Genomic DNA, 288358 nt, shown 5'->3' with positions numbered 1-288358 from the left:
AGCATTAACTCAAGTGAGATTCACCCTCAGCCTTGCCCTGATGTTGCCTGTGGGTGGTGCCGCCTGCTGTACAGACACAAATTTGCCTCCAGCGATGCCCAGCCTGTCCCTTCCACCCATGGTCCTTGGGAACAAAGGCGAACCAGACCAAGGGGGACTGCTGAGATTTGTGCCATGATTGCACCTCACTGTTCAAGCAGCTGCATGGCTCCTATAATTCCTGTAGGTGCAGTGAGCCAGGATCCCAAGTTTCTGTCCCAGTGCTGTTCCCCTCCCTGTTGGCATGGAGGAGCTGTGTCAAGGTGTCAGACCTATCACAGCACCAGCTGAGCAGCACTTTGCTCAGAACAGTTGCAGGGCATGATGATACTTTGCAATTAATCACACAGGAGTGGTGCTCAGCACTGCACTCCGCACTTTCCTTCTCCTTCTCCCATCACCATTTTTTCTCCTTTTTCTTTTGCAGTAAGTAAAGAGCTTTGTCTCTTGCCAAATCCCCCGTCTGTGTTGGGGGATTGGGGTGAGCCAGGCGTAAAATGAAAATAAATCACTAATTCCTTCTAATAATGCCTGATTTCCTGATTTGATATCCCACATTAATTCTAATTACTCACCCAGAGTCAGGGCATTAATCAACGCGTTAAAACTTCTCCTTGCTTAGCAACACTGATGTGCCAGGCATCTGGCACAGCCCAGGCGCCAGGGATTTGTCTGTCACACCAGCCGGCTCTGCAGCATCTCTGTGAGGGAGGGGAAGGGAGAGGTCCCATCTCCCACCTTGTCCTTGCAAGGTGGCCAGGTGCCCTGGCTCGCACCGGCAGCTGTGCAAAGAGCCTGAGAGGAGAAGGGAAGCTACACTGTTACACCAGCGGCAATTGCTACTGGAGATGCAATTGCTTGAGGGAACAGCTTGTTCAGGGGGGCCTAACTGTCCCTGAAGAGGCTGCTTTTGTGTGCCCTGTGGGAGGCAAAAGTAAGGCCAGAGGCACCTGCACTGTGAAGGGAGGGATGGGGGAGCCTTGGGACTCCCTAGCTTTTCCCTGGGGCAGCATCCCCCCTGTCTCGCATGCTCTGCTGCCCTAGAGCATTGCCCACTTCTCCCCACCGTGGATTATTCCCAAGGCTGGCGATGTCAGCACCGGCCTGTGTGCCCAGGGCTGCCAGCACCTCCTGCCCTGCTGGGGCAATCTCTCCCAGCAGCTGGAGGGCAGGCAGCGCAAACAGGATCTGCCCTGGGAGGAAGCCAGCAACAAAGACGGTAGCAGGAACACGCTAATTATTTCCACCATGGCTGAGGAGTAACCAGACAACAGGTGTTTAAGACTCTTTCCTGGCTAACCACAGACAGGGCCACTCCTCAGTGGCTTTAAGAAATACAGGGGGAAGCACTGCCAGACATGCTGGCCAGCTAGAGAAAATATACAACATCCTGCTTCCTTCCCTGCTGTGGGAACCAGCACACTGTGGGAAGGAGAGCCTTTGCTCATGGTTTGCAAGCCTGCCTCAGCAGAGGCCTGAATGCAAGGGTGTCTACCCCTGCTCCTTCCCACAGTGATACAGTGCCCTGCTGTTTCATGCTTTGCTCTCTCCCTGGGCTCCTTGCTCTCCTTGGCTAGACATGCAGATTGCAAGCAACGAATCCCTTGGCCCTTGCCTTGCTGAGGATGCAAACACAAGAATCACCTGAAGAAATCCTTCATGCCATCTGGCCTACTTGTGGCTCAGGCTTTGCCATTTTGCTTAGGCTCAGGGCTTCTGCAGTTCCCCCCAAAAGGCTGTTAGCTCCTGCTTCCAACTGCCTGAAGAAGAGGGATGGAGTCCTTAACACAGCTGTTACCCTGCAACACCTTCCCAGCCAGCCCCAGGATGCTGGCCCTCAGGGTGCAGGGCACGCACTGATGGGTGCCAGCAGGATATTTGGCAGGGAGTGAGGGGGAGTCCTGTATCACCAGGATGAGAAAAGCAGGGTGCAGCAAGCTAGACTGAATGGTGGCCTGTGACTGAACCACAGACAGCTGTGACCTGCCGAGGACATTTGAGGTAGTAACTCAGTGCCTGAGAAATCCAGGTGGCACTGACCGCAAACTGGCAAGACGTAGCCCCAACTGAGCTCTGCACCAGCTGCACCCCTGCTCACCCCCACGCTGTCACCCAGGCGCTGCCAGCGCTTTGCTTGTGAGGCCCTGGGGACCCACCATGCAGTGCTCACACAATGTGGGCAGCAGAAATGGGAACCGCTGCCCCTTTCAGATTCCAACAGCACAGCTCACTCAGGTGCCAGAAAACGGAGGTCTTGTGGGGGTACTGGGGGGGATGCGGGGCGAGTGGGCTGTGCTGCTCACGGCTTGGCCCCAGGCTACAGCCATGTGGCAGCAGGGGTTGCCCGGAGGCTTTGGTACCAGCCAGTACCAAAGTACTGGGGTGATGTGACTTGGGACAGGCGCTGCCGCACAGCACATCTGCACTACAGACAGGGGCACAATCCCCATCCGACGGCCTGGCTGCCACCATGCTCCTGTGGTGAGTGCTGCTGTGGTCGGCAGGAAGCAAGAAAAAGCAGCGTGAAGGGTGCAGCCTGCAGGCTGCCACTGCAGGAGGATATGAGCCATTGCCTTGGATGCTTGCCTAGATCCTAAGGCCAGAAAAGACCATTACAAAAATCTTGTCCAACTTTCCGCAAGTCACAGAGCATAGCATTTCACCAAGCAATTCCCGCATCAAGCCTATAATGCACGACTGAATTATAGCAGGTTAGGTTATAGAAAATAAAGAGCCAGGCTTGACTCAAAGACTCCAGGGCTGGAGACTCTATCCTACCCCTCAGCTAGCTGTCGAAGTGGGTAATGACTTTACAATTAAACCTTACGTTGTACTTCTGGTTTGCCTGGCTTCTGCTTACAGCCATTGCATGTTCCAGCCATTAGAGCTTTATCTGTTAAATGAAAATGTCCTACTAAATGAATCTCTTCTCCGTAAACATACTAATAGACAATCAAGTCACTTTATAGTCTGGTTTTTTTTAGTATAAACTACATGAAACAGCGTTCTATGAAGAGACAAAAAACAGAATAACTGAGATCATACCTGTCACAACTGCAGGCAAGCCAAATCTCTAATCCGCCGTTGTTTTCCTGAACACACCCCTTCTAGGCAGGAAGGATGAATTGATTTCAAGTAAAGTTGATCTAAATCTGTAAACAGGAAACCTTTAAATAATCCACTCTAATCTTGTTTCACATTTGAGCTACTTCATTATTTTCCTAAAGAAAGCTGACTGTCACTGGTCAGTACAATCTAGTTCTTGTTTTTTTTGCTAACAGCAGTTTCCATTATAGTTAAACCTGCTTATTAGAGCTATTATATAATTAACATTTATTCTGATTTTTCCCCACTTTGTGCTGAAAGGATTAATATTGCACTTATTCACTAGCTGATTAATTTTCTTTAATGCATGAGCTGAATAAGCTTTAATTTGGATCATAATTGACTGAAATATGTACAAACTCAGAAGTCTACAATTGTTTTTATTAGTCTGACTTACCTGTTCTAGATACAGGACAAAAAAAAGGTTTATCAAAATATGTTTATATTTTAAAACCATTTGATTTATTGAAGGGAGGATTAGATGTAGTTAATGAATTAATCTCAGTTTCTGCCACTCGGATCCTTGAGGATTTTTAGAACCACTACATTTCAACCTTTCAGATGTCACTGCTAGAACCATAGTAGAAAATGAGCTTTTCTGCTTTTTCAGCTTCTCAAATTTGGCTGAGCTCATCACTGAGCTGAAGACAGTATTTTCTCTACACTTACAGAGCCCATTTCTGTTGCCAAAATCTGTTTTTATATTTCATCCCAGGTTTCAGGTGCCACCAGAGTTCGCTGGCTTTGCATTAATGTTTGGGCAACAAATGTGAATTTCTTGAGTACTTGCAGTTTAAATTATTTTAATAGCCTATAGAAAATTTATGCCCTGACTTAGAGTTTCATATCAAACGAATTAATTTTTAAGAGGAATAGGGATCTAAAATATTTTCAATTAGCGATAATATTTAAATCTATCCTGCTTCTAGGGCTCAGGCACCTAGCAGCCGTCTGAGCTTGAGGAAAAAGCACAGATCCTCCCACACTCAAACCTAAAACTAGGTTGCTGTTGGATGGTGTCAAACCACGCTCACTCATGTATGCTCGACCTACACGGAGACCCAGTGATTGTGCTTCCAGTAGGGACAGCAGCTCACCTAGAGATCAAGGTGTCCAAAGTTTTCTTTTAAGGAGAAATCAAACATTTATAAGAAGAAGAAAAAATGAAAACCAGTGACATGGACAACATGCACATGCCAAGCCTCATACCATGGGGGCCCCTATTTAGCTGAGACTGCTGCCCCCTCTCCCTCAGAGGCTCCTGGCAGTCCATGAGGACTGAGGGACGACATAGCCCTTGGCCTGACAATATGGGGTTTAAAAGAGGAGGCAGCATTTCTGAAGCTAATAGCCTGACCTAGCATCTTCAGTATGTATAGCTTATCAGGAAAGTCACCGTATTGCCGCCTTCTTTTCTTCCCTCCTCTACAAGCTACAGATCAGTGGTTTACAGCCTGGGGTCAATGGATCCCGAGGGTGCTGTGGACTATTTTGAAAAGTAACCAAGAAAAGTGAGCCTCTTGTCAGCAGCCTTACAGTCACTGTACAGGAATTTGCAGCTCCATGGGAAGATTTTTAGGAGGTATACAACTGGGAAAAGCCCAAAACAAGACAGATGCATTCATACAGGAGAGTCTTACAGCCTCCGTATTCAACCTCCCCTTTATTCTTTGGGTAGCACATAGGGTTAATTACATTTCAGTGGTGCTAACATATTCCCATAGCAGCTGACTTGTCACAGCAGCCACAGTGGCTGGGCAAATCTGTGCCCCAGAGCCTCTCACCATCTGCAGAAGGAGGGACAGCTCTCAGTCCCACCAGGCTGCCCTTGATGCAAGGAGGAATTGGGGAATTTAGCACTGCCTGTTCCCACACAGCCTATGCTCCACAGCCTCTGCCCATGCAACAGCACGCAAGTACTAACAGGGACTTCATTAATGTGCATGGCCTCCCCGTGCCATCTCCAGGTCTCTGCGTGCCACTAAATCATCTGGTTTGGAACAAATTCACTGGGAAGAACTATAGCAAGTCAAGCAGAGGTCTTGGACACAGGGAACAATGGCCCATAAAGCAAACATGCAGCAGTGTGCTCAGCTGCCAGGGATGCTGCTGGCACATGTGGTCAGGAAGATTAATATGCACCAAGCAACCAGGAGTGGGGAGGGAAGCTCACAAGGTTCCTCTCATTAGCTCATCGTTCCAGCTGAATTAATGACTCATAAGTTTCTCGCAGCCCTCACTGTATCTGCTATTAAATGGCACAACGGATTAGTGGAGAGTGGAGAGTGTGTGTGTGTGGGGAGGGGGGGGGGGGACTTAAAAGCCTCTTAAACCTTCTGCGGAGAGGATGAGGGAGAGATCCACTCCCAAGATGCCAGGATCAAATGCAGAGAGGCAGGCAGAGAACCACTGTGCTCTGCTAGGGGTCTATCATCTCTCCCTTCCCCTTCACATGGGGATGGAGCAGGAGGGTCTGACTAACACCAAGGCACAAAAGGAAATCACAAATAAATGTAAAGTGAATTTGCTGCAGGCAGAACAAAGGAAGCTCAGAGGAGAGTATGTATAGGGTAGCAGAGAAAAAGAAATATGGGTAGTATGGGAAATACAGGTAATAGCAAGTGACATGCTCCCTATACATACAGCAAGACTTTTGAGGGACCATTATGGGTGGCCCCAAACCTCCAGCCAGATCCAAGGGAGGGCAAGCTCCCTGCTGAGATCACCCTACCTGATGCCACCAGGACAACAGCAGCCCAGCTGAAGATCCCATGTCCCATAGGGAGTCCCTGTACAGACACAAGGTAAGCCTGGAGGGCTTCAATGGGCTGTTCTCAGAGTGTTTTTAATGAACACTGGGGCAAGATTAAACCAGTGCATACCAGAACTGGGGCAAAGCAGACTTCTGCAGAAAGATATCCAGCAGGACTGCAGCTCTGAGCTAAGCCAAGCAGGGAGGGAAGATCACCTCTGTGAAGGGAACCTTGTGCCAAGGATATTTTTCATACTAATGATCACAGGCCAAACCCAAAGAAGGAGCTCAGTGGGGCTTAGGAATAATACATTGGCCTCACAGCCGAAGGTGGCGTGGAGCCAGATTCTGTTCCAAGCCCAGGTGCTTGGCAGGTGCTATCCGAGGCCAATGCGGATGTTCTTTCAAATAATTTAAAGCATCCCTGTATTTGAACAGTCTGATCCATGCAGCAGTCTCCAGTGGAGAGCGCTCCGGGGCAGGGACTCGGATCCAAGACTGACATTGACAGAGGCGGCTCCAGGGACACAGGCCGTGTCAGGACTGCAGAGCCTGCACGGGGAGGGAGCTAGAGGACAGGCTTTGGCAGGCAGAGCAGAGCGTGGGCCCTGGGTCAGGAGGCTGCAGCCTGGTGGAAAACCCTGCTGTGGGCTCAGCACAACATTACAGTGCAGGAAAGTGCCTCCACAGGGTTGTGAAGAGATAAAAGCTGATACCTTACCTGCAACAGGCAGAAGCAGGAGATTGGTTTGTGCCACAAACAGGGAATGTGCCACAGGGAATCAGTTTGTGATTTACCTGGCTGAAGGGTCACAAAATCTGGTCAGAGGCTCTACAAAGCCAGGAGACTCCTCTGGCCCTGTCCTGCTGAAGTCCCACTCTGCTGTCTGCTGGTGGCAGCCTGTTGTCCTAGCATCCCAGCTCGGACTCCAGCAGCCTTTTCTGAAAAGGCACCAGGTGGGTTCCCCAATGTCTCAGCACTCTGCAGCCTCACTACCTGCTTGCCTGCCCAGTTCATTATTATTCACCTCCAATTATCTGGCTTTTTGGTTCCAGCACCAGTTGCTTTGTCAGGCAAGTGCCCTTTGATCACCTCTTCCCACAGCTCAGAGAAGGCCAGCCCAAAGGAAAAGTTGGGAGCTAATGCTCTCCCTTATCAGTCTCTCAGATATTTCCTTTCTATCTCCTTCCCCCCACCTTTTCCTCCTCTTTTATTCTTCAACTCAAGAGCAGAATTTCTCCAACAACCACCACCAACAGCAGGAGGGAAACCAGGTCCCTTCTACTGATTTGCAAAAAAGGAATACAGAGAAACATCTTGATAGCATTGTATCAAAAAGCTGATGCTGTGCAGTGCTCAGATGTCTCCAGAGACTGGGTCTCATCTCTTCTGACTGTTTGAAGGCTCGCTTAGTCTCCAGGGATCTTGACAGCTCCAAAGCTGCTGCTACAGAGTGAGAAAGTCAGACACATCCACTGTGGGCAAAGGCTTCCCCTGCAGAAATCAAAGGCTGCATAGAAATGGTACCTATTTAGTGTGGCCAAAGAGCAAAAAGATTGTGAGGGGGAGCTAAACTTGCACAGTTTAAGCAAGGGGGGAGCAGGGCTGGGAGGAGACATGATTGCCACCTATCAGTATCATCCAAGTAAAATCAGAAGGGAAGGAGCAGGAGGTGAGGTCAGCTTTGTTGGATCAAAGGACTTGGATAACTATCTGGAAGCAAGAGGGCAAGGTGAACATCAAAAAAACAAGCCTCAGGAGCAAGCAGAGAGAGGTGAGGTGTAAGCCTCAGAGGCAGAAGAGCTAGAAATATGTTGCATTTCTTTCCCCTCCTTTATATTACTCAATAAGGAAAGTACTACTGGGCACAGTATTTCCACCATATATTTTCACCATATTCTCCCAGTGTTTCCCAGCCCTTGAGAAGGCAGCGATTCAGGGACATCATTCTCCTGACAACAGGTTTGCTGCAGCCTCTGGACACCTCACCCAAGTGTGCAAAATCACTCTGTAACAGACCTAGTGCTGTTCATTTCCCCTTTTTCCCAGGGCAACAGGCTTCTACCTTATTTTTGGTGCTTTTTGCATGTTCTTGCTCTGCCCAGACAATAATTGTTCATATTCAAAAGCTGTTGCTGAGATTTTACTGCCAGAGAAGCAAACACTTTCCTATCTACCAGGTGCTTGCACTTCTGACCTCCCTTGGGCTTAGAGTCAAGCATAAAGAGGCATTAGATGTTTGAATGGTCTTGTGTCACACTTGTCTTGCAGTATCCTTGTGTCCCAGCAGCACACCAAGTACTGGTTGGTGCAGTGTTGCACTCTTTGAGAGGAGGAGGGCAGGCAGTGGGAGTACAGATTTTTTTCTGGAAGAATTACACCCCCTGAAATATGGATTTTTTTCTACTCCCTGCAGTGATCTTGAGTTTGGCAGGGAGCGGATGAACTTGGGACCACAGCTGGAGAACATCCTGCCTCCTTTGCTGTTCACATGCTGTCCAACTGCCTGCATTTTGTTCACACATGATCTTAAGGCCACTCATCTCAGGTTCAACAATCGCACCAGAGAAGCACTAAGGTCACCCTAAGGTAGACCAAACTGCTGTGGGCAACACAGGATGTTCATCATGCTCTCCAGTAAGGAACCAGCCAGTTGGATTGGGAGGAAAAGCTTCTGCCATAGCTCTCTAGGTGTTTTCTAGCAGGAGGGCTGGGGCCTGAAATCAGCTCATCAGAGCTCCCCGTCACCTCCCTGGAACAGACTCTGCATTCTGAAACACACGTGGCAGCTGCAGAGAGAGGCACAGAGACTGAACAACTCCTTTCCCATCTGCCTGTGCCACTTTGTCATGCTCCATCACCCAGCTAATTTATATGGCAGACCGATGGACCATACCTTGGCCCTCTAAGCACAGAAGTGCTGAGACTTGAAGCTTCTGTCATTTTTGGAAAGAATTAATGCTAGAGGTTTTCCAAAGCAACATTATTTTCAGCTACCATTGTGCAGGTGCTGTTATTGCATTTATGGGCAAGAGCATCAGGTAATCAGCCATGTTCATTAGAAGCTCATTTGCTTCAAGGAAGCCCCCCACACTGCGGACTCAGTTGTGCCTCCTTACAGACACATACAGCGTTTGCTCTGCAAACAGCTCCAGAAAAGTCAATAAGAACATTCCCATGGCAAGATGCTTTGTGGAACGAGGAAAGGTGTTACTCTCCGGCCATATGGAAGCACAACACAGAGCTCAAAGCTGGCAGAAAAGCACCCCTTTGTATTCAAAAACTGTCACCAACATCCTAAATTACTTCAACGACTAATGTAACTATTGCTACAAGGGCAATAACATTTCACAAATAATACACAGAGGTCTTCACTCTTATCCATTATACCAGCTGGAAGGCTTGCAATGGTGTTTTTTAAGTGATCTCATTACATTTTCTTAAGATTTACTCAAAAGCTGCCATAAGACCTCAATTTTAAAACAAAAACAGTTCTTTATAGTGCTTTGATCCTCCCATCACTCTGCTCTTTCCAAAGGACTCAGCTCAGGATGTTTCCCTCTTTGAAGCCATATGCTTTTAGTTTTCATGGATGTGCTGCAGTGGTTTCCCCGAGACCAGCGTCCTTCTGTTGTCTAAAGGTCTAGGTTGCAGCTCATGTTTCAGAAGCCACAGAAGAGACCTACAGAGCTCCGTAACAACAGAGCTGAGCTGCAAGTGACAATGCTCTCTGTAACTCTGGGAGCCCTGGCTCCCTCTGAAAATGCCACAGGATCACTCGTGCCCCTACTACAAAAAGCTTTTTTGCTCAGAGAAGTTCTAGCATTAAACAAAAGGGAGCTGGGAATAACCTGAATCCTTTGCTTGGCTTTGTACAGAACAAATTTGGTAGAGCACTAGGGGGCTAGACTGACACTGAGAGAGGAGAATATAAGGGTTTATGCTGGGCAAAACCAGAGGCCACGGCTGCCAGAAGAGGTTGGAAGGTTCTCATGGGAACCCTGTTGCACAGATTTGCCCTGTCCAGCAGAAGCAAAGTGAGGGAGGAAGCCACTGCATGGCCTGGAAAGCTGAAATCAAATCCTTTCAATTTTGACATATTTGGGGCAGGGTGAAAAAATGCACATTTTACGTGGGTGGAAAAATTTCCCACCTTTCTACTGGCCCTTGCTGTGGGTGAGCTTGTGTATGCCCTGATCTCCAGCAATAATAGCTATCTCCAGCTCTGCCATGGGGCTCTCCATGTGTACCCACTTGCATGTCCCAGGCACCTCCAGGCAGCCCGAGGGCCTGGGTGCAGGGAGCGGTGAGAGGGGGCAGCTCTGTGAGGGGAGGGAGCCGGAGCAAGGGTGACAGAGCAGGCAGGCAGGGACTGCCTGACTGTCATCACTGGCGAGGGTGCAGGTCCATGGTCCCCAGGCAAGAGAATCAGAGCTGGTCTGGTGACACCAGCCAAGGACAGGTGCAGTCCAGTGACTGCCAGGCAAGTCCACAGTGACAAGGCAAGCCTTCTGCCATCACACTTGTTTCTGTCCCTCACTGTGCTCACGCAGCCTTTTATTCCAGCAGCTCCTGCCCCGACTGCACAGCTGGAGAGGATTTCACCTATATGGGCAGCTGCAGGACTGTGATGGCTTCACCCTCCTGCCAGATGGGCTCTGTCGCTTGGCACTGAATAACCTTCCCCTCTTACTACTTCAGCCTTCTCCTCAGGGCTAACCTCATCCACATCCAGTATCCTTTTTACTATTTAATCTGCTGCTTGGCCCTCAAACTAGCTGGCCCCAGTGACACACTTCCCCTCCACCATACAATGCGGCAAAATGAAGTGGGGGCATATGGGAGCTTGGAAGGACTGGCCATACCAGGCATGGATGCTAAGGAGCCAGCTGCCTGCTAAGCCGCACGAGACACACCTTGTCAACATGCCCAGCCCATATGTTTGCCCAGGATTTGTGAATGTGCTGCCAGACCCAAAGCATCATAATTTTACTAGCAGAAAAAAACACTCAATATTCTCTCTCACGCAGTTCACTCAATGCTACTCTATTAGCATGATAAGCCAAGCTAGGGCTGCCAGCTCTCCAAGATCTGATGCTCTAAGCTCTTGCCCAGAGAAGACACGAGGTGCCCCAAGCTGCGCTCCTCTGCTTTGGCAGGTTAGTGCCACAGGGAAGAGAGCTCCGCAGGGCTGCCCCACGGCAACAGAAGGAAAACCCTTCCCATTTCCCACTGATGGGTCCCTTTCCTTGCTGTCTGGACTAGGTCAGGGAGACACCCCCCACCTCTGTCCCTTGCCTCTCTCCCAGCGCACAGTTGGGACTGGCCTTGAGAGCATGGCTCCCCTCTGGGTCACAGCTCACAGCCCCACAGCACTGCCAGGAGGTGCCACTGTGCCCAAGACCCTCGCAAGGAACCCAGAGCTGTCTTGGCTGCTGCTGTTGTTGTTATTATTTCTACATCTCTCGATTTTTCCAGCACCAACATTGCTTTCCTTGGTGTTACCATAACAACTGGTGTTAAGAGCTTGTTGACACTGCCCTGTTGTACTAATTGCACAATTTCCTGTCACTGTTACATGCCAGTTATTTCCTTCGAAGGGCTGAAATTGCTTTCGGCCACCTTGTTTGTTCCCTTGCTGCTTCCTTGAGCCTAGTTAGGGAGCTTGAGTGAAGGAGCAAATGATCCTGAAATGCCCTAGGGGTGTGTCATTTAACCCTGTCTACAGCAGCCCGAGATAACTATGTGGCTTAAATGCAGGTAGTTTCTGGTATCTTGCCTACACTAGTACTTTTACCATTGCATTTGCTGGGGGAGTAACACCATCAGCAGCAACAGCAGGAAAATTTAGGGATGGCAGCTGCTATGTGCAAGGCCTGGGCCAGTGCTCCTGCCACACATCATGGACACCCCTTCCTCCCCCAGCTTCCCATTCCCAGGCAGGGAAGCCCATCTCGGGCACAGGCGAAGCAGCAAGTCCCATGGGGCAGGCCAAAACAGCAATGCCAGAGCTGCAGAAGGGCCAGGCCTCTACTCACAGGGAGCACTGCAGGTAGGATAGAGGGCCCACCAGGGGCTTAGCCCATCTGCTTTATCTCTGTAGCACCAAACCTCTGCTTTTAGGGAGGAAAAAGGGGTTGTGGGAAAGTGGCAGGGAGGATTAAAAGCAGCAGTCCTGGCTGACATCCATCACTGACGTGGCCTATGCCACTTTTCTTGAGGTCCTTTTAAAGCTGAGCCAGGAGAGCTTGAAAGGGATGGGGTGAAATGCTGGGGAAGGCAGACGGCCAGCATCGCCGCTAAGCGCGCTGGCTACGCTCAGCAGGAAAGGGGGAGAGACTTGGGAGGCAGAGCGGAGGCTCTTGCCTGCAGACAGACAGGCAGCAGGGATGTGCCGCTAATTAATGCCTGGCTCTGATCCCTCCCCAACAGCACCGTGAGGGCCCCAGAAGGACACCTCCCTCTGCAGCTTACCTCCGCTACCACTCTGCCCCAGACGTTGGTGCAGCAGGCTTACTCTCGCTCCCGCAGCTGGGAGGGCAGAAGCAGCCAAGGCTCAGGTCTTTGTGTCCCAGGTTCCCTTGCTCCATGTGGACACAACAGTGGGACACCATCAGCCTCATACCTGTCACACCTGTGCTCCTCCTAGGAGCTGTGCAGGCAGGGAACCCTAAGCCACTGCCTTGATTTGCACCTCACTGACAGTTCAGCTCTCCTGACCCCCTTCCAGGAAAAGGGACATGCTTTGCCCAAAGCAGGGAACAACCACCCTACCCTGTCTTGTGCTCCTTCCCCCTGGGGTGCAAGCCCTAACGTGACAGGAAGGAGATGGAGGAAGTCCTACAGGTCCCCATCCATCAGGAACGGCTTCCATCTCCCAGACGGGGCGATCCCTCGGCTCCCTGCTTTTCCTTGTGACACTCTGGCTCAAGGCCAAGGCACTGACTTGTGAGCTCAGAGGTTCTGCTCTGCGCTTTGACAAAGAGGAAATGATTAGGAGGATCAATTGCATTGATCCAGCCAAGTTTTCAAAGGATGCTCAGGTCACCTTGAAACTCTTCTTTTTCCAGCCCATGGCAACCCAGCTTCCTTGCTCTCCCTCCAGCCACAGCTCATGTTAACACATGAATTTCACCTGGACGCCAGCTTCCCTGGTCCCTGTGGGTGCTGCAGGATGCACAGCAACCCCTTGCAATCCCACTGTGGGGCCTTACACAGCTCACCATGTCTTGCAGCAGTCAGTGAGAGGTCAGCTACTCTCCAGGGGCTGGCAGTGAAGGAGAGGAAGCAGGGAGCCGTACTGGGGATTATAGGTCACGGCCCCTAGCAGTGTTTCCATGCAGGATACTGCTCATTAGTGTTGCCACAGTGTCACACTGCTCAGCAATAGCTCTCAGCAGTGGGACCCCATGCATGGACCCCAAGTTCAGTTTCCAGCTACAGCGATGCCAAAGCCCAGGAGGTAGCTTAGCCGACTGGCAAGAATCTGCAACGAATGGTGCAGTCAGCTGTGAGGAGCCGGGCTATTATGGGTGTTTGATTTGCATACGAGCCACTCAAAAGACATCTTCCCAAGCACCCCAGTGCCAAGGCGAGGGCCAGAATCCAAGACCCACAGCCCAGAGCAGCAGGCTCAGCTGTCTGGGCCATGTACCTGGAGCCAGGGGAAGCTCAGGCAGCCCTTGGGAGACAAGGACAGAGAGCACAGGGGGAGCTGGCCTCCTGGGAGCCCAGAGGGCCAGCAGCCTGCCAGACCACAGGGAGGGCCAGCACCACTGTGCCCCCACCGCAGCCACCCCTTGGCTCCCCTGCCCCTGGGGAGATGGTGCGTGAGAGAAGGGAGCTCCTCCTCAGGGGCCACTGCAAAGGCAGGCTGAGGAGGGGAGCCCAGCGACCCCTGGCACGAGTTCGACAACGTGGCGTGAAGCCTCTGGCAAACCAGAAGGGATGTTTTAGGTCCATCACAGGACAGCCCTGGGGAAAACCAGCTCTCCATTGCCTCAGTATTGTTTCAATTGCTCATTCATGGGCCAAAGGACTTCAAGCATCCCCTTCTTGGTATTTAAGTTACCACTGTTGTACGAAATGCAGTCTTTTCAGGTCTTACTCTGTGGGCTTCCAGTTCACGCCCTCATTTTCAGAGATGCCTCTCTGAGCTATGAAGCACCAGGCCCTGGGAGAGCCCTTCCTTTACACTGCTGCCCCTCACCTAATCTCTTCCCTTGGCACCTTCTCTTTGACTCATTCCTTCAAAACGCATCCTCCAAACCCACTGTCTCCACAGCTTGTTGCAGCCTTGATTTACAGAGCTGTTCTTGGGCTCAGATAATTCTTCCACTTGGCCCTGACCCCCTGCAACTTTTCTCCTTCCATCCCAACACTAAGAAGCCTCTGTCCAAACGCTGGAGTCCTATTTGCCCCACAAACCCAGCTAGCCCCTTGGGATGCTGCTGGTTACTGGACCAAGGAAGCAGGCAGAGGGGATGCAAAGGGAGTTTCCAGCCTCCATCAAGCACTCCTACATGAGCAGCAAGACTACCCTTTTGTGTTCCTTAGTAATTTATCACCAAGACACTCACTTTATAAATATTAAATGAAGGGCTCCATAAATTTTTAAACCAGAAATAAAACTGCATTTGGTGGAGAAAAAAAATATCACACCCCACCAGTTCCTGTTGTCTTTCTTCCTTTCCCTGGCCTTGCCAACAGTGGAGAATGGCATTGTACCCAGTCTCATGGCTGCTAATGGAAGGACTGAATTGATGTCTGTGCAGGGAGCTCACAGGCTGTTTTATCTAAGCAGAGGCACATTGTTAGTACACCAGCCCAGTTTGCCTGGTATCAAGGAGACTGCACTGCAGAGCCACATGCTCTATTACACTGTGAAATGTAACCACAAAAATTCATTCTTCAACACTTCCTTCAAGCCAGCTGGTGCATTTTGAGCCCAAATTCAGCTGTGTGGTGGACCAACCAGTCCCATAAAGGTGGTCATCCTACATACAGAATAAACAGGCTTGACAACAGGTCTCCAAAATTCTTTCACAAGAGCTTAACTAAGGCTGGAAGTGGTCTTTGCACATTTGGGGCAGCTCCAGGTTCTTCTAGGAGGGTTTGGAGAAGGGCTTTGATCACCTACTGCTTCCCTGGGCCACGCACTGTCTCAGACCTGGCAAAACCAACAGCACACTTCTTGGCAGGTTCCACACCACAGCTACAGCCACCACCGCAGGAGGCTGGGCTCTAAGAAGCATGCAGCAAAACCAGAGTGGTGACAGTGTGAGACACCAGTGCCCTGGCTGCCTGCCTGGGCCCTCCCCAAGGTGTTGTCACTACCCCAACAGTGTCAGTAGACAGGCATTTGTGACATTCCTCAGTGTGCCAGGCAGTGTTTTACTGCCCACAATCATTTTTTTAATCACCCACTCAAACTAGGACTTGCTGCTGCTGCTCTCTTCCTGTGTCATGGCTTTCTACTTGGCCTCCCCCTTACTGTTTCTTTGGACACTGTGCAGGAGTCCACTGCTGAGCACTGCCATGGAGGCCAGATGGCATTTATTTCAGACTGGCCACACAGGTTTCTGGACACATCCCTCTTCAGTGGCTGCTAACCAGGGGCACAACACTCAGAATACAGCCTGCATGCTCATGGGAACTGCAGAAATACACTCATCCCTCACTGTCAACCTGCTGTGATGAAGAGCACAGATGAATCATTAGAACAAGTGCTACTATAGCCCAAGTGCAAATCAGGGAAGATTGGACCTTTGGCAAATAATAGCTCTTTACTTAAGTGTGCTGCTCTTCTGAATTCAACTATGGCTGCTTGTGCTAAGCCCAGTGCAGGGGAGGCACTGTGAAAGGGGTCACATTGCCATTTTTGGGGGGTCCTGCATAAATGCCTCTGCAGCCCAGCTGCAATTCAGTCATCCCAGCTGCATGACAAAAGAGCAGCCAGTGGTTTAGTTAGCCCTGGAGATCGTTATGTCTCATCAGTATCTCAGTGTCACTATGCTGCTTATCTAATTGCTTCGCAGAAAATGGAACTTAGCTAGGAAAGCCTGATGCTAGATTGCATTGTTTCTTTCATTCTCCCTGCATCCTCTGCAGGAACCACCTTTTCTCCCCCCAGCAGCTCTTCGTGACATGCAAACACCAGCAAATCATTGCTCCTGTGGTCATTGTCTATAGGGAGGAAAAAAATGGCAGCGGGTTTTTGATCAGAGTGGATCAAGCAGACTTTCCTTGGACTTCCCTCTGCCAGCCAGTGACACACAGGAATCACACAGAGCTTTCTCCTTGCTGATTAATGCCACATTATCAGTGATCTTGGACATTGCACTGCAGAAGGATGCTAGCTTTGCAGACAACTTCAAAAATATCTGAGAGTTCACCACTGCTTTGACAAAGTACATTTTTTTGCAGGATTGTGTTGTTTTTCTGTAAAGTGAGCAATGTCAGAGTCACTGCTTACAATGCCATATTGATAAAAAGGGATTAATTACCCCAGAGCTCTTACTGAGCAAGATAAAACTGTGATGTGTGATTTCCCTTCCACATAGGAAATGCTGCCTGCTGCAGTCAAGGTCTGCGAAAAGCTTCTTAAGTGCAAATGATACTACATTTTTACTGGATGTCTTTCAGGCTGAGACAGACTTCTACACAGTGAACGTTAAAATGATTTTCTAACCTGTTGGTGTTTCCAGCCTCCAAGACAGTGGCTTGCTTGATACAGCAAGTGCTATGTAGTGTATGTTATGAATGTCACCAAGATTACAGGTCTCCCAAGAGCTGAAACCTGCTCCCACTGATGCGAGTGATTTGGATGCAGGATCCTACTGTTTAAGAGCACCCTGGTCAGAGATGCTTGCACTCCTACCACAGCTCTCTGCTCCCAAGTGACCTTGGAGAGTGAAATGACATTTAGAGATAATGGACTCCTGCTCATCGCCTTCACAGAGCTTGTCCATCTCTGCCAGATGCAGCACCCTGGGACAAGTCCCCAGCTGGAATGCAGACTGACTCAAGCGAAGCCTTGGGCTGGCCTTTCAGCACAAGGGCAGCTTAGGTTTAATCAAAGCCCTGTCCAGGCTGCCTGCAAGTGCTGGGCTGTGTTGGAGGGATGCTGTTGCATGAAACCCTTTCACACATTTGCTGTCAAATAATCAGGCTAAGAAACAAAGAGACAGACAGAGGACATGGCAAGTGATCTCACTCTATGTAGTATTAAAGGGAGTCATTACTGGAGCTGTTTCATGTGCTAGCCTGGCACTCTGTTACACACAGCGAGCTCCCGGAGGCGCTTGAGAGGAAGGACTTCTGGAAAGGGAGGTGTGCAGCCACACAGGGAAGGTTGCCAGTGCAGAGGTGCTGAGTGAAGGATGACTGCTTTGACTCCTAAGCTCAGCCTCTGGAAACCCCAGTAGCTCTCCTGGGACTGCACCTGCCTCTGTAGCTAGAGCAAAACAACAGAGAACAGCTACAAAGAAAGGGGGACCAAGACACTAATGCATTAATCCTCTCTCCAAGCCACACCACCAAAACATCTTACTGATCTGCCAGCATCTCTGACAAAGCCTCCTCCAGAGCACCCCAAGCTTCCCTATGCACAGCGCCAAATTTCTTTGTTGCCCAGAGCATCATTCCCATGGCAGGAGTGAGAGGGAGAGTGTGGAGGAAAGGGAAGCCAATGGTGTGTGGTGGGGGTACAAGGCAGAAGGGTAGTTGCATTGGGGAGGGCAGGTAGTGTGATCTGTCAGTGTTGCAGTCCTACAGATAGGGGAGGATTCCTAAGCTCACAGCTGTCAGTCCACACAACAGAGCTAGGCATTAAACAAAAACTAATAAAAGTGATTTTAAAAATAATAAACACAACAAGAGTTATTAAAATCTGCATTCAGCTGGGCGTGGGGCTTATCAAGTATTTTCCTGGCTTCTCGTCAGACTGTGGGATTGCCCCAGACACGGGGGCAGGGTGTATGACAAGAAGAGACAACGATCAATTTTTAATATTGCATATTTAAGCAGGCTTGGGCTCCAATCCATCATATCCCCCAGCTTTCCCTAAAATTAATCTTCAATAGCTTATTGAGAACTTCAGAAAATTAATATCCTAGCATTTCACCTTAGGGGAACAGTGCTTTTTCTGGCTGAATATGAATGCAAGACCAAAAGAAAGAGATAGAGATGAAATGTCTCCCTGCAAAACTTCAGGTTCAAAAGATGCTTTTAACAGTGCCATCAACCACCTCCGTAGGGCTCCAACTCTCTGCCAGTTCTGCAGGCACTGCTGGAGCACCAACGAAAGTCATAGCAAGAAAAACCGTATGGGAAAGAGCATCCTGGGAAGCGCTCAGAGTGAACCCACTGCTTTGTGGCCCCATCCCCTCTACAGCCTTGCATCCACCAAGGAAGAGACATGGTTTGTCATCATTAATGCAGGCAAGACATGACCATTCCCAGGCAATTTTACACACGCCTACAAGACACTTCACCTTTTTACTTCCTATGAAAGGGTCCCAAATAATTGAATCTGCCCTTAATATCAGACTAGGGAAGCATGAAGAGGAACAGGAACAGGTTGTTTCCCTGTTGTCTGACTCCAAGCAGCTGAACATCTGTGCACGCACTCCCAAATTCTGCAGGGAGTAAAGGCTCCTACTGGGAATATGCCTGCAAGGCAGATAGAAGAGAGTTGCAGCTAGTTCAGCTCCATTTGCACTGCAATGGGTGTCATACATAGACAGGAACTTATGATACAGGCACTGAGCTGAAACGTAGACAGGATCCAAGCCCCACTGGCATTGAGTGACCGCAGGTGGAAAGCCAAAAAGGGAGCACAGCCACGGGAGAGCAGACTGTTAGGTACAGCCCATGTCACCAAATGACCATAGCGCTTCACTGCATGCCTCCCAGGAACACCTTGTTCATAAATGAATAGCTTTTACCGCTACAGAGGAGGGGTACGGTCTGTGCAGGCTGGCAGCCATCCAATGAGCCATAGGAACTCACCAGAAGGAGCCAGAGCCACTTCTGGCTAAGCTAACACAGGGCTTTCACAAAGGGATAACCCATCCCATCTGGAGATTTCAAGCTGCAGAGACCTCACTGAATGCCTAGGGAAATTGTTCATGTAACCCTCAATAGTGTTAATGTATATCTTCACTCCCAGGGTGAACATTTCCAGCTCCATTCCTTTGGAGCAAGTAGATTGCAGACATGTTTGGGTAGTTCTGTCCTGTGAAAGAATCATCTCCTAACCTTCTCTTTGATGAATTAGACTGATTCAGAGTTTCTGACTGTAAATGAGGTTCTCCAGATTGTAGAGACTTTTAACAGAAATATTAAGGTTCATGTGAATGAAATAAAAATGCAAATGTGTGGAAGCACTAGAAGAAACAGCAGAACAAAGACTAAAAGAATGGCCTATGTTCATAACCAGGGACAGATTTCCAGTTAATCAGACTGAGGAGCATCAAGTCCAAGCCTGAAAAGCCCCCAGGCCAGATGCCGCATTAGTGGAAGACCCTCCTTGCTAGCAGCAGGGAAGGGCAGCAAGGTTGCAGCATATCACAGCACTGTCCCTTACTATTAGCCCAACAGAAGGAAAAAGGCAAAAGACCACTCCTACAGACAGGAAAGATCCATCTGAAAACAATTTTTATCACTCATCCAGAGGAGCACAGGAATCATAGCAACCACTCAGTGACTGCATCCCCTATCCTCCCTGCCACACACAGGTGACCCTGGAGACCACCTGCCAACAGATGTCTTGGTGTAGGTATGAGCATGAGCACAAAAAATCAACTTGCTTAGGGATTTGGTATAATAAAATCACTTCCCTTCCATAAGACCTTGCCATGAGTTTCTAACACCAGTTTTTGACCAGCCATCCCCATCACTCTTGTCTGAGTGCTGCCCAGCTTGCCACCTTCCCTTCTAAAAGCTGGCAATGTTGGGGGTGAGCTGAGCGCTCACCAGCGGTGCAAGGGAGGCCCCTTTGGCCTTCTGTTTCTGCTCAGCATCCCCGTTTCTGATGGTGGGACCACATCATCCCCCTTGGAGAGCTCCAGCTCCACCATGGCTCCCACACCCATCAGTCATCGCTTTCCAAAAGACACCGGTACTTGCAAAAACAGTGTATAGTCTTTGTTCCTAGACGCACCATCTTGCAACTGCCCCCGAGCAAGTGTATTTGGGACTCAGCTCTACCTTCGCTGCCTGCTTCTCACTTCTGGGCAGCTGAAAGCCAGAGGACACAGCTGTGGTGGTCACTGAGGCATACAGGCAGGCTCCCAAGTGCCCACTGCTGAGAGTACCTGTGGTCCCCAGGCAGCATCCAGTGTGCCCCACAGTGCCAGCGGGGCTGCCCACCCCCACCCCAGCTCTCTCCCCGCCACTGCCATCGCTGTCTCCCCTTGCACATGCCCTCCATTAGCACTCAACACATTTGCAGCAAGCTCCGGGTCTGCTAGCTGCTGCCGTTCATGCTTGTGGCAGGCTGCCGCCGAGGCACACGAGAACTGGCAGTGCATGCAGCGGGAGCAGGGCATCTTGCTGGGCCACGCGCGAAGGCACAGCCTCCTGGCTCCTCTGATCCAGCCGTGGGGCTCAGCCAGCAGCAGATGCAAGAAGAAGAGCTACCAGCTCCTGCATGCAAGAGACCCTGCCTGGAAAGCAGCACGGTTCCCATCCCCATGCCCACAGGGCATCAGGGCCAAGACATTAAAACACAAGGAAGGAAAGAGAGCAGGAAAGCAGCCGCAGAGGGAGAGGGGAGGGTTTCAGAGCCAGGCAGGAAGGGGCAGGTGAGAGCAACAGCAAGCCATGAGGGGCTGTGGGGGCACCTGGAGCCACCTCACAGGAGTGGTCTCCAGCTTCCCCATTAAACAGACTCCATGGCAATAGGATTAAGGGGTCAGGGAGCATTGGACCACAGGACCACATCCGAGACTGGATTATTTGGAAAAGAATTAAATGGAGATAATCTCCAGCCCAGCATGTGTTACCAGGGCCAGGTTGCCATGCTTGTTAAACCTCCCTCTCCAGGAGGGCACTGCTAGCCCAGCACCCCATCTGCCAGGGCTGGCAGCCGCAGGGTAGCACCACACAGCTGAGCAATGAAACACGGTCTGCCACGGCCCTGTGTCACCCCAGGGACTGGGCTGGAAGCTCCCCCACATCTCCCCTGTTCCCTGAGTGAAGGCACAAGCAACGAGCACTGGAGCCCAGCTCATGGTAGAGAGGAAGCCAGGCATAACATGACTCCTGACTCCACTCCCCACCCCTTGCGCACAGAGGGCACCAGGCTTGGCCAGAGCACACAGCATCTGCACAGACAGTGGGAAAATCAGGTGTCTGGCACAAGGAATGCTCTCCCATTGCACACCTTCCACCCTGGAACAGCCAGCAGCAGGGATTACCCCGCTGTGCGGACACCTCTGCCCTTCCCACAGCCCTGGGCCGGGGCTCCATGCTCCTCCTTAGCCCTGTGCAGGGGACCCAAGAGGCCCCAGTCTGGTCTGCAGCTCCTTATGTAAGAGCAGGATTGAAATGAATCACTATTAATTATTAAACATTTGCAGAGTATAAGCAGAAGTGGATTGCAGCACCCTGCAGGTTCTGGGAAATCCCAGAAGCATTTGCTGATTAACATCCTGGAGGACACCAGCGCTGCGAGCAGGGGCTGGGGAGCTGTGCTGCACAGGGGTGCAGGAAGGGCGCTGGCAGGGGGAGGCGCGGGAGCACTGGAGGAGAGCAGGCTTCGGGGCAGGCTGCCCGCAGGAGAAGGGATGGGCAGGACTCAGCCTGGGTGGGGAGAGGCTTTTCCTTGGCACAGCACGTCCCACACTAGCTCCCTCCCGGGACCAGCAGGAAACAAGCTACCTCGTACAGAGGAGAGGAGGAAACACGAGGAAGGCAAAAATAAAACCATCAGCTGGAAGTATAAGGCAAATAAAGAGAGAGCAAGGGAGCTAAATTTATACCATCTGGAGAAGGTTGTGGGGGAGGGCAGGGGCACAGAGGCAGAAACATGGGGTATAATCACCTTCAGGGACTTGTCTCAGCAAAAGGACTTAGCCACAGGTGGGCACAGCAGCAGGCATGGGTTGAGAGTGTGGGAGCCTCGAGCACCCCGGAAGGGGAGTAGGTCCCGGCAGCGCTGGGCGGGAGGTCCCCAGGGGGCCTGGTGCCGGGGGATGCAGGGCAGTTAAATGAACCATGGCACAAGGCCGGGGACATGAGCCACACAGGGACCCAGCCCTCAGTGGCTCTGGCACAGATACGTACCAGGGACAGCTGGGACGGAGACTCGCCAGGCCGGTGCCCAACCTCACAACAGACAGGCCTCAGGTGGCAGCCCAGGCTCTTCGGCCACACGCCGACTCCTCCATCTCCACTGCATTTCTTGGCTTTGTTCTCTTATTTCCTGAGAGGAAATTGTGTCTCTTCGACCAGCGACAGCCACCAGCTCCCCCCTCCCTGGCAAAGGAGCCAACCGCACCAGCCCCCACACTGCCACATCCCGGCTGCCTTCAGCCAAGCCCTCCACTCTGCGACAACAAAGCCCCCAAAATCTCTCTCTTCCTAGACACACCGGAGCCGGGAGCCAGAGGCTGACACCCCACAGACCCAGGGCCTGAGCACTGCCTGTGCCATTTGCTCTTGCAGCACCCAAGTCACAGCCAAGGCAACGCAGCAGAAGAGCAGGCAGTGGGAACCCAGTAGCTCTGGCAGATTTTGGATCCGGCTGTTACCACTCACATCAATGGGCCTCAGCTCGGCTACGAAGGCTCCCACCCTCCAGGTCAGATGCATGCTTCAGGGCCTGTTCAATCCTTGCCTTCCCCTGGATTGCCAAAGCAGGTTATTGCTGTGACCCAGACCACGGGCTAAGCCATGCCAATTCACTTCTCACCCAGTCCAGGGAACAGATGGGAGCCGCCGGCCGGGGCCAGCCGGGAGCCGCTGGCGGATATGAAAGCTCTGCAGCCCGATGGCTGAGCTCCCGAGCCAGGAGCCTGTCCCCCGAAGCAAATGTCGGAGAATCTGCACTCCATTTGCAAACAGCTGTTCTGCTCCACACTGCTGGTCCCTTTCTCATTTCCAGCTGCAAATTTGCTCACTGGTGCCAGCACAAGAAGTATTTCTGCCTTGCTGAGTTCACAAACTCCCCAGTCCTGGGATATCATTAACCAACTTTGAGAAAAAGAGATGCTTGAAGCAGTTGTTATTCTTCAGAAGGAGTAATTATGTATCTCCATAAAGAGAGCACTTATCATGACATGTTCATCATCCCTGACACCTCCCATATAATGCCCAGCCTGCACTTTACAAACACTAATTAAGCCATATACCTTTGGTAGGAGCTGTGTTGGGAGCTGCCTGGTACAGAGGGGAAACCAAGACCCAGATTAGCAGAAAGGATTTGACCGCTAAGTAAATCACTGACAGAGTTGAGAGCAGATTCTTGATTCCTGCAGCTCATTTGCACCACATGAAGGTTTTCTGAATTGTTGAAATCAAAACCTTGTCTAGAAACTGAAATTACAGGATGTAAGAAAAAAAGGAGTCAAAATGAATTTCTGAAGAGCAGATGGCTAAAGGTATAAAAACAAAAAACAACAAGAAAACCTTCCCCAAAAAACAAACAACAGATAGCTGGTAGCAAATGTTACACTGACAATAAAAATGAAGCCTCCAGGGGTAATTTGGGGAATTACAGATCAGTAAATTGCACATCTGTGTGCCCCAAATTGATTGGAATGATAATTAAAAACAGAATATCTCATAATAAAGCCCAGTGTGCATGTCTCTGAGGAAAATCATGTCTCACTAATCTCCCAGATTTCTTTGAACATATCAGCACAACAGTGGATAAAGGACAACGAAGTGGCTATTTATTTAGAGCTCCTTTGACAACAGATTATACAAGCGGCTGCTAAAAAAGCTAATTAGCTGTGGGGCAAAAGGCACTGTCTTTTCCTGTGTGGGGAAACTGGCAAGGAGTCAAAAAAGACAGCATAAATAGTTGGGTTTTGTAATGATGAAGGATTCGTAGCAGGGAACTGTCAGAATCTGTGCTAGGCCTCCTGCTGTGCAAGTATATTATTAATGGTCCACATAGAGTAAAGGTAGGAGATAGGAGCAAGTGCAAACTTATTCAGGTGATTCATGACTACGGGAGACAGCAAGGAGCTTTGGGGAGTCCTGAACAAACTATGTGGATGGGCAGCATGATGACAAATTGTATTAATGCTGATAAATGCAAAGAAATGCACTCTGTGGTTTAAAACATCCTCTCTGCAAACCTGAGAGGGTCTTTAAATCAACTCCAGAAGAGGCCAGGGCAGCACTGGGAACAACTCAGTACAAGTCCCTACTCAAAAAGCAACAGTGGTGGAAAAGCCACCACATTGCTGAGCAGAGTAGGGAAAAGCACAGTCAATGAGAAAGGGAGTGCACGAGGCCTCTGGAGAAAATGGGGGGGAGGGGTGGCCCCCTTGGCCCAGCGCGCAGCTCTGCTCGCCCCATGGGCATCAGGAGAGCACAGCAGGGCCGCAGCAGGGGACCGAGCCGAGCAGAGCCCAAGGGACTGGCACCGTAACCATCAGGGAGGGAAAGCAGGAGGGAAGCCAGGGAAAGCAGGAGGGAAGCCTACAAAATAACAAGTGACAGAGAAAAGATAGGAAAACTTGGTTTTCTCTATCATTTAACATGAGAGCAAGAGGCTGGTCAATGAAATTCAGAGATGAGAAAGGAAAATGCCACTTCACACAATGTGAGATTAAACTACACTGTTTTTTCCCCTAGGAAATAGCTGTCGAGACCAGAAACTCATTGAGTTTTGACACTGGATTAGATATATGCATGAATATCAACAAAACCCAGAGCATCGCTATTACTGGTGACACTTTGCGACAGGGATATGAAGCCTTGTGCTTGGGACTCCAGCTATCTCGTGCTCTCCATGTCAGGTCAGACCAACGGGGGGCTGGGCACCTCCGTGCCTGCCTGCACTGCAGGACTGCTCTGCGGTCCTCTCTCCTTTTTCTGCCTCTATCAGTGGTCACTGTCGGAGGGGGGACTGCATCAACCCCATGTTAGCCAGGGGCAGTGAGACTGCTCCTACCTTTCTGGAAGTTGCTACCTAGAGTTAATTTTGCTCTGCTAAATGAGATGATGCATATTTTATGGGGACAAATGAACCTTGGAGATTTTGCCCATCCAGAGCAGAGATTGCAGAGCATTAGGCAGACATAAGGAAAGGCTCCCAGATGGCACCAGGCCAGCACTCTGGCCAGCTGAATAAAAAAAGCTGAAAAAAGCTCCATTTCTAGGGGCAGGTTTTGCTGAAATCAAAGGAAACTGTCTTGGCACTGTAAGACTGCAAACTTTTGACAATCCTAAGGCTTCTCTGCATAAATACCAGAGCACCTCATAGCTGAAGAACTACCCCAAATCTGGTCAGCTTTGCTCCATCTTCACTATCCTGCACCCTTTTCCAGTCTGACAGACAGCCCTGAACCCATCAGTGCACTTGTCACTGTGCCAAGACAGGTTGAACCCCAGGAGAACTTTGCACAGAGAATATCCTCCCATCTGTGTCAGGAGGAAACTCCCCCATGTGAAAAGGAAGGCAGCTGGCTTCAGGCCTCATGCATGCTAAAAAGGCTGACAGCTTCAAGAAAAGTAAAGAGACAAAATAGGAAGCACAAAACTCAAAAGAACTAGAGGTTCCCATGACTATTCCAGCCACAGATTGCTCACGCGCAGACCTGAGCAGGTCCCAGTCTGCAGCCCCTTTGGCTATTCCAGTCACGGGCTCTCCCAAGCCAGCCCTCAACTTATCTCGGTCCTGACCTACAGCCCTCCTGCTTTTTCCTCTTCCTCTGCCTCCCTTCAGAAGTGTCTCCACTTGTGGCCCACTGTGCAGTGGATTTTTTGATGCCGACAAATGGAGAGTGCTGTTAAATGAGAGAACCCTGAAGTCATTTTGTTGGTGATGAAATTCAGGTTTGAAGATAGGCTTGCAGGGCAAAAGGCGAGCACATTAACACTCAGCACCTTCCCTGTTCATCATCTCCTTGAGAAAGAAAGATTGAAAGGCTTCTGTCATTTCTCTTTGGCTCCTATCGGATACAAAGTTATTTCCCATTACAGCAAGCACATTCTACTTCCCTCTTTCCCACAAACCCAGCAACTCCAGTCCCATAGTTCATCTTGTTAAACATAATATAGGACTCAGTGAATATATTCTTGCTTATTTGCAAAGCTTGCCCTAAGAACTAATACCTTCCATTATCCTTCTTCCTTTTAATGTATACATTTAATTGAGGAACAAGGACAGTGTGCAAAACAAGAGCCAGCTGGAGGGCAAGTCGTAGCTCTGAGTGCTAAGCATAAAGGTGTGCACTGTAGGTGTGCCCAAAAATATTCATTAGAAAGGCCATGAGTCATGGACAGGGGGTGGGATGCCAGGGGATTGTGATGAAGAGAACTCCCAAGCGGGCCCAGCTGTCACACAGGACCTTTCATATTTATTTTTAATTAAAAGAAAGAGTCCATTCGTGCACCAGCAACCTGGCTGCTGCATAACTGTCTCTCTATGCTTTTAGGAGAGAAGGCACTCTTTCCCCCACTCCCTTCCCAACTTCTCTCCTATATCCATCATCATTAGCAACTATAAACATCAGAGCTGCAGCCATTAGGCTGCTATTCCTAGATAAATAATGCTTTTCATATTTAATTTACAACTGGTTGCAGAGCCTCTTTGGGGCACACGGGGTTAATTAAGAGCAGAATTAGATGGAAATGCTTCTCCCTGAGGAAACTCAATTAAACTGTTCTGGCAAAAAAAAACAAGGATCACCACAATTTCTGCCTAAACTGTAGTGCCATACAGACTGCCTCGACCAGTTTGGCATGCAGCACCTGGGCTGTCACCTGCAGACCTGCTGCATAGCTGCTTGGCCCACATCTGGGGAAGTTGGCATTTCTCCTGCCCAGTAGTGTGCTTATACATGTGTGCTTGTACATTACTGACATAGCTGGCCACCTCCAACTGCCATGAGAAAGGAACATAGGAAAGAATGGGGCACTGGAGTAATGCAGTTAAATAATAGACAGCAATGAGGGACAACATCAAGAAGCACTGCAGAACCCACTTAGGACACAAATCATGGCTGTCTCATGCCTTGAGTTAAACAGCTTTCAGGACAGAGAAGCCCCAGTGATGCAATCAGGAGTCCCCAGGTTTCAGTAGGATGTGCCAGTGGTGATGCTAATGGTTAATGCCTCCTCCTGCCGCACAAACAAGTTGCCAAGTGCTGCTCAGGAAAGTGATATCCAAAACAGGAGGTGTACCAAGACCTTGCTATGCAAGAAAAGGAAGCTTCTGGCCTTCCTCTTCCAGACATCTGCTCACTAAAGTGATGCACACTGAGAACTGGAAGCTACCACAGGCCCTTTGCAAGCTATATATCCTTCCTGTGTTGGTATGTGAGTGGCATCTCTTCTTTTCCAAGAAAAAGAGCTAGGGATAGAGCAGCACTGCTGGAAGGAAAACAAACCCTCTAGAGAAGGAAGAGACACCTTTAGGGTTGAGAAGAAATTATGTTTACATGGAATTTTTGCTGGCAATCTCTGATCCTAGAGAAATGCAGAAGACACATCAAGGAGGCATATCCAGCTCACTACATAGTACAAGAATGCTTGAAAAAAAGAAAAGGTGTCTGATGTCAATGTACAACATCTCATAAAGACCTGTCAATCCAAGGAAATGTTTTGTGGCCCCACTCAACAGCTCAAATGCAGACTCCTTTAACCCCACTTTCACACTGCTCTATGTGTCCTTGCAACAGTTGGCCAAACCCAAGAGGCAAATGGTCTTATGCCACCTCTATGCCACCCCATCCTGGATAGCTTCAGCTGCAAAGGCAGGGAGGATTTGTTTCCTTATATTGCAGTCATTTCCAAACCCTTTTCTGAAGAACTGCTGTCCTGGAAGTGATCCATTTGCGTGCAAACAAAAGCCATGTTAAAACATGGTTTGTTCTCATCCTCTTTCCCTTTGTCATTCATAATGGATAAGAATAGGGGCATCTGGGAGGAAACATTACTGAGAACAGGTCTAAAGCTAGGCTTGTAATGGCATCTGAGAGACTTCACTAGTACCAGGAGCTTCCCCTGGCAGGGGGGTGCGTGATCTTATGGACACCTGTGTCCCTCAGCTCTTTCCTTCCTTCCTTCCCTGGCTAGCTCACTGCACAATACTGGCTAGAGCCCAGCCTGAGCTCTTTGGCAGAAAGCAATACAGCTATTCCTTAAATTCTCACAACACAAAGAAGATTAACATCATGTCATTCTTTCTAATATCAACCTTAGGGTTTGATTTGATTACCTGCTGTATTCATTTGGCACTTGATCATTCAAACCTATCAATTTAATCTTAATTATGCCCTTAATTTGATCATTGTGTTGTTCTACCTCTAACTGGCTTAGAGAAATTTGGTAGTAAATTTGCTCTGCAACATGCTTACTTAAGTGTACATTTGTGTGATTGGCCTTTTTACAAGATTTACAAAGCAGAACACAATCAGTTTATTCTATCAGCTTGCTTGAATAATAAACTTGAAGGGTGAAAGTATCTTTAGTAATCGGCTCTGCTTCTAAACCAGTGCTCATGTCTCCCACAAAATCTGCCCTATCATTTGTTCCTTTGGCCATGGAGTGACAGAGATGAGACAGGTCATGCACAGAAATCTTCTACTTAGCCAGGCTGCATTAGGGGAGCCAGGCAGTATTTTCTTAGAGGGCACTTGCAAATTCCACTTCAAATATAGTTACATCCTCTGGAAGCATTTCCAAATACAGCTGGACAGGGAGGAGAAAACCCAGGTGTTCACCACATCTCTGCCAATTCATTTTTCTTTCTTGGTCTTTCAGCTTTTCTGCAAGTTAGCTGCCCTTTACAGTATCTCTCAGTCTAGTGTGCCCTGTCTAACAGAGGATGAGGGGGGAGAAAAAAGATCAGGCTCTAGAAACCATTTCAGCACTTTTCTCCAGAGGCTGCAGATTCTTGTCTCCTTGAGGCCATCTATGTGAAGTTATCCAAACAAAAGCAGCCTGCTCAGAAGCAATAGGAGCTGCAAGAAAGTCAGAGCAGAGCTAAAGAAATAGTTGGCATTACATTCCTCACCCTAATACTTTGCAAAGCCCACAGGGAGCCTTCCCACAGCTTTGCTGCAGAGTAGCCAAATGCCCCCCAAAACAGTCCCACCTGGGCCTGCCCTAGCTGCAGGTAAAGCTGAATCAGCTAATCTGACCACATAAGATCCCTTGCTGCTGAAAAGTCTCAGGAACCCAGGCTCTCTCAGCAGTACCTACTGGCAAGTATTCCCTCGCAGCACTGCAGGCAGGGAGCATGCTCCTGGCTGATCTGCTGGGGAGCACCAGGGATGCCCTGACCTGGCATGCTGTCTCCCCTGTGTTTCCCTATGCCCCGCCCCAAGTCATTTTTGTAATTAATTAGAAGAGAGCTAAGGAAAGAAAGAAGAGTCCATGGGTAGGAGTAAATCATCATCTGGGTAGCTGGTTTCTCCATATAGGGGAGAGAAGCAAAGGAACATTTAATCCTGCTGCATTGAGCACAGCCAAATTGAGATCTACAGGGACTTCTCTGTGCAAATGCTGCACGATGACAAACAGTCTCAGTAACAGGATAAGCTTTATCTGAACAATCAGGCACTTCAGCACAGCCTTGCAGGGCCACAGGCGCTGCCCAGCGAGGGTTCGCCTGGGGACAGCTCTGCCAGCCCAGCAGGAGAATTAAGAAAAGGAGCTGCTTCAGAACAGCACAGGATATTGCTGGATTCAGGTGACTTAACTAGAAATCTTCCGAGAGCTCTCTCTTTGCCTAGAGACAGGCTTGTTACCAGCCCCCTTGACAAAACCCTTCTGCTCGCCGCCGCAGGAGGAGAGGAGGCTGCCTCCTCCCTGCCACCACCAGGGCTGTGGCAACTGGCCAGAGCAGCGCAGGGAGCTCCCAGCACCAAACGGGGCAGGCAAGGGACAGGCTTGCTCATGAAGACTTTCACAGCAGGCAGGCCTCCCTCCACCCCGCTCCCAGCGCTGGCAGGGTGGGTGATTCGGGCACCCCAGCCACAGCATGCAATGCCAGGCCCCAGCTGGTGTTGCTGAAGAATTAGCTGAGAAGTTGATCACGTTTTTGGAGTAGCGAGAATTGACTCCGTTCCCCACATCCCCCAGGCTGCTCTACAGTCCAGCGTCCACACACCTACACAGGCCCTGCCTCAGGCTCCAGATACACCCCTTTTCCATACAGCTCTGCATCAGCCACCAGTGCATCCATCTGCCCACACACCTCCCCCCAGCACAGCAGACCCTTTTGCACGCCAAGCAGGGCTTTTCACATCAGCCATGGGTGCTTTGCGTGTAACCCGCCTGCCTCAGAGAGCTCTTGCAAGTGCAGGGATATTAATGATCCTGCCTTTTGATATGCAAACGGAGTGCTCATTACGCCACTCGCCCCACATCCTCCAAGCTGTTAATTAAAGAGTGTGCAGCAGGCAGAAAATTATCATTGTCGCCTGCAAAATAAACCAACAACATTCAGGTGGCTGCATCCCCCCACTCCCAAAACAAACGTATTCAGCCAGGCCCTACCAGAGACAGACTAGACTGACAAACCCACGCTGTCCAGCACTCAGGCACACGATCCCCGCAGCTCCCATGCAATGACCAGCCGCAAAGCCGAGAGCCACAGCCAGGCTGCAGGGCTGCCAGACACACCAAAGGCAACAGGACTGGCCAGCCCCCAGGGCAGATTTGCAGCCGCTGCTGCAGGTGGGGCAAATTCACAGTTTGCCCCCTTGCAAAGTCATCAGTCCCACCCGGTAGCACCATGCTGCTCTTGGTACCCTCCTGGTCAGCACTATTGGGTTTGCTGAGCCTCTGCCAGCTTTTCTAGGCCCTGAAACTTGTATGAGCAGGAAAGACCCCTTTTCCAGGGAAAGAAAGATTTCCCCTCTTTCCCCAGCCACTGTCTGGACCCACACTGCCAGAAGAGGACACAAGAATGGTTTTAGAGCTGACCTTCGTAGCATCTCTGCTTCTTAGAGGAGAAGGAAACCTGGATCCTCCTCAGTGCTTTGCAAGGAAAGTGGTGGGGCTGGGTGCCCCTGATGGCAAGCCCCAGGGAATCTCACCAGAGAGCTTTCCTACAGCCCCAAAGCAAGGTTAACAGGGCTGATGTGGCACAAACAAGCTGGTGCTTGGGCCTGGGCAGCCTTTTGTGGAGGGAGGAGGGAGGAAGGCGGGGCAAGCTGGATGGGAGCCAGGTGGGCGAAGGTGCTCTGATTGCTCACAAACCTGGCAGCCTGCGTCCTCCTCTACAGGAGCCCGTAGACCGCTTCTCTCTTCTCGGTCTTCCCACCTGCCTGTGTCCCTCCCTAGCATCCCTCATTCTGCTTGAGGCCCTCTCCTGTGACTCCTGTAGTTGCCCCATCCTTGCTACCCTTTCTCCCGCTGCCCAAGCCCCCCCTGCTCGCTCACCCGTGGCTGGGTGATGCCCTCCATGCTGGATAGTCTGATAGACAACACTGCACCCAGTGTCAGGTGGGGTCCAGCCCCAGCCCGTCCTCACTCTGCTCCCCCCCGGCTCAGGCCGCATCCAGTGGCTGCTCCCCAGCATGGCAGAGCTCCGACTCCCTCGTGTCCATGCATGTCTCAAGCAGGAAACCCAGAGGCTGCCCTGGAGGGGGGGGTTCCTCCAGAGGCTCTTCCTCCTGCATCATGCTCTTTTTCTTTGACAAAATTAACTGGCTGCTCACATCTTCCCATGGCCACCGGCTTGCCATGCACGTGGGAGCAGCTTTACTGTTTCTGCCCCAAGGAAGCATTCCTCTCCTGCGGCTGTCACGCCAGAGGAAGGAGCTATCCCCGGCTCGTCCCCACCCCGCCTCCCTCCTCACTCTGGGATTTTGCCCAGCAAACGAACGAACGGCAGCTTTTTGGGACTCCGAACTGAGTCCTTGCAGTTTTAAGTGCCTTCAGCAATCATGACAGATCAAAGGGAAGGGTGGGAGTTGGGGCCCACAAATTTCCTTCTGCTCAGATTAAATGCAGAATCAAATTAACCTGTTAGTGAACTGAGTGGAGACCTCCGTGACCCACTTTTCCTCTTACGTGTGTGTGCGTTTAACTCGAGATAGCACACTGGCCACAGTCCCTCCCAGCAGCTGCCTCTCTGCATTTCACTGGACAAAAAGCTTTGCTGTGACTCTAATAGAGGTGAGGCTTCTGGAAACGACAAGTCCCAGCACATGGCTTTCCTCTCTCCTCATGGAACCAGAGAGCAGGGACAGCAGTTTGCTCCTGGGCAGGTTTGGGCACATTTGGGGTTTCCTCTGGCCTTTCAGAGGTCCCTCATGGCTGTGGGGGAAGCAGCATTGCGATGCTAACACAGCCCTTGGCTAGAAGGACACGCTGTTTGTTTTTATTCCCTGCCATTTTTTGGATACAGCCTGCATTTGTCTCTGCTGCTGGAAAACATGGATTACTGTGAAAATGAGACTCTCCCACTCACTCCCTGCACGGAGATAGTTAGAAGTGATAGAAACAGCAGGTACCATATAGACAGTAATGGACACACCATCTCTTCTACCTTACCCCCTAAAAGCAGGAAAGCATTGACTGTTTTATAACCCTGTGAAAAAGGGAGCGCTTGCAAGCAGGAGACAGACTCAAGAAGCCACCTGTACCGTCTGAAGAGAGGCTGCTGCTTTGCATTTTTTTTTTTTTTGTCAATCAAAATAGAAGTAAAACCTCAGTCATGCTGTAAGCCTTAGGTATAAATAAAGGCCTGCTACATGGCAGCAAAGCCAACCTCTCCTTAGCCCTACAAGCCAGGCTTTAACTGTTGCTCACCAGAGAAGGTGTTTCACTCCCCTACCTCTTTCCTTGTCCCCTTTTCTCCTCCCTCTTTCCAAGCCGCTGCTGCTTCTGCACCCCAAGGGAAGTTCTCCTTCTCTCCATGGCCGGGGGAGATGTGTGTGTTGCCTCTGCAGCCGGACCTGGGGCACGACCAAGCAGTGCTTTACTGCGGGACTGACCCCTGACTGCCTTGTCTCCTGCACACGCACATCCAACACATTCAATTACAAGATGCTGGGAGCAAGCTCTGAGCGGCATCTCATGCCTCTGCCTCACAGATAAATATTTCTACTGTTTCTAATCATTGCTGTTAGCTAGGCACCGTTGTCCATACCCTGATTTGGGAGGTGCAGACTCCACAGGCTCCACTTGGAGAGGTAACTTTGTCACACTCTCTTGCCTGGGACTTCCTCTCGCTGCCACCCATTGGGATGCTCCAGCCCCAGGATTCGGCTTCACGGGGGTCTGGGGGATCCAGCACCAAGGTTTTATCAGCTCAGCTCCCTCTAAGGGCAGATGGTAGCAGCTGCCACCTGCAGCCCCAATGCCTCAGCTAAACTGTTGATGACAAACGTGAGATTCACCCAGGGGTAAAGATCAGAGTAGCCTATTTCCCTGGTGGCAGCAGCAAAGCACAGGAAGGTGGCATTCATGCTTCTCCCCACTCCGTGGGGTCAGGGATGAGGTGGAAGTCACAAAGGTGATTTAACCCCGACAACTCTGCTACTCCAACTCCTCTGCACATTGCATCCGTCCCCTGCCCCACACCTTCAGTCTCCCTGGACTTTGCTGCAATGCCGAGGGCGCACCATCCATAAGCCTTGTGTCAGCATCACTGCGCAGCTCCAGGGATTGCAGGCTGCCCCTACCCTGCAGCCTTTCCTTTACTCCTGCCACTGCAGGCAGTCCTATCCGTCTGCATGTCTCAGGACTCACACTGCCATCCATCAGCGACTGCCTGAGCACATTATCCTTCACTTCTCCAGACAGCAGTTGAGGAACACAGCTGGGAGAAAGCCGTTACTCTGCTGAATCCTGGAAACAGTTGCATCTTTGTGGTGCGTCACTCTGCTGCAGGGCTGGATCTTTGCTGATTCAAACTCTCTAAAGACCGACAAGGTCCATGGATTCACCCTGCATCAAACCAGGCACTACCTGTGCAGTGCGCTGGGATCCTCAGGGATGGAAGTTGCCACACGCAGGAAGGTCTGAATACCACATTGCGCTGGACCACAGGCAGCAAGGTACACCCTCTTTGCCATATCCTTGCCTGCCACCCCCAGGGCTGCAGCAAGGGTTATAAACTGCCAGGCTGCCTTTGTCAGGAAAGTGCTAAACACGGGCAAGAGCCAGAACTGACTTCGCTGCCCCATCTTTGCCTGAGCGCAGCAGAGGGGCCAGGAGTATGTAGGAACCCAGCACTGGGGACACAGGCATGGAGGAGAGGGTGGGGACAGCTTTTGCCCAGAGCCCAAATGATTTTGGCTCATAAAGGAAGCAAGAGGGAGCAGGTGGGAGGAAGGGATGGGAAGAGGGAGCCGACCCTGCTCCCCTGCTAGCCTCAGAGCTGGCTCTGGGGGCTGGGAGCATGCACAGAGCTCCACCACAGGCAGGAGAAACTGAAGCCTGCTTGTGTCCAGGCACTCGCAGATCGCCTCCCGACAGAGGCCAGGGTAGGCTTTGCTTTGTGCACCTAGGCTGGGGTCCTCATGGAGGGAGACATCCCTCACGCCAAGCACAGCTGGCCATACACCCACTTCCCTCGGTACTGTGTGCTGCCATGAGCCCAGCCATAAGGACGCTGCACTCGCTCTCCCGTGCCTTCTGCCAAGCTCATTACCATGGTATCTCAGCTCCTGGAGCTTTTGAACATTAAAAAGAGGAAGACAGAAGAACTCTGCAGCTCCTGCGATCAGCATTTGAAGGCATGTTGCTGAGAGGACCCAGCTCCCCAACCAGCAGCTCTGACCGTGGGGCAGGGGGCTCTGCGAATGGGCAGTGGTGCCTGTTTGAACCCACAGCTCTGCCCCAGGCTGGGCCCAGCAGGTATTGCTGAGGCAGGCTTGGGATGGGGCTGAGGGACGTGCTGGAGCCCTTGGCACGTACCTGTGCAGGGGGAGTACAGCAGAGCTGGCAACACAGAGCCTCTGTACAGCCACCTCTGGCTTTAACAGCAGGACAAGGGTGAAGGAGGCCACCGCTCGGCAGGGAGAGCCCTGGGACGGTGCCCTATGCCTGTCCTCTAGCAAGGCAACAGCTGGAAAATTGGTCCTTGCTGTCTGGCAAGGAAGAGGCAAGAGAGGGATTAAAGGGGCGCAGGGCAAGCAGTGCAAGGGACTGAAAACGTCTCAGGCACCAAAGCGAGTGCCAAGGTGAAGTGGGACATGGCACCAGTGCTACCAGGGCAGTCCCTCCCTATGTCACCCTCAGAAAGCTCCTTGTGTGCTGAGCAAGCACCTTTCACAGGTCCTGCTGACACCGGTAAACTTGACAGCGCCTTTCCCGCTGACTGAGGCCCCATGACCACCCTGGCTACCTTTGGTGTTGCGTCCCCGTGCGCTAAGCCCATGCTGCCCTCCCAGGTGTGCTCTGCAGGAGCCCTGCCTGCCACGCGCAGAGCATCCCGGGCTGCCCCGGCTCCCCGCGAGTCCAAACACCCCTCATCCCAGGGGGCAAGCCTTAAATCCCCATACGACTCCTCATGAGCTGAAATTGAGACGAAAGCTGACACTTCATTTGAAGAGGTTGTAAAAGCTTTCGGTCTCCCCGGTGCCCCCTTCAAGGGGCTCCCCTGAGGATTTAAGCTGTCACAGCTTTATCGACTTCAGTGGCTCAGTAACAGATTACAGCCGTGCTCCCTGCCCTCCCTGGCTCCCCTCCCCATCGCTGGCAGAGCATCAGCCCTGAGCGCCCGCAGCCAGGGAGCGCGCGAGGCAGGCACGGTGCCCCGCAAGGACCCAGCGATAATCCCCTCCGGCACTTTGTGAATTTGTTTTGACCCCTGTGACTTACCCAGCAGTCAGTTCAAAAGCAGCAACATTTTTCAGAGGTTTTAGGAGCAATTGAAATTTTGCTGATTGAGACAAGTTTTCTGGGTGGCATGAGGAAGGCTGTGTCAAAAAAAAAAAAACTTAAAAATTACACAGGATAGGTTTTATGGCAAATGCCTGGCCAAGCTAACAGCCACAGGCCCGCTGGAGACCTGGGGCAGGTCAGAGTTGAAGCAGGACCTGTCCGGAGGGAGCATTTTCTTGGATCCCGTTCGGTGGCATTAACTGTTTGTTTCAGCCGAGCGGCACAGCCGGCGGCGGCAGCACGGTGCTGGGGGCAGCAGGAGAGCCGTCCCGCGGGAAGCACGCCAGACCCGGCGCCGGCCCTCCCGAGTCCCCGCAGCCCCACTCCCCCACCCCAGCCCTCACCCCCAAGCCCCCGGGAGCAGCTCCAGCACCCGCAACGACAGCTCTCCACAAAGGGCGCTCTGCGTGCGCCCCGGGGGAGGAAATGGGCAAGCACATGTTATTCTGCCACATTAGTATGGTAAAGAAATAATTGCAACAGCATTCGCTCTGATTGATTCAGCACCAGGAACACAGCAGGGAAAGATGGAGGTGAAAAACCAATAGTTACACCTCTGAGACTTCCGCAGTAACAGCTTCTGTAATAGCACCGTGGCAGGGATGTGTCCATCGGGGAAGAGGTGGCATTTTTATTTCATAGCCTCACCTATTGTGGTAACATTCATCCTCGCTCTTTTGATGACAGACATCAAGTGGGTCCAATTTGACAACCTGCCAAAAATAAAATGTTCTTCTCTTCAGATGTTCAATGGAGGCATAGTACATACTGAGGATTTGACCCATGCTGACCCATTATCACAGACATGTTAACTAGGGGAAAAAAGATCTTGAAAAGACAAAAAAAAAAATCACAACTTTTCATGGTATATTACATATATCAAAAACCTATTCTGATAAATATATGGTTTAACATGAGTCAGTAGCAATAGGTGCTACAAATTTAAATACTTCTCTACATACTCAATACATAGTTATGCAGAAATATGAACCACTTTGGATTAATATGCATTTAGTATAATGCACTGATATTGGTTTTTATTGAATTACGCTATTTCTATGTGCAAGCTGTTATTAAAAGTGCACCTACATATGTTGGCTGTCTTGCATACTATGCCGATCATCAGCAAATATTCAGAGGCTGATGCGTGCACCCTCAGCTGCCAAGACCCCAGCAGTGCTCAGCTCCCCAGAGCTTTCCGGCACTCACAGGTCTGCCCTGACACAACATGACAAAGGAAACACTCCGAAGAGCTTGATTGCAGAAAGTGCCTGGGACTCCCCCACCCTCACACTGGGCTGGATACGCTCACACTGGCAGCCCCATCACTAAGCAGTGGCGATGTGAAGACCAGTCTCCCTACACCTGCGCTGCCAAACCTAGCCACCAGGACCGGAGCACTTCACCGTACAAACCATATGGCCCTTATGCAGCTCATCTTACTGGTGAAACATAATGGAAAAGTCCAGCTTCTGTGCGTGGGGACAGTAGGTAAGGTTAGCACGAAGACCACCTCCTGGGCTTCCCACTGTCTGCTGGGGCAGCTGCAACTCACAGTGGTGGCTATGCCTTAGTGCCTTGCTTGCAATAGTCAGGGAAGTAGCTACTATGGAGAAATCAAAACACCCACTCTCCCTAGAGAATGCACAGTCTAGTTTCAGTATATCATTCCTACAGTGGGAAAACCTTCCTCCCCCTCACACACACACACATGGAGGCAGACTTCAGAATGGATATTTTGGAGTCAGCTTCTTACAGAAGTCAACTTAAAGGCAGATGGAGAAAAGGTGTGCATGTCTGTACATGTGTGGGGGAAGAAAACTGTTCCAGCATAAGCAGTCAAACCCAGAAAGATGAAAACATCCAGTTCAGTGGAACCTATGCTTTTCTTGAGATTTGTATGTCAGTGAATTACGATGATTGGCCTGTGTAAATATAGAAGCTGATAGGCAAGATGGATGGCAGAACAGACAAAGAGGTGGATAACCACCACATTGTTAAAACCCAATTTTCAGCTTAGCTGACATATTAACTTCTCCCATCTTGACATACCAATGTTATTGGCCTTGACACCAGGATGGGAGAAAGACAGACACAGACATTTTTCAAGGATGTACTTGTGAACCTGAAGCTCAGGTCTCTGCCCTCTCTAAGTCTGCCGACAGTCTCTCTTACTCCCCTGTATTCGATGAATACCGAAAGAGGTTTCAGGAGGAAATGCTCTGCAAGATCCCTCTCAGCCTTAGGACAAAAATGGGACTATTCCCTCAGGAGCTTTGTCCAGCCTGATATTAAAGCATTCCACTTCCTTCCCAGGGGACCGTTCTGCAGCCTCATACCTCGGATTATCAGGCAGCTTCCCTCCTACTTTCATGCCTTTCTCTCTAGCTTCATCCCTTGGGATCATCTGTGATGATTTCTCTCTCTCCTCTCCTTCCTTGTTTGTTTGAATTCTTCTATTGTGTCTCCCTCTAGCCAAGACAGACATTAAGCTCTTTTAGCCTCTTTTCATACACCAGCTTTTCCAGCCTCTTCTCCTGTTTTTCTAAGAATTACCCCAACCTGTCTCTGGCTCCCTGGCAGTGCAGTACCTTAGGCTGGATGCTCTGCCCCAGTACATTGGCATGGCTAGATATTGCTCTCCAGATGTGCAGATTGCTCATCAATTATGTCAGCCAGCCCAAGAAACTCAAATCCCACTCTCAGTTCAACCCCACAATTCTAGGGACCTGAGATGCCTATGATAGGGGCATAACCCAGACCACACCTAGGTGCTTACTGGTGCAAGGAGAAGGATTCCTTCACGGGAGGCTCATACTCACCATCCTTCCACCTCAGCTCCCAAGGAAGATGGGAAGCATGTCCAGTACCCCAACAAGGACTTGTCCCTTCACATGTCCCACCCTACCCTTCTGGCAGCAGGAGGCTCAGGTTTCCCCATGGAGTTCACAGTCCTGGGAACTGGGTCTGGTGGCACTATGGGGACAATCAAGCAGGGGAACTGGGGGACTAAAGATGTAGTGGCATCCTCCATCCTTGGAGGTTTTCAAGACCCTACCGGCCAAAGCCCTAATCGTCCTGGTCTGACCCTATGGCTGACCCTGCTTGAAGAAGAAAGTTGGACTAGAGCCCTCCTGAGGCCCTTTTCAACCTGAATTTTCCTCAGAGCCTATGATGCTACCCCCCACTCACACCTCAGGGATGAGTGCGGACCTTTTCCAAGTTTCTATGGGCTAAATTCTGCCTGGGTTCAGTTCAGTGGCAGCATCTTCTTTGAAGGTTTCCTCTCATGGCCCAAAGCAAGCTGCTTTGTACCAGGCTCCTTCCCCCATGCCTTAACCTGCTCAGTGTGTGTGTGAAGGGACTCCCTCCTTGCAGAGCCACCTCCAGCTTTCCCCCTGCTTACCGCCTCCCTGTGAGAGCTGCTCTCCACACTGCCAGTACCATGCTCTGATCACCATGCTGATGAGTCAGAACTCATTACGCAGAGACCGGATGCACTCATCCTCCGCTAGGTGAATGGAATAAAATGGGCAGAAAATGCACTAAAGCCTTTGTCACTTGTTTACGACTGAGAAATCAGTTTTGCATTAAGTTTTTAATGTGCCTGGCTTGTTCACTCCACTCAGAGCACTGCTGAAGCAGGCAGCCACACTGAGGGAGAGGGAAGAGTGGAGGAAGGAAGGTATGGGGGAGACAGCAGAGACAAACTGCATCGTGCTGGAGCAGATGGCATGTGTGCATGTTGGATGCAACCCCACTGCTCAAGCAGCTCAGACTCCTCCAGCTAAGGTGACAAAGCAATTAGACTTCTTATGTGCAAGCCCTGAAGGCTTTAGAGGGCTTGTGTGTGCAGGGAGAGGGCTGTACTTTAGGGGAAAAGGAAGACAGCAAAAGGGCATGTGTTTCCAGTGGGTATCAAATAATCCATGTGCCCTCCAGCAGCACCAGCATCTTCAGTGGGTCCAGGCAGATGCCTGGTTTTGTTACTTCCTCTTGGGAGCCACAGCTAGATCCTATGCAGAGGGGCAGTTCCACCTCTTCATCTCACAAATGTGGTGGCTAGAGTCCATTCCCAGTGAGTGCCTGGCATCCTTGCCTAGTTCTCCTTTATCCCCCAAAAGGCTATTGCTAAAGATAGGCTGTGAAACCCCAACTATGCAGAGAGTGTGGTGGTCTATGATTGCAACTCCAAGAGGTTACCTGCTGTCCCCAGCACTGTGAGTGCTCTTTAAATGCTGGGAGATAGCTGTGGGATGAGTCCTCGGTGCAAATTAGCGACTCTCCCTGCTGTACTGGCTCCTGGGCATTGCATGTTGCTCTCTGGCAACATGTCCTCTGCCTGACTCTCAGCTCACCCCCACTACCTCAGTCCATGTCCCCAGGGCTCAGCTGCAACCCTGCCCAAAGCACCTTTGTTATTTGGGTCTCACCTGTGTCTTGCAAGCCGTCACGGTAGTCCCAGGCCACAGACCAAAGGACAGGTTGTGGACACAGCCATCCCTTGTTAAATCCCACTCTCCTGTCATCTGCCGGTCCCTCTGGGCTGGGCAGCACAAATGGATGGAGGGACATCTGAAACACAGCCCATCCAGGGCTCAGTGGGGCTGCCAGGCCAGACAGGACCACAGTGGATGCTTGGCACAGGTGAGGCAGGTCTTTGTCATCATAGTCTGCCACTTCCTATTCAGCTCATTTTTCTCTGGAAGGCGATAGCAATTCCTAGCCCAGAGCCAAACCATGCAGACTGTAAGGTGGATGCCTTGCTGAGGAGCTTGTAGCAATTCCCCCTTTTGAAGGGAACTGGCAGGATGGCAAAAAGCAGAATGTCTGGCTGAGACCAAACAGCAGCATTTGTGGAAATCATGCAAAGACCAAAATCAATACAGCACTAAAACAGAAACAACAATAGAACCAGCAGAAAAAGCAAGTGCCACACCAAAAACAAACCCGAAGGGGCAAACAAGGCACTTGACAGCTGCTTGGGACAGCAGGAGAAGTCACTGAGGAAGAATATAGATAGAGAAAATTAGGACTGGAAACTCATGCAACTAAAAAAGGGCTCCTGACATAAAACCTCCTATATCAAGTCCCCACAGCATCTTGATGCAGCAGTTCAAAACCCTTCTCTCTACTGAGACCCCTGGAAGCCTATTCCAGGATCCGTCAAGGATCCCTGTGCTCCCGCTTGCCTCAGGAGCTGAGGCCTCCTCCTTCCTGGACACTGCCTTCTGCCCAGCACTACTGCATCACTTTTAACCAAGCCCTTCTGGGAAGGATCAGGCCTTTATATCTGTCTTGGGACATGCTCTTGGGTGCTGTGAGAACAGTGCACACATATGAATCTATAGGAGCATCAGATTCTGCAGCCCATTAAACCTTCACATGGCCATCTCGGAGGCAAGCCAGAGAGCATATGCTCAGAGAGCAGAGGTTCAGACCTGGAGGCCCTGCCAGCTTACCTCCCTCTGGCCTGAGAGTGGTCACCTTTCCACTCTCCTTTTGGGAGATCAGCCAATGTTCCTGTCCCAGCCAGCATCCCTGGCTCTTCCTGTCCCCATGTGGGTCAGCAGCTGGGAGAACAGGTCCAGCGTTACACTTGGAGGGGAACCAGCACCAGAGTGCAGGCTCAGCAGAAGAGAAGACACGTGGGGAGAAGAGCTGCTCCTCTGTTGCCATGCTCCAGTGGAGCTGTCAGAGCAGCTTCAAAGAGTGTGGGTAGGCCCTGAGGAGAAGGAGGAGGCAGCTGGAAGCTCTCCTAAGGCCCCCGTTTCCCTGAGGGACAGTCTTGGGCTCCCTGTCAGCAGCTCTGCCAAAGCCCCTTACCTCAGGCCTCGGCCAGATGCTTTCTCCCTGCCCCAGTTTGTGGAGGAAGCCTAGGGATATTGAGCAACCCAAACATCCACGGAGGAGAGGGAGCTGCAATACCAGCTCTCCTCACCCAGCTGACACCAGACCCTGTGGCAGCACAGCCAGGGTGGGAGATGTCCCCAGGGCTTGCAGGAGCAGCCTCTGACTCCCAGGGATGGCCCTGGCCCCACCTAATGCACGGCTGGTGGCTGCGCCCGGTCCAGTTTACTGCACACTTACCTGGGCTTGCAGGCACAGCCACGGCAGGCCAGGCAGACGCAGCAAGGGTGTCGTTGTGCTGGCTCCAGGCACCCTGAATGGGCTCATTGTTCACCCCAGAGGAGGCTTGGACAGAGGGCAGCATTGATGCCGGCCCGCAGCGCACGCCCTGTGGTTAAGTGGAAGGACAGGACGTATGGCTAGTGCCCCCCGTGCTCTAGGCAGGCAGCGAGGAGCTGGCTTGCCCCGCACCAAGGTGTTGGCAGCAGTGACCTCTGAGACCTCTTATGAAAAGGCTGGTTTATAGCACTGCCCACAGCTGGGGCTGTGGTGGGGCCAGGAGGTGAAGGAGGATGACTGCTGTGGATCACAGCTCATCCAGTACACATTTCTGGAGCTCTCAAGTGAGAAAAGCCCCTGCATTTATCCTCTTTCTCCCTCCCCTTTTCTCCAACCTTGAGCCAGCCCCCTTCTTCCTCTACCACAACCTCCTCAACACATCCTCAGACTTGACTTGTGTGCAGTCAAGTCTGCACACAGGTCTGCTTGTCTGCAGTGTGCAGACCTAACATCAACCCTCAGAGTAATCCCAGGAGCTCTGCTCAGCACCACCACCACCACCTGGGTCCTTCTAAAAGCGGGTGCTTGATGCTCCAAGTGCTCTCTACTGTCCTCATCCCCGGTTATTCGATGCACAGGACAAAGCTGAGTGGGAACCAGCCCCCATCAGGGGAGACTGAGGTAGGGACTGTCTTTCCTCACCACGCAGCCCATTGCCCACCCCCCCCCCCCCTTCATGGAGTGCCAAGCCAGCAGCCCAAGGCTGTGCTGCATCCTGGAGCAGGAGGAAGTGTGCTGCAGGCAAAGCCTCACATCCTTTTCCCAGCCTTGCTGCCACTACCAGCCCATATTTCACAAGAAGGCCATAAGAGGAAAAAATTGCTTCCTTGGTGACCTGGTTTTGTACCCTGTTGGATGTCAAACAACCTATTCTCTCCGAACCCTGGGGCTAGAAGCCTTTTGCCAATCACACCACCAGTTTTTCCCCTCTGCCTGTCCTTGGGTGTCCTTAGCGTGAGCTGACAGTGACAACCTGCTACTGCTATTAAGTCTTACGAGGCCCTGGATTCCCAGCAGGATAGTCCATATAGAGTGCCTTCCTCTCCTTCTCATACAAGAAACCAGAGCCTTTTTTTTCTCTGTCCTGGCAAGTCTTGGGAAGGGTCCAAGGCTCTGACATATCTGAAATATTGTTCATTATATTGCTGTGTTTTTAAGAGTGAGGGTGAAAATAGACCTTTTCCCTGCAAGATCTCTGGGCTCTAACCCTAACACTGCCTGGCCCCAGGTCTTTTCTTGGTGCTTCCTTGGATAGCACTGTGACGTACACAGGAGTAGGGACAGCGACTGACATTTCTTAAAAAGACTCCGGTTGCATTTTTACATCCAGGCAGACCTCATCCAAAGCCTCCATGATCCGAAGAGTGGTCTGAAACCAGCTCCCAGCAGCTGGCCCTGTCAAGCTGTAACTTTTTTGGGCCAGCTAGGGGTGGAGCAGCCCTTCAGTAGCCTCCTGTAACTGCCCCTTTCCTTAGCAGGCTGTGCTCAGCATCTCTGGGGACCAGGACAGTGATCCACAGGGCAGGATCTCTCAGGGAACAAAGGCCAGCACAAGGCTGTTTCTTTGGTGGGAGCCAAGCAAAACAGTGATAATTTGCTGGCACTCCAGATACCAGCTGGGCCTGCCCCTGGATACAGCAGCAGCTGCCCCAGGCATACTCAGAGCCCTGAACATGGTATAACTACAGCTATTACCTAAAAAATTGCTATGACAGCAACAGCAAGGCCAAAATTTGGGTAAGTGGACCAAAATGACCCGTGTTTGGTGTCATCCAGTGCTGCCAAATTCCTGCTTGGATTATGACCCCATGCCATGATTTAGGGGCGCTTGTGATTCACACAGTTGAGGCTCAGTGCAGCACCCAGCAGGCCCCCAGCGCTGGTGAGATTGTTAAAGGTCCTCTGAGGTGAAGTTCAGCCCTGGGCAGAGTCCAGCCCTGTCCTTAGGCCTCCTTGAATGGTATGGGCTCTGGTGAAGGGGACCCTAGGGAGGGAGAGTAGCTCTGCAGGTACGCCAGTGAGCAACGGGAGCTCCTGCGAAAGGGCAGGGGCCCAGTCCAGGGAGCAGAAGTGATGCAGATGAGCAGGAGAGAGGAGCAATCATGCACTGTGCGGATCAATGACACCAGTTCATAATCCCTCATTTGTCGATTTCTAATCTGATTTCCCTGTAATGCGATTTGTCGGCATTTTGCACAGAGACAGCAGGAGTCCAGACGAGAGGGGTGGATGGATAGCAAAACAGCAGCTTCCCATCTTTGCCAACAGAGACCAGGCCTGGAGCCGTATCAGCCGCCTTCTCTCCCAGGGAGCCCCTGTGGGCTCTGCACATTGGGTAGGAGAGGTCCACACATGCGGTTGGGGCAGCCCTGTCTCATGGCTGCAGCAGTGGTTTGGGGAGTGGGCCCAGACTGCTACCGAGCAGGGCTCTCCATGCAGGGGCTCACAGCGCAGCTTTCTGCACCCTCTGAACAGTGGCTGGAGGAGACAGTGTCTGTAGGGGATGGACAGGGACTTGTCCCATCCTTAGAGAGAAAGACAGCTACTCCAGGAGCTTTCCTGGACTGCTGCGTACACGTCACCAACTCACCTGCATACTAGGCGCAAGAGCTCCCGTGGAGGCTTTTTGAACTTCGGCCAGTTTAGGATGAAGCAAGGGAGAGACTCCACTGATACCTCCTGCTTTCTGAGAGAGACTCCACTGATATCTCCTGCTTTTTAAGCAAATTAATGAGGCCTAATTTAAGATTCTGCAGGAGCTGTAACACCCACATCACAGGGGATGGGGGAGGAGGAGCAGGTGCGGCGTGTGCTGTTGGTTGAGATCATTCCCGGCTCTCCAGAGAGGCTCATCCCACAGATCTGCAGAGCGCACGCTGCCCTGGGCCCTCAGCTGGCAACCCTTTTCTCTTCAGACCCTGGCTGCTGCTCAGAGCTTGGGGGCACAGCACATCTTATTTCCTCCTGCCGCTTTGTAGCCCAGCCAGGCAGCTCTTTCCCATTTGAATACCCAGCTCCCTAGTGCCACTTTGGCGACTGTGAGCTCGGTATGTGAAATCCGCCAAGTCAGGGAAGAGACACAGCTGTTTAAGAACAGGGCTATATCCTTCCAGCTAGACTTTCCTCTAGTCTGAAGTACTATCCCAGCTGTATACAGAATCCACCAACCTCCCCATTTTGCCTAGAGACTGGCTTGCTCTTCCCAAGGCCTCCCTTCCTGCAGCGCCTCAGACCCTCTGAGCTCCTTTACATGGAAGCAGGTACTTAGCAAGGGAAAGCAGCTTCAATGAAACGTAGCCAGTGCCTGTCTATATAAAAGGAAGCCTGAGCAAAGGCGTGTTGAATAGCTACCCCCCTACAAGGACCAGGCCTTCAAGAAAATGCTGCTTAATACAGAGCCAGGTTTCAATGCCAGTCTGTGAGCATGCCGGCCAGAGCAAGCTGCAAGTACCCGCAGGGTACTGGCCAGGCATCAAGTCAAGTGAGTACAGCAGGCATGAATGATGCAGAGCGTCCCCTAGTAATCCTACAGGCAGATCATGTGTCATGTCTCACCACTCTAAGGGGATCTCCATCAGAAGGAGTGGCCAGGGCCATGCCAACTACAGAGCAATCTTAAAAACAGAAGGAACAATACAAACAACCAGCACTATACAAACTTAAACAGCTTGCATCCTTCTTTTCCCAACATGTAAGACTGATCTGGTTCAAAACCCAGGGTAGCAATACTCAGGCAGGACTGCTGAAAGGTCTGAAAAATCCGGCTCCTCTGTGGACAGGAACACAGTCTTTTGCAGTTAGCAAAGGCAGATTCCCATTTCCCCATAAATACAGGGCACCTGGCTTCTAGGTCCAGCAGAGTGCAGGACATTACCCTTCACAGCCATCACAGAGGCTTTTAACAGAAATATGACGACTGGTATGAATGAAGTACAAATGCAAGCTTGTGTGTGCATATGCACCAGAAGAAACAGCAGAACAAAGCCTAACAGTGTGCCCTCATAAGCAACTGTGTACTCATAAGCAAGGACAGATTTCCAGTTAGTCAAGCTGTGAGGAGCATCAAGCCCAAGCCTGAGAAGCTCCCAGCACAGATGCCGTGTTAACAGAAGGCCCTCCTTGCTAGCAGCAGGAGAGGGCAGCAAGGTTGCAGCATATCACAATACTGTTACTTTCTGTTAGCCCAACAGGAGGATAATAGCAGAAGACCACTCCTACAGACAGAAAAGATCTGTCCAAAAATGAGTTCATCATTGCCCATCAAGAGGAACCCAGGAAACAGTGAGGACTTGGTGACTGGCATCCCTTGTCCTCCATGTCACACAAGAGAGATCCTGGACATCCTCTGGGGCATACATCTTGGTGTTTACACATATGAGAGTGTGAATGTGTAAAATCAGCTTGCTTAGAGTTTTTTGTAAAAAAAAAAAAAAACAAAAAACAAACAAAAAAAACTTCCCCTCTGTAGAATCACCTTCTCCTTCCAAAAGATCTCGCTTTGCTGTACAATTTCCTATGCCATGGTTACAAAAAACACTCTTAAGCTGCTTAACAGAGGGCTTGTATGAACGCAGAGCACCTTACACCTGAAATGGCATGGAGGTGGCACTCAGACCTGGTTCTGGTAGTCTGGTCAGACACACACACAGTCATTATGAGACAAAAGCAACCCACACATCTCATACCATCAAGCAGAACTCAAAAATACTTTCCTGAGGTTTTTTTTTATACTTGTCTGAGTGGCGGGGGTGGCTGAATGGGATTGGTCAAAAGACGTAGCAACATAGGATGCTTTTTTGCCCCGAAGACAAACTGCTATTTAAGCAGACTTCTAATCTCAGGTTTTCACTGACACTTTCACAACCTCCCTTTTGGCACTCAAGTGAAGCACTCAGTCTCTTAGGAAATAATCACCCGGTCCCTCTGTAAATACACAATATGTGAATGACTTGTATTAAAAATATTAGAATCAACATTAAAGTTACTACTGTATTTTGAACTCCCAAGAAAACAGACTACAAAAGATAAAGGCCACATAAAAATGTTGACTTGGCTACAGTGTGATTTATGGGACATGTTTAACATTGTGAAGCCTGACATATACTTTTATAGAAGGGAACAAAAAGAATAACACAATGTGTGAAAGTCCAGTATGGCTTACTATAGGGGCTTTGGCCCTCCATCAGGAGGTGATTTTTCTGTTAACCTAACCTATAAAAGGTTAAAGTGGGATTCACTGAGTCACTGCTCTGTTATTGGAAGCAAGGAGGTAGAAACGAGCCTGGGGGAGAATTGCACTGCATTGCATTCATGTTTTGAGGCTGTGCTAGGTTCTTCTGGGGAGTAAGGACAGACCCTCAGAAGTGTGTAAGGTCTGAGCATTTTCTGGGAGGTTTCTCAGGAGTAAGATGGGAAGTGAAGATGGTCACCAGCCTAGGCTGATGACAAGGACATTGGGATCATGGTGGGGTGAGTGCTCGTGGCTTTGATGAGCTAAGGTATGATCTTACAGCTGTATTAATGAGCAGGGATGGCTTAGCACACCTGCTCCTGTGGTCAGTCCTGGGATGGGACATGCGCTTGTGGGGTCTGTTTTTCCACACAGATGTCTGACAGACAGAGAGAACCACAAGAATAATCTAAAGTTCAGAAACCCTGCTTCATCATGAGAGACTAAAGAAGTTTAGTCTATTTAACTTCTCAGAGAGAAGGTTAAGAGGTGCCTTGATCAAGGTCTATTAATACCTGCACAGGAAAAATAGTTCCGATAGTAGATAGCTCTTTAATCTAATAGGCAAAGGCATAATGAAATCCAGTGGCTGGAAGCCAAAACTCAATGCCTTCAGACTAGAAGCAAGAGGCACGTTTCACTGCGAGGACCATCAAGCATTGGAACAATTTATCCAGAGATGTGATAGGATCTCTCTTGAGAACAAATATGTGCTTCAGCTCAGCCGCACTGTGATGGGTCTGATGTAGGATCATTGGGTAAAACTTAGTATCCTGCAATTCACAGTGGCAAGGCTAAACTATCAGTGCCCATCTGGGCCTTAAAATCTAGGAATTTACAAATGAATAGCTGAATGTGTTTATTTTTATATAAAGAAGGAGAATCTCCCTTCCCCCCATAGTAATTTAAAACCCATCTGTAGCCATGGTGGTATATCAATGTAACAATGTAATACAGAGATTGTTTTCTTGGCCCTCATTCATTTCCTTTACCTTATGCATTACATCAGCTTATCATGTTCTATCATTAATTACAGTGGGAGTAAAATGACCCCCATAGGGTCCTCAGCCTGAGCTGAACATACAGCTTTCCTCACTGAAAGTATATAGTTGGCTCTTGTGCTCCAGGAACGATTTCTTCACCAGTTGCCTCTTTGTCCTTTTCTGCGAGCCAGCACGTAGGAGTGGCATATCCACCACACATGAGTTAAATGAGCTTTTCTGAGGCAAGGACCTAATCTTATATGTTTGCACATTTACTGGCACATAAAACTAACACCAGCAAAGAAGATGAAATAATGATCTTATTAATTGATTGCTTTAAATTCCTAATGTTTCAGTATTTCCAGTCCTAGCCCTAATTTTGCATCAATGTAAGCTTTTTGTCATGTCATTTTCCTAGTTTTTTTGGAAGGAAAAACAAAAAAGAAGAGAATGAGAATGAAAGACTGCAATAAATAAACACATCATTAGCTACATTACAAGTCCTGCACTCATAGAGTTTATAAGCTCTTCAAGAGAAGGGATTATAACATGAGCTGTTTATTACCACTTCTGAACTGCAGAAGAACTTCAAGTCAAAAGTCCTTGTTAAAGCTTTCACATGAAGGCCAGTGAGAGAGGACATTTTCTGAAAGTCAGGCATCCCAAAAATACTCCAGACTCTGTCCCTTAAGACCAAGGTATCCAAAATCACTTTGTCAGAAACCTTGGCTGGCACTCATACGGAGCTTAAAAAATGATTTCTGTGACCCTACAAACTCCGTGCATGATCGAGCTCTTGCAGAATTTAGAAACTCTTCACCTGGAGGCTAGCACACCTTGCAGCGTGAACAACACAGCCCAGGGGCAGGCGACAGGCAAAGGCAGCCCACCTGCTTCTGCACAGCTCTCGGGCTGTTCAGATTTTACTGCAACCCTCCTGCTCCAGCCAAGCTGCTGCCTACCAGCTGCCAGCCAGCACAACAGAATCCCTCTTTCTCTGCAACTTACCTTGCAATCCCCTTTGCATACCTGGCGTGTGGGGCAGCAATGAAGTTTTCAATCGCAGCCTTGAGCAGTGTTTCCTTGTAGCACAGAAACTCTCCATCAGGCAGGGAAGGGACTCTCCTTGCCGAGAGGAGCCGGCCAACACGGCACACAGACACTGCAGCCCAGAGAGAGGCTTTTTTTCCTCAAGCAGAAAAACCATAGCATGCAGGTGGGTTTGTAAATGCTACAGTATACAATCTGACACAGGCAGTTTGGAAGCTATCAAAATGCAGTGCTTAAGCACACAAATAGTATTTTCTATTAGTCTCCCTTTAAATTTATGTGCCTTAATACATTGCTCTTTATGTTAATGGCATTTCAGAAGACGTACGGGGAATGTAACATGGCCAGATTACTGTGAGAATCATAACTTTATTCCTGACTACGTTTTGAATGATTAGAACAGTAACCTTCATATCACCTTAACATCCACATTTGTATTTTATTACATATATTCCCAAGAAGATTACGTTGTTAAGGTAGATTTTTAGAACCGTAACTCAAAAGGAAAAAATACAAAACCTTCACAGAAATCTGTTGCTAGAGAGCATGGAAATGGGATGCTTTCAAATTGCATTTGAGCTCAGATTAAAATTTTAAAATGTGAGTTTTTGTGACCAGCAACCTCTCTGCACTCCCGCTTGTTTATAGCCACATATGAAAAATGACACCTTTTAAACAGATGCAACATCTTCTGGATGAGGGCAAGGTACAGCCACAGCAGTTCCTAACTGAAAGGCAAGGTCACCACAAACACCATGGAGCCTAATCCACATTTTCATCTTAATACTCGCTGTTGGAGGTACACGGCTATAACATGTAAGCTTTCAAACTGAGAGTCATCTCTCTAGATTTATACTTAAAATACCATGCAACATCAGAAAATCTGATCATGCCCTGGTAAAATTGCCCAAGGCATCTATTCACCCCTCCACCCTGCATTTATTCCTCATTTCTTGCATTGTTCTTTCACACTTCTTTCCTCTTAGGAGACAGTCTGCACTGCCGCACTGCCTTGATTGCACTGGGGTCAGTGTCATGATTTTAAGCATAACTGATGCATAGGGGCACAATGCACACTCCTGGTCTTCTGAGTTCTCCAGGGTGTCCTGCATCTGTGCCAGTCCTACATTTGGAATGATACCGCTAAGACCTGTGGGTATGTGTCCAATAGTTCTGGGATTGCTCCAAATTGTGGGGCACCCTGGATTTTTGCAGATGGATTTCTGGGGGGTTTCTCAGTAAACCTAGGGGAGTGTGGCAGAGAAGGACAACCCCCCAGAATCTCTGTCTGGAAAATTACTGCAGTTCCTCTCTCATCAGGCCTCTAGGGCCCTGGAAAACTGGCTTGGTTTTCCCAGGGGTAGCTGCAGTTGTGAGCAGCTCCAACGGCTCGCTTGGCCACCTGGCTCTCGATCTGATAATCTGAAGTGGATTCTTGCAGAATAGAAAGCCACCATAAACCCCTTTTCCCAGTCTCTAAAGAGAGTCGTCACTGGTGAACCAAACTGACTGCAAAAGTAGCAAAGAAAGCAGAATTTGATACTATGGAGCTCAAAGACTTACCTCTGGAGCAACTCGCTGTCCTCTTGCCTCTGCAAACGCACCCAGCCATAGTCCCGTGCCTTGTTGTGGGGGCACATGCAGCCAGCAGGCTGGTCCCTGTCAGCCCGGGACAGCGGGCGTCATTGGGTTTCTGGCTAGCAGACCTGTGCCACGCCACGGGCACGGCCTCTGTCTGGGCTCGCCCAGGCAGGTATTCCTGCCCCATGCCCCTCTGGCTCCTTATGGAGGATGCTGGAACCTGCACTGGAAGGAGGATGGGGTGGGAAAAGGGAAGCAAAGGGGTCCCGATTAGTGTCCATGGCAACCTGCTACAATATCTTTTCTACAGAAGGTAGAGGAAATGACTACTGGTGGTTACAATTTTGTATTCAATTGCTTGCATTTTGTCCTCTTTAATAGCAGCAAGCAAGTTTCTTGTGCATTACCTTAATTCTGTAACTTTCTTCAAGCAGGCCCTGAGAAAGAGTTTTTATAAGCCCCCTCCAAATTCACCAGGGCTGGGGGGCACTTCTAGTCCTGTCAAGAGCCTCAGCTGTGTCCCCCAGGTGTGTTCAACTATTTCTGGGTGGTGTCTATTACAGAGGCAAATCACTACTCTTTTGAAAGACTGGGAAACACGCAAGTGCCTGCCTACTCTCTTATTCTTACCATGAAGCCCCTTGACTTCCTTCTGGCACTGGTCCCTGGCCTGGTTTATGCCCCGCTTGGCAAAATGCCTTGAAATCCTGCCATTCCTGCACTTCTAGTGCCTTGGCCCAAAATGCAAGTAGAGCACAAACATGGCTATAGGCCAGCTGGATGCCAGCTCCTCCCCACCAGTCTCTCTAGGTCCAAAATAAGTACTAGCATACGTCAAGCACATATCGTGACTACCAAGAGCTGCTGAAGGTCTGTGTAATGCATAGGGGGTTGGTGCAGAGAACTCTATGGCAGAGTTACGACAGGGCCATAGGATACAAGGACGACTGTGCCACCACAGCTTGTGTCCAGTGACTCACATGAGAGAGGGTTGTGGGAGCAGAAGCAACGAGCCCTGAGCACAAGGGCTTGGGGACAAGCAGCTAAGAAGAACCTGTCTTCCCATAGCGTGATGTATTTGTCTATGAACATATTTCAGCTTCCCATGAAGGACCAGCATTCTTCTACCTTCCAACATCTGCCAAAAGCTTCACATAAGCGGTGCTGGTAGCTTAGAGTAGAAATCTGATGGGATAGGTCTCCTGCGCCAGGAAATACCAAACCTGCCCTTCCTCCTACTCTTGGCCAAATGCTTAATCTAAGGAACGCCAGCAACATTTATCCCAGTACCACAGCTGAGCTTCCAGCAGCAGCCAGTGGTTCTGATGTTCCCTAGCATCAGAAACAGATTCAGGACAGGCAGGAGCTTTAAGTCTTTGTGCTTCACAAGACATGGGAAAATGAGCACAAGGGAGACCGGCTTCAGGGCTTTCTTGCTCAAAACAAGGATACACCACTCCAGTAGCACAGTATAACAAATGCTACAATTGGGAGCTGTTGCTATGGTGAGAGGAATAATATTAAAGCACCAACTGTTTATAAATATGAAATCCCTACAAAGTTTTCTAAAATTAGATTAAGGGGGCTAGGATTGTCATGATATTATAAAAGACTTGAGAAATACTGGTATTTTTGGACATGCAAGATCCGGGTACTCCTAAAACAGCAAATACAAGTCCGAAATACCAAAAATCAAAAGTGATGATTCTGCTGTTGTGCCTGGTGAGATTTAAAGGCAATCCGATAGCCCTGAATTCCTTGTCGCAGCCTGACACGTCTCAGAGAGCGGAGACGATACCAGCATTTCCGGGCATTTTTTCCCAACGAAAGTGCAGCAAATGGATTTGAACTCTGCTGTTTCTCATAGCCCGCTTGCTACTGAGTTAAGTTGTTCCTGAGCTGCTTATTAACATGCTGGTACGGTGAACCCTCAGTTACACTTTGCGAATTCTAGAGTTTGAGGTGAAGATTTGGAAATCCCTGAGCTGTGGAGGCAGCTTCTTGTAAACCTCAGGACATTGTCAGGAGCCGGGTATTGCTCATATTAACATGAGAGGAACTGCTGTGATTCCCTATAACGCCCAGACAGCACCAAACACGTACAAAATAAAATGGGGATATAAAAGATGAATACCCATTGTAGTGTCTCCAGAATCATAAACTGCCTCTCAGTGGAAGCTGCCATTTCAGAGGAGGTGCAGTTAGAGTGCTAAAAATGCAGCTCAGTTTGCAAATGCCCCACAGAAGAGAAGCAAGTTGCCAAAAGTAAATGCCCGACCTGTTTTAGTGGGGTCGGACAGAACCAGAAACTGCGCAGAACACAATGGTCCGACTGGAGCAGCCTCCCCAGCGCTGGCACTCTCCTTTCCTGCATTTCATTTCCTCTGTCTCATTCTACCTTTCCAGAGGCTGCCAGGGTGGCACCTTCTCGTCTGCTTTGCAATTACTATTGCACTGTCAGTTATGCTGTTGGTCTCTTCTGGCAGCGGTGCACCCAGCCTGTGGCAGAGCTGGGAGGATTCCTGGAGCTGGAGAACTCGGCCCCGTGACAGTATTTTTTCCGATGAGCAAAGGCCACTTGAAAACAAATACGTGCCACCATCACTACCAAAATCCGGCTGGGCCCGGGGAGGGGCTGGGTGCACCCCAGCGCGGGGGCTCGGGGCGGCCGAGCTGCGCGGAGGGACCCGCCGCCCTGCCGGGCACCCCCGGAGCGGGACGGCTTGGCCGAGTGCCGGGGGGCGCGAGTGCCCCCCGCAAACTCCCACCGCGCGTGGCTGGGGCAGGTCTCGGTGCGCCCCACCGCGGGGGGGTCCCCCCTGCCCCGCCGGGTTGACTTCCCTGCTGCCTGGGAGGGAAAAACAAATAAATAAGTAAGAGCTGCTCCGCGACCGGGAAGCCCGGAGGCTGCGCTGCGGGATGCGCGGCCGGGCAGCGGCGCGGGGCAGCGCGGAGCGTGAGCGGGGCGGGGGGGGGGGCGCGGAGCGGTGCGCGCGGCCGGCGGGCGCGGAGCGGGAGGGGGGAGGCGGGGGGGCGGGACGGAGGGAGGGGAGAGCGGGCGCGGCCCCCTCCCCTCGCCTCGCCTCCCCTCGCCTCGGCCGCCGTCCCCGCCGCTGGCCGCCGGCGCGGAGCGGAGCGGAGCGGCGCAGCGCGGCCGGAGGGGCGTGGAGAGGCGGCCCCGCGCGGCGGCTCCGCGCGGGCCGGGCCGGGCCGGGCCGGGCCGGACCCCGCGGCTGCCGGGAGCCCCCGCAGCGCTGCCCGCCGCCGCCCGGAGCCGCGGCGCGGGGTCCCGCGGGGGGTCCCGCCGCGGCGCCCCGGCTCCGCCAGGTAAGGGGCGCCCGCGGCGGGCGGGACGCGGGAGCGAGGGGCGGCCGGCGGCGGGCGCGGTGCGGTGCGGTGCAGTGCAGTGCGGTGCGGTGCGGTGCTGGGGAGCTGCCCGCAGCGGCGCGGCCGGGCCCCGGGCGGCGCGGACCCCGCACCCCGGCGTCGCTGCCCGCGGCCCTGGGCCAGCCGCCGGGTCGGCCGCCCGCCCGCTTGCTCGCTTCTCCTCATAACCCTTTCCGTGCCACAAACTTTCCAGGGGCGTGAAAAATCACCTGGAGTATTGCTTAGACTGGAGGGGATTTTTTTCCCACTGTTCCCATCCGCACTGGACTGACTGTGCTCTGGACAGGGTCCCGTCCCAGGCTGTGAACTCGCTGGAAATTCAAGTTTGGGGTCGCTTTGTGGGGCAGGGGAGAATGGCAAACCTGTCGTCAAAGACTTGGTGGTGGATATGAGCTGCAAGGAAACTTGTGCTATTTCATGGGGGAACCTTGCTGCCTGGAACAACTGGTAAGTCCCAGATGGCATAAGGGAGGCCGGATGCCGTGCCCTCTAACAAGGCTGTGTGTGAGCTGTGTGAGCTAGATAATATACCGAGGCATTTGCTGTCAGACTTCATAGTGGTCGGATAAGCCTGCCATGAGGATGTAGGCAGGTGCTGTTAGAAGGAGTGAGAAGACCTCTTAGAGCAGGTTGAAGCATGCTATAGCATGGAGCAATCCTACAGGAAAGGTGAGTGGTTGAAGGTTTGAGCTCCTGACACTGCTGTATACTCGGTATGTTGCAAAGAGGGTATTTTGAGGTGGTGAATGAGTGTGTTCATCAAAAAAGAGCCTTCCAGCTGCTGCCAGGGGAGCTCTTCATGAGGGAGTGAGCGTGCACAAACAGACTGGTGGATGGCTTAGAGGAAGATGGAGATCACAAGAAATTGTATCAGGCTTATCCAGGCAGTCACATCCTCCGAAAGGCAGATGCAGTTCAGCAGATGAGGGATAAACAGATACAGGTGGATGCTGCGATAAGAAAACTCTGGGATTGGCTGGGGTTGGCGTTAGTTGCCAGTGATTAATTAACTCAAAATGTGTATGCTGAGTGCCAGTAGGAAATAAACAGAATCCCAGCTGAAGCCTCTGTGATGATTTAAGTGCTGGCCAAAGTGGGCAGCAATCGTCCAGTTGTGTCATTCATTGCAAAGGATCCCGTAGTCCCACCAAAATGCAGACGGGGATGGATGGAGGTAGGGGAACGGGGAACAGGTTAGGAGTAGTTTGAGGACTGGTGTCCAATGCCTTATCTTCAGAAAAGTGCCATGGGAGGGGATATGCATGGAGAGCAGACCAGATTTGGGTCTTTATGGTCATACTTTATGAAGCACCTCCATTCAGTATATAATGTGGTGCTCACCTGAGGAAGGTGGTGGGTATGTTGCCCCTGCTGGGATTTGAACCGGTGACTGTAGGGCAGCCCTACCATTATGGGGCTAAAGAGGAGGCAAGGCTGAAGCCTCGCTCCCACCCGTCAGGATCTCGCGTTTGTGGGCCTTGCTGTGTGCCAGGGCGTGGGGCAGAGACCGCCCCTGCTCCCAGGTCCCTTGCAGAGCTCAAATCAGGTGCCCCCTTTGGTGAGGGGGAAAGGGGCCTGCTCCTTGCTGCTCTTCTAACACCAGCTTTCTCAGCGGTCGCCTTTCCCCTCAGGGAGCCACAGGGCACTGCCTGCTCGCGCCTCTCAGGGTGGGTAGGCCACGGCGTGGCCGTATGGCTTTGCAGGCACAAACGTGACTAAGCGGCTGCCACCAAGTGGGATGCTTGTCATAAATCCTTGTCAGGAGTCCGTCTGCCCCACCTCAATGGCCACAACGTGTTTCACCAGATAAAGTCTTTCCTTGGTTGGCAGATGCTGGGAAGCAGCAGGGCCCGGGCCCGTGGGTCCCTGGCGGAGAGTTGTTTTGCAATCCTGCAACTTAATTTCCATGTCTGGGCAGTGACCTAGCCGGGGGAGCGTGCGGGGATGCGTGAGCCAGGCTGGCTGAGCCATGCGGCAGGGAGGCACCGCGGCGGCTGGGCTGCGGCGCGCCGCTCAGGAAGGGGAGCCGCTGCAAGGGGTGAGCCCCGGGGGTTCTGCCCCGGAGGGAGGGAGGGGGCTGCAGCGGGCGGGCGCCGCGGCAGTGGGCAAGGCAGGGGCAGCGCTGCTGGGAGGAGCAGCCGCTGGAGTTGAGCGCTGTGAGCCCTGGGGGTCGGTGTGCGCATCTGGGTCTCCGTCTGGAGGCGGGCGAGGGGGCTGTCCGCGATGGGGCAGGCTCAGGATCAGTCCAGCGCCGTGCACTGCAGTGATGACTTCCGAGTGCTGCAGCAACACTCGTGTCAGGAGAAGGGTTTTGGCTTCTGACTCCTGGTGTGGGTTTTACTGCCTGGACGTGCACCCACGTGCCCCTCCGCACCTGCGTGAGCCTGCCGCCAACACGCGTGTGGGTACCGCGTCCCGCTCCCTGCGCTGGTCTGCCTGTCCTCCTCCAACCGCGACACCCCAAGCCTCCCCAGGTGTCTGCTGCTCGCAGTTGTGTTTCGAGCTGGTCCCAAAGTCCTGAGTCACTGCGTGGTTTCCATGGAAACAGGCTTGCTCGCCTGTAATGTGTTTTAGGGGTAGAGGGTGTCTGCGGCTGGACCAGGGCAGGGCTGGGGGAAGGCGCCAGGTCCCCACTGGGCCGGCCAGCGGCAGCGCGTGGGCCAGAGGAGCGCGTCCTCTGCCGTGGGGCTCGGCTGGGCTGAGCGGGGTCGGGCCGGGTACCCGCACCGCCTCAAACCCTCACGGCTTCTGCCTTTCCCCCTGCGAAGCCCCCTCCCGCTGCTGCAGCCGGAGGCTGCGAGGAAATGCAGAGGAGTCTCCCAGCGGCGGTGAGGGGGTCAGGGACAAGCCCGAGCCGCCGGCCGTGCTGCGAGCATGGCTCCTAGCGAGCCAGGGAGGAGGCCGGGGGGCCTGGAAGGCAGCCGGAAAGGGCAGCTTGTGTCGGCTGTCCTTTGAAAGAGCCTTGGGAGCGCCCGCACAGCAACAACGCTACCAGTCAGCGCCCGGTTCCCTTCCCAGAACGGCTCGCGCGGCAGAGGTGCCCACACGCAGTCCCCTCTGGGGAGGAGCAAGGCAGCTGCCTGGCAATGCCACGTAACCTCTGAGCCAGGAGATGAGGAAAAAAACCTCCCGTTCGGTCAAAGCCACAAGGAAGGCTTGGGGCGGGAGGCAGGGCAGCGGCACTCCTCTGCCAGCACTTAAGAGATGTAACAGGAGCCCCACGGGGACTGGACTTGAGAAATGGGGGGCGCTGCCCTGCATAGTGCCCCGTGGGGCTGAGCACCCCGGCTTTCGGTGGGGATGCTACCTGTGCCTCGCGCCAAACCCTGCAGCAGCCTGACCAGGTCCAACCTCCTCATGCCTTAGTCCAGCTGCGGTCGCAGCCTCCAGCGCTGCGTTCCTGTTACGCAGCTAAAAAAGCAGGTCATTCCCAGCAAATCTGGGAAGACGGTCCCTAAAGTGAGAGTCCTCCGTTCAGCATCTCCTCCTGGGCCTCCGCTTCGCTGCGGCTGGCCAGCCACACTCGCTGCTCTCCGCGTGGGTGACTCACGGATGCCATTCAGCTGAATTCATTGCCTTCAATCTCCCCAGCACTCCTGGGCTGTCTTGCTGGCTTCTTGCCTGCTTGTCCTCCTCGGAGCAGCGCAGAGACTCAGGGGAGGAGGAGGAGGGCAGGTGATTATTCACCCACTGCTGTTTTGTGTGTGTGTGGTGGGGGAGGCTGTATTGCTGTCCTGTCCTGTCTTGTCCCTTCCTCTCTGCTCGAGGCTGTGGGAAGCTGGGCAGGGGAGAGGAAAGGCTCAGCACCTTCCTTTTCAGACAAATCTCCTGTCCCTGTGCCAGGCACAGGCCAGGCTCCTGCAATGCTCAGAGCCAGTTGCTGGATGCTGTGCATCCCTCGTGGCCAGCCTGGTCCCCATGCGATTGCGGGCAGCTGGACAGCGCTGGGGGAAAGGCAGGGAGTGCAGCCTGGCACGCTGTGACCGGAAGGGGTTAGAGGCAGCAGTGAGGGCCCCCAGGCGGTGCAAAAGGAGCTGTGTGTTTGCCTGCTGGAGCCCGTGCACACAATAGTTGTGTATTATGCCCTGTGATAGGGAAGGGTGCTTGGCTGCATGACAGACAAGTCCCTGTGTGTGGGCAGGTTGTGTGCCTGACCTGTCACAGCACCCATAAGCTGACATTGCTGTCACAGCACTGCACAGCTGACGGGGGGACGCTGGAGTGGAGAGGGCTGTGCAACGCAGGGATGGCAGGGCAAGCCCACAGTCCCAACATGCAGTTGGGCAGGCCTGTGTGTGCTGTGGCCCTGGGCACAGGGACCCCACACTGGCAGTGCGGGCAGCAGGCATATTCAAAGTTGCAAACACTCCTCTCGCCTCCCCAGTATCTCTTGTCTCACAGGGTCTGTCCTAACTGCAACCAGTTCCCAGCAACACCATTAGCTGGAGGGCATGAGTTACTTCCCCACCCCCACTCATCCCCCCCACCCTACCCTCCCAGTTGTAGCCCCATTAGCTTGGAGGGGACCTACCAGACTCAGCTCCAGTCCTTTAGCTGCATTGGGTCATCATCTTTGGTGGAGCTGAGCTGGAGATAGCGCAGAGGTAGATTTTGGCTTGAAACACCCTATTGCGTGGAGACATCTGCAAGACCAACATTTGAGATGACTCCTGTGGTTGCAGCACCCGCGGTGTCAGGCTGTGTGGCTGAAAGAGCAAATGCCTCACATGGGACTTTTAAACACAGGCTACAGCCTCACATGGACACAGCCCATGTTCCAGCTGTTGATCTGGAAAGCTGGCCCCTGGTATCAGTGCCTGAATAGGAAAAGACCAATTTAAGAGGAAGGTCCTCCAGGGCAGGGATGGGAGAGTAAGCTGTGTCCCTGCTGTACGTGCATGTGCGAGACATTCTCCTGAAGTAAGTTCACTGCAAACACACGGTTCAGCAAGCCTGACCTGAATCATGTGGATCCTTACACACCTTCTCCTTTCCAGGTGTTTTATACCAGCTTGGCTGCAGGCACTGCATTTGTCCAAAAGAGGAGCCATGGGGCACATGAATGGAAGTGATATTAAGCCTTACCAGCAGCTCCCAGGTGCCCACAAGCTTGCACTGTCTCAAACAGCAGTGCGCCAAGGAAGGAGCTCTGGGAGCAGCCTGTCCCCAGCCCTTCCAGCTGGCCAGCACAAGCCCATCCTCAGCACAAGCCACTTCCCAGGGCTGCCCTGGACCTTGCAGTTTTCTATGGCCAGGCTGGGTGCACACGGAGGGAGGCAGCCCTTCCCGGGACAGTGGTGGGTCCATGGGCAAGGAGAGGGTCTCACAATTGCCATCTTGGCCAGATGAGGAGCCTCAGTGGTGCAGGTGGTGAAAACTGTCCCGAGAGTGCCCAGGCTGCCGGCTGCCCTGCGTTGTGGGCTGGTTAGAGCCATGCTGAGCACAACTACATCTCCAGTGACACACAATGAGAGGAGGCAGGAGAACCAGCTTGCAGCCAAAAGGAGTTTCCCATTGCCTTTAAGAGTCATAGATGAGACAGCAGGGAGGGAACCCTTCTCCCAAAAGCTGGTCCCTCTCTGACTGTAGCACAGTGAGACAGGCAGGGCACATGCAAGTGGCGATGACAGGCAGCTGAAGCTGAAATCAGGCTGTAGTTTTGCTCTCCCGGGGGAGGTGAATCAAATCGGCACTTCTCCCCTTGCACAGTCTGATGTATTGCAAAGGGGAGAGGCTCTGGGGTAGACAGAGAACCTGAAAACACTTGCAGCCAGCGATCTGGCAAGATTGAGGAGGCACCCAGTCTCTGGCCACCTTTTGTAGAGGAGCCAGCAGTGGGTATCTGCCACATCCCTGGACCATCAGAGTCACCTCTTCTGCCACGTCCATGAGCAGCCCAGCAAGGAATAAAAGTTGAGAGCTTGTCTGAAGGGTGCAGTTTGGCTGGCCATCACTAGAGAGCAGGAAAGAGTTCCCACTTTGCAACTTCCACTTCGAACACCACACAGTCTGGAGCCTCCTGGGCCAGGAGCAAAGAGATGCCAGGAGGGACCCTCCTGTCCTATCCTGTGCCTGTGAACAGTGAGCCTTGGGGGCTGAACAGCAAGTTGGTCAGTGCAGGAAGAAGGGAAGAGCTTGAGCAGACTTAGGAGACCTGGGAAAACTAGCAAACAAACCCTGGGAAAAGTGCCAGCTTGACAGGTTCGCAAGGGTTGGGCACTTTTTCCAAGGGATGTAATATCCCATGTGGATCCTGGGGCCAGGTCTCCCCTCTACAGCACTGGTAACCCCAGACAGGGCTAGGAGCAGCAGTGGTCAAATGTCTGACTTCTGTTCCCACGACACATACCCCTCTGCTGGCAGGCAGCAGCCCAGGAGAAAGCAACCCTTGATCAAAGCATTGGTACAAGTCTAAAACTGATTAAAGACACCCGATTGGGAGTGCTTTTGCCTGGCATCAGCTCAGTGTGGACAAGGGAAAGCACACGTCTCACTGCACCAGCACTGTGTCTGGGCCCTGTGGGGCGAGTGGGGAACAGAGGTCAGGTTTTTGGGACTTGCGCAGCCTTGTTCTCTCCACTGATACAGCGGGGAAGATGGAGGGGGTGCTTCTCAGCCTGCTTGTAGCCCCCAAATCCTTTCACCAGGCAGCTGCTACAGCCCACCATGTGATTTTTTTTTCTTTTTTTTTTTTTCCTCCCTAAGTAAAGTGTGTCTCTGTGCACAAATACTGTGATAGCTGGCAGGAGGGATGCCTTCAGAGTCAGAGCCCTCCAGTTTGGCTCCTGGTCTGAATCACAGGGTGAAGAAACCCCTCTCCCAGGGAGGTCTCTGGAGCCTGGTAGCTCACAAAGCCAGACCCTTGTGCCTGTGCTCCGGCGGAGGAGCTGGGAGCAACTGGTAAATAATGAAAAAAGAAAGGAGCTTTTCAACTCACCTGCAGGTCAGAGCAGCCCTCCCTGCTCCCGGCATCACTCTGAGTGACAAGGTTTCTCTTGAGAGTTGGGCACATCGAGGAGATGGGTACATCACACTGTGCCAGCTGCTATAGCCTCTCTGGGGAAAAAGCAGCAGGAACTCTGTGCTTTGCCAGGCCTGCAAGGAGTTTCAATATCCTAAAGCCCCTGAAGCTCTAAGCCTGAACAGGCCCCACACAAAAACCCTCCCTGGCCCACATGCCTTCCTCTGCTCAGCAACGGCTCTGGCAATCCCACCCTGCTGCCCTCCGTCGCCCCAGAGTAGCCAGCATGCGCCTGGCAGCTCGCTGTTAGCTGGAGGAGGGCTTGGAGCTTTTCCTGGGGACACGCAGCAGGTGTGAGGAAGAGAAAGCAACTGTGGCAAGGATCCTACAGGAAGGAAGGGCTCTGCTGGGCCAGGGGCACAGATACTTGGGCCTGTCCCCATGGTTTTGGCTGCAGAGGGCAGGCAACTGGCCACAGAGAAGCGTGTGCACGGGGAAAATATCACATCAGGGGAAACAGAAGAAAAGTGGGCAAGAGGGAGTTGTGGAGATCTCTTCCCTCCTTTCCCCAGCCCCTCTGGGCCTTGGGGAGCAGCAGCATGTGGATGTGAAGCCTCATGCTTTTGAGAGGCAGGGTAGAGCTGTCTGCAAAGATTATTTGGTTAGTGAAAGGGTGGCTGACATACAACACCAAGGTGGCTACTGGGACAGACAAAAGCTGGAGACAGAGGTGACAACACACAGGTCCCCGCGGTACCTAATGCACATGATGACCTGCAGCAACATGAGCGCCACACTGCCCAGTGCACACTCCCCCCCCGCACACATGCGCACACTCCTCCACGCTGCCTTGCTTCCCCAGGCACCGCCAGGGCCCTGTGGGCACACGAGCCAGCTTCATGGCCTCGCACGGAGGGCTTGGACACGCTGCAGCTCTTGCAGGGAGGCAGTGCGCTGCAGGGCCCCGACGCAGTCAAACTCAGCAGCGAGCCCGTGAAGGGCAGAAACCCCGCCTCGAGCAGCTTCTGTGAGTTAGGGCTCTACAGGAGACTTTTTTAAATACTGAAGTGCTACCATGGTGATGCACACTGCCAAGCAGTGCCAGTGCTCCCCAACACAGCAGAGGTGCTTCTCACCTCTCTGCCTGAGAGTGCCCATCTAAGCACCTTGCTCAGATTACCTTTCCCCTTGCCTGTGCACATGTAGTAGAGCCACAGAGGTCAGCATCACTAGTCTAAGGTTAGCCTGCCTGGCTACGTCCTTGCTCTTCCCTGTGCCTGTCTCCATCTCTGGTTTCCAGGCACTGGCTCCGCCAGGCTTTTCTCCCCAAACACTGATGCTCTTTCTCTAGGTGAGCTCGCCGCCTCCTGTGCTCTGCCTGCTTCTCTGCAATGACCTCCCAGGCAGCATCTCCCAGCCAAAAGTTTCAGGCATTACCTGGTAGCCACAGACGAGGAGGTCACTGAGGAACATGCGGTGCAGCCTTCGAGCCACCACCGCCTCGCAGTCATGCGGGGAGCTGCTTCTCCAGTCTGGCTGCAGAAGAGGCACAGAGGCTCTCCTTGCATTTTCCAGTTATCTAGGGCCATGAATGGTCACCTCCTTCACCAAATACTGGCATTTAGCTGCTCCCCTCTATGCACATTGTGGTCTGTGGGAGGTTGGACTCCTGCTTCTGTGAACAGACAAATCCCCTCGGTGCAAATCCACAGGTAGCAGAGGAGGAGGCTCATCAGGGACACAGAGTGACATCCTTGCTGAGGGTTTTGAAACAAGTTATGAGTCCTCCCATCCTGGCACAAATGCCAGTTTCTGGAATACATAAGCGTTCTGGGATTTTATTTCCCATAGATGAGGGACTTCGACCTAGGAAAATAAGATTCCCCCTTTTCCTGGTGCCTCTCTCCTTAGTCAAACCTGTTTTGGAGCCCAGATGAACACAAGGCCCAAAGCTTTGTACCAGAGGAAGCACCGTTGTCCCTCTGAGAAATCGTTGTTGCTGACAGAGGATGGAGGAGATGCAGTTTCTAATGCCTTCCTCTGTAGTATTGCCTTCCCCCTGTGCTTTCCCCCCCCATGCTCAGCTGTGTGGGGGACCAGCACCTGCAGCTGAGCCATGCCCAGCCACACCACCCAGGTCAGTGCTTAGGGCACCTGAGGCTGGCAGCTGGGATGCAGCTCTGGCTTCAGCTGCAGAGCTCAGGCTGGTCCATGTCCCTGGAAGCTCATTTACTGAGCTGGCCTGGCCCATGGACTCCTTAGCAGAGATGTTTGCAGCTCTAGGAGAGCCATCACCCCTCTCCCCCTGGGCAGGCAGTCCTTGGCCCAGACAGGCCATGCCTCACACTGCCAGCTGGCCAGAAATGATGGAGGAGCCTCTCCAGGCAGTGTTGGCAGGATCCCCTGACCTCATCTTCCCACAGCTCCTGGACTGGGTGTAAAAGACACTGATTGATGGGGTGACAAATGGCTCACGGGGCAGCTGAGGAGTTTGCTCAGCAGCTGGATGAAGGCACATGCACAGTGTGACCACTGGGTTCTAAACCTCCACTGCCAGGGCCACAGGGCATGGGGTGAGCTGTGGGGCACATGACCTCCGTATGCCCCCAGTCTGGAAGGAAGCAGTCCCTGGGGCTGACGTCCTGGCTGGAAATATGCCTCCAGGTTGGCCATCTCGTTGCTGGTCCCCCTTTCTGCTGAAATAAGGCTATGCAGCACATGACAGGGATCCATACAATGATGGCCGATATGTATGCAGCATGGGAGGGCATTTGCTGGTGCACTCAGTATTGGGAATACTTAGGTCCTCCCTGGAGTTCCTCGCTCAACCCGTGACTTCTCTGTTGGGTTGCAGACACCAAGACGACCTGTGAAGAAGCCCTATGAAGGTGACCAGCCATGCAATGTTCTTGGAAGGCTGTCCTCCTACTAGCCTTGGCATCCATTGCAATCCAGTACACGGCAATCCGGACATTCACTGCCAAGTCCTTTCACAGCTGCCCCATCTCCAACCCCGTGAACTGCAGCCTGAGCCAGGACGCTGATGCAACCGACAGGCTATGTGATGAGAGCCCCACTTTTGCATATAACATCTCCAGGAAGACACACGTCCTCATCCTCGCCACCACCCGCAGCGGTTCCTCATTTGTCGGACAGCTCTTCAACCAGCACTTCAATGTCTTCTATTTATTCGAGCCCCTCTACCATGTCCAGTACACACTGATCCCAAAGCTGACCCAGAGCAAGAGTACTACAGACAGGCGGGTCATGCTGGGGGCCAGCCGAGACTTGCTGAGGAGCCTGTACGACTGCGACCTCTACTTCCTGGAGAACTACATCAAACCCCAGCCCATCAACCACACGACCGACCGGCTCTTCCGCAGAGGAGCCAGCAAGGCGCTGTGCTCGCCACCCGTCTGTGAGTCCCTGGGAGCTGTCGATCTCCACCTGGAGGAAGGAGACTGTGTGAAGAAATGTGGTACCTTGAACCTGACACTGGCCACCGAGTCCTGCAGAGAGCATGGGCACGTGGCCATCAAAACCGTGCGGGTGCCTGAGGTCAGCGACCTCCGGGCCCTGGTGGAGGACCCACGGCTGAACTTGAAGGTCATCCAGCTGGTGAGGGACCCCCGGGGGATCCTGGCGTCCCGGAGCGAGACTTTCCGGGACACCTACAGGCTCTGGAGGATCTGGGATGGCACTGGCAGGAAGCCGTACAACCTGGATGTGACCCAGCTCACCACAGTGTGCGAGGACTTCTGGAACTCCGTTTCTACTGGCCTGAACCGGCCACCGTGGCTCAAAGGCAAATACATGCTGGTGAGGTATGAAGACCTGGCCAGGAACCCCATGAAAAAGACTGAGGAGATTTATGATTTCCTGGGCATCCCCATGGACAGCAATGTCGAGCGCTGGATACAGAACAACACCCGAGGAGACAGGTCCTCATCCAAACACAAGTACGGGACAGTGAGAAACTCGGCAGCAACGGCAGAGAAGTGGCGTTTCCGGCTGTCCTACGAGATTGTGGCATTCACCCAGCGCGCCTGCCAGCAGGTGCTGGCGCAGCTCGGCTACAAAACAGCCAGCTCTGAGGAGGAGCTGAAAAACCTTTCCATCAGCCTGGTGGAAGAGAGAGACTTCCTGCCCTTCTCGTAATGCAGCCCTGGGCTAGCAGGCCCTATTTTTGATACAGACTGTTTCTAACTGTTGCCTTATTTTGTTTTCTTTTGATTTGTTCCCCCCCCCTTTGTCTTTTTCTCTCCAAAATTTGCACTAAATCATGAGCGGGAATCTCTGAACAGAGTCCAGGGGAAGTGGTTGCCACCTCTCACAACACGTTTCGGACGCAAGAGGAACCGGGTCTCTCCAAACAAGAGCTAGAACTGTGGATGGGTAACAATGTTTACAAGACACACACAAAATGTAAAAGACAGCCGTCAAGCTTTCCAAACCGAAAGGGTACCTGGGGTACTGTACTTTTGCACTGTTTACTTTTACAATGTAAGAGGTAAATATAAATATAATTTATGAATGATGTTGTCCCCTCCAGAATAACTGCCCTTGTCCCCCGATGAGCAAGTTATACTGGTAGCTGAATGTGGAACAACCTCCTTGTTTTCAATCTCAGTTCAATACGTCTGCTTGTTTGAGTCATGCTGTTGGGCTGGGCAGTTGGTCAGTTGCTGATACCTGGTTATTTGGTAACACCTGTGATATTTCTTTGTGCCAAAAAAAAAAAAAAAAAAAAAAACCCACAAAAGGAAGAAAAAAAGTGATTGGGCAGTTTGGTAAAAACCCAACACATTTAATGCTTTATTTCTGTGTTTTCTGTAAATAAAAGTGTGCAATAAAACTGACCTGGGGGGGGTGAAATTCAACTGAAACACCTCAGTAATTACAGCTGGGGTGGGTGCACCAACAGGCAAAAATTGGTCTTTCCAGATATACCTGTCTCCTACAGTGTGCAGGAGCAGGACAGGGCAAAGCTGGTGGGGAGAGCTAGCACAACCCCTTTGGCATGTGCATGTTTGAATCTGAAGTGTGTAAAAATGCAAGTAGTTAAGCCAAAAGTGAGAACCTGTGGTTATTTACAGAGCTGAGAGCTTGCTGGCTTGTGTGGTGGCAGGGGGCTCACTGAAATGCTTGGCAGTGGAGTGCTACACCATAAGCACCACGAGCCCAGCCCCATGAGCCCACCATGGTCATTGCTTCTGCTAGCCTTAAGTCTGATACTGTTGACCCAAGCATGGCTCTGCCCTGGGACACCAGGGAAGAGTGCTCAAGATCAGGTCATAAAACTGCCAGAATAAAAACAACAAAAAAGATACTACTGCAAAGGCATTTGTTGCACTTTGCTGGCCTCCTGCTCCCAGCCAAGACAGGGCCCTCACATGCCAGGCACCTCGCACACTCAGGGAGCAGGGACCGGCCCCTGCCTCGCAGGCCCTGTGAGCTAAACAAGGCAACAAGCAGCAGGAATGGGAAGCATGGAGAGGCAAAGCAATACAGCATCTCAGCAGATGACCAAGGGCCAGGCACAAAGTTTCATCAATCTCTGTTTGCTCCTTACCTGCTGAAACAGCTTGCCAACTTCTCCAACCCAACAGGACACATACAAAACCCTCCAAATAGCCCAGTCCCTAGGGTGCATCCCACAGAAAGGCAGTGACTGCCTAGTGACTTCACAGCTCTGTTGCCCCAGAGCCAGGCAGGATGGGGACCCAGAGAAAGCCCCCAGGAGGCCTGATGTAGCTGGTTCGCATCCACCCCAGCTCTGCGCTCCCAGCCCTCAGCAGTCCTTGGAGTAGCACAGACGCACTCTCATCGCTGGAGTGCCTAAGCCACCTATTTCCTCACTGAAGGCTTCTTCCAAGGGCCACTGCCCACTGGCTCCCAGCCCAAGATCCTATCTGGGAGAGGGGATGAGCCTGGCACCCTGCAGTAACACATGGGAGTCGGTGCAAGCAGCTGGCACGTACAGCACCTGGTGAGGCAGGGAAGGCTGCAGCTGCAGGCACTTCTCTAGCAGCCCTTTTCCCCTCACAAAACCTTTGGAGGGGCAGGTGCTGCTGTTACACCTCAGTTTGTTAATGGCATTTTGCAAACTAGCTTAACTTTGTAAACCTGCTTCGGCTGGCCAGGGTGAGGGAAAAGGTCAGCCAAGGCAACAAATTTGATGGCCCCTCCTCAGGGTTGGTGAGTGTGTGGGGAGTAACACCTGCTAAATTGGCTGTGTTTTCTGCTGCAAAGACAGCATGCACGGACTCCAGGCTGGGCACTACCCTCATCTGCTTGCCTGCAGCCTCGCAGAGGGCCTTGGTGCAGCTCCATGAAAGCCCAGCCACCACGGTTGCGTTCACTGGGGCCAGGTACAGCAACAGTCGCTCTCACACTACCCAGAGACACGGCAACAAGTGCCTTCCCCCCTGCCAAACTTGCTCCCGCTAACTCAGTTCCCAAGAGGGTTGCAGCTGAGCCCTGTGGTCCCTAGGCTGCCTCTCCTAGAGAGGATGGGGGCAAGCTGGGCCCCGCAGCCCCCGATGAGCCCTTGCTGTCAGCATGACACGCAGGGCTGGCCAGGCTGTGCACCGCAGCAGAGGTGTTCGGAGCCAGCCTCATCAGTCCGCTGCACATTACTCTTACGAAGCAGCTGGCAGTAAAATGCCAACCAAATAAATGGCTTGATTGCCCCATTATTAGTTACTAAATTAATCCTTTTGTCAGCGCTTAACAAAGGCTGAGCTTTTGGGTCCTGGCCTTATCCCAGTAAAAGGGACACAGGCAAAAGCCTCCCTGCCAGGCCTGCTGTGCTCTGCGCCGGGCGGCACTGGGGCACGCCGCGGCGGGGGGCTATCACCGGTTCTGAGCAGCTCCACCTCCAGCCTGAGCACGCAGCCCAGGTAAAACGATATTCCTCACGTTCACTGCCAGTGTTACATCGCTGATTAACTGAAAGGTCAACCTGCTGGCTGCCGGATTAGCTGGTTCCCAGGGGCACGGGCAGCTCTCCTGCGAGGCGGGGAGCAGTGCCTGTGGGAAAGGCCCTGGGGAGTTAGTGAGCACAGCGGCGGTAGGCTTTTCCTTGCTTCCTGAGCTGGGAAAAGTGGCTGCCATCCTAGCACATGCAAACCTGCATGAAGAGCCAGCAGCTGTAAAGGCAAAATTTGCCATCTTCAGATGCTGACATCCCACTTTTTGGGCCTTCCTCTGGCCCAAAAGACCTCACCCATACTGGTCTTTAAAATAAAGCAAGGAATTGAGTTTAAAAGTCTTCTCCAAACTGTTCTTACCATTTCAATTAGTAAATGCGCTTGCAACAAAATGGCTTTCGAATCATGGTTGAAAGCCATGTCCTAGTTTAAGCAGGGACTGAGACTCAGCCCTGCTTGGTACCTCATTTAGAGCCCTTAGGGGAGAGATCTGATCTCCCATGGAATCTCTAACATCTTCGTTCAGCTGCATTTCCTCTGCTCGTTTTCCCCCACTGGAAACAAGAACGAGCATAACAAAGGTTTTTATCCTCAAATTTTACTGTAATTAAAATACAGAGATGCAGAATATTCCCAGAAACACACTGCAAAACAAACCAAGCAAACAAATTCAGTAAGAAACCAATTACAGACAATGAAATGATAAAGAACAAAAGTGTTCTCTGGAGCCCAGCACCGTGCATGGGACTATGTGGTCACAGTGACGGCTTAGGGTTTCCAAAGGACTCTCAGGCTCACACAGAGGCAGAGATGGGCCCCGGCATCCTGTCCCAGCAGCTCTGTGGCTCCCTCCATCCATCTCCACGTTTACACTCAACCTGGTATTTTAACAAGAATGACTTCGTAATGGAGACACAGAAATGACCCACCCATAGGAACAAGAGCCAACAAGGGAATCCAGAGGAAAAGAAGTGGGTTAAGTTTTTCCACACACAAAACACAACTGGAAAAAGGGATGGAAGACGTGCACTTCTCTCACAGCCAAGGGAGCTGCAGGAGCAGAGTCACCCTCTCTGCCCTCCCAGCCATAATAAAGGTCTTAGTAGGAGCTTTGGAGAGCTGGATCTGGGGGCACGACAAAAAGCTAAGAAAACTAAGTAAATGATAATTAAATGAACAACGGAAAAAGGGAGGAAAGGAAGTGCCTGTGGGTTCTCCTCTCGGCTGCCTTGGGGCATAGAGATCCCCCACTGGGGCAGGGCCCAGAGCTGCTTGAAGGCCACATCCCAGTCCCCCGACAGGAACAGAATCTAGCACATGGCAAAAGCTAGGGTGAGGCATAAGCAGGGAGCTGATCTGGCCCACGGACCATCCATTGGGCATCCTGATCTAGCTACTTGGAAACGTCTAGTATTTGTCACTACTATGGAAGCAGGATATCAGCCAGGAGTGGAACAACATACACCAAAACCTACATTCTTCTACTTTTTTTCCCCCTACATTCTTCCATAAGACAAATTCCATCACATTAATCCCACAATTCAGAGGCTGTCCTAGGAAATAAATTCCCCTCCACACTCCTCCTTTTCTTGCTCCCCCACTCCTTCTTTCCCCTTCCTTCTGGCCACAGTCCCCTTACCTCCTCCTGCAACCAGTCTCACCTCACCTGCTTCCTACCACCAGAAAATTGGTGATCTTCCTTGCACTGGCCCCTTTCATTCCTCCATACCACCTGTGACCCTCAGTCCCTCCTTCCACCTTTCTCCTGCCCCCTCCTATCTGGTATCTAGTAAGATTTCTGCCAAATATCAGTTTTGGCCCTCTCACCATGAAGGGGCTGTGGGAGAAGGGCTGCACCAGTGGCTGGGGTGGATCCTGACCTGGTTGAAGTACCTGTAGTGGGGGAGGAGGAAAGATGGGGCATCTGTCAGGTACCAACAGCTTCCTTGTCTGATCTAGATCCTACCATCCTGCAACCAGAGCTGTGAGGAAGTGTCTTTGTTCTTAGACTGGGAATACTGTGTTTCTTCAACTCTGGCATGGAGAGTGCACAGAAAAGCAGCCTGGGGCCAGGTCGCCTGAATCAACCAAATAGGCTCAGTACTCTTACACAGACATACTTCCTAGAGGTCTTCGAGTCCTGCATATTTATATATTCCCAAATATCTGATAATAAGTCTAGGGCCCTGGTTTTCAAGTAGATTTAATCCTCTATCCCTACCTGCTAGTTTGCCCTCTTTGAGTATTTATGGTCCATGAGCTCTCCATTAGCTGGGCTCTAAGAAAAGCGATCTAGACTGTGAGTTCCCCTCACTCCTTTTCTCCCCTTCTCAGGGCCATCCCTCAAGGCCATAGCAGTTCCAGAAAAAACAGAGAGCTTTAGTCCATTTACCACAAGGACACACAGTGAGAGAAGGGAAGAGCAGAAAGAAAAATATGGGAAAACCTTAGGACCCATATGGCGTTCCTTAATATGCCTTTACTACATTTGCCATGCCTGCTCTGCACACACAGTGCCTGCAAACGACAGCTTCGGAAGAATTTACTGCCCAGAGCTTTTCCTCCCCCGATGAACCGGCAGCAAGAGCCTGTGTGTGATACTGGTCAGCCAAAAGCATGATGAGCTTCCCATTGCCTGCCTAGGGGTGACTGAAGAAGGAAAGCCCCTCATATACTATCTCCTCCTGTCTATGGACTCAGGGAGGCAGTTATGAAGAAGACTGTCTTCTGTCTCAATTGGTAGGAAACTGCATCTTCCTTGAGAGGCTTGCTGACTGCTTAGTTATGCACAGGCAGCTTTTAGCTTTGGGGTTAGAGATGGATTGAGAAGCAAGCTGTGAACTGGAATAAGAAAAGAGGTGCACTCAGGGAGAGTGGTGAACAGAGACCCATGCAGCACAAACTGCCCTCCTGCCTTGCAGGGGGGTCAGGACAAAGGAAGAACAGATGAGACTTCTTCAGGCCTTGCTAACTGCCACGAACATCCCAGCAAAGTGCAGACACACATCAAGGCCTGATCTTTCTGTGAAGCTGCTACCTTCAGAGAAAAATCCAACACATCTGGGTCAACTTGGTGTTCAAGAGAACAAAAGAGACAAAGAGGGGAAATGCACACACATACCAAATACTGTTTCCTCTTCAGAAGCAAAGATGTAGGTTAAGCCACTGTCATGCTATCAAGAGAAACACAATGTGGAGATCAGAAACTTCTTGCCACTGCAAATGGCAGGACCACTGCCCAGCAAGGGGTATGGAGAGAGACTAACACCAGTGTGCCTAGCACAGGGACACAGGAAATTTAAGTCAGGTCCAAAATGTGGATTTAATAAAGGTCAGAATCAAAACTGCTTCACAAGTCCAAGAACATAAAATGGTTGGGGTTTTTTGTACTTAAATATTCCCTGATGTTTAACTCCTAAGCATAACAGAACAGCCAGGAAGTGAAATGACCTCAAACAGGAAATGAAAACCAAGGAAGTTGGCTTCAGTGTCCAAAAAATAGGGCAGAAAGTAAACAAAGAGCAAGGATGGGAGAAAGGACATTGTTCACATTCCTTTGGTTTTAATAAACTACACTGAGCTGGGCAACACAGGGGAAAAACACCCTCTAAAACATGATTGTTATTTTGACCAGGTCCCTATATAAAAACTATATGCTGGAAGTGCCAAAGATGATTATGTAAACTCCTCTGCAGCACTGGCACAGTTTTGTTTACCTGGCTGAAAACATGCCTGTGGACTGATACACACACACACACACACGCTAACACATATGCATATTTATAAAATACCGCACAAACACTGCTTCACTTGCCTATGCATCCAATATCTAACAACCTAGGCTAATAACCTGCCAAAGCCAGGAAAGGCAGAGTTAATGCTGGAACTTGTGGCTTTCCTCATCTCAAGAATTTCAGGGGACCTTGGAGAGAGAGAGAGAGAGTGAGTGAGTGAGTGTGTGTGTGTGTGTGTGTTTCTGTGTGTGTGTGTGTGTGTGTGTGATGTCACATGACACTTTGAGCATCACGGGACAGGCTGAGGATGGATATGACTCCCAGATGAATGCAGGTGTTTGGGTTTCTGGGCACTAAGAGTTTGGGTGGGCTATTTAGTGCAACATGGTCATTTAGAGGAGCTGGGCTGTAGCCCCTGAAGCAGTGTGTGGAGGTGGAGCGGCTGGTGCCAGGCCCGGGCTCGCTGCCACTGGAGCATAATCGCCCCCTCGGGGAAGCATTCCCCAAAGCAGCTCAGCCCGCTCACAGCCAGGCCACTGCTCCAGGGGCACCAAGTCACAGGGTGAGCAACACTCTTCCACCTCCCATCCCTGCTGCCCTGGAGCAGAACTTAGGTGGCATTTGGTAACACACTTGCTCTTGGTTACCAGTGACATCTGCAGACTGAGAGTGTAGCCTGGAGTCAAATCGGCCCTGTTGCAGATGGGGACACTGCAAGGACTTCAAGGGGTCAAGCCCAAGGGCCCAGTTAGTCTCTGTGTGGTGAGGGCACCTCTCCCCTCTCACTGGTGGAGCACCACTACCTCCTGCTGCAGTATTACAGTGGTCTGCCAGATGCCACTATCAGCAACTTCCCCAAATGGGAACATACAGCAGATTTCATCCTCCTGCCCCTCACCAAGGAAATCTGCCTAAGGGATCGATGGCTTGGGACATATGATACACTTGTGTGGCATCATCCCAGGAGCTGCTCTGTTGAGCTTGAGTGTTCCTTCCCTGAAGGGTGAAATTCAGCCAGGGAATAAGTGACTGGGAGCAGCTTGTGGGATGCAAAGCAAAGAAAAGGTAAGAGGTGTGGGGCAGGAGGGAGGCTTCCCCCTCTTCACAGTATCCCTCCTTTATGTCAATGGGACTTTCTTCTACGGTTCTCCCCCAGGCAAACCCCCAAACACACCACCCAGAGCCAAGGGTAGGTGTGTTTCAGGAGGTGTCTCCCCAGCTGAAGTTGAATTCAACTACATAAACCACACTTCAAGCCAGGTATAATTCTTCCCCTTCCTCCCTTATCCCTCACCACCTCCAGGCAGATGGAGCCTTACACCATCTCCCACCCCTCTGTGCTCCAAAGAGCAAAAAGGGAGGAAGGAAACTGCAAGACAGAGACAACTGCACCTTTAAAGCCCTCAGAGTAGAGATGGTTCCCAGTAGGTGATGGGAGTGAAAGGCATTGACAGCAGCTCTGTGAGCTCTGAGCCAGGCAGGCGGTGTTGAGCAGGCTGCAGTCGGAGTCTGCTTGGGTGCTTTACCCTCCCAGAAGCAGCTGTTTCCAATTCAAAGAGGTGCTGTGTAGGGGGAGAGTATGGACAGGTTGATCTTTTGGAAGGGAGCTGCGATGGAGATTAGTCAGCTTTGTCCTTCTTCTTTGCGGTGAAAGGGACTTTGCTGGCGACTGCGCTGCTTACGGCTCCAACACCGCCGGTCACTGCTGAGACGCTGCCCTTCACCAGTCCAACGCCAGCAGCGGGGACACTGGTCACAGCTGTTTTGGTGAGCTCCAGGCTCTTGCTGCCCACCCAGGCAACTCCTCCCAGTGTGGCCCCCACAGCTCCCCGGGTGATACTGAACAAGCCACCCGTCACTCTCCAGATCACCCCTGCCTGCTGCTGTGGATGGTCCTTGCTGGCATCTGCAGAGAAAGAAAGAAAGAAAGGAGAAGAAGTCAGAAGTGTTCTCCCCAGGCAGTTGTACCAGCCCTGAGGGGTTCTCCACCACCACAGCACATGCTCCAACATGTGCAGTGTCTTTCAGCCCCAGTACCTGTTAGTGCCTGAAGGAGGAACTATGGCAATGCTCGGTACACTGCATGCTGGAAGAGGACTTGGGAGGATACAGAGTGGGAAGAGAACTGCCCACATGACAGAGAAAGGAAGAAGGTGGTGCTATTATATCCCCAAACTCTTAAGTCTCAGTGCTGCAATTTGAAGCAAATCATACTAACAGGAGATGTAATTCCCCTCTCATGTGTGTTGACTAATGCCAGCAAATCACAAAGACTAATGCCAGCATAGGAGGCATGAACTGCAGACAGCAACTGCTGACATTTGCCTGGCCTGCAGGTTCTCAGAAGCATCTGTTTCAAGGCAGGTCTGTGCTAATGTCAAATGAGGGACTGAGGCACAATACAGACCTATCTGCAGGATCTGTAACTTAGCACAGACAGTAAACCATAGTAAAGACACAGCGACATGGACTTCACCTTGGGTTGTACAAGTCCTCCAGAGATCTCAGCTACATACTTAATAGTGTTAGACTGTGCTTAAATTGATACACTATGTCACTGTTGGTTTACCTGTGCCAGCTGGATCAAGGCCAGCATAATATACCCACGCAAGCTGCCATCGCACCTGCCCACAACCGTGCAGACATAACTTTCACAACTTGCCAATTCTTGGAAAAGGGCTGACTCTCAACTGCTACTCACGGGACTCAAACCTGACAGCTCTGATGCCATCCTCCACACAATCCTCTCACCTTGCATCAGCTACCAATGCCGCATATAGACAGCAAAGGAGGAACTGTTCTTTTAGTGGGGTGAGATATTTTGGATACTCTGACTTCTGATTCACTGCCAGTTCCATACGCGAGATGAGTTACTAACAATTGCAAAAATACGACAAAGCAATCCTGGCAGGAAAAAAAGCAAGCACCAGCTGGGAATACAGAAACCTTGGAGCAGCAGCATCCCTTCTAACACATTACCTGATCAGAAGAGTCTGCACAGTGCTAATGCGGCAGGAGGACTTTTGTTGGGATGTGTGCCCCAATTCCTGAGGAGTGGGGAAATGGCACAAATCGAAGTGGCTTTCTGAAAGCCTGCATGATGATGCCTGTAGAGAGCCCAGGCCAGGGGTCCTGTCAGCACCGGTCATTCTCTCAGAGCAGAGCACTGCCGAGGCGCCATCAGTGTCCTGAGAAATGAGCTGCTCTGCAATGGGCTCTCCTGCGCTCACCGCTCCCTAGAGCAGGCGCAGGAACCAGGTCAGGCACCTGTTACTAGGACCAAAGACTGAGACACCTCAGCTGAGGCACTGCAACCCTGTTCCAGCGCCTGCCCAGGTTGGACTGCACAAATGGACTAACCACTAATCTAAGCGAGTGAACAGGCTCAATACAGCTAATTGCAGATGACCAAGAGCTGCTAGCTGAATGCACTTTCTCTTCTTAGATCTTTACAGGCCTTCCTAGACACTCTTAGATTCACCATGCCCCTCCTTTCTCCAAAGCTCACTGCTCCTTTAAAGAAAGCCACCTTATTTATCTGCTTGCTGCCAGCTAATCAGCAGCCTCTTGCCTTCATTGTTAATAATATCCTAAGCAACAGAAAATTCTACCTGGAAAACCCCCTTTGATGTCTCCACCCACTTTCATTTCCATGCACACTAGAGCCAATATTGATTTATACAGTGGATTTCCTTTGCTAGCAAGCAAAGGGCTTGGGAGTGCTGGAAAGCAGTCTGAATAGCTAATCAAGTTGCAAGGCCTTAGCATGCCGCACACTCTGGTTGACGGAGATGTCAGACGTACTCAGTCTACGCAAACATGCTCCTTTTACTGTTACTAACATGTCTCACCCCGTATCTTTATCACATCCTCTACTTACTGTACTTCTGCCAAGCTATACTGTGAATTCTTTCGAGCAGACACCATCTTCCTGTTGTCCATATGACACATAACACAGTAGGGTCTCCAAGTGCTGCTGGAAAACAACCCCCCCCCCCCCCATTTTTTTAAACAATCCAACCAGAAATATGACACAAAACACTCAGCAGCAGCAGGGCACAGATTTTATCCTTGGACGCACTGGGTGCCCCAGGGTTCTGGATGCACACGGCTGAAGGGAGAATCTGACCTTGCCAAGCAGATCGGAGCTGCTGCCTGTATCACAAGTGCTCAGGCAGACTGAAGGCCAACTGATCAGAGGAGGAACTCTCAGACGGCACTGTGTCGTCTGTGGGAAAGGGCGATGTTCCAGACCTTTCAGAAAGCAACATAAGATGTCAGAATTTCAGACAGCTTTCCAGATGACTAACTTTTAGACATAGGAGTTTACATTAGGAGATTGGCCTCTTGTGCCTGACTTTTCTAAAATGCTGCCGACTTTTGCGTTTTCTTAGAGTCATAGGTTTTCTCCTGAGCTTCACCCAGGCTGGACAGCAGCTTTTGCTTGGGTAGGTCTCAAGACAGTGCTGTGAGGAGTTATTGTCTGGTGTTCACCAGCTCTGAAGAACTGGAATAAGCCTTTGATTAAAGACTTGCACATTTTTCCAACTAATCTGGGCTGCAAAATGGAGTTTGACGGGGCCTGCATAGGATTTCTGGTATACTCTGAGTAGCTACAGTTCTACCCAATCTATGACATATTGCTTGGCTATTCCTCAACAGTTTCTCTAAGCATTTTTTCCTCTTCCTAGTGGCTACTGAGACTTCCTGGCTCCATTTCCAGTTCAGTTGCCAGCCCCCCACTTGATGCAAACAGCTTATCTGGTACAGCAATTTTAGTGTTTTGTCTTCAGACCAAGAGCAGGAAGAATAGAGAGCATTCAGAAATTCAGCAGAATTTAAAGCAGGACTCTAGTCTGTGAAGCCCTAGAAAATCAGACTGGTTCTCCAAATGAGTGGCATGGAATCACATGGGTTTCATATTCCCCCTTCGCTGTATGGGAAAGCAGGATCCTTCTTGTCCCATTAGAGGACTGCAATGCAGAAGTCTGGGCATTAAATACCTAACCGTGTGCTCAGCTGCAGAATCCTGAGCTGTATCAGTGCTGCTATAATCTTTCAGGCTCTCTCCAGGTAAACCTGTGCCTGAGTTTACATGGACCCCTCTCTCTGCAGGAGGCTTTAGGGCTCTGCCCACATTTCTATTGACCTGAGGCTATTGGAGCTGCCCAGCCATCTGGACAACCCTAGCATAAAAATCTCTTGGATGATACCTGGATGCCTGCAGGTGGATAGCCCAGGGATTAGCAGGAAGGAGGCAACTGCAGACAAGATTGAGGAGACGTGTTACTCTGCCAGCAAAGAGCTAAAACACATTGGAGAAAGTGTCAGGAAATATTAATGAATGTAGACAAGGACAAAGGTTCTTTCTGATTAAGCTAGGCAGAGTCAACAATGCTGCAGCGTACTGGAGCGTCAGCGTGAGCACTGCTGCCTGCACCTGGTCTCAGCCACTCTGGTGGCCCTTAAACACCACAAGTAACAGGGAAGAGAGACGGGCAACCTGGCTCTAGGAAAGAGGGAGGCTGTTCCAGGAGCATCCCCAAGGCTCCAATGCAGAACAGAACCCATACCACAGGAAAAAAGAAAAACCTCAGATTTGATTAAATTTGTAAGGAAAAGAGAAATCCCTTGTAACCCCAACCACAAGGCACCAAGTCCTTCCCTGGCAGCAAGGTGAAATAAGTCACATTTGTTCTTTACCCCAGACAATGTGTCTAAGGATCTCTAACCATCCCTGGTTAGTTTGTCTTCAGGACTGCAATAAACCCCATAGTAAGCTGTCATGTAAGATAAGCATCGGATTTACAGTGCAAATTAGTCTCTCAGACAATAGAGTGAGCTAAGCATTTTGTTGGCACAGAAGAGCCCAGATTAAGGGAGAGACAGACAGCAGAGATGAAATACACAAAATAATCAGAGAGACAGACACACAGCCAGAGCATGGGAACAATTCTGCTCCCCGGAGCCTGCTGCAGCCCATGCTGCCCATGAAAGCTCTTCACCATCTGTCAAGCCGTTTTTCCTTTCCATCAATGACCTGGCCTCTTCAAGGGTCCCTTCAGCTTCACTTCACCCCATGTCAACTCAGAACAGAAGAAGAAGAAAAAGAGATGAATAAAATGCACTCCTGTATATATGCCGATTTTCTGCTCTGAGGTCAGCATCCACACACAATAGACTCTCCTCCTAAGCCAAAGCCTTCCGCAATTGATTTCTGCGCCAAACAGGGATCCTACCTGCTGGGGCTCCAGACAAAACCATCTTTTCTCATCTGATACTGATAATATCTATGACTTGGGGCAGCAGTGAGATCAGTTTGTCAGAAATAACATACAATTTTTAAAGCTGCCATGGTGACTACTGAGTCCTTTGCATTTTATTTATTTGGTAAGACAAAATAATATATTATTTGCTATACCCTATGCTGATGCCCAGTGTAAATGGAACAGGCATTATTCTTCCCCTCAGCACCTGCCGGTAGGTGATACGACAGGCAAAGAGAATCCTTCACGTTAAAAAGGATTTGTATAAGAAGTTGCTCTTTCCTACTAACTTATAGGAACAGTCTGAAGTCAGGAAAGCAGTGTCGGGGGTAGCATGTATGGCCTTGCATCTTTGGGACATTTCTGTCCCAATCCAGCCCCAGGAGAAGGAGCTGGGCTGACTCAGACACCAAAATGTAAAGCAGTATTGTCATCAATTTGTCCCACAGCAGAAGTGAGAGGAAGGGATGAGATTGCTAGTTTAAGTCTAAATCTACCTCTGACAGCTATTAAGGGACCACTGTGGTGTTAGCTAGTGGATTCAGGCAGGCTCCTTTACCTACAGGACAGTGTGATCTGGAGGAAAGAGCAAGGGGTGAAGGGCCAGCTACTTGCACACTCTAGTCCCAGCTTCAGCGCTGACTTTTAAGCAACTGGGCAAGTCATGCTCTCTTTTAATGCCTCTGCACCATTGTGAATACGAACGCGTGATTTTCTTAAAGCCTTGGTCACTGAGTCACAGAGACTATATGGGAGGGAACATTCCAGTCCTGATGTTTCTTGGAAAAAAACTTGAAAGTTTGACTCAAGTACACTCTTAAAGCTCTGAGAACCCCAAATGGATTACTGTTATTTCTAACCTTGCGATCCTTTGAGCCTGCCTCAATTTGAAATGCATGGGGCTGGCACTGCTGCCTCTCTTCCCCTTCTGTAAACTGATGCTGGTTAATGATCCCTATTTCCTTGTATTGCTGTGCTGTGGTGAAGGTTAATTAGGTACAGTTGGTGCGATGCTTTGAACAGGGAAATTGTGTTTGTATCACCACAACTGGCGCTGACAGATTCCTGTTGACGTTTTCAGTAGAGATGCCAACGGCAACTTCCAATTTATCTCCGGAAGAGGTTTTCAGATTAACGACAAGTCCCAAAGAGAAGAGGAAAGCTTGTCCCCTCCCCAGGTGCCTGCTATGGAGCTACTCAAGTTTATTCTGTAGCAAAGACTTTCAGTTTGGATGATACATTTCTTTTCTAGCACAAGCAGCTGAAGAAGGGAGAGATGCTCTGACTACTGGGCACAAATGAAATCATGCCATAGGCCTTCCAGAAGGACCTTTCTCCAAGGAATGGCCAGGATTACCTTCTCCCAAGCCTCTCACATGTCACCAGAGAAGGCTTAGCTGACCCTTGCTGGTGATAGTTGTTGCCGGTATTAATGTCTGAGGTAAAGCAACTTCTGCTCCTGTCCTTTCTGGCATCTTAGGATCCAAGATCCTGCAGTGTCACAGGAAACTGTTAAAGACAACTCTGCAAAGCCTTTTTTCTTTAAACGCTTGTTTCATTCCTGCCACCCATGCCATTCTGCAGCTGGTTGGAAACTGCTTTACAGGCTCAGGAGCTGTGCCCTCCTCAGCCCTGTACTATCCTGGCACTGAATGCTACAAGCCAAGTCAGTTGCCACCAGCAAAAGGCCTAGAAATGCCACATTGAGTTTAGCCCTTGAGTTTTAAATATTAACTCCCAGGCCCTGCAATCAGCAAGACGTACTTGCCTCTTGCTGCAACACGATTGCTTGTGAGGCTGCTGCACACAGCAATACCGGGGTAGCGGTCTCTGAAACCCAGCTCACCCCAGGGCTCTTCACTGGCACAATGAGCTTTAATTGTTCCTTGCATGTGCCCCAGGAGCATTATTAACTGCTGAAGCATCTACCTCGAAGCACTGAGAGACAGGGTTCAGGAGGGTAAACGAACAGTGATATGGAGTGGCTTCTTTTCCTCGGCTGAGCCTTCAGGGAGAAGCAGTCTAAGCTCTGATTATGGAAGTGTGAGACTGTACTGTGCTTAGAGATTGTTGGGAATTTTCTGACTAGATCTTTTTTTGTTGGGAAACATCACATCACAGAAACAGAAATTCTTTGCAAAGACATGCTGGTGTTGTTGAAACTTCCACTGGGAAGAGAATTCAGAGAGACTGGCCTCAGAGCAGCTAATAACCCACTGGTTAAGGCATTTAACCAGCCTTGAGTCAGCCCAAGGACATTCCCCAGCCTCACACACACCTACTAAATGGTCCACACAGCAGCTGAATGCCATTTTTATTCTTTCTGTAGAAACTGCTTTGCATTTTAAGAATAGGTATTAACTGGAGGAGGAATATAAATTTATTTTCTCACCTTCCAAGCACTTTAAATATCAGAGCCAAGATGTGCCCTGAGATGGCTCTCTTTCTTATTCTTAAAAAAAAACCAAACAAACAAAAAAAAAAAAACCCAGCAGTCCCTTTATTTCACCCTTCTGCAGAAGAAGAATGTTTTCTTGGTCTGGAAAAATCATCTTCTATATAGCTGCAATGGCCTACAAGGAACTGTCAAAGTCCCCCTTCAACCAGGACTCTTGGGGACCCTTTTGATTCTTAACTCCTTATTTCCTCTCTAGGTTTGCAGTACTTCAGCTACTCTGGTGGCATAGACAAGATACGGTCTTTAACGATGCTAAAGACCAGGACGGCTCACAGCCTGGAGATACTGCTCCATCTGCTCTAGAGAAATGGAAGCGAGTTGCAGCACAGCCTGCACTGTCTACTACAAAGAACGTGGATCAAGTAGGACCTTGGAGGCCCAGTTCTCTTCTCAACATTTTCGCTGACCTGCTAGGTAATGGCTATATTGCCTCTTTCCCCTTCACCTGCCCGGCCTGTTTCAGTCAGGGTCAGCGGCACGTTGCGCAACTGCCCGCGCAACACACTGGGACCCCTTGCGTGGCCTGCAGCAGGGAGGCCCGCACAGGCCAGGAGCGGCACCTGGCTCCACCGAGCCCAGAGCACCGGGGAAGGCGGCAGACCACACTTTGCAGAGGGGAGACTAATGAGCATTAACTGATCAGCCTCATAGCGCTTCTCAGACACACTCTCCCAGCTCCCTCTGGCACACATATCCTCTAACTGGAGAGTGAAAAAAGTGCACACCGGCACAAAGTCCTCAAAAGGTTGCCATTCTCTGATTTAGATCGCAAGCACTTAAGGTTGAGGACTCCCCCTTTTTATGGGCTTGTACGAGTGCTGGCTTAATGAGACCCTTGTCTTGTTTGAAATAAATGTCACCTCCCACCACAGGGTAAAGGTTTCAAGACAGATGAGCCCACGGGAGAGTCTCAGAGCAGAGCTACAAGTGGCATTGCCCGTTCAGGAAGAAAGCAAGCTGGACACACTGTTTCTGTCTCCGTCTCTTTTTCTTAATGTGAAATATATGCAGAAGGTCAGGCTTTTGCTACTGGTCAGACAGACCACTAAAAAAACAACGGGATGCTGTGAGGCCACCAACATTGTGGAGAGATGATCCTAAAAGGCTTTGGATTTCAAGTGGCCCCAGGGAATTCTGCAGGGCAGCCGCTTCCTCTCCACCCACACCAATCACACCAGGTGCTGCATGAGAAACCACAACTGTGAATTACAGCAAGTATCAACAGCAAGGGACGGCTAGCAGCTGGGCTTTGCTTTTCTTCTCTGTTATGTCAAAAGCATCAGAAATGACCATCAAACTTAGTTTGGTTGAACCTTGTGTCCCTGTCTGTCTTCAATTTACATTTCCTGCTCCAGCTACAAGCTCCTGAATCAATCAAGAGGCTTGCTTAAAAGCCTGACAAGAATCAGCATTTAAAGCTGTACCAATACTTCCTGCTACTCATCTTCCTATTGGTATCTCATCGCCACTACAGTGAGATTTTGGATCACAAGACCTTTGGGACAGGAAGCACTTCTTTCTGTGAATATACCTATGGCCTAGCACAGTGGGTCTGTGATCTCATTTAGGGATTTTTGGGTGGAACTGGAAATAATCCAGTGAACTTGGTGATTTTCAGTGGCCTCAAATCTTAATGGTCTGGGGAAGAGAGCTTTCAGATTTAAAACGTTACTTCCTTACAAACAATCCTCGCTAGTATTTGTGCAAAAGCTAAAGAGACCATCTTTTTGAGCATGGTCCTTGACCCATGATAGCTCGACTCTCGTCAGGGCACATCACCTACCCCGTCAATTTTGTAACAGTGGTTGCACACTCTTCACTGAGCTGCTTTCAGCTGCTTGCAATAGTACCTGGCACAAAAAGACCCCAAATGAATTGGAGGCTCTTGTTAAACAGCCTTGTTAATTCAGGTCTGATAAAGACACAGCAGAAAAAAAAATCAATATTTGTAAAATGAAAAGGACAAAATCTGTAGAGAAATAAAGGTCATTTTCATGGTTCTATGAGGCCCCTACAAACAATGGAGAGTAAATAACATAATCCAAGCTTATGTAAGAAATGACTTTTCTTCCATGCTCTAGTGCTACCCAGTGGACTTTATACAAAAGTAGAGTCAGCTAAGCCTCCTCTGTCCAATGAGACTACAAGTCCTTCCTATGATGATGCTGCTAACTCGCAATTTATCAAAAGGTACAGGATTTTGCTCCCAGCAGGTTTGGGAAGGGGCATGGGAGTGAAAGACTAAGTCCCATCTAACCAGCAGGGAAATGCATTAGGCTGTCACGATCAGACAGTCTGCTCGGCTCTTCCATCAACTGCCACAAATATTTCGGGTACTCTGCCATCTTATTTTTAAACACTTCATCTCTTTAGCTTATGGAAACACACAATTGTCACTCAGGCATTTTACAGCTAAGATATCCAAGAATTTGTCCAAGAATACCCCCAGTAAAGTCAGGAGCATTTCCTGCCTTGCTAACAGCGGAGACCCTGTTCAGACACTTGCTCTTCCCACTCCCGCAGCAGCTGAGCAATGGGTGCTGATGCTTTCCACCAGGATGGCTGGCACCATCGAAAAGCCCAGAAATATCCCATTGTTTCTGATTATGTGCTCCCCCTCCCCCCCAAAAGACACATGAAGGAACTGAAGAAAAAACAGATGGAAACTCAAAAAACTAAGCCGCAAATATTAACTGAGCTAAGGTCCGAATGAAAATTTTTGACAAAGAGAAAAGACCCATTCATCCCAGAGGCTATCCAGGAGTCTTTCTGTCCATCCAAAGGATAACAAGACAGTTTAGCTAAAAGCTGTGTGCTACAGAAACGGCTGACTTGGGCATTCGCCAAGCCGGCAGGGATATGTTTGTCTGCTCACGCTTCATCCAGTGTGCCAGGAAGGCAGGAAGGGGTCTTTGTTATTCTGCTGCTTGTAGGTGTTCAATGACTTAGTCTCAAAAACTCGTTCTGAATCTCAGCTGTCAAGGGGAGAGCGCTGCATTCATGAGTGGGCAGGTATGCTGCCTCTGGGAGCAAAGAGATGAACAGATAGACCATCCCTCCCCCACCGCCAGGCTGAAAGGGGAAGGACAGGACCGATTTGTGTCTGAGACAATTAGAAGTCTCCCAGTACCAAAATCACACCCCAGCATATATGCCCAAACCTCTCGTCCGTCCCCTCGCCTCTGTCGCTTCTCAGTGAGATAGCCAATCCTACCCATTGCCGTGTTCCTGGTGAGCCTGTCGCCTTGAAATCACAGCCCTGAATGCATAAATTAAAGGTAGCACTAATACTGTCCAAGGAGACATCAAACCTCCTCCTTCGTGCTGTCCAGACAAAGAGCTGCTGATTAGGAACGTGAAGTCACTAGCACGACAGTTTCTTTCACTTTCTTCCATATTCATGTTCTTGCACTCTTCAGGGCAGATTTCAATACTGCACAGCAGGGATTCAGTGTGCACTCCGCTTCCCAGTGAAGGGCTCTGTCTGGTGCTGCAAGTTGGGCCGCAGATAAACTGGAATTCTTCTTTGGCCCATGTGGCAAGACTGCCATGGAGGCAGGGTCTAGTTTGGCTCTCAGAGGCACTCAGGCCTCCCTCTGAGATTAGTGCTTCATACACAGGAATATCAGGAATAACAGACACTTCCCCCCACCTCCTCAGTGCAGCCACAAGCTCAGCCTTACACTTTCAGCCCCAGTTTGGAGGTTTATCTAAGCCTGCTTTCGCCCATTGCCACGTAGCAATAAAGAAGCTACCTTCATCTAAAGGGGAGAAGCCCTTGACATCTCTTGGGTGTTTCCTGAATCAGTCTTGACTCCAGTTTTGGGCATCTCCTGTAGCTGTCTGGAGGTGACTGGTCTCTCCAGGCAGTAGAGAGGAGTATCAGAAGTATATGAACTACCAGAATTATAGCACGTGCAGGCTGAGGACCAGATTCCTTCAGTGCTCTGTTTCTAGTTTTTCTGAAGTATTTCTGGTCTTCAATGCATCTCTGCAGCAATGGGAGGAGGGAAGTCAAACGAGCTCCCACCAGTCTCAACAGGACCTTCATCATCTTAGTCCCTTTAGCCTCACGAATCCTATTCCCAGTAGAAATCCCATGTGAGACCAGTATCAGAAATGCTGCTTATACTTTCCCTCTCATTCATTTTACCAGCTGCTGAAAATCCTCCTGCACACCTGACTGGGATAGTGATGTGCTGGGAAAGGCTGAATGCCTGGAGAACCTAAGACACCTCCAGTGGGATCATTGCCCTTCTTTAGTATCTGCCTGTTTTGAATCAAAGCTAAGACAAAGCCTCATATTCCAGTCAGAGCGAAGAGCTCAGTGGAAAAATACAGCTACGCACCTACAGCAGCCTTTCAGGTCTCCACATTAAGACAACATTTACTGTCTTGATTCTATAATGTAGCCCAGCCGGGCGATGCTGTCATGTTTTTGCTATTGGGAAACAAAGAACAGTATTAACCTTCTTCCATAGATTCCCCTCTAATTCCCTTGTGTAATACTGCATACGTAGGAAAAAGGAGGGCAGAATAGTTGATTCCTCTAAAAATGAGGGAGTATGCAGGGATGCTTTCAAATACCACACTACAGAGCTGCAGGACCTGTGTGTCAGGGACCTTCTCAGCTTTCACACCACAGTGCCCAGCTCAGCTTGTGGCCCATATGCAGCCTGCTGCCACCCTCATTCTCCACACACAATGAAACCTTCAGAAACTCCAGATCCCAACATGCCACGTGCTGGCTTGGCTATAGCAATCATGACAGAAACTCATTTGCACCTTTTCTTCCTCTCTTTGTTTCCAATAAGATGCATACAGGGAATGACCAGAGTGACACAAATCTAATCAGAAGCTGATGCTTGCATCAGAAATCCCATCAAATGGTCTTCCAGTCCCAACAGGCCCTCCACTGAAAGAAAAGATGTTGTCATGGCCTGGAGAACCCCTGTGCACCATGTGTCCTCAGCAGGATTCTTAATGGGCTCAACAGTCAGAAACTGGGTTTCATTTTAGAAAGTACAGACAAAAATCCTTCCTACTTAAATACCCTTCTAGCTCGTAATGGTGATTTTCTGGACTTCTTTCCTAGCAACAAACCAATTTTGTATTAAGGAATTTCAGGCAGAGAAGTCTTAATTCTCCAATAACACTACAGCAGAGCCCAAATGGTCTAGGAGAGCCTGCACACACACATCATGCATGCTGTTCACAAGCATACATCTGCTCAAGCAAAAGTCCTGCAGTTGGATGGGTGTGGTCCTATTCACTACTGAGCCAGCACAACTTTATCGGTCTTTTGACCCTCAAATACCTTAAACTTTGAAAATCCAGCTGATACCACCAACCCTAACCCAGGCTGCAGAACTTAACACACCTAAATGCTAAGTCCTATTTCTGAAATGGACTAAAACAAAAAGAGATGTGGCTTCCCATCCACACCTTCCAGATTTCTGCTTAAGAAGTTTTATCAAGCCTCCTGTGGTGGCATTCAAATATCCTTCCAGCTAGGGTGCATCCTGATCACAGATAGATGCTGTCCGCTGAGCACGAAAGGCCTCTCTTCCCCTGCAGCAACAACTTGGCTGCCTGAACTCTAGCTGGCTGATGGCAGCAACTGGATGCTATCCAAAGGCAGTAACTTTCTTGCAGTTGAATAAGTTTAGTCCCTTTCCTAGGGCACAATCTCCATTACATAGCTATTGTTTATGACCCCAATTATCTCCCAGAAACTGGTTCTTGACTGCAGTTAGTAACTAAGGCTAAGTGATCAACTGTTAGGACTCTAACAAACTGGTTGTTAACTTCTCTTGTCGACCAAGTTCAGAGCCTTTTACTGCTATTAGAAACTCAGACCAATGACTCATAACAGAAACGGACTCTCCTGTAACACAGCTAGGTGAGGCCAAGTGCGGGGAGGAAAGCATCACTAGTGTTTCCTTGAGGTATCAGCTAGAGTAGGAACAGGAGTTTTCTTCCATTAACTCACTTCACAGCATCTCCTGATGTCTGGGAGATGACAAAGGAACACCTTATTTTGAAGACTACCTTAAACTCTTCTTGGGACCTGGATCCTGTGTGCACATGTATAAGTAAAATGGGCTCATGCTCTGAAAATTGCATTCAGGAACCTCTTTTTCAAACTGTAATTCCTACACCAATGTTTCAGATTTCCAAAGGTTAACAAAGCAGGCCAACACTGCAAATGCCTTTTGGGTAGGAAAATGAGTCTCGCTTCAGAGAGAAAGGCTAGTCAGAACCAGAGCCTAGTGAGTAGAAACAATTCTCAGGTTTCAAAGCGACATCTATGTAGAATAACAGATATATTGTCAGCCTTTTCCAGCTTACTCCTCACAGGTTGATTTGTAAAGCAGCCCCCAATAACTCATAAAAAACCTGCAGTGTCCCTTTCAGAGAAAAGCTAGTGCCACTTCTATTTCATAGTTCTTGGCCTCTGAATGCAAATAGAAGACCATCAGCTTTCCTCTCACAGGCTTGCAAGGATCACTAGGTATCTCACAGGAAACAATCTTCCTGAGAGATTCACTCACCCCTACTCCATAAAGCGTGGAAGTCTGATTTTAAGGACCACCTTGGTCTCTGGCATCCTGCCTGTCCCAATGACACTGAGTGCCTGACCTCACTGTCCACCACTTGATATCCTTCTACGCCTCTCTATTCTGTGGCAGCTTTATAAGCAGTCAATAAATGATGGTTTGAGTGTCAAACAGTCCTGGTTGGTGTTTATACTTGTTTTCTATGAACTGAAAAAGATTTATTAAAATACAAAATTGATTAACATGATCCTCTCTCTCTCTCTTTCTCTCTCTCCCTCTCCCCCTCCCTCCCTCCTCCCCCCGCTTCCCGCAACACCTTCCAGCTGGCACCCATCATCCTACACTGCAAGTTCTATAAAGCCTGCACTCAAGGAAATGAATCTTGGAGAGTGTAACTATCTCCTCTTACCACCATGGATATACAGGGAATAGAGGAAGGGAACGAAGTTGCTTGGTGAAAGGTCTTCTGCAGCCAACCTCTGCTGCTCAGATGCCTGTCCCTCCAGCTCCCTTCTGACATTGAGGAGGCAGCACTGAGGCATCTGACATCCAGGACCGCTCTCTCCTGAATCAGCCACATACCGCTCAAAAGACATTTACTTTCCTACTCCTCTATGAGTCAGCTAGGAAAAGGCAGACAAGGAAGGCGATCATCAAGAACAAGAGAGGACATCTTTCCCCCTCTGACCAACTGTTGGACAACAGAAGGCCACAACACATCTGTCACCATGCGTGCCAGCAGGGCAGCCACCTGCAGTAAGGGGGGAGGATAGAGGTCTCTGTGCATGGTGAAGAAAGATCGGATGATAATCAGAGGAAGCAATTGGTTTTCTGGCAGCATGAAGGTGACATAAGGAGTATCCTTTACTCATGAAACAGCACTCAAAACGTGTGCTAGAAACAACATTTCTGGTAAAAATTTGCTAGTGCATCTCTGCTTTTTCTGCCCTGCTCAGTCCATTCCTAGCCGCATCCCCCATAATCCAGTGAACTTGGCAACTCTTTCTAATGGAAGTGAAGCACTATTTACTGTGTATGTGGCTGCCATCAACAGACAGACCCTGTCAGCAGACACACCAGAGCCCAGCTGCCCCACAGAAGTACCTGAAATGTAACGGCAACACGCACAAACAAATGTTTGTGGTGTGAGGCCTTGCCTCTAAGTCAACAGCCACAGCTCCTGACATCAGCCAGTGACCATGCAACGACTCACGGGGAGCCTGTGGGCCTGCACGGTCTGGGAGGGAGCTGAACAGCAGCTGAATCTTCAGCTGCTGTCCTCCACCAGGGCTTGGCAATACGGACATGGCTGACCAGCCCCGTAGACCACTTGGGCAGCTTTAAAAACACGCTCTTTCATCCTTACACACAGATCTACTTATTCATGTATTCTCAACAGAAGCATTAACGGCCATAATTGGATCCATTACTGGGGTTATTAGAGCTCTCAGTCACTGCCTCTGCAGCCTTGTGTGGTGCCAGGGAAGTGCACAGGAAGAACAAACAGGGCAGACGCACTGCCAGCAGCAGGGGCTTTAAAAAATTTGTTAAGTTGTTGCTGTGGCAACTAAAAATTTCTGGCAGGAATCGTGGTGTGTGGGGAACTGTAAACTTCTCCATTTGTGGAAAACATTGGTCATGTCTCTGAAAAGGAGGTGGAGGAAACACAGAAAGAAGGGCTCTTTTCAGAGACTGCTACAGCAAGAGCCAAAAATGGTCTGCTTGCAAATTTATTCTTATGGCAAGCCCTGATGACAGTTGGATTCTACATACCAGAGCTTCCCAGGAGCCAGTGCACCGACGCAGAGCTGGCACATATGGAGGAGCACTTCCAGGTATTCAATACAATTAGTCTTGATTGCTAGGAAAGCAACGGAACTGCTGTACAAGCAGCGCTGGAGTCCACTCACTCCTAACTTCACCTGCCTCCTCTGCATCCCCAATCTATCAAGAGTTTTCATGGAAAGTGAAACTCCTGTGCAAGTTAACTTTTCCTGAGATCATAGATTCCGGATTTACACCTCAGGAACACCAAACCTTCCATCCATAAACAGGAAGAAGAGAAAAAGCAGTGGTCAGGTCTGGAAATACTGAAATTTGGCTAGGAAGACTGAACCTGATCTCACAAAAAACACCGTAAGTTTTCAAGATACTCATTCTCTCTGAGCAGTTGGGAGAACAGTAACAATACAGACAAATGTCACGTATCCTGACCAGCTTTAGAAGATGCCCACTATTTCAGTATCTCAACACAAGCTGCAAACTTTCAGGCTCATGTATGGTCAGCATCTCAATTTCAGGTTTAATTATAATGCAGGACAGACAAAAGCAGAATTAGAGTTGATTCAATGTTGATTTAGGCTAAACAACTTGCTGTTGTACTACCTACTTAATTTTCTGGGAGATCGCTCAAATCATGGCTGAGCCTGCTTAGCTAGCGAAATACAACACTCCTGCCCCTCACCTTCCCCTGCTCAAAGAGCATGGTTAATCAGTTTGTTATTTATGAAGTTTATAATTCATTCAGTTTGGAAACTCAGAATGGCATAGATGCGTGATGCAAGACCCTGCATTCTCTCAAGTTCAGTGTATAGTTCGGAGCTAGCAAAGGGGCACTTTGCAGAAAGGGTAGGAAAACAGGTACAGACGGAAGAGTGACAGCAGACGCTTCCAGCAGAAAATTTGCCTACTGAGAGACACTGTCAAGGCAAAACGGCTGATGAGAATTTCAGTTTTTCTCTGAAGTCAGCATCTTAACTAAGAAGACTTTATTGCAAGTTTGACTCACTTTGTGGGACTGATTTCTACTGTGAAAGGAAGAGCAAAGAGGATGGGAGGACAAAGATAAGGGACTGGCATGAGGTCAGCGAGGGGGAGCAGACAGTCAAGTAGTCCATTGTAATGCAGCTGGGCTCCTCTCCTCTGTCCCCAGTGGCACAAAGGCTCTCGCCTTCCTGACCCTGACCCTCACACCTCACACAACTTTACCGTGTTAATGACTGCAGGGTGAATTTTTTAAGCAGACTGACAGCAACCTGGAAAAAAAACAGGAGCTATGAAATTGCATCATTGCCAAAAGAGAGCTTAGCATAGGCCAGGAAAGAGGCCCTGGCCAAGTGTACAGGAGGGCTTTACGCAGACACCCCGGGTCTGCTCTGCGCAGCATTAAGGAGTCATGCTGAATCTCTGAGGTCATGGCATGAAATGAATACTTGCAAAGCTCAGTGAAGCTTATGCTTACAAATATAGTTCTAATTATCTTGCTAATCAAAGCAAAAATCCTTCAGTTTTGCAAATCCGAATGGTAAAAGGCTGCAAAATCACAATTCAGTCACTTAACCCCCAGCTGCCCTACACACTAGAAAGCTAAGGAATACACAGTTTTTAAAGGCCTTGAAGAAATTTGACTCTGCTCCCTCTCTTTAAAACCTTCTACTTTCACTCCTAGCCTACAACATTTGGATAAGGGCTTGTTAATAAGGAAATTTAGAGAAAAAATGTAAGGTGTTACCTGCCTGCAGCAGTTAAAATCTTAAACCTGTAGTACAGGAAAATTGTTTATGCAGACAAAGACCTCTTGTTGTCATAAATGTCACCTCAATCCATACCTCTGTCACCCACTGAAATGTAGAGTATGTATCAAAATTTTACATATTTTATTCTGGCCAGTGGAGTCCATGATGTGGTTACTTCTAGTGAACAACTGAATTTTCTACACTGAAAACTACTTGTTTTGAAGTAGTTTGCTGCTTGGAGACACACAGACTTTGGTTTAAATGCTACAGTAAGGCAGAAAAAAATCAGTCCATCAAACAAGAGAAAGGTAGACCACACACAAGTCACTTCTCAATTTCCAGAGCTACTGATGCGGTGAAGATATATGTTGCTCAAAAACAGGGTTGTCACTGGCTTTGGGTGGTGAAGCACTGGCAGCAGTTAAGGTTGGATGGGAAATTTTCACTGTGCACACGTAACAATTTTAGTCCTGACTTTAAAGCTGTTATCACTCGCATCTGAACATCTCCAAACTTTTCAGCAGTTCTCAGCTTTGAGAAAACAGCCTGCTCTCATGAACTATGACCGTATCATAGTGCATAGGCAAATACAACTTTTACTCTAGGTTTATCCGGGGTGGCGGGAAGCTGGTCATTTCCTTAAGATTTCCTTTTTAATTGCTAAGAATTGGGTGGTAGAAATTCTTGTGAAGCGTATAAGCTACACATTTGATGCATCTGACTCTGGAGATATCCAATGTGGAGACTGCTTTTTTCAGCATGATCTTCCTTCACACAGGATATAGAAACACGGGATCATCATATCCAGTCTTCAGCTGCCACAGGCAACCATTATCTAATTCTCAAATAACTAATCAAACTCCATGTTAAAATTAGATACGTTATTTGCCCTGGTACTCTTACTTGGATATCTAAACTCTCACTTGACTTCTGCTTAGAAACTGTCTAATTTGCAGCCTAAATGTATTCATGGACTGTTTATACCCATTTCCTCTTGTGCCAATGTTGTCTTTTAGTTTAAATTGCTCTTCTCCCTCCCTGGTGTTTACTCCTCTGATGTGTTTATAGAGAGCATTCATATCTCCTCTCGGCCTTTGTTTTGCTAGATTAAACAAGCCACACACTTCTGCTCCCCATGTGTACGATAGATTCTTCATTCCCCTCATCCCAGAAGCCTTTCTCTGTACCTATACTCCAGTCTCATGTCAGCTGTTTTTGAACGTGGGTGTTTGGTAGTGTACAGAGAATTCACTAAGGCTCTTGACAATGCATGGATAGCTCCTTCTTTCTAAAGGGACAGCTCGCCCGATACAACCTAGGATTGCACGTGATTTTTCAGAACTCCAGTATACTGGCAGGGTGCAGCGATTTCTTAGATCAACTAATACAATCAAATCCTTTCCTTCTCCCATCCCCTCTAAAAGATGAGTTCCCAGCTTGCACCAGACATTCTTGTTATCAGTCCCTATGTGTATATTCTTTCATTTTTGTCCTATTAAATATTTTCACAATTCTATTATTTCAATCACTGGCCATCAGTTTTTCCTGTATGATATTAAAGTACTGTTATCAGTAATAGTAACATCCAAACTGTTTTGTGTCATCCCTTTTGCTGTGCCTACACCCAGCAGAAAATCTATGCAGGAATCTAGAAACTGCTCTTAAGTCATTCCATAAAAATACCTGTCCAAAACTCAGAAGAGGAGTGGCCCTCCTTCAGCTCCAGTCTCCATCAACTGAGAAACAACCACTTCATCTGTACGTGATCTCCTCCTGATACTGGACACTAATCATATTCTGCTAATGCGTGAGATGCCAATCCCACTTGCAAGTGCGCTGAATTCTGGACGTGCCACTGGGGAGCTTGGTAAGAAGAAGATCTCCCAGACGATGTTTTTGCATCGGTGTGGGGTATGGTTGTGAACACAATGGAGGGGGCTGTCCCGGGCAACAGCATTTTCCTTATGCAAGCCTATCTTCCTGTTCCAACTCAGACAGGTAGAAGGGAATGACAAAAAGCAGATCACAGTGTAACCTTCTTCGCCCTAGAGGCTCTTCTGGCTTTTTGTTCTGTGAGCCATATGAAGACTAGGTTTTCACGATTTCCTCTCTCCAACCTCTCGTTTCATTTTGGATGCCAGGAAGAGAACCACTACTTTCTTCTCCAGCTATTGCAGCTGAACACTTGCAGCCCTTGTGCTGTGGAATTTGACCTTCCTCCTTCAATTACCTCTCATTTCTCCACTTCTAATTTACTTGTTTTGTTGAGTAGAAATGCTCTAGGGCAAGCACGGCACTGTGACTCCAGTTCTCATTCAGAGACCGCAGAATGGAGATATAATATACAACACTGATAGTAATACTTCTCTCTGATCTCTCGGTGCCTTGCTGCCACGGCAATAGACCTTTGGAAACGCTTATCAATAACCCTGATTACAGCCTGGATACCTAGGCTAGGTAAGTACTCTCCAGTGCTCATGAAAGCTGCCCATGAGTGAGAATCTTGCTTTAGCAGGAAGGAAGCTGTTTTAGACAACTCTGGGCCAAAAGCAAATTGATTTAATTAAAACCCTATCTATATGGGGCTGTAAGCTGCAGAGCAGAACAAAGCTTTTACAGGAAAGGAAGAGAACAGAAAAGCCTGGTCCTGAGCCGTCTGTTTCCAAACCTGTTTACTTAACTATTAGCGAGGGTGGCTTCTCCTTAATTTATTTACATAGAATGTTTCTGTAACCATCTGCTCTTAAGCTAAACGAAAAATTATCATCTTTCTCCTGCCGCTGCAGAGACTCCCTTGGATGTTCTTAATAATGCAAAAAAATCTATCATTTTAATGCAGACAGCTTGGCTAATAAAAATGATCTGTACCATTAGTAACTATGCCACAAATACAATGCAAACAAGCAGCGTTTCCCTGAAGAGGCCAAGCATAAAAAACCCCTCTCAACAATCAGGGACCAGAGATGACAGCATGGGAATGTGACTTGCTTTTTCAGTTGACTACCAAAGAGCAGAAAAACAAAGAGGAAGGCAGTTTAATTAAGTTAGTTATTCACTTCTTTAACAAGCTTTAGGTGTTTCAGTCAAACCTGCCTGGGCCCCATTTTACTAGAGGACATTGGTCTGGATTATTAATATAAAACCATAGTCCTAAACAGAGCTACCCTGTTTTACGTGCTTGTACAGTTCTCACTAAAGCAGAATCCAAACCGTTTAGCACTGTGTATCCAGCTTGGCTGTTAAAAGGGCAGATGCTGCTGGGAAATTGAGGCAGAAAGCAACTAAAAGTAACAGCAAAGATGATAGAAGACAGCAGTGAAGCACAAAAATGAATTCCAGCCATGAAACCATTACCAAGAAGTTGAAAACACCACTTTCAGTAAGTCCTAAACCTCCCCCCCCCCTCATGAGCATGTTTGCTAACATAGGGAAGGCCAACCCTACTGGCACATGTTGCCTGATATCATCTTAGTATGGCCAGCACTTGACTAGCAGGCCTGATATCCAGATCTTATTTCTCATCTACTGCTGCTCTCTTCTGTGAACAGTAGCAATTCACTTAACTCCCATGACTCAGTTTCCTCCCACAGTAAAAAGAGCAATAAAATGCTTAGAAGTCCAGGGATAAATTAAACAAAAACAAATCAAAGCAACACAGAAGAAAATATTGTTTTCTTTAAAAGAGTGCTGAGGGAAAAAGAATAAAATTACACCTCGGATTATATCAATAAAATATGAACACATCTCTTTAGTAAATAATTCAATTGATAAAGAAATGTGTGTAAAGAAAGATAATCAATGTCCTGGGGATTTTCAAACAGTTCTGCTGAGAGATCAGCATTGAAAGAAATGAAACGTGAACAAATTGGAAGGCCAGTACGTGCCATGAATTTCTGTAGCCTAAAGGTCTAACACAACTTTTGTGCGCTGCGTAAAGAACCAGGAGTGTCTGTTGTGGCAGGTGGAGGGTGGGACAGGGGATGAAGAAGGGCCACGCGTGGGACCACAGTACTAGAAGCAAAAGATTTAATCCCAACTCGGTGAACTTGTCTGCTGGCAGATTTCCTTTGCCTCTGCTCTCAGTCTGTAAAATGGGGCTAAGGACAGTTCTGTCGGGGGAGCCTGGGATGATTCATGTCTGCGTATTGTTTCGAAAGGTAAAAAAGCACAAAGGAGGGCAATTCTTAGCTAGGCAAATAAGAAGAGTAAACTACAACGGAAGATAATCAGCAGCCATGAACTGACTCCTGTGTGAAAGCACTGCAGGAAGTCACAACAGCTGCACCCATTGCAGGGCAGAATTGTGCAAAACAGGGTCAGCGATTTCCCGCGCTATGCCAGAGGAAGCGAGCCGTGAGGAGAGCACCGTGGCACTGGCTGTGAGCCAGTCCCGTAACTACAAGGAAAAATAGGAACAGATGATTCATACTAAGGTTAAAGAGGCACACAGACCGTTGACATGGATGATAGCTCACCCATGAAGATGACTATTAAGGATGAGCCAAGCTACTTTTAGAAACAACTCTTCGGATAGTTGGAGAGCTGATCTTGGCTTGTACCTGGGCAGGGCTGCTAGGGAAGATTGAAGATGAGTGCACAGGGCTTTTCTCCTGGATCGGATACTTCAGTTATGCTCATACCACACACAGGCTGCAAGCTGCAGAGCTGAGACTGGCTCTGGAAAGCTATCAGATTCCAGCGCTGCACCTCCAAATTTACCAGGGCTTGAGAGTGACAGGCCACAGGCAGGTGGCAGAGGAAGTGGGGAGAAAAGAGAGGCCGTTGTGCTACACCATGTAGCCGCTGCTTTCTTTCTCCCACCTCATCAACATTTCGGCCTTGTATTGTTTCATAGCCTATTAATATTCATCAGTGACTTTCCACTGTGTTTGCACTTTCCTATCACGCTCACAGGCCTGATCCCCACTTGTCTTAATAGGATGCAAACCTCACAAAATCAAATCTTATTAGCTAAACTCCATCGGACACCCTCAGCAACACAGCAACCTCAGTCTCCATTCCTGCTAAAGTGAAAGGGAAGCCTTCCATGCTGTTGACATCTGTAGAGGTCTTAATCTAATACGACATTTCAATCTTAACAGCAGAAACAAGCAGGAGTAAAACATTTAGGGCGGGGAACGCCACTGAATGCTGCTGAGTCAAGCCCCACAGCATCACAGCCAAGAGATGGAAAAGACCTCGAAACCACATTTCTAATGCTGGCTTGCAATAAACCTGACAGAACAACGGTGCTGGTTCATTAACACCTTTATCTAGCTGATGAAAGATTGCTGACATACCCCCATATGATTCCTTCCAAATTCTCCATCCTAAAGTACAAAGCTTTTGGCTTTCTCATATATGATAGCTACGCTATCCCAGCGCACAACCTCATCCCTGGGGGCTTCACAAACACAAAACTCAGGGGGACCAGCAAGAAAAGACAATGCTGCAAAACGCTGACCATCTTATTCCCCATCTCTGCTCCCTGTCCCTCCTCTCTTTTTAAACCACTGACTTTACTAACATGCATGAGTTTTCAACTCCTTTTGGTCTTGCAGAGGCAAGAGCAGAGAATGAGAGGGATTTTAGTGTGCTGTGTGCGTCATTAACAGGGATGCTTTACAATTCTACAGCACATGCCTTGAATCTTGCTTTATGTCTGCTTTATACATCATCACTGGTGATAAAGACTCCATAGACTGATTTTTCCAGATCCATGGTGAAGTCTGTGCCTCTGGCAGAAAGAAAAATCATCCTTGGAGCTGGAAAGTGAACAGATTTTAGTTTGTAAGTCAGTGAGTGAAAATAAATACCAAATGTAGTGTCATGTTCACACTCAGTCACTTTCCTAAGTAGAACAGTACATTAGCACATTAATTTTAAAAGAATTGCTAGCTGTAATAGCTAACGATGATGTTGATAGCAGGCTCTTACTCACTGAATAAGAGCTGCTCAAGTCTTGACCCTGAACTGCCCAAATTCTTTCTGCTTAATTAACGACCTTCACTCCGTATCAACAATAACTGATAGCAATTTGATGGAAAACTGCTGACCCAATACTCAGGCCACTCTGCCGGTCAGATTTGATACAGAATTGTTCTCTGTGTGCATCTTCTGCTCTCAGTGCAAGGGAGTGCGAACCCTCACCAAAGACTGCATCTTAATCTTGGCAAACAGTTGAGAAAATGAGACTAGGCCCATATGAATCTGAATTGTCGTGAGTAGAGATGGGATTTAATAATTTAGTCTTTCTTGTCTTGGAGAGGTGAAAAGCTCTCTCAGATCACCCATATTGCCAAAAGGCCCTGGTTGCAAGGATGGGGAGACTCAGGAGTACCTTTGTTTTAGTTATTTCTAATTACAGGGCTCTAATTTTTTTTTTTAACCTTGTGTTGTGTGAATACCAAAGGAAAGGAGAAATCGGTTACTGTTATAATCTAGTCATAACTACGGCTTGGAAGTTCAGCCATACAGTACAACTATCTTCGACTACAAGGATTCTTTCAACCATATTTGTAAGGAGTAAGTAGAACTGGCACAGGGACCAAAGGATACTTCTGTACAGTTTCAAGAAAATACTAAGACATTTAGATTTTCGAATTACTCTACAAGCTGCCCACTGTAATTTACAGCCATCTGAAACTGCTAAAGTTAGCCAGCTGCTATGGCACTCCAGACAAGAGTGGATTATTGTATCGACTACAGCTCTGTACAAGGGTAGCACCCCAATTCAGCTTCCGAATTCATAAGGTCAGAAGGGACTGTGAATTTTGACTTGTAAGAAGGTATCAGGAACACTGTTCTTCTCTCAGCTTAATTGCCCATTTTCTCTGAATCAAGATATCTTTGCTGGAATTTGGGACCTGATTAATTTACTGACCTCACAAAAGGTTTCTCCAGAAACACTGGAATAGTTTCTACACCTCAGGAGCAGAATTACAGGATGCTGCTGCAGCTGCTACCTCAAGGTTATGAGTACAGCATGCTGAAGAGCTCATCCCAGGAGAATATGATAAAGAACACCCTCTGGATCCCAAATATCTTAAAATAAACAAATGCAAACTTTCTCAAGCCTTCCTATCAATGTCACGGATACATAAAACCACCCCTTGATACCACATGGTAGTCGTTTGTGTCCTGTCTGGATAAAGCAATGCATTTTGCCTTCTCTGCTGCATTCAACTAAAACTTTAAGAAATGTTGTTCCTAAAGCTGTGTCAACATCATTTAGGTTGCTGCTGCGCAAACAAGGAGGTAAACAACAACAACAAAAAATATCATGTTAATTTCAAGCTCCATTAGAAATGCAGAGTTTGGCAGCAAGAAAAATCAATGTTTGTCCAGTGGAAAAAACCCTGCACTGATAGGGACAAAGAGGCTGTTTTCAGGTTTCTAAGAAGATGTAAAAATCTTGGTACTCACTATCCTCTTAAATGGGAGAAAATTATTTTCCTATCACAGAAGCTATTTGACACAGGTGGTATTTTGACGAGAATTATCCAGCCTCAGATACTGTCTGGCAATGCGTTCCTTCTTCGTACATTTGATCAGCTCTGACACTAGCTCCAATTGATTTCCTTTTTTCTTTTTTTCCTCCCTAAAGATGTCGTCAATTCTGGTTTGTTCTGATGAACTCCATGAACACTGCACCAGATACAAACAGATCTCCCAGGGCTGACTTCAAGTTTAGCTGTGCTGGATAATAAGCAGAGAAACCATCATTCTTAGGTGCTACTTGTTGTCTTGGATAAGGGATAATTCACTGTGACAAGAAAAAATCTAAAATGGATTGGAGGGCTGACCTTTCAACAGTGTCTGCACTGAGGCCAGTTTGGGTAAAAAAGTCCTCCCTGGCCTTATTTAGGGAAGCAGCATTGTGAAATTACTGGGAAATAGCAGGTCCCTGTTAGATCCACAGTTTGTTCATCTTTAGGAAAAATCACAGTCATTTGCTACCATGACTATGTTAATTTGTATAAATGCAGCAAATCCATAAAGCTCTGGGACCTCCCAAAGCACCACCGTGCATTAGGCTAAACGGCATGCAGCCTACCTCATCTACAAATTCACCAAACATCAGGGCTGCTGCTCGTTACCTCCCAAGATTTGCAATCCCCAGCACTATGCTTGTATGCTGGGGGCCAAACTCTGCCCTTGGCTATGCAAACTCATGAGGCTTCTCTCCAGGTTAATGGGATCTGCATGAATGACAGTCTGCCCCTATGGCAGAGCTTAGCTCCAAGGGGTTGTTTTATTCCCGAACGGTGACCAATCTTCTCCCTGTGCTTGCCACCCTGAGCACTCATTCTTCTGTACAGAAGCAATAAGCTACTCTGCTGTCTGAAAAACAGACACGTAAACCAAAAATCCTAAACTGCAGACTACTCCACCTCAAATAAAAAGGGTAACATTATTTCTGTACCCCATGCTGGACGTTATCAGCCCCTGCTAGCTCAGTCCAGAAGTGGAGAAGGAGATGATTATATATTACATGAGGAGTGGAAAGCAGAGCAGCTACAGCTAGGGAAGGTTGATTGCATTAGCCACATTCCCCTGCCAATGACTGGAATTTTAACCGTCCTTGCCTGCAAGTATCCGTATAGGAGTGTGAAAACAAGAGTTCAGTGAGAGATTAAATCTACCTGTTCTGCACAGCAGTCCTAATCTGAAGAGAGACCTCCTTTCCAAAAAGCAAGCTATAATTCCTCTTTGGTCCCAATAGACTAGGTTTGTTTTCACTGTCAAGAATGAAAAATACCCCAGAGGAGGTCAGAGAATCCATTTAACACAGACTACAAATTAAAGGACCTACACCACTATGGGGTAACACTGTCCTTTGGCAAGTGCTCCCCAAGTTTCTATGAAACTTATCACATAGTGTGTCTGCTCTTAAGCAACTGATACATCTCAAGCAAAGTGGAACCTTCAGAAATCAGATCAAAATGAAATGCACCAACTTTTGGAGGTAAAGCCCATCTTCAAGTGCCTGAAGATTTCCCAGCTTGCATCTATCAGTTAAGAGGAGGAATGCTGCCACTACTGAAAAGGCCAACACATGAGAGCGAAATGTGGAAGCCAAATCAAAATGGCTCACTTCCAGATCAGAGGTACAGCACTCGGATGTGCGAACTTCACCCTCCACTCAGAAAGCTAAGTACCTGCTTTGCTTTTAAACTTACTGCAGGTTTTTAAATGCACTCTAGCAGAAGGGAAGATGCTCTATCTTCAGCATAGACAAATCAGACTGGGATATCAAGTAGAAAGCGTATGCTAACAAGTGAAAGGAAATGGATGAAGGCTAAGAGTATACTGCTATGTAAATAAATATGCAGACAGCTTTGCAAGTTCTACTAGCAGATGAGAATAATGTACACTTCAACAAAGATACAGCGTCTATTATGCACGATCTATTAAAGAAAAGAACAGGCACTTCTGATGAAGGAGAATAACTTCTGTAACTGTAGAGCTCTAGCAGCTCTAGCTTCAAAGAATAAGCACAGCCATGTGTCAATTCATTCACAGATTCAGACACACCAGTTTAGGCTAAGTCTGCCTTTAATTTAGAACTTTTTACATTTTGACAGCCCTCCAGGCATGTTATTTCATTTGTTTCTTCCCTAGATTTTATGGCGTCTGCAGAAAGTGTATCAAGGGACAGAAAAAATAGTGGGTGTAATTGTATGCCACAAATTTAACATCCAAGCACAAAAGGGTGGAGAGGATACATTTTGTAGAAAGTCTTTTTTTTTTTTTAATGAATAGGTTTTTCTTAACCTAACTAGATAGATGTAAGGTTCAAAGGTGATTTTTCATTATAAAGCTCTATTTCCAGGGTCTAACAGTTCCTCAAAATATTGATTTCTTAAAATAAAATTCTGCAGGCCTGAACTCTGCTCAAAGACACCCGTTTCTTGGGAAGTTTGATAAAATTGCTTTTGACCTTTTTTAGTACACTGGAAGGTGGTGGGAAAGCAAGACAGAGAAGTATGTTGGGGGGGGGGGATATGAAGAACAGGAAAATTCTCACAGAAGAATTCTTGTAGTCTATTCTTGAACAGTTCCACAGTCGAAAGGTTTTGAAGTTGAAACTGGCACGGAAATAGTTCTGCCTGAAGGATTTCAAAGAATAATCCCGGAAGGGTTCCTTGGGCATGGCCTGACTCCAGTGGGAATTAGTTTTCATTTGACCCAATTATACATGTATTAAAAACACATGCTGAGTATGCCTGTCGGGTTTTCTGGTAAGCTCATTAGGGACTTCATTTTGCCCTGCACTGAGTGCTCTACCTCAATCCTGAAAAATGCTTCATAAAACCACGAGACTAGTTTCACAAAAGTCCGTGGTACATTTCACACTCCTTAAAATTAAGGAGGTGTCTATGTGCTTTGCTGGCTCAGACTAGAACAGTGGTTTTCAGTGCTTTCACTCTCGGGCCCCAGAAACATTTTCTAACAGTGATCTTGATCCTAAAGAAATGTTGCTGATTTAATACAGGATAAATGAGCTTGTTTTTCTTAACCAACTTTGCAGACCTCTTCAAAGTAATCCAGAGCCTCCCAACTGCTTCGAGATCACAGACCGAAATTCACTGGACCAGAATATCCAGTAAAGCTGGTCACAAACTATTCAATAAAATACTTTAAAATAATAATACTAATAATAGTACTCCAAGTGTGTTGAAATGGACACTTTATGAAAAGTTATTAAGCTGAATGAGATAAAGATCTGCTTCAAATCAAATTCAATTTAAAATTCTTCAGCAAGGAAAAGAGGAAACTGGAAAACACTGTTTAGCTCAACATGAAATATTCTAGCTAATTCAGAACAAAACATGTCCTTTATAGTGCCTGTTAGAATAGAAAAAAAGTTATGAAAATAAATGGTCAGATTCACAAAACCAGTGGTGCATTTCCTTTTTTTGTAGTAACTCAGAGGCTAGAGCATCTATCACCAAAGACAGAGGAAAACTAGGTTCAGTTGCCCTCAAGTTTCAAATTTTTATCTCCAAATTGCTTGCAGAGTACTAGGCGCTTAGGCTATTCTGTATTTTCGGATGGACCTCTTCTCGTGTTTTTTCTGTGCCATAATAATTAGCTGTGTAGTGGAGCAAAAGGTGGAACTCAACCCCCTCCCCGCAGCTGAGAATTCTCACTATCAGGCTCAGTCACTACCTCCACAAGGCTGCGGAGAAGAACTACGAAGGGACATCAGCCTCAAAACACTCTAGCTTGGCAGCAAAGGAGCTTTTCTGAGGGACGGAAAGACTTCTTACTTGAAAGCACGGACTTTCATCTGATTCTCCTATCTTCTGCACAAGCACTCAAGCAACAGTTTGGATAAAAGGTGGGCTATCATCAAGATGATATTCGCTTCTGCTAACTTTTCCCCTTCTGCTTCCTTCATGGACATTACTACAAAAATTGGGGTTGAATAGTAGACAGCTAAGGAATTGTCTCCCATCCTTCTCCTCAAACATATTTGCCTTACAAAAAATGTTGCCCAACTCAACAGTGTACGAGAAGCAGTTGTAATTAAAGAACATCATTTTAAATTCTGGAATAAGCAGACTGATCTTAACAGATCACAGTCGTTCTACTTTATTCCCCTGAGGGAAAAGCAGAAGTTGAATTGCACATGGAGATAACATAAGTTCGCAGATAATTTAGATCCTTATTTATTTACCCTATTCCCTAAATTACAGCTAAGGAGTACTGCAATAGCCATATGTACAAAGGTCAAATCAGGTTCATTGTTTGCTGCCTCAGCTCCATAAAAGAACATGTCTAATAAGGTTACTTGCAAAATTATTGGTGTAAATTATTTACTGAGAACACCTATAAGAGGTGTAATTCAGACACATTCCGATAATGAAAATACAGAAACCTAGAGCAAGAAAGTTAAAATGCTACAAATGTTTCTAAAGATGCATAGAAATAACATATTCCACTACAGTGTATTATTTGAGAACTATTAAGTCATGGCATTATTAAATACAATATTGTAATGCAAATACAGCAAAGGGCATAGTTAGGGTTTCTCTGCCAAAACTGATAATACACATTTTCTGATTTTTGCATAATTCCCCTTACAACCTTAACATTCTCCTAATGGATATTTTCTTTTTTACTACATGCAGTCTTGCACTCTCTATGGATCCATGGTAGGACACAGCCTGCTAAGCTTAAGTTCAATATAAACTGCTCACACCAGAAGCCTGCAAGTCTGACAACACAGCAAATAAAGGAATTGTTGCTAGATCCTGGACTGCAGCAATACTAAGAGATTCTAAGCCATCTGCCAAGATGTTTCATAATTCGTTTTCATCTCAGGAAAAAGAAGCCACAGCCAGATGAATGAAACACTGATACCCACACTCAGCCTGCTCATCCACTGGTAGAACATGCTAAAGGAGAAGCTGGAGTAGAAGTGAATCCATTGGGTGAATCCACTTGCTGCAAGCACCAAGCGGTCCAAATCCTCTGTGGACTATAAAACAGGCAAATGAATATTTGATAGAAATATAATCTGAAAAAATAAAAGCCCTAGTCAGCCTAGCAATGAAATATACTGTTTATTTGACCTCTCTGAGGAATAAATCTGCAGCACGCACCAATTACATCTAGACTGTAATGTGAAAAACCTTCAAAACCAGTTCCTGAGGAAGCAACATAAACTGCTAACAGGAAAAAATTTACTGTACACCAAGACATTGCATTTCAGAGGTCACGGTTGTTGTAGTTTAATTGCTTGCCCTATTAGTATTGCCCAGGCATCGTGTTACACTATTGTAATGTTCTATCCCACAAACTAAGCTCCCACCAAGCTTAGAGCAATCTTTTGGAAGAAGCCAGCCACTGGATTTCATCCTCAGCATGTCTTTGAAAGGATTGATGCAAAACTAAACACAAAAATTGGGCACTGAGGAGTGACCATACTATGAAAAATGCACTACAACATGGAGCAACTCAGAGAGGATTTTGTATGGGCTTATGTAAAAAAATGGGAATTTTGGGGAGTTAATTACCCATAAAGGAGTAGCAGAAAGGGAAAAAAACACAACAGGTGAAAGAAAAATGCATGCTTTCTAAAGATATTTGGAAATCAGTGGACAGCAGGCAATGATTCCACCTCTCTCCTCAGTTACATGGCTGTCAAGGTCTACATGGTCCTACTCTTAGCCTCTAGCCACGTGACTTCAGGAAAGGGATGGAGATCTGGTAAGCAAAAGCTAGTTGAACCAACCCATGCACTGAAGACTTACAGGTGATGCTAACGTCTTTGCTGTCCCACAGCTTCTTTCAGTGTTTACTCTGAACATTCTCCCTTGCTCTAACTCCTGCTTCATTTCACCTGCCCCCACCCCATGACAACTCTCTATGAAGACACACATTCATGGGTCTTTTAAGCAAGTCCTGCCTGACACAACAGCACCTTAAAAGGGAGGTAACCAATGGGTCCACAAACCAATGCAACCATGTAAATCTTCGCCTTCCGTGGTATCTCTCTTCCTCTGGACTTTGTAAACTTTATGGAGCAGAGATCTTCATTTATTTGTCATGTTCAATATTGAGAGGGAGAAAGAGAAGATCTGAAGAGGCAACTTCCATCCAGTTTCCTGACAGTCACTGCAAGAAATAATGAACAGTACTAAGGCTGATTTATGGTAGGAGATGAAGAGCCAAGGCTCATACAATTACAATGTGAGCCCATGTGTGAAGACAAGAATGTGGAAAGCACAGAAGCCCTAAGACGAAACCTGTTTCCTGTTTTGAAACATGTTGTGGAGGTATCGTCTTGCTCTCAGAAGGTAAAAAGGAGAAGGGAGAAGGGAAGAGAGGAAAGAAAAACAAGAAAGGCTAGAAGGGGAAAAACCTCATAGACTTTTACTGAGGAATCACTGCGGATTTTGCAGCTACTGTCTGGTTTGAAATAGAGGGTTGACATGTATGGCACATTTTATACGTAGGAACAGTAATGGAAGATAGTTTGTCATTAGGGTAAGAATGGAGGCAAATATACTGTTAGCCTGTGAGCCAGACACAGACTTAACATCTCAGGAATGAATCATACTACAGATTGACCATCTGACAAACCTAACCTGAACTATACCAAGAAATCAAGTTTTTAGAACTACCTACTCTTTAATCTTCATCAACACCTGTGTCAGCCACCTCTTTTCCCCTAATATAATAAGTTTGCTTCTTATTTTTGCTAATCTTTGCTTCTTAAGTATTAGTTCCCCAAGTAAGTTTGCTTATGCTGTTACAGCGTTGGGGCCCAAACTGGTGAAGCACAGGTGACAGTCATTTCAAAACAAGACAAGCAAAAATCCCGCGGCATGAGCAGTCTGACTACATTGGTTTGGTATCTGTGTCAGAGATGTTTGTCTGATATGTCACAATACAGACTTCACAGCACTATGGCATTAGGCTCCATATGTGTTCTGGTAAGACCTAAAAAAGCTTGGGGGTAGCGGGGAGAGGTGTATCTGCATAAGAGACAGATCCAGACAGCCAAGTTGAAAGAAGAGTTGTATACCAGATATTAGATCCAATAGAAATAAGAGCTATTATAGTCCCTGCATTAAAGTGATCAGACGACACCTGTGACCAGGACTCAGAGCATATCAATTCTGCATTTCCATGCTTCTGACACCATAGAAAAGACAACATCAAGGCTACGACTGAATATCTGTTTTTATGATTCACTTGCAATGACCTTAGCGCACACTGAAATACTGTGGCCTCCGTTGTCTGTTCTCTCTCATGAAGGCTGAAATTTCAGATAGCCGTGGCTCAAGAGTTCAGATGCATTGCTAATGCATAACTTGTACATTGCTGTCAATATGGGTAGGAGAAGGGGAAGAGAATAAGAGCAAAGAGTTATGCATTTGGACTTTGTGAGGTAAAGATGGTGATGACATCCTAACGCAAGCATCGTAGAAGTACGTTATGCTCTCCAACAGCACATACAGGTCGGTGTGTCAAAACACTTTCCAAACATCTGGAAAAACTGTTGCTCTAAGAACCTCAAAACAGACAAGGGCTAACAGGGGAAGGGAAAGAGTATTATGAGCAGAGTACTCAAGGTGACAGCAGGTTCAGGTGTCTCCTTACACAGCCATCAGCTTTTCTGTCAGTACTGCAAGTGACATTACACCACTGGGGACTAAAAACATACTGCAGTGCTGCTGTTGTGCTCCCTGGTCGGGTGTCATGGCTTTGCACTGGGTGACAGCAAAGTCTCAAATAGATCTGAGTAAACACTTTTCAGCCCATAATTTGATATATCTAGTTTTCCTCCTTCCTCTTCAAGTACAAGTTGCCGGGAGGCTGGCTGCAAAAATTACAGATCTACTTTAAAGTATTTGTGAATGCTCTCCACAGACTGTTTTTGTTCTAGCCCAAACTCCCCTACATGCAAATATTGTGCCAGTGTGGTGGACTTAAAATTGTGTCCCTGTAGAGGGATGGGTAATTTGTCCTGTGACTGTGCATCTCCCGAGTCACTGGGAACAGAAGGGGGATGCAGTGAGGAACAGTGGCTGGTTTGTGAACAGGAATGGAGAAACAGTGCAGTCATGAAAAGTGCTGTGGGAGGAAGGCACGTAGCACAAAGAAAAGAAAAGGGAACCCATGGTTTCCAGGAGTAGTGGAACTGAACCATACCTTTCTGCAAGAGCCCCAGGGCAGGATGTAACCCAGTAATTATCCAAGAAACAGCATCTTGGCTTTGCTTTGGGCAGCTTTGTTTTCCATTTCCTGAGTACACCCTCCTGTTAGCTGGACTCTTCTTAGACAGCTACAACTGTGCAGTCCTTGAGCTGCTCCTCACACAGCCATCTCCTCCCAGTCACATTTCTCCTACTCTGTTTCTAGCAGGTGCCAAAGAATCGGAATGTCTTCTGGAGAGGACACTCCCCAAGATCATGTTTTCCTAAACTGGGAACAGTTGTACAAGTAATCACAATTATCGGACAGATAGTAGGACATGGAGCTTGTGGGTGGGAAAGGAAGTGGCAGATAAGAAAAAAGGGTTTGGACAGGGATGCACTTTGCAATATGAAAACAAATTACAAATTCTGAATTTAGCAATTCAATACACAATTCAAAACTTATGTTCCTTGAACATTCAACTTAAACCTTACCTTTTGTGGGTAGGAGGGCTGGCAACACTTGAGTACTCTGAAACCCTCCAAAGGCCAAATGACAAATTCACTCTCAAATTAGAATTTGTGTTCATGCAATATGCCCACAAAATAACTTGGAAATATAATTTTGTCTCATAATCCCTGCTCAGTACCTCTTGAAAAGGGGAGGAAAGTGGTCTTTACTGAGGAGATGGGGCTTGCACTGTGATTTTCAGCACACCAGTTAGACGTTTGGCATCATTCTTGTCACTCCAATCAGACAAGAGAAGCTTTTCAGACACACATAATCACTTCATTAATACCAGGTTGGATCTACAATATTCCACCAAGATATTCAGCAATTTTTATCTTTTGAGTGGGAAACACTGCACTTACAAATGTACTACAAGCTTATAAAGGCCAACAACCTTTCGAGAATCATTTGTGGAAGGTGTATGTCATCCAGAAGGCATTCATATCAAAGACGAAACTTGTAAGATGAAGTAAATCCTAGTATCTGGCCTTCTATCTTAGAGCAACTTGGTACTATTAAACAATAACTCTTTGAAAGTACAGCATCCTCAGTAAAAACAAACAGCTCAGAAATGCAAGGTATCCAGCAGTTAATTTCTCTAAGGAACAGAGAAGGAGAACACACCTACATTTCTGACATCTTCCATTAGTAAGTTTTCTAGATGAGCAATTCATGACACTGAAAAAACAAGAGCATTAGAATGTGAAGTGAAGGGTGATGGATGGAGACCATAGCAAAGAAAATAATAAATCATGATTTGAGCTACAGACCTGCAGTTCTCGGGAACACAGCTTCTCCTGACTCCACTGGATTCTGCTAGAGCACTGCTTTTCAATTACATCCCTCTGTATTCTTCTTTTGTGAAATTAAACCAGGGGTATAGCTATCATGAAGGAACTATGAACAAGAAGGAATTAAGAAGACCTAAATATGCGACTGTATAAATCAGTGGACAATGCACATCTAGAATACTACATGCAGTTTTGTTTTTTCCACCTTGAAAAGGACATAATAGAACCAGAGAAAATAATAAAAGGGTTGACAACAATGTTGAGATGCTATTGGTTGAGAAGGATAAAGCAGCTTCCAGATGAGAAAAAAATAAATAGTTCAGGTCTCTCCAGCTTGCAGAAGATATTACTGAAGAGGAATATGACAAAAAGCTACAAAATCATGAATTGTATATAGAATTGGAATAGGGAATGCTTATTCATTATTTTTGATAACACAGGAACTAGCAGGCAGCCAGTGAAATCATCACACAGCAGGTTTAAAATAAATGAAAGGAACAATTTTTCACACAACACATACTTGAATTGTTGAATTAGACTGTCATGGACTTTTCTGTAGGTCAAAAGTACAAATGCTTCCAAAAGTGATTAGATAAATTCTTGGAGGACAGGTCTATCAGTGGCTATTAAACATGATGGTTCAGATGTAATCTTTGACACAGTAAATGTCTGAACTGCAGATTGCTAGAAGCTAGAGGGCTGTATTAGAGAAGAATCACTTTAAACTTCCTCTAGAAAGTGAGTAGGGAACACACACTAACACATGAAAGCCTCAAAAATGTCACACTCCAAAGGCAAGTCTGGCCTCCACTGCAGACTGATTCACTATGGTTTGCAGAATGGTATGCCTGGTACTTTGGATCACCTTGAAAGTGCCTACTAAATGAGATTTAAGGAGAGAAAAAAATCAGCTTTACTCTATGCAGAACAAAGGTAATTATTTGGTTTACACAAATGAAAAACAGATGCAGTACTTCTGAAGGAACTATGTTGTAGGCTCCCACCGTCTCCTTGAATAGCTCTTGGGAATGCCTCCTTTGTGTGATGACTCTCAGTCTTTCAGGGAAATGAGGAAAATAACAGAGTGCATTAATATCTACTTGAAACTTAGTTCTGAGTTTCTGCTCTGTATTCCTTCCAGTGCTTCCTCTCACATTAGGGTGCAGAGGACAAGTCTGATAACACTTCACCACTGAGCAGACTTTGGGGCAGAGGGTCTGAATTCATGACATGATATGGTTTTCCATGTAGTAAAACTATGACTTAAGAGTACAATCTCACTAAATGCCCAGAAATTAATGGGTTTTCTTTCAGGGCACAGGCACCTGATGATATCAGTGATATCTGATGATCCCTTTCCTATTCTTCTCCCATTCTTTAATATAAGCAAATACACTAACCTACAGCCAGAGTTAAGTGACATGTGGGGGAAGACAACGGAAACGCCCCTAAAGTCATTTATGGACAAATGCACCTTTGGTTCTCAGAGGGTTTTCTGATGTAGTGATTTCTTATGACTTACTACATGCTTCGATTATCACTGATTTGGATGCTTCCATAGAGAATATAACCTACAGTAAAATCCTCTTTTTGATTTTACAGCATTGTACAAGTCACATAGCATAGAATGTACATATCCTATAACCATTTTCTGATAATCTTATGACCTCTACTAGGTTGCAAGATGCACATAGATACTACACATCACATCAGTATTACTGATGACTTACCTGACAACTGAGGATTTATACATAACCACATTTCTCCCTGCAAGGTAAATGGAACATCCCATGCTTATCTGGAAGCTGTTCTTAGCTGTTCACAGTATTTTTCAGTTGACCATGTACTACTCAAGTCTCACCATAGTTAACAAGTATCAAAATAAAAAAAAGTTCACATAACATCTTATCACACCTATGATTTTCAGTTCATCTCTGGCAGCACACAGAAAGCAGACATGATAGCACAAAAGACACTGTAAGAAAGAGTGCATCTGTCCTGTGCAGAACCCCCACGAGCCCTGCCTGTCCAGTAAGGGAGAAGTCCGTAACAAGTATTGCCAGCCATCTATGCAATACATCAGAGCAACAGCTCAATCGCATTAGCAAAGTGAGGAGATAAGTCACATGAAAAGCTTCTTTGACTGGGTCTTGCCTACTGTATTTTTACATAAGGTACAACATGTGCAACTTGCCACTAGGGTATCTTTATTTTGCTCATTTCACCTCCTGTACTCTGAATGTCACCAACCATCACTTCCCAATAGTCACGTCACACTGAAAAAGGCCAGTGACTCCTGGACACTAATTTTTTTTCCAGCACATTAAGTACGTATAAAATGCTTTCAGGCCTGATATCTATAAAGACAACGTCCTCCAGATTGCCATGGCTTTCCTGAACAGCCCTTAAGACAGTCTGTGCCATGTCATGGTTCCCAGTCTCTGCAAATCAAGTGGTTGCAATCTAGAACCTCACCGGCTCTAGGCCAGTATCTCTTTCTTAATTCTCAGTTTTCTGTAGTCTGACTTCTTCTGGTACTTGTAACTGCTTGATTTTATGTCCACTTCCCAAGCTCCAGAGTGACTGGGATGCACCATAGTCTCCCCAGGAAGGCAGGAGGTTTAGCAACCAGAAGCCTAAAGAGCCAGTGCTGTGCAGCATTTGAACAACAATGTGGCTCAGAATTTGTTCTGTGCTTTTACCTACTACTTTTCCCTAAACTTGTATAACCAACAAGAAGCAAGCCAATCTATCTATTATTTTCCTTACTGCATCATCACTGATTAGGTTTCCTCTGTGCTCAGACTGCAAGCTCTGCTGTGGCAGAAACTCCACCTCTTGCATTCTGGGAAAAATCCAACATTATGTTGGATACCAACATTATGTTATGCCAACAACAACAACAGGCTGCTCTGCACATGCAAGACTACAGAATTAGCTACAACCTAACAAACTTTGGTGACTGGTGCTCTGGCATCTTTCATTCAGAACTGGTTTAGAACAGCTACCAGCAAAGCAAAGAGACAGTGCTGTGACCCTCAGGCTCACATCTGCTGCTTTCACAAGCTTTCCGTGGTCATCATCAACATGTCAGAACAGGTCATGTGTTTTCACACCAAGATCTCTTGCCTGGGAACTCATGCTGTAGGTGGCATGGAGAACACTTGGTGTAAGGACTGTTATAGAAAGGACTCCAGAGAGACAAGCTGCAGAACAGTGAAAGGGGACACTACCGGAGAAAACACAGATCACAAAAAGGGTCAGCTCTTTTGAGTATGCCTCTTTCTTCCTAAACTGCTCAGCTTTGTATTTTACCAGTCAGGAAGTCAAGGTGTACTCTGTTTGAAAAGCAAACAGCTAGTGCTTATAAAAAGCTGTTACATTTCAAACATCTTCATTTGCAAGCAACTCCCACGTGAACCATTTCTGCTACTTAATTTTTTCTTTTAAACATAATGAAAATAAAGCTGTTGCACATTAAAACAAAAGAAGTTGCAATGTTTGCTTATTATTTTCTTCATTGCCATCTCTGGAGTACAAATCTCACTATACACAATCCTTTTGTCTTTAATACACACCACAAATAACAAATATCCACAGACAAAAACATTTTCAGGTCCTTTTTGGGAGTGAACGTTCTTTGCACCCTGTAGTGCATTATCTCTAAAACATCTTCCAAAGATCAAATCCATCCCATGGTTCCCATAAAAGGTCACGTTTTGCAATGTAGCCTACAGAACAATGACATTTCAAGGATCAAAGAAAAGGTTAAAATATTCCTATAAATCTATTCTTGGGACTTTTAAGTATTTTCTACGCAGAGGGAAATGTCATTTTTCTCATGAGCAACTTTGGGCTCTGTGATGGTTAACGGGTCTGTTAGGTTTCATATGGTGAAAGAAAGATGCACTTCACTCCCCAACTCATGCAAATGAAACCTAATTTAATTTTAGACCTCATTTATTTATTTAGATTTAATCTAAAACTCCCACATCAAAGTAAACAGAAAAACAGCAAATACTATTGGGGCCTTAATAAAAAGAAATTGCAGCAAGTCAAAATAAAACTCAGAGGAGCAGCTTCTGCATAATGTTATAAATTATGGCCTTGTAGAGCACCCCAGCCCGTGAAATCCTTTACTCAGTCAGGCTGACGCCAACTGAATGCTGAGGATTTAATTCAGTCGCTTAATGCTCTGTAAATCTGAGCTGGCATTGAATTTTGAGATCGGGAGTTTGGTGGTTAGAATTACAGCAGTGGGGTGGAGAAGCTTTTGTGCTGCGAAAGCAGCCGGTACCCTCTCTGGACTCCCAGGAGCCCATTTCCAGGTTCTAAATGAAATGAGCTTATGGCTCCCACTCACTCCTTAATTGCCACTAAATTACACTCACGCAGATGGCAGATACTGTACGCAGGGGACAGAAGGTGGCAGCCTAGAAAAGATATGGGGGGGCAGGGAAGCAACACTTCCTTCTTCCCCCTTTTTAAGTGGCATGGCAGTCTCGCCTCTCTGGATTCTTGTCGCACAGGCTCATATTCACATTACTACCGTAACAGGTTCTTTATTTGAAATGATGTGTACAGGGGAACTGGGGGGATCAGGAAGAGAGGAAGTAGATATAAAACTTCTCAGCTTTAGGTTGCTGGAATGGGCTCTTTGTGAAATGGGGACAGATTCAGACCGGTTCCTCGTTAGGCAAGAGTCTACACAGTAAAAATCTAAATGCTGCAGATGCTAATTGGGTGCCTTTTTCTTGGCAGTCTCACCAGAGACACATGGAGGGCAGAATTATCATCTCATTCTTTGATTCCTGCACAACAAGGATAAAAACCCACTGGCAGGGAAAGCACTCCGTGCATTTTAGACCAGTTCTTTTGATGAACAATGCACTTCAGTTCACAGTAACAAAGCAGAACTGTTTTAACTTCACAAAGCTGGCATGAATGTCTTCAGGAGCAAGGTATTTGAGGACATGAACCTGATAGCAGCCAGAACACAAGCTTATCTCATACCTGACCAATAGTAATTCTTTAGGAAGGAGAGGAATGTTCCTCCGGCTTCCCACCTTTCATATCTGTGGCTATTGCTTGGCTAACTAGTCTCTGCCCCATTTGCTTCTGCAAACTTGAACGTTGGGTTAGCATGGATGTGAATAGTGGCTTTATGGGGTACCCCAGCAGAGTCAGTCTAAAAACAGGATCCCAGGAACTACATCATATCAGGCTTGGATCCCCCACACCACTAGACAGAGCCATCTGCAGGCATTGAGAAGAGAGGGCACAAGTGCTCCCGCTCAGACCGGACCAGACCTCCGCCTCATTCTGCAGGTGCCTGTCTGTCACCTAGCTGGACTCTGCACACTCTGCAGAAAGCAAGACTCAGCACGAGGGAGACATTTATGGCCACGCCTTGATCTAAGTGTACCCAATTTACAATTTCAGTGTCTGGTTACGTCAGAGATTTCATTAAATTCTCTTTCTAGATGGAGAATCCTCATTCCAGGCATCTGAGACTGTCATCATGCTCTTCTGCATGGCCATATAGTTACTGATTTCTGTTTTTATTGTTTGCTTGCTATTGGGGATTTTTTTAGATTGCCTTTCTTTCCCTCTGTCTTCCTTGTTGATTACTTACCAGTCACTAAATCACATCAGAAGTTTTCCCAGACTGAACTGCTGAAAGTCTTAGTTTTGTACTGCTTACTCTTTTCTCATGTTCGTAATTTCCCCTTTCCACACCAGTTATGTAAATTGTGGAGATCTTCAGTGTTGCACCAGGCTTGCTATTTGTGGGTTTTTTTTTCAAATTTTGAAGAATCCATACTCTGCTCCACCTTTTCCTGATACCAATAGTTTCACATTCGTTTTAGAATCTAGACAGAAACTTCCTAAACTCTTAAAACTTTCCCTGGACTTGGTCCCATCTCAAATCTCAGCAATCATGTTCTACAAATGGAACTTACTGAGCTGTGACTGGGAGCCAAATAATTTTTAGCCCTTAAGACAAAAAAAGAAAAAAGGCAAAGTTAAAAACAACTGTGTTATACCCAAACTGACTTCATTACTTCTGCTAGATGGCTTTGCTCTGTAACATACCACTGTATTCTGTCCCACTTTCTTAAAATAAACAACTGGTCTACGGCTTGTCAACAAAGCTCCATTCTCAATCATCTAGGGAGATGAAGCAAGGCACATCTTGCAGTATCCCTATCTGTATAAGGAGGATTTACAGGCACTTCACACTGAGAATTTCTTCTGCTTTGCCTTAGAGTGATTTGCTGTCTAAGATATGACAGATTTGTACTGACAACTAGACTTAAGAGTTTAAGGAAATCCTAAGGTGGGAAGGGGTTATTGATAAGCATGCGTCTGTCTGTGGATCTGAAATTCTCTTTCTCCCAGACCAGAGCTACCATTAAAACAATGAAAACTTAAGATGATAATACAGTGTCTGACAGGAGAGTGGAGGGTGTAAGGACAGATCATCTTGCGCAGCTTCATTTGGAAGACTACATCTCTGTCAGAGAAACAGTGGTGCTAGTTTGCTGCTTTCAGCAGAACTTGAGGCATTTACTTTTCATATTGAGGGTTATATCTTCACCTTCAGCAGTAAGGCTGAGCAGAAGAAAAAGCATCAACCAGGACTGCAGCAAAGAAAAAACTACCAGGGATGCAACGGAAAAAAAAAAAAAATCAATCTTTCCTGTCTCCTAACAAATAAGCCATAATCCTACCCGTACATAATGTAAAACATCTTTGGACCTTACAATGCTGCCAGGATTAAAGAAGATTAATTTTTTTTAAGTGGGAAAGGTATTCAGATTCTTCAACATGTATAAGGCAGTGACAGCAGCTGAGCTATGTAGTTTACGCTGAGAAGCAATTTGCATTGTGTGCAAGGGAAGAAATCAGTTGCTCACCTGGGCTGCCTGACAATCTTTATAATCAACAGAAATATAAGAGATACACTGACGAGGGCAAAAATTTACAGAGGAATTCAGAAGAGCGACTGGCCTGTCCCCTTCTTTTTGTATAATCCAAGAATAAATCACAGAAGGGATGAATGGAGAACAACTGCACAGAGCTGTCGGCACACTGTGGTTTTTGGCCATTCCATTTCCACATCAGGGAATCATGTGCTGACCTGACCAAGGAAAATGACAGTGAAGGACAAGGACGTGTAGGAGGGTTGCTAGCTATAGAGTTAGTAGCACCAAAGGTCTCAGAACTTGTCTGAATAAATCAGCACAATTAGATCCCAATTACAGCCTTTATGTGCTACCGTAATATAAATATTTAATAAGAAGCACAGTGCCCAGAAGATCATTATTTACCTGCAGTTAAGTAGTATTAGCAAAAGCAGCACAGCTTCTGGAGAAGATGAGCTGTTCTAGGAAGTTACACAAGAACGCAGGATCCTAAATTGAAATCAAAGACACTAGAAAAATTTGGTCCTGCAACCACATTTGCTTAGGAAATGGAGATCCCAGCTAAAAGGGAGAAGAAACACAGACAATGTGAAGAACAGGCTCCCAGCTGGGAGCATCTTCTCTTTTTTGCCCAGACTCCAGAGACACCAGGACACAGGGTGTGCGGCAAGAATTCCTTGGGGAAGAAGGGCAAGAGAGAGAACTCCAAAACTGTAGGTGTGAGTGAAAGAGCCTTGTAAAGTGCTAATAAAAGAAAGATACATGAATCCTGGAAAAATCCTAAAAGTACTTCTCATCCAAAGAGTTGAAGGGAAGATGCAGACTTAAACAAGACCAATATTTTTGGTTCAAGTGCCAAATGGAGCCTTTTAAGAGCCAGCATAAGAAAGACTAGGCTTTAAAAGATTTTACAAAGGCTTATGAAGTAGAGTAGCTCCTAGCTAAAGCAATATTCATAAGTGGCTAATGAAATCCTTTAAAATTACAAGATACAGGATAAAAGACACAGGAGAAGGTTGGAACCCAAAAGTTCAATGACAAATTTTCCCCAAAGCAGAGGGCATCAGAGGAAACTGTTCCATGTAACGTAAGAGATAAAAAGCATACAGAAACTAAAATAGAAGCCTTAAAACAAAACCTTTTAAGTTATAGTCAATACACTTTCAGCAAGGTACATCCTTCTCATGCTTAATATATATTTGTATATAAATAACATCCCTTAATAGAAAAGTCCCACTGGAAAACATGAACTTAGAGACTGCTAGAAAGAATTTTTTTAGAACAAGAAGCTAAAAGAAATTCTGGTCCTTTAGAAGTGCAAATAGTATGGCAAAAGACCAGCCCAAACAACCAGATAAGAATGGCAATGTTTCCCACATAGCAGATAATGTTTAAGTCTGACATGAAGAGAGTCAAGACAGAAGGCATCTTGTGTGATGGGACAGCAGCAGTTTAACAAACCACAGAGCACAGAAGAGAGCATGAGCTGTTGAATACAATTACAACATCACATGCCTTCAGGGCATGGAAGACAAGAAGAGTATCAAGGGGACACAGTAAGCTGGTAGGTTGTACAGATGGTACGTGCAAAAGGTCTGGTAAAGGGGTTACAAATATACAGGGGAATGCAAATGAAGGCACTTTTTGTTTTTCCCTAGAAAACCTGGAAAACCAGATCACTGGGAGGTGGTATGTTGCACCTTGACTGTCACACAACACCTGCTTTTGTAGGACTGCACCTCAGCTTTGGGCAGCATGGTGCAGAAAATCTCTGCACCTTCAGAAAGGACAAAAAGATGAGAGCTCAGACAAGACGGCAGCTTCCTGCAGGCGCTTAATGGACTGAAACCAGGCTCACCACTCAACACCTGTGAGTTCCTGAAGGTGAAAAAAATGTCAAAGGACATTATTTGCCTGGAGATGAAAGATGAATTGTCAGAACACTTTCAAAAGGAAAAAGTCTATTTATTTCCTCATTCACTTCCTCCCTTCCCCCTCACCCTTAACTTTGATGCTCTCTCCATTGTGGCACAGACAATGAGACAACGTACTCAGGCTTCGGAATACTCTAACCAGACATGGAAAAGCGTAACTGTACTGTCCATCTCACAAGGGGTCTGACTGCCACCCTAATGATTGGAAAAGGCGTACAGACAAAATAACTGCCGATGGCAACAGCGGATATCTGATGAAAAGCCACCCTGATTGATGTGGCACAGTTACAGCATGCAGTACTTTTCAGGGCTGTCTGAGGAGGTCTTTCTGAAGAGCTTCTCTTACAAAGGAAGACATGCAGGCTCTGTTTGTTGCAGAAGGATAGAGAAACCAGGAAGGTGAACAAATGCATTACTGAAAAGCAAACAGTTCTATTACAATAATACTTGAACAGAAATACCTCACATGACCAATGAGAGTTTTGCCAGAATCACATGCTTAAAGGCTCATACTCCCAATTATGTCAGTACAGCTTAATGAGACACTAATGTCAGCACAGCTGCTTTAACTGTAACAAACACAGCTTAACTCATTTTCACAGTAGGCTGAACTAAATTACACCTCCATGCATGCTACAGACTGAGCTTGAGTTTTTGTGCTTTAGACCACACAAAAACTTTTAGAGTAGTGGTAACTCTCTTTGAGTCTGTCTTAAGTGAAGGCAGGTTAGAGTGTTTTGAGTACTCTAAAACATTTCATGTGTGTGTCTATGTGTACATATGCACTAGAAAAGCTGTGACTCAAGGTGGATTCAGACTGAAAATGGTATTACATATGACTCAACAAACACAGGTCTCCTCACGCTTACATTACAGTACTGAGAACTGGGGAGCTATCAGGTCTCAAGATGTGCCGTGGGACCCTGCCTAAGTTGTGTAACCTGCCTCTACAGCTCAAGTTACACAGATGTAGGACTGGATATAAAACAGGGGCCCTATTAAAACCAGATGCTAAAGATGAATGGAACTTTCCTGGAGAAAGATATTATACAACAAGATGAGAATTTGCTCACTGAGTAAACTTGTCCTGAGGCTGAAAGTAGGGATGTCTGACCCATTATAGGAAGTTAAGGTTCAATAACAAATTAATGGGATCAGTGGCCTCATTAATCTTCCCAAAATGAACACCAGCTCAAACAAACCCTTCTTTCTGAAGTACTTGAACACATTTTATCCTGGCAACAAATTTACCTTATAGAACCTAAAATCATATAAAATTATTTAAATGTATTGAATTCAAGACATTCCCTGAAATGCAAAAGGTATTTTGAAATAGTACCAATGCAGAAGGTAAATTGTTATCACAAATTAGTGCGCTAACCTTCCATCCCTGGAGAATTAAGCGAGGTCACCGATGTAATAAATTTTGGTGCTGTACATGTAGCCTTTGGTGGGTAGTTGCCCATCATGAAAGTTGCACAGTATGACAACATGCTGCAAAGGGCAGTATCTGCTCAGAAACAGTGCACAGCTGGCACAGACAGGGATATCACAGGCAAGGCTATTCTTGGTTATCAGCCTTGGAAAAAGAATGGACAAATGGAAAAAGAATATAAAGTGTAGAACAACTGAAGACTAAGATGCACTTGCAAATGATGGGACATGACAAGTCCATTTCCTGCTCTGACTTCCTCTTTTAGTTCTTAGTTATGATTCCAGCTTTTTTTCTGATCTCTTTTACACAAAATTCTGTGGAAGCAAAAATGAAACCAGGCTTAGCTGTTAGTATTATCAAATTGAGGTGGTGCTTTCATCAAGGTCCAGACAGCTAAAAAGACTGGCTAGCATAAATTGCCAGCTGCATTCCTGTCTCTCCTGATTTCAGTGATTTCTGCAGTAAGACATGAAATGAGATGTCTGCACAGCAATGTCTGAAGCATGTTCTGCCTGCCAGGTTTAGACAGAAAGTGCCATATTTTCAGAAGTGCTCACCAAGCACAAATAGGGGCCAGATTTTCAAAATAATTTATTTCCCACAGAAAGAGACAGCCAGATTCTCAATAGGAGCCAAGTATTACCCTAATGCTAAGAACTTTTGAAAAATCTGGCCCGAAAGACCTATTTCAGGCCAAATGTGATTTTGTTGGAATTCACGTTCCCATTACGTGTATATTGTCCAGGAAGAGAAAACATTCTGATTACGCTTAAGGGTAACAAGGATATATTCTCAACCTCGGAAAGACTCATCTCTGTGAAGACCTGGGGCTTCCTATGATGTCTTGGAAAGAAAAGGGAGCATGAATTACAGACAGATTGTTGCTTGGGGACTGCTTTAAACAAGACCTATGTTCTCTAGAAATCAAGCAGTGAGGGAATTAAACAATAAACCTAAGTGGTATTTTTTCACTTATTATCGATTTATTCGCTTGTGCTGCAGGTGGAGAAAGAAAAAGAAGGAAGAGAGAGAAAGTAAGTATTCCTTGTAAACAAATATTCCTTCCTGGCTCATACGCAATCCTCACATCTGTATTGTGGAAAACACCAGCAGGGCAGTAGGTCTGCCACAACCTTGGTCAAACTGTCTCAAGAATGAAAGGAGAACATGCGGATTACTTTAATTTGGGATCATATGAAAAAGTCTCTCTATACTGCTCAATCTCCTACCGGAGCACATTCTTCCAGGCTACAGTGGTAACTTGCCACATTTTATAGCATAAGAGCAAATTTATTTCATTGCACATGTGCTCACACATATACTGCTGTCAGGACTTGAAAATGTTTTCCCCAGACAGCACTTGGATTCAGTGCACATCCTGACCCAAGTAAAGCCACAGATGGCAATGTAACCAGTCCTCCCCCTCTACCAAAGATTATACTGACTGTGCAACTGTTGTGTTGAATTTCTGGAAAATAACAGATTTTAAAGTACCTACAACATAGCACATTCTTCATTAGCTCTGGCTAACAACTAGAGCTCACCAGGCAGCTGAGTTTGTCTTGACATTCTCCATTCTGTGTATTTTATACCGTGAATTTACTTCCATTACTGAATCCAGCAACTGGGATGTTGAACATAAAACTAAAACCAATGTTCTTCTACAAAGCAATTCTGAGAACAGAGCTGAAGGATGCTGCTAGAGAAAGGGCTAGAATTATACAGAGAGGCATGTCCCACAGAGGACTATGTGCTAACTCAAATGAGATTTTAACAAGTTTTTACTGAGAATTTCCATTTTCCATTTAAACACATTGTGAATCTCTGTGCTTTGCCAGTGAAATTGCTTAAAATGGCATGAAATTGAATGCCCCCCTCATGAATGCCATCTGACAAGACTGATAAAGCACGTATTGATACCGAGATTAGACGAGATTAAGTTCTACTATTTAGAGTATAACAATTCACAATTAGGGCAGCAATAGTCTTCATTGGAGAGGTAAAATGGTTTCCTACTGAATGTGTTAGAAGGATCATCAAATTCTATCATCACTTCATAGCTTTGAATAAAGATTTTATCATATGTTAGGGAACTCTCTTTAACAAACATTTTACCTGATAAAATAAACCTATAAATATTGAGTAACTCCCTGCTCATCTGCAGATACCACACAATAGCAAAACTGAGATGCTGAAAAGGACAAAACCATTCAATGAACGTTTCTCCTCAAATACAACTGTTTATTGCTAGGAAATGGCATTAAAGACACTGGACACAAATGGAGCTTTCCGACTGGCTATCAAAGCTGCTGGATGTGCATCAGTGACACCAGACCAGCAAATAACCAAATGAGACTATTCTTTATTGCTATTTGCTTTGTGATTTGCATTTCACAGTGGCAACAGGACAGGCCAAACAAAGCATTTCCTGGAGAGCAATTATTTACACCCAGGCAATTAAATCACTTTGTTTTTAGGTCATATTTTATACACAGACTGGGAAGCATTTTACTGTAACTGTTCAAGAACACAGAGTTTTACACGGGCCTTACTGCTTTGTAGCAAAATGGAAACCTCTTTAACTAATACCTGTTCAAGTAATTAACCTATTATAAAGAAAAAATAAGTAAGTCAGTGCACCAAGGTTATGCATCTAAAAGAACTCTACTGTGTTTCTGTCATTTAAATTTCAAAGTGGATGTCAATGTTGTTTTGTATCTACAAAGACAATTATTTCATGCACTGTCAGGTTACTTGCAAATCATCACAAATACATCAGGGTCTATGAGAATACCAATTTCAAAGTGCAATGATATTCTACAGTCTTCTCTCTCTGTAGTAACTGGATGGATTGGATTTCCTAGTCTAGCTTTCTTTTTTTAAACTCTTCCTTCTTCCAGATGGGGAGCATGAATATATGATGCAGACATTTTATGTGATCTTTGGCTTTTTGAGGTTTGATCTCTAGAAATGCAGGCTGTCTCTAGCCGGTGTTGTTCATTTTCATATGGACTGAATTTTAGAGTTTCTCAGCTGTCAATGAAGAGAGCTCCTGTGCAAGACTGGCATATTATGGCAATGCACATGCTCTCAAAAATAGCAAATTTTTATGCAACTTTATTGTTCTCCTCTTTCCATGCTGTGTTGCCTCTGGCCACTGCCAGGTAACTGCAGATAGCAGCATTTCAAGGTTCACACCACCCTTCGGGCCAGCACAAACTATACTGCTTAAAATTTGGGCTTTTCCAAGTTGCTGACTGAGGTCCGGTGAGAGTTTGAGGTGTAGTTCCTTCTGATTCCTTTGAAAATAACTAGCCGCAATAAGAATCCTTGCAATGCTCAAGACAGGACCTTTAAGTTTGAAGTTCAAGCAACCGGAATTGCTTCACAACTCTGGTTCACTAATGATATAAAATCTACAAGGGTTAAACACACCTCTGTGTTATGCAGTGCTGTTTCACATATTAATCCTACTTTGTATTTTGTACAAGTAAAGGGATAGAGCCACTTTTTATTCAGGGTGATGGCTTTATACATCCCTGTCACAAAGAATTCTGATACTTGATCCTTTTCCTAAATCGAACCTCCTTTAGACCATTCTAAACCATCTCTCCCTGTTACTACCAGGCTCTGAAAACAGTAACAGTGTCTTATAAATTGCTTTATAGTCAAGTTATACATATCTGGCTTTTCAACACTTATTCTCCTAAGTAAGTCCCACACCCTCTTATACCATCGCTGCTGCTTCTCTCTGCAAGGTGTCTTCACTAAAAACAAAGATACAGCTAGCAAAGAAAAATAAAGACATCCTATGTTGTCTCGTAATGTGCAGCAATCAAGCTCATTTAATGGGACCCAACGCTGAAAACAACACATCAAAATTACTGACAGGCACACGATTAGACCACTACACATAGCCCTGATATACAAAAATAAATATCTGATGCTGGCAAGGAGAATGTGAGTGCGCTGATAGCCATGCTCTAAAATAAGGGATTCTAGGGAAGACATAAGACTAAAGGATAATCATGGTTTTGGTAAAGAGTTATGATTCCAACCATTTTTCTGTTCCCCAGACAACAGAATGCACCTGCTGTCTTCAAAAAGCCATGTACTCGTCGCATAAGCAATCGCTGTATTTGCTCCCCAGTCTCTTAGCGATCGTCCTCAAAGATAAGCTTTCCATCTCAAATACCACAGTAAGGCTACTGTCACAGGCAAGAGCTTGATGCCTACAGCACACGCAGAAAACCTGCTGCAAAAGGTCACGCACAGCCCTTCTGATGCAGCACGGCAGCACACACACTTCCCTCTGATGCATGCGCGTCATTCACAAAGATACCCCACAGACAGAATGACATTCCCAGACTGCCTTCGGCTTATGGTTGCCGCACATCAGATCCTACCAGGCAACCCTTAGAAACGTGAGAGAAAGAGAGTCCCTCCCCGGAGCCACCACCCAACAGCTGTCTGCTGCCATGGGCGGGTGAAGGGGAGCGTGCACGTCTCACACCAAACTGCACAACCAAATCCCACTCTCTGACGATCCTCTCCCACACACCTCAGCCCCCCCCAGAAAGTCAGAACAAATAACAACGAAGAAGCTTCCAGTGTCCAGACGGTCCATACGGGGTGCCTCTCTAGCCTAAAGAGAGCCCTTTCTCCAGCAGTGCTTCCTGTTAACAGGTGGAGAACTCCCAAAATCCAACAGTAGGAAACACTTTACCTTTAACAAGCTCCGGCCACTCTAACCAGACTGTCAATAAACACAGCATATTGCACAGATGGACTAATAACGCAATCCTAATTCAATTGCCCAGAACCATTTTCTGTCTGTTAAAAGCAGCCACTCGGCTTGCAGCAGCTTAGAAACCAGGACAGGGTCCCCTCCTGAAGGAGAGAAAGGAACAGCCTTGCCTTTGATTAGCTAGCAGCTGTGTGCCAGCTCCCCTCTGCAGCGTGCTTGCAAGTAAATTGCCTGCGACCTCACGCCTACGTCCAGTGGCATCCAGCCACCTCAACAGAGAAAGCAGCTTGCTCTTGTCCTCAGCTAACCTTTCAGCCCCATGCTTTTATGCAACTCACCTACCTGAACCAGAAGTCTGATCGCCTCAGACACGGTCCTACACCAGTATTTGTATTTGAAGAGAGTAATCCAGCAGCAAACGCTCATGACCTGTTAATCTGTGGTCTGTTCCTTGCCCTGTTCCCCCAACAGCCGGTACTGAAGAATGAAGCTTCCCAAAGGCGGGGAATACTGGAATTACGGACAGGTCACAGTGCGACCCTTTGTTCTTTAGTTTATAGGCAACTTCTAGATTGATTTTCATATGCTTTCCTTCTCTTAACATACATTTCACTAACTAGGCAGTGGTAGGAGCAAGGCTTGGGTATGTGAAAGAGGGACAGGAACCAAAATCCACCAGTATTATTTGCAAAGTTTGCTCTATCTCTTTTAAAGTGAGCCTGCCAGCAGCCATGGGCTGAGGCATAGCAAGGGATTATCTTTTGCAGCGGTACCTTTGAAGTGCACAAGATTCAGATCAGTTGCAAATAGGGGACCTGAGGCCCATCAACAGACGTGCTGCTTGGGGCCAGGAAAGTCCAAAGAGCTGGCTCATTCTTCCATCTGCAGTCCAGATCGAAGGGATGTAAAGCAGGCCAGGCAGAGTCTCCCTTGCTTTCCATATGCCATTTCTCTGTCCTGGTTTCAAAGTGGGAGCTACACAGTATCTTACACCAGGCACTGTGACCACAGCACACATGCACGGAAGAGTCTGATAAAATTTGACTTTTAGCAGAGCTTTTAATGTCATTTGCGGTCCATGTTTCCAGCCTTACTGTGAGAGCACCCCAGAGCCTCCACGCTCCTTCACTGAGGGATATACTTATGTAGAACCATGGCAATTCTCACTTTTCCCTTAATCTCCTCTCACTAACTGTCAAATGGGCAACCCAGTTGGCCCCCTCTGAGTATCCTTTCCTCTTCTTTCTGCTCCTGGAAGGTATTAGCATGCCTGAGAGAACCATAAACTGCTAAGAACCCCTTTGAAGTTAATGTGACTGGATGGCCCATTGCGGCCAGCTGTGATTGATTCATACCCTACGCATAGCAGAAAGCTCTCTCTAGCCCATGGCTGAGTGGGATTAGCTACCTCCTCACTATTTTTCCTACCTCATATTTAATATATCCTCTATTTCAGCATTACCCTGGGGTAAAACTTACTAGACATTACCATGGATGACACTGGGGGAAAGCCTTGGATTTTTGCCTCAGTTGTCTCCTCCTTTGACATCTTGACAAGCTGCTGGACAGAACTACTTGAGAATTTGCAGCGGTGTTTGCACTTTCAAAAGCTTTCACAACAGGCCCCCATGGGAGAAAAGGCCAGTGGATCAGCAATAAACATGAAGTGATCTTTATGTTAATACAGCCATGTCCATGTGCTTCTTAGGCAGCATGTTCAGAAAAAGAGGCTGTACATTTATATCCAGCTCCTTTGAGGAAGCAGCTGCAACAGCAACGGAAAACTCCATTTATTCAAAGAACGCATTGCGATGAATAATAAAAAAAATTAGTTGAATCCAGTGCCTGTGATAGTGACAAACTCGATAAACCCAGCTAGAGCTAGGCATAAAGTTCATAGATAGGTGGCCTTAAGTCCTACCGGCAGCTTTGTAGGGTATTTCCTGTTTTAATGGTCTAGGGCTCTCTAAATACCACCTCCAGCACACCCCACTGCTGACCAGCAGCATATCCAGGCCTGAACACCCGCTCTCCCTTTTTTAGCACAGGAAACAGGGAAAAGCATAATTTTAAAACAGGTAGCATGAAAGGTAGAAGTATTTAGCATGTTCTAGCCAGAGCCTTCCTAACTCATTTCACCCATGATCCATTTAAAATTTGAGATCCAGTGCAGTAATTCATTGCAACACTTACTGGTCTCAAAGTGGTGAAAAATGAACTAAGAAAAAGATGTCTGATAGACAGAGATCTAGCTGACTGATCTTGCATGCAGATAATGAGCCTAAGGAAAAAAATATTGTTGCAAAAAGGAAAAATGTCTATCAAAGTCCAAGTATGCTAATTATCAAGAATTTAATGGAAACTCACTTCCTGACAAATTACATGTTAAGAAATGAGACAGCTGAATATTTTAATACCAGATCTCCTGGGAGGGAGGGAGAGGAAGAAAAAGTTGTTTTCTTCACCAAAAAATAATAATCTCATTTGAAAAGTTAGCTCCTGTTACATGAGCTTTTTGGAAATAAGGCAATGTAGCTGTTCATCTCAAGAACAGGTGGTGACGCTTTTAACAGAGACCTGCAGCCAGGTCCAGCTTCCCATAATATCCTAATTAAATGGTTGTTATTCATGCAAGGGAGTCAGAGTGGTCAAAGCGACACAACAGATAACATGACAAGCTAGCTAGGCCAGCTGGCAAGTACTCCAATGAGTCAAGTCTAAGTGAAAAGTAGAAGACTGAACGCAAGTAAAGTGATTAGAGAGCGCTAACTTCTCCTGCTGCATGACGTGTGTTGACAACGCAGGTTAGTATAATTTAACTGCCTGCCAGAGAATATCTTGAGACTAGCCTTTTTTCATTTTTCTATTGCTACACAAAGCCCTAAATAAAGGGCATTAGGTTCTGTCCAGAAAATCCTGGATGGATTCTTAGGAAAATTGGACTGATCAGACTTCTGCACTGATGCTCACGGATCACCCTGGAACTTTGAACGAAGAGCAAGCAACCATAGGAAAACCATGCTGTCCAAGCAATTGGCTGTCATCATTACAGTATTTCTGAATACAATTACAGATGGTTGAGTCTGCAAGGCTTTTCAAAACTACAGTCAGAAAAGGTTCACTAAGTTTTAAACAGAGGTTAACTAAGAAACAAAGAAACACCTCCTCACCCGTTTGCTAAACTCACACAGTTATTTTAAAGTTTCAAGATCTGCCACCATATCATGTTACCAGCTCACAAGGTACTATGGCTTGGACACTTGTGCAGTATCTGCTGAGCTGTGGTTTGTGCTTATCACTGGGAAATGCGAGGTAATGCAAACCAACTAATCCTCTTTCACTGTAAACTGAAATTAATCAAATTACCTTGCATTTGATAAGAACACACATACAAGAAGCTACTCTAGTTGGGTGGACACAGATAAGCTTGATTATGAATCAGAGGCAGCAGTCTGAATCAAACTTTACTTACAGGATATGATACTTTGCTTGCTTGTACTTGGTCTGTGTCTGTGGCAAGAAGCTGAAAAGGTGCTCCAGTGGTAGCACAAGCAAGAAGACCAAATTGGCACTAACAGAAGAAACCCAAATATTTTACTCGCACTCCCCACAGTGGTTACAGGCCACTGGCTTTCCTGAAGGCTTAAAGAGACTAACAGCACAAGTAAAGGGGGGGATACGAGAATACCAGCCTGAAGTGGCAAATGGATAAGGCTGGGTGTAGAACAGGAGGCTTTAGAGAAGCATGAGCCAACATCTCAAAACTTAGACTAACAGACAACTCTTCTTCTTAACTGGTACCCCAGTCCACGCAGTCTGATTTGCTAGAAGGTGCAGGAACCCTCTAACAACCAGCATCCATTTTCTGCTCAGCTGGGCAGTTTTAAACCAGCTTATAATTGTTCCCTTCCATATGTAAGGATCAGGTCACCCTGGGCTTCATGATGTATAGACAACTGAATGCAAGGAGGTTTTGGTCTATGTTATTTTGAGATCAAAGAGAGCAATTGAATGAGAAGGCCACGAATGTCTGAAGTTAGAAAGTGAGGCTTTCTAATGTGCTTGGAAGCAACTGGCCAGGGATACAAGACACCAGAGAGAGGGAAAACACCAACAGCAACTGAGACAGAGGCATTAAGATGAGTACATCTAAAGTCTCAGTCACATACATCTCCAGCTGGCTCCCAGAATTAAACAGAGGATTTAATTGTCACTGTAGAAGCAACTGCATTAATCCTTATTTTCAAGGAGAGCGATAAACCTTTGATTTCCCAAATAGTAAAGATATTAGACAGAATTTCTGACTCTTTAAATGGGAACCAGGACTGTGAATGCAGAATAACTGAAACGAACTCATATATCAGCTAAGGAAACAGGAAAAACTCCTGTAGAACCACTCAGTTCTTATTCTACGCTGAAACAGACTCCATTCAATTATCTGTAGTCAGTGCTTACATAATCCCTTTCTCCTCTTTGTGTTTCACACTGCTACCCTAGTTGCCAGCAATCCTTTTTTTTCAGGAGGTCAGTGCTTGCTGCTCACCCGGGATCGCCCTGTGGGGCACTAATAATTCACATAGCAGCTGAACTCCTGGGACAGGTATGGTAGGGTTGTACAAAGCAGGGGTCTTTTGCTCTCCATAATGCTGCAGCAAATCTTTGGGATATCAGTGTTTTCTGGGACTCACAGTAACAGCACTAGAGTAACTAAGAACTGACCATAATAAAATAAATGTAATGGCCTTCTAAAGACACACTCAGATGACAGTATTCCTAGAACTGCACTGAATGCAATCAGTAAATGAAAAACAAAACAATTTTTAAACCTTAAATCCCAGTGACCTCTGAACCAAACGCCCAGATATGGGAGGGAACAGACATAACAATGTTAAATAAAAATATAAGAAAGGAAGCAAAGACGAGAGAATTCAGCCGAAATGGAGAAGATGCATGTTGTCAGAACTGAATTGCACGTGCTGGAATCCAGCCAGGGGGCTAGGCTTAGACAGCTCAGCTTTTACGAAAAGAGACCTGCTATCTTTAACAACCATAGAATGTCAGAACGGACCTCAGCTTTGAACCAGGTTTAGGATGGCAGTTTGCGGGGAGAGGCATGAGGGATCCAGAATAGCAACATGAGAACTCTGGCAATTTCCTTAACTCTGGAGCCAAAGAGTACACATCGCTCTCCAGTACCACTGTAGCTCCTAGTGGCAGAAGATTGCTGAAAAGCTAAAACTACTAAATCTACTATGTTCAGGTGCTTCACAAAATCAGGGCAACAGTAGTAGCATTTCAGTCCTCTCTGTTGCAACACAGTGTTAATATATTTAAACATGGAGAGTACAAGTTATCAAACAATTACTGAAAACACAAACAAGGCAGACACACACGCAGACACACACACACCCCGAAGAAGAAAACAACAAGGTCAGATTGCAAAGGTAATGTTAGAGACTGCATTTCTTAATAAGTTCTTCATCAACACAGCTCTTGCTCAGAGTGTTGGGGATCGTGCATGAAAGGGGACATGCAGGTCTCATTTTGGACCAGATGCAAAGAAAATTCCTCACTCAAAATTTTGGTAATTTGTGAAGCTGCCAGAAAGACTGCTGTTTCAAGAGGCAGCAGCATTCCTTGCAATTCACAGCACTGCCATTAGACAGCTAAAACGCCTATCATTTCTTCCAGGGGCTCTAATACTGAATGCCAACATCGGCCTGTTCCCACAGCCCATACTCCTGTCTGAGTTACTTTGAAGGAGACTCTGCCTCGGAAACTAGACTCTGGAAAGAAAGGGCTAGCTCTGAATGTTGCATACAGTACAAACACAGCGACAGACACTGACGTGTGCCTGCCTTCCCAGGAAAGGCTTTAGCTAGAGGGCAGGACGGTTTTACGGTCAGTGGAGATTTGCAGGAGGATGAAACACTGATCTGTGCGTTTTTATCTGTAAGACAAAGTTGATGTGTTGCCTGTTAATATCATACTGGACTGGATCACAAATGCATTCAGCTGGCAGGGTGGAGGCTCAGGAAGACAGGAGTAGAGGTGCTCTTTCAGTGAGTACACCTCCCAGGGCCTGTGAGAATGTAAGCTGTGCTCTAGCCAGAAAAACAGATGGCTTCTCTCCATTCAAATATTCTGCTCTTCAACCCCAGTGCGATCTCTGTCTCTCCACGGGCCATGCACATGTCAGAATGAACCTTCTGCCTTTTCAGTGACCGAGAAAGATGATTTTGCTTTCATCTTTCAGCAGGAATTCCAAAGGGAGACAGGAGAAAGAGAGGTGTGGGGAGAGACAACATTTGGCAGTGTGCAATAATGAAAAAAATGACAGAAGCCACAGACAGAGCAGCAAAGAGCCTCCCTGCTTCCCATGCACAATGACAGATGAAAGGGAATGGATGAGGGATCATGGAGGAACCAGGCTGCATGCAGAACAGAGAGTGCACAGCCTCTTTCCACTGGGGACCACAAAGTTTTGATGAGTATGCATGTAGCTCCTACATCACTCCTGTGCACTACCTGAATCTTTAGCTTGCATGAATGAAAACAGGTAAACTTTTTTTATGCTGTTCTAAAGGCTAGTAATCTAGCTTTAAATCACTTACGCTGCAAGCAATACTTAACTTGGGCCAGCTGACGGGTGTGCTAGGGAACATGATCCCACTACCTCCTGCACAAAGCGGGTCATTCATTAAGGATCTTCAGCTCTCCAGATTGTACCTAAAAGGTGGACAAGTGATTTTGCTGCAGGGCAACATTCAGCGCCAGTTCCTTTTCTCTCAAAACATGCTTGTGCTGTTATGGAAAGAGGAGACAGAATCTTTCAGGAGTGACGAGGGATCGCATGAGGGTTACGTGTCCCACCAAGGATTGATTGTTCATTCTGGACACCGTTAGCTGACTGTGCTTTGGAATCTCCTCCGGACTCCCCCTCACTCATCCTTCCTCTCACATTTGTTTTCCTTTGAATACTTCCTTTACCTTGTCTCTCACTCTACTTCTGTGAGCATTATTACTATTCCCTTCTCCAGTGCTTGTGACCTTAAACTTTTCCAACTGTTCTCCTCCTCTTCTTCCACTCCATATTCATATTGTTACCACACCTTTTCTTCCTCTGTCTGGAACCACTGCCCTGGCTGGAGCCTTCCGTTACAATAAACACTATTTTCTGAAGCCCCGTTGGAAAAATGGGATCATTACATTCTGGGACGCGTGCTCTGTCCATCATTATGCAAGTCAGTGCTGGAGCCATTTTGTTTCAATTTGTTTTTCTTTAGGGCCGAAGGATTTGCTCACTCATTAAACTAAATGAGGCAGTTTTTCAGCTTGAAAGTGCATTTTTTAAAATCTTACTCTGCTTAATGATTCTTTTTGTTAATTTTAAATAGATTTTTAGAATCATTCTTTCTGCTGGTAAAGGACCCACAGCAGTAGAAACCGTGTTTGGAGCTTTCCCCCATGACTGCATTCTTACTGACTTGAATATTTATTTGCAGAAACTTCTCTTTCTGTAGGTGAGATATATTTCATGCTCTCAATTAATACAGAACTCAGCTTCACTTGGCATAGGAACTGTGCTAAGCTTTTCTTAAAAAGAAGTGATGAATTGGGGATGTTATGTAAAGCCTGAGAAGGCCTGAAATCATATCAATGCAGCTTTGCAACCGGTATCACAGGTGACAGGTCTATTGCTTAGGATCTGTTTGCAAGGGAAATATCACTTCAGAGATTGCTTCTTAAAGGTCACCAGCTGCAAGTCTGCTCAGTCTGCTGATGTGTACTGATAAGGCACAGATGTCCAGTGACAGTCAGGCTGTCACCTGGCTCCTCCCAGAAGAAGGTCACATATATGCACCAGCCCCTGTCTTTCCTCAGCATCAACTACCATGATCACAAATCTTTAGTTTTACAGTTAACTTTCTAACCTGGCTACTGAGCATGGAAAGCATTTTAAGTGACTGGGCAGAGTAAGACAAATTGATAAAAGAAGATGGTATCTCCTGAGTGGCTAATGAAATGCTGAAGAGTGGACTGCCCTACAACGCCATTGTCAGCAGCAAGGGTTCTTCTGAGCTGATGGGAGTTTGTTTCAATAAATCCTGTTGTCGTTCAACCATCCCTTGCAGAGACCACAGGTCAGGAAGATGTGCTGATACAACCAGAATTCAGGACAGAAGAGGCAAAACGGTCTCGAAGGAGCCACTTGCTCAGGCCTGCATTTTAAGATGAAGCTAGCTTAATATGAAAGCTAATAAATCGCAGGAGCAACACAGTTTTCCTCGTGTGACCTCACATTACTCAGCTCTCCCCAGAAGAGCTTGTGCTGTATGCTCCATTCTAGAGCGAAAAGCCACAGACTGCAGGACGCTAATTGCTGTGACACTAATTGTTGCACATACAGCAGAAGGCATTGGAGACACTCTCCTCTTTGCTAACAGGGATTAATGTTAATAATAGTTTAGTCATATAAAAAATGGATTCGGAACTTGAAAAAGATGCAGGAAGACAATCTGCATATCGAGGTATTTGGGTCACGATTATCTTATTTTTTCTCCTCTGCTTCCTTGCTGCTCCTCTTGTCGGGTTTCATCAGAGCACAACCTCCACAGACCAGAAACTGTCTTTTTATGAGTGTGTATAGCGCTTAGCACAACAGGCTCCTGAATTTATTGGAGTCGCCGGGTTCTATTCGATATAGGTGATAAAATCACAAAAATTGGACGAATCTGAAATAATATGACACCCAGTCAGTATCTAGCATATATCCAGAATACAAAAAAGACAGCACCAATATATTACTCCCCTTCCACCACTGTCAGACATGCCTAGGCTCCCTGAGGGATGAAAAGCTAGGGACTCCAGGGTAATCAATATATTATAGTTGCTTAAAAGCCCAGGAAATACTGAAATCATTCTGAAGTGTTAAGCATAAGAAAGGGGACTACAGGGTGAAGCTCAAATTGCACACTACAAACACAATATTCAATTAATAAACAATATTTGTTAAACTATATTCGGAGAATATCTGTTGGCACTGAATAAACATATGTTCAAATGAAACAGCAAAATGTATTTGCATCCCTTTAGAAATCAAGCTAATTTCATCTTTGGGCTAGCAGGTGTTCAGATCACTTTTCAAGACCTGTCTTTCCTTACAAGCATTGTCTGTTTTTACATCTGTGACTGCAGCAACGGTTCAAATTATCTACTCTTCCTTTCAAAGGGGACTTTCAAAGGGTGGAAGAACAGGAATGCAGTGAGGAGCACTGAGGCAAGTTATGTTTTGGAAATTGCACAGCTGACAATAATCTTGGGGAACTGTTCTCCATTTCAGAGCAAAGCCTATAATTTGCACCCTAAACCATACCATATAAGGCTGGATTTCCTATTGATTGTTTCCGACGGTAATGCTAAGCACAAGAGCTAAGCTGCAATAGTTGGTTAATTTTATTAAGCTTGGGTACTGAAAAGCCCTGAAGACATCTAAAGTGGACTTTAATATTTCTGTTTAACAATTTGCATCTCTTACTGTCTCTCTTAATGTGTTTGTGCCTGTTTAATCTTCTGTAAACTCTTATCTCTGTCCTTCTGATGTATACAAAATACATTTGAGGGCAGGAAACAGAAATGGGAATTCTTGGTAAACAAAATTCGGCGTATCCCTTGAAGGAAACATGTTTATTGCCCACGCTGTGCTCTGAGAGCGACATACTATATTATACAAGCGGGGGCTCACAGTGCAGACACCAAGACAGACTACAGCAAAAGCCCCACATTAAAGTTTGCCTCAGGCAACCATTTATTATTGCATGATACACCTCTGAAAAATACTGATGCATAAGATGCATCAGTTTTGCCACACGTTCAGTTTTTCAAAGTCAATTCCATTGTCTAAGCAAAACTGGGCACGTTTCTGGCTGTTGTCATGTGAATTTTCACTTCATAGAATAAGGGGAAAGAAAATCATTTTGTTACTTTGATGAAGACGCCTTGCACATTTTGACAAACTCAAGTCCCTCCAGGGTGCTTACTGGCCATGAAGCTCTTTCATATCTCATTCATTATCGGAGACAGACAGGAAAATACTTCCTCATTTCTCCTGCGTATGAGTAAATTAGTGAAAACCACAGAGACCTGGTTTCATTAAAAGTGATGGAGTGAGACTGGCTGCAGCCGCTGCACAGTGGGGACAGGGCTGAGCTGACTCAGTGCAGTCTGCCCTGCAAATTCAGGAAAAAGAGGTTAGCTGGAAATTTCTCTATAGAAGCACTAACTGCTTGCAGCAGCCCAATTCCAAAACAGCTTGATGCGGTAAAATCTGAACTCCGATTCCTAAACTCAAGACCCAACTGAACATCTCATGTTCCTTAGCTCCATCATTTTCTTGCTCCGTAGATTTTAGGTTTCCATATGCTAGAGCTGTGTTTCTGCTCGTTTCAAACCATTGCTGTTACCGTCACCAACTGTTATAGTTTCTACTAAGTAACATCCAAAACACAATAACTCTGGAGAGTCTTTCCTCATGAGTTTGTCTGGGCTGGCTGGATAAAAAGCAAAAAAATGAAAGCCCCAGGGATTACTTCAAGCCCAGCTTTCTCATCTTACAAAGCAAAGAAACTCTTGAGGTGCAAAAACAGGATAAATCATTTGAATACCAGCTGAGTCAAATCTCTATCATTCCACTAAAATCTTGTCTGAAAACTTCTGTTTCTCCTGAGGTTTCCATTGTTGCTGTGCAGTCCCGTGATCAACAGAATTCCAAGAAAGAAGTGTGAAGATGCTTATAGCAGGTGACATTCCTGCCTGTGTGTTGCCTGGGCAGAGTGGCAGAAGTACCACTGCCTGCTGAGGTCTTGCTTAGGTTACAGTCCAACCAGTGGTTTTTTTATTGCTGATAGTCACGACAGCAGGATAATGCAGGTGGTTGACAGTAGATAAAACCTTACACTGCAATTATACTTGAATGCCTTGAAAACCACATGGAAGAGAGTGAACTGTAGGTTGGAGCAGTGGCCTTTCACTTCAGAAGTAGGGTAGCAAGGGAGGAGGAGTAATTGGGATCATTCTAGTCTACATCTTAATGTCTTCCTGCCAGTAGACAGCATGATGCATACCAGCATCATCACAACGCTCAGCCCTCAGTCAGGCTCTGAGCTTTCTATTAACTAGCAGTGTGTTCAAGAGAAGCCTAGAACCGGCAACAGAGGGACTGCTGTAGTCTGGGACTTAAGCACACCCTGATTTTTATATGAGGCCTAATACCTACCTATTCTATGTTTGACTCAATCTACTGTTCCAGGTCCTTCAGTTTTATGCCTTTTTCCTTCCTAACCCCATCTGACCGCAAGGGTGGAAAAAGGGTCTTGAAATACATTTAATCAAAATCAAGCCATTTACAGATTATTTACTAAAATAAAAGTTCTGACTCTTGTGATGAATTAAAAAAATCCACATGGTTCAGCCAGTCATAAAATCCCCAACCAGGTGGCAGAATCCTGTTTGGATGACTTCACATAACTGACTTCTAGCTCTGCTTAGCTCAAATTTCCAGAAAATCTGTGGTCCTACTGAGCATGATAATATACTATGCATGCTCTTTTTCCAATGTCTTTTCTCTCTGAGAAAGCTCTCATCTCTTGTGACACATAATACTGTTACCATGTAAAGCTCACATCTTGCATAGACTCAGGAGCCATGGTCATTTCACAAATTCCTGGATCAGCTACATGAAAATAGGAGATTTAGGGACATCCAGCATGCAACCACCCACCTAGGTTCTGTCACCAGGATATCCAAACACCTGGGTTATATGTATTATTCTGCTGGGCTCATGTCTGCAGGAAGCAGGAAATAACATGCATGCTGAACTGCGCACAAATTAAATCTTTAAAACAACACGAGGGATGGAAACACAGACGGAGGAGAACTATGACGTTGCAGACACAGGCTGATCACTTTGACTTTTCATACAACTCAGCAATTCAGGCAGCCAATCTCTGAGGTGGAAGGGTAAGAAAAGAAAACCTGAGGAACTATCTTGAGGCTACTGGACCTCACAAAGGAGCAAGCAGTATCTTTTCCTGTCTATGATGGAATTACAAACATTTTTCTCACTGCAAACTGAAAATAATTCAAATCACCTATATTCTCCAAGATCATTGATAAAACAGCATTCTCTGTGGATGACAGGCAAGTGGGTTGGGATAGGATGGGGAGGGGAGAGAAGCGAAGGGCAGCTGCTCTCCGACAAGCTGCCTGATGTAGGCTGCCAACAAAACAATGCCAACTGCAGACAAGTCATCTCAGACTACCAAATACTCAAAGTCACAAAGGCTAAAAAGCTTATTAATGTATTGCTTCAAAAGCCACAAACAGAGGCAGATGTAAGATGCACAGGTGGATTATCTGTCAAGACTCAAGCTTTTCTCTAATCCTGCTGCAAGGGCCCCAGATTCTCACCTGCTCCACAACCAATGCAGGAAGACAGAAAACACTGCAGAAAGTGTAAAGTTTTTATGTTGCCCACAACGTGTCCACAAATATAGCTTCAGTCCATGCAGTGCTGTGCAACTCCCAGAGACACTACATGTCCTACTACAAAATACGATACTTGGAGCTGCACAACCCCAAAACCGCCTTTATTTCACAGCCCATTGCCAGTGCTCTTCAGTGCAGAAAGTTAGCCCATGTGAGTTATTCTCTCATCAGTACCCAGGAGATATATAGGCTGCACTTACAATTCATGTTTGGGAAGAAATACTAATACTATGCTGTACTGCAACCATTCACCATTAGCAAAAGTAGTTTTGTTGAATAGTGTTGTCATAAAATGGCTGCTATGTTCCTCTTGAGAGGCAGCTATACTTAAGCAGTGGGAAACCTGGCTTCCGCACAGACAGCAAAACCATGGCCTTGCTTCAGAGTGTGGTGTTGACCTTCTGAGTCAGGTCTATGGCAATATGGAGCTGTTCTCGTGATTTAGGGCAAGATCCCCAAGGGAAAGAGCACACATTTCTGGCAGCACTATGACTAAAGCCCTCTCTCTCAGAGCTTGCAGACAGACGGAAATGGGAGTGCAGAGGTGGGGCCACAGCCTTCCCCTTGCTCAAATTCCTCTTCTTTGTATCATAGAAAGATAGCAACATTTCACGAGGGGAAGTGATGGGTCTGACTGATCCTGGCCCTCCAAAAATCAAGGTGCAGGGAGGGAGAGGGAGGAGAGAGTAAAACAAGAGCAACCTTTAAAACATTATGGGCAGTTCTTTTTGTATGAAGGAGTTGGTAAAAATTGTTTTTTTTTTCTTTTTAACAGGAGGAAAAAGGAAAGCCCCAAACCTGTTTTGAAGCAGCTGGATTTACTGACTGCCCCCCATACCCAGTATAATCCACAGAAATACTGGCATGAATATGGTGATGGCAAGGGGCTCTGAGCAAGTCGAAGGCTACTATTTAAACACCTAACGAGGACTCAGCTTTTCATTTCCTTACTTTTGTAGGCTTGCATCAGATGTGTGTGTAGTGTATGTCTGCTTCACAGCTACAGTTTGTGCTTAAAATTTCTGCTTTGTTTATTTATTTATTTGAAGTGCTTAGGTTGGGGATTTGGAGGAGGACAGCAAGCCTCTAAGAAAGCCAGCATACACCTTACAGACAAAACGTTTAATCTTTCTTTGTTATAGCAGAACATTTAATGGTGAAGCACAGGGTGTGCAGGAGGCAATCTTGCATTTGCCAGTTCATACAATGACCCATTCAATCGTGTGTGTTTCCAACCCTCCAGCACTTGGGCTTGTACACAGTGCACACAAACTAAAGATGATCCTAAATCCACTATAAGAAATATATAGACTGTGGACAATTTACTCAAGATGAACTTCTGAGTGATTCTCATAGATGTGGGCAATGGTTTTTTTTTTTTTTTTAATTTTCTGGTAATGGAAAAGGATAATGGAAACCAGGACCACCAAAAAAAGAAAAAGTAATTCACCCTCAATCCAAATTCAGTGATTTCATATTAAACATTTACAAAGAAAAGAACAAACAAAAATTACAGAGAAACATTTGGGGACACTAAAACTACATCTATGTGGAATCTATCCCTGGCTAGTCACCTTCTTTCAGAATGAAAAAAAAAATCCCTAATTAAAACTCCTTTTAGCATACAAGTGTAACCGTAGTACTGTTACCACAAGGCATCCGATTTCAGCAAGGTTGCCAGCTGTTGGCCTGTTCTACACCAACTCGGATGCAGGGTGTTTCCCCTCAGCCATTTGTGTAGGATCACATACTGGTCATGCCAGGGTTAAATCAAATGATTTTTCCAATCCTAGCTATTTGCTTTCACCACAGCTTCAATACTTTCACTACAAGGACTGAAAATATAAACTCAGCTCTGGAAGAGCAAAAGCACAGAGTATCTGCAATGCAGAGTCAGGCAGACTTCAGACGGAGGTAGATCACCATAAAGGAATGCAAAGTCTCCAATTCAGCAACACAAATCGTCTCACTGAGAGCAGTGAAGGCAGAACAAAGTGGTCACTGTATGACCAAGACTATACAAGATTGCTTTATTCCTGTTTGTGTTGAGGTAGTCACTTGCTTAAAACCACTACCTCAAATATTTTAAAAGCACAGTGACCTCACCTAGATAGTTAGAATCCATCTGTGGAAAACCCATTCACAACTTTTTTGACAGTCTTTCAAATGCAAATCACACTGGGATGAAGAAAGGGAATGCTGATCCTTCCTCACCCCCTTCTGCACCTAATTCTGCTCCCTGTTATTTTCACTCCAATACCTTTTGAACCTCAATCCCTTCTCCTCTGCAAGAATCTTCGAGCTGATGCATTAAGCATAATGAGTGCCAAGTCAGAGGCAAAGTAATACCACTAACTTCCCATCTGCAGAATCCAGACAGTATCAGCTACTGTCTACCTGTTTGTGTACTAGCTTCCTTGCTTTGGCTTGTTTACAATCCCTCTTCAAGTGTTGGTGAGCCAAAGAAAGTATCTTTAATCCAATTATACTGCAACATCAGCCCTTTGCCTGCGGCTGACACAATTCTTATGATCACAGTTACTGTTCTGTTAAGGTTGGGATGAAGCATGATGTTGTCATCACAGCTCAAAGACCCACAAACTTACCATGGAGCCTTTTACTTAAGCCTCACTCAGTGTCTTGGGACCATAAACAAACTTTCACTGAAGTAAAAGCAGTAGGAATTAAAATTGGTTATTTCTGTCCAAGCTCATACAGCTTTTACAATAAAAATAGCTAAAACCTAAATATACTTGTGTAGTCAAGGCCTTATCTAATGACTTTCCAAATTAATTAAAAAGGGGTGCAAATCCCTCTCTAGACAGTCTTATTTCAGGGTGAGAGTCATTTTTGATTTGACTTAACACACACTACTATTAAGTAGGTAGCAAAAGGTGCCTTAAAACATGAATAGAGAGGAAGGCAGCTGAGGGATAAAGAACTGACTGTGCGAGAAGCTGGGGAGAAGACAGATGGGGACAACTGATTTGGACAGTACGGTCAGTGAATACCTCATGTCGTTATGCAGGGATGTCTCTGGCCCTGCTAGGAACAACAATGCAGAAATCTGCAGATATGTACTTACTCTCCATGGTTGGGAGAGGATGACAATGGGCTGAGAATAAAGCAGTAGAAAACCCTGAAAGCTCAGTCACGGTTCAGAAAAAATTTGAAGAGCAGAAGACCAGGGCATGAACAGTCATGCCCAGTGGTTAGGACCAAATTCCATGCAAAATAAGGACAGGTATTGAACTAGAAAGTGAGGTTAGAAGCCAGAATGTAAGCCAAGGGACAGGAGAAGATTTAGAACAACAGCCAGAAGCGCAGCTGTTAAGCTGGGGAGCAAACTGTAAATTCAGCCTGTGTTAATCACAGAAGCCAGTCACCCAAGATGCCCATCCATAGCTACCACTGCTCAGCCAAAGGACTAGCTTATCTCACCAGCGCTTAAGTAAGTCTCAGCTGGGGAGCAACTAGTTTTAAGGCCAGTGACCCCCAAACCCATCACCATTGTTCAAAAGGCAAAAAAACACTGATTCTTGTGAGGGGAAAGAATGGGAGCGGCTTGCTGAGCATGTTATACCTGGCTTTATAGGAGTCTTGTTGCAATTGTTTAATCCTGTTTATTTTTCTGACATCTACAGATGTCAACCCTCTTGGTTTGCCACATGGGCAATTAATGGGTAACTGTGAATTCTGAGTTCAACTAAACTAGAAAGAAAAACTAAAGGAGGAATGTAATTGGCTTTTTTTTCTTTTTTCTTTTTTTTTTTTTTTTTTTTTTTTTTTTTTTAAGAGGGAGGTGGAGGGGGCAGTCATAGATTTGGAAGACAGACAGAGTCTTCAGGGAAGCATGAAGACTCAGCTGTCACCAGGCACAAATTCAGGGGGTTGCGTGCAAAAAATGGGTGCGCCTACAAGTTCTGAGAGCATGTGAATGGAGGTGGCTGGCTCTGCAGTTGTGTAAGCATCTTCCATAGCTACAAAGAAAATTCTCATTCTTGGAGTGAGGCGCACAGTTCTGGTGCTGTGGCTCTCTGAAAACGCAATGGCATCATCCCCCGTTCTGATCCATATTAGGTATGCCTCTGATGGACCAGCTTGGCAATAATTCTATCTGCAAGAACTCTCATCGGAGGAGTCAACCTCCAGCAGCAAAAACAATCAAAAAGCAGGCAGGAGTAGGGCTAATCCATTTAAGTGAGACTAAAGCAGCCTTTATTAATAGTAATAATAAAAAATAGGCTTAACTAGCGATGCTAGAAATAGTCTGCATTGATCAAGCAAAGCATAGACCATGCAGTTACTGAGTGTAACTAGATCTATGGGAAAGGTATGCAGAGGAAGGGTAGAAAAGAGAGAATGGGGACTGAGGAGGCTTGGAAAAAGGCAATACACTATCAGCTCTCTGAGTCTCTCACAGCTTTTCATTGGCTTCACCCCATCAACTCAGAAATCAAAGAGCTTCAAGCATCAGACATTTGCGTCTGCTCCATCTTCATCACTGCCAGACACAGCCCTGCGATTAAAAGAATAGAGAAATAAGGAGCTTACAGATTCACTTTCCCCAGTTGATACGGTGACTCACTGCACCGAGGTATCGATCCATAGGTCTGGCCTCTGCCGATAACTACACACCCCAGGGGTTAATTTAACTCTCCACTGCCTGGCTCTGACTCAGACACTTTGTGGAGAACAGTTATAAATTATATAGCCCTCCAAAGACAGAAAGCCTGAGGGTATTTTTTCAGTACATTTCCTTTGTTACGCATCCTCCTGTAACTGGACCTGTTTTGATGCTTCCAAGTCTCATTTGTTTCTTCCTGAAATTATATTAGTGTCATTTACTCAAGCACAAACAGCCCATAGGACACTGTGAATTAAAGTCACAGAAAGAAAAAGAAAAGAAAGAAAAAGCAGTCAGTTCTTTTATATGTGAGTGTGCATACAGACACAAACCTCAGAAGGCAATTTCTACAAGGAAGCTATATGCGAACACGCAATAAGTCGTCTTATTACAGAAATGCTAGTGATCTTAGATAGCAATATCAAGCCGTTGAAAGGATGTAACAGTGATAACTGAAAGGATAAGCACATAGTTTTTGATGGTGTTAAGTCCTAAGTTGTCTCATTTTAAGGTTCCTATGTCCAGTTCTAACCTGTAGCTTGGTTTTATGGATAACAAACCCTTTAAGGTGTAACATGAAGGGATGAAATTTAGCACTATTCAATCCTTGGAAGCTTGTTTCAAATACGATAGTTTTACAGATGCTCACCACTGTATCTCTCAGCAAAATTTCTGATAAATATAATCCCATAGAAGAACCACGCTGGAGATCTGACATTAACTCTGTGGTCATTAAACTCTGTGCTCCTAAAACATTAACCATCATTTATGCTCCTGATCCCTCCGAAAATCCCACACAACCTATGTACAAGCTAATGCACAAATCCCACCTATATCCCAGTATGCTTCTGGATCTAGGTGAACCTTTCCACTGAATATCACACAGTAGAATAACTGTTACCACATCTTTTCTGTTGGGGCAAGGTACGAGGTGTTCACTAACCTGCTACATAGACAAGAAAGCTAATTTCACACCTTAATTACCTTCCAGGAAAACAGATTTTCTTCTTTTTTTTTTCTTTGTTTGTTTGTTCTTTTTTTTAACTAAGTCCACATGTTTTCTCCTTACTGCTAGTGGTCACCAGATCCTTTACCAAGTCTTTGGGACTTTAGGTATTTCTTTCATTCCCATTTCCTAGGCTAAACTGCACTCGGGTAAGAGCTCCAGCTTAAAAACTAAGGATTACAATCGAAATTACCAGATGCTGGTATACCAAATGAGTATTTGTGATTGCTGAAATATTTGTGTTGGAAGTACCAGAAAACAAAATTCTATTTTAGACACTAACAGGGATGCAATTAGCCATGTCATCAACCCTTGCCTGCAGCCCTGCCACAGAGGCTTAACTGTGTGTGAGAAATTCCTATGTTCTTGATTCAGTGATGGATGGTCTAGCCCTCTCTTCTGTCTCAAACAGCAGTCAAAACCATAAAGTTTAAATGAAGATGCAGAAACACATGGTAGCAGACGATTCCAGAATTATCTACACACAGAATAAATTCTCCCCTCCCTCTTACTCCTTGAATTTCAAATGCGGTGCAGTTTTCTCAAGGAGATGAAATTCTTCTTTATAATCAGAGATGATTGTTTCATGAGCACAGGTAACTAACCATGCCTGGCTGAAAAGGAGAACAGGGCTTTTACCTGATAAAGAGTGACTACTGATCTCTGGACTGTGCTGAGTTAATTAAATATGGCTTGTTTCACTTAGTGCATATCTGTAATTAGGGGAGACTTAGGAAAGTTAAGCCAAATTAAGTACAGGCGTAAGTTTAAGGTGCATTAACTAAAGAACATGGAACCCCGCACAGATGTTTTCAGTCAGAAGTAAAATGGGGTCTGAGCAAGCTAACGGGAACTCAGAGCAATTTACTTCTGATGGAGAGTGCTGAAGGGGTTTAGTGAGCTCTGTCTAATGTATCTGGAATTCAGCCCTTTCACTGACTTGGTTTCACCTCGACAAGTGCTTCTGTATAGACAGGCCTGTAAAATCCTTATGTGACAGTCCAGAATGGAGCCCTACAAGTCACTCAGGCCTTTTTGACTCTACTGGACACAGCACATGAACAAATGGCAGAAAAGCCTAATTCATCTTTGCAACTAATCTTGTCAGATCTTACGCAGGCACTTCCTTGTTCAGCACTGAGTATTTGTCAGCAGCAGACAGAGAGAGGAAACACATCCCTCAGCTTGAGATTTTGGCAATCTTTTGTATGTAAGCATGTGTAAGACTCAGCTAACAGCCCTTTCATTTTGTCTCATGCTTTTCCATGATGCTTTTAGAAACCAAAGTAGGACATTTGTGCATTCCACAATTAAATTTTATTGACAGAAGAAGATATAATAGTTATGTCTAATGTATCCCTAAGGGTTGATAATTGGATGCAGATTGTATTCTGGGATAGGAGATCTGACTTAAATGCATCTAAATCTCCAAAATAGACTGGGATGTGATGGGCCGGAAGGTAGATGCAGGAGAATGATGCGAGAATGATGCATCAGGTATGAATATAAAATGTACTTTCATTTCATCATTCTCAGAAAAATGTAATGGTTCTATTCATCTGCTGTCCCACCACAATCGTCACTCAAAAGTATACAGCAAACAAATGAGAAAAGAGGGAACAGTGACTGCAAACAAAACGAGCAGTTTCGGAGCTCCGTAACTGCTATCAGTAGACAAAGAATATTAGCTTATGAGCTCTTGCTCAGAGCCACCGCTTCCTGAGCCTGCGCCAGGAACACCAAAACACTTTCCCTCTAGCTATGAAGCATCAAATTTGGCCACAATAGCAACCAAAAGTATCATGGGTCAGACATGCAGCTGTTTTTTCCTGGTCAGTGGAAAGCCGCAGTGTGTGTACACCCACAAGGGCAAGATAGACACTTCTACCGCCTGCTGGTTTGACTCAGGGACTAATGCTAAAGGACTCTCGCATGAACACACTGAACTTCTGGGAAACCAAGTACTTTGCTTTTTTAATTGACTGCAGGATTGAAGATACAGCTAAGATGGGCAACGGAATGAAAGGAGCAACATGAGAAGTAAAAGGATAATAAAGTCTCACTGGGCATGCAAAGAGGGGAAACCACTTCCCTCTCAGCTGTGCAAGAATGGTCCCATTCAATTCCTCAGTACCCTGAATGCTATTGTGCATTGAAGATAGCTAAGTTAGTCTTAACCAGTTATTCTGTATACTACAACCTGTGCAGCTGCACTAACACCAAGGTCCTTACGAGGAAAATCACCTATGCACTGTGCAGAACAAGCATACGTACATCTGCCAGAATAATGAAGGAAAACCTACAGAATCAACACACATCCAGATGGTAACCTGTGTTGTGGCTACAGGCAAGTGACAATGGTTTTTCCATCCTATGTCACTCCAGGATTTCATACATTTTCTTGTTTCCTCTCTGAATAAAGTTGAAAAGCTTTTCAGACTTTTTGTTCCAAGAGAAACTGAGCAAGAAAGCCCCCATCTAAGAGCTGTCAATAACTTAGTGAGCAGGACTCTCACCTAGAATAGGGAAAGTGAGTTCAAGCCCTGGCCTTAATGGGGAAGAAGCTGAAGTCTGGTCTCTCACACCTCAAGTGAGAGTACTGACCATTGAAGGGAGCGCTTCTCAGTTTTTTACTTGAAATTTCTTCCTGGAAACAGAATACTCTTCCCATGAAAGTTTCCTTAATGCAAAACATTCACTTTTGACAAACTGGCATTTCCTAATAATTTAATTTTCCCAAAATGTTTTCAGGTAGATTCAAGTGCAAGACCCTGGAAACGTCCTGCTGCAGGCCCTGTTTCACTAACTATCATTGCCACACTGCTTGGGAAGTTTTACCCACCAGACTGAACAGTAGCTCCCAGCAAATTAAAAAAAAAAAAAAAAAAAAGCAGATGTGAGGGCAAGTACAAAATTTTGATCTAGCAAATAGAACGGGAAGTCAATGCAGCTCTGTCCAAGGGATCTAAGAGCAATGCATGTTTCTTCTGCCTCAGCAGAACATCCATCACCATGTGTGCCTCAACCCTCGCAATTCAATGTATTACAGTGCAGTTAAGAGAGGTGCTTGTGCTTTGCTGTCCAAAATGTCCGCATTTATAGCATTAATACTGACAGATTTAATGGTGATTTCTAGTACAAAGATTTGCTTTTCTTTACAGTATATTACTCAATGCTTCTCAGCCTTTTGCAATTTACAGACCCCTAAGGGTATTTTCCAGAGAGGGTGCAGAACCTTATAAGCAAGTCTAAGTCCACAGACAATTGTTTTGTTTTTCTTCGTTGCTCTTTGCAGCCCCCCTAGAAGTAATCCATGGGTCCCCAAGGGCCTGCAGATTGCAGCTTGGAAGCTGCTGCTCTGCTGTAGCGAGGCAGTTCAAAGGGTGATTATGGAGAATGCAACACTAGTACGATGCTGGTGGAGGAAGCTATAAATCTCTCCTGAATTCTGGAAAACCTGCGAAAGCATGGCAGAGAAAACAGCTCAAGCCAGAAATCTTTTTAAACATTGTAATGGTAGTTCTGGAAATAGGTATTAGTTACGAGTGAATAAATATTAAGGAGTGTGACAATTAGAGCATGTCCTGTTCTGCAGGTGGGAATTTCTCAGAGAAGTAATTTAACCAAACTAGATAGGTCGCATCCTGTGAAAGCTTAAGCTAAAAAAGCTTCAGCTAAACAAAGAAGAATAGGAGCTGAGGTCTGAATGAAGCATCACTTCAGCTTTGGAGAAACTGAACAACACGCACACATAGTAACAGCACTAGAAAGCTGCTGCCACCTATAGTTAACCAACAGCTTTATTCACACAGATTCCAGTTGCAAACAACGGGGATGCAGCTGCCTAATTGGCTCATACAGTAAGTGAAGGTGAGCCAAAGCATTTTCCCAGTTAACACGCACCCACTCCTTATTATCAAAGCGGCTTGTCAACATGCCTACAAAATAATGTCATATGAAAAGAGCAGAGGTTAATCTGTAAAAGGTGCACAGTAACTGATTAAGGCCCACAGTTGCTGTTTCTGCCAGCTAGTCCACATAAAGCAGGTCAACAGCTGCACTGGGAGGGCTACGCTCAGGCTGCCTGCATGCCCTTGTGGGGAAGGTGCAATAAGATAGACTCTCCTGTCTCAAAATCACTGTAATTAACTCTGGCCAAGGAAGAAGCAACTGTAAGGCTCCTCAGGCATTCAAGAGCAACAAGAACATATCAGGACAAGCAAAGAGTAGAAGCAGGCAGCACACAGAGCGTGCCTAGCGTCTCAGCTGGGAGTCTCAATCAATGCCTTTGAAGGCAAAATAATAAAAAAGAAAAGCCACCAAAAACCCCAGCCACTTTAATTTGCTCTTAAGGGTTGGAACTGTCATAAAAAAGAAATCCAAGTGAAGTACAAAAATGACCAAACTTCAAAACACTGTATTGAGAGGGAAAAAAATGTGTCTGAAGGAAGCTGGGAGGAAAAACACATTTGCGAGTGCAGCACAGGCAAGAAGTGCTGACTCTACATTCAAACAGCTTCCGGCAGAATTTCTATCCAGTCCAAACTCCTTTGGCATTTGACTGTCAGACATGGAAAAAGCAAGGGCAATTCTTCAACGATCAAGCATAAAATAAGAATTTTTTTAAAAGACAAAAAGACCAAGAAGAGGGAAAGCAAGAACAGTTCAGGAGAGCCCTATGCTGTTAAGATATCAGCTACTTATTCGCTCTTTGTCTTTGATCTTCTTTCATTAAACTTCCCCAGACTGTTTGCTGCACTGAACCTGCTATGCAGCCCATCAGCCACAGCCAAGAGCAGAAGGGTGAGGAGCTAGGTTTGCAGAGGAACAAACAAGGAAGGCTGCCCAAAACTATCAGCCACACCGCGATGATGCTCCTCAGTGCTCCCACCTAAACCCAATCATTTCCAGAGCCAATGGAAGAAAGATCTAGTAATCTTTCACATGCATCACTTGCCTGTCCAATTGTTACTGCTCATTCAAGCTTTCTCTTTCATACACCACTACATATTTCACCTGTCAGAATGGGGGAGGAATCTGATCAGCTTCTAGGTGCAGTTTAAGCAATAAGGGCACGGTAGACTGAATTTCTGGGCAGTGAAAGGCCACCTCGGGTACTGTGACAAGGCATTCACTATCCTATAGCGTAGACTAAGGAGGAACCTGGCTCATTTGGTGCTTCAGTATGCATGCAGTGCCCATTAACATTAATGCCAGCTGCGTATGGGCACTGAGAGTCTGCCAAAAGACAACTGACAAACAGCAGCTTTTCATCCAGCATACATGAGCACGAGAGGGGCACAACACACTTAGCCGTCTATTGCAAGCATCTGAAAACTATTTAAGCACCAAGTCAAATCCAGGAGCTTTATGTAACAAAATGACATAGAAAACATTCACTAAAGAAACTACAGAATACAGTACACACTCTATAGCTTTGGAGCAGGTTGCTACATGGAGGGGATAGTTCCAAAAACACAACAAATATACATGATTATATATATAAATAAAAACAAATCTATGGCAATCAAATGAGGTACACCCAGTTCTCATGCAATTAATAAAAATGTTCCATTTCCTCCTCCAAGCACAGAATACTCAATGTTTTGGTCTATACATTAAGAATAAATTGAGAATAAAGCTTCAACCGTTGCCAAAAAAGCCAAAAAACCCCACAAAAAACCACAGAAAGAAGATTATGGAATGCATCCCCTTCTTTGACCTGCCGTTGATACACACACATTATAAAAAGAAAGATGAATTCTTCACTCTAAGGCAAAGGGAAAGTTTTAAAATATTGTATTTCCAAGAGTAGCCTTTCACAGGAAATGTCCAACTTAAAACCTCTAGCGAAAGGTTTGAGCATCCATAGCACAACTTGACATCAGGGGAAGCTTGTGGGGGCCATCAGCCAGACAATCAAGGTCAAAGTCCACCATGTGGGACCCGAAAGCAGAAGCAACCAAAATAACATTTTGTCCATTTTGCTCCTTGCATGAACCTAGTGTATGCTGAATTATTATGTGTGTAAATTCTCCCTCTCACTCCGGGGCTGGGAGAGAATGTTACCCATTGAAGTACAGGAGCAAAACTGCAGTGGTTCTGTGCTGTAAAAAAGACATTACTACCACCCTCTGCAGTTTTATGCAGCACAGACTATTTCCTTAAATATTATTATTATTAATAATAATATGGGGCTGTGTATGCTTACTGAAAAAAAACACATTCTACAGAACTCCAGAGAGCTAGTTAAATATTTACTAAATAAGAATATTTAGTATTTAATAAGACAGTACAGATTAATGGAAATAAAAAATAATAGCCATTTTTCTGATGCTTCCAAACATTATTCCAGTCAAATGATGTCCTTCTATTTCAGATACAAGAAATGCATCTCAGTATTTGAACATCCAAGATGTTCAAAATTGTTGCAAGGCATGTGCTGTTATATTTTCAGCATTTCATCATTATTTTAACAGTGGTTAAAGTTAATTGAAACAAGTTCTTAATAAATAATAATAGATTTACCCTCCCACCCTCAGGGGCTGTTTGGAGGATTAGTCGATATTTGCTCACAGCTTTCAAGTTGGGAAATGCTGTATGAACGCAATTATAATATTCTTACAGAAATATTCCTTAGCAGCTTACACTTGTCTGTAATTAGATGCAGTGATCAGATTATACTTTATATTACACTGCCATTTTTCTTTATCAACATACAGCAAGTGGCTCCACAGGGCACTTATGCCCCTTTAATGACTTTGCTGCTTTTCTGGTAATGACCATCAAATAGACTAATCATATCCAAAGGAGATGAAGTAACCTGCAGGTATACACACAGCGAAAGGCATGATGCCTCCCTTCTTCCACTGACTGGACATTGAAAAATTAGCTAATGATAATGATTTAATAATGAAACAGATACTTAATGTAGCTTGGTTCCTTTATGCATGAATAGCCCCACAGGAAATCACCATTCACTCCAAAAGTATGCACAAGTGGACTTTGCTGCAGACCGCAGAGCAACCTGTCCTTGTATTTCTCACATCCTGGAAGTGACAGGCTGTGTCTCACAAGTTCTTGCTGTGTATTTTCTCTGTACAGTTCCCCCTCAAATGGAATTAGGAGGGTTATTTCTGATGGAGACTGGCAATTGCCTATCAGGACTACAAAAATGGAAGGAAACAAACAGAAAAAAGACACTCAGACTAGCCGTCATTGTGTACTGCAGGATACAGTGTCAGAAATCATATTCACACTGCCTGTCCTATATACTTCACTGAAACAATTTTGGCAGGAGAGGAAAGGTTCATGAGAAAGACAGCAGCAGCAAAATTACATGAGATTTGTGCCTTTGAGAACATGGGTTCAGTGTTGATTGCTCATGCAGGAGGAAATCAGTATAGCTAGCCTTGTATTAGCTGCTAGGGGTCATACGCGTCCATCTGCAAAATCACTGCCCACGGATACAGCACAACGCAGAATCTCTTGCTGCAGAGAGGCCAAAGAGAGTTTGATGTGGCAGCCCACCGCTACCCTGTAAGCAGCTGAACAGTGCTTACACAGCTCACATTGCTCAGTATCCAGCCACAGGTGGCCATAGCCACTTTGACTGACACACACAAAATATATCCCGGGGAAGATAAAAAGGACATACCTCTCCTCCTTTGCTTCCCTCTCCCTCTGAAATACATGCACTCCCTATACCACAAGATAAGAAGGCCAATCTGGGATATGCAAAAATGAGAAAGAGCATTTAGCTTCATATTCGGTTATATACAAGTCCCCAAAGATCATGTGGGTGGAATTCAAATAAAACCTCTCAGCTTGTGTCATCTAACAAAATCCAACTGCCAATGTTTTAGCACACAGCAAAAACTAAAACATTTCTGAGGCAGCTCAAATAATGGCCTTGCTGGCTGAATGTGATAGATCTTCCATTTTGATTCTACACCTCTTCTCTCTCACTCGCACTAGGAATGCAAGAGGGAGGCTGCAGTGTTGCCAGTATTTCCAGCCATCAATAAATAAGTAAAGTCTGCTTCAATCCCTTTAAAACAAGGCAGAATGGAAGCAAAGGAAGAGTCACCAATCAGCTACAGAAGATTAAAAATAGTAATCATTTGATGCTACTGTGACAGGTCCAAGAGAAGAACTGAACACAGCTCAAATAAAGTATTTATCTTTCTGGAAGACTTTCACCAATGCAGGGAGCCAAGACATCAACATCTGCAAATGTGCTGGTCCAGGGCAGACCTAGGTTTTAACCAAGGCTATAGACTGATCCATAGAGCCAAGTTTTTCCGGTTTTCGAGACTACAGACTATCAGCAAAACCTGCATTGCTAATTTCCAAATTTCCTGCTAATTCTCAAATTAAGACAAGAAGCATGATCAGCACTATCCCTGTTCCAACCCAATTCAGAGTTTGAAACTTGTCGCTTTTGCAGACATATTTAATCCTCCTGGCCAAATGGTGCGGTCACAATTTATGTGCACTCTCCCTAACGCAGAGCTCCACACAGGGTTTTTCTTAGCTTTAAATCAGTGTCAGCCCATTACTGAAGCAGCCATATAACAGTCAGGAAGTTAATGGATTTAAAGGGTGGAGGTATTGATGGCTGTGAAGTGGAAACTATTTATCCTGTAAACACAGTAACAGCTAAGAGCTCATCTCATTACAATTTATTTGTTTCCAACACTAGTGTAGGGAAGGGTTGGCAGATGGAGGTTCCTGTTATTGTAAGAGATGTGGGACAGAATTGCAGCAGGGGTCTGCTGTTGTGAGCACAGTTGGCTGGGGATGAGCAACAGTGGGGGATGCATGCTCTCCCCCTGCTAACCAACCAGAAGATCCTCCTTCAGTAAAACACCCATGCAAATGTATCTCCGTGTCTACTTTCCAAAGACTTCTCCCAGGGGCAGCTAAGCCTGTGCTATCTGGCCTTTTCTACATATTGTTACATACTCTGATATACAGCCAACTCTGGAGGTACTGTGTGGGCCAGGCTAGACTCTGGGAATCCCCTATCAGGCCAGTACAGACTGCCAACAAGCCTCTATTCATTTGGGAAGCACCATGGAGAAACACACAGTATAAAGCACAAGTTGCAACAGCAGTTTTCAGTGTACTCTGCCAGGTGGAGATCACAGAAAACTAGGACACACAAGTCACCTTCCTGCCCTTGCACAACCTCAGTGAACAACCTTGAGAAAAAATAAAAAGGTAGGAAAGATGGATTCTTTAGCCAATTAGTAGCACATACAATAAATGTTGAACTGTTCTGTCTGGATAGGAGCCTGCGAGCATCTTAAAACCTCTAGCTTAGTGATTCCAAGTCTCCAAACCATTCAGTTCTGTATAACTTCTCAACTGAATTATCTGAGAAAAAATTGGGAGATAATCCCAACGATTTCCACATAAAACCCTGCTAGGCCCTGTGAGCATTAGAGGACTGGAGTGAGAATGAACGGGAGGGAGGGAGGGAAGACAGTAAATACTCTGCACTTTATTTTTCTTCAAGGAGTAGAGAATTTATAGTTGTTTTCAGGTTCTTCAAGACTTGTTTACTCTGCTTTGTTATCAACCCAGCTAGGATGCAGACCTATCTCCAGCCTGTACAGAAGGATATCCCCAGGCCAGAAGCAGACCTGCTGTTTCTCATTCCCTGCAAAGGACAATACAAGCCAGTATTATATATTAGACGCTCTTTCAGCAATATCCCCAACCTGCAGCTACAGTTCCATGTTTTCTGACTGTAAAAACACTTTGTTTTGACATAGAACTGTTCAATAATTATGTAGTAACCAACACTCACAAGTTTAGGCAAACAGCGCACTTCTCAGGAGGAAACGGTTTCTAATTTTAATTGTCCTGCATGTGGCATCCAAACCTCATCTCCAAAGCCTACCTTGTCTGCAGGCCATCGGTACCCCTGTAGGCAATAGCTACTGCAAATCTCTCTCCAGTCACATGGTATGTATGCAGTTCAGGTAGAAATCTAAAATTAGAGGCATGTGCAGTTATACTCTGATCCTTGGGTCTGTTTAAAGCCCGTCCAGACAGGGTTGTGGGAATGTCTTAAAACTGTCAACACTAGCTCTCATTTCATTACTACCATACGTGAAGTTGTACTAGAAGGAAACTTAAACAAAAATACGGGGGTGCTCTGAAGCTGCTATAAGAGAAACCAAGACTTTAATTCTCAGATGTTAAAAACAAAAACAAGCCCTTTCACTTCTCTGCTCTTGGCTGTTAGCTTTCATTTGTTTAGATGCCAGCACACTGCACTTCATAAAAATTAACACTTTTTTTCTTTAAACACTTACAAGCTTGTTTTCCTTTTGCCTGTACCAGCTGTTTATCTCCTGCCTTGATGATTCTCTTTGGAAATGTGAGCTGACATCTGGGTATGAGCGGATGCTGTAAACTGCCAGCATTTCTGTCTACTTATGCAAGCAAAGATTAGTTCCTCCAACTACAGTAGCATCTCTCCAAAGAATGCTAACATTATGATACAGAACAACCCTCTCTGACTGCTCTCACTCCTTTCTTTTCATTCAAGTACCTTTGCCTTTCGCTGAAGGCAACGCAATGCATTAAGGCACTAGGCAATACAAAAATATCATTAAAAGAGAAAGCTCCCCAAAAAGTTCCTATTATCCCTCACAATAGTTACCAACAACTGGTTGAGAATGAAGTGCAAGTCCTAGGATGGGTCAAAGGACACAAAAGGAGGTGAATCCATGGGTTCTGTCTAACTTGGTTTAAGCATGGCAACTGAGGGAACCTGACATCTGGTTCAACCCTTTCCAAGAAGGGGGAAAAGAGGAAAGAGGAAGGGAGATGCCCTAGGCACCAGGGTATTTCACTATGACCCTGGCTTGTTTGTTTGACCTGTCAGAAGCAGATTCCACAGCTGTCTCCAGTCTGGATTTCCCTTTTTCCTCTATTTTAGTAATTTCTTTCACAGCTTTTAAGCTTTTGCCTCTCTCACTCTTGTATAACATCAGGAGACATTTAAAATAATGCTTTATAACCATACTCCATGCAATCCCTCATCAGGCCCCCACCCTGGCCAATGCATCCTTCTCTTCCATGCTAAACATACAGGAGAATCCATCATTCATCTGAAAGGTGGACAAATTGAGGCACTGGCAAGTGCCTGACACATGAAAAGCATCACAGAGCCAAAGGCCTCAGGTTAATTCATTCTTCCTTAAACCAACTGGCTGTTAGTAGGATCTGAAATCAACAGATGCACCTGAGCTATACCACATCCTACTGACCCTATTTCAAGCTTTAAGGGTTAAAGCCAACATCTTCAATTACACAAGGAATGCAATGCATGTATAGGGCAGAAGTGTCACATACTCCCTTGAGAGAAATGAATCACAGACAAGTTGACAATCACAGTCAAAATCAGTTTCACACGCAATCCTCATACACAGAAAATCAGCACTGTATGGGGTTTGCCCCATAGCGCTTGGGTTTGCCAAACTTGTTGGGTAATATGGTGGTGCCTCAAATACTAAATATTAACTGTTTTTCAAAAACAGACATTTTTGTATACTAAATAAAAATTGTTTAAAAAATGTTTTAAAGCCTTCCATGCCCAAAGCAGGAAAATCATGGGCATTCTTTGCACTTGGAAAAGCTCTCTGCTCTCTGAATAAGAGCTCATAAATAATTATTCTGACAAAAACATGATAAGCAGAAGAAAAGGACAAAGCACCACAGAATGAACTGGGCTGCTGTGGTTTCTATGGAAGATACTATTTATCTTGGGGAGTGGGGGGAAATAGGAAAGAGGAAAAGAAGTTGGGTTTCTGCCTAGAGAAAGTGGATATTTGGTCAGATGAGATCAGCTCCACAGAATTGCTGACAAGACGGGGGGAAGAATACACAGTTAGTGAGGGAAGAAGGATCATACATAAGTTATATGTATATTTATATATGAACAATTCCTTAACCTCAGCTTAAAGACAGTCTACCATTGTGGTGTTAATCTTTGAGAGGAAGCTACTTGGTGGAACTAGGCCTTCTACCCACAGTGAGCATTTGCTGCCATTTGATAGCTGTAGAGTGGCAGTAGCTCTCGCTGATCCCTCCTCTACAGAAAGGACTACTCCAAACACCCAAAGCCTACAGACAGGGCCGTCACAGTCCAGAGTCCCCTTGCAGACTTGTTCTTCTCTTTAGGAGATAAGCCGAGTCCTACACAGCATATGTTGACTATGGAAAACAAAAAGCATGACCACCTATGATTAAATGGATAGAGTTTACTTTACAACATAATACAGGAAAGAAGGTTTGAGGAGAGGAAAAGAAAAGCAAGAGGCACCCTCTGCTATTAAATTGCAGAAACACTGCTGCTGATTGTGCTGAGACTCCCACATCAACAGACTCGCTTGCTTGCTCACATATCCCCTCCTGCTTCACACTGTTCCCCCACTCGCTCTTCCAGAACAGTCTCCCTTACTCATTCAGCTATTTAAACCATAAGGGAAAGTTTTCTGAAAATAAAACATTTCTGACGTTATTCTGAGATCTCAAGTTCTTGCTTTCCAGTCCAACCCACTGCTCCACCTGAAGAGGAGAATATTGAAATATGCTCAGAAGTTGAGAAATACTTATTTGCACAATGTGTTGTTTGCAGAAGGACTAATTCATCTGCAATTTCCAAAGCCCAGGAGACAGTAATCTAAAGAGGCATCAGAGACAAGCTCTTCATGGAGACTCTTTCACATATTATGCTTAACCCTTGCAAGCTCCCTGGCTGTACTGAAATTGTTCCATTTTGTTTTTATAAGATGTCATGGGACATGAGAATGGCTCCAAGTAGAGTATCAAGAGAGAAGACAGCAGATGTTTCCAGGAATGCACATGGAACAAGAAGGATCAAGAATTTTAGTGCTTTCCACTGCTTATTTTGTGCTCCTCACACCTTGCTTCTAGTTACACTTTCTGACAGCAATGGCTTCCAGCAGAAGTAGCGTGACACAGAGCTTGATGCAAAAGACAAACCTGGGATTTGCTAATGCATTGAACCACTTGGAGAAGTGAGGAGCAGAAATCCTATTTGAGCGCAGGCAGCTTAAGTCATTTTGGCTCTCTCCTCACAGGAGATACAGCAAAGTGAGGGATGTTGAAGGAGACTGGGTAAAAAGTAAAAAGATTTCAGTGAAACAAACAGCAATGCCATGGACAATAACCTGACCCATTTGATTATTCCAAATGGAAGAAAGATGGTAGATCATGCCTGCTCTAATTATATACTTCCAATAATCTTCCCAACCATAATAAAGTTGTTAAAAAAAGAGCAGGAGTCCACCTAAACTTGTGAAAAACAATCCACCAACTGCCAAACAGACAAGATATGCATCTGCCCAGAAGAAAACAAATACATCCAAAACAGGTATTACCCCTCCGCTATCATCTTCAGTCATCTTGTAGACAGGAAAAATCAGACCAAATCTCTAGGTAAAATTAGATATGGTAACTGTTAAATCATTGGTCATTCTAGGATTCATTAAACAACAATCTTTGGCTGCTCCCAGAGATGCAGAATATTGTACCATTACAGAAATTACTCATATGAAAGGCAAAAGATGTACTGCACAGTAGGAGATGGGTAGCTGAGTTTATCTTCTCTCTACTTTTCAGCCCTTCATATGATATGCAGTACTTGCCATTTTCAGGCAGCACATGAAAATGGGGGAAAAAAGTCTGAGGTCTGAATATGTTTCTTGTTAAACATGCAAGATGTGACTTTCAGTAGTTTTTCACTAGGAAAGTGCCTCTTCTGTGTCTGCACAGCACCTACCGCAACAGGATATCAATCCCGATTATGCCTTAAACTCAACTATTTGCTGACAAATCTGGGCAAAAAACAGAACACTACCAAAAGGCAGCTCCAGGCATGTGAGGAGCCCATTCATCCTTAGGAGCTTTGCAGGACACTGCTGTGCACAACCCAAGTTGCACTCACCCCAACACACTGGGGAACCTTGGGGCTCCTGGAGCTCGGGGGCTGTGTTCTCCCTGTGGGATGCAGCTGCTGCCTGGCAAGTAAAGAAGCTTCTACAGCATCTCAAGTCTGCAGACAGATTGACTGCAGGTGGTTTCTGCCACTATCAGCTCTACAGCAAAGTCACATGGAACTGCGCTTAGGGCCTCTATTGTCTCCCAGTGCCTCTGCCAGTAAGGTGACTACCAAATACCTCAAAGTAACTCCTCTGCAGAAAAAAAAGAGATGCTCCTTGCAGGACTGGCAGAACTGCAAAGCACTTGGCATGTCACAGTATTAAAATTAAAAACTATAAGCGTCACTGCATCCTATCTAGCAAGTATTTAGGTTTGGAAGCAACAAAGAAGTTCTCCATTACTAATAAGAAAAATAATTAAAACCCTTGACAAGGCCTGACAGATCATCAACACAGGGCAAAGCATTGCAGGAACAACTGTCCCCATGGGAACTGCCAAGTACAGAGCACAAGAAAATAAGAACTGTTTGAATTAACAGAGAACATTTGCTCTAAATAAAAGCTATTTTGAGGAATTAAAGCAAACAAATGTCAGCTCCATGCAGCGGCGTGTTGGGATGTGATGTGCTGTAATGTGTTGTGACACTTCATAAATTAAAGCTTTTTTCTTCTCTCCTGAGGGGAGAGAATTCAAGTGCAGTCAAATGCATGAACTTGGAAGTTCTGCAGGTTTGACACTTACCAGTTTGTGACTCTACTGATCCCAGAAGTCCGGACACCTTTGTGTCTGCACTGCGGACTGCTCCATCCTCCCAAGAGGAGACTGACGCATAAGGAGCTTGGAGCTCACACGCATACAGGCGCTGCCATCACCTCACCTCAGCTGTCAAACTCTAAACACCACTCATCAGTGCACAAGGTGAAACCAGCTGATGTCATAGCCCAAACTCTCAGTCTGAGGTGACAATTCTTTGGCATCCTATCTGTCTGACCACATCGATAGTATTAATTTTAGCTGTTTATTACGTATGAAGGCACCAGCCTTACTACACTAACTGTGTCATGAAAGGCCAGCAAACACCCACTTGAAGCATTGCCCCATTTTGGCTGGCATGATTCAAAAATGAAATGAAACTGTAGGCTCAAATAAATGCCACTGGTTGATTCTATGGCACTGGAAGCTTAACTGCACAATGCTAACCTTATTTCTAAGTTAAAATGGATCAAAAAAGAGCTATAAAGCTCTGTGAGGAAAGTGCAATTCTGCTTATACAATGCCTAATGCAGAAAAACACCCATCCTCGCCACATTTCTTTGTCACATGCTACTCTTCTCCAAGAGCTTCAGAAATAAAAGAGGAGAGATAGAAACAAAAGAACAAGAGAAAAAAAGAGGTAAGAAGGAACACAATCTAGATGACCTTGCTTGTTTAAAAAAAAAAAAGAACACACACACACACGAACAGTATAATTTTCTTCAGAGCGTTTTACAATTATCATTTGGAAGGTGCCAATAATGAGCTCAGAGCTGTACAAGCTACACATGTACCAAGGAAGTTCATTACTTAGAAGTCAAATCCAGAACAGTGAGAGACACTATGGAGTAAAGGAACAACTTTAGCTCTTCTGTCCCTTCCTACGTTCTATATATAAAATCCTGAAGAAAAAGCCTTTAAAAGTAATTTGATTTAGCTCAGAGGTGGAAAACAAGAGAGCGTTTGTGACTGGGGGCTGCAAGAGAGAAGGTACAGACAATAGTAAGATTTGGTAAAGCTGAGAAAGACATGGTTGCAAATTAATTTTTAAACATCTCAGAAATGTAGACACCATTTCACAGTTTCATAAACTGAGGTACAGCTTCAGCTGCAGCATATAGATATTACAGTACACAACTAAATCTCATATTAATGTACTGAATATTTAAGGATAAGTGTAATGTCTCCAAGCCAGTTCCATGCGTGTGGTTATATCCTCAGAGCGCATCCACAGCAAACAACATCTGTGCGAACAGAGCTGAGCCTTCCCTCTTGTACAATGCATGCAGCAGGGGCACGACAGGCTGCCAGAAGCTGAGACCTGGTGGGAAAACACTCTCAGAAAGCCGACTGCATTGCAGCATGGCCACACAGAGCTTCACCAGCCATGGGGAAGCAGACCACGTTCTGGAGCAGACCTGAGCACAGGCAAGCAGCTTGAGAGACAGCTCACTGCCCGCAGACCCCGAGGCCCTGGGATGCGACTTCTGCCCTTGCCACCTCCTGCTCCACCCTCACACTGCTGACAGCATTCACAATCACAGTGCAGCACCATGTGGGGTGCCAAAATCCTGTAGGAGATTGGGAACCTAAGCCTAGTGGACAGGGCAACAATTGTTTACACTTCCACCTTCCCTTCATAAATCCCAGCCTATTCAGTGCAATGTCATATGGAAATACCAGCCTAAGTCCTGGAAGGAGTACAGCCATGTCAGTGTGGCTGAGCTCACCAAATCAGGCCTGCGTACCACAAACACTATGCTACTGCTTGCAGTTTTGGAGCAAACCCACCCACAGCTAACTCAGAAGCATCCAGACTGTAAGGCGTGGATGTGCTCTCAGAAATATTAGCATATTGCTTTAAGTTTCATAGTTAAGTCATTGGGGTAATTAGAAAAAGATTGCTTCCAAAAGCTACCTGAGGTCTTATTTATGCCAGTAAAGAATTTTCCCAGTTTAGGACCCAGTATTGCTTCTGAAGAAGTCAACAGCAGAACTCTTGCAGCAGCAAGACTGTCCTTTTCAGTTCGAACTTTGCAATTATCCATGTAGACAGGCTCATCCAAGAATGATAGCTGCTTAAACCTCAAGGCTTTGATCTATTGTCTAAACTCTCAAGTAATAAGGGACACTTCGCTCCCACCTGTAAGCTCAGACCACTACGCGGCTCAGACAGATGCACTCTCACAGTTCTCAAGGGAACATTTCAAAGTTTTAATGGAGGTGGCAGCTGCTCTTTATTAGCTGAAGGCAACAGCACTTCATTTTTTAAATGGAGGCAGATTCTGATTTATAAATATGAAAATCGAATGTATGCAAAAGCACAACCCTGCTTCTCTTTGCGCATATGCAATTCACATAGTTTGGTGACTGATCATTTCAGCTGAGTTGAAAGTGATTATGCCAAAGAAAAGACCTTGCTTGCCTAACCTCAATCCAGAATGAATCTAAACCTCTACTTTCCAACCTCTGAATATGAATAGGGACAGAATGAATACACTGACAGGTCTTTTATTACAGCTAGAGGGTGTAGCAATAATTAAAAACCAAATCTTGTATGTATGCAGCTACGACACTTTCCTGAAGGAATGCTCTGACTTTGTCTTTTTGCAAGATAAGGTTGTCAAAATGGTTGTGTGATTTTTTTTTTTTTTTTTTTTTTTTTTTAAAGTCTGTGAGAGAAATCCCAACACATGGGACTTCCAAGTAAAGGAAGCTTAAAAAGAGCTGCAGAAGGGATGAAAGACTAGTGACCTCCTCCAACTTTCCCTGTACCAATCTGCGTAAATACCTATGTGCAAAACACAATAGCACAATGTTATGGTTGAGATGTAATACACAGAGAATGGGAAATTCAAGTTCACAGTTTTTTCAGCAACAACTCGCTACTTCCACGGAACCAGAATCCATTTTTACTGCAGAAATCAGCCAGTAATGACCTTAGCACAAGCATTCTGGCCAGGCTGCTGTAGGAGCCATAACACCCGTAGGTCTAGTACTTCAATTAGCAGGTGAAACACACCCTCCACCTACTTGTTTCTAACTAATTTCTCAGTTGATCTTTTCAAGCTCAGCAAAGAGCACATTTCTCACTGAGCGCCACAGGTAGCACAAGCACAAATGTGAAGTCAAAAGGGATATGAATTATTAAAAAGTCTGAACAATTGAGGTTGAGGGGGAAAAACAGCGGGAAGAAAAGCTCTTTGATAACTAAAGAATGACAACACGGATATTTTAAAACATTCAGAAAGGTCTTTTCTGGGCTGAAACAAATGGTGAAATAGAAAAGCCTACACAGTAAGAGTTCTAGCAGACTTCAGATCTGGAGTAAATCCCAAGGGGACATGGAGAACATAAAGGATCTCCACATTGAGATGGGGTTCATCTCCTCCTGCATCCGGAGAAAGAGGTTTTTCTCACAAACTCTGCAAGTTTGCTGTTGTCTGGTCACAAATCTGGAAGGAGGAGTGCAAAAATAAAGCTAAGTTATGTACTACTATTTGAAGTCTAACTGTGAATGCTGAGCATGATCTCCACAGACTCTCATCTCAGATAACGCTTCAGACAAAGTCAGCTCTGTTTCCAAGGTCCCTGTTAGACAAACCTTACCAGAGAAAGTACTGACTTAAAATGAAGTCAGCACAGTCATACTCGTGAGCTTTCTTCATGTATGTCACTCCAGAAGACTTCACAGCTTTGCCTGTAAACTGGTTTCAGCATATTTCCACCTGATGACTTTTTTTTGTGTAATAGCTTTATCAGCAATTTAGAAATCAAAGTTGTTCCCTGACCCACAATCTTCAGGATGTAGGTGCTACTCACTGGGCCTTACCCAACTGGCTGCCTATGTTCTATCATGCCACTTTTCTTTCAGACATCCCACCCCATCTAAGAAAGGCGGGCCATTTTGCTCTGGCCTAAGAGATCATAAAGCAAAAGATATGCCACACTGACATAGATCACATCTCCTATATCTCAGTTTCAAACCACAACATTATATCTGTCCCTGGATGCATCAACTTTTAAAATAATCAGTTTGTCCCATGTTAACATCCATCTCCCCCTTTTGTCAGACTCCTGAGGGTTTCCAGGCAGCTGCTTAATGTTCTCTTTCTCCAGGGATTTATATTTTCCCATACGTGACCGAGCTGCAAGTTGAACTGTTGTGTAGTATGTCACATGCCTGCCAGAAGAAAGAAACATGATGGCAACTTGTATTATTTGCTCTTATTCTTTTGGATATTTAAGAGTTTTTCCTCATTTTCAGAATACCCTTTTTTACGTTTGTCCTGCTCACTATCCTTAGGTAGTTGGAGCAGTCTACAAATACTGTTGCCTGAGTCAACAAGGAAGGGAAGATAACCTGTATTAGGTCAAGCAAATTGCAGCAATGGGCAGCCCAGCTGGGCTTCTCATCACAGAAGAGTGGTTGTGCACTGCAGACAGCTTTACCTGGGATTGCAGAGTGCCCCTGCTAGGCTCCTATCAAGGCACAGAGGACAAAAAAGTGTCTGTAATAAGCTCCATTTTCCTGAATTGTTGAGGAGGAGCAGATAGAAAATCATTCCTGTAACACTTCTGGAAAACTTCAAGAGGTTATTGCTATGGAAACCGTTCCAGCAAAGGGGGTGGGGAAATGGGGGGCGGTAGAGAGAAGCATGTTACACAGAACGGGAATTTTTAGCACCCTGAATGCAATCTGCACACCTCAGGCAAAACAATCTAGTCTGAATAACATCAACAATTTACCCTTGGTTTTACATAAGTAAAACCACAGGTAAGGGACAAGGAAATGAAAACCTGAGACTGCTCTAGAGAGACCTAGAAACAGAAGCATATTAAAATAAAACAAAATACACCTAATCAAACCTCATACATGGCAGTAAGGAAAATATGGTAGAGAACAGAACCAGGTGTCATTTTCTCCAGCTCAACTAATGCAAACATTACAGCAGAGCTTGTCTAAAATAAGAAGGCAGGCACAAGGAAACATTTGACTTACTTTTTAGTGATCTTTGAGGACAAAATACAGTGGGCTGGAGGAAGCCTTTAGCAGAAGAATGAAACAGAAGGGCTCTGATTGTACCAGTGGCTGCTCCACAAAAACTAAGAAAACTGCTAAAATAGGGACTTAAAAAAGGAATGTTCTATAAAGAGAGAAAAATTTGCCAAAAAATATGGTGACAGACAAAAAGCCCTTTGAAAGAGACTTTGTCCTACAAATGAACTGTGAACCCACATCAACTATTTTCTGTCAGTTTTAACAGTAGATGTGAATTCTGTTCCTTTCAGTATGTATGTGGGTGCATACTTACATACTTTGCTCAACACAAAGAGAGAAGGTGGTCCCAAGTGTAAAGCATCTTGGCAAATGTCCAGTCAGCATTAGTAGGGTTTTGTTACGTGTTTAAACTAGGGTCTGTGCCTGTACAAACACATCCCCAGCAACCTGGAGGTTTTACATGAAAAGGAGGAATCTACTTTGGTGTAACTACATCATTTTGGTGGGATAAGGTGTTTTTAGTGGAACACTTTCTTAGTGGAGGATAGATTACCAAGGGCGGTGGGGGGGGGGGGGAGGGGGTAAACGGAAGTGATGAACTATGACACTAAAAAGCCTTTTGAGATCCTCTTATCTTCACAAAAATAAAAGCCAAGCCTCTGGGATAGAATTGAACAATGTCCCTTTAAACTTAGCTTGTTTCCTTTTTGGCTGAATGAACATCTGTAATCTCCAAATTCCCATCACTATTCCCACCAGCTGGTGAAAATGAAAGTGATCCAGCAGGAAAAGTCTGATCCCCACCAGCACAATGAAAATACAACACCATTGTGCATGACCCAGCTCCACCACAGTAACAAACTGCATTTATAAAACAATGCAGTGCACTTGTAAATTTAATAAATCCAAATCATTTCACAGGCGCAACTATAAGGCAGAGCTAAGATGAAATTTTTGCTTTCCCTAGCCAGAGAAAACCTGCAAAGACAACAGTAAAGGTCTTCCAAGGAAGGCATAGGTGGTGAAAACTATCCTGGGCTGGTAAGGGTTAACCTCAGCATTGGCAGCATATTTTCACTCCAGTGTCTAAGCTTCTGCTGGAGGGGAATTTTACAAATAAACTTGCAGGTTTTGCAGATCAATTTTCTACTTGGTTTTATCACTCTTTTCTTGCAAATAGCCCCACTGCTTCTCAGTCTCTTTTTCAGATGCATTTTAAAGTTTTGCTGCCATTTCTGAAACAATACAGGCTCCTCTCTTCCCCCTTTTCTCAGTACTTGAAACCACATGTGGAGCTTTGGTGGCATTTGTATTTCCATCAAGAGTATTTAGGAATAAACAGCTATGAAAAACATTACCCTAGGGCTCCAGCACTGGAGAGCATGCACTACAGACCTTCACTGTCTGAATACTCAGCAAGCATTTAAATTATAATACTACATTAGAGTGGCGGCTGTAGCCATGTAAATAATTGTGCATTGTCCCTGCTCATTGATTTATTTTCATATGTGCACACATACACAGCTGAAAAACTGCTTTAAAAAATTCAAAACCCAGACAGCAATAATCTAATAAACTCTAAAGCAAATCAATAGACTACTTAACAGCACAGAGATAGACTGCACTTAATAAGAGTTAGAAGGGATGGAGAGAAGGCTCTGCAAGATTCAGTCAGCAATACCAGAAGCACAAACACTGAGGGTGAGAGAGGCAGGAGCCCTCAGTGGACACAGAGAGACCAGGTTGCATACGGAGCACAGCACTTCAGAAAATACCCTCCAGTTTTCAAAATACTGGTTACATAGCAATAGGATTCATATGATTTCTTCACAGACATAAAATGTAATAGAACTTGGTGGATACTTAGGATATGATGACCTTCAAAGGAATACTTGGCAGTTGTTAAATTTAGTTTCTAGATAATGCAGGGGCTCTAATACAGATGTGTGGCACTCACACAAAAACTGTCTCTTATGATGGTGACCCAGAGGTTCTCACAGGAGAAAGCAGCAAACAGCTTTATTCTGTAGTTGTTTCTAAAGATATGTGTGACATTTACAGGTACAGAAAATGAGGCACAAGAATTAAGTGATGTGCCAAAGATTAAAAAGAATCAGTGGCAGAGCTGGAAATTTAATTAGTTTGCTTGAGTAGCAGTCCTGTGCCCCATTTACCAGGTGTGTTTCCCACTTGCATTGTGTCTTACAACCTTTAAGACAAAAGAATTGACTTCAGGAGATTACAAGATTCTCAGGCACAATGTAGGCAGAATACTCAAAGAGAAAGTGATGTATGCCAGGATCACCTCTTCATTACACATCAGAAGGTGGTTTTGCTGTGTCAACAAAAAAAAAAACCCAAATGGAAAAGACATGAGATCCAACTACCTCACCCCCTCTTTCTAGGTCAAATCTGAAGTACCTTAAGCAAATATTGAGAAGCCTGGAAGATCTCAAAAAGTTATCACTTTGGCTTTTAAGCAGCAAAATTTCTGTTTTTTCTTAAAATCAGACATCTATGTCTATCTGGCATAAAAACAGCACCAGAATAATTAGAGAATTCTGATACATTATATATATTTTTTATTATTAACCAAACTCTAGCAAGTCATTGCGAATTTTGATTCTTTGTTATGGCGAGCTCTCTCTGATGGATTTTCCTGACATTGAGAGCCTGAGAGAAACTTTAAAATATCTGGAGAAAGACTGAGTGATTCCACCTCTGAAATTATTTCCTTCTAAGTCAGCAGAAGAGACAGATGAGACACCACCTTAACCACTCTGTTTCTGTCATGTAACAAAATGCTCCAGAACTAACACCTGGCACTCATGCTCTGATTTTCCTCTCAGCTGCATGGCCAGTCTATAAAAATAATTACTAGAGAAAAACAGTTCACAGATCTTATCAAGAACCTGCTGTTTGATTCTCAGATTTTTGGGTTGGGCCCAGTGCCAGTCTCATTCCCACTCTCAGTCCTACATGTATTAAGTTTTTCCAGTCTAAACAAATCCAACCATACCACTTTGACAGGACAGGGCTACCATCCCCACCCAAGGCTCATTATCTAGTTAAATTACCAGGACTCTTGCCCAGCAGTGGAAGTATAAAAAACCCACATAGAAGCTTTAAACAAGCCTTCTGCAAACTCCTGAACAGATAAACCATAACACAGTTAAAAAAACAATCTTCCTGAATGCAAACCCCCTCAGTGTAGCTCATCCTTTTCTTTCAAACCTTGACAGAAGGAAGGAGAAAGGGGACATGTCTTACTGCCTCTCATAACCTTCTGGAGATTTCCTAGGACTAAAAAGAAGGTATCATGGTGCCAAATACTGAAATGCTAGATCACCTCTCTTCAATAAAGGAGCTTTCCTAAGTTCTAGTCAACCTTAACACAGCAAGGAAGAGGTGTTAAAGTTAATACGTTCCAATAGCTGCTGAAGGCCCTGTCTGGCTACACAGATATGTTGCTTAATGCTGTATTACTGCTGAATCATGAAGGATTGTTAAGTTGCAGTCTTTACCTTTACCTTTCATCTTCTCCTTACAAATAACATTTTCTATTTTCTTATTTCCTTTCCAGTGATTATTCCAGTCAGTTCATTAAGGAAACAGATGAATGTCATCATCCTTGACACAATATGTGCAACTGAACTGGAAGCACCTTGTAAACCTGGCAAAGAGCTGGCAAGGAGACTCCTATGCCAGGCAGCACAGTCTGTCTGAAGTCTCACACAAAGCTTTGTCCTCTCTCTTCAAGTCACATTTCCTATTGAAATTGTCTCTGTATAATGAGTAGTTGCAGAGACATCCAGCCTACCTTCATGGACTGGCCGCTGACCATGCTGGCTTTTACTAGCGAACAGAAGAATATTCTGCATAAGCTAGTTCTCAGCACAGAGAGAACAGACCAAGAGCCCATAGCTTCCCTCAGTGCACCTACCACTCCTTCCAGGTGGAATTGAGTGTTCACAGCTGGTTTTATTTCTGCTACAGACGATGACTTAATCAAAGGCAGGTTTTGAAGGAAGATATAATGTTGGGTTACAAAAGACAGGAGGGAGGGAGGGCAGGCAGACCACCAATCTGCTGACCCTGCCACTGCCAGTGTTGGGCTTTGTTTTGCAGGAGTCTTCAGAGCTTTCCTTCTTTCAATCCTTGTCATAAGTGTTGTGCATTGAAAGTAGTATCTTGGAGGTACAGCTAGTTGGTATAAAAGATGGGAAGTAAAAGGCTAAGACATGTGACAACAAAATAAGAAAAAGAAAAGCCAAGGAGAAATGAGCTTTTAGCCCATTTTATTCTAGAGATCAGATTTATGGACCGTAATAGTTCCTCTGGGTTTATACTGATGAAAACCAATAGGAAGTAACTCCAATTTTCATGCAGAGGAAAAAAAAAAAAAGTGGCATTGATTTGCTACCACACTTTTCCTAACTGTCTCAACAGGCTATCCAAAGATGCAGCTACTTCCTTTCTCACTGGAGCAGACCTGAAGCATGTTGGCAAGAAGTGCAAGAGAAGATTCATCTGTTCTAGGGAAGAACAAAGATTAAAATCTCCCAAACCAGCACTATCATACAGATCCTTTCCTTAACACAGTATTAAAACCAAGATGAACATCATCATTTTATTGCTGGGAAAGTCTATAGCTTCCCTTTCCCTAGCCTCCATTCTGTTCTTTCCTTTGAGGAGGGCACATTCAGCGGGAAAAGAGAACAGTGACTGTTATTAGATTTGCATCCTGCTGCTTCTCAGTACAGTAGAACTTTGCAAATTAATGTCTTGTAGAGTGAACTGAAACTGAAAATCAGGATTGCTTCAATGCAATTAGTTCTATTGGTGTCATTTGGCTGTAGTCCCTTTGAAATGCAGGATGTAGTATCCACTCTAAGGGAGTTAGTGGCACATACTTCTGTTTTGAGCAAGCAAAGGAAAAAGACTCCCCTACCTGTTGTAGCATGAAATGACAAAGAAAATTACAAAAAAAGGAAACCAAGCCCAAACACACAGCTTTTGGGCATAGCAATAAGCTAAATCTGAATGCAATGCTTCAGTTTAAAAACCAGCTCAGTTTTATGTAGGTGATTATAGCATCCAAGCACTAGCATAAACCCCATTGTACACTGTGAATCTCTTTGCCATCCCAACATATCCAAATAGGAGAAAAAACAAAAATCAGAGTCAGCAGTGACGTTCTGTAGCATGTCAGTCAGCAAATCCACAGACGGGAGATAAAACTACCCACCTAATATAAAGCCAGGTAAGGGACTATAGTGACTATGTTAATACAGAACGTTCCTTCAGTCTCATAATGATGATTGTACCACTTGGACACAGAGTCCCTTTTTAAAAATTAGCACATAATCCCTCTGCAAGGAGCAGTCACAGACCATGTAAGAAGGTGCTTAGTTAAGTCTCTAAGCAACAGAAAACTAAGTGACACACACACTTCATGACTTCAGTCAGCAAAAGCTAATAATAAGCATGCTTGAAAGAAAAACAAAGGAATCAGTAAGCAAAGAAGAGGAGAGGCAAATGATGCCCAGATGATAGAGGAAATGCATATGAGATATTACACAGAAAAGAATTAGGGAAGAGGATTGAAAGTGACAGGCAAGTAATGATAACCTTCTAAAAGCACAGGGACGAGCTAATCACTTGCCACTGGAGTAACACTCACCCTCCCAAATTCAGCCAAAGCAGAGAAAGCAAAAGGAAAGATAAGGCACTAATGTATTTCTGTTTCACCAGCTGCTAAGAATTTTAAAGGTACAGCCTAGAAGACAGAGAATTAATTGTACTCAAATTATTTTTGTTCTGTACACTGAAATTAAAGATCACCTCAACTACAGATGCTTTAAAAATTTCAGGTTCATTACGTCCAGGTATTTTTCTCCATGCAGCTGTCTTCAATTAAAGTAATTTGATAAAATTAATTACATTTGTAATTCAAATAATCAAGAGATACATTTTGTTAAAGCAACCATACAGGAAAAACTTGGATCCAGACTCACTGCTCTCTAGCTGGAAAGTTATTTCCCTTGAGAATGGGGAAGATTTTCAAAACCATTCATAATGAAGAAAAAGGGCAATCAGAACAGTCCTGGAGTCAGTCAGACTCTCAACAGATTTTCCTTGAGTTCCCCCTGGTAGCATCAAAATTTCAGTTCAGTTTATTTCCCCACCTCAAAATAAGTTGACAGCATAAAGGGTTTATGTCAAGGGACTGGTGGCCACCTCTGGCTGCCATCTACTTCTGCTATACTCAATATTTTTGGTGGCTGTTTTCATGACTATATTGGCAGCTCGCACTGAATGAAGCTCAGCTGCCTTTCTAAGACTTTGCTCAGTTCAAAAGCACTGAACCAGCAAAATGCTGTACTGGTGGATGGCTTCAAAGTGCATCAAAATTTGCTACAGAAAAATGGCAGAGGACAATGAAATGGCACACTTATTTCCACTTAAAAATTTCATTTATGGGTCTTGAAGGTCACTGCCAGTCTATAAGGAAGAGCTGTTGTCTGGCTAGTGCAGACTAAGAAGCAGCAACAAACGACCGGGGAGAGGCATTTCTGTATAGTGAGCAGTTGTATCAATTAGCTTACTTGATATGAAATGCAAGAACCATTCAAGGAGACTTTTTGTTTAATAAACAAGTAAAGTACATTTTTTGGAAGGATTTATAGCTTCTTTCTGTTCACTAATCAGCCATTTACTAGCCTTTACAAATAAGAAAGATCCGTGGTGTCCCAAGAGGGCACAACACTTCAAACACAGCAAGATGGTCACTGCTTATTTCCAGCTCTGCTGTGTTTCTTATCACTTGCTTCCAGCTACAATACGAAATCTTTACAAGTAAAGTGGAAAGAGTTCTTTCTCTGTTGTTTTACGTATATTTTATCCTCTTGAATACAATCATTGCCCTTATAACAAGAAACTGCCAGGAAGTGGTTCCTCTGTTCCTACCAGATGGTTTACCTGACAGGTGACTGGTGAATCTGGAGACTCAGACCTCTCACTAAGCAAACTGCTCGATACTCTTCACCCATGTACCGAACGACAGCTTTGTCATGCCCATGGATGGCACGATTCGGAGAGAACAGCTAAGCAGCCTACAATGAGCTAAGCTTACAGCTCATGATGTTGAAGCAAGCGCACACACCCGTAAGGCAAATGCACAAGACAATTTAAAAGGTCAAACATGCACCTAATCCACCCAAATATTATCAAACAGAAACTGGTTCCTTGAATTTGGATAAGTTTGCTTATCCAGCAATACACAGGAATCTATACTGCTCCGCAAAACTTGATTTCAGGGAATGACTGATGCTTCCTTTTTGAAAATTCCCATAGCCTCAGGCTGTGGTACCACTAACATTTAAAGCTGACATAAGCTGACATTGCTGCTGAAAGCAATTCTGCCAGTCCCTACCCCAACCTCTTCTTATTGCCTCTGGACTGCCCTGGCCAAAAAAACCCCAAATCACCTCAGTTCTCCAATCTGATTTACCATAAAACTGCACAAATGTTTACGCTAACAAAAGAGTTGAGTGAGAGAATGAATGGCTGGGGGCAGACGGGACTCCTATCAGAGGCAAAGCTGACTGCAGACATTATCTTACTGAATCCAGATCACAACTAAAATATTAAATGAAATTTATGAATTGCTTTATCACAGAAAACAGAAATTCTTTGAGCTACTTCTACAAGCAGTTGCATCAGCAATGCTTTTCTCATATCAGAACATTTTTGGCTACATACGGCTACACATATACATAACTGCATGCATATAATACCTGCCTACCTGGTAGGCCTAACCAGGATGGTTCTAGTACAGCCTACAACTGAGCTTCACCTCCTGAAAGTAGAGACTGTTTCACAGCTGTCAGTGCATTTAGCATAAAAGCTGAGAACAGACAACAGTATAGATATTCTTAATAAAAAAGCACTGTAGACTGAGTTTGCAGTCTGTATGATGTGCTTACTTAAAGCAAACAAAACCACAAACAAAAATACAAAAAACCACAAAAGAACAAAACCCAGCAACAACAAATAACAACAAATAAAATGTGCTCCATTTCATATAAAGTAAATCATCTCCTGAGTTTCTGACAAGATACCACAACATCTACTGACAGAGCAGTGACCTTATTTAAATCAAAACAAAATTACACTCATTAGTATGAATTTACTTTCAACCAAAAGCATTATTAGGAACTGGCTTCTTTTCCAAGTTATAATCTGTGCTTTTGAGAGCAATTAGATTTCATCATAACAAGGAAGTCTAAGAATTTCAGAAGTTTTCTTTCAAACAAAACAAAAAGCATCACAAAATTCATGCAAGCACACAGCTAGCATTGGTCTGAAGAACTGTTATAACTTCCAAAACCAGAAACAATCATCATAAAGCATATGAAGTCTCAAGCAAAAGAAAAGTTTAGCATGAAAGACAAATGGACATCACTTTGGAAGTGGTCACTGCTCTGAAAACTAAATTCATGCTACGTACCTCATGACTTATTTCATAAAGGCAACATTTCTAAAGGACTCTAGCTGGTCCCTGCAGACAGCACAAGCAACTTAGCGCTGCAGGCAAAGTTGCCAGCTGCAGAGATGGGGGCAAGCCTGCAATTAAACTGGTAGGCTGCAATGAGGAATCACAGAATCGTTCAGGTTAGAAGGGACCTGGGGAGGTTAACTGTTCAACCTCCTGCTCAAAATACAATTAATCAAAGTAGAAGCCAGCTATATGGAAAAATGAGAGAACAAACTGGATTTCATGCTGCCAGGCATAGACTGACCACTGGACAGTCAGAAGGAAATTTTTATTTCTCCTCTTCTGTCGCACGAATCTATGTAACGTAACTACCATGGGCAAGGAATTTACCTTGTGGTACAATATGATCTCTAGAATCTCATGATTGGAAAAAAGATTTATAGACCTCATCATCATAAGGACAGCCTAAAAGCAGCAGGCCAGTCTAACCTTCTCCAGTCCAACCTTCTGCAAAGTCCAGTCCCTATTCCTGAGAATTCTGCAGTGCTCCACTCTCTTCAAGGACGGCCCCACGGGCTCTGCAGTTGTTGACTACTTAATAAAAAGACCACCTGATTTAGCAAATCTTTTGAAGAAAGTGTTCTTTTGATGCAGTCAAAGGTACAGTATTTTCCTCTCTGATTTCTTGCTGGAAGCTGTTTGCTTGCCATCCTCACCACTGGTCCCTATTGCAGTCATCCTGCACTGTCCCATACAGTTTGGCAACACGAAATAGGTTAGGGAGCTGGAGCTGAACTACTGAGACGGCAAAAAGTTAAATGGCTAAAACAGCTCTTCTGTTCTCTGTGACTCCTGACAACATGATGGCTCTGAGGAAAGTGGCCTTAAGTGATCCTATGAGCTGAGACCTGGGAATAAGGGCCAGGTCACACAGACAAAAGAAATTAAGGCCATTCTCAAATATAATTTTGACAGACAAAAAAATGAGAATTATTATTTTATCTGTGACTATTTTCAACTGTGACCCCACCTGCATATGCACACATGGAGTGGGTACATCATGCATGACAAGAGACTCCATTAATGCCATTGCAGCTTTCAGAAGGTTTTAGAAGAACTCTTTACTCCCAATGTGCATGTGATCCTACTACCCTCCCTGCACTGTCCACAGGATCTCGCTTTTCTATCATTTTAATAAATAAATAAATAAATAAACTAAAATAAATGCTGCTAATTGCAGCTGATCTTATAAAAGCAGAACAGACAACATTTGATGAGAATCAAAATAACAAGTATACCTGCTGGTATTAAATTACAGTTATTCAATCACTGGTCTTTCGTAGCTGATATTCTTTCTCTAGTGGTGAAAAGCCTAGAATACTTCTGTTTATTTGGCTCTCCTGCCTTCAGAAGGCATGATGGTGAGAAGCATACAAGAACACAGAGGAATTGAAGCACCACTGCTGAAGGTATAGTAGCAGCCAGACTGGCACAATGACTGCACTCACTATTACCTCCCCTGTGCCCATAAAAGTTATGGAGAATTACCTATTGCTGAGAAGCTACATTTGCATTTTGGTATCATGTATTAACAAAAAATGAACTGAACTTCACAAAACATGCCATTGTGAAATAGCTCCAACAGCAGAAACCTATACTGATCCTGCAAAAAAGCCAAGACAGTTTCTGTTCCTATGGCTCCCTTACAGAAAACGTACTTCTAATATAGACAACTTCAAGCAGAAAATCATTAACGCTACTTCAACAATTTTTTTAGTACAATGACAAAGAGATTATAAGCCTATGAATATCTGCATGGAGGAATAAGAGTATTGGTTGAAAGACAGGCATCACACAACTCCAGTAGAGCCTATGAAGTGGATGACAAAATTAAACATCTTTTGTGAGCGCTGATTAAAGGGTGACATGGACCTGCTCAATAGGTCAGCATGATATTAACTAATATAAGGCAGGGAGCCAGCCAGCTCATCAGATTAGCAGTGGAAATTTTCAATTGTAGTTTACCAGTCTTAATACAATCTAGACTGGAAGCTAGTCAAAAGTTTGTATTATAAAAAAGCAGTCCTCAGGTCTATGTGGATTTGGGGCTCTAGAACCACCTCCTAGACACAATTACTGAATCATCACCAAAGCTAGCTACCCTGATAGCATTTTCGAGAACTGAAAAGGTCAAAAAACATTATCACCTGCCTCCTTTGCCTAGATAAGGTTTTGAGGCACAAGGGCAGGTAGTTTAGAAAGGAATATTTCTCCCATTTCTGCCAAACCTTTAGATCTCCTGGAAATAATCAACCTTAGTGGGTTTTAAATGCAAAATCTCTCAAAAAACCTCCAAACAGACTAACATACTTTACAAATCCACCTTGACTATCTAGTCTACTAACAGACTTGCTATAGCCACATTGAAAACATGCAGCTTCTTATTAGCATGAAAGATGCAGGGAAAAGAAGGGAATTATACCCAGAAGAGTAAATGCAGGAGCCTCTCACAAAACGTTCCTCATTCCGTTTAGCTAGAAAGTGAGAACGCCATGAGCACATTTGCAAAAGGAAGAAATAATCCTTGTTGAGAAAACTCCTTAATAAAAAGAAAAGACTTCTCCCTTTCTGGATTTCTTTCTCCTCAATATACTGTCAAGTGTTCAGTTGTGCAGGGTATTTGTTTTCTTTATTTTCATCTCTTCAGGTCTGACGTCCAGGTACTTACCAGATATATGTTGAGACTCCACATTGCAAATACACCCCTTTGTTAAGCTGCATTTTATGGGCCTTGTTTCCAGAGACAGACAATGCTCTGACCTCTTGAATCACAGCTCCTTTAGTAAGATGGATTTTCCCACCTATCAAGGACAACCTGATGATGCTGGCAAGAACCCTGGAATGGTGCACTGAAACCCATAATGTCATTTATGAGTGAGCAAAATAAGGGGAAGATTAAAGAACATTTTGAACTCTGAAATTAACAATGAGTTTGCCATTTCAGTCTGACAGAGCTCAGGGTTGTGCTAAATAATAAATACAACAGTAATGAAAAACTCCCTTCTGTGTCACTCTAGACGTTGTTTGCTCTCAGTTCATCTTCCCCATACCTCCTTCAAAAAAACAGAACCAACAAAAGATTACTTGAAAGTCACCACAGGCCTTGAGAATTGATTATGTTTATAATCTGAAGCAACTTAATCTTCTACTCATCATAACATCGCCCATACTTTGGGTTTTGTTACAGAGCTTGCAATATTTAGCATTGTTTTTAAAGCTTAAGCTGCCAGAGTTATGTGATGAGACGAGGATCTCATCTCATGCGTAAATAAAAATCAGTTTCAGTGTGTGGTCATTAAGAATAAAAATATAAATGATGTGCATTCTTTTTTTTAATGTATGTAAGTTACACTATTGTAATATCTCATGATTGTAACTATCTCAGAATTTGAGGGCACGGGCTACAAAGAGATTTCATTGCCATGTCTGGATCAGACAATCACGAATCTCACTTCTTTTCAGGGTGAGACTCTGTCCACAAATCACAAGCAAAGGCCTCAACTGTACTATATTTCTTCTGGGTATATTTTCTTTTTAGCTATCATTAAAAAATTAACATCTCTTGCCTCAAGCCTTCATATTTTAGAACCAAGAGGACTGCATCATCAACCAACTAAAGTAGAAAATTATTCTTCAGTCATAAGTCTATCTTAAAAAGTATATTATCAACACCGAGTATTATGACATAGGATAAGATTACAGACACATCATTTAATTTCTCCATGTCTGTATTTTGATATTACGAGTTTTCATTAAATCTCTGTTTGACAAGTATAAGACAGCATTTCATGGCACAAGAAAAACTAAAAGTCCCAGCTTAAGCCATGTCATGATTTGGGAAATCCGTCAATGTACAGATAAAGAATTAGCTACAGTACTGAAGATCATTTCTCTATGTGCATCAGGCTAAACCTCCATTTTGAACGTATGGCTTGTTTGTGCTTTCCAGTGGAATTTCAATGCAGTATGAAATGAAGAGACAAGGGCTAACAATACAGGGTTAACAGAAGACAGTTGTTAAATCTTAATAATCTTAATAATAATAAAAAGGGATGATCGCATGAGGAATCTGAATGGGAGGAGCACCACCTGAAACAGAGCAGGGGATTATTCATTGGTCATTAGCAGGTGTAAGGACACTGACTCCAGGATGACAGCCAGACTACCATCCTGATTTAGGAGAAAAAACATAAGCAGAAAATGATCCTTGGCATCTTCAGTGAAATGCTTGATAAGGGAGGCAGGAGGGTTAAACCATCTGAGAGTCTGGGTAAGCAGTATTACCTGCAGGGCCGAGGCAGCTGCGGTGTGACATCTCATTTTTCTGATGTATGCCACATCTGCATGTCAAACACTGTCTAAAACCAAAAGAAGAGCTGATATCTGGACTGCCCCTTGACTTAAGCAATTTAATATCATATGAGTAGAACATAAAGGCTCCTCAGAAGAAAAAGAAATCATTTTCATATTTAAAAAGCATCATTTTCACATTTACTTAAACAATCAGATTAACGTTTCGAACTCTGAAAGTAAAATTAAAAAAAAAGGGAAAATAACTGTATCCCATGGATCTGAATGTGTCAATGAAAAGCAAAGGGAAATTGATGAATTTTTAATAAACACAGAATTGTACGAGAAATCTGTTACAAACCATGTTGTCGGATTCTTGGGTTTTTTTTCTTGCTGTCAGTTTCTCAATGAAGGAAAGAAAATCATCTGGGGAACTACCAACTCCATGATTGTTATTTTAGTATCATTAGATCACACCAAAAAGTACATAAAAGAAAGAAACAAAAAGGCCAGAGCCCTTTTAATGATCATTTTACAACTGGACAGGAGCAGGGTAGAGTTTATGACACAGGTTTATCTCTAAGGTCACAAACAAGCATACTGCTTTGCAAGATGGATGATGCCAGCAAAGCCATCGCATAGGCAGACCACAAAGAGAGACAGACATCTTATTGTCTCTGTATTTTTCATCTAATGGTAAAAATGCTGTCTTTCCAGTGTTCAGTCTGCAGCGTCAAGCAAGACAGTAGAATAATTTATCAGGCAATCCCTTTAAGTATCTCTCGGACACCAGCAAATATGAATGTCTCAATGGAACACAAACAGTTTTAGTTCCCTGCCTCCTTCCTAAACCTTAGCTCCCTTAGGGAACAAAGTGCTCTCTGCTGGGTGCAGAGGGCAAGTGTCAATGACCAGCACCTTTTTAACACGAAACAGGCTTATCTGGAAGAAACATGAACATATACTGATCTTTATTTAGGGTCCTTCAGAATAATATGGAGATCAGATTGCACTACTGACCCAACTACAAGCCTTCCACAACAAAATATACGGAAAACTCAAGTGTCTCAAACACTTTCAGGATCCAAGTAATAATTGTGCATTTTATTTTTAGAAAACCTCTGAAGACTTGGTCATTGAATTGCTCCCTCTGCTCATCTGGCATCAGTCTTCTCTATCGTGGAGAGGCATCTTCCTTTGTAGCTCTTGCCATGTGCAGCATCTTTTCTAACTGTGTTCTTTATTAAGCTATCTGGAAAACATTTTTCCTCTGTTGCCTGCCTCTGTCTTCTTCATCTCTCCACCTTCTGCACTTCATTATTCTGACCAAATAAAGCAGAACTGTATTTTTTAAATGTGCTTGTAAAGTGAAGAAAAAGAACCTGTGCACTCCTTTGGTTCAGCTGAAAGCGCTTTGTTCTCCCAGGTCACCAACTAGCAGAGATTCATCCACATCGGTTAAAGCAGACACTTAAAGCCCCCTCTCTGTTGAAATAGCAGAATGAAGTGCAGACCCTTTATCTCACCTGCTATGTGGAGTTAATCCATTAACTCTCCTACATCCTCTGTCTCTTTTCTTTGAATTTCCAGGTCAAGTTAACTGGTTTCATTCTGCTAATCAGAAAAGGGGATTTACCACAGCTTCCAAGCAATCATGTGATACGAATCAACCACAACTTTTACAAAACTTACCATATAGAAAGGCATGTTCATAAGGTGGCTGTAAGGGAGAGAAGTGGAAGGCTTTAAGTGAAGCACCACAAGGTGGTAAACTAGGTCATCTAGGAGCTTCAAGGCAGCAGAGGTAAAAGGGGCAGGATCTCATGGGCGGACAACTCCCCTCCTTGCTGCCTGCAAAATTTCAGCAGGTACTGAGGCCCAGTCCCACTAGTACCGGCACGCAGCCACAAACATCTCAGTACATGTGATGGTCCTGACAGATCCACTGTAACAGTGCTAGGAAAGGTATTGCAGGGGTTTTGATACAAGGCTTTTCTGTTCTTTCTGGGCTACTGCCAAGGAGGGTAGCACCTTTTTTATTTAAGATTTTTATTTAGGCTATATTCATTTGGGGCTGACTAGCAGCCAGGCTGCAGATGATGATTTTACCATTTTGCTATTTTTATTTATTATTTTAATAATAAATGGCAAGACACAGAATGGGTGCATTTCCAGCATTTGCTGGAAGCTCTTCCTACCAGCATTTTATGATCTGTCTGACCCTCTTTTCTGGCCACCATTGACACTTCTCTTCCCTCTGTATTTCTTCCCCTGTTTACTTCAAAGTCTGTCAGGAGCATAAAAGGTGGGAGCATCCTCATTACCATTCTAGACACAAAGTTGTCTTTTATGTCAACACCTAGATAATATTATCTTTATTTCAACACCTCTGAATACTCTTATTAGGCTGTTTCCTCTCTGGTCTGTGATCTGTTTTCTGCTGTAGCTAAATTTCATAAAAAACAGCATTACCAGATAGACAATCTTTCCCAGGCACCCCTCCAATCTTCTTTGATGTAGCCCATAGGGTTTCTAAAGATACCTTGTGGAAACAGGCATTTCATAGACACGTATCCTTCTGGTATATTCCTTTAAAAAAATCCCAAACCCGCCTCCAGCCTTGCTCTCCCTATACAAATTCCCACTCAGAATGGCAATTAGGCTCCCCCTGTATTTGCAAGAAGTCCTAGGCCATGTGTACCAATAAGGTTATCATTTATACTTAAAAATTTCTGCATTTTAATTCACTTTGTCATCCTTCATACTGTATTATTTTAGTTAATGTATGAGCAACAATGTGTACTAATCTGATCCATTATATTAGACTAGAGGGCTGGGATTTCAAGATTTGGGGGGAAAGTTGCCATTGTATCTCTTTCCCTGCAATTTAACACGCACAGTAAACATGACTTTGTCACCTGAGCCCTCCGGTCCTGTGGTAACTGGTCTTATTGAAGTAAGTGGCCATTTTAGATTCATATTCTCCAGCTGACTAAACCATCCACGCAACACTTGCGTGAAAGAGGAAAACAAAACCAGATGCGTATCCTTAGACATCTCTCAAATCCTTTTCTGACCTTCAGATTGCCTAGCACACCGTACACTTCTGCCTAGCACACTGCTGCTAGATGTACTGCTCTAGTAGAAGTGCCCTAACAGTAAAGTTAAACTATGCAATTACACAGAGGTCTAACGACTTGTCCCTTTCAGACATTCATATTCTAATCTGCAATGCCAGTACTACTGGAAATCAGTTTAGTGCCTGAATTATTGGCATGCAAAATAGAGCTCTGCTAACAAAAGAGCCTTAACTTCTTACCTACGTGTCTGCATACGTTTACTTATGTAAAACAGTAATTCACAGCTTCCCAGTCAGCCTGTTTTCTCTCTCAGCGTTATTGAACCTATTAGATGATATCAACCTTAGCCAAAGCTGCCACCTCCTGCCTCCTCTGTATCTTCTGTTAAAGTTAAAAAGAGGAGTGAAAAAAATCACAAGGGGAAATGATGGCTTCATTTTTGGAATCAGTTGAATTTTAGGTTGCATTTGGCCCAGGCGTCATTTTCCTTCACCATCAATATTAAACATAACTTGAGCTGTTTTCAGATATTCCCTTCTCCACTAACAAAACACAAGAACTTATCATCAGGTCTTATCCTTTGCGGAAGGGATCGAGAAGTTTTAGCTGTTCTGGTACAAGTCTGTTAGATATGCCTATAAAATAGATGTTTTTTCTCTTGTCATGTCTCACTATTCCAAAAGGGCACCATGTCACTACCGTTCACATTATCCCAACTAAGCATTACTTCTATGCAACTAAACTAAATAATCCATGACACAATCCATAATGCTAGATATCTAACTGGAATACAATGTCTCTGAAAGACTTTTCTCTCAAAGAACACAGCTCCTGAGATCAAGACTCTTAACTGCTCAGCTGCCACTCCTCTGCCTTTGGTTAGTGCAGAAGATATTTAACCAATTGTATGGTTGAGCCCCAGGTGTAAACTCTCTTCACTATCCAGTGCTCACATTTAAGGCAGGGATTTGTAAGATGTTGAACTAAACAAATACAAATTGGTATGGTATGGTGAATAGGCTTAAATGGGTGGCAAAGAAATTATACTGCTCCTCCTAAATAAAACAGAAATAAAATTTTTATACTATACACCATGCTTCTCTATATATGGCGCACATTTTAAAGCTATTTTAAAAAGTTTTGAGGTATTTTATTGGTACTATTTTCCATATGACCTATAAAAGCAGGTCACCTTAATATTCCAACTCCAACTGTACATGCCTTGGAAACAAAGGCAAATTTTAACTGCTATGTTTTAAAATCTGTAATATCCCTAAAATAGTTCTTAAGCATATAAAAATGGTGTTTTATTAAAATCCCAGGTATCTTGGTACTTTCCAGAACTAGAAGCAAATGTGTGCATTCTGGCAACGTTATTTTTCCAATAAAAGTGCCTTTTTGTGGCCCTTGTAATTCTGGAAATTACCTAAAGCAGGTGAGGCTGTAAAGGAAGCGTGCAACTCACGGTCTGCAGCCCCACTCCTACACACGCTGTAACCACTTGGGCAAATACTTGTGCCTCTGCAGAATCATATTGACATACTCTGTATGTCAACACTTCTGCATATAATGAATTCAGTTACAAGACCAGCATCACAGACAAAAAAAAATCTATAAAGATTCTAACCCGTAACAACAACAAAATGAGCGGAAATACACAAGAATAAAGGAGTGTAAAAGATACCATCCAAGGGATCTAAAGTTTATACAAAAAAGCACATGTTGCTGAAGAAGCATTATGTGACAAGGTAATTAGACTATAGTATGCACAGGCACACTCACATAAAGAAAGAAGATTGTATATGCAACTCAAATGCTGTTACTGCCTGACTTTTGAGCATGAAAATAGTCAGAGAACAGTTTCTGAAGCTTTTCTTTACACAGCATTCTAGGACTGTAGAAAGAAGTGATGGAAAGAAATCTTCACATATGATGCCAAGGTCCATTAAAAGGTCCTTTTCTTAGTGAATTACAAAGCCTACTAATGAAAAGTATTTGTCCTGCATGCTTTTTGGAGCCAGACACCTTTTCTTTAGGGGTCATACAATATATCACATAAGAGGTTTTCACAGGTCATACTGTAAGAAGCAAGCCAGTCTTCACTGGAGGATGAAAAACCAGTTCCTAACAAGGATTATTTCCATGCTAAATTTCAGCTTCTTACTCAGGCAATCTGTTGATACTACATAGCTCTGAAAACAAAATAAGCCCCCCCCACAACCCTTCTTCAGTGACCAAGGAGACATTTTATTAATCCCTTTTGTACTCAAAGATACCCCCTGTGATTTCTTAGAAATATTTACCTTTGGGTGGAGAGGAAGCCCAAGAATTTAAAGGCCTAGGTGGACAATGTAAGCAAAATTAAGCGACTGAAAGCAGGATATTAAACTGAGAACACTTACATAGCTGTAGATCCTGAAGGAACTGTCATCACACGTATACGTGAAATACACACATAAAATATACACGTGACAGGTAGGTAAAAAGGCATGCCGCTCCCCCTTTTCAAAGGCAGGATTCTAGTTCCAATTCCAGCTAGCTGAAATTTCATCTCTGTGCCATACAACAGAGAACTTCACTCTGGTAAAAGGATTCAGACATGGATGGCAATGGAAGGGAGTTTTTTACGCAAAACACAAATGTTGAACATACATGTACAAACACTAAAACAGCATATCCAGCTGTGCATTTAAACATAAGACACGTTCTAAAACGAACCTATTCTTGATTTATAATGTGCTTCCCTTCTCTTCTTTGAGACCAGAACTTCAGCTTCACAGAGAAAGCCTGACGTCTGAAATTGGAGTGTGGGTTGGAAGCCAGAGGAGGATTTTGGTATGATGGAAAAGTACTCGTTCCATTCGCTTGTGAAGTGTGATCTGAGACAGGCTAATTATGTGGGGGGATGCATCCCATACCCGAAGACAATGAGAATTAAGGGGTTTATCAAAAGAAACATGACAGAAACAGATTTTCCAATAGTTACATTGAAGTTGCCCACGTCAAAACCACCATGTTTCAATCTAAAGCAACATCAAAAAGCCAGTACCTGTCCCAAACTAATTTTCCATTGACAAATGACTTGAAGAGCCCATAAACATGAGTGGATGCCACAAAACAGCCTCCTCCTACTCAGCCAGGTTTACAGACTAGCCAAAATGATGTGGTCACTTCATAGAGAAAAACAAAGGGAAACATGGCACATATCTAGAGTGTATATTTTGAACATCTTTTGTTAGTGAAATCTCAAAGAAGACTCACTTGCTTGGTAGGGGAAATAGTAGACTGGCAGTGGATTACTCTTCTGAATGCTTCAGGGACAAATGCTCCAAAATTTCAACTGTCAGATAATCCTTGTGATAGGTTGAAGGGGACAGTCAGAACCATGCTCACATCTGTGCAATTTCTGAACTAACTAAGCCCCTTGAAAATTCCTGGGTAAGGATCCATTTAAGTAGGGACAAACTTCTTACTGTAAGTTTCAGTGGATCTCAACCACAACTGCCAAAACTAGGTGCTGAAAGTTGAATCCCAAATCTTACATTTGGGCACCTAAATTAAAGTGACCCATACTTGATAAGCACTGAATATCCATGAACCCACTAAAATCAACATGAGAAACAGAAGCCTTCTGCTTCTGAAAGCATCAGGTTAGATACTAGTGGAGCAACAGTAACTTAAAACCAGCCAATAGAGGAAGAATTAGGCTACTGTGTTTTCTGTAGAAAATAATCAAAAAGGTACAGTGAAATCAGAGCATTTTTATGTGTAAAATAAGTGCATGTTATAATTTTAAAATGGCATAACTGCTGCATAAAATGACTACTGCCAATAAAACCCCCATTTTCCTGAATAGCGACATATTAGTCATCCTCTAACACCTAACAAAGACAACCAGACAAGCTGCAAGAATGACCAGTTGTGAAGGATGCTGAAGGGATGTTACCAGAACTGTTTCAGCCTTTATACTTACTATGTCAGTGCTTTAATTCCACCTCCTTAGAAAGGCTTTTCTGTTGTTTGTCTTGTATATAATTAGCATGTCTCAGAAGGTGGGCGCGCTTCCTCCACACTGCCTTCCTCTTCTGGCTATAGGTTTATATGGCTCTGTTGATGGCCAAACAAAAGGAGTTGCTAATAAACGGCAGCTGTACTCAGAGTGACAATAAAAGTGAGTAATTCAAGTTTCAGAGTTGTATAAGGTACAAGGAAGAAATTTCTCTAAATTTCTAGAGTAGGATTGCACAAGTCACTAAAGCAGAGATTTTTAATCAGTAGTGAGAGTCAGGTTACTCAAATACTATCTAAAGTCAATGCAAGTGTAAAACTAGCATCCTAGGCTCCCTTGAAAATGTAAGCCTAGATGGAACAGCAAATTCTGCTTCCTGCCTTGATATTCACTATATGCACTGATATTCACTAACAGAGCTGATATACTGCATGAGACAGACCTATCATTCAGCTTCACACAACGCACCACAAGTTATTTTGCAAGGCAAGAAGATCATTAAGAACAGACATTGTTGTCAAATAACATTAGCAAATACCTGCAGGAATGGCAGGTCTAGTGTGTAATAATGGAGGTGAAGCCCTCCTTTAAACAGTTTGGTATTTACATATCTTTATTAATAGTAAAATGCATTAATGAGCAAGAGCTGGTGCAAGGGGAACAACTCAGATGCTCTCAGGGGATCAATTGAGAGAGACTTACTTGAAATAAAGCTGTTTAAAAGGACACATACAGTATAATGCAGGGCAAGGGAAATTCCCAGTTTAGAGAAACAGGTGTTTCTCAAACCAAGTTCTGATGAGCTTCCCTCACTTGTTTTAGAAATAAATTATAGTTATAATTTTATGAAAAAATGGAAGGCTTGAATTGCAGTTTTTCCACTTCTTGCTTTTGGCCACATATAATGAAGAAATACCTCAACCTGAGAAGGTGACCTTGTATCAGTCAGCAAAGTAAGAAGTTTCACACAGGAGTGATGACAATCACTTTGTCATCCAGTGATGGTTTGCCCCAAATCCACCTCCCACATGGTCCTTGTTTAACTCGAAATAGAGGCAGTCTTTGCTGAACATAAGCACTGCTGGAGAAGCAGTAGATGCTACCAGTGGTAGAATCTGGGAACCAGGATGAATCAGGACTCCACAGAAATGTAATGGCTTAGTCTAAATGCTCATCTTGGAAAGGTTTACTTGAGGAGCATCCCCAAAGACCCTAAATAAGAAATGTTCTGCTGCCAACAAGTGTTCTGCAAATAGCCTAATTAGGAAATGTTCTCTACTGCCAGAGGCCGTCTGCTTCACAGCCTGGTGAAGCCGAGCCACTGGAAAGGAGATGTGTCCCAACCTTTGTTAAGAAGCCCACTGTAGTTTCTCTTGTTGAAATGCTGGACATTCTTCTCCATCAGTTTCTCTAGGTAGTATTTGAGCTTTTCTTCTAAATAATCCACTTGGCAATATCATTAATCAAAGGTGGACTCAACTCTGCTTTATACAACACCCCTTTGCACCTCCGCTCCGCTCCCCTCATTACATTTAATTAACACTGTATTTGGTTGAAACACTCTTCTATCTTATGAAGACCAATGTTACTTCTGTTGTGATCATCCATACAATCATGCTTGAAGCAACTAGGACATATTCACTCACACTGATGGTAGCTTGAGAAGTGAGAGCTCTCAAGTTAGAGAAATCTCACTAAAGTTAGTGCGGAAGCCAATTCGGAAGATGACCAAAGAGAGAGATAGTTTTCCATAATGTCTCCTTTTAAAGCATCATTATCACAGAATAATTTATGATCAGCCTCACTGGTTGCAGAGTCTCTTGCAAGTTCATAAAAATAACATTGTGGCAAGAAATGTCAATTAAAAGCACATTAAAAAAAGATGTAGTGAGACTGCACTGCCACAAGAAACAGCCAGGTTCCAGTCCCAAACTGCAGGAGAAAGAGGTAGCACATGCAGCCTCCACAACCTTTTCAGCACCCTTCATGGCTGAGCAAAGAGAGATCCCAGAGAAGGATCATTAAAAGACGACAGCAAATTGTCTTGAGGACACAAAAATGCAGGAGACCTCTGAGCTACTGGACACAATAAGTCACATGAATTGGACTGTGAGTTGGAGAGTACAGGCTCACCTCCTTTCAGCTGCCTGAATAAAGTGGGGATCTCAAGAAAGCAAGATAGGGGCTATCAAATCATTTGTTGTAACATTTAATCTAAAGTGGATTTCATCCTCAGAGCAGGAAAGCAAAAGGGGAGTGGAGAATGGGCTTATACTGACAATGTGGACGGTCCATTAACTACAGCACTTCTGCTGCTAGAATAATCAAATTCAGGTCTAACAGTAGTACCGTCTTTTTCACTTTACAAGGAAGGAACAGAAGGGGCTTGATACAGCTTATAAACTTCGAGCTTTCAGTGTAACTGACAAGAAAACTCATTAATGGAGACCCAAGATCTGAAAGAATCAGTAGTATTACTGACTTACTACATCACCCAAACATAACCTACAGGTTCCCTAATTGCTCTTCTGTTTCTCTTCACACCACTCGTGCAAAAGAATCAGGGATATTAAGACCACTTTCACAGAGCTGATGAAAAGAATACAAACTACATAAGCTGAAAGCCTTTAAAAGCCCAGTAGGCTTACAAAAAAAAAGTGAGGTCATTATGCTCCAGTATTCTTCTCCGATGCCCTCAGTGGGTATCAGTCATCATTACAGCACTCTGAATCATAATGGACTCCAACAGTTTAATAATGATTGCAACACCCTTCTTAATGAGGTTGGTGCTGCCCTCTGATGTGAATATTCATAAAACAGGGCTGGTAATGGGTTCTGTCTTGATTAGCAGGCTGTGGTTCTGTATCAAGTTTGAGAGACATCTTTTGATGCCAAAAAAAAAAAAAAATCAAATTAAATCTTTGTCTCAAGCAGAGTAAATGAATTTGACTTTAGGTGATCAAGAGGGGAAAAACTTCTAATTAGACACGCAAGCAATCATCTTGTTCAGTGTTCTTTCAAAGAAGCAAAGAAGGGCTATAGGGATGCAGAATCCTAATAAACCTTCCCTCAATCACCTTTTAGATAAATGTTAAGGATTAAAATTAAATGTAATTAAAGTTTACTAATCTGATGTGGTTTCCACTGATAGCCCTTGATCTTTTTCTTTGCCCCGTTATCCTTTGCTTATTCCCAAATCTCTTTCCTCCCTTCCTACTAGTCTCATCTCTTCTGGCAGACAAGGCAGAAAGGCAAGCTGCTGCTTGGAATATCAGACCCCAACTGTAATTAAATTGATGGATTGACACTTGCTCACTCCACCTGCCCCCATACTGCACACAGCAGTCACTGTTGCATCTGGTTTTGAATATAGATGTTTTTATAGTTCTCATCACTGCAAAATCTGAAGTACCTCCCAAGTAATTAAAATAATACTAACACTCAGGTTTCCTCTTTTGATAGGAGAGATGGGCATCCAGTCTTCTCTTTGCAATTGTTGCTGATTTCACTCCATCACTAGCACATAAAAGGCATCCTAGGAAAGTAAATGGAATTAACCTTTAAAAATTAAGACTTTAGCTTCTATCCACTAAGTCAATAAAAAGATTTCAGTTTCTTCCGAAGTCCAGAATGAGGCCATTACACCCTCCAGTATGTCCTTGAAGCTAGGCCAGCCCAAGGAGCTGGAACTCATGGGGTTATCCTTATAAATAAAAAGGTTGCTGCCTAATAAACCAAAAATTGCAGCTATCTGGCTGCTTATCCAGCCAGGAGGAGAGAGACTGATTTGAGCTAAACTTCCACTTGCTTTTGGAAAGAAAAGAAACCAAACATTTATCTCTCTGCTCAGGTGAGATGCTCTGTGCACAAAGGAAAAAAGAAAAAAAACAACCTAAGCAGATTTTTGTTCACCCACAGGAACTGGACTAGTTAGGAGAACACTAATAAGTGAAGCTACTGCACTCCAATGTCAGATTCACAGCAGAAAGGAGTCCTCAATAACGAAGCAATTTCTAGCCAAATAGTGATGTAAGGGGAGAAACAAAGGGAAGAACTGAATCAGAAGTGATGCTGGGGATTAGCAGGTCTCCCAATTCTAGTATTGAGCCTAATACAGATGCATAGTACTTTTAAAGCTCTCTCTGACATCTTAATTTGAAGTATCCCATTGCAAATACAGCTTTAAGTGTTGCTGATCTGCATGATGCAGATGAGACTGCCAAAATCATAGAACAAATAAATCTCAGAGGCAGGTTTTCCCCTGCCCCCCTCAATTTATAATCAGCCACAATTAACTTGGGCAAGATATCCCTTCTTGCCTTGATGCTTGAAAGTGTGATGAAATCATGAATTCATTACTGAATTCAGCTCTCCCCTCCCATCCTGACTTTCCTTAATTTGTGCAGACTGTTCCCTTCCCTTTACTCTCCAACACTTCTGAGAAAGAGTAAATGCTGTTTATGGAATTGCTGTTTTCTCCTCTTGGCCGGTGACATATTAAAACCCCCAGCACGTCGGTGCTCAATTGCAAGAGCACTCGGTATCTCAGCGAGCAGATGCTGTGTCACTGACAGGCTTCTCCTGCTGCAGACCTGTGCGAGGCCTCCGCAGCTCTGTTTCAGCCCACGGACCACTAGGGGCCAGCAAGCAGATGGCTTATCTCAAAGTCTGATCATCAGTGCTGACTGAAAAGCCTGCAGCTGGGACCAGCACAGAACAGGACTTTTTTGGGTTACTGTTCATGGGAAATGGTGGCAAAGAAGGATGAGATAAGGATGGATGAATTTCTGCCAGGATCCTACTGTACCACAAGATGTTGGAGAAAGCAGGACTCAATTCTGATCTGGGGTTCTAGTGGCATCTGACTTGCTGGGAACGATACCCTGGAAAACATTAAATGACTTTTACAAAAACAGAAACAAAATCAAAATCTTCCCAGCACTCTTTTGAGGTTTCAGTGAAAATGGTGCAGTAAGAATTAACAATACTTCCTTCTCTGTTGTCTGCAGTAAACACTGCATACAGCACTGAGCTACATAGACCATACTCAATCTAAGCTGACAGCTCAAAACAGTTTTCAATCATACCTCTTTTTGTGAGCTTGCAGTGAAAAGAAAAATCCCAAATAAATGAGCTAGCAACTCAGCTGTAACCACAGCTGTTTTGTTTCAGAAAAGAATGGCAACAAAGATAACCACATTAAAAATGAAAAATCATCATAGTAATCCCAGGTTCTGTTTTTAAATCTGGGCAAACTTAGAGCTAAATCTGAGCACAAACTGAGAAAGTAGTAAGACTGACCCAAGGCAAATACCACCCAGTATGCCCACCCCCCTCTATCCTTGCCAAAGAACCATCTTCATATCCTGGGCTTTGGGCCATCCATGCTTCTCAGTTGTGCATTAGTCCTCATCTGCAACACTGTCTGATTTTCAGCAGTAGTTACTCGGTGTTGTCCTAGATACCACTGATCTCACATCTCCTCCTCTGCTTGCTAAGATTCTAGGTTTCATCATCTACAGGAATAGCCAGCATGGATCAGGCTGAGACTCAGCCAACACATTTCATTAAAAAATAAATAAATAAAAGCTCTCCCCACCCCTTTCCAGACATAACACAAGTTGAATACCACCTTATTCAAGCATGTTATCCCCAGATTCTGCTGCTAAAATACATCCGTTCCCTTTCAAATGCATCAGTCACCTTTCTGTTTCTAAAAATCCTAGTAAGAGTATTTTTCATGTAAGTTATTATGGCAATCAAAAAATTTCCAATGATAGCACAAAAGTCTCATTGCAGCCATTTCTACAAAGGGATGAAAAGTCACAAAGCCAGGAGAACTAGGTTATCTGGAATGGCCTTAGTATAAGAGTAAAACTATTTAAATGAAAGAGTGATGAAAGGAGGAGGACATGTCTGAAACTAAAGCAAAATTTCCTCCAGCACTGCAAATTAACTCAGTACTGATCGAGAGCATATAAAGGGCCATGTGTTGTTACATGACAGCCACGTGGCTAAGGGCATCCCAAGGCTTCAACATCATGAATTACCATTTGTATGTGTTCCCTTTCACAGCCTTGAAGCCATCAACATTTGTTCTATATTCAGTATACCACCAACTCTATGCCCCTCCGACTAACCTGTTCTGCCTTTTTTGCGCCCATGTGTGTGAAACAGTCAAAAGGTCGGTCACAGGCGCTTTGATATCCCATTCCACACAGCCAGAAATTAGGGAGTGGAAGAGATCTGCAGCAGGACATCACTTACCCCATCTTCTTGGTTAGGGAGATGCATGTAACTGGAGGGGAAGAGGCAGCAGAGTCTCCTCGAGCTGGGTACCTGTTTATCTACAATTCTGCAAAATGCTTTATACTGAATGAAAAAAGACCATAAAATTTTGTGTGTGACTTGACAAATAGGCTGCTCATTCCATTGTATGCAGTTTATCCTAAGCCTGTCCCACAGCAACTTGAAGCAACCTGGAGATATGTAAATCGACAGTCTGGCAATGCTCTCCAACATGCTACCTACCAGTCAGGGCTGACAAAAGTGCTATACAGATACAGGTCTGCCGGAAGTGGAGTAGATTTGTTTAGGCCATCTCAGCACGCATTCCTAAACTGGCTAGCTTGAGTGTAGGATATCCAGAGCAGCAGGAATTCAAGATGACCTTGTATACACTGTTACTTGCGTCATGTAAAATATACTGCTACTACTTTTAAGACCACAACATAAATGTGCCCATACATACCCTTGGGGATGTTCCCCTACTTGGTAACATTTTCTGCTTCAGTAGAGTAGTATAAAGAGAGCAAACCTGAGGTCAGGATCTGAACTTAGGTAGTAACATAAGGTGTTAAGTAACATTACATAACATTTTTATCTCTGAATTTCAGTTTTATATTAAGCGTGTAATCAGCAAAGAAAAAGGAATTGATATACTGTCAATAAAGTAATGCTAATCAGCGTATCACCACAGTCTCTAAGCACTTATATGACTGCAAAGTTCACAGTATCCTTTTAGTAATTCCATCATCTCCCACAATTTGAAAATTAAACTATCATGGCTACAGAAATATTCTATATTAAAAAAGGAACCTACATCTCGATGTGCCTATGCATTCCAATATAATATATTGGCTGAAATGGCAACTGGTATGATTCAGCATGACTACTCCCAACAAAAATTATTATCAGATGTTCTAGAGGCAGATTCAGGAAAGTACACACAGGAATTAACTAGCCTAAAGGAAACATCAATTATGTCCTAAAGCAAGAAACTTAGACTTTTTTTTTTTTTTTTTTTAATGACAATGACTGAAAACTGGATCAGACCAAAAATTCACCTTGCCCAGTATCTGTCTCTCTTTGTCACAACACCGGGGCACAAATGAAGGGAAGAATAGGACAAGTTTATCATGAAGGATACTTCCCCTGTATGCTCTAATTCCTAGCTATTTACAGCTAAGACATTTGGTCTCACCTACACTTGGTAACCTTGTGTTTAATAGGTCCTGATGGATTTTTCTTCCACAAATTTGTCTTATTTTTTAAACTCAAGTAAACTTTGGCATGCACAATAACCTGTGGCACTAAGATCCCAGTTTACAAGTACTATAAAAAAAAAATACTGCCTTTCATTTTTTTTGAGTCTACCAGCTAATAGCTTCATTAATGATCTCCAGTTCTTGTACTAGGAGACATAGCGAACAACTATGAAACTCATGATTCAATAAGCCTCTATCCCAGATTTCCTCTAAGTGGTTTCTTTTCCACAATGCAGACACTTGGTCTGTAGTCATTCCTCAATATGGAAATTGTCACAGTCCTTAAATTATTCTTGTCATTCCTTCTCTGAACCTTTTCCAGTCCTTCTATCTCTTTTTCTGTGGAGCAGGAGTGATGGTAGGAGAAACAGAGGAACCAAACCACACAAAATATTCAAGATCTGGATGCATCATGAATTTATGCAGTGGCAAAATGATGTTTTCTGTTTTATTCTCTGTTCCTCTCCTAACAGACAGCAACATTCCTAACATGAAATTTGTTTTTCCAACCCTATTTACTGGTAATTTTGAATACTACTTATATTCATAAAAAAAAGAAAGCTTTGTCTCAAATCCTATTAGAATGCCCTAAGCCTCAGTAACCTTCTTTCTGCCCAGGTCTTCCTAAGGTCAGCTTTGATGGCCATCAGTTCAGCCAGGATTTTCTTCATTTCAGCATTAATGGTGAGCCTAACTTACTACATATTCGAAGAACATACACAAAAAAAAATTATTAGGATTTATCCTTCCCTCCTCCCCAGCTTGTCCTAAAGTTACAAAAAGAAACCCAAAACTTGATCGATGTGTCTGCCTCCATTCTTTCTAAAGCCTGACAGGCATTCTAGAAAGGTATGATTACACATCCTGCACGTCAAATGATGTTAATTAGTAACTAGATAGAAGGAAGCACTTCCAGAAATCGCACAGACTATTTGTGGCCTTTGGAGTCACATCCAGAAGGAAGGGACATCTCAGCTCCAAAACTGTCTACACTGATTAGGCTGTGTATCAAGTCCTGCTCATGAACTAGCTAATGTTGCTTAGTCAGGACACCTTAGGCTCACTCTGCTAAAACGATGGCAGTTTCTACTGCACATCTCCGTAATAACTCCTTATTAAGTAGCAGGAGAGCTACTACAGAGAGCTTAGCTATTATGTTCAGTAATCACTAGTCTCAACGCTCTCAGCAGCAGACACTGGTTTACAGCTCTTCAGTTCATCTGCCACTTCACAGCGAACCCTGCTCCTCCATGGAGCTCCACTGGAAGCAGTATCATGAAGTGTTTAATCTCATCTAATTTTTCCACCCCAATACTTTCAGGCTGCAACATAACACCTGCCTACAAAGTATTCCTTCCTATTTCACCTAACTCTTTCACCTACTTTTACTGCTGGAAGGAATAAGCACTTCACATGCTGCTGAGACTCACAACACAGTGAGCAATAAAGAATCATGCTCTGAACTCTCACCTTATTGATCTTCCATTTCTATCTGTGAAAGACTCAAATATTTGGAGGTTTGGCCCATGTAAGTCTCCAAGTTTTTTCTAGCTGCTTTCACAGGTCTCTAAGCTTGCAAAGGCAGACCTGGATTCTTGTGAAGGCAGACTCTCATCATAAGATTAGCAGCAGCACTGCTACAAAGTTAGCTTATTAAATTACGGTAAAACAAAGCTTCCTTGTGGATACATCTATGCAGAACTCCAGAATCTCCTAAAACACAAATATATCTAAGATATCAACAGAGAAACTTGGAGGAAAGACACAGATATTCATCCCTGCTCCCCTCACTCTACTATTCTCTGCAGACTTCAGGCAGAGCGCATCTTCATGCACCCACACGAACCACCTTACTCAGAGTGATACAGCATACTACAGATCTCTGCACTTGGGATGAAAATCGTCTAATAAAAATATTTCATGGTAGATTCTTGATTCTCTTACGCTTGGCCGCCTGTGTAACAAAGCAGATGGATCAAAATAATATTGCACTATATAGTCTTGAGTCTGTAAAGCAGAATATCCAATTCTGCCTGCTTACATTACTAACATAAATTGAAAACCACATTTTATTTTTGCAGTGGCATCAAACATGGATGCTACTGCCTGTCCTTTGTCACCTTCTCCCTTCGATTCCTCTATTAGTTTCACAAAGAGAAATTAAATTTAAAAAATTCATTAATAAAGTGAGAATATTATGTGCACATTTTTACTGTTAACAGAGGAATTTCTCCTAGCTTTGTCCTTCACTTCATCTCACTTTTCACTTCTGTCAGTAGCCAGTAAGGTCAGAGGAATCTACAACCTAAATACTGGATGGAGTTTTAGTCAGTCAGCCAATATAAAGCTGTTATTCTCTTTTTCCAGCGACAGAAAATGTTCTTACTCTAGGAGAGACTGATCTGCATAAAAGGAAGTGTGAAATACTCAACTAAGAAAACACCCCTTACACATTATAAATAGGTAATTATAGGGTAAAATACCTTCATACGTAAGAGAGAAAGAGAGCACCCAAGTGCACGAGAAAAAGTATGTGCAAGCAGGAAAGAGCACGAGAGCATGTGAAAGAGAGCGCACGAAAGAATGTGAGAGGAAGAAAGAGAGTGCAAGAGTCACATTCATTTGGTTGGAATGAGACTGTTGCTTTGAATTTTGGCTAGAACATACAATCCCCCCAAGAAACCTAGCTTTCATGAAAACCAGTAGGTTTGTGGATATTTTTAGGTCATATGGTAAATTGAAGTCAAGTCTTTACTGGCAGGTGCAGTAGCAGCAGGGACAAGGGTAGGAGGATCAGTTCCGTCACTGAAGTTTGAGCACTAAGACAAATACCCAAACGCTTCTGTAGTATGTCAGGAAGGGCCAGTGTTTACGTTCCGATCAACACATTTTTCTGAAGAGAAAATAAAGGCTACTGTGCTGCCGCATCCACGGTGCCAATGCACTGGAACTTGAGTACCACAGCTTTGGACAGCTGAGGTCCTTGGGAGAAAGTCTGCCAAAATCTCAGGCAGGGCTAAGACATTCGAAAATAAATTCCTTTTACATGAGGGAGCTGTTCTGTGGAACTGGATTTAGACGAAAATGTATGTGTCGAAATTAAATGGAATCATGCCTAACTTTAGAAACTAAATGCTTGTGTCTCAGAGACAATGCACACGACGCCTGCATACGTAATGCATGCTTGCTATGAGAAACCAACCACAATTGTCACTAAGTTAATTAATTGCTTGGTGTTAACAGATGTTTCATATCTGAGCTGCAGTTTTCAAAATTCCTGTTCTTGGGCTGTTGAGCCATTTGGACAAAGCAAGTTAGACTACAGGAGCAAAGTGTTATACTCCTGTTGAATTCACTGATTATCACATTGTGTCTGGTCTTTTGACTTTCAAACACTGAAATTTGGGGTATCAAATTTCCAGAGTTTTTCAATCAAAGGGGGTAAGACTTAACCCTAAGAAAAATGCATTAAAAAAAAATACCCACAGGTGTTCTAAAGCCTATAACCACTTTTATGCAATCATAATACTCTGTGGGACTTCTGTATATACAGAAACTAAGCGATGAATTAAAAATTTAGTTCTTCTAAGCTATTTTTTTCTAACTATTTTTATCCTAGATATTTCCCTAGGCAAGTATCTTCTTCATTTCTTTTAGGCATAGACTGAAAAATGTCAGTACAGAGAACTATAAACATGCCTTTTTTATCCTGTCTCCAGTCTTTGAATAAAGCTATAGATCCTATTCTTTACTGCAGATTATCAAAGTTGTTGCAGGGTTTTTGTTGTTCTTTTTTTAAACAACGCTACCCAATTACGAAGGGAATAAAAGAGAAAAATCAAATTGCAGCTATGGGAGGGTAGTATGCATAAGCCAGCATAACATGGTGAGCACGAATATCCTGTGGGGTGCTCTTCCTCACCTCACCTGGTTTATTAGACTCCAGAGACAACAGACTTTACTTAGTCAAGGACTTATGAGTGTGTGAGGGGGGAAACTCTGAAGTGCAAAGCAGTTTAGATTTTGCTTTTGCTATGACAGGTTGTTGGCGGAGGGTAAATTAGGAGGGCAGCACAAATGCAGGATGATTCACAAGATCATTGTCCCAGTTCCCCAGGGATAAACAAACTTCTGTATGATGAAATCAGAATGTGCAGCAAATTTACGTGACTGATTACTACGTAACACAACAATATCGTACCCAACTGTCTTCTGAAGAGGAGATTACAGTCCATAAACCAAGACAATGTATTCTTTATATGTATCTCTCCCATTAAAAACAATTCTAAAGGTTTCCATTTTTTTCAATGTGTAATGTGAAGTATCATTATTAAAAGCATATTTCAGTCAATGAGTTCTTCAGAAATTACCTTAATATTCAGGGCTGCTTATCTTCACTTTAACTTGATTCATCACCTTAATTACAAAGACCCTTTCTGCTCCCTGACTGGCAGATTGTGAACCATTCCACTGAGAACGCATGCAAGCGTCCTACAGCTACAATTCAGCAAACATGAAGATGCCTCTAGTACTTCACCAGTCTGAAAGAAATGACTAAACCTAGGACAGACTCTCCAAAACGCAAATGCTTTCCTTACCAAAAGCTTGGGCGCTTTGATTTGCATGGTTGTGAAAAGCTACATTTTAACACTAACTTAATGAAAAGTAAAACCTGGAGCAAAACTCAGAAAAGATTATAATACAGGAAGAAACAGCCGAGGAAGAGCTCCTGGCATTACAGTTTATCCAAAGCCAGCTTGCTGTCTTGGCTTTTGCCACTACTTTCTGATTGTGGTAGACTCTGGTGAACAGAAGATGACAAGGGCAATAAAAAAAATTTAAATTAAAAAAAGGCACTTAGAAAAGGAAAGTCAGTTGACCAATAAAGTACAAGACACAAAATTAAAGATCTGTGGACAATTCCATGGGGCCACTGGAACAATCTCCAGCTGATGTGGACAGAAGTGACAGAGATCATCTAACGTTTGTGCTTCACAACACTGCTGGCTGTGCTCAAGAAAAACTTCTCCCTGTGGAGCTGAACTGCACAAGTGTCCTTTGGCACACATACACCTTACAAGATGGACCGCCAGCAAATGAAACCAAATTCTTCCTCTCTTAACATAGGCTTGAGAAAAAGCAAGAATAGTTCAGCTCATACAAGCAAATTTTAATGGAAAGTAAATGCAAAATACTGAGGAAGAAACTGAAGAGAAGATATAAGGTTCTCTATAGTGGGAAAAAAAGCTTGCATAAGAGGTAGTGCAATTCCATTGGGGAAATGAAATGGAAAGGGCACATTAAGGGAAGAAAGATGAGAAGCAGACATGAAGGTAGAGAGAGAGTGCAAAGCAGAACAAAGGCTACATTTAGGTGAGAACAGAATTGTGTAAGTGATGTCTTCTTATGTGGAAGGACACAAGACACCAGCTACGTAGTTGACTGGTGTTTTTCTAACAGTGTCTTAGGTTTTCAACATCACTCGTTGCTCTTTCATTAATGCGGCCTTTCCTTTATTGTTTTGGTTCACTGCAGCCAAGTAATTCTGTGTCTGTGAAGTCCCTGCCTCTGCCCTGAGTGCCGGCAGGTTAAGAGGTTTGTTCACAGAGCGTTCCACAATTCTTACACTGACTTCACTATCCAGTGGCTTCCTACTCCCCATTACATCTATTTTTAAATAGCTACCAAGTCCTTTAGAATAGAGCAGCTCTTTAGATGCATGGCTGTTTTCCATACAAAAAGAACACACAGGCAGACTTTTAGTGCAGTGAATAGGCATTTAGCTGCATGACCACCATTAATGGCTTCTTAGCAAAGTCCTATCACCCAATATGCTTTTATATTTGTTCTATACATTATATTACAGTTAACTAATACATTTTCAGAATCCTACAAGAGTAAATGACAGACTGCTTCCCCGCATCAACATCTGGGCTTTTTTCTCCCAGATAGGCCAACAGGTCATTAATCTGGAGTATCTCAATTATTAACAGCTGTATGACATCAGCTTTAGGAAAAAAAAAAGTTTCAGCCCATACATACTAATATTTCTTTGAAGAGATAATCAGTCATCAACATTATATGTTACACGATACACTATGCGAGCTGACAAATACCCATAGCTTTCATCATTTAAGAAACATTTTCAAGAATAATGTTAGTGCTGATAGTCCTACTGTGGTCTACAAATCAATCTTCTTTAGTCTGCTAGAGACTGGCTAATCTTCCTTGGCTGCCATTTTGGATTATCTCTGTTTGAGCTATATAGCCATCCAAATGCTTTTACAGGCTCATTTTCATTTTTAAGTTTTAAACACAAAAAACATCCAAAAAGGCCATTTAAAGAAAGTGTTCTGCTTTCTAAACGGTGTCAGCAAATAGTCATAGAATTTAGATATTATATGGTACACATTATAGAAAGGCTGAAAGCCCACTCCAGTAAAAGTGTAGAAAGTGCGCATGGGTTTCACGTTTCTTCCCAATCTCTTACCTAGTTTACACTACAGGAACAAGAAAGGAAGAAATATTGAAAAAGAAAACAGATGAGAGTAGCTAATGCTAGGAGGTAACCCAGAACAGCAAAGAAATTCAAAATCTAGCCCCTACCATATTTAAGTGCTTTTCAGATATATTTGGAATATATATATATGGATATGTTTCACAGGTGCTACATCATCACAAAGCAAGAATGGAGGAGTTTCAAGTAAATTTTTAAATTATAAAATCTCTTCTTTCAGGGAAAAAGAGCTGTTAGATGAATACAATCACAGTTGCTTTCACAGCTTAAATAAAAGAATTGCCTACAGGAATTAATGCATACGAACTTCCTTGAAGTAAAAGTAAATGCAGACACTTTTACTGCAAGATAAACTAGGCAGGATCAAGGCCAGAAAGAGTGAAGCATTGACTTCACCTAAATCCCTTATGGCAAAACAGAAGATCTTTTTCTTCCTGGCTACATCAAAGTAACTCAAATTCATTAGTTACCATAAAATAAATTGGACTTTTTGTGTTCCTGCTTAAATCAGACATCCACACCAATATCATATTATTTTGTGATACCAGCTACATGCAATCTCCCACTCCCAGATCACATTACTTCTTTCCTTACTAAAATCTCCCATGAAGCTTTGCATGCATCCCTACCCGCTTGCTGCCTCTGGCTCCTCAAGCATTCCCTTTTCCCTTCTCTCTCATCTCAAAGAAGAAACCTAAGAAGCTCTGACACAATCACTCGCACTTTCCTCCTCCCTTTCCTGTTCTTATTTTCTCTTTTAATCACTCGTTCTCAGATTTTCCCGCTCTTCCTCTTCCAACCCATACCAGTATAATGAGCTTCAAGCTACCTACTCCCCTCATTTCTTGTCTTGGCTATACAACCTCAGGCTCCAACTCCTTCATTGCTCCCCTCAAAGATGCTTCACCATTCCTTGCTTACCCCCATGCTTTTAAGTCTCAGCTGTTTGTCAGTTTACACTTTTAACTTTTTTTCTTCAACTCCACCTTTTACTGACAAAATTTGAGGCATATCCATTCCATTAAAAATGTATTCAAGTTTCTCTACAGCTAGCTCCCAGATCCTAATGCTGTATCCACAGCAACCGGTTCCCTCAGTCAAAATGCACGGAAAAAAACTAAATCAGAGAGGTAACTGAACAGGTCTGCAGTTTTCTTTAATTATGTTAGACGTTACAGGAACGTTTACAAGTGAGTGAGAAAGGCAAGGCAATCTCTGCTCAGTATTGGTTGGAGAAGACCAGTTTGATACCAAGCCCAAAGAAATTTGAGAACTGGTAAGAGGACAGAGTATTAGGGACAACTGAGGACATGCTTCTGGGTAACCACTCTGCATTGATCAGCAACACACCTTATTCAGGAGGTCCTTTTGCATAGAATCCTACTTTTGTGGATACTCCGCTTCGGGCCAAGGGGGCCTGGCTGTGCCTACTCCATCTGGGTGGATTAAAAGCATCTGAAAGCAACTGGGTAAACGTGTATTCAAATAAAATCATGGAATGAGATTCTAAAAGTAATTTCTTTCGGTCTTATACACAAGTACTTAAAATGCTTAACCTAGTTGTGGATGGACATTTTGTGCCCTTCCAGGAAAAATAGCTAACTGATTTTAATTTTACTTAGACTACAAGCTTATAGCTTCTTTTAGCCTCATACTGTAGTGACAATTTTCCATATGTAGTACACAGAAAACAGACTCCTCCTCATTTAGTGAAAATAATTCTTGAGAAGAAATGCATTGTAAAACAAACATTTTATAGGTGTCACACCTGTGGAGCTTGCTTCTGTATTAAGAGCATTATTTAAAACTGAAGTTCTTAAAAGTATGGCTAGTCCTACAAGGCAAAGGAAATTCTGGATAGATTGTACCTGAGCTCTTAATGATTGCTTCTCTTTCATTAGCTGTGGGGAGGAAGAGTAAGTAAAGGACTGCAAACATGTATTCATGATTCTCATTAGCAAAAATGGCACTGTGCAAATCAATTTCCATGGATCCTGCTAGGCTGGGCTTTCTAATTAGTCCATCATTAGACAGCTAACTTCTCACTACTTCTCATACATCAAATAGTCCATCACTCTAACACATCACCCGAGCTAACAAGGAGAATTTTAATGAAAGCAAGTTAAATTGGCTGTACCACAGAAAGCACACAAATAGGCTTTGTTATTAATCTTTCTCTACCCCATTTCTATCCTGTATTTTATTTTCTGTTCTTACAAACCTTTTGGATTGCACCAATAGTTTTTTTTAAATTTCCTATTACCAAAGAATAGACTAGCTGCAACATAGAGGAAAAACTAGATAAAACCAAAAAAAGGTACAAGCTGAGATTGCTGCTGGGCATTTCAGAGCTTTCCATCTTATGATGCTGAAGAGAAATGTCAGCATGCTACTTGTGGTTTTAAATGGAAGCAGCCTGTGAAAAGCATTTGACTGATTGACTCAGCAGTGTGGTTTAGATGAGCTTCCAGCATGGTCACCCTACTTTACACAGTGCAGATGCTCCATTCCAAATGGTGGGGTTCAGGCTTGATAAACCTATCAGCCGGCACCAAAGGGGTAAACTCCCTTAAGATTAAAAGCTATTTGACAAATGCATTTGCATGGGAACAAAAGAATGCTTGACAAAGATGAAAAATCCCTCCCCCAAATGAGTCACCATTCCTCCTGTATTTGAGAAGCAATGCTGGTATGCTTTTTTTTTTGGGGGGGGGGGGAGGAACGGGCAGGGGGGTGTTTTGTTTAAATCAAGGAGAAAATTTAAATATATATTTAAAAGAATAAATTCTATATGGACATGTCCCTACTTTAAAATAGCTGCTCCTGCCTCAAGGAAAATCTGCTGCCCTACTGCTCAGACACAAGTCTGTTCATAGCAATTTTCTGTTTCTCTATCATATTTTCCCTCCCTTTGTTCTTTATTACCAGGGACATTTACATGAAACAGCATTTTTTGCTTTTAAGAGCTCATCTGTTCCTGCTGCTTATCCCCCCACCTGAAGTCATAATCCTCCGTTTGTGACGACATAATAATTTCCACTGCAACCAATTGTGATGCCACAAACGGAGATTATGACTTTAGGTGGGAAATAAACAGCAGGAACAGATGAACACTTAGGAAACAAAGATCCTGTTTTCATGCAAATGCCTTTTGTCATCAAGAACAAGGTTAGAGAAATGCAGAAAATATACAATAAGAGCAAGCAAGCAGAATGGGTACCAAACAGAAACTCTTCAGCATTTTCCAGGAGGCAGTCAGCTGCTCTTTTAAATTAACTTCCTATGTAACTAGGAATTTTAAATGTTTCTGAAACATAGGTAACTCTATATTTGATTGAAATACCAACATAATGTGATCTGAATTATTGACGTCTTCTCCCCAGCGGGGCTAGTGCACTTCACTATGGGGTTCATGAGTGGATTAAAAAAATAAAATAAAATCAAAAAAAAAAATCACTGAAATCAGATCAAGAAAGGTTCCGGATGTCAAAGCTCAGCTGAGCTAAACATTTTCCTCCCCTCTTTCTTCAAAGCAACAAATTCCCTAATTTCAGAAGTATCGTATCATTAGCTGAATTAATATTCAAGTAATCCAAACAGTGCAAGCAGCAGCAGCAGCAGTTTGGTTTTTAATTTATTCTGGATCAATTTCATCACGGTTGCAGTTATAATTAGAGCGTTGGAACAAACAGATCTTCCGGGTGAAGCTCCCCCCAAATTTAGTCAGAACAGAGCCTGTAAGATCTAGCCCAAAAGGACACATCTAACAAAGCAGGGCAAATATTATTTTTGCTATGGTTAATGAATGAATAGTTAAAAAAAACTCACATCAGTGAAGAAGAAAAGCATATGAAATTATCCTTCCTCCTGGAATAAAACCAACTCCTTACCAAAACAATTTCAAAAATTAATCAAAATTTTCAGTGTGGATTTTTTGTTTCAGAACACAGGTTCTAAAAATAAACATTCAAAATACAAGCTCAAAAATATTTTGGGGGTCAAATGAAGCAGTTTAAGTTGATTTGATTTGTTTGCAGCTCACTCAGTGAACTTCAGAATATGCAGACAGCCCTACTGTCTCCATTAAGGAGTTCAATTAAGTTAATGAAGGTCACATGACAGCAGTATTTAGGGGTGAATATTTTTTTCGGTCCAAACCAGCTCTGCCAACTCTGTACAAAACTGACATGCTCCTAACACAATGCAGCGCTGATAAGAACCAGCCTCCCGGTCCAAGACCTCTCCCCAGCAGAGCTTTCAGAAGCAGTGAGGGGCTTTTTGGTTTTTCAGTAAGGCTTGCGATGAATTGATTTCCCAGCAGGGATGCTGACTACATGAGCCAGTTTAGGCAGCCATGTGCAAGGCGGGATGCTCTGGAGAGGGCCGCCACACACCCATCCCAACAGTGCAAAGGGCTGGGGACAGGGGTCTCGGGACGCTGCCTGCCTGTGTCAATCAGGCCATCTCACATCCGGAAACAGATTTACTGGAGTCAAGTAGCTAACACTCGAATGACTTCCCACTTGTTCTTGAATTTTTACTTTTCAAAGATCTGGAGGCCTTGGCTCAGACCCATTCAGCCTAGTTTTAAGCAGCTGACTGAAGCCCTGGATTAAAGGCCCAGTCTTCCTAATCATCCTTCACAAACAAGACCTCCAGAAGATGATTTATCTTAAAGTTCTGAATTACCCTATGGATATGCCTGACTGACTGTGGAGGAAGCTAAGAGCTATGTCTACACATACCTGCCACACAGCTCTCAAGCTCACTTTCTATTCTTAGGCTATCAAATTCCATTCCACGCAACTTACTGCACATTAAGCCACGCAACAGGTGATCTTCCAGTGTTAGCAACAAATTTTTTAACCTGATACTCAGAGTGCTATGTTAAGACAACCATTTAGTGAAGTCTCTGCTGAGAAGCAGGAAAAAAATTGTCCTATTATATTGTCAGATTTCCTGTCCATTCTGAGACTACTTTAAATTAATTTTAGACAAAAATGCACATCTATTTTCTATTCCCTGTTGCATCAATTAGCTTTCCTGTTTTCTTTTTTCTTTCTTTCTTTTTTTTTTTTTTTTTTTAATACCGAGCTCTTGAAGAGGACCCTTAACATATACATATATATCACTACAATAAAAAAAAGACTCAGTACTGTTTATCATCAGAGCCATATAGCTCTGCACAAAGAAATATGGGTTGAGAAACAGATGACCTTTTCATTCAAAGCTGAAGCTAAAACTAAAGACAGACAAGAAGAAAATTATTAGTAGAATTCGATTAGTAGAAACTAGAAAAAAGGCAAACCTAGAAGAGAATGAGAATAACTGAAAAAACTTTGTAAGTAGAGCTAATAATTTGGGTCTTTTTATAGATACTGAGGAAGGCATGTATGTGTAACTTGCATGTAAACAGGAAGAGCATGTGGCTACAGATTTGTTTGATGGAATAATTTATTTAGATTTCAAGACTAGCTTTTGCATTGCCATACATTCAGAATATACCCATTTAGGGTCTGAATGATGGATACATTTTATGTTTTCGGTGGCATGCTATGAAGTGCTGAAGTTTAGGCACAGTGAATCCAGTTCTCAGTTGTCCAGGGGCTTTCACATCTGGACTCGATCCACATGAGGATAATGCTTACAGCAACCAGACCCCTAATTTAAGCACTTCAGTTCAGTATCTGAAGTTGGGAGAATGAATCCAAGACTTTACACAGCTGTGCAGGTAAGTCAGAACTCCTGGAATACACTGTAATGACAGTACATAGAGGTTAAGGTTATTAAGTAGTATTTTACTGACCTAACTGAACTCAGAAGGAAAAGGAAACCAGAAAGAAAGGGGGTGGGGGGAAAGGGAAGAAGAAACAAATGAGTAATTTTAAAAATACATCTTCTTGAAAATGTTTTTCCATACAGCTGTTCCTTTAAACCAGAAACAGAGCTGGATGAGGCACAGAAATCAACTCTCTGAAAACTGGTCTTTAATAACTGAGTTATACAAACTTAACATAATTAAGTTACATCAAATGAGCATGTGCTACGCGTATTTGAATGATGAGGCTGGCAGTAAAAAGCAACGGAGAATAGATATTAAGGTAATTTCTATACAATTTTCTACTTGCATTAAATGTGCCAAGATATTCAGATTGTAAAAGGGTCTTAAGTAACTGCAAGAAACTAGTTTATATATAAAATTCATTTAATAGATCAAATTAAAAAGTGAAATATGAAAAATTAAAACATCTCTCCTCTATCGTCAGCTTGATAAAATGGAAACTAAGAGGGACAATGAAACAATTTCATTATCAAATTTGGTTACAGTTTTTGGTGTGACCCCAAAGCCATAATTCTCAAATCACCCTCCTACAGAGGAGAATTACCCATTCTTGATAATTTCTAAAAGTTGTTACTCTTTATAAGCGTATTTTTACTACTACATCTTGTGCGGGATTCTAGTGGGAAATTTAGTACCACAGCAGTTTGTAACAGTTCACATACTTTAAAGGCCATATGCTGTTTACAAAATCTCACCCTTAAAAACAGCTGAAACAAATCTGCAGTCTAATACAAATGGGGGGGGGGGGGGGGGAGCACAGCTACAAGGAATCTCAAGAAGTCATCTAGTCTGCCCATTGTCCATGGAAGCACTGATGGGCATGACAGTCCTGAGAAAAATCTAACAGGTGAGACGAAGATATCCAATGATCAATACACTAATCTAATCCAATGCTTGAGTCTTTCCTGTTAGAAATATTTTCCCAATTTGAATCTACCTTACTGCAATTACAGCTCTTTACCACTCTTCTATCCACCACAAAGTTCACATTCCCTTTCTTTCTTCAGCAGCCTTTTAAATGCTTGAAATTATCCTTATGCTCCTCCCTCCCATCTTGACTAACCCACCCCTGTTCTTTGCCTTTCTTCACACAGCAAGTTTTCCAGGCTTGATCATCCTCATTGCTCTCCTCTGCACTCTCTTCAACTGCTTCACATTCTCCTTGAAGCACACTCCTTGAAGTGACCACCACACTCCACTTGAGGTCTTCAGGATTATTTCATGCACCTTCAGTATACACCCTCTGACTTTTTCTTTTTCTTTTTTTTTTTTTTTTGGGGGGGGGGGGGGGGGGGAGACACCAAGAAGTCATCTAACATTTGGACTTATGTGGTTCACAGGCTGAATACCAACATCAGATTTTTTTTGACAAAACTACTGCCTAGCCAGTTGTTCTGCTCTGCGTTCATGTTTCAGTATTCTGAAGTCAAAGAAGCTGCCCTTTTCCTTACAAAGTATCGTTCTGTCTTCCCAAACCATTGCTCCAGTTTGTGAAGATCATAATGGTTTCCTTCTGTGTTCTTCAACATACTTGCAAGTCCTCTCAACTTCATATCATATGCAAACTTAGTAATTCTAAGGCAGATGAAAGAACGGGGAGCATTGGTCCAGGACAGACCCTGCAGGTTGCTATCTCCCCCAATTTGAGAGTGAATCATTGGGGTACAGTGAGCTGACCAGTTTTGCACTGCTCATACTGGAGAGCATAGTGCTGAAAAAACTCAGTTTACTGTTAAGTTCCGTCTTGTCCACACATAGATAGTACAACAGGAATCTTCATTTCCCAAATCATGTATACAACATACCCCCAAATTGCTCTCAAAGTAATACCTAAATACTATTAAATATGGTTTTGATATTTATGTTGGCAGAGATAAATGAAACTGTCTAGTAACTCCTCACCAGAGGACCTCCATCTCAAACTTTATCTGAGAACATATGTTTACATATGAGCAGGTGTATCTTCATGTATAAGGCAGTTAAAATGGGCACACTTAAAAAGTACGAGTATTGAAAACCTTGACAGAAGCCAAAAAATGCAGGGCTTGAATCTTTCTATAATTTGCAAAAGGAGGGATAACAAATACAGTTGCACTAACAATGCTCATTATACATTAACTCTTCTATTCTTTGAGAAAGATGAGGGCAGGTTCAGCTCTGGTTTCTCTATACCTCAAGTGAATTGAGGCATTTGATTATGTCCATAAAAATGAAGTATTTTGACAGCCTTCATCAAGGTGTCAAACAGAAATATTATATATGCAACGATCATTACTACAACTCGTTTCTATATTATCTGACTTCAGAGAAATTGAGGAAGAAAAAAGGGTGACACTTTAAAGAAGATGAAGAGGTATATTAACTAATGACAGTACTTTACTCTGAACTGTGACAATTAGTTGGTAAAGTCTGCTAGAGTAGGTACTTAGTAACTCTGCCTATGGCAGAGCCAAACATGGAACTCAGGATACCAAGTCCTGTTAAAGTTATTAGAACATACTGCTTTGAAGGAAAAGGACATTTTTTCTTGGCTTGGAATTCTAAATTGTATCACAGATTTATTATTATTTTAAACTCAGGAAGGCATTTAGCTCATTAGAACAACTAACTCCATATATTTTTCCAGCATGATGGTGGGCAGGGAAAGAGAGAACATCTGCTAGAATAGAAAGGCAACAGGAATGTCAGAGGGACACCTGTTTCCCTTAGAAATCTAATTCAGGGAGCTGTAACTTGCTCTCAATAACTGATCATCAATTAAGCATTTTAAGAAAGATTTAGGACCATAAACTTGTACTGGTTTTAAAATTAAGAATAAAAGCAGAAAAGAGCCACATGCAGAACACCCTCCAGAAGTGTTTCACAAGAAAGACCTTTTGCTTCCCACCTTAATCTCTGCAAATTTGGGTACAGGGAAAAGCTAAAAGAAACTTTTCACTAAATTCACAACAGTGTAAGTGGAATTATTGCAGCAAAAACTGGCCCTACTGATGCACTGGGAGCTCTTCACCTTCAAGAGGATTTCACACATTCTAAACTTCTTGAATCCAAGAGAAAATCAATGTTTACCATCCAGAACAACATATGAAATTAGTTCCCATCCAACGTCTAAAGAAGTCATTTATTTTCTATCCTTGAAAGAGTTTTACACCTCAGGAAGCTTGAATATTTTGAGTGAGGCCTCCAAATAATCTTTAATCCTCCATCTCAAAGCCTTCTGTCTACCTCCACATTTGTGTGAATGATAATTTTTATAAAGGAGGAGTGTATATTGGAAAATCTTGCTCGTAATCAACTAATAAGTCTAGAAGCATTAAGGGGCTTTCAAGGGCCAATACACTGGAAATATGACTTCCTCCTGTAGCACTCACTAGAAATTCATTATTTCATCATTTATAACAAAAATACTTTATCAGATAAAAGTCATGAGATGCACCTCATGTCAATGATAGTCAATGAAAAATTGGGAAGAGATGCAATATAAGTTACCACATACATAGAAGAGAGGCTTAGACAGATTTTCACAAAACTGACATTGTTGAATCCCTTTGTATTTAGGTCTCTACCTCATTTTACATTGCTGTTGTCATTTAGGAACCTCTATGTAACACAAATGAGCAGAGCAGGCATGCTGAATTTAGATACACCTGACACAGGAGATCAAACATCTATTGACCTTTTTGCCAGAAGGGAGAGTCAGAAGAAGGGAAAGGGATTATTCCTTTCCATTTAAACAGCATTATCAAAAAAGCAGAGATGGAAAAAAACCTCTTCAGTGTTTTCCCACTACTAAAATACTAAAATTCTGGACACTCAATCTCTTCAGTACCACCACTCAATGCTTCCAGGCTAAGTAGACATCAGGTTCTCATATGCTGCAGGAGACCCTGGAAAGTTTCTCTCTCCACTGCCAACACATTCATTGCTCCTCTATTTACACACCATACACGTGAAATACACAAGAGGACTAAGTTACAGGATTGTCTTTATTGGAAGTTGAGGGGGAAAATCAAATCAAATCAAATTACAATTCGTCACAAGCAAAGCGTTTTGCAGAAACCTACTGATTTTAACACATCATCTTCCAAACCACAGGCAAGCTTCCAAACCAGCTGGTTAGATCGGACTGAATGTGAAACTTGCCTGGCTTCCTGTGAGGTCCCAGCCGCCTCAGTGGCCATCCGTTACCCCACGCAATGCCACGGGCTGCGGAGCCAACAGCCCCAGAGTAACAGTTGAACCGAGAGCTCAGAACTTCAGCTCTTAAGTGGAATTGTGAGGTACGCTCTTGAATAGATATTTGCTTTTAAAGTCCCCTCTGCAGAATGTTCTCCAATTTTTAACCTACTATTTATAATTCTGATAGAAATTCCACAGCTTGACTAGCTTTAACCTTTTATTTCTGGAATGAGGAGCTCAGGATATTGAAAGAAAAAGTACTCATACTCAAAATGAAAGTCTTCACATGTACTTTAGTGGACTAGGCCACAGCTCCCATGAAAACCACCGATGTACAATTCAGCATTACCAGATTTATTAAAAAAATATGGATTTATGTTTTAATTTCCAAATCATCTTTGGAGGGAACAAAATAGGATCACAGAACAATTGGGGAATTCCACATTATTAAAACTATAAATCCCCCTAAAATGAAAATAAGTCTTTTTATTTTTTTCCTTCCAGTGTTGAAAAGGGTGAAAGTGATATTATGGTTTTCCAAAAGTTCAGTAGACGATACTTTATTCAACTAAAATAAGTGCTTTGTTTCCTTTGCTGCCTTTCTGAGGAATAATGGGTGCTCTAAAGGTATGTAAGTGTGGAAAGTACACACTCAATTCTGCCCTTACCCAGCAAAGCATCAAATGCAGGTCTAACATTCAACATGTGCCCAAGGTACACCAACTTGAACGAGATTTAAGTGCAGTCCAAAGCATTCATTTAGGAAGGTTTGCTTTCCTAAACCACAACTAACATGATCCAATAGTTGAAAGGTGCTCATATACCCTGCTGGTAGATGAGATTAGAATTTAAATAAAATTATTAAATTAAAAATTGGAACTATTCACAAATGGATGAGGGTAAAGGAGTTCTTCTGTTTGGGGTTTTTGTTTGTTTTGTCAAGTGTATTAAGAAATCTTTCTACTACTGAGTTCATTTAGGGTACAATTTTCAGAGGTGTGCATTCAAAGCAGGTGCATGTTACTGCATCTAATTAGACAGAAACAATCATCTTATCCTCACATTGTTGCTCTTGCTCAGATAAATCATAGCAAAATTCTTACAGTCTAATTTCCAGCAGTTAAAAAGAAGGAAAAAAAAAGAAAAGAAAAAAAACTACGAGTATACCCCACTGCCCCCACCTCACCAGTAGTTCCTTCAAGGTATTCTTTCATACTTCCTGGCCTCCACAGCTGCACATGAAGATAACTCTTTTTCTGTCTTTATTATCTTTTATAGAAGTTTATCACTTGTTACTTAGTCACTCTGACAAGCTTTGGCTTTACCATTAGTTCCACTTAAATTCCATAGCCTGGAAACATCATGAGCACTAGCAAGACACCCAACGATTTGTTTCCACCCTGCCTGAGAAATCTCGGTAGGGGAGTACACGTAATGGAGCACACCTACCTAGCATCTATCAGTACATGGTGCTGAGAAGCTTCACTGCGCACTTCGGCACCAGCAAGCAGGTCACACTCACCACAGCTTTATGAAAGTCACACAATACTTCTATCTCAAGGAAAAGAACGAGATATTTACGAAGTAGCTTTCTGACTCAGAAGGGGCTTATGGTACACACACATAGATTTTTCAATGCAGTAAATGGACATTTGTGCCATGAACGCTGTAAGAAAATGCTTCAGTATGCACAAAGGTTAAACTCATTTCTGTTGTGCAACCACTTAAATAAGATTTGCAAGTTTGCCTGCATCTCCAGCGACATGCACCAAACATCCCAAGTTTCCTTCCAGCACTGCTTCAATGTTTATATTCCCCCTGCTTCAGTTGTTGCTCTAGCCTCTCTGTATCTAAACCTTTGCTACCCACCTTTTCCTCTTCATTTATAATGTGTCATTTTTCCTACTGCTAATTCTGGCAGTCTTCATTCCTCATGTTTCTCACCTCTGAAAGCAGCTTACCTCCTTGTTTTCTTTCAACCTCCCAAACCTTCCTATGGCAGAATGAGAAAGCAAAGAAATGGAAGCAATAATATGACATAATTTAGCAATGCACAGCTAGTGTATGGGTTCAAAAAACCCTGTCACAGTTCTATGACAAAGACAAAGAAATATCTGTTCTTGTCACCACTTCATCCAGTAGGTAAAAAATGCCAGTGCAGAAGAGGTTCAAATGCACGGAGAAAACAAAAATGATTCAAAAAGGCAGCATATAGTAGTAACTTTGTCCTGAGCACTGAATTAAGGGATTTCACAGAATTGGGAATGGGGGGACACACACCCCTGATAACTTTAATTTTTAGGAGGAGCTATGAAAGAGATTTGTTTCCATTTCCTCTCCATATGAATTGGGTACCCAGTAGTTATCCCTCCGCATCTGGATATGCTTCAGGACAGATTTGGCAATTGAACAGCACGTTTCACCTTGGTAGCGTCTATACAGAGCCGAAGTAAAACTACTCTGCATTCACACTATAGTGTGAGAGGACTTGCTTTGCTGCCTTCACAGCCTCCCACTCCAGTCTCACATTCTCTCCTCACCGCAGACCACACACTGATTGCTCAAGCAAGGAGATCAGAGGATAGAGACACTATGTTGTTTTCAGGATGGAGATGCAGTTCAAGAGGCAGCAAAAAGGATAAGAGTAATGCAATTAGGAAAACTTACTCTGAAACAGCTGCAGAAAGAGATAGAGGTTCATAGGCTGTAATGGCTCAGGAGTAGTAGGACCAGTCAGGTTAGATAGGATTTCTCTGTCCTTTGCTCCCATCAAACTTGCGGCTGAGGAAGGACCACTGGCAATTACTCTTCTGAATCTCCTCGCGTTTTGAAAGCAAGCTTGCTCTGAGTACGATAACACTGTTTGCTATTCTGGCCTCCACTCTTTACTACTGGGGGGAACCTGGGTCTAGACACGCACTTAGAACAACTTCCCAGAACACAGAGCGATGGCCCTGAGGACACAGGCGAGGGTGGGTGGCCCTTACGGACTGACATTTCTGTGGGGAGAGCTTGGGTGCTTCAGAGGGACTGCTGGCTCCTCACTCCCTAGCTCCCAAGTCCCTTACATGTTTCAGTTGGCGATTTCTGAATACTGTTCAAAGCACCTGTAAGGCCTCATTTGAAATATCATGTACCGCTCCAGTCAACTACATTCAAGGAACAGAAGCTTAAACTAGAAAAACTACCCAAAACACTGCTAGAATAATTACATTTATGGAATCTCTCTTTAAAAAGAAATTAAAGATGACTTTTTTAAAAGCTTGAGAATGCTTTTCACATATGGATAGCGTAGACAGAAGGGATAAGCAGCAAGGAAAAAGAACTATTAGCAATTTCAGCTGAAGACCAAGTAGTTATAAAATAGTTGTAGACAAGTTCACACAAAGTCAGAAAATAATTTCTGACCACACAAAGAATGAAGCTCTAGAATGGCCCTCCCATTTTAGCAGGAGGAGAGAGAACAAGGAGGCTACATTGTTTGAAAACAGCCTGAAAAGCTTGTTAAAGAATAGTGTTAAGTGACTGGCTCCCTGAAGAGGGCTTGAAAGGAGATCAGGTCATAGTTTGTTTCCACTGTTTTTATTTTGTACAAATCCCAGATTCAGGTATTCAGGTCCTCCATACTGTGCCACCATCCCACAGCCTAGTCAGAGTGGCAGGACATTTTCTTTTTGCTTTGTTGGTTTTTTTTGTTTGTTTGTTTGTTTTAAACCATCCTCTATAATGGGGTCTACAGTCTAATTCCTAGGTTCAACTACAAATTTTATCTAATAAATACTGTGCAAATATATAAGCTTAGGACTCCAGTGATATCCTTAAACACGCTGGCTCTGCTTTACAGCGCATTATGGTTGCAACTTCTGGGGTTTATTACAGGTCATCAGTTCACACCAAATTGTTAAGAAGCACACTATCACCCGCTGAACATCCAGCAGACAATTGTTGCTGTTACGGAGGAGTGCACTCAGTTACCCAATGGTCCCTCCCATCTGTATATTCATAACAATATACAATAACACTGATAATGCTGTGTGACTTGAGATTCCCTTACCCGTACTTACTGTGAAGTCAACTCTCCTTTTTTACAGCAGGTGCTATGTGGAGGTGCTAAAGCAAAGCAATTTAAGTGCTACTATACATTTAATAAGATAAAAATAAGCCCTGAGCATTATACTCTAGATACATCACTGGAGTTCAAAGGCTTTTCATTATCTAGCATATTTCACTTATTTTTACCTAGATAGTTTTAGAAGTGCCTTTCAAATCACATCCTCCCTTATTAGAGGTATTCAAAAGCAATCCTTCAGATTTCTTTTAAAGGCTGTACATCACTGAAACACATGGATGCAATCAGCTTGGCAATGGGCATGGCTCCCGGAAAGCAACACTCCCAGGGCACTTGCCAATTTTATTTCAAGTTCACATATGCAAATAGCTTGCTATTTAGCGGGATCTTCCAGCCGCATCTGTGTACACTGCAGGGATAGCTGGTACTGGTACTTCTGTTAGCAGATGGCAGCTGACCATTTCCCTGCGTTATCCAAGTGGGAATTGAATATCCAAAACAGCTACTGAAATTGGAGCGTTTCTACAACAAGCACTGGAGAATTAAGTCAAGAAATAGCTGCAGAAATGATGTTTAATCTCCTGTTCATTTTCCTCCCCAGCTTTCACTTAAACATGGTATGCCAACTAGCTTTCTATGAACTAAGACAACAGGCATGGCTGAGCTTAGAATGGGCCATGGGTCATTATGTTGCACGCAAGTCTTTGAGGAAGATTTCTAGATCATTCCTCCTCCCTCCTCTTCTTCCCAGCACTGCTAAACAGAGGAGTGTTGCCTGAGAGGGTTTTACTCTCTTCCCTGTGGAACTGAACCATCCAGCTAGTTGCAGCTTCCCAGGAACCTCCCAGGAACATTGCTTGATGCAAACAGCTAGGAGACATCTCTGTCCTTCCGCAAGGACAGCAGGCAGGCTGGCTGAGATCGGTAATCCAAGAGAAAGCCTGGACGCCTTTACAAAAGCCAGTACTCACATAAGGAAAGCATGCACACCTTTCAAGGAAAGAAGCTGTACCAGCTGGTATTTCCTTTCAAAGGCCTCAGAGAAACCTGGCTTGTTTAAATGGTCAAAGCCACTCCTGCATCAGGAAAAGGAAAGTGCATGTTGTAAAGTGACAAGTAACAACGCACAGCATTTCCCCATGTTTGGTGCAACTTACTAACATTTATTAAGGCAGAGGACAATTCTGCAGTGTCTTGCAGGGGTTATGTAGGGCTTCTTTTCTTTTTAATTCAAAGATGGAACACAAAAGATAAGAAATTTATACAATTGTCCAAAACTCAAGGATAGATCACTGACAGAGAGGGGTTTTGAGAACAAGTCCCCAAACTGCATTTTGGTGCTCAAATCATGACCACCCCATTGAAGACATGCACATTTCAATACTCTGCTCCTTCCTTAGCACCAATCCCACTTCTCCACAATACACAGGGGTCTGTGCAATGAAGAGGAACAAGGGGCTGGTTTCAGCTACCTGCAAGGCAATGCCTGCTTAGCATCAGGACATGTTCTTTTTTAAGCAGACACTAATGAAAGGTGTTTAAGTGTTATCAGTCTACTCAAGGTATAAAATACCACCTCTGAGATCTCGCTGGCTGGAAGACACTTTATTTAGTCCACTGAGGGGGGGTAGAGTGCTGCAGGCACACAGGCTCCCTGAATTGTTCCATTAATGCATTTACTGGCTCAGTATGCAGCAGTCTAAACAACACCCTACCCAAAACTGAGACTTCAGAGAAAAGTGGGCAAAATGGATGCAACAAGGGAAAAGAGAGGTAGACAGGACTAGCAGAAAGAACACAGAGAAATGGACATACGAAGACAGAAAACATATACATGTTTTAAAGATAAAAGAGATTAGGTGCCAAGATAATAGTCTGCCAGTACCTCCAAAATGACTATGGAAAGGCAGTAAAACACACTATTCAAAATGTTAGCAAGAATATAACTCAGGAAAAACCTTAGACTTGCTATCAGGAAAAACTTCTGCAGTTAGAGGAATGAAAATATGGCATGCTCTTCAGGGCAACAGTGTAACCACCACTCTTGGAAAAATATTCAGAAATACAACAGATAAGATGATATAAATATTCAGTAGGGACAATCTTGCACACCACAGGGACTCAGAAAAGAGTAGATGGCCAGCTATGCCTTTATCACCTCTTATATCTGGGTTTATACTAGGCTGAAAAATCCAAACAGAGCTAAAATACAGACATCTATAGAACTATGCCAGCACTGACACAAGAGAAAATGACCTGTAGCAGGAAAAGGAGTAGGTTAGTTTAACTGATTTGCAGAGTGGATGGCACTAAAACAGATGTCCTCTGTATACCTACCAAAGGCATTCAATATGGACAGGAAATGTTTAAACCATCCAACCCTTCAAAACTGACCAAAGAACGGTACTTCAGGACTGAAATTCAGTTTACTTCCTCACAAAACCTGCCGTTTCTGGTGGCATTGTTAACAGATGATAGGACAGATGATTAATGACGGATGACGCAGGTAACAGGTAACTAAAGACAGGAAAGGATGGTTTAGATAAGTCACTGAGGAGTAAGAAAAACTTTGGATCCAGACCTTGCTCTCCACATATTTCCCAGGAGACACTGGGCAAGCCACATGTTAGTGCATGAACTTAGACAGCATTCAGTATCCTAGATAATCAATTCATCTGATTATGAACTTTGTCCATTTACTTTTTAGCTTTACATTTTAACTGAGCTTTTCTTTTATCCTACCATCAAAAGTCTTTCACACCCTCCCTTTCACCCTCACCCCGCTGGAAGTCCAAGTATCACTACGGAAGTTCTTATCTAACATTAGTTTCGTTGTATTCCTGATCAAAACAAGAACTACAAAAGCTGCTGTCTGCAGCAAGAGTCTGTTCCTTGGTGGTACTGCCTATCTTTCTCTTAGAGAGGATTTATATGCCATGTATATGGAACTGTGAGGTCTTAACAGAGCATAAGCAAGCTGAAAAGAAGGAACAGTTTCCCAAAGATCCACCTCAGCTTTAAGCTGGCAGAGGTACGTTTCACAAAGGAAACTCACAGGATGCACATGCTGCCAAAGCCACTGTTATGAACAACTGTACTTGCTCAGCTAATGCAGCTTTGTGCTGGTAGAGACAAGGCACCTTTAAAACATGGTCATTACCTAGGGCTCCTAATCCATTTAGCAATGTTACATTCTGGAAACAACCAGCTGACCTGGAGCTCCCTTATCAGCAGCATTCAGCAAGGCAGATGGGACTGTTCCAACTCAGTACTTCTGTCTGATCCTGCCAGTCTGGCAGATTTTCCAAAAGACTTTGATCTGCCAGTTCAAGCCAAAACCTTAGCTAGAAATCTAAAGCATGGCAAGTAAGTTCACATGTCCATCCATACAACAGCTACAGATCTATAAGCTAAATCTCTTGTTAAAAAGCATGCAAGATTGGCTCCATGCATTTGGGACTCAGCCTTATAAGCCACGCCATAAAGACAACTATACAACTTCCAGCTGACCACGTTCTTCTCTGGTTCTTAGAGAATGGAAAATGAGCATTGGCTAGGTCCCATTTGTTTGGGTATCCCGCATTTACTGTGAAATGAAGCACTTCCAATGCCCAGGCTTCTTCTATTCTTGTTGTTCTTTAGATTAATGGATGTTGAAACGAATGTCTCATGTTGAAACTTAAAATTATTTGTCTGCCTGCACCACTTGTGTACCCATTTTGTTTTGTGGTGTTGTGCTTTTGTTTTGGGGGGGGGGGGTTGTTTCAGCAAGCTCACGTGTTTGAATAAATCCACTGGGAGCTGATGACACAAGATGGGTTAAAGGTAGAGAGAAAATTTTACAGATAGAGCATGAAATTCCAAAGTTATTTTGTAGAAAAGGTAGTCTAATATGCCAGAATATAAAATCTAACTCCTTCCAACTATGTGAGATTAGATAGAAAGACAAAACTTTTTCATAATTTGAAAGAAAAATTAATTTTTACCTGTTGACAACTAAACAAAGCATTTCAGATTTCCACAAGACAATTGCCACTTATTACATTCCACCAAAAATATCAATGCAATAGCTAGAAGAGATGCATTTGCAAAAGAACAAAAAAGAAAAACCCTTGACTACACAGGAAGTATCCCATTATACTGGTCAATAGTAATAGAAAAGGAAACTCTGCAAAAGGAGTTTCAGTGCTTTCATGAGTTCTGCCACAGAACATTTGTTTTATTAGGGAATGTTGGTATAGATTCTCCTGCGGCCACCGTTTTCTCTAGATTTGGAGACAGCCATAGCAATGTCATTAAGGCAGAGTATCTGTCTGCTGTAATAGAAGCCAATTCTTAGTAGAAAAAATGAATTCCTATGCAGCCTACTGGAGGTGATGTTGAAAATATTTGTTATTTGTTTATCCAGTCGATTTTGTGTTGCAACCCACTGGAACTAAGAGGCTGGGTGGGAGAATTAGAAAATAAAGGCAAGAACAAGTCACACAGAAATGTTTGGTCTGTTACAAATCAATTATCAAGGACTGTCAACACAAGACTGACATTAGCTCAAGATACATTCAAAGGCCAATCACCAGTCAACCACTATCAACCAAAAGCAGGCAAAACATGCAACAACCACATAATTAGAGTTTGAAACAAAAAGCTGAAGTGTTAAAATTCTTTAACTGGTAAAGCTGACTCATAGTGAGATAACCAACACTAGCACAGTTGTGCTTGTGAAGTCTGCTTTTTCTACCCTAAAGAATCCAAAACACCACGTTTTTATATGATTGCAAGCTTTTGAAAAATTCTATTTTGCATATCTCAGCAGGAAAGAAGTTCACAGCCTCATCAGACTCCACCTGCACTGGCCACATCCTAGTACAACATGGAGTAGATCTCTTTCCAGTTGTAGCATCAGGGCAGGCCACATCTCAGGCACTGAACCAAAAGCAGGAAGAACTCTTTTCCTACTCCATTATTCTGCCAATCCAGAAAACTACCCAGTTTGAATGCAGAAAGGGGAAGAACCACACCAGAAAACAAGCTGGAACATAGAGCCCAAAGCTCAGCTGGACCAAAGACACTTCTGTGCCTCAGTTTCTATCAACAAGGCTAAAACCACTTTCTTGTTTCATATCTACACTACATTTATGCATACAAGTTAAACACTGATATCAAAGTAGTACTGTAGAACAGTCTATGAGAAGAAATTAGCTCTGACCCTGCATACAATTTAAATCCTATTGTAATGTAAGACCTGTAGTCCTCCAAAGAATGAGGAAAAGGAAAGGCATCAAATACGGCAGAGGTTCTGTGGAGAATAGCAGGATGTGAACGTCACTTAAAACAGCATCATAACAGAAAAAAAAACAGCTAAAGGTTGTCCTCACTAATATCCATATTATCCTTGTATATGGATTTTAGTAGAAAAGTATTCTTAAATGAATATTTAAGTAACTAGAGGATGAAAGAACTGTGAGCAAAAAGCAGCACAGAGTTCACAAGCACTAAGTATCAGAAAAGCTTTCCTACCTTCTTTTGGTAGAATTACTGCACTAAGGGAACGAAAGCAATGAAGTGGATGCAGTTTTCAAAAGATTCAAGTCAAATACATGCAATACGCTCAAGGAGCAAAGTGTGAAGTACATCTTTTTGTCCCTTATCCTTGGCAGATATTTCCTTCTCAGGTGCCTACGTTGTGCCAGGACACATCTTTTTAGTGATAATGGCAGAGACCAGCACAGAAAAAAAAATGTGAGAATACGGGTGCTGCACTCAACCAACTGACATTTAGACTTACAAATGTTTCTACCCAGAGGAGCCTATCTAAATTTCTCTCCTATGGAAAACTGCTGTCTTTCACATAGAAAGCAATACCCTCTGTGGCAACAGACAGCTGTTTCAATAGTATTTAATTTACCTGAGAGATGGAGAGTATGAAAAAACTGATTCAGAAACAGCACCAGGACTGCAAAACATGATAGATGTAAAATAAATTCAAGATTGTGCACCAAAAGTTTTTCTTCTGGTGAGATGGTTTATTAGAAATACAATGGGGGCTGTCAGCAATTTATTCATCTAGTATATGGCCTCTTTATAACTTTTTCTTCTCCATGCTGTGCTCTTCACTCTGTCTTCAGAGCATGCCCTTTCAAGAAAGTCAGCAGAGTTGACAAAGCCAACTTGCTGCTTTCGCATATTTCACACGGCACAGAGTCCACATCCTTCTCACTTTTTCTCTTGAGAAATCTATAGAAAGCCTTTACATGTCTGTACGTTATACAACGTCTTTATATGATGGATATTTTTATAAAGGCATATTTTAGCATTCATGAAAGAGAACTCAAATACCAAGCAAAGTCAAGTACAGAATAGGCTAATGATGCTGAAATCTTCGGATAGAGCTCTGAGAGCACACCTCAGATCTGATCAGAAGCCCAGACAGCTATTGCAGTTCTGACCTCATGGGTTAAATTTATCCCTATGCCAAGTTTCTCTTATTTCTGGGCTAGACAAAGCTGCCTAAGGCCAGTTCTAGTCCACTCTTCCGCCATGCCTTTGACATTGTACATCACACCTAATTTGCAGGCTCCCCAATCCAGTTATTCCTCTCCCGAGATTCACTTCAGCAGACTGATGCAGTGCTGAGCTACGTAGTACCTAGCAACACAGACTGTGATGCCAACAGAAAGCAATTAAGATCTAGTCTAGAATCACCAATCTCATTTCAGTTGGAAAAAAAAAAAAAAAAAAGTATTTCACATTGGATGCACTTCTAACACATTGCTAAAAAAAATGACCATGAGAAAGTGAAAATTTTGAGGTGGGAGTAGATGTTTAAACTGCACCTATAGTCATAGTTCGAGTCTTGCATTTCTGCTACTACTAGAGGAACACAGCTCCAGGATAACTACAAAGTACTGTAAGTGTGAACTCTTAAATGTGCTGTCACAAAGCAGACTGCTGTTTTCCATCTGGACAGCAAAGCAAGATTTCCAAGCTCAAGGGTATTCCAAGGTGTTGCTAGACCTCAGGGACATCCTAGAAGTGGAGAACTTATCAACATCAATAAACTTGCTGTCACTGTAAACTCACAGTAAACTGTACTGAGCTTGCACCTCATAGTGAAAACAATTGCCCTTTTTCTTAGAAGCAACAGATCCTGCAGGATTCAGGTAAAGGCTTCTTTCCATATCACTAGTCCATTTTCTGCCCAAAACAAACTGAAATAAGACAGAGTTAAATACAATGAACTATTCCAACAGCTCTTCTGCAAGATCCAAATGTCGGACAATAAAGACCTTAATGTCACTGGCTTCCAAGGAGTGCAGATCTATCTGGTTTCAGACTGGCATGTATTCCAACTATTTAGAGCACTTTTTTTTTTTTTTTTTTTTTTTTTTTTAATAGACAGGAATTTTTCCACAAATTTCAAATTACCATCTAGTATCACTGTGTCCTTCTCCACAACTGCTGTATACTTTAAGCTCAGCTACAGCCACTGAAAGTTTACAAGTGTTTTAAGTGTCATGAATACTCTACTGTACTAATGCAGTGACCCTTTTCTTCTGACAGTAACTGGAGATTCAAATTCTAGCAACTGCCAAGCTTCCTGTGGTCTCACATTAAGAGGTAGCAGAGCTAGAACCGATTGTCCCTGAAGAGTTATCCAGACAGCTCACCTTTTATAAGGTTGCAACACAGAAGAGAAAGGGCCAGAATAGTTTGTCATAAGAAAAACACAAGCTTCAAATCACAAAATATACTCGGTATATGGTGCAATCATTACTGAGGAAGAAGGAAACCACAGGATTTTGATTGCTGGATGAATCAGCTAGTCACTACTGATTTTTTTCATCTACAGGAAAAAAGAGAGGGAACACATGCAAACAATATACACGCTTTAATTTTTAGCGCCTAAACCAGGCATTACATTCATCAAAAAGGGCCAGTCCTGAGGCCTGAGAAGTTAGAACTAATCTCTTTACAGTCTCAAGGATTCAAACTGCTGACATGCTCTACTGCCTCGTTAGACAAGGAGTCAGAAGATTTCTAACTGCAAGGAGAGAGACTTACTCCACAGATGAATGATTTAGCTAGTCTCAAGAGGTCCTCTGATTGTTTTATGTGTAAGGTTATACAGCCCTGCCTGATGCAAACAAGGTACTGGACTTGGACATTTTGATGTAGGATAAAGACACAGAAGGAAAATTTATCCATATGTATTTTTAGGAAAAGCTGGAAGAAGCCAGTAAGTCTCTGTGAATCTGCACTGTGAAAATAGTAATTCACTGATCAATTTGAGAATTTTACAAGAGGAATGTAACATGAGTTAAAACACAGTATCTGTATCAAATGAGAGCTACAGAAGTGCAAGTTCATAGTTATGGTAGGCCAGCACAATCGCTTTCAACATTCTCTTCTTTGCTGCTGCTTCTCTAAGGCAGAGAGAGAATCGATTTGTAAGGTGAAAGCCTAGCTCTTCACCTTTTCAAATGGAAAACCACTTGAGCTGTGGACACCAATGGACTTGGCCAGAATCCTAAAGTCTCCCAGAACTGTCATCCACACTCTCAGGGTTTGACAGTGCTTGTCAGCCTTTGGCAGTTAGTACAGTAGTGAGGTTCCACAGCTGAACCTTTACCATCTGCTAGTAAAAATACTAGGCAGTGCCTAAATTGTAATACTTAAACTTCAGACAAGAAAGCTAAAAAAGTGTTTCATAAGCTTTCAATCTAGATTTTGGATGCTGAAAAGGCTTTCCAGCGTCCTCTATGTATGGGCTCTTTACAGAATTATCCATTACCTACTTTTGACAGGTGAGAAGACAATTTATGCAACTGAGGTGTACAAACAAGCCGACAAAGTTGTTTCTGATGCAAAAGAAATTAAAATGTAGAGCCTTTAAATCGCAATTGAAACAGTGAATTGAAAACAGCAGCCAGCTTAGCTGACTGTGCAAGACACTGGGCTTAAAAAACACTTCAAGTCATTTTAATGAACATTTCAAGACATCACCACCACCAGTGAACAGCAGGAGCCTTGCAAGCAATACAGAATCTGTTAAAACTTTATTTATATCCTACCTGTTAAGTGGCAAAATAATCCCATTCTTGCTTTGTATTGACGCTCATAATAGAGACAGCATTATATGACAAAAGATCAGATTGTCGCTGGACACTTGCATGCAGTTGGAATCTCTGAAAAGGCAAAAGAAATTCCTGCTCCCCCCAAAATCATTGCTTTTATTTTAAATTGGATTTTTAAATCACTCTTTTTACAAGGGTCCAGATAAGACCTCATTTTGATGGTAATGTACTACCACTGTTCATATCTTATCTGAAAATCACCTTTACAACTAGAAAGGGTTTATAATCTGATTATACACATAACTGAACATATAGAGAGCCTATGTAACCAAGGGTCACAGAGCAGGAGAAAGACGTACACTAGAAAACAAGATGGTAAGAAAGCTCTTTTTTAGGAACTTCAGTCTATAACAAAAGACCCAGAAACCTCACAAGTACACACTGTGGCTGCTGAACAAAGGAAGACCATACTAAATCTACTCTTGAAGATTATCACAAATTAATACATAGCGAGGCCATTCATTTTCAAAAGGGGTGCCATTATGAAACCAATATTCCAGAAGGTTACTAAATCAAACCACTTCTCTGAGCATAGGTTAACAACTACCAGGGAATGTTTATTGTGCATACCTGTAGGGACCCTCATTAGGAACGGATCTACAGCTGCAGAAAGCCTCTATGTAGTCAACACGAAGAGACAGTCTTCTACGAGATGCTCCTGTTTTATTATCTCCTTTCGGGAAACCTTCCTATTTCCTTCTGTTGATTATACAGACTGGAGGGAAACAAGGCAGCACAAAGACTAGGAAGCTAATTTGTTACTTAAGACGGTAAAACTGCATCTGAAAATCTCTTCCCTGCCCAACACCAAATCTGCAAGGCAGGCATAGTTTGGTAGCTTTTAGGAGATACACACACCTATGTAGCAATACACGTAAGTGAGACATGGACACAACTTGAGGAGTTGGGCAAAACTAAGACAAAAAAGCCTTTGTTTCTCCAGCTTTCATCACTTTGATAATTCCTACTTGTTGTTTGCAGCACTTAATTATACTCAGATGTTTCAAGTTCTTTGTGTTCAAGTCAGCTACACAACCTTAGCAATTGAGCACGGTCTACTTCTACCTTTACAAAAAATCCTGTCTCTCCTGAAAACCCATTCTCTACCTGGTTTCCCAATGCTGACTGAGTAACACTTTTTTTGTTCTTACCTTTGTCCTCTAAATTATTTGGTCTTGCACCCAGTTTACACTGAAAGTTTCCCAGGGCAGGGACTTTGTCTAACTAGATGTTCTGTACAACACTGTCAATAATATTATTATTATAGTGGTGGAAAAAAAAGCAGGTTTTCTTTTCATATAAATTCAGGCCAGTAATAGCTTCAAAAAGCAGCTGGAAAAATGGACACAATCATCTTTTCATTCCAAACCCCTACTTCAGGTTGACACCCCACATTTTTTATGTTGTCAACATATCATTAGCTCCCATAGATTAATTTAAGCCTTTTTCCTGTGGCTCCTCATTGTTCGATGTGGAAAGCAGCTGCCACTTCTAATGTGACCCTTGATATTGACTGTATGCCGACACGCATGGCCCTGCAAACTCAGTGCTCAGAAAACACAGACCTTCCTTGGTAGGGGTGATATCCCTGTGTTTTGGCAGCCAGAGACCATGCAGTCATGACAAATCCCCAGAGAACAGCACAGCACATGGGAGCATACAGCGGCTGCCAAAAGTCAGTGTACACTTGGCTGTTTTCTCAGAGTTTGGTGATTTGCTAGTTACAGATAAGCTATGACTCTCAGAATTACAGACAGTCACTGCAGCTGATATTTCTCCTATGAGAGGATCTTGGAGGACCTCCTGTGTGAAAAGTCTTCCCTAACTGATCATGAAGATATCAGTCCTCTTTGCAGTCTGGCTGCCCAAGGTCAATGGTGTGAATCTGACTAGGGACATGAGAACCAACATTCAATATCATTATTGATGGCAACACACTTTTGGAGGTAATTTGAAAAATAAATGAGCAATTATCTGTGTAAATGTCAGTGTGAATATAATAAACTGATTGATAATAATGAGTTTTTCTTCCCCGTACTCACAGCTCTCCAAACACTACAGTATTTCTTCAAAATGGTGGCATGATGTCTCTCAGTTCAGCTACTCCAAAAAATCCACAGTGCTCACATAAGCACAGATTGTGGTAATATAAGCAGAAAAGCATGTACCTCATAGTAGGATGCAAGACAGAAGCATGGATATTCGCTAAAGTTCTTCTAATCATAGGTATCAGTAAGAGAAACAAAGACAAAGTATATAGAAGCAAGGAACAGATTACAGTTTATAAAAATAAATAAATAAATGTGACCCTGAAACTTCTAGTGGTGATTTTTTAACAATGCAGTAAAGCGAATCTGTAAACCTACATGCTATACAAAAGCCCGTGCCACCTACTGTGCTTCATATTGCTACAATCCCTTACTTCAAGACAACCGCAGGAAGTGTTGTTATAGGTACTCATACATGCGTGTGATCTCATAAAACAGAACTATATCAAGAGTTTATAGTGGATTCCAGTCAGGTGGCCACTGTGCTGCCTCTGCAACGAGCTGGAGCACAGGAACCCAATCTGTAATATCTCAGACCACAGAAGGTGCTATGTCAAGGGCATTTCCAAAAGGGAAGTAAATTAAAATTCATATGCACTCATCATTGAATCATACATCTGCCCCCATATGTGCCAGGGATTCCTAGAGATGCAACAAGGCTGCTCAGCAAAAGCATCAAAACCCCATGTTCTTGGTTTCCGGAAACAGCAGTCATCTTTACACAGGGAAAAAAAACAAAAAAACAAAAACACACATTTGCTTGGCTTAGCCTACCAACTGGCCCAAAAAAACCTGACAATGCAACAAACGTAGACAGCGTGGTTGCCGCATGTTTCTTGTGGGCCCTGAATGCTACCTGCAGCTCTCCACTGTGCCACAGGAAAGCAAGAGCAGGGGGTGTTTGTGGTTGAGCACCTCTATAAACAGATGCGAGGGAAATGCTGCATCTAGTACTTCCCCTCCCCCCCCCCCCCCCCCACTACTACATTTAGCAACAACAACGGTCTGGTTATCATGTAAACTCAGGTGAGAAACAAAGAGAAACAAAAGAAACAAAGCTGGGGGTAGGGGAGAAGAAAAGATTGCAAACTTTCCATTGAACTCTGTCTCTAATTTGCTTGTTCATGAAGATAGAAAGAAATTAAAATGCAAGCGACGAAGTCAAAATCCTAGAGATTATCTTTCCCAGTGCATTGTAAACTTAGGACAGTTGTTCTTGGACAACTGGTCTCCTTTCTCCCCCTCTACACTCCCCCCAATCTTCACTACTGCTGCTTCTGATCATACTATCTCCCTTAAACCTCCTTCAAATCTCCTTCACCTTTTGGCAATCTCTTCCCTACCTAAGTCATAGCAACAAGAACGAGATGCATCCAGGCCATACAGTTTCTAAAGTCACTGCAATCTTCTGGCCCTACAGAGACCTGGGAAATCACCCTTGGATCCCTTAGTCAATTTACATAAAGTTGTGTCCTGAAGTAACTAGGTCTTGAAAGCAGATGCATCCCAAGCGATGCTTGAACAACAGAAGCCACAGGACCTCAGGTTAATGGAATCTCTATTTTTGCACACGCTGTCTTTATCACTTTCCTCCTTCATCTTCCTATTAGCATGCAACAGCAAACAGAGGCCTATTGGAATTCATAAAGTCAGTCAATCTTCAAATTCTTGACTCGTTTATGTATAGACTTCACAGCTTTCAACTGCTGTGTCTGCAGGGAACTAAAGACCTGCACTCAATTCTATATTATTAAACACAAATATATAAATGCTGCCATTTGGTCTTAAAGTGATGATAGCACAGAAACTCAGTTGCTTGTGCTGCTGCAAAGTAAAGAGCTGTTTAACAGGTAGACACAAGAGGCTGAGTCAAGGACTCTGCAGAAGTCTAAATTCACCATTTCCTTCTTTTATCCATTTAAACACTTAGGAAAATGGTTTGTTTCCTGCTGTAATATATCTCCTTCTTCTCCCAGATGAGAAATTTCAGGTTAGAAAAGCAAGATGATTGCCTCAAGCATCTGCCAAGGCTCTGTACTACCCAAGCCTCCCACAGTTCTCCAAATTTCCATGCCTTACAGCTGACTTTGCAGTTGCTAGTTTTTGACTAGATCAAAAGACTAGGAAACAGCAAGACAGACATACAGTGACCAGCTGCTTACAGGAGGACATTTTTGGAAGTGCATTACAACAAGGAGGCCAGCTACAGTCCAGAGGCAAGGGAATACTAAGAATAGCCTGAGGAAATCACTGAGGCTAAAATATGCCATGAGGGTAGATGCATTGAGAAGATAAAGACAATTCGCATATAAATCCAAAGATCAAATCCAAATCATATTTTTCCATTGTTTGTATCTGCCAAAATGAAAAGTTTTCTTCTTCAGTGAAACTATTAAACAAATTCCAACAATCTTGCTGCACCCTGCAAATATATCAGCATTGACAGCAAAGGCTTTTGCTTCCTGAGAGAAACTGGCACAATTACGTCAAGTTTAAACAAAACAGTCCACCTTGAATGCGATGTGTTTCTTAGCACACAAAGTAATGTTTACCTTTTAGCTGACTGAAGTTTACACCTGTGTATGCAACCCATTTAAAGAAGTTTTTGAAAGCAGATGCCGAGAAGCTCTCAAGCACTGTTTTTCCTGCTTACAGTGCTATGTAATTAGGTCACTTATTACAGAATCCTAAGATGATTTATTATTTTATTAGGAAGACTGCTTTTAGAAGTCCTGTTCAAGAAGTCAGTCCAGTTAGTCAACAGCCATATGAATACATGAAAAAAACCAAGCCCACCACCACCACAGAGCTCAGGCAACAACAAGATGAACTCAGCTGGAAGAAACACATGAAATAAAGAACAAATGGTCAGCTGTTTTAAGGAATCTTGCTGTTAAAAGAAACTGGGAGCCATGACACTAGACTCTCTTGTATTCCCAGCTCTGCAACTGTGACCTTCTGCAAGTCTGACCTTTGCTTTTGTTTTCATATATATAAAATTCATCTAATTACCTTTAGCATCAAGGCACTGATTTGACAGAACTGCTGTGAGTACTAATTTAATGTTTGGAAAATGTTTAAACACTTTCAGGTGGAAAGTGCTGAAGGCAGGCAGAGGATTCATTACACACACTGCAGCTAATCTGCTTTTAAGAGAATAACAGGGTGGGGGCTACTTCTAGGCAGCGTACTCTGATGTTTAGTTTCAGCTTGAAACCATTTGAAACATCTGAGATAGAGGATAAGCCATTCACAGGAGAAATCTATAATGGAAAGTACCATACAGCAGTCCTGCTGGGTGGGTCCTACCAGCTTCAGACAAAGTCTTTTATGAAGAGTCTTAAGAGAAGAAGTTATATTCAGGACAGATACCTATAACCATAAAGGCTGCACCTTCTTACTAATGCGACACATGGTAAGAACAGCTTAGCTTGCAAGCATCATTACTAAAGTTTAGAGAAAAGGACAAAGCCCACAATAGTGTCTAACAGAAGAAGTACTTTCACCATAGCCAGAGAGACACTTGAGAGCTTTAAACTCCCTGCATTAATTTACCACTTAAAGAGTTTTCTTTCATTAGACAGAAAATCTACTCCTCTCTCCTTGCCAGGACAGAGCAAACACCAAAGGGCCAGTTCCACAAGACAATCTCCAAAACAAAACCTATTTTCAACAATAAATCAGAGCTCCGGTTTATTTTGAACAACAGAGGGAAAGTGCAGTTAAAAATAACTATGATAAACCTGAGAATACAAATCCCACCGTGGCTGTACTGTATGCTCCTTTCAGAGTGCTGATTTACTTCACTGTCCCAAGCCTTCTGCTTCAAACTTTTATTGCTACATAAAAGCTGCTCTCAACAGTACGTGGAGCAGTGCTGTTCAGCCTCAGCATTATACAGGATTTGAGTTTGTATGGGAAGCGCTGCATAGCTAGCAAGACAACACACTGAAAAATAACCAAAGTCACTAACAGAAACAGGCTACAACCCTAAGTTAGACTGATCTGGGGAGATGGGTGAGGACATGCATCACACAATAGTGCAAAGCCTGCTTCTGGAACACAGCAGACTGGATCACAGTTTAAGGCTACGCTCCCACTGGCTACAGCAGCATCTAAGTTGTCAGAATAAGGGACAGAGTATCAGGATTCCCTGCCTTCATCACTGCCCTGCTGTGTAGTCTTGGACAATTCACTAAGCTTCTTTTTTATTCAGTCTCCTCACCCATGAAGTGGGATCAACTATACTTCCCTTGTCAAAACTCACAAGAAGCAGCTTGCAACTATGTTTTACCAAAGCATGCACAAATGACCATATCTTTCTTCCTCTGAAGACTCTTCTTTCTCAGCAGTTTTGTCTGTTTTAGACAGAGGAGGAGGCAAGGAGAGGCGGGGCACAGGAGGCTGTGACAGCTGTACCTTGCACTGCTCTGCTGCAGATGGAAAGATAATGCTTCAGCCTCTTTCTGTCTGAAGTGTCAACTGTACTATATGCAGTGTTTCCAGAATTCTCCCTGAGAAGTGCATTACTAGGAGAGAGAAAGAATTTAACTCTACCCTTATGAGTCTGTAAATTGAGTTTTTTTAAAAATGAGCAACTAATATGCAAATCCCAAGGCAACTTCCTTCCCAATCTGCTATAGCTGATGAGACATTCTGCAGGGTACCTTGCCACTAACACAAGTCAATCTTTATACTTTGAACACTTCCTTTGTGTCAACCTTCAAGATCTCTATACAGTCACCTTAGTTCAGAGGGGACACCAAAGGAAAGAAAATTAGACAGTTACATTAAAAGCAGTCAACTGACTTGTAACCTTCTCCACTTTGATTACTATTAGACCTTGCTGTTCTAAACAGCTTTACCCAAAATAAGCCAGCTTCTCTGCCTATGTGTAACTCAGCATTTACTACAGATTTCTGTAACTATGTTAGTTCTGGATATGTGTCCAAATGCTACTTCAGAAAGATTAATGAATAATCCAGTATAATCCTGTAGTGACAATGACACAATTCACGGAAGTGACTGACATGCCAAACGTTAATCCTGTTTTGAATAGGAGATGAAAGATGGGCTTTGAAGGGCATGCCCTTATTTAGGCTATGTGTACTTGAAGAGTTGAAATTACTTAACACAAGAAAGAATCACAATAACTGCATCCAAGAAAAGGATTTTGTAAGTTTCTCTCACTTACAGAAGGTCATCTTCCACACCACTAATAGCAAGTTACCAGTCTTATTCATCAGGGAAAAATATAGCAGTCTTTCACTGAGGAGGAAAGGGTCTTGATAAACACATGAAGGAGAGATAACAGAACAGTATAGCTACAAAAAAATCTCCTAACTCTGATAAATGATGCAATGGTTTAAGAGAATTTAACACAATCATGCCAAATTGGCTGCCATTGTTCTGTCTGTGCCTGTGCCCAAAACATGGTAAGCATGTAAAGATGGGAGCCCCAACTCCGTTATGCAACAGTGGGATATGATGTCCCTAACATCACGCAGGTTCTAATGTCCACCAGACAAGTAAAGGACACATTCTCCATATCCCTGTCTTTTCAGATTGGGTAAACAGCTTTTTCTTCTGACAGTACAATTTTATACATTTCCCATTAGTTTTGCTGCTCTGTCATTCTGGATGGAGTGGTCATGCCTACTGTAAACATGCATATCAGATTTGCCTTAGAGTCCTATTATTCAGGAAATGGATTTCTAACATGTATGGTCTGAAGAACTGGACAGGTGCCAACTTCATCCACTAAAGTTCCTGTATTGGAAGAACTGTGATTCAGTTTAAGACTGTGAGCTAAGACTGAGAAGTAGAAAATAAAAAAAGAATTAATACATAAGCCTTCTTTTGACTTCAACAGAAGTTTTGTAGCTCCATTTTCTAAACTATCTTAAGAATGCCTTCCGAGGCCTTTATTTATTTTCTGCTACTGGCAGGAGGCATTCAGTGAACAGATGCATAATGAGATTATATGACAACTGAAAACTGAAGCAAAAGAGCTATCTTTGGGCAACAGACTATCCCATTTTATTTCTGACATAAGAAACATGTTCACCTACAACATGCACATAAATACACATTAATCTCTAAGAAGAAAAGAATCCATGTGCCTATTAGTCAGCTTTATGATTCAAATGAACATATTCATTCCAGTTTGTAACAATGAGGTACCCACTGTAACATACTCCCAATTTTGGCTGAAAAGCCAAGATTTAAATGATTATACTCCTTACACATAAGGCTCGAGGACCAGCAGCTCAGAAGAAACAGTACATTAGCACAATACAGTAAAGAAATTTGCTCTCTCATCTTGAGCTTTTTCCATCAAACACTTTATATAAAATAGTAAGAGCGAATACATTATAAGACATAAAAGTAGGTGCACTGGATAATGACACTGCCTTAGTGTTACATTCCATAGTGAAGACAACAATCAGCAAACAGATCAGATAGTCCACACAGCACTAACTAATTAATAGGAGGAAGGTAGGAGGGAAAGAAAACCCACACACAAAATACAAAACCAAAACAGCTGAGACACTGTACCCTCTCCGAAATGCTAATTCAGCCATGGTTTACTCTATTAAAGTCTATGCTGCAGATAGAAAAGACCAAAAAAAGGTGCAGAGAAGGAGGAATTTAGCACAGAATTCTTCACAAATCCATCCCCATCTGTACAGGACACCAACAAACAGGGAAGGTCACAACTGTGGGAGGAAACAACCTATCTGCTAGTTAGCAGACACATTTTTATCTTACCTTTTCTTCCTGAAGAAGCATTAAAAAAGCCTCTAAAAGTCTACCAAAATAGACAGCCACACTTCCTATCTCAAGCAACAACAACAACAACAACAACAACAACAACAAAAATTTACAGATACCATACAACAAAAAGGTAAAGACCAAGTTGGAAAGAAGACCAAGAGCAGCAGCAATAATACTATGCAAGTATTAAGCAAAGGTTAACACACAGAGTGCCAGAGTATTTTCTCCTTAAGAAATAAACTGAGTGAACAAACACAAACCGCCAAATTAAATGGCTATGTTCAGGTAGCCATCCTGAAAAAAGAGAATGACAAATAGCTCAGTTTCCCCACTTCTCTATTAATGTGTCTCCTCAAATCTACTGTATCTGCCCTAACAGATGCATTGCAATATCTGAATGCAGCACATTGTGTGATAGGAAAGGGAACCGATCAAATCACTTTGAACAAATCTGTATGTTCAAGTTTTCCTATGAGAAAAGGCCTGGCCCCACAGAAACTACTCATCTCCTTCGACGCATTAGACAGCCTTACACAGCATGTGCACACTGCCTCCTTTCCCCCTTTTTCTCCTTCCATAACACTTTACTGCACACGAAATGAGTCACAGTAATATTGCAGCCTATGGCTATGACAAACATTTTGGATTATTTTCTTTCTTTGATGCTATGAAGTATCATGAATGTATTTGATATCCACAACCAAAGCTGTAATTGAATTTGCAGAGGAAAAAAGGTCCATTTTCTTTGCCTGATGCAATGGTAGTTGAAACCAGCAACAATAATCTGCCAGCACAAAGCACGAGAATGACAATCATATCTGACACCATTTTCCAAGCCAAGATGATGATAGGTGGATGAACAAATCAGTCCAGACAATCTCATGCTGCAGCACTCTTGAATGCCACAAGGGTCTGATGCTTCGTGACCCAAGCATCAACTGAGAGATGGACAGTATGACTTCCAGGTCTTTTTCATCTTTAACCCTCTTTTCTTAAGATTACAGAATCAGACAAAGGCCTTGGACTTGCAAACTAGCTCTGTGAGCTTACTGCTCGCACTGAATCTGTCTGAGAAAGGTACTGATTCCCGCAACATCAGGATTGTTTGCCTTACAAAGCATACACTGAATCACAAAGAAATAATGCCGTGGCGTGAGGTTGCAAGTAAAACCTGTTAGCTTTGCTTCATTATCATATAAACAGTTTTTAGAATTCCTTTCCCCAAACTAAAATACAGTGAGCAGAATTCATCTGGATCAAACCACCACTTCCTTGGTACAAATCTAAGTCAAATCTGATCCTCATCCCAAAAATCCTGACGTGTCCCTCCCTCTCCCTTCTACCGTCCCACTCCTAAAATAAAAGGTTTTCCAACAAAGCAATAGGGGAAACCTCAGTTTGAGAATTGGTCCAGCTAGTCTTTATTGAAAAGAGATTAGCACGTTTAAGATTCAGAAGTTTGAAAGGTGTGACTGGAAGTTGTCTAGTGACTTCATATTGTGCAGTATGAAATCTTGTGCCCATAGTACACAGACGAGACAACGGCAAGGAAAGCACACACAAGCATGACAGGGAACACGTGCTTACTGAGGGCAACAGCAACATCTCTACTTACTTCACTAGAGCAAGGATTTTATTCCATGCATTCAAGCACCACCATTTCCAACTAATTCTTTTTCTTGATCAGAGACAGTCAACATTCATATTGCTACTCTGAATATACACACAAGAGAACAATACCAGAAACGTTACCAATCAGTACTGCTATGGTCTCACAGTACCAATTTTTCTGTGCTTCCAAGGCCTGCTAGCCTTGTACCTTGGTCCCTACACAGCCTGTCAACTCCAGCACCTGCTGGTGCCAAGTTCTTCCTCGCCAAATGTAAGAGCAAAGCATGGAGGGTTAGTTGAGGAGGGCAGGAGGATGTCTGTGGATACAGGGAGTTGATAAGAAAATCATACCATGTAATACGTTTCCCAGTTTTGAGAAGATAAGAGGGAGTGAAGGGGTCCTACCACCACTTCACTGCAGCTTCCAGACTAGAGTACAAAGTCCCCCAGAAAGAGATTCGGGTTCCCAGAAAGATCAAAATCTGTAGGGAACAGGAAAAGTAATGAAGCGGAAAGTAAAAGAATACCCTTCTCCCAACACAAACTACAGCCACTGACTTCTGGTATGAAAGGCTTGGTGTAATCACAGAACTTGACATTAAGATAATCTGAAGACCAGTACAACCAGCTTCCATCACTGATAAAAATTTTCCTCTCTGAGATCATACTCAGTTGTTCTCACATTATGTATCCTACTTTACTCATCACTTTGAGCTTCTGTTTAAGACTATACTACATATTTTAATTATTTCTGTGCTCCCAAAACACATCCTAGTTTTATTATGTGTGTTACTTCTTGGTGTGGTCAATACTATGGTTCTCCAGAGACAAGGGTTACTTGTAATAGAAGCAAAAGAAGTAACATACACCTAAAACTCTCTACCCAGAGCTGTATAGCTGCCTACAAATAAGTGTCTCATCACCACATAGACTTACTATTTCTGTACATAAAGAGTTCAAAAAAGTCCAAAAATCTTCAATATTAGTATGAAAGAGTTTAGATGTTAATTGGCTAAATAATGAAATAAGTAATTTTCTGAAGGTATATGCTGTCTAAGGCATCTAAAAACACAGGGGGAAAAAATGCAGAGTCTACATGTAGGTTTGTTAAATTCCAAGATACGGAATATTGTTCAGACCCTCGTACAATTTCACTAACATTACAAATGGTCCCTGGAAGGAAGAACCAAATATATCCATGCTTCTTGCTGTCATGAGAGCAATAGCAGGTGCTGCTTAACATTTGGAGACTTATCTGAAGTGCAGTTTAAAAGTTCAGGTCACTGACTATTTTCATAGAAGTGTACAGTACAGTATGATTTCTACTTATGAGTGGCAGATCTACTGTGCACCTATCTCATCAGCATTAAAGCTAATCAAGAAGTGTAATGAAAAATGCTGTTCTTCATCAGTACTATATCAAAATTTGGGGGGGAAGGGGTGGGGGTTGAGACTAGAAAAAGAGGATTAGACTGCCTGTCTGCAAAGCTGGCAACATAGATTCTGTGCCTGCACTGCTGAACCAGCAGAAGGTAGGATAAACCACTCTTTAGCAAACAGTAAGAATTTGAGTTCGGTTGCCTCATAATGCAGAACAGTCAAAATCCTTGCTCTCACAATGGGTCAAAATCGTACCATTCACAGGCTTCTAAGGAAAAGCAACAGAGCTTGGTGAAGAGGGGTACTACTGTGGCCTTTATATAAAGTCAAATAATAAAATGTAAGACAACAAAGTCTTACAGTGTTAGATTTAGCTTAAGAAAATTTTAAATTGCAGAAACTGACAGACGGCAGAGATGAGAGCAGAGCTGTCATATTGCCTTGTTACAGGTATATCTCATTTGCACTGGTTAGTTTGCAAAGCAAGGTTGGGGGGCTGTTATTTATTTTCACACTATTTTGAAGTTATAAAAATGCATTATTACTTCAGAATAGCAGAGCCTAGCACAAACGTGGGCATGGAACTAAGAGCAGAAAACAGAAATGGAATTAAAGCAAGACAATCAGACTACATATTAATCCATGAACAAGAAGGTTTATTCCAGGCTTTTATGTCATATAAAGACCAAATTAATCAGAAGAGTTTAAGAGAATTCTAAGTTAGTTATCTTTCTTTTCCTTGAAAGAAACCTCCTCGTGGGGGCAGGCAGGGAGCTCAACAGCAGTGCAGAGTATACCCCCACTACTACACTATAATGCCTTTTTTATTTTTTTTTATTAGTAAAGAAATGCAATGACTAACACACAGTTTTTTAAACAACCCACTTACACATGTGTCAGCTTGCTGGGACCAAGCAGTCAATGAGCCTGCTTGTATACATAAAATAGAAGCCTTTACACTAGAGAAAGAGCAACACCCTCTGAAAGTAAGTGTCAGATCTAGGTTTCAAATGTGTTAACAAATCAGTGGAGAAAAGCAAGATTTTTTATCTGCCACATTCCCTCAACTGTACTTAAGAAGATTATTTTGAGAATATACTGGAGTGCCAACATCCTCCTTTCTTCAGGTTACTAGAACTAAACCTTGCACACCACTACCCAAAGCCACGCTACAAATGAGATAACTTATGAAGCTGATAATGTACCCCCAAAACAATTTCTAGGAAGATACAAGTGGGAATGTTATCACTTTCAGAGGTCACAGCCGTTATTACACAGCCAAGAGAAGCCAGTGCATATGCCTGCACCTTACTTCACAGCCCAGCTCCAGCCCACCCGCATCAGCAGTTAAAGACTGCAAACTCAGCTGCTAAGCAAAGGATGCACTTCCCATTCTACCAGCTGCTCTGAGGACAGTCACTGCCAGCAAAGCAGACAGCTGTAGCTGGTAACATCTTAAACTGTTGTTCTGGTTGCATCTGGCCCTAGATTCTACTTTAAGTAACAGGAGAGAGAAAGAGATGGAGGAACAGCTTTATCCTGTAATCCTTACCCTTCCAACCTACTGCGTCATCAGTAGTATCTTCGCCTAGCAAAACTCTCCCAGTACTTCTCCATAGTGCGTGAAGAACAGCTTCGTAACATTACTTTCACTTTAGTTTTGTAAAGAGGTGCCACCTCAGAGTTTAACAGCTACCTATTTAGTTTTTAAACTTAGTTGCTCTTTAAGCATCACTGAGAAAGCTGGGGTGGGGGGGGGAGGAAGAAGGGAAGAAAATAAAAACATTAGTTTATAGAAACTTATTATTTAAACTGCACTTTATACATGCTAAGCAAAATTATCCAAGAAGCTCCTCAAAAGGAAAACATTGAGATATTTCCTTCCTCAGCCTTCTCCAACACATCTGAGCCACTGGGAAGTCTCATTTTTAAATTATTGGGAGGTGCCTTGTCACGTGCCCACAGTGCATATGCATGGTCTAGCAATGCTTGACTTGTTGCAATAGCTTATTGCTTTACTATTCTGAAATCAAAATGGTAAATTAACACCAAACAGACATTGCAAGATTAATCCTCTCATTATGTGGAATGAACAAAGAAGCTGCCAAAAAAAGCTCTCACAGAGAAAATTTCATTTAGCCAACACCACAAGGGGGGCAGCATCTACCAACTCGGAACTGTGTGGATTCACTTGGGGAACCTGGCATCAACATTCATAGTTAATCATATAAAAAAATTGTTCTTAATTGGTATTGTGTTAGTGAAGGAAAAGGTTCTCCCTTCTCCTTTTCACCAGCCATATATATTAGTCTTATGCAATGAAGCAGATCATATCCTTTTGCCTGAGAAAGGGCCACTACTCTTCATTTTGTGTATATTCAACATAATTTTTGTCTGTGTAGGAGACCATTCTTTTCTTCAGTATAACAAAGCTTTTATTTCCAATATTCATTTTTACTTATAAAAAGATATGTATTTGTAGTTAGAAGCACATACAGAATGTTCTTGTACAGGATACACACACTCACCCAGAACCATTAAAGCAGAAAGGCAGACCTTGTAGACAGAATACCGAGGAAAGAAATAATTTCTAAAGAAATCTACTCCTCAATACCATCTTTCAAAACAACCAGATTCATGAAACCTCAAGAAAGGTTCCTCACCATAAGGGAGATATCACAAATGTTTTTCTCATAGTTATCTGTTCAGGGTCTTCCTGTCAATGCCCAGCTTAGGCAGTTCAGAGCTCTCTTGCCACTTGGGAAAAAAAAAAATCAAGGCACAGATGCTTTTTTTTTTGGTCATGACCTTAAATCCTACAGTTCTCTGGAACCACTGGTTAGTATATTTTACATGTTAAACGCCTGCCAAACGTATCAGAATTCAGCTGCAAAGGCAACACTCATTAGCTTTGCTGAGGCTAGAATTTCACTTATTGTTGGTGTTTTATTTACTAAAAGGTTTTCTACTTCATTTTTTCCCCTTCTACTGATTTTACATACATATCAAAGAGGAGGGTAAACAGTCTAAAAGGGACAAATTAGGAATCTGATGACCTGTTGCAAGTTGCTGATAGTTTGTCTTGCAATTCAGCAGTTGCTGAAAGCCAGGCAGGTTGATATGCCTGATAAACACGAGTAAACAGAGTAGCAGTTCACTATCTTTTCCCAAAGAAAAGCAAGGGGCATCAAACAATACCAGCAGATTCAACTCGTTCGAACATTACATTGTTTCTTCACACAGTGCGCGCTGCTGAGAGCCTCACTGTTTCAATACCCTTGGCTGCTAATTTGTCCAAGCCTGTTCCAATATACTCAGAATCAAAATGGAAGAGGTAAAGGTGGTCTGCATATTTATTTCCAGCAAGAGGACACTGGTTCTCTAAAGCAGCCATGGTTAACATGAGAAGTGGCACACTCCGGAGTCAGAACATAAAGAATAAAGGTTGGAAGTGCTCCAGGGCTGTTTCTAAGAAGTACTACCAGCATTTTAATAGAGCTAATAAAAGCCCTAGAATGATTTAAAAGTGATGAGTCTGAGCTCACCCCCTCTGCCCCAATGCAAAGATTGGATAATTTTTTCTCCAAAAAGTCCTTGGGAAGCTAAGGAGAAACAACAAACTTTGGCTCCACACTCTTGAGTTTGCTAGTGTTCATGCAGAGGAGGGAAAGGTGCTAAGTGGAGAAGGGCTTCAGAAAAATCCATGTTCCATACCAAGGGAAAGCAGATGAGCCCCCTGCCAGAAAAGCCAGATTGTAAGAGGCAGAGCTGCACTCTGGGACCACTTGCAAACTATGCTGGTAGCAACTGTGATTCACACTAGCACATATGCTTGTTTTAGTGTCGAAATCTCAGTCAAGGACTCCATAATCGTAGAGGAGGAAGACTAAAACAAAAAGATACCCTTTCATGTGTAAAATGCTAGGTATTGCATTTGTTTAAGGCATAGGTACACAGATCCCATCTACTAGAATGGTGAGCACTCAAACAGAAAACCTAACTTCAAGTACTTGGCACATCAAACTCAAAGAACTAAAAGATCTGTTTTCTGCATCCTGACTGTTAGTTGCAGGGATGAAATTCTTCCTTAAGTTTTCAACAGAAAGTGTTAGAAAAAGTTTCCCAGTTACAGGATGAAATTCTTGTCTAAGCATTTGTTTATTCAGATTTCTCATTGCAACCAAATATTAAAGTTTGTTAATAAAAAATTATTTTTAGAAATTTCCCTACAACCTAAGGTAAAAAACCACAGCTCTCATATGATAAGAAACACAAGCAGAAAACAAATTTCCCCAGACGTTCCTGCTCTTGTATTTCTTGCAATCTGTAATGTAACAAGGTGAATTAAGGACAAAGCAGCAGTTCCTCAGTTTTGCTCATGGGAAACATACCTCCAAAACATCATTTTAAATGCAGTTTTCAAATATATATTATTTAATACATCAGCAGCACATTGCACCTTACAACAGTGCTTTTATTAATGAACATTGCAGCGCTTTAAGAAAAATGGGAAGAGAATTGCTTTCAGCAGAATCATTATGCATTAAAAATTAAGGAATCAAAAAGGAAACACAGCTCAGCACCCTCGTGATAAACATTTCTCATTTACACAGATTTGAAACAACATCCTGCCATTGCAGCTGGTAACAGATTGCTACAGTGTGTGAACAGCATCACTTGTCGATATTTAGTCACCTTCTCTTTGGCACTCAGGATGTTCAAGGTTTTTGTTTGTTTGTTTGTTTTTGTTTGTTTCTTTGTTTTTTTAAAGTAAGCACTAGCAATTTATAGATCAGACAACTGATTTAATCCAAATGGCTTCTGAACTGAGATGACATTAAAAATCCAAAATTTCAAATATGTTAAAGAAAGCTTCCTCCTTCTCTTACCTACCAAACTAGTGTCATCTCTCTAATTCTCTCCAGCTGGACTACAAACCTCATGAGGAGCTATAACAAATTAGTTCATGGTTGTGCAAGCTTCTGCTTCATTACACAGCATAAGGGTAATTCAGTGAAGAAACTCCAGTTCTGCTCTCTTTACATCCCCTCTAATTTTCTACCGGCAATTCCTTTAATAGGTAGTAAGTTTACCTGATATTCAATCTTTAAAAAAAAACTTCCTAATTGCTTTTAGTTTTTCAAATCAATTAATGGTTTGATGGCCTAAAAAGGATAAAATGACAAAATTCCATCTTGTTCTAAAGGCACCATACAAACTTGGAAATATTGCCTCCAAAAGAGCCCAGTACATTTGTGTGTGTTCAGCTGGGACGCAGCCCTAATGGCCAGCAGAGCTCCTAACTTCTCAATGCAGGCAAGTAGCCTGGATACAAAAGAAAAACAGTGATTTGTTGCAGAGCTAAAAATCACATATCCAGCTTAGGCCCTGGCTACCTAGTTCTCTAATTTTTAAGAAATACCTAAGGTATATCTAAATCCTTCCATGCTCTTGTAAGAGGAGTGTATGCAATTGTTTTCTAGCACCACTAGAATCAGTGCCTGCTAGGCTATACTTAAGTTTTAATCCAGAAATCTATTTTAGGACAGAATTTCAAACCACTACCCCCTAAAATGCAGTAAAGCACAAGAACTACCACCAACTCTCAATCGTCTGGGGGTTACAGATGCCTACAAAGCTGTCTAGCCTCAGAAACACAATCGTGTGTAACGGCAAACTGCCCGAAGCACGTCAGCTAATATGCATCTATACTTATTCAGGACTTTAATTCAGTGATAAACACACCCCATGTCCCTAGGAGTACTGCAAACATATACAGCATATGGCATAATATCCAGTACTGAGATTTCAGCTTTTCGGTTGAGGACTGTCAACAGTTTCACAGTCAGAATGAAATTTTTTAAATGTTAATCTCGTACAGTTTCATCCTTGTCCTGTAAATAACAGCATGAGTTCTGTGCTGCTATGGCAGGCAGCTGTTTTGCAAACTTTCCTTTTCAACATTTCCATATGGAAAACTGTTTAAAAATAAGGATAGTGATACAAATACTAATTCTTACAGAACTGCAGCCATTACTCTTCAAGCCTTTTGGGACAATACACAAGACTACCTTACAGTGCATGGATTAGACCATCTAAGCTGGTCTGGCCTCAGTTTCTTTGCAATTGAGTGGAGGAAGAGAAGGGCCTGCAGGCAACACGAACATCTCTAGGCTTTCCTGAAGATCTGTTACTGATCCCACATTTCCTACTATGTGGAGATAACTGTGTCTCTATTTCCTTCAATGTGGAGATAATTGTGTTTATCGTTCTCAATTCTATGAATGGGAAAAAATTGAAGTTGCTCATACAGGCAACTGAATTTGCCAAACACTGCCTCTGTACACCTGAATTCAGTAAAACAAAAATCCCAGGCCTCCCACAGAAGATTGATGGTTAATGCCAGAAAATACTTTCCGATCTCCGGAGGCAAACTGACCTAAACTTTTTGAGTAGCATTCCTTTTTGCAATCTTCTGTGTTCAGCTGCTGTTGATGCATCTTACCTTACATCACTTTTCTGAGAAACACGACAGGGCAGTCTGAAACTTTTCTGCAGCTTTCAGACCCTGTGATGTTCCTAGAAGCAGCAGCTTTAGAGCAGGCACTGGTTCGGCTGCTTACAGTGCTCACAGCTCTGTTTCAGCACCAATGTCCAGGAAATCACCTGTCCTTAGGACCTTCCCTTTACTGACCTACCACTGCTACTGCCACAACACCACACACGTTAAAAGATGATGTTAAAGATGTGCATGTGGTTATGCCACAAACCACATCTTCCTATATTGTTTCTGCCAGGAAAGACAACAAGGAAGAGAAAAGGAGGATGAGTGCCAGACATCGGACAGAAGTCTTCTGTCTAGCATTTGGGGAGGGGGGGGGGTCCTGAATTTAAATAATAATGAACTTAAAACCTCTCCTGATCTTTACTAGGGCAACACTGTATTTTCCCCGAGACAGATGGAAACAATGGGACTACTTTTGCTGTGACATATTTCTAACATCTCAGCTTCTCGTATAGGAGTTGGGGTTTGTGGGGGTGGGGTGGGGTGTTGTTTTTGTTTTTTAAATCCAGAACAATCCCATATACTTTATTTTTCATTTAAGTGGATGAATGAGCACAGCCACCTTACTTAACAGATTTTCATGGCTGAATCTGCAATATGGCATCTTAAACTACCCTGATAAAACTAAAAGAAGTTAGAGATATCAGTATTTCAGGAAAGAAGAAAAACATCCTGTTTTGTTTAAAAAAAAAAGTTCAGAGTCCCTCTGGATTCTTTGACCCTTATTCATGTGTAAAGACTTCCTTTCCTTGAATCTCAAAGAGCAATTACTAGGAAGGAAGGTCCAGGAAACCAGAGAAAAAAGTGACAGGGCAACAGTAAATGAAGCATGAGTCATTATCATCTGCCATCCCTCAACCACATGAATATGAATGCTGGCACAAACCTGGACGTTAAATGCACTGATGACACTGACTCATAGGGTGCAGAAGTTTACCATCAATGTAGTCATCATACTCTCTATACTTCAAGCTTCAAGTGCACTCTGTAATAATGAGATTCTTCATGCTCTAGACAAATTCAGCAGTGAAAGGCCTGAGGCTTCACATCCATTCAGCCTGTGTCAATGGCTTAAAGAACAGAACCACCACCACCACCCCCCACACATACCCCAAGCCTCAAATTCTATCAGTGAGAATCTTACAGAGCTTAAAGTTTATTATACCTTTTATCATTCCAACTCCGCTGAAAAGTGGAACCACATTAAAGAAAGGGGGGGGGGGGTGTTAAAAACAGCTCCTTGTCCTCTGCAAAAAAGCAACTTCTTCCTTAATAACTATCTCATCCTGAAATGAGGCATAGGAGAGATTCAATCCTAAAACAAGTCAAGACAACAGTTAAAAGGGAGGCTGTGGGAGGCCAACACAGGTACGTTGATATGTCTGTCTCATCAGCCATACTGCATGTACAAGAATCCATTTCAAAAGCATACTTTAGCCTGATGCAATAGCTAGGAGAAAACTTATGTTTTTGTAAAACTGGAAAGAAATGGTGGAGGGTCAGATTTCCATGCTCTTCAAGTCAGGGGAAGTTTTGACATCAACTTCAAGTGGATCCAGTATTTAACCGGAAGAAAAACTAAAAAGAATGTTTAAATTCATCAGCATAATAAACATTGTAATTTTTTCTTTGGAAGACTGTAGTAACTAATTTTGGCTTATAAGAGATTGCTACTAACTCCTCTATCACAACTCATTAAAGATCGAAGTGTCTGTAATTGAACCATAAATCTCTTCTGTTCTTGGAGACTGAATAGAACAGAACAGTAGACACAGTGATACACTTAGTGGCTGCAAAACAAAATATTATTTCAAAGTAAAATTAAAGTGATTAATTAAATTCCACATCAGCAAAAGAAAGGAGAGAAAGGATAAAGACGTAATTCAGGATCTCCAAGATAGAGAGGAGCAGCTCTAAAACTTGGAGTCCTTGGGTCCTATTCACAAGTTCTTAAGGACAGCATAGATACAATTAATAATCAATGAATTAATAAGCTTTGGGAAGGAGGCATGTAGTCTCTATTTGGAAAGTAACTAGGACATTCTGAAGACTACTTTAATCTAAATTAACACAAGCTCCCCAAGAAATGCTCTCAAGAAACGCTCTCAAGAACCCCTTTCAATTTCTAGTCACTGGGGTTACCCAGTGAGGCAGAACTGCAACTAGAGGACAGAAAGATGAGCAAGTTCTCTGAAGGAATACACAGAAACGATGACTGGGATAGGCCCTGGAAGATGGCCCCTAATAATATTTAAGGAATTGAGTCAAGTTTCTGGTGAGTCTTTAAAAACAATAATAAAAACGTCTCATCTTTTTCCACAGTTGGAATCAAGTACCTGATCATTTGGCTTGCTAGAATAACTGCAACTTTCTCTTTGCCTTCTACATTTGTCCAGTAACAAATAAGAGGTTTCAAAGCAATCTGACAGGCATATGGTACTGCATGTTCCACACAAGAGTTTATTTATACAACCATGCAGGTTTCCTCCTTCCTCACACCGATGAGACATTGTGGGACTCAGCAAATAAAGTGATCTAATCTTACCAAGGTAAAAGTGTCAGTTTGGGGAGCAACAGGGCCAAAAAAAGGAAGCTGCCTCTACCATAGGAATGCAATTCATTATTCTTTTCTCAAGAGCATGCAAGTGGAGGATAGGGAGGCACAGAAGAGCAGAAAAGGATGGGCACAACAGAAAACAACATTGGGGGGGTTATAACCTTTGCATATATGTGACTTCATGGCACTGAGCCACTGCATGAGACCCAAGAACCACTAACTAAACCAAGCATCACAGCATTGTTACTTTTTGCCCTTTACTTGAACAAACAGTATGAAAAATGAGAAACCTTTGATGTCACTGATGATGAAATCCTATTGACTTAGCTTAGCAGAGCTGCACAGGGTGGTGGCAGCACATAGGGTTGTTGTGGCAATTGCTTCCCTGCCCTAAAGCGCCTCTTCTAGAAGTGTGCAAGAACCTCTCTGCTCATTGTGATCGAGGTCTGTTGGGAGAGCTCATGAACAGACAGGGACTAGGACACTATCAGCATGTTGATGTCTTTCTCTGTACGGCCACTTCCAAGATGGCTGAAATTAAGGAAAAACATTGTCATGTTTAGTGAGGCATAGGACTTGGAAGATTAGCTAGTGGCACCTAGTGGAAATAGGGAAAGCTGTCCAGAGGGTAAATGTAACATACCATTGACTGGAGACTGATAGCTGAAGGTAAGACAGGTGAACAAGTTACCAATATTATTGGAAGGTAGCGTTCTGAACAAATGTAGTGTCCATATAACAAAACAAAACCCACAGCTTTCCATTTGACACACGAGGTTCCTGCCTCTAAAAGAATTATTTCCACACTTATGTGGGGAATGGTCAGAACATCTGACTTGCAAGACACAGTCTTCACTTTTTGCATGCTGCAGCTCCAGAAAGATGCAGACAGCGAAGCAAATGAAAGCTGCAAGTCAAGTAAGGTAGCACACGCCAACAGCTCCAAACTCTACTGCAGCATCTGTGATGGTAAAATATCAATTTCCTCCCGTCAGGGCAGATGGACAAAAAGCCCTACCACAGATATTCCCTATTATTGCTGTAGAGATCTGCCTTGCTCTCCTTATACTGAATGGGTCACAGCCTCCCTGTGGAGATGCCTTTATGGCCTGTGTAAAATTAAAGGCAGGGGGCCTAATGGGTCTTGTTAAAAATTAAACAGGCACACCAATACCTAGTTCAAATTAAACTTAACACCTCAGGTAGCTCGTGTCAATTTTGTGAAACATGGGGGAAAAAAGGTACTTGACAATTAATGAGACCATCGACTTGGGGTTGGTGGAAATCAATAACATGAAACAATATGGAGCTATATAATCTTAATCAGTATTCCATAATGAAAAGACTTTTAGACAGATACACAGAGTAATTGGCAGTTCCCTTGTGGCCCATTCTAAGCTATACAATAGTCTAATTAAAATGTAACATCAATAGCAACACAATTGTTTGTTTGTTTTATGCACTAGGTTACCTTAGTCTAAATCAAAAGTTGCAGACACTGAAACAGCATCCACAGAACAGTAAAATATGGATCAAATCCAGGGGGATCAAATTCAGGTCAGATGCCACAGTCATGCATCTTAATTATAAAAGGCTTCCAATTCACTATCTTTCTAATTATATGTACAGGACAAGCACAGAATTCATATCTCTTGGGCTCCATGGGTGGGGGGGAACCATTGCTCAAGCAGACATTCCTCTTTCCAACAAGAGTTGCAAACTCCTGTCAGGACAGTTTCACATCTTCCATAGGAGAAAGGAGACTGGTTTGAGATAAAATCTGCTTATTGCCAAAGAATAAGAATCCATGTAGTCTCCCAAGAGCAAGAAAAAAAATCATTACACTGATATGTCAAGAGTTCTTGAAGAGAACTAGAAAAGCTGGATAGATACAGTAATAAAGAGAACAGGCACAGGAAAACTTTTCCCTGACTTTCCCGCTCTTGACCTATCATACAAAGATGAAATGTTTGTATCAAAACGGCTCTGATAGGTTAAAAGTGCAAGAGAAGTACCTGAATGGAAGTTAGAAAGCTGCTGCAGATAGCATGCTCACATATATTACAGGAAATGTTCATATTACCTTACCTAGATCTACCTGTGGTGTTCAATATTGATTTTTCCAATAAGCTTGTGACATACTTGCTCTTCATATTGGTTACTAAAAGGTAGAGCAAATCATAGTTTGCTTTTAAGCGATAAACTGCCATGTTGCTATCTCTAGGACTGGGCAGGCTGCCCATGCTAGAGGCTGCCCATGCTAGAGGCTGCCCATTTAGAAATACGATCCTTTAGGTCACAATCTATCCAAACATGTTCCCCCCTTTTAATCCTCACAGCTTAGTTTTTTCAATTATTTAGTAGATTTTGATACAGCATTTCTCTTTTAGAGTTAACAGGAGCTTTCTGGAAAGACTCCAAGTATCAACAAAAACTAGATCTCAGTCAAATAAATCCAAAGAGGAAGGAGTGTATTTTCTAAAACCATACTGCCCAAAGACATTTGTCCCAACTGAGCAGACATACTTGTTCTAGAAACTAGGTCTGCTTTCCTCCCTAATTTAGATTGCATTAGAATATTAAGTACAAATGTAGGTGAAGAGTAAGTGTACTTTTTCACATGCAAATGTAATTGCAAGCTAAATTCTACGCTGTCTTTACTTGCAGAACTGAAATTTAAGCTTTTTTCTTGTGACAAACTCACACATCCTCAAAATTGCAGCTCTGACCCAGCCCATTACTCCTCATTTGAAAATTCTGACTGGAGAGCTGCGAGAAGGGAGCCCTCATTTCACCGAGTTTGATTTCCAGTCATCCTGTTAAATTCATATGTGTTGCACAATAAAACATATTTTGCACTTCCTGAAACTTGGCAGTGTGCTGGATGCTAATACTACAAAGATAAGCAGCTCTTGCAAGACTAGATTTTTCAGCTACCATGACAGAAATGGCCCCACAAAAACTTAGGCTACAGAAGACAGCAGATTAAACACATTCACTTTAAAAAAAGAAAAAATTTTAGCTGTCTTTGACACGAACACTTAGGCTTTTATGGCTGTGCTTAGGCTTTCTTCTTCCGGGGGGGGGGATGGCATCACAGAAAGGACAACAGATTTTTCCTTTCCCTTTAATGAAAAACAGCATCAAGTTATTACTTACAGGCGTGAAAGAGCCAATTTACACTCCAGATGCCCTGATCTCTGATGCAGCAATGCCAAAGAAATACTGTGAGGTTAGTGAAAAGAGACAAACCAAAAGAAAAAACATTGTGCTTAGTGAGGATTAAAATTCCCAAGGGAATATCCAAAGATCATTTAAGATCTCCAAGAAGCAAAAGCATGGAAGAGGTGTCAGCATTCCATTAACAATGCACTTACTATCCACTATCAGCTGGAAATACTACAGCATCTGATGTCTCATTAATATCAGAATCACTCATTTGTTTACAAATAGATTTCTCACTCTCAAAACAGAATTAAATATTAAGCATTAGGAACATCACAATGCATTGGACACCGTTACACAAGCCATTACGGTTTTAATGCACAGGCTGAGTAGCAGCATAGCAACATTTGAGAAAGTATGGAAAGCTGCGTTTGAATAGCAGCGTGAAACTGCTTCATTAAGGACATTCTTTGAAAGAATTGCGCTTATTAAATTTAATGTCAAGCTTGAAATTAAATACCCAAATGTATTAAACATTAAAAAAATAGAGCCACTTTAGCATCTTGCACTACATCTTCCAGTAGTATTATGAGTTCCCTATAGAGAGAAGTTAGAAGGCTGGGGGCAGGGGGGGCACAAATTATCAACACAAACCAGATCATTAGTTCTCATCTAGAAACAAAGCTCATGGAGATGCAGCAAATTCTACTGCCTGAAGTATCTCAGTCATCACTTTATGGAGAGGAAAAAACAAAAAAACCCCTAAAACCCAAAACAAAAACCCTAAAAACTAAAGCATAAAGAATAAAAAAGCCAGTATTATAGGAAATCTATTAAAAAGACAACAGCCCTTCAAGGACAGAAGCTTCTGTAATGGCTATCCCTTTGGTCCCTTTGGAGTCATTCTTTATGACTTCTACACAATTAAAAAAGCTTCAGCATTGTTGGAACATCTACCAGCTCTATAGCTCGCTTATTCATTAAAAGGTGCACAGATTCTGCAACCTAGAGTAACATTAACAGGGGTTGCCAAAGGTCAACAACAAGAAGTCAGTAAAGCAAAAAAGCAGTGGTAGAGTATCTTTTCAAAGTGAAAGGAGGGAAGAATCACTAAAAATAAAGGAGAAAGAAAAGGAAAAAAAATCACAATTCCAGTAGCAGCAAGTGGCAAGAAGAAATTAAACCAGCCTACCCCTGCCAAGCACCTTCCTTTCTCTCCTGCAACTACCAAAGATTTTATCATGCAGCTGTCAAATACCAAGACGCTGTTTATCATGGAACAGGCAAATGCAGAATTCTGTGGCACAGTTTTCATAATCTGTAATGGAATATTTATACAAATAAAGGGAAGCTCTCAGATAATTAAATAGAAATGCAAAAAATCATAGGTAACGCAGAAGCTCAATTTATTTTGATATGAAGTCCAGTATATTCAATGTCATTCCCACAGTCAGTTTGCAGTGTGCCAAAGTTTTCTATTTTTAATAACTGCATAGTAGAAATTGATAGGGAGGCACCAGAAGTCTCAGAAGTGTTTGAGACTTATGGAGTCCCGTGAAATTAACATTAAACAGTTTTGATTTGGTGAGATAAATGCAGCAATAAGATGGGTCTTTTTCAAAGTAATTTCCAGTTACATCTAAAATATCTGTCATTACAGATAAAAACTCCTGGAGGTGAAAGCAGACAACACATAGGTTTTGCTTCAAGTTGTCTGAGGGCTTGACTGGTTCCCCCATACTGATTTACATTCAGCTATCATCAAGGTCTCCTTTGCAACCAGCCAGGCCACAATCTGCTGAGAAAGGCGAGATTCTACAGCCAAGCAAATACGGTAGTGTCTGCTGTATTCCACTGTACTCTTTCACCCAAAGTCCTGTAAAGCACTTTACAATTAAAGCGCACCTCAAAACAACTATACCATGCAGTCACCATTTGCCATCTTGGAAAAGGGGAAAGAGAAAATATCAACGTATGATTTACTCATTTCAACTTGTTAAAACTGCAACAACAAAGCCCACCTACTTTGTCGACCTTCCAGAAAAACAAGACGACTTTGGCAGAGACCACAGGTTTTTTTCAATAGCAGATTTACAAGACAGCACCATGCCCATTTCAAAGACCCATCAATGAAGAAATTGAGATATCAAACAAATTTCACATTCAAAATGAGCTAGAACAGAACTCATGCATTTCTGGAGTGAGGACTCCCTGCACAGCTACGCAAGCCTCCTATACAAAAACCCTGCACCTTTTGAAGTTCTCTGTCCCGTGGCATCCCCTCAGTAAGAATCACAACTGACCTCTTCATCCCACAAAGTAAACATTTTATAGAATACACAATTTCATCTCTAGCTTGCTCTGTGGTGCACATATAGCTAATGTCAATTAAACTCTCCAGTAGTCTAAGATCAGGACAGACAGACAGAGGTGGGCTTCAAGCTTTTACTGAAACAAGCTGATAGGGTCTGGATAGGGTCCTGGGCAACATGCTCTAGGTGACCCTGCTTGAGCAGGGGGGTGGACTAGATGATCTCCAGATGTTGAGATTGGAAGGAACCATTCTGTGATGCTGCGGAGTTGATGGCGGAAACAAGTAAATAAGAAGAGGCAGAGTCTACCTCAACTGAGCTACTTGTCCTCTGAAAAGCCCACAGGATCGTTAACCCAGTAGAATAATATGCACTTTAGAGATTCTTTCCATTCACTGGGAATTAATTACTACTGAATTTCAGAAGAATCCTCCAAAGAGCCCTCGAGCATCTAATACCTACTAACAGAAAGAAAAGCTTGAACTGCAAGATTTCATTGGCAGAAATGGCTTGTATAAAAGCTTTCCGAAGTATTTGTGTACTGCAACCGTAGTTTAAGCATAGCAGCTAAAGTTAGCACTGAAAAGTATGTTGCTCCACTGAGGCCAATGTCTTCATGCTTGTCTTTCTCCTTTCTTCTTTATTTAGAGATGTTCTGTCATCACTAGTATATAATTCCTTCCTGTATTTCCTATTCTTGCCCCAAAGCCATCCAGGAGGAAAAAATAGTTTTGAGAACTGATCTGTCTGCCCCAGTAGCTTTGACACAAAAGCAGAATGTAACTATCTCTACTTGGGGGCAGCTCACCCTTCTAAAGGTTTTGCCATTATTTCTTTTAAGGACGTCAATGTGATAAGACAGCCATACAAAAATTCAGTGTATGAGAATGACGACAACTGAAGAAGCTACATACAAAAGGAACATATCTGCAAGCAAGAGATCTGTAAAGTGCAAAGATCTGTGTGTGCAGAAACAGCATGGGGAGGTTGGGGGAGTGAGGGGATGTATTTCTTCACTGTTTGAAAGTATGCAAAGATAGGGAGGAGCAAAGCCATAGTTAGTCCTTCTCCTTGTGATTTGAGAAGATACCATACAGTACAGGGAATTCATGGCTTAGCTTCATACAATTTGGTGACCCTCCTCCCTGCCCTACTATTACACATACAACATGTGCATGTTAAAATGCAAGATGGAAGAGGAAAAATATTTCTTCAGCCAGCTCTGTAGTTGATGGCCCTCTGCTCCTGTCCATGTGGCAAACAGACAGGAATAGTTTCTCAATACAGATGAATACACTGTGGTAGACTCCATCAGTCTCAGAATAGAAGAGGTACAAAATCCATTCCCATGATGAATAAATCAGAGTTAAATAAGGTCAGGATGTCTCTAATGCCTGCCAGCATTACTCACTTAAGGTTATTACATTCCTGTTGAAATCTTGGCCAGAGTCAGTTTACCTCTTTCTTCTCTTCCTGCGTTTCTTCCCTCCTCTCCGTAAAGTCACTCAGTTTTGCAAGCATTTAGTGCTTTGGATTTTGATATCATATTGTTTTCTGACAAAGTGGGGTATCTTGCCATGTTACAATGGAGACAGCTTTAAGTCCAGTGTCCATTCCAAACTTAGCACTGGATACAGAAAAATATATAGGGTTGGAGTTTGTTTTGTTTTCTTTTAGGGACTGTGAAACTCCCAGTTGTCCAACAAGAGATTTATATCTGCATCTGAAAGGCTGGAAGCCTGAAAGGAAAAATATTACCACAATTTTTAGAAATAGAAGCTAAAGCTGCAGTTAAAAGTTGCTGTGCAATTCAAAGACTATCCTTCCCCTATTTGTCAGTTGTAACTGCCCAAATATATCCCATGTAATCCAAGTAGGGTTGGAGACTGTTTTCCTATTAACTTGTTACCCATGTGGTTTCCAGTGTGGCAAAGAGATGTAATGCAGCACAGGTTACTATCTGAGAACAAGAGCTTGCTCAGAACAAACTGCAGGTAGGGGAGTGTGCTTCTCTGAACTGAAAGCTTTCTCACGATCTTGCACCAAACCTGTGACTACTAATGGACTCCAACAAACTCCTTCTGAGAGGTTATCAGACTCGAACAGAACCCTCCTTAACTCCACCTGATGTTCTGAATTTTTCTGCACTGCAGGAAGAAGAGAAGTCAGGTGAAAAAGTGCTCTGTTCTTTTACTCTGAAAATACTTTTTAGACAACAGTTCACTTGTCCCTGCTATTTTCCCTTTATTCCAGTCACACTCCATGACTTACAAGGATATAATTTCTTTCTCTGGAAAAGATCACGCCAAACAAAAGGACTAAGATCTCAACTTGGTAATTAGCAGATACATTTGGGGAAGTCTTTTATTGTACCTGCCTCAAAGAAAAAGGAGAGCAGACATTTGTTCTCAAGAAAGGCAACAGCTTACATAAGGACTGCTTCCTCCTTCCCCAAAACTCCTTCAGTCTAACAGATTCTCACAGTCAGTAATCAATCAAGGGCCACTATGCTTTACGAATGAATCGGTGGCAATTGGAAAAAAAAAATGAGTGAAATTGAAAGTGTCCACTGGTTCAGCAGTAGGCTCATTAAACCATGAAGCGGACTTCAGCTTCAGAGATGATCTGAAAATAAGCCTAAGGGTTATAAAGATTTTCATGGCTAGTGTGCATGCTACAGTTTTCACTTCCTCAGATGTTTATTACCCTTAAACCTAATTCCCTGTCTAGACACACCTCCTTTAAAAGATACCCTGCTTCTGACTGGGAAATCAGGGATGGTTTGCACCCCAAGACCCCCCAGAGAGTGTATGGGGGGTGGGGTGGGGAGGGAAATCAGGAAGTCTTACAGTAAGAAAGAGAATGAGAAGGGAACTAAGGGGGAAAGAAGCTTTACCATCTCTTCAAGTCTTATTTTTGAAATGAATTAATTATAGAATAAGAAAACCCAGACACATTCTTCATGTTCTGGAATTTAAACTCATGGAAGCAGCAAATGTAAGCCTCATGATACTATTTAAAAAAAAAAAAGCCATTCTATTATTCTAATCATATCTGCAATCACAGGTTCAAGCAAGTCTTCAGTATACTGATTAATGTCTATTTTAGCCCTTGGCAGCCCTCTACTGGACTGTCTGCAGTAACACCATAGCAATCTAAGTTTACAAGTAGAAGAAGAGTGGAAAAATCCCATTGCTGGATAGCTTTTTCATTCAGGATCTCAAAGAACCCACCGTCAAAAGGTGCCAATAACTGCTAAAAAGAACACGAGCTCACACCAGAAAGATTACCACACAGAACTCTGCTTGAGCAACACAACTGTAATTTGCCATTTGCTGTCCCTAAATTTTGTCAGGAGTATTTTGTCCTCATAGGACAGTTGAGGAAAGTGTTTAAAAATGAACAGTTGTGGACGGACTGCTGAATTGTAAAGTTACAGATGCCAGATCTGTAGAAAAATTAATAAGGCCCAACTCACCTAATTTCCTAAGGCCAGACTTCTCAGACTCCTCCCTATGGTGCATTTGCCAGTGTGTTTCTCAATCTAGTTTTAATTTGTTTTTAATAGTACATGTCAGCATGCTGGGTGGTTAACTAATGTGTCACATAGCAAGAACAAGCCTCCCAGTTGATCGAATACCAACAAAATGTCTCATGTCACATTAATGATGCTTGGATCTGAGCCAAGTGGACTAAGTTTGAAAGCCAAGATCTCTCTGCTTTCCTCACTATCTTAATTACCGTGCTACACTGAAGTTGCTGGAAGTATGGACATCAATAGATGTCCTCTTATACACTATCACAAAGGATCTTTTTAATAATACCTGCAGTTGCACCTCTCTTCTCCACAAAGAACAGAGTCCGAAGATCCCCACAGCACATGCCAGACCCCAAACCTGCCCTTTCGTTCCATATAGGCTCATGTGCAGACTACAGGTTCTCCACAGCTGGACAAAGCATCCTTCAGTTTTTGATCTAGGGAATGGTCTAGAAGTTAGCTTAAACTGGTTAAGTCTTGTTCAACTTACTCATCAACGACCTGGATGAAGGGACGGAGTGCACCCTCAGCAAGTTTGCTGATGATACAAAACTGGGAGGAGTAGCTGTTAACACCAGAGGGCTGTGCTGTCATTCAGAGGGACCTCACCAGGCTGGAGAGATGGGCAGAGGGGAACCTCCTGATATTCAACCGAAGGGAGAAGCAGTGTCCTGCACCTAGGGAGGAATAACCCCCTGCACCAGGACAGGCTGGGGGCTGACCTGCTGGAGAACAGCTCTGCGGACAAGAACCTGGGAGTTGCAGTGGACAACAAAGTTGACCAGCAATGTGCCCTTGTGGCCAAGAAGGCCAACGGTATCCTGGGTTGCATTAGGAAGAGCATTGCCAGCAGGTCGAGTGAGGTGATCCTCCCCCTCTACTCAGCCCTGGTGAGGTCGCATCTGGAGTCCTGTGTCCAGTTCTGGGCTCCACAATACAAGAGAGACATGGAGCTACTGGAGTGAGTCCAGCAGAGGGCTACTAAGATGATTAAGGGACTGGAGCATCCCTCCTGTGAGAAAAGGCTGAGAGAGCTGGGACTGTTCAGCCTGGGGAAAAAAAGACTGAGGGGGGGAATCTTATCAATGTGTATAAGTATCTGAAGAGAGGATGTAAAGAGGATGGGGCCAGACTCTTCTCAGTGGTGCTCAGCGATAGGATGAGAGGCAACGGACACAAACTGAAACACAGGAAGTTCTGTCCGGACATGAGAAAAAACGTCTTTACTGTGAGGGTGACAGAGCACTGGAACAGGTTGCCCAGAGAGGTTGTTAGTCTCTCCTTCCTTGGAGATACTCAAAAGCCGTCGGGACACAATCCTGGGCCACATGCTCTAGGTGACCCTGCTTGAGCAGAGGGGTTGGATTAGATGACCTCCAGAGGTCCCTTCCAACCTCAACAATTCTGTGATTGTGATAAACAGCTTTGAAAATTAATCCACTCTTCCAAATAAGATTGTTTCTGTGATCCAAAATGATGAGAGACAAGACTGATGCAATTGTGCGATTATACTGGCAGACTTTAAAAGGCAAGCAACTAGCTTTGGATCTCCTATAGTAGTCCAATGCCTTGAATCTTGACCATTTAAGTGAACTGAGACAACAGCAACTGTGCTCAGAGCTGCAGACCAGCTAACTACTCTTAGATCTACAAAAGCTGATGAAAGCAAAGTTAAGCAGGAAGTGACTCCCACATACAACAAAAAAACTACACAGAAAGAGTATGCTGTCTTCTAAGCTTTTGCTCATAGAAAGACATCCAAAAGAGGAAGAGGTGGAAGAATTCAGTCACTGGCTGTGCTAGCATAAACAGTTCGATCTTAGGAGATTTTTGCCGGTATTTGCAGTTAATCAAACCACCAAACACCAGGTTCTAAAGCCAACACACACATGCACCCCCAGGAAAGATGAGAAGCATGAACTACATTTTAGCTTTGCAAGAGATGCCTCTCAATCTCATCTATGAAATAGAAATTTCATCAGCAATTCCTTGAAAGAAACTCCTAAGCCATCAGGTATGTCGGATAGGTCAGAGTTCTACAGGCACTTAAAAAGGCTGGTTCATCTGTTTTAGGTGCACAGCTGTAGGACATGAGAAAGAGGAAATACAACCAGTACTGCAACAGTCAAGTTTAAGTTGTAAAAGGAAGCGAGCTGTAAAGAAATCCACTCTGGTGATGGTCTATCCTAAGAAACAAACCAGGCTGATTTTACTAGTTGCTCAAACTGTTCACTAACAGCTGAAATCAAGATAGGCAGGTTGAGACTATTATGAGATGTTAACTGGGCATTTCACTTGATTTTGAGGCAGCAATAACAGCTTCGTGTACCAACCGTATGATTTAATTGCCTGCTATATTACTTTGATAGTTTAACAGTTTGAGACATCATCATTGTTAACACACTAATACAGATTCAATTTCAGTCCTGACCTAGATTTACTGCATTGCTCATTCTTTAGTACTTCAGACTGTAGTTGTACTAAGTGACATTTGCTTGCCCCCATACTCCCATTTTATGTCCATTAGGAACAAACACTATTTTTCAGCTTTGGAACTGGACTGATAACTACAAGTCCAAAGATGTATTTAAAAGCCACTGGTTGCATTTCTATATTAATAGTTTTGCCCCTCAAAATGAAAAATACACTATAAGAATTCACTCTTCCATTCACAACCTCCTATGTTTCTAATTAGTGTACAAATGGTGACAAATGTCTGCCACTTCAGCTGGGTAATAAGATATGCTGCTTGCACTCATGAAACAGAATTCTCATGGTCCTGCAGTCCAAAACCCTATTGCCAGAATAAAATACATTCACTAATAATTGGTAAAGATGCATCTTTGACAGAGGCTTCCCACTCACCTTCACCTTGAAATGCCTTTACATTTGATGATGCACATTACTTGCAGTAACTGTACAAAGGCAAATAGTAAAACTGTTGCTGCCCCTATCCTATGTGCAAACACCCTCAAGGAGAACCAGATGGTTACTGACTCACTTCACAGCATTATTGTGCTAGCAAGATCCACTGATAAGAGGTTTCCCACACACAAGTTACAAGAACCTTTCTTCTGGAATATGCCAGGCACTTGGAGGCTATTTATGTTGTCATTAACAGCATATGCTGTGCACACATACAACATTCAGTGACAGAATGATTTGCTGGGCACAGGGTAGGCTCAAGAAAAGGGATGCTGAGCTGTCAAAGTAACATCTCATTATATCATACAGGGATAGTGAAGAAGAAAGAAAGGGGCAGAGGGAGAAGTGGAATAAAAACAATTTAAACAGCTTTCATGCAGTTTCTAGGAGACCATGTAATATGGATGCTGAATGAAAGATGGACAGTGTCAGCAGCAGGTATATTGCAGCAGTAATACGGAGGGCTGGGGGAGGGAGGGAGGAGAAAAAGAGGGGTACACACAGAAAGTGGTCAGATATCTTTCCAATTTCAGACTGACAATTTCCCCCAGGGAACAAAATTAAGTAAAGCATGAGGCTGCCAACATAAACACTGGAGAACTTAAAGGAGAATCTCAGCTTCCACTAAAATAATGATAGTAACAAATGAAACAAAAGGAACAGAAACATGGTATTAAGAGTTAGATTGATATCAAAGTGTTTGCAACTCTAGCAGAAATACTAAGGTAGACTTCGCATGGAAGATGGAGGTGACATTCCAGGTCATTTCTCTTTGCAGAAAGAGAAACTGTTTTGGCCAACAAAAGAGCATGGCTGCACAAAATCTGCACCTTAAGAAGTGACAGATGATACTGAAATGTTCCTTTTCTGCTTCAGGCCATTTGGAGAAGTAGATCAGGAAATGTTTTTACGGATGAGAGGATACGCCAGGTACATAAAGTCCCAGCTCCAAAGAAGAGACAGCCTCATTGCTAATTTCTCTCTCTGCTTCTTTCTATTTTAAGTTCCCTGACAAGTCCAATCACCTTTTCATCAAAAAGGTTTGACAAGTTATGTATCACACAAAGTTTTACATTATTCATACATTACTACCACATTTACTGTTTTAATTTTCCAAGTATCTGCTACCTCTAAAAGCTTACAAAGCTACAATTTGTTTTTTAATAGTCCTCATTTATAAATAAGAACAGTCATTTCTGCTTCAGAGGCAAAGATGACTACAGTTAAAAAGAAGGCAAAATTACTTGACGAATACTACACAATAAGTCAACAGTAGAGCTAGGAACAGACTGTAGTTGTCCCAATTCCCAGTCTTTTGCTTCAGGTATAAGACCGCAGAACTGCATAGGTGAACCCAGGCCACAGAAGTTGCCAACTGGCTATTAGACAAAAAAAGCAGATCATTTAAAGAGCTCCTGTGTAAAAGAATTTGACTGTTGGACCTCACTGGAGAGAGTGACTTGACCTGGGATAACATAGTTTTGCAATGCCAAATTCCCAGAGCTTCTTGAAGATATGGGTCTGGTAAACTACATATGTATGTATGTAGTGTAGCATACTATGTGCTACAGGCAACTTTTATTAAAGTTCTTTTACACCAGAAAAAGCAACAATTTACAGTACAGAGCTTAACACTGTCTGGAAGCTGAGTTGCTATAAATGCACCATGTTCAAAGGTGTTTTCTTTGCAGTTATTTAGATACGGTCAGTTTGGGGACAAACAAAGGACAACTTGCAACAAGAACACAGAAAACATGGTGCAGCTTATGTTTGCAGCATTTAAATCTTGCTATGGCACTTATAGCAACAAACGTTTGGCCCAAGAATAAAACTTCACCTCCAACAGAGACAGTTCTCTGTCAAGAATACTGCAAGTAAACTAATTCGGGAAAATGACACCAGTTTATCAAAACTGGATCTTTTTATAAAAATATCCCTTCAACAAAGTTAGACACCTATAGCATGGGCTTGAACTGGATGTCTCATATCTCAGAGGAGATGCCTAAACATGCATGTTCTTCTCTGCTGGCTTCAAGATTATGTTGTGTTCTTATATAGCAATGATGCAACACCATCCCAGTATGAAACGTCTAATTAGTCTCAGAAATTTCAAATAGGGAAATGAGATTTCACCTCTTCAAATGTACAGTAGTCCCTGAATTGAGACACAGCTGTACTTTTGTTTGCGCATGAGTTAGACCTAAACAGGTAGTACCATGCAGGTAATATACTTGCATCCAAAGTCAATCTGGAATGAGCAATCTGTAAAGCTCTCAGACAACTTGGATCAGTAATACCCAAACTATGGATGAGGAGTCCTAAAGTTTCCCACACAGGCATGTAATCTACTTACATCCTGCAAAAGATATAAAACAGCAGAAAAGGCTATATGCCTCCATGGAGGCAGATTATAAAAGACAAGATACTATGTTCTAAACTGGTGCAAATCATCTGATTTACAGTGACTATGCATGCTCTTTACCCACAGCAAATGTAAAACAATTTGAATTAGGAACACCACAGTCATTTGGAAAGCAAATTCCTCTAGATTTGTTATTATGCTCCAGACCTGATAAGACCTATTGCTTTTTAACAAAGTTTTACTCCACAAGGCCCAGTCAGTCTCCAATAAAGGAATACGTCTGGTAGGACCAAAGTCCGCAGAAGAGAGAGTACACATGGTTCAGACGCAAGGCTCGTGCTCATTGCCAAACTGGTCATAGTAGGCTAGCCAATAAAATTTGAACATTTAATACTTAAAGAACTTGGAAGAGAGCAACTGCCTTGTAAAATCCCATAAGCAGCTACTGCTGTTAACTAATGATGCAGCTTTTCAACCAGCCCATACCAATCAACACAAGGCTTTAGCACACTCGATGCTAATTAGCAACATCATGGCACAAGGAACTACAGCAACATACCACTATCTGCCAAGGATGCATTCCAGAAATGCACAACAGTTAGCAATTTGCCTGAGTAAAGTTTTTTTTCCCATAAGAACTGATGTAACAGATGAGGAATGTATGCAGAGACTTCAGAAATATATTTCAAATTCACAGGGATAGTATGTATGATGTGGAGGATGTAGAGGCAGGAGCAAGGTCAAGGTCACAAGGGTTATCAAATAGAGGACATCAGGGTCTAGGTCACTGAGCAGAGGAGATGCTGGCTTTTCAGAACAGATCACATTACAGAAGATCTAATCCAATTTTAATCACTATCATCTCCCTCAGATGATTCACGGGAGAAAGACAAAAAAAAGCAGGGTGGTAACAGCTAACAGTGCGCTGTATTAAATGATCAGCAACAGAATTCAGTGAATGGAGAAGCAACATATGTAAATATACATTTATACACACTTTGTGTGTGTGTATATTTACATATATACATACACACTACAGCCACACAACAGCAAATATTTGAGATCACATAGTATCTACTTGACTTAAAGCAGCTCAGACTTCAGACATGCTGCAACACAGATCAGCAGTGATGAACTGCTTGTAAAGGCAAAGGTGCTCCACACATTTAAAACATACTTCCTCCCATCCAGAGACCATTGTCCTTCCTGTTGGACAGTGGTAACTCAGCTGCACACATGGCCTTCTTTATGAAGTGTTAAACACCACTAGGCTGAGCAGTGCACCAAAATGCTAATTACTACTGTTCCCCTGCCCCCACCCATTTTTTTTTTAAAGGTGAAAGAGGATGTTAACAAGATCAAAGAGACAGGGAAGACTGGGTGAGGGGTGGGGAGGGGGAAGAAAATGAAAAAAGATGAATTGGACAGACCGACCATGAAGCTAACAGGTAAAGTATTATTAGGTGATAAACAGCCTTCCTTCGGTAGGAAAGTGCAGAGAGTTAACCTTGTCATATCACAAAGCAGCTTACAGGAAAGGAGTTAATAGGTTTACTTTCTCCAGTTCACTTTAAACACTCTCTCTTGTTCACTTAGATGTGCGCAAGAGATATGTGAAATCTAGATTTTATACAACCAGAGCCTATTAAAACATTCTTAATGAGGTTGCCTTTTCAAAACCAGGATTGGCCAAGATTCTAGGCAACTATGATATTCTCAAGTATTCAGCGCCCTCATGTGTCCACAGGGGAACTACTTAACAATTTCTTTAAACAGAATTTGGAGGAAATATTTGCTTTCAACTTCTCCTAAGATTTAATTCTGCAGGTATGACAAGCCTCTTCATTTACTGCTACAGTCTTGGTCTCCACTGACCAGCCGTTGCTTTGCACATTGTTTGCATCTTTCTCCACTTCGTTTCAAGAAAGAGTACAGCGTATCAACACCATTGACAATAACACATCTTCATTATAAAACACTCTTGACATCTAATGTCACTTAATCAGCTGTAATTTTTTACTCATTTACTCTGTTGACTTATTTTAATATCAAAAGTTAACTTGGACAGCAGATAAAACAAACGGATTTAGGTTACATACAAATACTGCTAAGTTCTAATTCAGTTACCTTTCTGGGATTTCCTAGCTAATTCCCCATCACCACCTTGTTAAAAAACAGAAAGTTCTCCTCTCAAATACTGGCAGGCTGCCAGACAGCACCAAAAAGCAGTCTGCTATACTATACCACTTATTACCCTCATGTACGCTTATTCAAAATAGTTAAATATACAATGAACTTGTTAAATGATCACTTTTTATAGAAGGCAATACTGCAATACTAGTCAGCACAATCCCTGAAAAGTCACCTTTTATTTTACTGCAATATTTACATAGTTTCTAATTCTAATGACTGCTTCTAATTCTCCTCCTTTCAGGAGGACGGTAAATATGCAGTACAAGCTAGAAACTGAAGTCCCTATGATGCAATTTGGTGAAATAGTGGATTGTGTGAAAAGAACAGAGACTCCGGAGACCTTTCCATCCCTTATGTGCTCATTACTACAAAGAAAGACAACATAATCTCCAATTCATAGACTCCAGGAAACAAGAGCGTTGCACTTAAGACAACATGGTTTATTTATTTATTTCAAATCATTTGATTTAACCAGAAAAGCACTATCAAGAGAAACCAGAACGCAGTAAAAGGCAACAAGATCATCACGCTTAATGGCATTTCCTATTAAAAGGACTTCAGAAATCTATTTCTATCATGGGCTATTTGTAATGACTCCTGCAACTATATAATCTTCATAATAATTCCAGTTGGTCTGTGTTGGTAGACAGCAGCCTCTAAGTAAGATTCCCACTACTCAGTGCCACTAATACACGGAGTCAGCTGTAATTTCAGCATAATCCTGAAGGCTCTCTATCAGAAATAATTGTTCCACCTCTTCCAAGAAGGATCTAATGTCAGTTGTGCTCTCAATATCCCTCCTATTTTGCTACTCTTGATAACACTGTAAATCAAAAAAGCAGGGACTGAGCTCAGATTTTAAAAGAACTGACAGTATCTACTGCTTAATCAGATCATCTTAACTGTTAACAGTTCTTTTTTCTTTTTCTTAACACTAACAAAATAGGCACATCCAGAAACAGAGTTTCTCACAGACCTCCCAACAACTCACACAAGCGGAATATTAACACTGACGTTTTTCATCATCCTTCAACCCAGCAGCATTACAGGCAGAGTACTTGGGTTTGCCAAAGTTGTAGGCCATATTAAGAAAAACCCTTTTGATTAAGAAATTCCATAGTCCAAAGTCTATTCTTGGTAAACTGCTGAGAAGATGATCTCCCGTGTTTTATATTTCAGGATTTGATTTCTAGGCTCACATAATCACCAGCCTCAGCCCAGTGACCAGAATGCTTACCTCAACAATGCATAGCCATCACATGCTGACTTGGCTTGACTATTATTTACAAAGAAAGGAGTCAAAATTATATGTTGTGTGCATATATACAGTAATTCCTGAATCTTCCATGTGTATTTCTGCTTCTCACTTATCTCTATATATTGTAATTGCCAACAAAGAATCAGAGCATATGAAATGGCAGAGCAGGGAATTAGAATTTAATGAGAAAATACTAATAGAATGCGGAACAAGAAGGGAAGGAGCAGCAAATACATAAAACTGTTTGGTTCATATTCCCTTTAACAATGGCTGTCAGTATAAAAGCTATACGAAGAATAGATTCTTCTCAAAGGAAAAATATAAAACACGTTTATGTTCCCCAGTGATATGACATGGTATTTTAATAGCTGGTTGCTAATAAGAATCTCAGCACTCTGGGTTGTTTAAAATGCCCAAAGAGATTATGAGTAATTGTGTTTTAAAAGTCACTGAATTGGAGACGAAGCTCAAAATGTATCACACTGCAATGTTAGCAGCTTCTATTCAGAAAAAAGCAACACCTATTTCATTGCATATATACATCTGCAACATTTGCACAGTGGGGAAAAAAATTTTCCCTGTATAAATCCAGAGCACATCACTGCAAATAAGGTTTTTAATTAAAATTGGCATTGCTGAGCCTCCTGCTGACTGACAGCCTCTCACTATCTCCTCCTCAGATGGCTAAACCAGCTTCCAAGAGATATGGCAGAAAGAAATAAAATCACTAGCATGCCTGGGTTTGACAAGTCTCTGCTGGGGACAATTTCAATAGCAGGGTACTGCAGAGAGGGGTAAGCAGAGAAAGTAGATGACTATTTAGGAAATCTTCCCTAATGACTGCTCAGAACATCACAAACAAGACAGCACAGGTGGTGTTTTATTTCTAGGCCTGCAGATAGGATGATCAGGCAGGACGATTTTAATCAGAAGCCATATTGTTAAGCAGAATGCAGAACAATGTTTGCACCTCAGTGGGTGAAGCTTTCTTAAAATACAAAGTAGGCTTGGGGGTTGGCTAAGTTGTCAACCTTGACAAAGATCTGTATCCCTCAAAAAAAAGGTAGAGGTAGGCTCCCAAGTCCAAACACAAACATTTCTTACTTCCATGGCCAGAACATTTTACCCCAGTTTAATGCAAATGAGCTTATACTGACTGCTAGTATTGTACCTTCAGGAGGCTCTTCCTGCAGATGAGGGGGCAGTTCTTCACTGGTTGTCTCAGCTTCATCTTCCACCATCTGCATTTCTAAGCTAGGTCCCTGTAGAACAGAACAGCAAAGAGGAGATAAATTGGAGAAAGTTCAAAAATGAACCACAAAAACAATTAAAGGATTAGATAATACACTAGACAAAGGACACAAGGAGCTCACTTTAGTTGATGAAAAAGAAAGCTGCTAGGAGATCTATTTGCAGTCTAATTACATAGTGGAGGAAGGAAAAAAAAAAGATTGGTAAGAGGATTGTTCAAGCTAACAAGCAAAGGTTTGAGTGTCCAAGTAGACTCAAATCAGGAACTAAACAATGAGGCACAGTTTATAAATTATTATTTCTAAAACACATAATGCAATAATTATTTCAAATCCCATTTACCCAGGATTGTGGCAGATTATCCATCACTTAGAACTTTCAGGAAAAATATCCAATCTTTGATTTAGAAGAATCTATCCATGTCCTACCAAGACTGGATTCTGATATGTTTGTAGCCTGATACAGAAGGAGATCAATATGGGTTATGCAAATGGTCCCACATCTCACTTTACATATGTGCAAGTAAAACAGGACAGAAAAATATTCTCACAAGAAGGCAAAGCAACCTTGTTTATAGTCTCCTAACCCATTCAAGTCTGTTGACCAGTTTTCCCCTACCAATCACGTTTGTACCTTCATGCATATATATATGTGTATAAAAATAAGTAAAATGTGCTAAATTAACTTCCATTTAAGAGCTACTAGATTGCCCTCCAAAATTTTGCAATTCCACTTTCCAACCTTCATGACCTTGGCAACAGCCTGCAACATTGCTGATGTAAGGATGTGAGCAGTTAGACTTATAGAGAGCACTAACTTTTATTTAAGGCTGAGAACCCGCTTTGCATACGCAACCTTTACATGACTTGAGAAGCCATAAAACTATAGTTGCTTTCTCAAAGAAAAATAAATAAGGCCCTTAATTTTTTTTTTTTTAAGGTAATGGCAGAGTTAACATTGGGCGTAGTTTAAAAATAAAATCTAATCACAATTTTCTTCATTCAAAGCACTAATGCAGTCAAAAGTTAAATAGGAATTTTAGCACTCATCAGGAACAAGGCTCTTGTGCACTTTTAAAACATGAATGGGCTTGTAGTCTGGACTATCAGAAAATGCATATTAATATTTTCAGGTGGAAGGTTACAGAAGCCAGTTTAAACACCAGTACATCAAAAGCTTGCAGTATTTTACTGTTCAAACTCAAGGGGAAACATTAAAGCTGCAGTATTTGTTTTCCAACCTTGTAACTGCAAGGTTACCCCTACAGCATTGCATACTTTGTCTGTTTTCTCACTTTGCAAATTTTGAACAGTGACACACTTTCTATTCCTTCCTTCACAGATAGTTTACATTTTCATTCATTTCCCATTATTTCAACAGAACAGACATGAAAATGGGAAGTACTACCACACTGTTTTTAAAAGTCTGATAGCTGGGAAAAACAACACATAGGTGAAATGTAAAAGTTTATTGCGTTAATGCCACTGTTGTAACCTCGACATCTGTCATCCTGGACCGTGCAAGCTTTATCTGTGGAATCAATACTGAATGAATATTTCTCCACATTTACGAACACCTAGTATCAACACCTTCCAGCTTTGGTCAACAAACTATTCAAACATTATGTCATTCCTAGTAGTAGCTATCACAGAAAGTATAAAAATACAGTCAACACAGACTACAGACAAATAAAGTATTTTTTCTGACAGTCTGATCAAAAATTGAACCCTGGAGCCAGCTACCAGCACTGAGGTCTAACCATCTCCTCATTTCACCTGAATAATGTAATCTAGATTTTAAGACTGGGTCAATACATCTGGATAGAAGCAACAAATTGAATATAGAGTATGTTTCTCCATGTACATATGAGCACGTATTCAGTTTCTAAGTCAGTCACATGCAGCGTATTTCTATACATTTTCTTCTTACCCATTAATGCTACAGAGAGTGAAAGGAGATGATGAGGCTACATTCGTTTACCAAAACAAAGTGCATTTTCACGTAAATGATCAGACACATAGGACATAAGGCACTAAAATTTGTATTACGAACATTCTAAACCACAACCATAAAAAATTCCTAAACTAGAAGCGATCTCCTAACTCTTTGCCTCTACTTTCCCTTATTGCAGGAAAGCCTAGGTCAATATTTGGAACACACATAAAGTTTGGATAGTCGGGGACTAATACACTTGCTCTTAGTCTCCATGTGATCTTCAGTGCTCGTTATTTACCTCAGTTTTTATTGTCTCTAATAAATATAACTTGATTTAGCCTGAAGAATAGTATATAAAAACCTATTTATCAAGCTGCCTTCCTTATCTAATTAATATCTTCCTCTCATTCCAATGCCTACTTATTAGCAGCACATGAGAAATAGTAGAATCACTGTTGTGATCTACCTTCATGCTACACATTTTGAAAGAAAAACAGCTTCTGAGATAGGTAGATCTTAGCCTTCTATACCCGTACATGTTAAAATCACACAGATTGTGCCAAGTCACTAAATAAAGCTCAGAGTACTTTCAGCATTGGTGTAATTTCTCCAGCTAGATGTTTTGCTGGTGTTCGGGGATATAAATGTACTAAATATTGGTCTCTATTCAAGCCATGGCGCTCTCTTCTTAATTCCCTGAATTCAACAGCCTTTAACTAAAAAGGTAGAGATCAAGATGTGCAGATGATATAGTGTCAGCTTGGGCAGTACCAGTTTGTGTGTCCAAGAGAAACTTAGCCAAAGTACTGAGAAATTTGGCAGATTAGCTAGCACTTTGCAAGACTTTTCCTAAAAGGGACAACATCCATGTTTAAAAAGAAAAACACAGTAAGAGGACCTGTCCCACACGAAGCAAAGCTTAAGTTCATACCAATTATTTGCTGCCTGATGAGATGTTCTGACTTCTAGGGACTAAGGAAAAGGCAAATATGCTCATTTTTTGAAGAACCCTTCCCCACACAAATTTAATGCCCTAAAGAACATTAGTATAGAAATAAAATTAACTAGCTAAGAACAAGGTTATCAAACATGGTCATTTAAACCTATTAGCTACCAAGAAAAACATCATTTTTTCCTTCTTAAAAAAAAAAAGCCAGTAGTCTCACTTGGCTACTATGAGACAAACCTGCTCATAATGTTTTATCCTATGACAATCTAAGATAGTGATGTTCCTTTAATTTATACCTGTTGTCATTTATATAAAGAAGATGCAAAACGCTACCAAAATGGAGTGATTTTATACCTTTTTCCTCATGCATGAACAACCCAGTGTTCAGAAACTAACAGTATGACTCTCCAAAAAAGTGGCTATCATTTGCAATATTTATCCTAAAAAAAGGTTTCTCTTGGCTTATAGTCAATTCTAGGCCTAAACCAGTATTAATAAATCCAGCTCCGGGCAAGACAGAGCCCCATGCAGACCACTATAGAAGGCGAGGGCTGAGATGATCTTTGCTATTGCTTGTTTGTCTTCAAATAAAAACTTTAACATTTGCTAGTGGAATTCCACAGAAGAAAAATATGTGATACAAGAGAATTACATTAGCAGAACATTCTTAATAGCTAACAGAAATAGCCAGAAATTTTGAAGGGAGTGTTTACACTACTGGGGGGAAAAAAAAATCATAACAACACAGCATGTTTTGAACTATATTTGATATGCATTTTGTATCTTATTTAAAATTTATTCCCAAAAACACTGAAAAAAGATTTCTAAATTTTGTTATTTCAAGATTTTATATTAAAAATTCAAAACAGTCTAGATTGAAGCGTGGCATTTCAAGTAACGACAAACTTATCTTTTCCAGGAATTCTCTTTTGCAACCTTGAAATCTTGCAATCTCCTACTTCTACTATAATGAAGTTGGAAACATTCTCTATATAACAAACCAAGCTCTTATCTCATTGCTAGCTTATCACCCCATATAGGGAGCTGCTAGGAAAAGCAATTTATCAGACTTCAGCATATCGGTTTCATCATTGTTACCAGCAAATAAGCATGCATAGTATTACTACTGAATTTCACTAAGTAATTAAAATGTCAAACAGATAAAAGTAGATGAGATACTAGTTCTAGTATCCCTATCTAGAAGGAATACTTCAGGTTCTCAAATCTTGACAGACATTATTAACAAGATCACAGAGTCTCTGTACAATTGCTCTGTACCTTAGATTAGCATGCTCATTGCTTTTGCAACCATGTCTGCTGCATTCAGTTCACCAGGTCTGCTGCAAGCTTGGTAACATAACCATCAATATCCAGTAAAGATATCCACAGTTCTGGCAGCATGGTAATCTAGAGCAATCAAAACAAATCCCCAAAATTGTGTTTCAGGAAGATTTATAATTAAGGTAAAGTTGTTGGTCTCAACTTGTTTTAGTTAATATTTCAAGAATGAGGCATCAGTGAGTTCGATTTTTCATTCTTAAGGAGACAAACATACAGGGGAATCAGATCAGATATCCACAACCAAATACATTAACAGGCTGCACATGAACAGTCATGCAGTGTCCAGCAATTCTGTAATAATCTTTTTGATCTCCAACTATGGCAGAAGCAACACACTCAGATGTTGCCTTTGCTTTGATGCCCTCTCTAGGAGCCTCTAGGAAGCAGGAAAAATGTATAAACAGTTTAGAAACATTACTAGGTTATTAAATGCATGATAGTCTTTCAATCATTCAGGGTTTGTATAATCTTTTTAATTGAAAATATGTGGTTCTATTTCTCACTACAGCAACTGGAAGAGCATAAAATTATACAGGTACTATTAAAGGGATAGTCGAGTTATGGCATATAACAGAGGAACATCCGACTGAAAAGCATCCCTGGGCTCTCCAGAGACAGACCATGTTCTCGTAAGCAAGCACATTAGTTCCTTTCAGAAACTGATGAGTTTCTGGATACAACCACTATTAAGATTCACTAGCAGTTTTTACAGGTCATATTTAAGAACAAGATCTAAGCTGACCAGAAACAAGTCAGTTCAAGTAGAGGCAATAGCACCCTTCCAAACTGAAGCCTATGGTTATGCCAGTGCTAAGGCAGCTCAGTCTGTCCCTCCTAACAGTTTCAATGAACTACAAAGACACTGCAGAGCTTTACGCAAACACACTAAATGATGACAAAGAGAAAGAGAGAAAACCTATGGGGATTCTCACAGAAACTGCCCGAGGCACTTATTATCCTATGTTCTGATCACAGCATGTGACTACTGACCTTACAGTGCAGCTTAACTCAAACATCGTGGGCTCCTGTGAGCTGGTAAATTAGCGTTCATTTGCTGCGTTTCAGAGAACGTTAAGTATTTATGGATGGACAGGACAGTCCGCCAGTATTCAAGGGAAACAAAACAAAGTAAGTATGACAAACTGGAGGGTAATCACCTACAACCATTTCAGACTACCCTACATGCTTTCCCTCAGGATACAACAGTTTTCAGTGTAATTCTGACCAGGACTTCAGTGTTATGCCTGTGTTTTTGGTGTATTGAAAAACTGCATTTCACTAGTGCTGTAACAAGTCCATGCATGACAAGGCAAGAAGGTTCCCATCCAGTGACAGGCAGTATTTTCTGCTAGGTATCAAATTATATTTAAGACACTGAAACCAAGAGCTGCCTTTATCATCATATTTATATTAACAAGCGTTTTCAGCATGGTCTTTTCTGCGTCTTCCTGCATAGACATATACTGTAAGAGACCTAGTTTAAAACACCCCCTATGCACCTCTGACCATGGGATCAAAGTCCAATCCTGCTTTTGGAAAAGTAGATCACACAAAGAGCCTACTGTATCTGCAGTGTATTAAATATTCAAAAAACCCACATAGTTCAAGAGCAATCCCAACACTAGGCAACCATTATTGGCCCATTTTGCACAGTAGTTAACAGTGACATGAGGCTGGCACTGCAAATGCCCAAACAGATGAGTCAATGCTAAGTTAATGGCTAAGCTTGCTAAAGACTCCCCACATTCAATCCTGAAATGCAAAAGACACTGCTTTTGGGTCTTTTGGACTCTGCTTTTGTACTTACACATTACACTGATGATGGTATCTAATCTTAAATTGAAATTGAGACTATCCATTGACTCTTCACTGAGCCAAGATTAGGCTAATAGCCAAAAAATCATAACAAAAGTCCAATCGAACCAAATCAACGACCATTTTTCAGGGGTGGATTTTTATATTACTGAAATTAAATGAATTTGGGGCTAATCACTTGAAGTTTCTTTCAGTTTACGACTACCAACAGGACAACAACTTTTTGTTCCCAATGAAGGAGAGGCACATATCTTACAAACCTGTTCCTTCTTCCCATTCCTACTCAATCCCTAGAAATTGAATGTTAAAAAAAAATAAAAATAAAAAAAACTCGTACTCTTCTTCATTACACTGAATTTTATCTGGATTCATTCCCCTGTTTTGGAACACAAACTACAGGTATTTAAAGCCCACAGTCATGACTTCCGCAACAGTTTGAGAATTGAAATATTAAACTACTCTGAAAATTATTCTAGACTCCTGGTGAAACTCCAGCTTTAGCTATTAATTTCTCTGGGCAATTTCTATTGGAAAGGGTCTTTATTTCCCAACCTAGATCTTCACATTTCCGTGCTTGTTCCTGAATCCTTCACTCTAGTTTTTCCTTTTCTGACAGTCATCATCACATTTTCTTCTATCCTGCATTGGAGCCTAAAACCTCACTTCTTTCCATTCCAGTCTACCGCCTCCCTGGTAAAGCCTCCCCTTGAGAGCTCACAAGGTCCTATCTCCTACTTCAGCCTGTCTAAAGCTTCAACTGCCAGCCTAAGTTACCTGTCCTCAGTTCTACCCAACACCGATTTTCAGCTCTAGTATTTTATGTAGGCACAATTCCAATAAAGCCATTTAGCAGAGGAAAACTACTGACAGCACAGACTTCACCACTCCACATCCGTAATTTCACTCATAAGCTTTCCCAGCACAGGTCCAACATCTTTTTTGTGTATCTCCAAGTACACCTCAACCAATACCTACAATGTATAGATTCACCTCTAAAGTGTTAAAAGACCCTGTAGGTCTGTGAGAAGAAAAGGTGAAGTAATCCTTAAATATAGGACCGTTCAATAAGTGCTTGGGGAATCAACAATGGTATTTTTAAAGTATTATAATAGAAGCATTGACTTTTTTTGCATTATGTTTAAAAAGTTTATTCTGTGCCCGCAGGACAGCTGGTTTCCCGCACACTTGTGTACTTTGTCTCTCCTTACAACCGCAGGAGCCCAGCTCTTCCTGTCCCAGGTCCATTTCCTCCAAATGGGCAAAGGATGGTTCAGTTATGATTAGCCCAAATGCATGCCAAATGCTTGTCAGATCCAGTAACGTAACAGCTGAGCTTCATCAGGTTTTCTTATAATGATTAATTTGGGGTCTCTCCTCTATCCAACTGCTGACTGTTATGAAGCTCCTCAGAATTTATCTTTGAGATTTCATGTTTAATCAAATTTAATTAAATTATCCCATCTTTCATATTTGATAGTGGCTTTGGTTCGGAATGTCCTTTTTGCTTCTACAGAATTACATAAAGTCTCAATTCCTATAAAAAGTAAGTTTAAAAAAACAAAACAAAAAAAAAACCTGCCCCCTCCCCCCCTAAAAAACAGATCTTGCACAATCAGACACTGGTACAGTTCAACTGGATGTCTCCCTTCCCTCTCTCAGGTAGTTGAGGGTCTACAGGTACTTATTTTCAGCTAAAGCATATAACCACCCAACATTACCCAGCATCTCCTTATACTTACTTCAGTGCTCAGATAACCACTCTCAAACAGCAGAAAAAAATTTAAAACTATTGCTGCACCTTTGTTACACAGGTATCCACTGTAACTGCAGGTTTTACTTTGGCAGTGATTTTTCAGTAGATTTTGAATTTAAGACAGCTTCACTTAATATTTTCTAAATACAATAGGAAAGTTCCATTGAATCAGCCAATGCTATTAAGTGCATGCCCATACCTCAGGGGTTCCTAAAGTCAGCTTGATTTTTTTTTTTTTTTTGAAGGGCGTAGAGGAAAGTAAAAAGTGATCTGTAACCACAAACCTACACGAAAACAAAAAAGCCACATTCAAGAAAGCCTCTTGATAGATGTTTTGCTTTTAATTTTGCAAAACAAGATTCACTCATAATGAGAGCTTTTGTGCCAGGTTTCAGCCCAAGGGGAATTTGTGTTGTAGTTACAAATCCCTTAGAACACTGAAGAGTACGGAAATAGAAGTGCTGAGGATGATATTAGTGGTAAATTATAACACTTTGTTGCTAGTATGCTATAAGAAAGAAAAGTTACTTAGATTATTTGGTCTTCTGCATTTGGCAAATGCATTAGAGAGGCTATGATTTAACTACATTTAATTGTTTTGACCATGGGACAGAACATGCTTGCAGAGAAGAAAGGCAACACAAGCAAGTTTTAATGTTGCAAAGTCCAAATCAAAATCAAGTTCCATTGTTTTTAAACAAAAATCAAATCCTATTCTACAGGAAAAGGACAACTTTGTAATCCTAATTAGGGTTTACGTTGTGTAACTTCTCAACAGCACTGGCAATACCACGATCTATTCTCCATTCAGCAAGTCATTAAACGGTCTCTTTTATACTTGACTTTTTATATTCATACTTTTACAGGGTAGAGAGCATTGTTTATACAGCAAAAAGCCGCCAAAATCTGCTCAGGGACAGTTCAGATGGTTTTGGATTTTTGAACTAATTATTGTATTTAATTGTCTTGATCAACATTTCTTTTCCATTTTGAATTATAAAAATCAATATATTTTTTGACATTTTGACAACTGACACAGCTGAACAATCCTGAGGCGATGCAATTTAATGTCATATCCAAGTACAGGTATCTTTATTTTGTAGTCCCTAAATCTCCAAATTCTGTACAGCAGCAGCAGAATAAGATATACCTGCATCTTTTAACAGATCGAACAATTAATGAAACTCATAGCGATGCCAAAAAAAGCAGTAAAGTATGTATGTTCTTGACATCTAGCACAGTTCTAGCCAGAAACTGTAAAGACCAGTCCCTGACAGACAAATGTGACCACTTTTTTGAATTACTAAATTAGTCTAAATTAGTAATAGCAGAGAAGGAGATAAGGTTTTTTTCCCTCCCAAAAGATTTCATTTGACCATATATTTGATCTGGCTGAAAGAGAATGCCTGCCACTCAGAGCAAGTTAAAAAGTGTAATAATCAAAAGGATATTATGTGGCAGTATAATGGCTGGAAACTTACCCAGGCTGACTTACTGTCAAGTGTATTTTAAATTAACACCTTCGCAATGAAGTGTATGCCTTGTCCAGGACACTGTTTATATTCAAAAACAGTCTGTTACATTACTTTTGCAGGGAATAAATAAGTTACACGAAGACAAAGTGGCACTGCACAGTAACTCAAATACTAACAATTGTTAAAGTTGGGGGCAGGCTCATACATATAGAAGACAGTCATCACAGAAACACCTAGCAGATTTGGGTAGAAGAGTACACAGAGAGTAGGACCAAAGATACAAAATGCAAAGATACAGGACCAGAGCATGACCCTGCATCACAGAAAACAAATCTGAAAGCAATTAAATCATTGCCAATAATGATATACCAAAACTACCAATTAATCCTTTTTGGCAACTGACCACTCACTGATATAGGTAATTTCAGTGGGAAGAAGGAAGAACTCTTCCTACATCCTGTCAGTCACTGTCTGTCAATGAAGACTTCAGAAAGAAATTCAGACAGTCAAACTAGTAGGTCGAAAGCAAACAATAACAAGACTGCAGTTTGATTTAACATTTTACATAACTACAGTTACCAAAACAGTACAAATATATTTTCTCCAGCCTGGTCTTCAGCAGGTGACTTTATCATTAATGTCAATTTTACTCAGACTGAAGAAACCAGATAATGCACATTGCACAGAGATTATTATTCATTCTCCTAATGAAATGTGCAAGCACCACCTAGAAAGCTGCAGACAGTATGAGAAATTTGTCTGAAATACAAGTAAGAAGTTCTTCACTTAATAATGCAGGCCTACATTTGTATCAGAGAGCACATTAGTATTTTCTTAACCATACTAGAGACAAAAAAAAGTATCATTTCCATTGTCCTCTAGGGCTACAGTTTCACATGCAGAATTTCCAAAAAGACCATGAAGTGATGCATTAAGCAGTATTCTCTAACAGTAGTTTCACAGAGCCAACTTCAATTACCTGACTTCCATGCAGGTATTTCCTTAAAAGTGCAGAACTACTGTTTTAGCTTTAATGACTTGAAGTATAACTAATTTTTGCCAAGTGCTCTTATTGCAGGAACATACTGTTTCACCATAAAGCTCCAATTCAAAGTATATAACCATGTACTCAGCTTGAAAGAGGGGGGGAGAGGAATCACACAAGGCTTTACTGAAACAGTTTTAAACAAAAATCTTCTTGTTCAAAACTTAAAATGTACAATTTAATTTAAAAAAAATAGACAAGAGACTTTAAAATCACTTTGATGTTTTGGGGACACCTTTATACTTAAAATGGAGTTGCAGCATTATCAAAAAGCTAGAAATTGAGGCTATAAATAAAATATTTTATTCTGTCCAGAACTTATTTCTGTTTATAATTTTATTTCATTAGGAATTTCAAGATGATTTTTCTGCTAAACAGATCAAATGCACTCTGGAATTAGCACTGAGCAAACAAGTAGGGAGATTGCAATATGCTGTATTTATCACACATTACTACTACTTTGGTTTTTGTTCATGGCTCAGCAGTAAAGTCTATTTTCTTCCTTACATAGGAGTTCTGACCTCAGATCTGAGCTCCTTCAGCCGGGCGTGTTGTTTGCTGTTCTTGTCTTTATTGTTGTAGTGTTTTAAAGGCATGTAACACTTCAGATAGAGTATCTACTTATTCTACAAAATACAAACATTGCAACTCATGGTACTGTCAAGCTCTCCAACTTTACACCTAACCAGCCTACCTCAAACTGAACAACCAGAAGTATTATCAGCAGTAATGCCCATTTTACTTCCAGGCTTCATAGAAATCTTATTCTTTTCCAAACAATTGTGAACAGTGCAAGACCACAGCTTGCTGTATACAAGTTTTCAAACAAAGTTACCTTACTCTGCAACTAAACTGCTGTCAGACAAAACACTCGATCACTACAAACACAGGCAACGTCAGACCTGCTGACTTAAAGGTAAAAATTTATTCTGGCAGCAATAGCTTTAGATAATGACAGCCTTTTATTTTTGAGAGTCAGCAAGGTACACAGGCTCTCCATATAAATCAACTTCTTATATGGAAGGAAACACAGGAATCTCACTAGAACTTAAGCAGCTCTGCAAAACTGTTAAGATCATAACGTTTGCAAGCATAAGGCACTTTTGTGACTCCCAGCAAGTTCAACCAGCATCAGCATTTCTTTTTAAGAAACTGCTTAAGAGCCTGTCTCTACCTTCACCTATGCAAGTGTGTACCTTGCCAAAAAACTTTGAAGGCACATAACCTCTTCCTGCCTCTGAAATTCAGCTGAAACGCTAGGAAAGGAAAACCATCAGAAAGTTTGTAAGCTAGCTCACTGACACAGAATATAAGCACAGGACTGCATGCAACCAGTTGTAGACAGGCGTATAAGTCAGAATTAGCTATTGAATATCCATTCCATGTTCCCTTTCACTCTTCCATTCGCTTTCCCCCAGCTTCCTGTAACAAATTTAAGATCACATGCCAGCAAAAAGACAACTATATACTCCACAGAAAGCAGTACCTTTTGTCTCTTCTCCTTTTTATAAGCTGTTTCTTTCCCAAGTACTTTTCATTTCAGCTGTTATGAGCCCTGCTAAGCAGGATCAGAGACATGTAATTAAAAAAAAGTTACATATACAGCTAGTTTTGACAGGACAATCCATGACATCCTTCAGGAACTAAACTATCTAACAAAGGCAACAGTACAGAAGAAACCTACCACATACAGCAATTACAAGCAAGAGAAGTATTTACTTAGGCTATCCATAACTTTTCATGCCTCATATTCAAAATACCTGCCTTTATCAGATCTCTGGATTCATCTGCCAAAATCAGCTACCACAGTCAGAAGATCAGAACTACCATGGGCAATAAATTAACATTACTTCTCTTAGACACAGCCGTAACAACTTCTCAAAGGAAAATGTCACAATTACGACACCCTCTTATCCCAAAATATATAACTCAAATGTGAGCACCAGCCAAAGCACCACTAGCTCTCATCATGTTTTGCAGCAAGGATCATTTCAGTTCCAAAAACAAGTGACTTAACTGAAATCACATCTTAAGCTTGCACCCCCAAACAAGAATTCCAAAACCACCTGATACTGACAGTGTATTTTATTCCTCTCACTTTTGTTTTAAGCTAGAGCAGTGACAGGAGCCATTGCATATTTTAAGTGCTGCCTAAGACTTGAGAAATTCAGAGCTTAGCCACAGTGGAAGACTATTAAAACATACTGTATTCTGGGCTAGTAACTGGTGGCTGACTGTGTGATGGATGGGGACAGTTACCCACATCCCTAATGCATCAAACAGCCCTCCCTGCCTGACAGAGCAGGTATGAGAACCTTCTTCTTCCTTAGGCTCCTAATGCACCCACAAAAAGTGTATTTGCCATGAAGAAGATCTGCCCTCGAAGGAAAGCAAAAGCTCTTGATATTCACCACATAGCCCTTAAATACTCCTACGTATGCAGCAAGTCCACTTTTAAGTTGCTGTCATTCCTGTCCCACAGTGCAGGAAATATGGGCTTTAACCAGTTTTATATTTCATATAGCTAAAAAGAGTCCAGAGATACAATCTTTAATCACTGCCACTGCCTGAAAGAGCTGGGAACAGAAAAGTACATATAGAGACAATCTTGAATCCAGTTCAGCTTCAACACTTTAAAGTATGATTTTGCCATGCTGATTTCACTGTACTTTAGTAGGATGCTTTTATTATTTTACTTGATGGACTTGGAAACAAAATACATGAAGCTTCAGTTTCTCAGCAAGAATCAAGACATGATCCTTTCAGGATACATCATTATTACAAGGGAACTCCCCTGACATTACCACTTACCTCTTTTCATGCACTTCTTCCCTCCCATAAGTAGACAGACCATCTTTACACATAGTGGCATTAGCTTGTTTTACTTTCACATCACTACATTCTCCGCAATCTGCTAACCAGCAGAGCAGAGAAAGACTCAAAGCAAATGCCAATAAAAACACCCAAACTCCAATGTATTTCCTGAGACATAACAACAGTTAAACGAGAAATAGGCAAGGTGACTTTCTGAAAAGCTTGGTTCTGACCTTTTCTGCAATGATCAACAACTTGTATTGATTTGTAACATACTGAGTTATTTGTGAGCAGGTCCATAAGAAGGATACAGATCCAATTCCCACACTGCACTGAAACACAGATTCTCCTTTCCTCCCTCTTTTACTCTAGTTCAAGTGAGCTCTGATACTTGGAGATCAAAGATGACTAGAACCAGTTGTGAGCAAGCGGGGGGGGGGGGGGGGGGGTTCAAGTTTCTTCAAAACTTCTTGAAGCTCCTACATCCTAGAGATTTAACTTCTAAATCCCACATACAAAACAAGGCAAATTTGCAAATCCTAAGAACATAAAACTGAAGAAACAGCATCAACAGTAAAAGACTCTGGGCACATTCCACTTTTTTTTTTTATTTTGTATTTATTTCTCCTCCCCCACCTTCTCAGCTTAAGACTTCAAATCATGCATCTGCAGTGATCTTATGTAGAGGAAACTGAGGCAACTGCCACAGCAAAAGATGGTACATGTGGGTAAGGAACACACATCGAAAGAAATCATTTTGTCAGAAGGAAAAATATGAAACTTTCTTTATACTGAAAAGTTCTACACTGATAATATATTATATATATTTCTGATATACAACTGGTTAAAAAAAAAAAAAAGAAAAAAAGATTCTCCCCTCAAACACACTCAATTTCCTCGCAATCAGAACATAACTCCACTCACATCTTGTCTCATTCAGAGTGAGCCCATCTAAAACAGCCATGAGCATTCCCACTCCAGTGGGGCAAAAGAGGAATTCAGCAGAAGTAATGGGCTTACCAAGAAGAATCAGTGGCTTATTCTACATGCAATAAAACAGAAGATGAAGTAAATCTTTTCTTTTTTGGCCTCAAGCTGGATGTACTTACTATTCAACCAGCATACTTAAGTTTTTCTTTCGCAATGTAAGTCAGCAGCTCATCCAGGGCCATAAAACAGTATCTTCCTCATATATATTTTTGTTGTCCCATACTATCAGAATTAACAAGCATTCAGAGAAAGAAAAAAAAAATCCCTTTACTATCAGGAGTTGAACAAAAGCAAAACAAAACAACTAACACTGCACAGTAGGAAACTTTATATCATATATCTACTCTGAAACTATTAAAAACATCATTGTTTTGCATTATTTAACCAGAAGTGGTACTTGTTCTCTTATAGTGTAAAAACTGCTCTTTCTTATTATTTATGAATACTCATTGCACTTTAACAATCAGGAGATCAAGATTTACTACCCTCCCCCTTTTTTTCCTCCTTCTTCTGTTAACTGTGTAGACACTCAGCATTGAGAGCCCCTCACACACAGGGATGATACCCACCTTGACTGACACACACGTACTGCCCAGAACTCAAAATCTACCTAAGCTGGGGGACTTGTAAAGCATACTTACTGGATTCATCAGCATGCAGAAGGGCCTGAACCAAAACTCTCCATTACAACACAAACAGACCGCAAGTACATACAATTTCTGCCTCAAATAGCTTACAATCCAGTTAATCAATACAACTCTTACTGAGAGGCAAATTCAGGAGACAGGGAATGCCTGCTTTGACTCACATTTCAGATGGATTAACAACAATTTAAAGAGCTGGACCCTTGCAAATAAAACAGATACAATACAACACAATAGAGAGGAGTTCCAGAGCAATAATGTGTTATTTCTACAATATAATCCTGCTTTTGATTCCTTAGCGCAAGAACTGCAAAGGCAGCCTTTCAAACGAGGACTACCCTACTGCTGCTTTCATAGCCCAGGCAGCCTCCATGGCTGCCTCTACCAGGGCACCGAAGCTCCCAACTAGCTTCAGAGCACAGCTGCGCCAGCTCCCCTCAGGTCGCTCCCACCCAAGGGTTTCCACTAGCGAACCAGTGAGGAAGGTGCCCATTTCCCCAAGCTGTAGCAAGTGCCTGGGAGAGAAGAAACAGAGGTGAACACTACAGCTATTCCCGGTGGCATATTAAAAGCATACAGAGCCCACAGCTACGGAGGTGTAAAACTACCTACAAAATTATTTGCATGAGCTAAAAAGCCTGGGGAAAGTAGGACATTCTCTCTGTAGAGACAGGAACCCAGAAAAGCAGTAGGAGCAGTAGTGGGAAATCTCTACCGCACTTCCGAAGTGGTTCTCCTTCCAGCCACGGTACTACAAGAAATAATGCATCCTCCAACGGCGGGGGGTCTTTATCACGAGACGTTTTTAGGAAGCGACACGACGCGCCCCCCGAGCGGAGCAACTGAGAAGGTTCCAGAAGTCGCGGTTCGCGCGGCCGCGGAGCAGCGAAGCGGAGCGGAGCAGAGCAGCACCCCACCGCCCCCGCCCCGCCTCACTCCCCCGCACGCCCCACCTCGAGCCCCCCAGCCCGGCCGCGGCGGGCCGGCGCCGAGCAGCATGCCCTGCCGGCCGCCCGGGCGGCGACGCTGTCGCCGCAGGGATACGCTCGTCCCTCCGCCGCCGCCGGGTAACGGCCGGAGGCAGTGACACCGCAGCGAGACCCCCCCCGGCGGCTCCCGTCCCCTCCCCGCCCCGCCAGTGAGCCGGCCGGCCGGCCCCCCGCCCCGCCGACTGTCGCCCGGGAGCGGCGCATCACCTTCATGCCGGGGCTGCCGGAGCGCGGCCCGGTGAGGACGGAGAGCGGGCGGCGGCGGCGGCGGCGACTGGGTCCCCGGCTGGGCCGGCGCTGGGGCTCCGGCTCCTCCTGCCCGATGTAAACACACACCGGCGGGAGGGGCACGAGGGGCAGCGCCATGGCAACCCCGGCCGGAAGAGGAAGCGCCGGGGTCAGGGGGTGGGGGCCGCCATCTTGGCGGGGAGAGCGCTCGGCGCAGGCGGCAGTAGCCTCCCGCCCCGTGGGCCGCCGCACCCGCCGCGGGGTGGGGGGAGGGGCGGTCCCACGGGAACCCGCGCACGGGCGGCAGCGTCCCGGTCCCGGTCCCGGTCCCGGTCCGCAGTGCTGCGACAGGGGGCCAGGGCGAGGCTCCGCGCTGCCGGTGCCGGGGGGCTGCGCGCCGCCCCGCAGCGCGGCCCCGGCGGCGGGAGCGCGCTGCTTCGTTTCGGGTGCGGAGCCGCCGTTCAGCCACGGGACAGCGAGAGCCACCGGCTGGGGACGGCTCCTGCACTCTGAGCGATCTGCCCGGTGATGCTTTCAAAACTGGCAAAATTCCCCCCAAAAGATCAAGCTTGCGCTCCCCCCTCACTGAGAAGTTCGGCCCTTCGCGCTGGCCACCGCTCACGCTGTCGTAGCGCTTTGCACTTCATGCCACTTCACAGCAGCTCGTGTTAAAGCACTGTACAAACTAGAAATGAACCGTCACAGACTACCTCAGATTGACATCCCCAATTTGTACCTGACAAAAATGGAACAACGGGGAATGAACTGACCTGGCCATAGTCATCAAACAAGAAAGTTTTGTTTAGCCAAGAATAGAAACCTGCTCTCTGGGCTCCAAGTTCTGACCTTTTTCACTGTTCGCTTGCCTTCATTTAACCCATTCTGCACAAATACTTAGTTACTAGTAGGGGTTACTAGGAGGAGTAAGGGCTTTCTAGCCCTCTCTCATGTTATCATCAGCCAGTGTATCATGTCTGGCTTATGAAACGGTGCTGCACCTACTGCTACTGCACATGAAAGCATATTATTTGGTGGTGAAGATAAAAGAGACTCTAGAAATAGAGTCTCTGGAGTGTAAAATTTTCTTTCTTGTGTATTGCTCTAAAATTATCCTCAGGCACAGTCATACACATGGATAGAAGGATACTGCTAGTGAATCATTTGATGCAATGAGTGACATCCAGGCAAAGCAACACCAAGATAAGGATGATTAGAAAGTAATAATTCTTGGAATTGGAGGATAAAACAACTTTAAGCAAATGAAGGTGAGTGAAGTTCCTTTTTCTCTGATCTAGAATTGTTCTACAGGTGAATGCTGAGTTGTTATGTTGCACAGTGAACATAACTACAATGTGACAAGTGGTTGAATCCCAAAGAGGAAAGATTCCTTTTGTTCCATTTTTCTCTTTTACTGACACACTTGCAATTTCTTCTCTAAGAAAGAGTCTCTTGACCACACAGTCTACTAAAACAGTCTTCTGTACAGTGGACCCTATTTAGTCAGAAACTACAAAGGGAAAAAAAGAAAGAAATGGGCTTAAAGGCCAGAAATGCCTTCTCTCAGTGCAAAGTGGAGGAAAATAAAACAGTTACATTTTTTAGTTTCATACTGTCTTCTCTAGTCTGCAGAGCCTCCCTGGCAGTATAGGTACAGTAGTACCCTAAGACTAGCTTTCATTCGTCAGTTAAATAGGGAAGTCATGAAACATACCAGAGTAATTCCCTTGCCCCACTTGGGCTGAGGTCTCCAGAGGCCCCATTTCTTTGCTTCTCACAGCAACACACTCATGCCTTAAATCCTGGATCTTAAATCTGGATCATGGCTCAGAGAAAGATCCTTCAACCCTTTCCCAGCACAGGTTCCCATAACAGAATTTACAGTTTCTTCTGCAAACATACTTGATTTTAAGCATGTGTGTCTTCTCAGAAGACCAGTAGTGCTGTTTATGTGAGCCTTTGAGTCCAGGGAATGTTGCACAGGCCACACTGATTTCTACACATACATACATGTGTGTATATGTAAACATAAACAATATGTGTGTGTATGTGTGATATTACCTTTCAAACAGGTGCATAAAAAGCTTGAAACCAGTGACAAAATATTTTGACCTTCAGATTTGGTAACAGTATGTTCCTAGACAACTTTTTGCAAGAAAATAAATACAGTTTTGTAAAAAGTTACATTCTTTATATAAGGGTGAGAGAGAGAGTGTGTGTGTGAGAGAGAGAAAGAGAGAGAGAGATTGAGAATGAGAATGTCATACTTGGGCATAATTTTTGCTGTGTAGACTGATACACAAAAGCTTTCTAGATACAGCAACTTAGAGAATGGACTCAAAAGTATTGGTTTAATTGCTGGTAGAGGCAGAGAAACACAGCTGCTGTAATATGGAAAACACAGCAGCTTCTCCTAAGGAATACTTGCTTTATTAAATCTTAACTAAAAGCTAGCTTATGACTGGATTTGAAGAGGCTGTGCAGTAGTGTAGAGGGGAATAATAACCATCCTACATCCCAATCTGTTAAATCATGTTGGAGTGCTTTGTATCTAGACTTGGAAAAAGGGGAGAGGGAAAGAAGCAGTCTCATACCCTCTGATAAGTATGTGGGAGATGAGAAGAGTTGAACTAATGGGAAGCAGACAGAGCACTGGCTCCAGGCACACTTGTCAAGCCTCATCCCATTGGTGCCAGAAAAAGTGCCTGTTTCACTATGTCCAAAGCTAGGAGTATATCCCTCCTACCTGTAGTGGTGCCCAGCTCCTGGTCCCCGCATGGCATATTCAGATGGTTGATCTAATCTGTGATCCAGTTGCACCTAGCTGGCAGGGGAGAGGACAGCGTGATGCTGCACTGCAGTGCGAGAGCACAGTCTGTCTTGAGATCCTAGGCTTGAAAGAAGCTTTACTAGAAAGCACATTCCTCAGGTACAGCATAGCATAATGACACTTCCTTTTCACGTGCACTAACTTTAGGAGATCAGATTTCAATGCTTTTTGCCTAAGCTGGTGGCCAGAGACTCACTCAGAGTCTCAGGCAAAGACTTGAGATTTGAAATTTCAGCCCTACAATGATGGTGCTTTCCTCCTTATATGTATTTTAACATATTAAGATAATTAATGGTTATTGTAAAGCATTCATTTGGACTGAGGCATTAGAGATAACTGATGGCAAAATGAGACTGCAAGGTTCTATTTCACCTTCCCAAGCAAGCCACCGCAGTGTAGATGAGTGGTATCATAAAGCAGCATTACCCTGCGTTGTTACCCCTGTTTACTCTCACGGTCTTTTCAGACCATTGCCTGTGTCATGTACTTGTCCTGTGTGGCATCTGAACAGCCTTCACATTGCCTGCTGTTAAATTGGAAAATGCAGCATGAAACAAATGTAAGTACCATGTGGCATAAGATGGAAAAAGAATAAACAGCAATAACTCATTGTAATAGGTGGTTGTGACATGATAGCAGTAGTTGGCTCATGTGCTACTGGTAAAAATTAAATTATTTCCAGACAAATAATGTAGCCGCTAACTCATCACGACTGTAGCATTCACAGCTCCTCCAGACCTCCCTGTTCCAGATCAAGAAATCCTCCCTTAGCTTGAGAAAATAAACTGACCACTAGCTTTATCAAGCACCTCAAGAACATCCAGCAAATGAATCAGCCACAACTTTGTAAAAAATGTAAGCAGTAATCTTTCCTTATGCGTCATCTTCGTGAAAGACTCCCACGTATTGATATAACTGCTCTGAATCTGTTTATCTTACAGGGTTACATAGCTGATTACAGCAGTATTTGAGAGTCTCTGTTTCTGCACTTCACCCTCACAACATTCCTAGACCATAAGGAGTTGCTACCTGCACTGCATATCTGGATATTAGAGAACACCTCAATCCAAATAAAAAATAATAATAATTTATAAAATTCGCTCCGAGAATGAAGTTCAGATGTATGAAGGTATAAAGGCAACTAAATCAAGAACCTACATGGCAGTTAGTTGCCTATACAACATCATAGATTGGATCTGAATGAGGTATCAAGTGCCATAGAAAACATTTGTGGCAGAGCAAGGAGCTATTACTCAGACTCCTATGTCCTGGACTGGTAACACCCTAATTCTGGAACATACTCCTTTTGAATGCTTGTCCCTATTTCATTAAAACATCAATAAATCATAATGGTATAACAAAAATATAGACAATTTTGTGATTCAGCTGTGCTGCTGGATACTACGAATCATACATGTGAAAAGGAGCGTTCAGAGGTCCATAGTTCTCTATTTGCCCTCTCCTGAGAGGAGCCTCTGGCACTCAAGCTGAACAATTTTGAATAGATAGTCACATGCTCTAGGGGTTATTCCCTGGGAGGATTTCAATGTGCAAGATAGGGTGCGGGAGGGTGTTTAAAAGCAAAGTGCAGCTCCGTGTTGCAAGAAATAAAGACAAGCCATGGTTCTCCCTGGGCAGAGGGAAATCTTTTCACCAGGCAAGACAAGAAGTTTAAAAGGGTGGTAGAATCAACTGTAAATGACCGGTATATTTTTGAATACCTGTTAGGGGATGGTAACAATAGGAAATTTATACTATTAATAGTTTTGGAGGTTCATTATAGTTGAATTTGACATGTTATTGCCTAGTTTTGTGCATATAACTTCTGGGTATTGCAGATAGAAAGGAAGAAATTGTGACATTTCCAAATAATCTATTGCACTCTTCATGTTTAAAGCAGATTTGGTGACAGTAGACAATTTAAAAAAGGGATACTTATAAGGGTACTGCTGCACAAAGTAAAGCAAGAAGCAGCAACATTTGAAGGCTCTTGAAATCTGAAAAACAGGAAATACTTTTCTACCAATGCCTCTGCAGTATCTGTGCTAGAGAACAAATCTGTTTAGTAAAATATCTCATAATAAGTATAATATGTGCATTAAAATGTGCTCATGACTGAACACCTATGCTGCATCATTTTGGCAATGATAGGAAGGATGGGGAATATACAGCCCAAAAGATGTCCCTCGTGCATTTCTACATCTTAACCCTTACTGAGAATAGAAAAAAAAATTGGCAAGGGAAGAAAGATTAAGCTAGCTAGCCTGTTTTCACTGTCTGAGCTGAAAGGCAAAATGTAAACAGCAGACACAGAGTAAATATTTTCTACTTTACAGATAATGACTTTTAAGAATGCATTATTTTTTAACTACAAAGCTGTTCTTCATGGATGTTGGAGCTTGAGAAATTTGACATTTTTGTCTTAGGGTTTCTTTTTTAAGCTTTTGTCCATGTGGAGCAAGTGAAAGCCACACCTTTGTGGCTGTGATAGCTCCCCTGTGAAGTACCAAGCAACTTTAGAAGGTACTTGCGGAAGGGTGTAGTAGAGAGTGCTGCAGGCAAGCCTTTCAAACTTGAGGATAGAGCTAGTCCTCCTTGTCATTTTTTTGTGTCTCAACTTCATGTCACTGTATTGATGTGAGACTAAAATAACAGCAACACTCAGATTTTCCTTGTAACTACTTTTTGCTACTGATGACTGTGACATTATCCTTTCTTAACACAAGTGTTAAAAAAATAAGCCAGAAAACTATTTGTGGTTGACCTTAGCATTCATGTTTGTAATATCCCTTTTCCCCTTCCATTCTCTGTTGTTACATTACTAACAGGCTTGGGCATGTTAAATATAAATGTATTATTCTTGCAAGGGAACCCTAAACAAGACTCTAAAGGTAAGTGTGATTTATACAGTACTGAAAAATGGCTGCAATAAAGGGAAAAATCTATCAGCCCTCTTACTAAGCTGAAATCATCTAGCAATAAAGTAGATATATGAAAAGAACTCAGTGTAGATTGCTGCTTTGGGTAACAAATGGTACTTTAGCTTTAGCTTGTTATGTTTTTCCTCTTCTTGAAAACTTCTTATACAAAATCCATTTTTAACTTTATTAAAGATCCTTCCACACAAGGACACAACATTTACTCTTTACCTTCTAGAGCTGTGCTTACCATTCTGCCTACTCCTCTGTGATGCAAATGCTTTCTGCTCAATTGTGTAAAAATCCTGAACTCCAAATTGCAGCTTTGCAAAAGGAGTGGTTAGTTTTGCAGCATTGAGAAAAATACCTGACAAGATTTGAAAAAACTTTAAACCAAAATTGTGAATATACCTGTGCTTGCATGGTTACAAAATCCTTTTGAGTTTAATTGAAAAATCTACAGAGATTCATCAGCCTTTGCAGCAACTGGGAGCTGCATTTCATAAAAAGCCATGTATTTGGCAATAAAAGCAGATTTTGATATTTTTTAATTAGGAAAAAAGTGAAAATAGGAGGGTTTGAACTTTTGGGTTCACTTAAACAAAACTGCCAGATTTCATATGCCTTCAGTTATAGCACACAGCATGAAGGCATTTTTTTTTTAATGTAAGCTTCAGCATCTTGTAATAAAAACCTGTCCGTGCCAAAATGCCAGGACACATAACTGGATTCACATATGGGCTTCCCAGATTTCAGAAATGTTCAGACTAATTTCTACTTTGAACCCATGCCAAAGACTCCAAACTGTACAGACAGCAAGGCAGCAGCTCTGCTAGTGGATTCTGCTGACATTTGGAATCACCAGTGACTTGTTCTCAGGATGCCAAAACAAGACTCATGGTAATATTTCATCCATAACAAGAACAATAGAATTCATAGGAGTATCTCTATCCTTCCAGGGTATTTTTGACCTTTTAGTGTTAAGCATACTTTTTTTTTTTCTCCTTTTACCCACATGGGCAGTAAGATTCTTTTACAGGAAGCAGACATTGCTGTGCACAATGCTTACAAAGCTATGGGGTTTCTTTAACCAGTGCTTCTGACCCAAATCCTGTAACGAACTTGTCAACATCTCCTTTGTGTTCTCCCCTTCCTACAGTAAGCTTTCTTCTCAACATTGCTAGCAACAGGGAGGAGCTGCTAACAACTAGCAACCTCCAAACTCAGGATCTGTGGTCCAAAAAGACTTGTATTCCAGTATAAATGATTTCTTACAGTAATAAGGCTTAATTAAATACTGCCCTGGTTAATGTTCTGCTGAGTACCTGAGCTGGTTTTGGAGCAAGCAGACTTTTCCCTTCCCCTAATCCTCCTGTGAAATATTTTCTTCTCTTTCTCCTGCCTTGCCACCAATGTGCACACACATGTATATCCCACCAGTGCAGGTGGGAAAAGGTAAGCAATATGTCCCTTGAGACAGAGAAAAGGAAAGAGGAAGAAGTAAAACCCCTCCCCATTACAGCTGTTAAACTGAGATAGTGGGCCCAGAGTAGAGGAATACAAGGCCCTTCAATCCAGCCACTGGTAGGTTAAATGTAGGTAACACATGAAGTACCAGTACTTTAAAACTCTCATACCACCCTTTATGCGTTAATCAAAAGCCTTTGGACACCACCTAAAGACAACTTTCTCCCAGCTTTTCTCCTGGCCATATGCTACAGGAATATATGAATATATGGAAAGAGGGTTTCCTTCTTCATCTTTGGACCTCTCTACAGATACTCTTCTTTGAAGATCACTACAGGAGTTCATCATGGCTGCTCTCACATGGAGCACTTGGACTCTGAAACTATCTCCATAAGCCAGTATAGCTTGAGCAGGCATTACTGCCCAACTAACATACCCACCCACCTTCCTAGCTGTTAGGAAGTCAAGACAACACACTGATGTTCCTCAAGCTCTCTCCAGTGCCCATTCATGGGCTCCCCCTGACACCCCTGGAGCTTAGCCTCAGGCCCTACTCTAGTCATCATCTCTGTGCACACCAAACCGCTACTGGATATTTGTAGATAATTAGCTGGTGTGTACTTCCCTGTACTTGCTGGTAAGTAGTTCAAGCCAGAGGGTAACTACATCACATGGCGCTAGAGCAGCTAGACTTGGGATGCTAGCTGTAGCTTCCACATATTGTCAGAGCAGCTTTGCTGCCTCCATGATCAGCTTTGTAGCACCTTCTGCATTAAGGGTCTGCAATCTGGAATTGCAAGGATTTTACCTTACAGACCAAATCTGCTCGAATGTATTGAATCCCAATGGAGTGCCCCACATGCAGAGCACTTTCAGGGTCTGGACCCTTATCCGCCACTGCAACTAAGATGCTTGTCAGTATTTGCAAATGTGTAAGCTGCTTCCACTCAGTCCTGTGGATTTATGCAAATTGTGTTGCAGAAGTAGAGTGTGGTCCTAACGTACCTGCTATCAAAAAAAGAGACAGTACCCTGCTGATCATTCAGTGTTGACAGTGTTCTTGGTGGCTGTTTCTTGCAGCTTATCAGGAAAAAATAATGCTTGCTGGGGCCATCCCAGAGTATGAAATCTTGACTTGTATCTGTCTTTCAGACTGCACAGCAGGAAAAAAACTATGTAAATATTTCTCCTAATGGCATGTAGGTTCCAGTGCACTGATTCCATTACTCTTTAATAAATTGTGTGTAAATTAGTACTCCTGGAGATGAGAGATTAATAGCAGTGCCTTGCTTCCCTGCTAGGCACTACGTGAACAACTCTTCTAAGCTCTACCGGCAAACCTGGGTCTGTAACCTGCAATTCCAGATCTGCCTTTCCTACCTCAGCTTTAGCCATGTGTCCTTGTCCTGACATGCTACCCTATTACTATCTCTCCCTGCACTTCTTTCCAGCCTGTTGATCCACATTTCTGCTGCTCCAGATCAAACCCATATTAATGCTCCAACACACTTTTTGGAATAGCAACTGACAATGTTGTTGAACTTCCTAGTGAAACAAGTAGAAACTTCAACTACCTGGCAATCTACAGTGAAAAGAGAAATGTTATTATCTCATTTTGCTTTGTCAATGTCACTATGTTGATACAATAAGTGACAGAGATGCTTCAGTTTTCACAGCAAGCACACTTTGTGTAGTCTTAAATACTTTCTATGTTCAACAGTTTCTGCTCAAAAATTTTCAGTGAGAGCAGCTGACAATACATATTAAAATTGATGGGGAAGTCCAATCACTAGGCAAAAATTTTATAAAAAACTCCTAACTTCCACAGGAACAGGGCTGTGTTCAAACTGCCTAGCATGTCAGGCCAGGGCAAGTGTCAATGTCCTGTATGGTGTCTAGTTGCAGGTGTTATGCACTTCAAACAACTATTTGTAATCCCAGAACTGCTAGTACTAGATAAGAGACAGCTATATGTATGCCCTTGTTAGGTCTAATATGCCATCTACATGTAGATTCTGCAGTCTATGATCAACACAGATTCTGCCAGCTGCCAGAAGTGACTCCCTCTTTACTGAGTAAGTTTAGGAACAGCTCCAGTCTTCAGATTTGGTAAATGAATTCTAATGGGCCTTCTTTCCTTTTCTAGGTGCTGGTCTCAGCTTGGGAAGAACAGGTGGCTCTCTCATAACATCTTTGAGTAAAAGCTGCATGAAAGAGGGAACAATTCAGTATCAGTTAACCACACACGGGATTCTGCATGAACAGAACAGGAATGACAGGGCAATCATAGAAAAATAGTCTGGCAGTACATCAGTCCAATTATGTACCTTTTACACATTTGACCTCAGCTATTTGGACAAAAGAGTGAGTGAAAGGGAGTTGTGGAGCTTTAAGCCAACATTTCAGAGTTTAGGATGTCACTCTGGGTACATTTATATTACATATGAGATGCTGATCAGAATCTCGAGTTCAAGCCTTGATCCTGCTTGTATTTTTATTGCTGAAGTCTGAAGCTCAGACCTCACTGACTCTGAGTTTGTGCTCTAAAGGTGTTATCTCTGGGGTAGAGGTTGGGAAGGGGCTGAAATAAGAAGGGAGAGCACTGAAGCTTTCAGTTTCAGGCAATGGGAGTCTCTCATCCTCCTAGTAGGAACGGAGATGGGAAAGAACAGGAAAGCAGTTGAAACCAGTGTACCAGGAGGCTGTTACAGCTCTGGTAGCCCTCCTCCTGAGAATCTCTTCTAATGCAGACTGGGACAGCATCAGAAAACTTTCATGTTTCTTATACTTGTGAAAATTTAAATTACACACAAAATGGGTCACAACAGTGCTTCAGAGCAGATGATAAAATGCAATAACCACTGTTCTGACCGAAATCTTCCTTTCTAGTTCCATCTCAGATCCTGCCTGGAGGAATGGATGCAGGGGGATAAAGATTCCTACCTTATCCTCACCACACAAATGCACAGAGGCAATATGTTACACAGACTGTATAGAAGTATGAAGAAGTACCTTGCAGAACAAATACATGTTGATATTTGTACACTTACATGCTTGCAAGAGGCTGTGCCTTTGCACAAACATCTGTGCTTGTGCATTTATGCATGCACTTGTGCTTTTATATTTGCATATGGGGATTAGCATGTACATTTACTCCTTTTTCTAATCCCAGTGAAATTGGTGGGACCCTTACTGACAAGAATGGGAACTTCCAGTTTTCTCCACATCCTTCATACTATCCTCTAAGAGACCACACCTGTGTAATCATAAACCTAGAAAGGGAAAAAAAGATGAGCTGAGCTTACCTGCTGTAGTGTTAGCCTGGAGACAGAATATTAGCATTGCCCTGGAGATAAAAGCACTAGCAAGTTATATCCATTCTAGTAATAGCTGAAGATACAGCAACTATTTAAAAAGCAAAATGTTTAAGGTGTAAGGTTTCAGTTCTCTACCACATCCAGGGCAAGTATTGATTTTTTTTTGCAAAGCAGTTAAGTGTAGCAGAAGAGGTCATGGTAATTTCATTGCTGGCAGATAGCCTTCCCAAAGCAGAGGTCCAGCCATGACAGAGTTCTATTCTGTCACCCTTCTTTTTCCTTTCCCTGCTTTAACTGTGTTCATGATGTGTCCAGATCTTCAGCTGATGGAGACAGCTATGTACCCTTATAAATCCGTTTCTGTCCCTTTTCAGTCTCCAGATGTAAGGCAGTGACCAACTGAAATACAACTTCTTCTGCAGTACATCAGGATCTCAAATGCCTGGTGTTCCTATCAGCCAGCACAAAGTTGCTACAGTAGATTCTCCAATTTGCCTTTCAAAGAATATTATGGATTTTTTTTTTCCCCATCTATTCCACTGATAAAAAGAGCCCAGAAATTAGCTGCTGTTCCTCAAACATCAGAGAACCAAGGCAGAGCTGCTCTGGGCATAGATAACACTAGCAATAGCAATATCTCTCCAAAAAATCCCCCAAATCCATTAGGAAATTGGATAATGATAGATGCTCAGGTTGGATCCAGTATGACTCTAGAATGCAGCTGAAGATTCAGATTATACTCCACACCAGCACAGGCTATAGGACTGGCTGCATGACATAGCCCCAGCATGGAAACTGCTCTTGAATGGCTCACAGATAACATGCAGTTGAAAAGCCACTATTTGGAGATCTCTGAGATAATGAAACACTTATCTATGAATTGATACTATTGTCAAATACTGATAATGCAATAAGCTAAATTCTGTCAAACTCCTATATATCTGCTTCTTAATGGACTCTGGATTTAAGACCATGATGTGAATATCCCCTGTACATGCTGTAAGCCATCAGGGTTCAAAAGCAAACAAACCTGGAAAATACTTGTGTAAAAATATTAAAAAATTTCCAGGTAGTCAAAAAAAAAAATACAAGAAATGGTGCTGATTACTAGATATGTTGCTTTTTCTTCAGTGAATTATAACAAACTCATAGTCACAGCTTGGTGCTTGAAGTACTTTTTGGCTGGAAGCTCCATATTTCAGATGAGATACAAAATCAGGGCCTCAAATATTTGTTTTCATGAAAGTTCTTCTAGCACACTTTTTAAGATGGGGGATGACAGGTCTCAACATGTTAAAAACATATCTCCAAAAGCTGAGGAATAAGAATGTGGTTGTACTAGCTCCAAAATTTCCCTTCTTTCCTTTTGCAAAGGGCATAGCTATTTACCTAGGGGGTGAGTGAACTGTCTCCTGTCTCCATACTGCCCTGTTCCTCCAGCACACCTGAAATTACACATCCCATAGCTGAGTGTATGTAGACCATCTTGCTCTTTGTTCATTTATACCTACTCTTCTCTACCATGAGCATTTCAGCTTCATTTAAGCAGCCTAATTCTTCTGTGAGAGGTAGAAGATATGAATACTTAGACACCATATGAAAAAACTTATAAGTTGATTTTTTTCTAATTGAAAAGTAAAAATCTGCCCAAGACAGAAAACCTGAGCTGCTTTCTTCAACACTGTCCTTCATAGTTTAGCACCCTCAGCCTTTTTCTCCCTTCAGAAAAGGGCCGCTTAGAACCATAGGACTGTAGAATTAAAACCTCTCATATAAACCAGTGCTCTACAAGTTAGTGATGGTGACCAGAAGGTGCCTGTTTTAGTAATAATGATGATATGCTACTCACCTAAAGCCCAGGCTGAGCCTTCTGTTGCAAACCATCTTTAGTTCTGCCACAAATCCTTACATCAGTGGATATTTTGGGTCATTAGTAATGTTTCCTGGGACTGACTTCTCTCATGAGCTCCCAATGGGGTCACCACCATTAGTGACTATATAATTCACAAAATCTGTTTTCAGAACAGCATTCTAACAAGAGCATGCAATGGGGGGAATTTTAAGGTAAAGATTCTTTTCTGTTAGAAGACTTACATATGATGTTAAAGCCTGGGCCAGCAGAGGCTGAACTTGATAGCTCAGAAGGTTCCTTCTAGTCTTTTAATCATACGTGCTTATGCTGTCAAGCATCCACTGTGCTTGTTTTCTCCTGACACACATCACTGCATGTACTGCATTCTGATTTAGAAAATTCTTTTCAGCATCAAAATGATGATTTTTAGTCACTCATGCTGGTAGCACAACCCTCTTCCATCTCATAAAAAAATACTGTGCAAAAGACCCAGTCCCTGCTGTTAACTCCATAGAAGTCTAATTAGTTCCACAGCAAATACTTCCTGCAGTCCCAGGGATTCAAGGCAAAGTACTTCCTCAGTACACATAAAGAAATTAGTCACACAAACACTGACTCTAGTAAAACTTCCCCTACATGAAGCTAGGCATCTCTTTCAAGACAAGTTTTCTAAAGCTGAAGCCCTAAAATCCCCTGTGAAAGCCACAGGCATTAAGTACGTCTGAAAACTAGCACACCTGTTTCAGATCCTGAATATGGATGAAGGTGCTTCTCTTTAGCAATCAGCTTTGAAAACCTGACCTTAATTCTCTGCTTGTTTACTTGTCTAGAACAGAGATAATAGTACTCAACTGCACTGTAAGTCCTCATAAGGGAATGCTTGAAAAGTGGAAGCTTTGTTCAGTTGCCAAATATTTCTTGGCAGGAAAGTGTAACGATTGCCACGGCAGGGGGACGCAGGACTCCTGGGTTCTAGTTCTCAATCTGCCACTGACTGAGTGATCCTGGATTGGCTGTTTCATGAGTCAGCATTTGAATTTCCTTATTCATGAATTCATGAATTTCCTTATTCTCAGTATAGTATTTCAATATATTTTCAAAATATTTTGAATGGCACACACTAGGAAAGTACTCAACATTATTACCTGCTTGTACATTTTCCATGTCATTTTTAGCCTAGGAAAATTTATTTCCAAAACATATGCTGTCCCTAAAAACACACATAGAAATCAAGCCCATTCTGTTTCTGAAGTTTTGTCCTGGCAGATTTCCGAAAGAAATATTTATCCCTACCCAATTGTCCAATGTGAAAATTTGTCTATAAGACATTTTACCTGAAAATTACCTCTCTCATTTATGGAACCAGTTTTGTTTCTTAACATAAAAACTTTGCCCAAAACCACCATGCACAGTAAAACCAACAAAAGAGAAATGCAAATTGTAATATCAGCACAGCATGCTAAAATGCATACAGACTTTAAAGTCAAACAAATACATCTGTGAATATGCTTCCCATGACTTTCTGTCTCATGATTAGATGCTGAGGCATCTGATCAGGCATAAGCTCTCTCTGAAGCTTTTCCTGTGTTTGGAGCATTCATAATGTTTTTCTTGTGTGTGGATTCTCTAATATATAATAGAACATAAATGCTAACTGCAACATCTCCCAGTGTTAAAGTATTAATTTGTCTGAGTGCTATAGATGAAAGAAGTCACAACATAAGATAAATTATGTGAATCGACACTTAGCTCAGAATCTTTATGGAGCAGAATTCCATGCCTAGATAGGAAAAATTAAACTTCTAGGGTTATATTATCAACAACACACCTAAGGCAGTGAGCATTGCCACGAAATGCTTGGGGAGACTAGAAGTCTATGAAGACAACAGTAACTATGGGACACTTGAGTTATAAATAGATTAAGTAAATGTCATATAGGCACATAATGCAGAGATTTATTTTTGAACCAGAAATGAATGTTTCTTGGAAAACCAGTCAGAGAATCCAAAAGAGAATCCACTTATCAAAGTTTATCTCACAGGAGATAGTGTAAGAGGTACATACAGAAGAACCACTTTCAACATGACCTTTGTAGGCTTATAATTTGTACATATATATATATTCATATGCATAT

The 288358-nt window shown here is 43.6% G+C and overlaps 2 protein-coding genes and 1 long non-coding RNA gene across 5 annotated transcripts; 2 read left to right on the top strand and 1 right to left on the bottom strand.

The window, feature by feature from the left end:
- Positions 1 to 54031: 54031 nt before the first annotated feature.
- On the top strand, positions 54032 to 66637 carry CHST1 (carbohydrate sulfotransferase 1). 3 transcript variants are annotated; one of them, XM_064512630.1, is made up of 2 exons: positions 54032 to 54287; positions 64163 to 66637. In XM_064512630.1, exon 2 carries the CDS (start codon positions 64207 to 64209, stop codon positions 65464 to 65466), a length of 1260 nt encoding a protein of 419 aa, XP_064368700.1. In that variant the 5' UTR covers positions 54032 to 54287; positions 64163 to 64206; the 3' UTR covers positions 65467 to 66637. The 3 variants fall into 3 exon arrangements, with proteins under 3 accessions (XP_064368700.1, XP_064368702.1, XP_064368701.1); XM_064512632.1 differs by lacking the exon at positions 54032 to 54287 and adding an exon at positions 54658 to 54794; XM_064512631.1 differs by lacking the exon at positions 54032 to 54287 and adding an exon at positions 56244 to 56385.
- A 2185-nt stretch (positions 66638 to 68822) lies between these two features.
- On the bottom strand, positions 68823 to 274077 carry LOC112987579 (transmembrane protein 263-like). Its single transcript, XM_026107510.2, has 3 exons — positions 273823 to 274077; positions 257786 to 257876; positions 68823 to 73880 (listed from the first exon to the last, which is right to left on the bottom strand). The coding sequence occupies exons 1-3, from the start codon at positions 273979 to 273981 to the stop codon at positions 73594 to 73596; spliced, it is 537 nt and encodes a 178-aa protein (XP_025963295.2). The 5' UTR covers positions 273982 to 274077; the 3' UTR covers positions 68823 to 73593.
- An 83-nt stretch (positions 274078 to 274160) lies between these two features.
- Positions 274161 to 278522, top strand: LOC112987580 (uncharacterized). Its single transcript, XR_003260302.2, has 3 exons — positions 274161 to 274368; positions 274961 to 275108; positions 277612 to 278522. It is a non-coding gene; the product is annotated as an uncharacterized LOC112987580 (long non-coding RNA).
- The last annotated feature ends 9836 nt before the right edge of the window (positions 278523 to 288358 follow it).

Source organism: Dromaius novaehollandiae, chromosome 5 (assembly GCF_036370855.1).
Source record: "Dromaius novaehollandiae isolate bDroNov1 chromosome 5, bDroNov1.hap1, whole genome shotgun sequence".
Taxonomy (NCBI): Eukaryota; Metazoa; Chordata; class Aves; order Casuariiformes; family Dromaiidae; genus Dromaius; species Dromaius novaehollandiae.
This window is presented reverse-complemented; position numbering and strand designations above follow the sequence as displayed.

Coding starts and splice junctions, on each gene's coding strand:
- CHST1 (XM_064512630.1), top strand. CDS start 64,207: ATGCAATGTTCTTGGAAGGCTGTCCTCCTACTAGCCTTGGCATCCATT.
- LOC112987579 (XM_026107510.2), bottom strand. CDS start 273,981: ATGGCGCTGCCCCTCGTGCCCCTCCCGCCGGTGTGTGTTTACATCGGG. Junction 257,877..273,822: donor CCGGCAGCCCCGGCATGAAG/GTGATGCGCCGC, acceptor TCTGTTCTACAG/GGACCTAGCTTAGAAATGCA. Junction 73,881..257,785: donor GCAGGAAGAGCCTCCTGAAG/GTACAATACTAG, acceptor CTTTCTCTGCAG/ATGCCAGCAAGGACCATCCA.